The 288,358-nt window shown below is 36.1% G+C and overlaps 11 protein-coding genes and 3 long non-coding RNA genes across 69 annotated transcripts in view; 7 read left to right on the forward strand and 7 right to left on the reverse strand.

The window, feature by feature from the left end:
• Positions 1-7,777: 7,777 nt before the first annotated feature.
• On the reverse strand, positions 7,778-11,021 carry im:7136021. Of its 4 annotated transcripts, none has more exons than XR_012393440.1 (4): positions 10,220-11,021; positions 9,978-10,131; positions 8,194-8,410; positions 7,778-8,097 (listed from the first exon to the last, which is right to left on the reverse strand). XR_012393440.1 is itself a non-coding variant. In XM_021473192.3 (4 exons), the coding sequence occupies exons 1-4, from the start codon at positions 10,875-10,877 to the stop codon at positions 7,893-7,895; spliced, it is 1,275 nt and encodes a 424-aa protein (XP_021328867.1). In that variant the 5' UTR covers positions 10,878-11,021; the 3' UTR covers positions 7,778-7,892. The 4 variants fall into 4 exon arrangements, 2 of the variants coding, with proteins under 2 accessions (XP_021328867.1, XP_021328866.1); XR_012393439.1 differs by having other exon boundaries at positions 9,978-10,134; XM_021473192.3 differs by having other exon boundaries at positions 9,937-10,131.
• An 839-nt stretch (positions 11,022-11,860) lies between these two features.
• mis18bp1 (MIS18 binding protein 1) lies at positions 11,861-23,481 on the forward strand. 16 transcript variants are annotated; one of them, XM_073927014.1, is made up of 19 exons: positions 11,879-12,237; positions 12,343-12,382; positions 12,880-12,967; positions 13,058-13,144; positions 13,255-13,359; positions 18,164-18,453; positions 18,590-18,663; positions 18,902-19,023; positions 19,112-19,202; positions 19,383-19,483; positions 19,701-19,867; positions 19,964-20,030; positions 20,121-21,144; positions 21,315-21,484; positions 21,606-21,745; positions 22,285-22,427; positions 22,534-22,612; positions 22,723-22,774; positions 22,889-23,481. In XM_073927014.1, the coding sequence occupies exons 4-19, from the start codon at positions 13,081-13,083 to the stop codon at positions 22,993-22,995; spliced, it is 2,796 nt and encodes a 931-aa protein (XP_073783115.1). In that variant the 5' UTR covers positions 11,879-12,237; positions 12,343-12,382; positions 12,880-12,967; positions 13,058-13,080; the 3' UTR covers positions 22,996-23,481.
• A 1,010-nt stretch (positions 23,482-24,491) lies between these two features.
• heatr5a (HEAT repeat containing 5a) lies at positions 24,492-66,214 on the forward strand. 5 transcript variants are annotated; one of them, XM_009293121.3, is made up of 37 exons: positions 24,492-24,617; positions 28,312-28,514; positions 29,647-29,858; positions 29,974-30,082; positions 30,749-30,898; positions 32,333-32,504; positions 32,746-32,903; positions 35,154-35,403; positions 35,486-35,641; positions 36,982-37,232; positions 37,879-37,990; positions 38,659-38,811; positions 38,991-39,090; positions 39,218-39,327; positions 40,175-40,338; positions 40,462-40,625; positions 41,916-42,021; positions 42,124-42,314; positions 42,392-42,551; positions 43,593-43,782; positions 43,896-44,065; positions 45,710-45,736; positions 48,451-48,595; positions 50,982-51,161; positions 51,692-51,928; positions 52,083-52,261; positions 53,835-53,903; positions 54,244-54,423; positions 55,348-55,570; positions 56,166-56,405; positions 57,488-57,615; positions 58,464-58,611; positions 58,690-58,962; positions 62,792-63,016; positions 63,094-63,245; positions 64,034-64,244; positions 64,673-66,214. In XM_009293121.3, exons 2-37 carry the CDS (start codon positions 28,389-28,391, stop codon positions 64,972-64,974), a joined length of 6,123 nt encoding a protein of 2,040 aa, XP_009291396.2. In that variant the 5' UTR covers positions 24,492-24,617; positions 28,312-28,388; the 3' UTR covers positions 64,975-66,214.
• A 317-nt stretch (positions 66,215-66,531) lies between these two features.
• On the forward strand, positions 66,532-97,429 carry hectd1 (HECT domain containing 1). Of its 17 annotated transcripts, none has more exons than XR_012392603.1 (42): positions 66,532-66,787; positions 71,407-71,653; positions 75,559-75,793; positions 75,906-76,133; positions 76,305-76,586; positions 76,747-77,017; positions 77,165-77,241; positions 77,627-77,725; positions 77,827-77,941; positions 78,299-78,473; positions 78,628-78,766; positions 78,855-79,025; positions 79,148-79,370; positions 79,475-79,738; positions 79,823-79,899; positions 80,731-80,865; positions 80,983-81,129; positions 81,222-81,316; positions 81,483-81,588; positions 81,698-81,832; positions 81,936-82,075; positions 82,207-82,530; positions 82,632-82,798; positions 83,266-83,442; positions 84,077-85,520; positions 86,860-87,081; positions 87,285-87,463; positions 87,776-87,932; positions 88,687-88,909; positions 88,991-89,045; positions 89,358-89,540; positions 89,921-90,134; positions 90,229-90,311; positions 90,824-90,951; positions 91,200-91,401; positions 91,936-92,073; positions 92,157-92,764; positions 92,872-92,950; positions 94,595-94,688; positions 94,781-94,931; positions 95,672-95,816; positions 96,454-97,429. XR_012392603.1 is itself a non-coding variant. In XM_009293111.5 (42 exons), the coding sequence occupies exons 2-42, from the start codon at positions 71,514-71,516 to the stop codon at positions 96,589-96,591; spliced, it is 7,758 nt and encodes a 2,585-aa protein (XP_009291386.2). In that variant the 5' UTR covers positions 66,532-66,787; positions 71,407-71,513; the 3' UTR covers positions 96,592-97,429.
• A 1,097-nt stretch (positions 97,430-98,526) lies between these two features.
• Positions 98,527-102,289, reverse strand: ap4s1 (adaptor related protein complex 4 subunit sigma 1). 3 transcript variants are annotated; one of them, XM_005158761.6, is made up of 6 exons: positions 102,160-102,289; positions 99,455-99,617; positions 99,076-99,162; positions 98,913-98,981; positions 98,819-98,830; positions 98,527-98,727 (listed from the first exon to the last, which is right to left on the reverse strand). In XM_005158761.6, exons 2-6 carry the CDS (start codon positions 99,590-99,592, stop codon positions 98,599-98,601), a joined length of 435 nt encoding a protein of 144 aa, XP_005158818.1. In that variant the 5' UTR covers positions 99,593-99,617; positions 102,160-102,289; the 3' UTR covers positions 98,527-98,598. The 3 variants fall into 3 exon arrangements, with proteins under 3 accessions (XP_005158818.1, XP_073783128.1, NP_001003826.1); XM_073927027.1 differs by lacking the exon at positions 98,819-98,830 and having other exon boundaries at positions 98,907-98,981; NM_001003826.1 differs by lacking the exons at positions 98,819-98,830; positions 102,160-102,289 and having other exon boundaries at positions 98,599-98,727; positions 99,455-99,592.
• Positions 101,306-160,430, forward strand: strn3 (striatin, calmodulin binding protein 3). Of its 2 annotated transcripts, none has more exons than XM_005158784.6 (16): positions 101,306-101,780; positions 116,980-117,083; positions 117,245-117,318; positions 119,305-119,383; positions 119,552-119,728; positions 119,823-119,961; positions 120,057-120,198; positions 124,921-125,057; positions 125,410-125,585; positions 125,729-125,776; positions 154,194-154,315; positions 155,923-156,090; positions 156,172-156,312; positions 156,416-156,523; positions 158,078-158,164; positions 158,559-160,430. In XM_005158784.6, exons 1-16 carry the CDS (start codon positions 101,499-101,501, stop codon positions 158,726-158,728), a joined length of 2,154 nt encoding a protein of 717 aa, XP_005158841.2. In that variant the 5' UTR covers positions 101,306-101,498; the 3' UTR covers positions 158,729-160,430.
• Positions 160,431-160,643: 213 nt separating this feature from the next.
• coch (coagulation factor C homolog, cochlin (Limulus polyphemus)) lies at positions 160,644-175,881 on the reverse strand. 4 transcript variants are annotated; one of them, XM_073927025.1, is made up of 14 exons: positions 175,741-175,881; positions 167,549-167,598; positions 166,991-167,180; positions 166,525-166,573; positions 166,378-166,422; positions 165,690-165,846; positions 165,477-165,610; positions 164,795-164,863; positions 164,663-164,719; positions 164,424-164,571; positions 164,238-164,341; positions 163,378-163,604; positions 162,760-163,273; positions 160,644-161,655 (listed from the first exon to the last, which is right to left on the reverse strand). In XM_073927025.1, exons 4-14 carry the CDS (start codon positions 166,556-166,558, stop codon positions 161,483-161,485), a joined length of 1,662 nt encoding a protein of 553 aa, XP_073783126.1. In that variant the 5' UTR covers positions 166,559-166,573; positions 166,991-167,180; positions 167,549-167,598; positions 175,741-175,881; the 3' UTR covers positions 160,644-161,482.
• Positions 175,882-179,589: 3,708 nt separating this feature from the next.
• On the reverse strand, positions 179,590-188,156 carry opn6b (opsin 6, group member b). Its single transcript, NM_001316950.1, is given in 6 exon segments — positions 179,590-180,036; positions 184,950-185,173; positions 185,257-185,361; positions 187,136-187,235; positions 187,747-187,952; positions 188,063-188,156. Coding segments are annotated over 6 exon segments (1,176 nt in total).
• On the forward strand, positions 185,333-188,666 carry LOC141378585 (uncharacterized). The gene is made up of 2 exons (XR_012393441.1): positions 185,333-185,890; positions 187,337-188,666. It is a non-coding gene; the product is annotated as an uncharacterized lncRNA (long non-coding RNA).
• scfd1 (sec1 family domain containing 1) lies at positions 188,506-215,044 on the reverse strand. Of its 2 annotated transcripts, NM_182861.2 has the most exon segments (25): positions 188,506-188,714; positions 189,286-189,354; positions 189,427-189,492; positions 189,814-189,847; positions 190,173-190,225; positions 193,707-193,760; positions 195,234-195,309; positions 195,402-195,464; positions 195,588-195,667; positions 198,654-198,724; positions 201,592-201,688; positions 201,809-201,890; positions 202,401-202,474; positions 202,554-202,644; positions 204,310-204,449; positions 206,539-206,638; positions 208,273-208,358; positions 208,820-208,875; positions 210,612-210,701; positions 210,792-210,879; positions 211,023-211,145; positions 211,227-211,317; positions 211,399-211,487; positions 211,571-211,641; positions 214,969-215,040. In NM_182861.2, coding segments are annotated over 25 exon segments (1,899 nt in total). In that variant the 5' UTR covers positions 215,000-215,040; the 3' UTR covers positions 188,506-188,690.
• Positions 215,045-216,358: 1,314 nt separating this feature from the next.
• Positions 216,359-229,020, reverse strand: g2e3 (G2/M-phase specific E3 ubiquitin protein ligase). 5 transcript variants are annotated; one of them, XM_021467121.3, is made up of 15 exons: positions 228,842-229,020; positions 228,673-228,720; positions 228,455-228,552; positions 227,068-227,169; positions 226,860-226,984; positions 225,146-225,308; positions 224,960-225,066; positions 224,696-224,812; positions 224,122-224,246; positions 223,882-223,990; positions 221,220-221,524; positions 220,963-221,144; positions 220,711-220,883; positions 217,548-217,759; positions 216,359-217,465 (listed from the first exon to the last, which is right to left on the reverse strand). In XM_021467121.3, the coding sequence occupies exons 4-15, from the start codon at positions 227,164-227,166 to the stop codon at positions 217,218-217,220; spliced, it is 1,965 nt and encodes a 654-aa protein (XP_021322796.1). In that variant the 5' UTR covers positions 227,167-227,169; positions 228,455-228,552; positions 228,673-228,720; positions 228,842-229,020; the 3' UTR covers positions 216,359-217,217.
• A 10,821-nt stretch (positions 229,021-239,841) lies between these two features.
• On the forward strand, positions 239,842-244,356 carry LOC108179771 (uncharacterized). Its single transcript, XR_001796317.4, has 2 exons — positions 239,842-239,925; positions 243,516-244,356. It is a non-coding gene; the product is annotated as an uncharacterized lncRNA (long non-coding RNA).
• The window catches only part of si:dkey-28g23.3, a 199,214-nt gene continuing 153,847 nt past the window's right edge, over positions 242,992-288,358 (reverse strand). For 2 of the 5 annotated variants that reach the window (XR_012393443.1, XR_011007015.2), the window contains 2 exons: positions 265,827-265,916; positions 243,563-243,655 (listed from right to left, as the gene is read on the reverse strand). This is a non-coding gene — a long non-coding RNA (si:dkey-28g23.3). Of the gene's footprint in view, positions 243,656-265,826; positions 265,917-266,540; positions 266,897-270,057; positions 270,141-288,358 lie in introns of all 5 variants that reach the window. The other 3 variants (XR_012393444.1, XR_012393442.1, XR_012393446.1) reach the window with 3 other exon arrangements.
• prkd1 (protein kinase D1) overlaps positions 262,196-288,358 on the forward strand; it is a 124,170-nt gene continuing 98,007 nt past the window's right edge. For 2 of the 3 annotated variants that reach the window (XM_073928619.1, XM_073928620.1), the window contains exons 1-2: positions 262,196-262,916; positions 274,807-274,864. In XM_073928619.1, the coding sequence (XP_073784720.1) occupies positions 262,894-262,916; positions 274,807-274,864 (81 nt within the window). In that variant the 5' untranslated portion in view covers positions 262,196-262,893. Of the gene's footprint in view, positions 262,917-266,489; positions 266,653-274,806; positions 274,865-288,358 lie in introns of all 3 variants that reach the window. The other variant, XM_073928621.1, reaches the window with a different exon arrangement.

Genomic DNA, 288,358 nt, shown 5'->3' on the forward strand with positions numbered 1-288,358 from the left:
TGAACTGCAAATTGGTTGAAAATCTATTCAAATGTGTGACGATTGAAATAGGCTAAGATGCCAAACATGACGATACGATTGGAGTAGGGGTTCACATGGGAAATGACTGTCTTTAGAAAAGTTTACAGATATTTTTTTTACATCTTGCCAAATATGAATGACACTTATATTACTGTTATAACATAAGAAATAAGACGTTGATATCAGGTTACATTTATGTTGTGATGTGAGGTGACCAAAATTCAATGTCTAGCCAGTGTCTATAAGGACAACGTTATTGTGACATCCAACCGTCAAATGATATTGATATTTGGTTGATTTTAGGTTGTGTTGGAAAGTGACCAAAATCCAACGTCAAGCCAACATCTTAAACCAACATCATATTGATGTCAAATAATGACTTTTATTTGTCAGGTATGACATCCAAAATCCAACGATAGACTATAATAGACATCATAGCTAAAATTCAATTAGTTGAATTTATGTTGGACGTTGGGTTTTGACGTCAACCCAGTTTTCATTTTCAAACAAAATGCAATGTCTCCATGACGAAGGACTGCAACGTCAATCTCACGTCTTGTTGATGTCCTGTGCCTGCTGGAATATGGCATGAAATCAAAATATTTTCTTTTTGTTTTTAAACAGTAGAGCTTTTTAGAAATAATCTGTCAGTGCACATCATTGTTTTGTAAAAATGTATTTGCCCTCCTAATCTTAAATCGAGTATCATAACCTTCCCTCCAACCTCGAAAAGACTTCTCTTCATTTCTGGTCACATGGAATGCTTTATGGCAGGGCTATTTTGGCTTTAGGTGAGGGCTATCAGTGTGTATCTCGTTTTCTGTCCTTGTGGAGGCAGTGGCTTGAAAGAATATGATGTAATTCTGTGTGTAAACTAGTGTAGCTTCCCTATAAAATTAAAATCCTGCCAAATATTTCGCTGTTTCAGATCGGAAAAAACAGTATGTGTAAATCAAAAAATTGACATGTAAAATTATAACACAGCAAAAACTGAATGCAGAATAAGAAACAATGAGGTTGAATGCCCAAAAATATGAGAGTGAATCAAAAATTAAAAAGCATTTAGACTTACATTGCACAAAACTGAAACGTCAATTCAAAGTTTTCCTAAATGTCATATTTTTGAACCCTCTAAATTACCTAATAAAATGTCAATAACAGTTTAAAAGTCTTTGACCCACAACAGAAATAAATCAATTTTGTTGTGTCTCACTCCTTACTTCCCATAACATACATAGAATATATCAATCTGGGTGCTTTACAAAACAATAGATTAAAGCAAATAGGACACAAAGGCAGAGGCAAATTGTGACATGCACTGAAGGCAAATCAAAGCATTGTGGTCCAGATACAGTAATGATTGTATGCTTAACATCCAACATAAACTTCAAATTGCTGAATGGCATGTAATAATGCTATTGCCTCATTTTCTCTTTTTAATGCAATTTTTCTTGCATCATACTGGTAGTAGTACTGATTTTACAGCTTCACTCACACACATTCACAAAAGCTCATCCTGCTTTTCCGTTTAGAACTCATCCAACACGCTCTCATGTTCTTTACTTTGCTATTAACAACTCCTGTTCTCAAAACATCTGAACCATTAAAAAAGGGAGAGCAAGGATATAAATAATGTGCAAAGAAAACATGTTTGTGTTGTTGTTTCCTAAAGACCTCTTTGTGTAAGTAGCTTTCATTTTGAGTTTCTGTAAGGACACAAACCTTACATCTGTTCATCAAGACAGGTTCATGTAGGCTACTGGTCATTTGCAGTTGAGAAATCTATATATATTTAATAAATAAATTAGTTATTAATTATTTAATTGGTGTTACGGTGGCTCAGTGTCTCAGTGGTTAGCACTGTCGCCTCACAGCAAGAAGGTTGTTGGCTCGAGTCCCGGCTGGGCCAGTTGGCATTTCTGTGTGGAGTTTGCCTGTTCTCCCCATGTTCACATGGGTTTCCTCCGAGTGCTCCAGTTTCCCCCAGTCCAAAGACATGCGCTATAGGTGAAATGAATAGGCTAAATTGGCTGTAGTGAATGAGTGTGTGTGAATGAGAGTGTATGGGTATTTATCAGTGTTGGGTTGTGGCTGGAAGGGCATCCACTATGTAAAACTTATGCCGGAATAGTTGTCAGTTTTTTCTGCTGTGGTGACCTCTGAAATAGACGAAATCGTGACTCTGAGTTGAATGAAAATGAATGAATGAATAAAAATTAAGTAAATAAACAGGACAACACTTTCATAGATCAATTCAAATTGTATTTACCATGGGAAAACACACATTATATTTTTTGTAAAATGTAAGATTTTTATTAATTAATGTATTCATGCATCTATTCATTCATTCTTTTTCTATATCCCATGTTTTTTAACAAAATGTTTCATATATAATTTTTATAATCCTATAAAAATAATTCACAATTTGCCAATTGACCCACAAAACGTCATAATTACCTAAAAACAGACCTTGTGAAACTATCCCCATGCGTACCTATATATTCTACGAACACTGATAGGCCAGTCTCTCGTACAGCTTCATTTAGTAGTGACACAGGTTTCATTGTGCTGGTGTGATGCAGCGTTTGCATCCGGATGAGCTGGCAAGCGATCTCCCAGATAGTCAGTGTGTTCATACAGCATCTGCTTTCTCGTACATCAGACGGCATGGACAGCCATTTCATAATGATGGAGAGCTTGGACTTTACTGTCTCGCACGAGCAAATTGCTTTCTGATAAGAATGGAGAAGTCGTTTACTCACAGTAGAGCCGAGGCTTCACCATTCACATACTCGAAATGAGAAATGATTGTGTGTGGAGGAGAATGCAAAATCCCTCCATAGAGCGTAATGGAAGAGACTAACAAGATGATGCCATCCACTAAATGGCATTGATTATCTGTGATCATGTGGTAGGTGCACACTGTCCTCCGTCGCCATTATCATATCAGTTCTCCATTGCCGTTTTCATCTCAATCAAAGTGACATTAATAGAGGTGGTGTTTTTTAGCTTGGTATAAGCTTTTGCCTCTACCTTGATTCATCCAGAACATTTCTGGTTAAATCAATGAACTTTAAACAAGTCTGACTTTCATGTCCAAAGCCCACGCTGAAGGCTATGAAATGTTCCAATCTCTTATTTGGCTCAAAACACTTTCAAGGAAAATTGTTTAAAAATTGCCCCATTATCTAATCAAGTTCAATTGGAAGTGAAATTCTGTCATGATTTGATTTCGTAATGAGTAGTCTAAGCGAACTTCTGCCTATTAGATACTTGTATCAGGAAAAGAAACAAAACACATGGGGATTTTGTTCATTTAGAGGCAATACAATGTTCCGAGAAAACCAACACTAATTCATAATTGCAGTATCAGAGTCCTCGGGGTAAAACTGTTGAGGGTATTTTGGTCTAACTTTTGAAAAGTTTTTTTTTATTTATTATTCCAAGAAATTCTGTGAGCGCTTAGAATTCTGAAAGAGCTTGAAATGTCTCTTTCAGAATAACAATTCAAACAGAATACAACCTTCCATTTTCTCCTTACAGCCATTTTCTTCTTTGCTGAATTCCTCCCAGAGTGCGTGACTGAAGCACTACTAGAACATGTGAATCTCTTGCTGAAATGAATTATTGAAATTTCTGGCAGATTCTGGGAATATTCATCATTCTCTGGTCATTTTATTAGGCACACATGTTCAGCTTCTTTAATCAGTCGATTGCATGACAGCAACTCAATGCATTTAGGTATGTAGATGAGGTCAAGGGGATCTGCTGAAGTTCAAACTTATCATCAGACTGGGGAAGACAGTTTAAGTTATTTGTGATATTATTTTACTTGTTTACATTACATTACATTACAGTTGACATTACTTTATATGTTTATTTGTTTGGCTAAGTAGAATAACTCCTGTGATTTCTGTCCAATCAAATCATACATCGAAAAACCCATCAGACAGACTGACGTCAAGACATTGACTTTAAAAATGAATCAAACATAGTGTGTGGAGGCACTACATGTTCAAGAGGACACAAAAAACAGTTTAGACTGCATGTCACTAAAGAGAAGATGAAGGATAACTGAAATTGCCAAATTGCCTTATACAATAACTAAATGCACTCTTGTTCAGAATTTTATGTTTTCAAATACCTGCATTATTTGTGTGTATTTTATCAATGCTACATGAGCCTGTACAGGCCTGTAGCCAGCTTATTGAAATGGGTGTTTTTTTTTCTGAAAAACTAGACTTATTAGACTGGACTGCAATTATTTGCCTCATTTTCTATTTAATTATGATGTTTAAATACTGCTTTTTAGTGACATTTTAAGCACATTTTGCTAGATTGGCTTGATGGATGGTGATGATAACCACACTTTTTGATATACTAAAAATATTTCCTACAGTTTTGTCAAATTACTTGCCATACTATGTTGTGTTTATTTACAAATGTGCATTTAAACTGTAAGTTTTATATTACAGTTTTATAAATAATGTTGAGATTCACATTTTAAATTTGAAAACATAGAATAAAGAAATATGAAAAAATACTTATTTTTCAAATACAATTGTATTATCTTCTATCATAAGATTCTTTTTTAGGGTTCTGTCAAAACTTGTTTTAAATTTAAAACTGAAGCCTATGCACAAATAACAAACTGGCCAGTACATTCAATTTTCCTCATTAGAATTTGGCGATTTGAATAATTCCCATATAACATTCAAACATAATAATAGTAATCCAACAGAAGATTCCTCTTGGTCTTAAAGCCTTCTTTGATTGGTTAGTTTCACAATTGATAGCATAGAAGTCAAACATAGGATAAATGAGCTCATACAGGGGACCAATTCTGGACCTTTTTCAGTCAGGGGTGGATCTTTCGAACCATCCTGTTTGCATGGCCAAAGCAAGATATAACAATAAGCATGGGTTCATCTTGCCTTGTTTCGATCATTGAGACTGATGGTAGTGTAATGATGTTGTGGATATTTTCTTGGTACACTTTAACCCCTTTTTACCACCCAAACATCAGTTAAACACCAGAGTGTTGTTCCTGACCATGTCCATCCCTGTATGACCTATCTGGTAATGGCTATTTCCAGTAACGTAATGTGCCATGTCTCAAAGTTCAAATCACCTCAAACTGGTTTCTTGAACATGACAGTGCGTTCATTACACTGAAATGGCCTCCACAGTATCTCTATCTAAAACAGCACATTTGGGATGTGAAGGGACAGGAGATTCAGTGTATGGTCGACAAAATCAGCAGCAACTGTCAATGAACCAAAATGACTCATAGACGTTTACCATGATAGATTAAAGCAGTTCTGAAAGCAAAGGGGCAATTATGTACTTAAAAAGATGGTTGATTATATGCATATAATAAAAAACATGTAACCACACTCAATATCAAATTGCTGATACAACTGGGTGTTGAAACATTTCAGGCTTCTCGGTGGACGCTGTGTTTAGATTGAGGCTGGGCTGCATGCTACTCCGAAAGTGTTTTCACTCAGTCTCCACTGTTACTTACGAGCACATTATTTCTCCCTCAGTGGGATATAATGTGGAATGATATGTTGTCCTTGTCATCTCTCATTTGATGAATGCTCCATTCTGGGCTAATGGAAGATTTCTCACAGCTTCAATACGCCATAAAACTTCTCTGAAGCTCTTACAACTGTATAACCTTGAGTGGGATTAAAACATCTGAACAGTCACTCTTCAGTATTATGCTGTACGTATGTGCAACAACGGATCAGCTCTACTGCAGCTAATTGCTAGAACAAATGCTTCTAATTATATTAATGCCTCATCATTTTGACTAGCTCTTGATAAGTAAAACCTGAAGAAAAGGCTTTAAAATGAATTTTCCTACCATAAATCCTCAAACATTCAAATTAGAGAATGATTATAGAATGACGTGGTAAAAAGTCTGACCATGATTGAGTCGTCAGCAATTATGAAACTATAAAAACTGAATGCTATTTGTGTTTATGTTTTTGCTGCTTGTTCAAACTACTTATTTATAATAAGCTGAATCAACACAATTCTTGATTTTTTAAAAACTGTTTCATGTTCAATCCAAAAAACCAAAACCGAATTATGTAACAAACATTTTGTGTTGGGACAACATCAGAGATGGCCAAACTGAGCCTGCGGGCCAAAGTTGGCCCATGCATGGTAACCTTTGATTAGGCCCACCAAACAATCATATGGGAGCAAATGATGGGGAGGGGGGGGGGTAAATCCCTCAAACAGAAATCGTCATTTCTAATTTGACATAACCATTTGTTTGTTTGTTTAATTGCAGGGATACAAAAAAAAGCTAAGCTGAAATTAAATGTTTCAATTCAGTGTTGTGAATTAATCAGTTTTTATAAAGGGTTATGAAACCCTAAAACACATTTTTTTAAGATGTTGAAAAACAGGAATCGATATTTCACAATGGTTGTTTTTGTACATAAAAAAGAATTGTTCATGGTTTATTATTACGATTAAAATAAGATTTTTTTGCTATATTTTTAACTATTTTTAAATTATTAAGTTAAAATGGCAACGTTAAAGTATTACAGCTTGGTATATTTAGCTTTGGCCCACCACCCTTAATCAAGATTGGTTTTTGGCCCTTCATAAGAAGTTCGGCACGCCTAAACAACATGATCACCAGCCTGGCCCACGCCACACTTTAAGCTACTTTACTGTAGGGATGAAAGGGATGGTGGAAGACAGTGGGATGAAGGGGAAGGGGAGTAAGAGAATGACTGGTAAACAGATGGATAAGTTGGTCGGGCGTTCTTCTATGCCCTGAGACTCAGAGTGGGGGTACTGTCTCTGTAATAGTTTGGCAGAGTAGTTGGACCCCCCCAATTCAGCTTACATGTAGGAGTGAAGAAGGTTATAGGATTGTCAATGGGAAGCGAGGAAATGGAGAGAGGGGGGGTGGGTTTAAAGAACGAGAAGAACGGTTCTCAAGGGATGGTCTTTCCTATGAAAGTTTTAAGGGAGGATGTGATTGGTTAAGGACACAAAGTGAGGCGTGGTTCTGCCGCTGAACCTTTATTAACAAGTTAACTCCATAAGAAATTGTGAAACCCTGCTTTTTTTACAGTGTATTTAAATGTTTCTGTTTGCTTTTAGTACAACTTGGATTCGATTGAAATCATAATGTAGTAAAACAAAATGTGTTTAAAAAGTATATTGGCAATCTGAATAATATATTTACAAATAATTGACTTAATATCATTATGAAGCACAATATTGAAGCAGTCCATCACGTTTGTAATGCAAGTAAAAACATCAGCCATTATTTTACATCAAAATCAAATTAATGCCGAACATTTTAATAAATACTTTAATATAGCATAAAATACTGTGCATATTACCCGGAAGGATGCACAATGAGATAAATAATAATGAAATATATAGATATTTATTCTACGCAAATGTGAATAGACTGCCACCTGGTGGAGGGCTGTGGATGTTTTGGGTGAAAAAGAAGACTTTTTACTGTAGTCTTTCTTTCATTGCTTTAATGAGACACATTTGCAAACAGACAAATACATTTTTATATTACAACAACATATTATATATTATTTATAAAACTTTGTAAAAAAAAATCAAGTTAAAAATGGAATAAAACATCACTCACACGACATAAGTAAAATATATACACATTTTGGTGTACAGATTCTGATTTCTTGCTCTTGCTTTAGATTTTAGACATTTTAAAGTACAAATCAGATCCTCAAAACTTCATGTAACTTCCACTATTAGCAATTTATTTCAAATCTTTCTCTATATACATGCTCATGTATATAAAAGACACTTGTATTTAAGGAAGGATAATCATGTTTGTTTCAAAAACAATCAGATCATCAATAAAATCCACAAGAACATGTGGTCTGGTCCTTTAAATGGGAATGAAGCACGTGGACCCTATTGTTTGTTTGTGTTTGAAGTTTTTGAGTCAGATCTTGGATAGCAGGACTGGGGCCTTGGGGTGCATCCAGAATCACTAACTGCCTGAGTCGGGGCAGATGCTTAAGCTGGAGGAATACTGATGCTGGAACATTATAATGTCTAAAAGAGAGAGGAAGGTTAGAGTTGATGGAGGTCAAACGCACATATATGGCAGTATATTTAATCAGTCTTAGGTAATATGTTTAAAACTCTCACCTCACTTTTAGGATCTGCAGCTTTGGGAACATCTGTGGCATTTCTGCGATTATGTGAGAGATGTCATGACAGCACAGGTCCAGGTGAAGGTGGAGGAGTTCTGGCAGCCGTTTAGCCAGGATCCTGACTGACGCCAGATCTGCCTTCACTCCCATGAGGGACAGACGACGCACAATCCTGGGGATGGAGCCAGCGTACATTTCCAGCGAGTATCCATCTGGAAAACACAAACATGTGTCTAAGAATCTATTGTGGTTAAAAGAATTTAAATGACAAAGATTGGACAATGACCCCTGCTTTAAACCAATATAAAATCTAATAATAGTAGGGGAAACACAGTGGCACAGTAGGTAGTGCTGTCGCCTCAGGTTGCTGGTTCGAGCCTTGGCTGGCTCAGTTGGCGTTTCTGTGTGAAGTTTACATGTTCTCCCTGCGTTCATGCGAGTTTCATCTGGGTGCTCCGGTTTCCCCCACAGTCCAAAGACATGCAGTACAGGTGAATTGGGTAGGCTTAACTGTCTGTAGTGTATATGCATGTATGGATGTTTCCCAGAGAGGGGTTGCAGCTGGAAGGGCATCTGCTGCGTAAAACATATGCTATATGTATCCGTTATGTATGCTATATGGATACATATATGTATCCCTGCATCCCTAAAAATAATAATACATTTAAGCATTCTTTTTAAATATATTTTATGACAAGTATAATTAATATATTACTATTAAAATTGCTTATCAGTTGCATTTTGTTAGAGATTCTTTGCTAGTTCATACATAAAAACTAGCTCTGAAATGATGAATAATTGATTTAAGTAAGGCAATTTAATTGTTGGCCTCTTTTAAAGTGTTAGTCCAGCCAAAAACATTCTGCCATTAATTACTCACCTTCGTGTCTCTCCAACCACCAGAGACCTTCATTTATCATTGGAACACATATTAAATACTTTAGATGAAATGTGAGCTCTCTCTCATCCTTTTCTGGGTGCGCGATTACTTGGCCAGTGTTTCTCAACCATGTTCCTGGAAGACCAGCAACTCTGCATGTTTTGGATGTCTCCTTTGTCCGTCACATCATTACAGGTCTTTCAGTCTCTGCTAATGATCTGATGATCCTCCGCGAACGTGGTTGAGAAACACTGGCCTAGAAAACACACACGCTGACGATCATGTGAGAGCTCTTGGATTTCACCTAAAATATTTTAATGTGTTCAGATAATGAATGAAGGCCTTGGGTGGTTGGAGCAACATAGAGGTAAATAATTATTAACAGAATGTTCGTTTTACTAAGTAAAACCTTTACTTATTAAGACTTGCTAACTTTGGACTGCCCTTATGTACACCCAGGCCTGACACATTAGACTAGATATAGGTAAATAGAGTTATATTTACAGTTTTTTTTTTTTGTTTTTTGCTAAATAAAAAGTGTATTTGGAGCTTCAAATGGTAAGCATGTAGTGGCATACTTTGTTCCTTTTCTAAACTTTGAACTTCTTGTGACCATTGCTGTCTATGGAGGATATGAGAGCTCTCACATTTCATCTAAAATATTTTAATGTCTTCCGAAAATAAAAATGAAAATCTCAAAAGACTGTAATAACATGACGGTGAGTGATTAATAACAGAATAGTCATTATTATGGCCAACTGACCATTTTTTAAACCTTAGCTTGAAGACTCTTCCATCAGCTCTCCTGTGCTAATATGAAGGATACCTTCATGCATTTCGTGCATTTTTCACACTTACAAGAAATGTTAAGCTCTGAGAGTACACAAAGTTCTTCCAACCATTTTATGAGGGGGCAAGCCAGAGGACAGAAGATACACTTTGTATAATGGACTGAGAGTTTGGTCAGAGAAGACAGAGCGCTGAAGGCATCAGGGGACAGGCAGGAGTCTTCATAGTTCAGCAGTTCCAGGCTGTTCAGGACAGACTCTTCGCCTGCTGTCAAACAAATGATGGGGGACAAATAAAAAAAGTGGAAATATACTCATTTCTTTATATTGTGTCTTTTCTGAACACACATTACCTGAATGTCCACATGCTCCAGCAGGACAAAAGTAATCAACAGGCAGGATCCCATACTTTGGTCCCATTTTCAGAGAGAGGTGTTTTAGGTTGTTCAAACGCGTTAAAAGGCTATGCAGCGCAGTTTTGTTGATGGGGTTTTTATCATCGTGGTAGTGCAGTGAGGTAAGATTGGTAAGTTGTGAAAGGACATTTCTGATCTCCACTATCGAGGCTCTCTGGACTCCACACAAGCACAGATGAGTCAGATTTCTCAGAGATAAAAGCGAGCTGATCAAACTCCGACAGCTACACTGGCAGATGACCAGCCTGTCGAGGTGTTTTAAAGCCGCCAGAGTGACCAGAGCTGTGTCATCGCTGCACTCCAGCAGATTCACTGAGGTGACCCACGGCAGATACAGCACGATCTGCTGCAAGACTTTCGCCTTTGCCTTTTCAACAACTACAGACTTGACTTTCCTCCGGGAAAGAGTTTTCCAGAAGTGTGTGTCGTAGACTCCAGGCTTTTGGATGAGCAGAACGCTGTCTTTCCATAATGCCCAGTGGTCGACCAGTCCCTTAAAATACGTGCAGCTCACACGAACACTCAATTTGTCACGAACAGACAGAAATCCAAACACGTGGATCCAAATCTCCTCCGGCAGCTGAATGTAGGACATCGTCTTCCTCCTCAACAAACGACGACATGTGCTCGCTTATTTCTCGTTTACTGTACATTTGGCATTTTCTCTACAATTCCATATTCCTATCACACGTGCACGATGCAAACTTCTGATTCAGTTTTTGCGATGCTTGCACGAGTCGTTGTGGTGAATCGGATCTTTTAATTTAATCAGTTGAACCAAAACCTTCCTGAGGTGTATTTTGTGTGAAACCCCAAGATTTCTGCATCATACTTATGCAATGTTACCTAGTGAAACTGCAGCACACTGATTGTGTTTGCATTAACAATAACCATATTTATATTTTGTTTATTTTGTATATGCAGTTGTGTGATAACATGTATGTTACATTGAAAAGATTTCGAGTGAGATGTAAATTAATTTTAGCGTCATAGAATGCAAATGTTAAGCGTTATTTTTTACAGGATAATTTTTTTTTATAATTGTTTATTATTTTGGGTTTTGCTCTTTATCCTGTATATCTAATGTAAATATTGTGTAAAATAACTGTTCACTTTTAGTGTAGTCTGTTTTAAACAATTTCTTGGAATCAATAATAAAAAAAAGACTAAAATATTACCTATAAACAAGCGATCTACAAGAACCAATTCACCGAATTAAATAACTCTCACTTTTTGCATTATACACGTTGTTACTTTATGTTAGTGTAATGTTGATGTTTATGTTGTGTTACTTTACGTGAATGTAATGTTAATGTTTATGTTCTCCTTATGGTTTATACCGAGTGAAACTGGGCACTGACTGTATTTGAATTAATAACTATATGTTATGGTTGTGCGATAGCATTGTGAGTCAATGTTGCATTAAAATATTATAATAATAGAGTCAAATTCGTGAACTATTTTAGCGCCTTAAATATAAATATTAAGTATGCTAAGGGAATAACATGATTCTTTAGTAACAGGCTATTTAAAAGAACCGATTCGCTGAACTGAATCATTCTCACTTCCTAGTAGCATTACTGGCGGAAATGACGCAGCCCTTACGCGACGCGAGACGTTAGCCGCTCATTATCCGGGAAAATTCAAACGAGTTTTATGGTAAGCAGTCCATTTTGTAAACATAAGTCCTATTTTCCATTACGCTGTATATTGTTACATTTACTACACGAACTGATGTGTAGATAGTTTTATGTTCGTCAAGAGTTAGTCGTGAACGGGTTTATTTTCGTTTTAACCTTAACGTTAGTGTTTTACAGCAGTTAACAAATAATAAAGCATAGAAATCGGAATTAGAGTAGTGTTAATACTTTTTATTGTTGTTTTATAATGTTTTATTTTACTACTGACGCTGTTTATTGTGTTAATACAAATCCTGACTGATATTCTTTCTGAAAGTAATCTATTTTACTGACGAAAGACTGTATTTTAAACATTTCACTGACGATCAGTGCACTTTTTCAATGTATTTTCTAATTATCTGTTTTGTTTGAATCTTACAGGGTTTTGTTAAGCACAAGGATGACAGAGGGACTATAAACGGTTAGGCACTTTTCTCTAACACAAAAGCAATGTATCACCCACTACAGGACTATTTCATAGCACCTGGAGTCCCTAAATCTAGTGACATGATCACACCAGTCAAAACTAAACCTAAAATAGCCAGCAGTTGGGCACCTGGGTCAGGTAGAAAGCTTTCAAACAGAGATGTGTTGGTGATGAACTCCACAGCTCAGAGTGCTGAAGAAAACAGCCCAAATATCCCCTGTGAGCTCAGCAGCATCAACGCCACGGCGGATGTTGTGCCTCAAAACAAAGCTGACCTGATGCTGAAGAAGGGCACTGAGACGCCAGCAAAGATTTTTGCAAGAATGAAAGCAAAAGTTCAGAGACAAAATTCTGCAGGGCACGAGGCAGTTTCTGTTCATGTAAAAAATCTAGAGATTTGTAATGTTGACCAGTCAAACCCTGTAATCCAGATATCACGTAAGACTAACATCAGCCAGGAGACTTATGTGATCGCCGTTTCACCTCCACAGTCGTCACAGCCTGAAGAAACAGACTCATCACAAGAAAGATCTGAAAGACAAATTGAAGTTTTAAATACTGAGTCAGAGTCATTTATTGGTTAGTTCTCCCCTTTTTTTTTGGATGATAAACACAATGTAAGTACATTTTCTATTATTTTAACGATCTCCTCATTATTTGTGTTTCTAGCACCGTTTGCTTTACTGGAAAAGATGCCCAGGGTTATGGAAGCAAAACGAAAACAAATGCCAGAGAATCCTTGTAGGGGAAACAAACGTATGCTTTAATTATTTTTCATCCTAACAGTTGCTCCAGTTTGGAATTTTGGGACAGTTTTATTTGGTCAGGTTCAATTCAAAATAAAATAAAATGAACTGTTTGTTTAGAGCCTCTTGTGCTTCTGGAGAAAGTGGTTCCAGTTGAGATGTTGGCCCAGCTTCAGCAGAAACCCGTCAGTTTTGTCAGTGGGTTGAAGGACATCAGAAATAAAGGTATGTGTATGATGTTTTATTTCACCCTGTGTTGCCCAAAATTGCATGACTAGAAATGTACTGGTTTATCATATTAAGTGTCTCATGATTTACTTTTTTTTTTTTAATAGTTTGAGTATTGAATATATTTTCTTATTTGTATTTTTCTCATTCTTATTAATATATATATATTTTTTTTGGATAATTGTTCTTATTTAGTTATTTTTTTTTTCAAGATGCAGTGTTCCAAGTATCAAAATTTAACTTTATTTAATTAATAGAGTGAGACACGACAGACTTTATGCACCCCCAGCATAATCTGTCTTAGTTTGCCTGCTCAAAATCTTTTATACTTTTCCTTTATCATCCACTTAAAAATGATAATAATAATTTATTCTTATATAGCACATTTAAAACTTAATTGTCAAAGCGCTTTACACCAAAGAAAGGCACAGATATAAAACTGTTTAGAATAACAGTACAAATGAATCATTCTGGCTAAAACATTTACAATTGCTAAAACATTCAAAACTGATAAAACATTCAAATATCTAAAAACATAATACAATATAAAAAAAGTTCAGTATGAAGCACTATAGCTTTATTAAATTGTGGCTTCTAAGCAAGCTCCTTGGAAGGAATGCCAATAAAGCTTAGGGCCCTATCATACACCCGGCGCAGTGTGGCGCAAGACGCGGCGCAGTAGTCTTTTGCTAGTTTCAGCTTGGTTCAAGAGTCGTTTTGAGGCGTTGCGCTACGCTGTTTAAATAGCAAATGCATTAGTGCTCATTTGTGCGCCCATAGGCGTTCTGGTCTAAAAAGGAAGGCGTTGTGAGGCGGACCGCTGGCGCGTCGCTATTTTGAGAAACTATAATAGATTTTTCATTAGACCAAAACAAACCCGGTCTAAACTCCGGCGCAGAGTTGCGCCTCGCTTACGCACTGCTTAATACGCACAAGAGAGCAATAGGCAAATATCTTTACATATGAAAACATTTAAATATTAAGGATATATATAGGATATAATAAGAATTGATATAGGATATAAATATAAAGGATTAAAATATTACAAAAAATATTATTTTCTAGCCTATATAAATATGAAAAACCGCTGCTTTTATGTCTTCTTCATCTCGGGAGGCTTTTTCAGTTTATTCATAACAATTCGCTTTTGTATAATGTTATTATTATTAGCAGTATTATTTAATATATCCATATTTATATTTGTTTTATTAAAAACAAGCTTAGATTTGCCCACCTGTCAGGTTTAAGACCATATGGGGCATGGCAGGTGTATTTGGAAATAACTTAGTATTTTGACCAGACTTGGTCATTATTGTTCATTTATTTGTTTGCTAGAAATTATAACTGAATTTAGAAATAGTTTTGAAACAAATCTTTGCGCTTAAACGAAATTATTATTTATAGACTAATTGATGTCTGTGCGTAAAGGTTTACCTATCCTAGAGCGAAAGTGAAAGTAGATAAATTATCTCTCATTCTCACGCAGTAGATGCTCTGTTTAACAGTTTTCTGTTAAAAAACTGTCAACTGTTAACTGTTTGCTTGTGAAATGCTCATTTTTTCCACTTAGACTTTCTTTGCGTCCTGTAAATAGCGAATGCGCTCTTGGCGCGACGCAGCTGACTCTTACGCCTGTTTCACACCGCAAGCGTCAGCGGCGCGTGAGCAGAGCGTGAGCAGCGCGTATGTCGAGCAGTAGCAGCACGCAGGCGTTTGCCTTTCACACCAGCTGCGTCTGCAGCGCGCAGTTCTTCGGCAGCTGCTGCTGAGAGCAACCTATCTCTGTCTATTCTATCTAGTTACCCATGTCTCTCTATATACAAATACACTTTTTAAACGTTTCATCTGCACCAAGGCCCCACCTATGCTGTTTCGTTAACTTGCAAATATTTATTTTACAAATTTTATAGATCAAATAGTACTGTTTGCTTCTCAAGCTAACTTATATGAGAAGTGTCTACAGTCAGAAGACAATCGCCTGTGATATCATGTCATTTGTTTTTTGATTATCAGGTTGCTGTAGACCTAGTTATAATCATATTTATACAATATAGTTATAATGATATTTATACATGATCAAACTAGTGTTACTTTCTCCGCTTCAGTGATGTCCAGCGGCAGAATAACAGCTCGTTAATTCATGCTCGTGCAGATGATGAGACGGACAAAAGTAATTAATGCATGCCATTCTTTTACTTATTTTCGTGTTGTCAGATTCAGAGTGCAATTTGTGCAAACAGCTCCCGGTAGGAATAACTCGAGTGAACATAAAACAAAGCCGATTAAAACTTTCTTCCTCTGCTCCGCTGCACAGAACACAGCGAGCTCACATAATCCAGCATGCGTGTCGAACTACACTACCCACAATACACTTCGCTATGGACTACAATTCCCGTAAATATTCTATTTCCCCTCTCCTACAACACTAGTGTGCAACTGATACTAAAATTGTTTTACATTTGGTTTTGTAGTTCGGACCTAAATAAATGTTTGTTGCCGTTTTAAATCGTTTTAAGTTCATTTGAATGACTATATATAAACCATTTGACATTAATAACGCATTTATTGGGTAAAATTGCTACTTTTTACTGTCATTCAATGTGTTTTGGTCGTTGTCAATGCACTGTCACTTTAATTGAGCGTGAGCAGCGCGTCAAAAATAGACCCAGCGCCGAAACTATCGCTGCACTGCTGCTTCGGCGACGCTCACGCCTCGCTCTGACGCGCTGCTGCTGCGTGCGGTATGAAAGCTCTAATCTGTTAACATGGACGCCGAAAACACACGCGCTGCTCACGCTCTGCTCACGCGCCGCTGACGCTTGCGGTGTGAAACAGGCGTTAAAGGTAATGGGAGATGAGACTCAAATTGGTTTATTCTCAAAACACACCTATAACTCATTAAGAAAATAAACTCAACCCTTTTAGACCATGCGCCTTGGCGCAAGGCAGATTTCCCGTCCTTAAATTAGCAAAAACGCGTCCTGACACGCCCTGAAAGCTTTTGCGCCCTGCATTTTGCGCTCTGCGCATGGACCGTCAAAATAGAGCCCTTAGAGTTATTTCCAATAGAGGTGCAAAACTTGGGCCACTTATGACCCAAAATGCCCAAACCTCTGATCTCCAATTGGCCCTTTTTTCTGAAAATGTGTTTCAATTATCTGTCACTTTTTTAATGCACTGTTGGCACTTTTTTGTTGGTGGATTAGTGAGTCTGCTATAAAAAATACTAACAAAAAAAACCCCATTACAAATCTTTATTAAGATTTTTTTTTGTCTGGTGCTGTCTTTGACCCAATTCTAGACTAGTGTTTTCTGGAGCTTTCCATCTTGGAAAGTACCTTGAAAACCAATGTCTAGTGGTAGGAGAAACAAGGCTTTTTAATAGTTGAGGCCAACAAGAGACTATTAACTATTATTGCTTTTTATTTTACAAATGTCTCTTTTAAAAACATTTACAAACTCATAAAACTGATCTGAGATCAGGGTTTTATTTTATAATAAGGCTTTGTTTGTTAACATTAGGTTAACAGGGTTTTTCGGTATTTCGGTATTTATTGGCCGAACACCATTGTCAGTAACAATATAAAAAAAGTTCGATATGAAGCACTAAAGCTTTATTAAATTGTGGCTTCTAAGCGTGCTCCTTGGAAGGAATGGCAATAAGCTCAGGGTAGTTTCCAATAGAGGTGCACGACTTGGCACAATTACTATTTGATAATTATAGAAACCTTACAGATGTTAATCAACTTTAAAGTTTGCTTTGATCAGTGTTTACACTTTACTATTGTACACACTTTGTAGCATTTTATTTAATAAGTTTGAGTCTTTATAGCACTCAATGTTTATTGTATCATATTTTTATTTATTTTATTGTTTTTGACTATTAAAACTATTTGCCTTAGTAATGTTGGTAAATTAAAGTAAAATAGTTAAATACATTAAAAAAATCTTAATATTGCTAAATGGATTGTAAAAAAAAATCAATAATTATCCATACCGAATGATATTAAACATTATATTGTGATATTTTGTTTGCTGTATCGTCCAGCCATAGGTTAACAACAAAACTAACAAGTAAAATAGCTATTACTTAAATGTATTATTTAGTTATATATTTACTATTTACTAATACATTAAAATCTCGTTATGTTATTCTATCTAATATGAACAATTAAATGATAATGTGTTACAGTATTGAAAAATAAGAAATGCTGTAAAAATATGTTTATGTATGGTGTTAATATGAGAAATATTTTCTTTATGCTGAAATGTAATAATTTCATAGTTAAAGACACATTAATTATTGTGAAATTTCTATTGCGATGATTAACAGAGCAAAGAAAATTGTCATACTAATTCTTATTTTTCTTATTAGAAGAAATACTTTTTTCTTTTAATTTCATTGGAATAAATTAAAAAAAATAATAATAATCTCTCGATATTATGAAAAAGCTTAATAATATTAGCCCCGGTAAGAAAAATAAAATTTAGGATTTGAACAAGACTACTGTCGTTCAATGACTTTCCTAAATAACCTAGCTTGCCTAGTTAACTTAATTAACCTAGTTAAGTCTTTAAAATACAGTTTAGCCCGAATACTAGTATCTGGTCATTAAAAAACACCTGGGAAATGTTTGAAAAGTAAAAAACTAATCGAATTTTAAAGTAGTGCAACTAGCGTGTCTCATTTGTATGGAAATTGGGTATATGCAGACCTGCTGCAATCTGAATAATTGTGCAAAAGTGCATTTATATAAAGAATAATGCAACACTGATCATAACACATGTAATTCCGGTTTAGGTACTTGTGTTGTCTTTGGCGAGAGGAGCATTTCTGAAGAAAAAGACAACGAGAAAGACCTCCAAATAGAGCAGTCCAGTAGTCCTGAGTCTGATCCATTTAGTCGGTCTGAGTCTCAGTCGGATTGCACCGAAATTGTCCCTGGACCCACTCAGCCCAATCATAATCTGCTGGATGATCCTCTTCTGCTGCTTTCTCCTCGTGTCCTGATCCCACGAAAGCAAGCATCTGTGCTTCAGTCAAAACGACAGGCCAGACAAGTGGATGAAGCTGTAGATGAAGCAACCAATGTAAGTTGGCAAAAAAAAAAAAAAAGATTTTGTATTTTATTCAATTCAATTTTTATTATTATTTTTAAATTATTTTATAATGGTGACCTGCATTTCAGCATAACTAGTAAAATAGTGCATTACACTTGTCTTTTAGGTGACAGGGATTCATTTAAGAGACTGGATTGTGAAGTTGCTCAACAAAGAGCTTGTGGTTGATGGTATTCGAATGTAAGAGGTTTGCTTATTACTTTTTAAGACTTAGGTTTTTTCTGTTTAAAGATATAGAGTTTTTTTTTATAGATATAGCTTTTTATATCGTGATATTGTCTGCTACATTATAGATTATATTACAAGCTTCATCATTTATTCTATTTGCATTTTGCACAAAACTGCTTTGTGTAAACCCATTGCAAGGTTCATGAAAATGAATGCAACTGTAAAACAGTGTTGTTTTATATATATACAGAGACACCATGATACCATGGCACAGCAGTTTTATTGTCGAAAGAGTCTCGAGTAATGTCCTCAAGACGTCATCCGGCAGGACTTACGTTCTGATTGGGAAAATGGCCAAACATCCCAATTCATGTAAGGAAAAATAATCTGGTGTAAATCAAGTTTTAAAAATATCAAGCTTTACTTTGTGTACTTAATTTGTTTGTTTTTACCCTTTCAGTGTTTCCATCGTGGTTTTTAAAGAAGTTTCTTTTTGGGTTTCCAAAAATGTGGAAGGAGTACCTGGATCAGTTTTTGAGTGCTTATACAGGGTATATTAACATGTCATATATCATCAACTCAAGCGCCTTTTTTCTGAACATGTCTCCAACATATGTTTTTTTTTTCATTATTATACATGCTTTTAATTTCCAATTTCTTGTTACATTACATACAATGTAACGTTTCCCTTCAAATTTGACTAAAGAAAGTCTGCTTAATCTTTGTTTTAGGTCACAAAAAAGTCAAAAGGACAAAAGCAGTTCTGTGAAACCTTCTAAAGCCAGAAAAAACTCAACATCCAAACATTCTAAGGTTCAAGACATTACAACGTGTATGTATAAAATGTATCAACGGTGGCATTTTTATCTTTTTAAATGGGTTCACAAGTAAACCTTAAGGATTTGTTACTGAATTAATCAAAATGAATAGATTTATCTTATGTCTATTGCTGTAGAATTAAGAATTTTTGCTATTGAGATTCAGATATTTTTAAGATTATAAATTGTGGTTTGATAATGCTAATATACAGAATTTTGTTTGTGGTACAGCTCCTGTCACTCCCATTGATGGTGTTCATCAGGACAGTGCAAAAGTGTCCCGCAGTGGCCGACTCATCAAACCACCACTGGAGTACTGGAAAGGAGGGAGGATTGTTATGGACTCTGAGATGAACGTTACTGTCCATGAAGACTATTCAACCTCAGTACCATCCACGGTACTCTTATTTGATTCAGCATTTCAAACTGTGTGTCTTTATCTATCGCTATGGTGAATGTCGGCCATTTTTTAACTGAGGTGTTATTTTTGCCAGCCAAAGAAGCCGGCAACATCACAGATTGCAGAGGAAAAATCATTTAGACCCAAAACTATGGAAAGGGGTGTGTATTGATTATCATAATTTTTATTATTACTTTTTTTTTTTTTTTTTTTTTCATTGCAATTTTCCATATTTATATGTTTTACTAAAGGGAGATGCATCACATCTAGCAGTGAAGATGAATTATCAGTGCCAAGAAGGAGAATCAAACAGGTTTCCAAACCCCAACAGAAGATACCCAGCAATCCACTTCCGGCTGAGAACACAGCACGGAGTAAACCTCCAAGATCTCAGAAAGGGCCCCTGGTAGTGACCACCATGTCTGATTCAATTCCTGCAGCAAAACAAAACGCTAGTAGACCTCAAAGAGCCTCTCTGAGAAAACAGCGTTCAGCAGAAAAGGATACCTTTCTGGATTCAGGGACCGAAATAAAGGAAAAGACAAAAGTTGATGCAGTAAATGGTAATTTCATTCCTGGAGATGAACAGGAGACCGGCTCAGAGGAAGATCCAAAATCAAAGCGTAACAGCAAGTCCTCCCAAAAACAAATTCAAGTTGAACCTCAGCCCCTGCCACACGACTACAGTTCTTTACGCCGAAGCTCTCGCATAAGCTCCAGAATCATATACTCTACAGACTCAAACAGCTCCTTCACTTCTCCAGACCTTCCAAGAAGGCAAAGAGAAAAAAAGTCTACAGCCCAGAAACAGCTAACCAAATCTCTAAGGACCTCTGTGCTGCAAAACTCTATTGGGCATAAGGAACAAAATGATCAAGAATCAATGAGATGTTCACGTAGACCAAAAGTTATCTCACAAAAAAGTCCAGATGATGTGTTGGTGGATGCTTCTATATCTCTTCTCACAGACGATAATGATGATGAAGACCGAGTACAACATGAACAAAAGGCCACATTATTGTTGAGAAAGGCAAAACCAAGGAAAGGTAAATCCCAACCTAAAAGTATTGGAACCCCAGTTTCCTCAGAAAGCATGCATTCTGAGCACTCGGAGGATGAGGAAAGTGTTTCAAATAACAGAAGATCAAAGAAATCTGAAAAGGGAAAAGCAAACAGTAGAAGCAAAAAAACCCAAGCAGAAAACAACATGCTTAATAAACAAGAGGAGCTATTGGATGGAAAATGGACTGAAGAAGAGCTGCAGAAACTACATGAGTAAGCGTTTATCTTGCATTCCAGTTTGAATAGTTTTTAATGTACAATGTTTTGAATTTAAGGTTTTCTTCTCTTGAGTTTTCACATGTTAGGTAAAAGTAGCAAGCAATTCTGAAAATGGTTTGAATGCATTAGATGCCATTTACAAATGTACACCAATCTCTGGACAGGGGTGTCAACTCATTACCCAAACACCAGAGCGGTTACTGGGCACATGTTGCATATGTTGTTGGCACCCGGTCGGCTGAAGAGTGTCATGAACAGTATAATGCCCATCAGAGGAAGAGCAAAATCCCCAGACAAAGACCATCAAAGAAACCAGCGGCAACTGAGGAGTCAAGTTAGTTTTTATACTTTATAGTTTCGAGAACTGTGAGTTTTAAAAATTGTGGTAGAAATCCATGCTTTTGAAAATGACTACAATTTATCACCTCTTTTTTTTTTTTCTATTTTGCTTATAGGCAAGGAAGTAGTTGAAATCACTGCTAAAGCTGGAACACTTAAAAGAAGACATCAGATGAGACATTTCTTGGAGCACATGCCCAAAGATGACCATGATGACGTGTTTACCAGCTCGCCCATGCACAGTAAACAAATCAAGGTGCTTTTGTGTGGACTGAGTTTGAGCACAACTTTAGACATTTCAAGAATGTGCATTTAAAGTTAATATGAAGGGGGGAAAGTGCAGTATAGTGGAATAAGTCCTGCCTTCTAAATAAAACGGCTAATATAGCACAATAGTGGGTTCTTCTCAATGTTAAAACTCCATTTGGGCTCTCTCTATATGGAAAATTATAATTATTAACAAGAACCAATAAACCTTTAAAAAATAGGTTCAGAGGTTTCATGTTTTTTATGCAACTCTTCTGATTGCATTGATTTAATAGATTTTTAAAAGGTCAAATCAATTTTAAGAGATACGTTTGTACAGTAAACACAACTTCAAAATAGATATCAGAGACATCAGAAAATTTACAGCAAAGTGCACAGACTTTCCTTTAAAAAGGGCATTTGTTTAGAGCCCCACGCTCTGAACTAAACAATATTTAGATGACTGCGACCAGCCCCCTGTCTGAATAACACCATGTTTTTTTTTCTTTTTACCTTCAGAAAGTCTAACTTGATCATTGTCTTTTGTAGTTGCCTGTATTTGCTGCAAATGGAGATGATAAGGATTTCAGCCAGCTTCAGAACCCTCAGACTCCCAGTTCAAGCATGTCTACTTCTGCTAAAACCCCTCAGTGTTTACACATCAGCCCAGGAATGATGGGTTCTATAAATAAGTATGTTTTGTGGATGGATGCTGTGCAGTCATCCAGCTTGTTGTCTCATATTATTATAGAAATATATTTTATTTGCATATCTAATTTTTTAAATGTATATTTTAAGGAATAACTTGGATAAGTACATTTTCCATCTTCAAAAGAACCAAAAAGGAAGAAAACGAAACAAAAAGGTTGCACAAACGGTAGTTTTCTCACTATCCTTGTTCTGATAAGATTGATTTATTTTATGATGAAAACATGGTACATTTCTTTCAGTCGGTATGACACAAGTCAATTTTTCCTTCTTGTGTAGGAGAAGCTTACACCAACCCCAGCTGCCAGGAAGACCCTAAAAAGATGTGTTGGTATGAAAGTTACTGTGCTTTTCTGTGCCAAGTTGAAAAATAAAAGTGGATATGCATATATATTTTTTTTATGTATGTGGATGTCTTCAAAGAATCTCCCTGTGTTTTCAACAGCTGAAGATGACGACTTTGTGGTGTGGAATATGCTCTCAGATAAGGATATGCCATCCAGAGAAGATGACAGTGACGAGGAAGATGATTATTTTATGGAATATTGCTGAGCTGCACTATCACTGTTTGGAATTAGTAAAAAGTATCTTAAAGAGTTAGTGTCAGTGCCGGTAATCGCATTATTTTACAATATTTTAGCTTCTACTTAGCATCCAGTTAATTTTAATTGTGTTTTGTTTTGTCAAACACTGAGGCTCATAAAATGTTTGCTCTCCATGACTTCTAAAATATCACACATCATTTTTTTAATGGCCATTGTTTTGTTTAGTTTATCTGCAATGCAGAGTTTATCAGTGGATCGTGTTTTAATTTGGAGTTTTTGAATCTGCAGATGTTGATTCAAGTTGTAATGAAATAAGTTTCATAAAACAACGTTCAAAAGAAACGAGTTCTAATTATTCCTCACTGTGTAAGAAACAAGTTGCTTTAACAGAGAATGTAAATGTGCCATTTTTAATTCTTTTATTTGATTTATATTGTAAATACATATCTAAGCAAACACAATGTATAAACAAATAAAATTATTAAAATCTCAATTTTGGACACCAGTTTTATTTTGGGGCAAAAAGGGCAGAAATAATGGTTGAGCAGTAGTCTCAGATGTCGGTTGTCTTTACATTTCTTCACTTTTTTAAATACATATTTGAATGATTTTTTTTTCTGCCCACAAAAAGAAAAAAAAATATGAATACTATAGTGTTTTTGATCCATACTATAGTGAAGTACTTGAATTAATCTGTGATTTATCATTTGTGTGGTATCAATTATAGTAATGTTAACAAATAACCCAACACTGTAATTTTGTACAGTACTTTTACAATAGGATATATTATGTTAATAAATATTAACATTTAGAAGTTTTACTACTTTTATCACGTATGGCCATGCATCCAAAGCGTTTTACAAACATGAGGGGGGTCTTTACGACTCCGGTGTGTAGCATCCATGTGGATGATTCGATGGATGGCAGCCACAGGACAGCGGCGCCAGCGCACTTACTACACACCAGCTATTGGTGGAGTGGAGAGACAATGATCCTGCCAATTCAGTGGATGGGGATAATTTGGTAAGGGCCAAATGGAGGGAATTCTTTACTTTTTACAAGAATTGCCATGGGACGTTTAATGACAACAGAGAGTCCTTCACATTATTTTACTTTACAGGGGCATTAGGATTTGGGATTACGGTTCTGCGCTCCCTGCTGGCCTCACTAGCACTACTTCCAACAGCAACCTAGTTTTCTCATGTGGTCTCCCATCCAGGTACTGACCAGGCTCAAGCCTGCTTCAGTGAGTAACCCAGCCCAAGTCCTGACCTCTCCTAATTGGTGAATCTTATCAAACGTTGGTTGGTTTAGAAATGCTATACCACATAAATGTCACCTATATTGAGTATACCCCATTAATGCTAATGTTATATTGTTACACAAAAATTAAATTGCTATACATGTAGCAAATTTAGGCAGCAATACTCCAGTAATGGCAAAATGTATGTGTCCCTCTAGCGGTGACTCACGGCCATGTTCTCTTTAACGTGGCTGCTTTTCACAGTTTGACTCGCACTTTCAGGCAAGCAGATGTCTTTGAGGAATTACACACAAACAACCGACTCAAACAGAGAAATACCTCTCTCACTGCCCTCCCCCTTACAATACGGTTGATGGATTCAGCAGGTAATACACATTTTTCTCACTATATTTTCATTTTAAATACAACAAATTTGCTGCTTTTGAAGATTTATCCCGCTAGCATGTCAGAGGAATTAGTTAGCATTGGATATAAGCTAGCGTTAGGCTAGCAAAATACCAAACAGTTACTAAATTACTGACATCTACATGTTACAATTTAGATTGTCTTATGTTTAGTTAAAAAATAAATGTTAGAGGATAACAATCTTTGTGTGAAGCGGCAGCAAATCGGGTTAGCAGGAGTCCTGTTCATTTAGCCTGGAGTCATCATCTGTTATACATCAACAAATCAAACACGTTTATAAAGCCCTGTTTATGCAAATATGTTGATGCATTTCTCAAACAGATTCGATTTTTTTAAATCAAAAGCAACAACGAACAAAGGTTAATAATGCAGTTTTATTTATTAAACACTTTCATTGTAATCATATGTATCGTGCAGATTTAGTTTAAACTGCAACATTGAGCCAAATTGAAATATAAGTGACATTTTGTGGATCTTAAAAAAGCTCAGAAAAGTAAGATCTCATTCTCCCTCCAATATAACTTACCATTTAGCAAACTTGACATACATTTTAACTATCCCATGCTTTATGTACCCTCCTGACAGGCTCTTTGATGTCAGTATCCCACAAACTTCCCATTTGAGGTTTTCTTATTTTATTTAAACACTGTAATAATGGCATGATCTGCTGATTTCTCTCAAGACTGCGCAGACGCACTGGACATTATGCATAATTCATAGCAGCAACATATAAGTTTACAAGCTACTTTTTGAAGAATTGACGTTCCAAGGCCAGTAAACTCATCATGAACAGATATTATTACAGACTTTTTCGCGTTCAGATGAAATGTAGAAGTTATAAAACAGGAAACACAGCAACATTGTTATCAGTAAATACAGACGTGTAGAGTCATATTAATTGCATCAGTTCCTTATTACAACAGTTTTTTTTTGTATAGTTTGGGACTTGTGATTTCATTTTAGTTTCTTTTAGATGCCATGTATTCGTGCAAAGGAAAAGATGTAAGAGTGAAGATTTAAGAACCCTGTATTTGTACCTTAAAGCCACTTAATTAGTTATTCTGACCAATAGCCTGCCTCTAAATGATGGTTTTTATTTAAAACGTGGAAGAAATGTTATTAGCCCTTTATATAGGGTATCCACGGGCTCTTAAATTGTCTTAAATTTCAAAAAACTAAATTCAGGTAGCTTTATATGGACATAGGAAAATTAAGACCTACAACACCACAATATTTCAGTGAATTTAAGACTTTTTAAGGCCTAAAACACAATATTTCAGTAAATTTAAGCCTTTTAAGGCCTACAACACAATATTTCAGTGAATTCGAGACTTTTTAAGGCCTACAACACAATATTTCAGTGAATTTGAGACTTTTTAAGGCCTAAAACACAATATTTCAGTGAATTTAAGACTTTTTAAGGCCTAAAGTCTTAAACTCACTGAAATATTGTGTTGTATGTATTAATTTTCCTATGTCCATGTAAGTCTACCCAGTCGGGCCAACACCTATCCAATGAAACATCTCAGGAAAAGTTTTAACAAAATGTTATTTATTGACTATTTACCAATATAGCCTGCTTATCTTCCTTACAATAACATTACTTTTTCGTGTTTTTTAATGTTTCAACTGGGCCATTAGAAAAAATTCTTAGCGTTTAGCCTTGTGTTAAATTTCATTTATAATGGTCTTTAAAAAGTCTTAAAAATCTTAAATGTGACATGATGAAACATGTAGAAACCCTATTTATAGAATAAACTGATGATTAGCATTTTACTTAAACCCATACCATAAATCCTGAAGTGATATTTTCTTTTGTATAAATATGTATAAAGTATGGTGGCCAAGAGAGCTTAACATGCTGAAATTTAAGAAAATACGTGCAATTACAAAAAACACCAGCAAATTGCGAAAAGATCAGTTTGACAGCACACATGTTGCAAATTCTCACAACGCAAAAAAAAAAAAAAACCTGCCTTTTTTCTTACAACACAAATAAATGAATAAAACGCTGCATTATCTCACAACACTTTTAAATAACATGGAACACAAGGGAAACTATTGAAGGGGACCCTAAAACGTGAAAGACCTGGCTAGAGCTGTGCGATTAATCGATTAATGCTGTTTGTGTGTGATAGCCTACTAGCCAATTGAGTGTGCACGATTGAGTAATGAGTGTATTGATAAAAAGTCAAATGAAATTTCCCTTTGACACTCAATCTTGTAGCAAGCAACAGCAAACTAAATTTCAGAGTTGTTTCAGCCATGTTAGTTTGCTGAGTGTTCTGTATTTTTATAATTACTTACTATTATTTTGTGTTTTTATAAAAAGCTATATAATATGCTATATATTTATATAAGCCATATCTCCCTAATTTCAGTTCAACTTGTTTACAGAAAGGTAAGGTCATTGTATTTGTGTTTACTGTTTGCTTTAGAGAAAAATGAAAATGTCATTTCTGAATATTAAAATTAAAAATTAGTTAAATTAGAAACTAATTTGAATAAATGTTTAAGTAATTAATATCTTTTCAGTTCCTTTTTTAACTAACACTCACTGCATTTTAGCAGTAAGAAGCTACAATACAGAATAGGGCTGTGCAATTAATCGATTTTTTTTTGCGCTAATAATTATGACTTCAACTGATAATCATTTTGAGTTATCATGATTACAATTATGACCAAAATAATCACGATTATGATTTTTTATCCCTAATACAGAATACTGAGCTGAGTCTTGACTACAGACTACAGAAATCGCAGTATATGTAAAAAAAAAAATAAAAATCGCAATTATATATTTTCCCCAAATTGCGCAGCCCTAGACCTGGCTATTTAGGTTATGGTTATTCAGGCTAATAAACTACAAACGACAAGGGAAGCAGTATATTAACCTGAACAAACCAAAAACTCACCTTTCAGAGATCACCTACAACTTCACTGAGCAAAAGTCACAGCACAGCGGCGTCCGTCACATTTTATAGTCCACTTGAAACATTTCTGTTGTGTTCTGTTCTTTTTGCAAATGTGAGAAAATGCAGCCCATTAAAATGTTTTTGCATTGTGAAGATTTGCAGCACATATATGCTGTCAAACTGATGAGGATAATTTCTCAACTTGCTGTCATTTTTGTAATAGAATGTGTTTTCTTAAATTGCAGCACGTTAAGCTCTCTCGCTCACCGTAATAAAGATCCTATCTAAGTTGCAAAAAATAAAACGTTATTCTTAAACAGTTATTTAAATAAAAAAATTATTACTCCTGAAACTATTTCAAAATGTTTTAAAATAAACATTAACTGAAATATTATATTAATCATACTTATTTCATCTAGTTGCCCATTGCTCATTTTTATTTACTTTAATGTACTAAACTAACAAAATCTGAAATAAAAAAATTTGAATAAAAAGATATAAATAAAACTAACTAACTAACTAATAGAAATCACAAAAAATACCAAAATACCTTTCTTAACTAAACTAAAAACAATAAACGCAATTCAAAATATTCAAATGTATAAAATAGGATATTAATAAAGCAGCATTTGCTTATTTTGTTTCAATATATTTACTTTTCTGCACAGTTTTCTGTTAACCTTTCCCACGGATGCCTTAGTATTTCCTCACGGCACTTTGGTGTAAACTTTTGCTTCAGAGCAGATGGATGCTTCTGGAAGGTGAGAGGTGCTGGGGTCGTGGGTCTCAGGTGAAAAGCTGCAGGGAGCCAGGAAGATGGAGCAGGCTCATAGTTTACTGCTCAACGAGGAAGCCTGCAGTCAGCTGCCGGAGCACCAGAGGGCTGAGTTCGTCTTCGAGTGGCTGCGCTTCCTCAAGAAACTTCTCCCTGCCACAGACCGGGTGAGTCGAGGCCGCTGACAATAAGCTCTCTGTTTTGGAGTAGGAACACTTCTGTCTGTCTCCCTCTCTTTCTTTCTCTTTCGGACACAAACAGAAGCAAGCCTTTCAGAACAGACTCTCTGATTATTTGTCTGCCTTTCCACCGTCTGTTTCTCAGCCTGCAATGGACTAGCGATGTGTGAGTTTCTTGCTGATGACGTGCTGGGAAACACAATTAACACTACATTTGGCACGCGAGTCAAATTTACAGATTTTTTTTGTTTTCTTTACTATTAAAAAAGCCTTTAGTAAATGATTCCACGTAATCTAGTCAAAAGTGAATTATTCATTCATTTATTTTCTTTTTGGCTTACTGCCTTTATTAATCAGGGGTCGCCACAGCGGAGTGAACCACCAAAAGTGAATTAATAACAAAAAAAGACAAGGATACAGCAAGTTACACCCAACAAAGTCCATTGAAGCAACAATCTGATTTAACTTCTCCCACATCAGCATCTCTATTTAGATGATTTTTTTCGACCATTAATTCAATTCACATTTTAATTGTAGGACACTTAGTATAGCCTACTACACTTCAATTAGATAGAACTCGTTGTCTTTAATCCAGGGAATCTCAGACATGTCTTGGATGATGGTCGAGTGTCAATTCCTAAACATCTCCCTGTGTATTTTACATTACCTCAGTGTAACTAATCAATATAACCTTTCTCCCTTCTATTATTTATTACTCAAGTTGAGGGGTTCATAGTTCTTTAATTCCTTCCCTGGTCATACCAGCCCTTGACATCCAAAGTATTTTTTGTTTCTACTATGAAAATCAGTGGCTGAATTTTTTTTTCTTCCCCAACATTCTTCAGTATATCTTCCTTTGTGCTGAACAGAAGAAAGAAACTCAAACAGGTTTGGAACAATTTGGGAAATAGTTCATTTTGGGTGAACTATCTCTTTAAACTGACTAGAAGTATGCATGTAAATCAGATGTTTTATAAAATAAAGGTCAGACCGTGAGCTTTGACTCGTGCTGTGTTCTTACATTTTTTTTCTCTCTTTTAAATGTTTACATTGCTGATAGTGAAAAATAAAAGCGCACCCCTAAACAAAACAATATGTTGTGTTGGTTTTTGTGTGGCAGGCTGATGTAAAACAGAAACAGAAGCGTCTGGTGGAGCAGCTGACGACAGTACTGACGAGTTCTCCGGGTCCCCCGACGCGTCTGCTGCTGGCACAGTGCCTAGCACTAGTGTATCGAGTGGGCGACTCCCTCACGTCCAGCCTCACTGTGGACCGCTGTAATGATATTATCCGCAGCAAGGATGACTCTCCCAGCTTCCTGCCTACCCGACTGTGAGTGTCATAAATCTGTGGCCTACATGCACGCATCACGCACACCCACCGCCTGCACTGCAGATGGGCTTCAGCTTGATCCTCTGCCACTGACTTTACTTATTGCTCCCTACAGGGCAGCTGTGGCGTGTTTGGGTGCGCTGTATGAGCAGCTGGGCCGACTGCTCATCAACTCATTTAAAGAGACCACAACAAACCTTCTGAAAGCTATGAGGAGTGCAGAGGTAAGTGTGGCCTTGCAACATTATGTCATTTCAAAAACATAAAGATGTGACTGTACGCGATTGTGGAAAATCATGTTTTTGTTTGTTTTGATGACCAAACTTGGTGTTTTAAAGTCATCACATAAATAATTTTATCATTTTGCTCTTGAACGACTCATAATTTATCAAAACTTTGTGGACAGAATTAATTCACCATCATGAAGTTAAATCAAAATATTATATGATAAAATAAATGAATAAAGTTAGCCTGTCTCTAACATAAAACTTCAACACAGTCCTATCTCAATGTACTATTTTTTATTTATTTATTTATTTATTTTTGCTTATTCAAGAACATGTTTTACTCTGTATGCCCCAATAAATAAAAGTACAACCAGTCCCAGTACAATAAAAATTTTGGTTGAACAGTATTTTTTTTTATTTTTTTTTTTTTGGTGTATGTAAAGTTTTATCTTTCAGAAAGTTTGATATTTAAACATCTCATCTTGAATTAAACCACATTTGAACTTAAAGTAAACACAAGTTTCTGTGATTGATGTGATCTGGGATGCCTGTTCTTATAGAGAAAATTGGATGCAAATAATATTTTTATATTGTAGAAAATATATATTTTTGTTATTTTTTTTTTTTTAAATCTGTGTAATGTTTGTGTGTTGATGTGTCCAGTCTCAGGGTCGCTGTGAGATCATGCTGTGCGTTGAGAGGATTCTGAGGGGTTTAGGTGTAAGTGCTGTATCCTGTCACAGAGACATCTATAAAGCTGCTCGCACTGGTCTCACTGATCGCTCCATGGCTGTGCGCTGTGCTGCTGCAAAGGTACAAAAAAAAACTCAACCACATGCCTCAGTTGCTGATCATTAGTCTGCTTCACAAAGCATATATTGCTTATGGACGGGCAAGGGTTTGCATTCATAGATTACTGAAGGAAAATATGTTTTTTTTCTTTTGTGGAATCTTAAAGAGATCAGTTCACAACAAATTGATTGCACCATGTCATTTTATCCAGATTTATTCTACTAGAATGCTAATGAAGATTTTTTTTTAATCAAATTTGAAAGATTTCTTCCTCTCCGTTTAAAATTGTTTTCACCTTCAAAAAGTTTGTAAAGCATTCAAATAAAACATTTGTCAATCAAGCAATTTAATCCAGAAAGACTTACCAATTTCTTGATATGATAAACAATTTAAACTTTTATTCCCATCTAAAAACACTAAAATATGAAGATTTCTTAAGGCTTGTAAAATAATGAGTATTTAACTACAGTGGTTTGAACTGTAGTTTTGTCTAACGACTTAAAAGTTATCAGTATGATGGTGAAAACTGCATTTCTAGTCAAACCATCCTTCTGCAATCTTATACCAGTGGAAATGAGGGTAGCATTAATAGCTAAAAATGTGGGAGAGCGTTGCTATTAAGTGATTGTATTGTGTTGCAATATGGAGCAATTAAGTGTTGATGCTAAATCAAACGTAATTCACAAATACTTGAAAATGAATTGATTTAATGACAATAACTTGCGATGGTTACAACTGAATTAGTTACAACCTAACTCTATAAAATGATTAAACATGAAAGGATAAAAACGTGACATAAATTGTACCTATCTTTAATGTAAAATAAAGTTACCTGAGAGGGAGAGACAGTGGGGGAGAGAGAGAGAGACAAAAAAGTAGGCCCTGAAGATAGCTTGATAGCAGTAGATTTAGAGAAGAGAACTGCAGAGCAGGAAAAGCACAGAGCAGAAAAAGAGGCCAGAGCAAAGTTTACCATCTATTTAGTATTTTTCTTTGACCATGTGACCAAAGCCGAAATGTTGAGACGTACAATCTGACCAATCAACATGTGACCACATCCTAAGACCCTCAAAATCCACAAATTAACCAGGCCCTGATCTTATCAGTATCTGTCTTTGGATTCTGTACTGTCTTTCTTGGTGAGAAAGATATGTTTTGCCACATAAATAAATGCATATGATAATTTGGCTTCCTACACTAAACCACTAATTTCATTTGGATTTTTAAATCATTGAATAATAATAATAAGAATTTTGAGTAAACAGAATTTCAACGGAGGGACCAAAATCTCACAGATTTCATTTTAAAAAAATCGTTTACTTAAAAAGCACCTGAAAATCAAGTTATTGAGCATATATTGCAGACTGTTACTTGTGAAAGTTCGAATGCTTTTGTCTGTTCCAAGTAAAAGTTAATTTTTTTATTTTATTTAACTATTATTTTTACTTTTGGTAGTGTCTTTTGGAGCTCCAGCGAGAGGCTGTCTTCCTGTGGTCCACAGAGCTGGAGAATGTGGCCACTCTTTGTTTCCGAGCGCTTGAGGGCTCAAACTACGATGTCCGAGTCAGCATCTCAAAGCTGCTTGGCACTTTATTAGCATCAGCACTGGAGCCCAGACAGGCTATAGGTGGGTGGATTTCATTCAGCAGCATCCTCGGAGGACATTGATCATCTTGTCATGAAGATCATAAAAAATCCAAACCTTCCCTCCTCTCCTCTGTTTCCCACATGCCGCTTTTCTTTTTTGCAAATGTAACGCTCATCTTTCTCTCCCACTCCATTCCATCTGTTCTATCATTTATCCCCTTGCGCTGTCTCACTTTCTCTTATACTTCTCTTCTTTTCATTCTTCCTCCCCTGTTCCTCAGCTCCGAGGCCGGGCTCCAAGCGCAGCTCCCTGGAGGAGGTGATGGAGCTTCTGAGCTCTGGTTTCCTACGGGGTGGAGCTGGCTTCCTGCGGGCCAGTGGAGACATGCTGAAAGGGACCAGCTCAGTCAGCAGAGATGTGCGCGTGGGCATCACACAGGTCGCTCATCCTCTGTTTGTGCCACTGTTTTGATTTATGTCTTGGGTAAAAATGGGAACCGGTGAATGTTATATAACACAAAAAATAAATAAATTCTTCATTCATGTGCAGAATTTTCCCAAAAATTGACAAATCTGTTATAAAATTTTACATTGAAAAAATTAAATACCACTTGAAAAATGTAGTTTCTTTGGATTTAATTAGACGTGTAACGATTCGCCGCGAGTCGCTTGAAAATTGATTCAAATATTTGACTATTCAAATGATTAGAAATGTTGAATGAATCGTGATACATTTTTTGAACAGAGGGGGCACTGTGTTTACAGATGCAAGCTGGCTTTGCAAGCCTCTCCACCTCTTGCTCTACGCCAATGAGTAGGTAGAGTAGAATGACAGTTGTGAAGTGCGCCAAAAAAACACCATCTGTGCAAATACTGCGAAAAGACGTTTACTTGCTTCTTAAACAACAACGAATATAAAGCACATAAACCGCCAGCACAGTGAAAAACTACTGCAAAAAAACTATTATTAAGCCAAACCATGCTCTAACAAGTGCTACAAAGATAACACAGTGCGTCAGTGTTTTTATAATGAAAGTGTGAAGATGTTTTTCAGACTGAGACCGTTATTCTGTTTTAGAACCATGTATTAGATTATTTGACCCTCTCCTTTTCATATTGGTTTATACCAATTTTATTCATTTGCTTATTATTATTTACTATTTAAAAATGTTCAAGATTATCTCTTCTTAAGTGTATCACACTGATATTTATACTAATTAATTATATAGGTAATGTTAATTATTCACCTTCATAATTAAGTTCAACTCCTGTCTCTATCCTACTATATAATTAGTAATTTTATAATCAGTTTTTATGCCAATGGCCAGTCCCCCTGGTGCAGAGGGCCTATTGACCATCTCTGCACACACTGCTCTCTGGTTTAGGAAAGGCTTACCTCTCCACACCAGCCATCTCAGTCCTCAGTGGAAGAGATTTTTCAGCTGGGGCCGTTGTAAATGTGCAAAGACTTCAGCTTATGCCAGAAAACATAGATATTCTCATATTTCTTAAAATATGTCAAACCCCAGCACAGTCACAGTTTTAGTTTGTTTATATTAATTAGTCTTCTTTAGTTTGTATTCTTTTTTTTTAATAGTATCGTGAATCGTATCAAATCGTGAGTCGGGTGATTCGTTACATTCCTACATTTAATAGGCATGCTTTTCCTTAAAATTTTAACATTTGTTTTGTTTTTTCTCCATATTTTAAATAAAATATGAATTAATTTTTTTTTTAATTCTTTAAGAAATGGAGAAATATTTAAATATTTTGCTTAGCTGAGGTTAAAGCATTGGTATTGTTTCATTTAAAATGACCATTAGCATATCTAACAACATGTCACTTTTTTGTTGTTTTAAGCTATTTCCATTTTATGCTCTTAATGACATGATTTGAGAAAATGTCATCAGTGGTCAGCAGAAACAACATTTTTTTTCCTCTAATGCATAACTTTTATAAATATGCATACGTACAATGCACTTTTTAAAACTAGAATTATACAGTAGCTGAAAGAAAGCAGCAGTTAAGAAAGAGTTGATCACATTAATACAAATAAATCTGTTTAATGGCCTATATGCAGAGCTAGTGTTTTTTTAGCCAATTATGAACTTTTGGTGCAAGATTTATGTGACTACTTTCAATTTTATAAGATTTCTGTTCCAGCATCAATGTTGTAATGTAATTACAACGCCGTCATTAGCAGCATACTGGGGTACAATTAATTTCCTTATTTTAAAGACGCCTCGGGCAAATGGAATTCAATGCAGTGCATCTTGTTTGGTCTGATACACACTTTATATCGTATCTCATTCAGGCAGTGATGATTGCAGTTTTTTTTTTTTTTTTTAAGAAATCAGATCTTAACAGCAGCGATATTTAATAATTTTTTTTTGAATGACAATTCACTGGAAGCCCTGGGGCTTGCTGACTAAAAATAAAAGTCTCTGCGAATTTACCGCATTCAGCAATTAAGTCTTGTTTATTTTCACAGAACTTTCTCATCAAAAAATATCAGCATTGCTTTTAATTATAACTGTACAGCATGACTGGTTCTTCTACAATGAAGTATTTTTTTATATTTACTTTTTTTCTTTTTTTTTTTGCTGTTATTTTATTTAAAAATACATTTTGTATTAATCCTTTTGGTCTATGATATTAACCTGAATGCCATCGACTTTCTTTTAAACAGACATGTGTGGTGTTTGTGTCTATTCTGGGTGGTGTGTGGCTGGAGACGCACTTCTCCAGACTTCTTTCTCTCCTCATGGAGTGGGCATCTCACACGCGGGCCACACAATACCCAGCAGATGCTGTGTCTTGCCGCTGCTGTGTCTCCTTCATTCTGCGGGCCACTCTTGGCACTCTGCTAGGGGAAAAGGCCCAAATTGCCGCTGCCAAGGAGATCTGTCAAGTGATCAGCAAACAGAAGAGGGTTGTGGGTACGAAACTAGGCCAATATTTAGGTCTCCTTGGGTTGGATATTGAGTCTGGTGTATTAAATGTGTCCCATGTTTCTGTCAGATGCATCTCTTCATGAAGGAAACATGGAGACGCGTGTGAGCCCTGCGGATGTTGCAGCCAGTCAGCATGTGTTGGTTTGTGCCCTGCTGGAGCTGGGCAGTTTGGTACAGGACCTGAGCTCTACTGCTGCTCCATTGTTGCAGGACACTGGAATAGGTTTGTTATGCACTATTGGTCAACAAATAATTTGACCACCCCATTAAACCTTTTTAAGGCATGTTTAGATGCTGTATGGAGAGTTGCATATATTTACCCTCCTGCATTAAAAAAAAAAAGGAAAATACATGGCAAGTAAAATCATGGTTAAAAAAATGTATATTTATTTAACTATTGTATTATTTTACCCTTAAAAGGTTGGGAGTTAATGTAAATAAAAATTTATATAAATGAAAAGGTTAAATAGCTTATTTAGTAAACATTCCACTGACTTAAAATTACCTTAAAAATCTCTAATTTTTTCAAATTATTAAATTGTAGAATTATAATTATAAAGTTAAATTATAGGTTTCAGTTTCAAATAAAAGCTGTTCTTTAAACCAAATGCTCACCAATGAATGCTGAAAACTATATATTTCCACACATTAACCATAAACATTTCCACATTTTGTTGACTCAACATATTTAAACATTTTTTTACATTGTGACACTGAAAGGTGGAACAATTACATTCATTAAATAACAATTTCAGCTTTCCCGACACTGAAATGAATTGCATTTTAAAATATATTAAAATACCAGTTATTTTCATTTTCGATAACAGGCGACGCAGTGGCGCAGTAGGTAGTGCTGTCGCCTCACAGCAAGAAGGTCACTGGTTCGAGCCTCGGCTGGGTCAGGTGGTGTTTCTTTGTGGAGTTTGCATGTTCTCCCTGCGTTCGCGTGGGTTTCCTCCGGGTGCTCCGGGTTCCCCCACTGTCCAAAGACATACAGTACAGATTAATTGGGTTAGCTAAATTGTCTGTAGTGTATGAGTGTGAATGATTGTGTGTGTGGGTGTTTCCCAGAGATGGGTTGGAATGAGCTGGAATGGCATCTGCTGCTTAAAAATGTGCTGAATAAGTTGGCAGTTCATTCCACTGTGGCGACCCCAGATTAATAAAGGGACTAAGCCGTATATGTATGGGATAGGATGAATAGGATATTGTAAGTAAAATAAATTGTAAATAAAATAAAATCTAGAAAATAAAAGGCCTTAAAAGATAAATATAAATCTTATATTCATTGCAGTCCACAAGTATTGGCCAATAGGTTTATCAACAGCTGTAATTGTTTTCTCACTTTAGCTGGTATGGACAACAACCTATTTCTAACGCTTTGACTGTCTTTTAAAACATGTTTTAATAGATGTGTCATACTATAGCCTGGATGAAGGAAGATATCTCAAATAGGTGCAGATATTACACATCCATTCAGCTTCAGAATCATCCCAGGAAGAGCTCAGACTGGCATATGTGATTGTGACGACTGATTTCAATTGCTTTTTTTTTTCCTGCCAGGAATGTTGGACACCGTGATCTCTGTTCTTCTTCACCCCAGTGCATCTGCTCGTCTGGCCTCCGCCTGGTGCCTACGGTGTATTGCCGTAGGGATGCCAGCTCAGGTGGCGGTGTTGCTAGACCGCTGCGTAGAGAGGCTCAATGCCCTGAAGTCATGCCCAGAGGCCGTGGCAGGATACAGTGCTGCCATCGCTGCTCTGCTGGGGGCCGTACAGCTCTCTCCACTGGGAATATCACATTCAAAGGGCAAGGTATGTGTTCTTTGCCTAATCTTAAAACAAACAAAGAGTTTGTTCATGCTTTTTTAAAGACGTTCACAGTCTGTGTCCTATGCTCAAGACTTGTTCACACAGAAAGTGTTCAGCTGATTCTATTTTACTGGAGGTGTTTTTGTGCAACTGCAATTTCCAGTAGCACTCAGTAGCACTGTATGGACTCCCATTAGTAGCTTTCATACTAATTTCTTGTTCGTAAAAGTTGAGCTTGTGAAATACTGTCTAAACATTGAGAAATTAAAACTAATTCAATTAAGTTTATTGCATCTCATAAAAAATTAACCCTTTAAGGCAAATTTTATCCCTCCACAAACTTAAATTCCTTTATTTTATAGTTATATTTTATTAAAAATATTTTGGACCATTGTGGTAAAAAAAATATTTAGCTGACCGTTTTTCTTATCAGTCACACATAAGTAGTGAATTATGAAAATGTTTTTAGTTTTTTTTTTTTTTTTTTTTTTTTTTGGACTGTTCTATCTCTCTCCTTGGAATTCAAAAGAAAAAAAACAATGCACCAGTCACTTTGGGCACATGTAAATGTTGTTAGCATCATTCCAGGCATATTTCACATACATGATCAAAACTGATGCATCACTGCTTCCTCTTGGACTGGTTTCAGATGGTGATGACTTTGGCTGAAGATCTGCTGAGATCTGCAGCTCAGAACAGCAGAATCTCCATTCAGCGCACTCAAGGAGGCTGGTTGCTACTCAGTGCCCTCTCAACACTAGGTATGAGTTTGTGTGCTAGGGGTGGAACAGTGCTCGGGGAAAAAAAAAAAATATCCGTTCAGTTATCTTGCTCTCTGACTGTAATATGTTTATATCCCGCACTATTGATACTTGTTAGCTGCCACACTCATTCATGTCTGTGCCTTTAGTCGCTCAATCTCTGCAGTTGAAGCAGGTTGTTATGGTGTGTTCTGGCCCAGGGGCATCTGTTCTGTCACATCACGGTTTAACTTTGTTCCTTTATTCAGAGTTTACAGCGACTGTTTAACACTAAATGTTGCAAACTCATATGACTCAAGTTTTATCATTCTAAAGATCTGTGTTTCTGTCTTTCTCTCTCAGCTACCTTTTTTATTACAATTAATCAATAACATAAGACAAAAACAACAAAAGGCAAAAATTGTGTGAGTAAGATGGAAATAAAAACTCTAATGCTAAAATTGGATTTAAGAATGATGACATTTACATTGCAATAGGTATTTGTTTGTGTGTGCAGTGTATGCCGAACCAAACTACAAAGCGTACCAGCAGTTTTTGCGAACTGTTCCACCCCTACTGCCTACACATGATCTTCAATAAACACAAGATGTGTCTATACTGTAGCTTCAAGGAGTTAGTTTCATGCATATAGTCCCTTTATTTTGTTATTTTTTTATATTTTATTTAAGGTTCCACTGTAATGGAGCATCACTTGCCTCGATTGCTGTTGCTGTGGAAATGTGCCTTCCCGCTGTCTGTAAAGGATGTGGAGATGGAGCTGCGGCGTGGAGACTCCTTCACCTGGCAGGTGACCCTGGAGGGTCGGGCAGGAGCACTGTGTGGTGAGGGTCTCTCAATTATTTTAAGGGAAAATAAGATTTTTTCATGCACCATACAATCTGTTGATATTTTTTCTTGACATCATAGTAATAATAAAGATTGTTCGCTATTGATTACACATATTTAGGAATAAATATTCGCCATGATGTTTGATCCTCATAGCTTGTGGTCTTCCCTGTAGCAATAAAGAGTCTGGTGGTTCATTGCAAAGAGCTTCTCACTGATGATGTCATCTGTTGCTTTGTTCCTCTCCTGTCCTGTGCGGTGGCCCTACTAACTCAGTAAGTGGATTTTGTTTGCTTAAAATACAAATCAACACCATGAAGTTGTTTAAAGTGTGGCAAAATTAAATCCTAATGTTGACAGATAAATATTTGTGACATTTTTGTTTTTTTCCTCTCTTTATAGGCTGCCGTCTATTATTAAATCTTACGGAAATCAGATAAAAAATGCAGCAACAGTCTTTAAATTAAGAGTGTATGAGATCCTCAAGTTGCTTCAACCTAAAATCTATGAAGGTAAGCAGATTTTATAATTCTAAACTTGACTGAACTTACTCGGCGAGTTCATGACCCATGTCTCTCTGTCTAAAAGAAGCCATTTCTTGCTTTTCACACGGTAAAATTTGAGCTCAAATTGCCACAAATTCATTTGTTAAAGGGATAGTTCACCCAAAAAATTTTATTTCTGTCATCATTTACATACCCTTTACTGGTTCAAAACTTAACTGAGTGTATCTCTTCTGTTTAACACAACGTAAAATATTTTTAAAAATGCTGGTTGCTGCCCATTGACTTCTGTAGTATTTTTATTTTTACTATGAATGTCAATAGGTACCAGCAATCATTATTTTTCAAAATAATAAAGGTTTATAATAAATAATAATAAATAACTCATAAAGGTTTAAAATTACATGAGAGAGAGACTAATAGGAGATTGAACTAACCCTTAAGTATAAGTTACCACAAAATATGATGGTTCCCAATCAGAGGGTAACAACAAACAAAAACATTTAAAACATGAGGACTGAAATAGTTTTTCTTCTTTCTCCTGGTTTAATATGGCAGCACTCAAAAATCTGTTAATAAAAGTAATTAAATAGTTACAGCAGAAATCTTTGAGAAATAAATATCTTTTAACTATTTTGTTGGACAGTAAAAGCTTTTAAAGTACACTTTCTCTGACATATGAGTGTTCTTTTCCCTGCTGCTCTGATACTGTCATTTTAATCATGCTTTAGATTTTTAGAGAGCTGTTTAGGATTCTCATTTTTTTAATTTCTTGAAATCTCATATAGAAAATGAACATTTTGATTGGCCAAATATGTATGTATTTGTTTATTGTGTTTTGATTGTGTTGGCTCAGAGAGTTTTGGCACAGTTCTGAAGCAGCTGCTGAATGATCTGACCGGGCCAGAAATCACAGCATGTGCTGAGCGGAACCTGCTGCCCTCCCTGTGCTACAGCCAAGACCTGGCTCTGCTGGGTCCCGGACTGCAGGATATGGATCAGCGCTATATAGAAGAGCAGGTCAGGCAGCAGTCTAATCATCAGGGAAATAGCCTTGTTAATGTGTAGTCAGTGTCATTGATCCATGTCCTATTCAGTACGACTTTCGTATTTAATCTCAATGTATTTTCTGTCTGTGTGAAGCTGCATGGAGGTGGTTCAGGAGGTGGGACACTAGAATATGACTCATTTACCATCTTTGAGAAATCTCAGGAGGTTCCTACTCCGCTCCCTCCAGCCTCAGCTCTAACAGTGGCTGCTGTCCAGCTGTTTGGAGTGATTTTTCCCCACCTGAGTGTCCAGCAGAGGTATTTCCTTCATCAGCACAGTGAGATCTGTTTAAAAGTTTAGTTGACACAAAATTGAAGTTTTGGTCATTAATTTCTAACTAACTAAGCTTTCATTAATCTCCACTGTCGAAAATAAGATATATTGCATGAAATCCAAGAGATCCTTCATCCTCCATAGGCCACAATGGTCCTGACTCGTGCGGAAGAAACAGCTAAATAAAGTCGCGTTTTTAGTTTTATGTGTTTACAAAAATATTCTCGTAACTTGATAACATTTCAATTATACCACTGCAGGCTTGTGGTCTGTTTTGAGGTTGTTTTTTGGACTTTGAGCATGTAAGGTCAGTTGCTTTCTATAGAGAAGTTTTCAGATTTCACCACAAATGCCATGATCTGTTTTTCAAAGCCCAACATAGGACTCAGAGGTTTGGAATAACATAATGATGTGTAATTAATTGCACAATATTAATTTTTAGGTGAACTAATCCTAGTGTGGTGTGGTTATTTATTTGTATGATGACACTCTTAGTAAGAGGCCTTTTAGTTGAGTTCGTTTGAGAGAATCTTGATGTTGCTAAATACTTGTAGGTTCGTTCAGGGACTTTATTTAGGACCTTTATGCTAGCAGTACACCTTTACTTTCACATATAAGTTAACCAGTAACACTTGTAAATAATGAAACTTAAGACTTGCCAGTTAAATTGGGTATCTGGGAAATGTTTTGTTTTCCAAGTGATGCATCCCACTTTGTAAATTATGTATGCAGTTTGTTTGTTTTATGATACAGTCACTGGAATGTTGGATATACTAATGTTAACCAACATTAGTGTTTAAAGTTATTCAGATTGTTGGAAGTAGCTGATATTGTTACTGATAGTGAATCCTTTTGGGAACTGACCCTAATGAGAGCCAGAGGCTTTTGAAGTGCTTTCTTATGCAGCATAGCCAAATTTACATCCAGACATCTGCATGCATTTGCATAATTGGGGGCTGCTCTTGCCATGTCACATGCATTATTAAACACCAGTGGAAAGGGAAATGATACTGATCATATGGGGCCATCGCCCTTCAGTGCATCTTTTTTCCTGCTAACAGCTTGTCTAAAGGTTTTTTTTTAAAAGTTGGAAAACATAACAACAGATGAATTGTCGCCTTTTACAGTTGTTTTCTAGGGTTTTTTGTATATATGTATTAATATATGTATTTTATATTTAATATATGTAATATGTCAAATTCATAGTGACAATATTGTCAAATAGATATATTTTAAAGTAGTCATGCATTTTCTTTGTTCTATCTTATTTTAAGGGCTCAGGTCCTGGAGCAGTTTTGTGAATTTGTGCGACAGCTTAAAGGAGCTCGGCAGCAAACAGTCCAAATACACGTAACTGCTGCTTTCTTTTGCACTTTGAAGGTATGAAGCATTTTAACCATTTTAGGCATCTTTAACCAGTGCATTCATGCCATATAAAGCCTCTTTGTTTCTCTTTCCCGTTCTTCCTGTTGTGCTTTGTAGAGTTTGGCATCAAGTCGGAGGGAATTGGGGCCAGAGGAGGTCCAAAGACCAGCATTGTCTCTCCTGTTGGGGGCGTTGGAGGGCTCAAACCCTCTACTGCGCTGCATGGCTGCAGAGGGTTTAGCAAGGCTGGTGCAAGTTCTTAATGACCCTGGCTTCACAGTTTCCCTCACTCTCATGAGCTTTGACAAGTGAGTGGATTACAAAATCACTTTATTAAACAAACACTTAATATGGATCATCTGAACTGAATGTAAATGTATTCCAGACTGAAGACAGCAAGGGATGCCATCACACGCACAGGCCATGCCTTGGCCCTCGGAACGGTTTACCGTTATCTTGGTGGGATTAGCTCCCCTCAGTACCTCAGTGCCTGTGTTGGGGTTCTTTTTACCCTGTCCCAGGATAATACCTCACCAGAAGTACAGGTACTTATATTATATATTATATATATATATATATATATATATATATATATATATATATATATATATATATATATATATATACAGGAAATCTAATCATCCATATGTTAAAAACATAAACATGCTAGTGCTTTGTTGTAAACAACACAGACCTGTCGCATTGTAATATCAACTTTTTATAAGTGCAACTACATGTTTACAGTGCTCAGCACAATTGAGTACACCCCATTTTGAAAATGAATATGTTTATCCAATTCTCAGTGAATATAAGCAATGTATTTTGTTGCATTTAAACAAAACCAATTTATTAAACAGATATATTTATTAAAATAATATTTTAGTCACCAAACATATTTAGAAATTGTAAGACAATACTATTAAGTTCTAGCAAAATATTGCAAAAAAAAAAAATTGCAACTTACAAAAATTCAACAATATTTCAATTTTTTTTGCTTCAATTGATTTTTTTCTCCTTATAAGTTTATAAGTTATAAACTCTCCTATAAATTTGTCTTTAATGTTTTTCTATAACATATAAATTTGGTTGTACTATGTTTTAGACCGTTATCATAATTTATTTTGTTTAATAAGCTCCAGGTTTGGCTTCAGTACAGACTAATCTAATGTATATATGCACAAATTTAATGTTGTATAGCTTCCTATTTAAATAAGAATTTAAAAGATAGATTTGTGAGGGGCGTACTTTTATATATGCTGAGCACTGTAAATGTTCTAGAATATGCTAAGCTTGCTAAAACGTGATTAAAATGCTAGCATTTTGTTTCAGACATTATAAAAGGGCGAAAATAAAATTAAAACATGCTAGCACTTCATAAAACTTGCTTGTCTGTTTGTTAAAAAAATGTTAAACAAGACAAACTTTATTTGTATATTAACTAAGTTTTATTATTTTCTGACATTTCAGTGTGAACGAGCAACTTATGCTTGAAGCTAGAATGAACAGAGAATGTTTTGACGCAGATTGCAGTTTTTTTTTTATTATTATTTTTTATGCATTAATCTTTCAGTGATCTTTGTGTGCAGATGTGGGCTCTTCATGCTCTGTCCATTGTGGTGGACCTAGCAGGTCCTTTGTACCACAGTCACCTGGAGGCCAGCTTCACTCTGGTGCTGCGTTTGCTCCTCTCTACCCCACACACACACGTGGAGGTGCAGCAAAGCCTGGGCCGCTGTCTTAACGCCCTCATCACCTCTGTGGGGCCGGATCTGCAGGGTGCATAACACACATTTATTTACCCATAAACAAACTCAAGTACTTTGTCATCAAGCAGGTGAGACCTTTAAACTCTCATATCTTTTTGGTTGTTTCCTGTAAACTATCTCCAGGTGAGGGTGCAGGTGTGTGTGCGGTGAGGACCTCGTGTTTGGTGGGCTGTGCTGTGATGCAGGATAGCCAGGACTGTTTAGTCCAGGCTCAGGCCATCTCTTGCCTCCAGCAGCTGCACATGTTTGCGCCACGCTTCGTCAATCTGTCCAGCCTTGTGCCAAGTCTCTGTGTATGTGATCAATGCACTGAACACCCACAGTCATACACAACAACACACATTAAACTTAACAGATCTGATACCACAAATACAGTAAACTTCGTAAGGTTGTTGGGCTATAATGATGTTTTTTTCCTGCTCCAGCAGATTTGTTTAGGTAAGCAGAAAAGTAGTTTTCAAGGAGTAAAAAAATGCTTTTTTTCTATTATTATATATATATATATTATTTTATTTTTATATTATTATATTAGTATATATTTGTTTTGAGGCAGACTTAATTTAAATTATAAATGTTTATATCTAATAATTTAGGTATAATAACATAAATTAATAAATTAAATAAATTATATATAATAATTAACTGATTTGAGGTAAAAGAAAAAAAAAAGAAATCTGTAGTATCAGCCAGTTAGTGATTATCGTTTTAGATTCCACTGATATCACTGCTAATAGCCAATAAATGTATTAATACAGAGTTCTGTTTTGAAACTCTATAAGTAGGGATGCTCCGATCAAGATTTTGGCAGCTGATACAAAGTATCGATTGCTTGTCATGGTGATCGGCCAATACCGAGAACTGATTTTGATGCTCTGAGCACATTTTCCCTCTAAGTGTGATACTCAAGTGGAGATCTCTCCTTACCTAAGAGAATAGATGAAGGATGCTTCATATAATCCCTTAAACATGTCTCTTTAAACCATTTAGTGTGGACATGTTGTAACCAGAAGTAGCTTTACAGAAAATAACATAACACAGATATAATAAATGGTTCCTCTGCTTGTAAACTCAAACAAACCACTGTGATCGTTTCATGATTTTGACAAGTACCGATCAAGTCATTAAATGTTATTATCGGCCGATACTGGTCTTTAGCCGAACGATCGAAGCATCCTCATCTATTGGCCTTGCAGGCTGATTATTTCAATCTGCTTTGGACAACATTATCTACTCATGCCGCAGGTGATTGCTTGCTTTTTGCTTAACAACCAATAAGCTAGCTCGTCAACATTTTAAATATCTCAGTGTCATTTTCGTTTTCATTAATTATATTTAGATCGAACTGGTCTATATGTTTTATATTATTATGTAATATATAATCAGCCAATAATACTTTTATTTGAAAAATGTCATGTCATCGGTAGACCCATATGGAATCTGTGCGTGCAGAAATCTGCAGATTTCCTCATATTTTTAGCCCATCGAGCTTAGTTATGGTACTCTCTTATCTTTAAGAGAGTTATCTTTAGTTATGATACTCTCAAAAAAATTCTGCATAAATCTGCAGATTTTTTACAAAATTCTCAGCAGATATAGCAAAAAATGTCCACACTAAATTAACAGTGGCTTACCAAACAAATTCACATTTATTTATTTTGTATAAAATATACTTTACTTTTCCAATAAGAGTGGACATGACTGTTTTAACTTAAATGTGTTGACACTTCCAGTATCATTTACTTTCTTTCATTTCATTACCTTTTCTATTACAGTAGTCATTTACCTATAGTGACTGTTGAATCGTTAATAACGCTTTCACACACAAAAAAGTATTGCCAAATAGCTTGGATAGAATGAAAATGTTAGAGGTGAGTGCATGCAGGCTTTGGGTTTCCCTCATCTGTAGTGACAGTGCTGTTTTCTGTTCTCTCGTACAGGAGATCTTGTTGGATTATTCTGTGTTGGTAGGTTTTATCTGCCTCTCTGCTGCCAGGCCACTTTATACCCTTTCTTTTGTTTGCACTTCATCTCTCCCTCTCTCAATCTATAATTATGCTCTCTTGTCCTCTTCTCATTTTCCCCCAGTGTGAAACTAACTCGGGCAGGATCTGGTTTTGAGCATGAGCACACAGTGTCACTGCCTCTAACTGCAGGGTTAATGCCAAGGGTTAGATTTGCTTGACTTGGTTCTTTCTCTATTGACTTCTTACACTGACCACCCACACAGTGCACATGACATTCTCATCCACAGCTGAGGCCTTATGCCAATCCACTCTATTAGCTTTAATACTTGGAGTGCTTTAGTCCCTCACACACACACACACACATACACACAGATTTAGACAATATTAGACCGTAATTGAGAAAAACACGCTTTGTTCTTCATGCTCTATTTTTAGGTGGTTTGATTTATGGTCCTATTCTTTGCAAACAGCTCGCTTGTCACATCAGTTAAAACTCAAAACAAGCCTTGACAGTAGCCCTGTTGTCCCTTTCTCCTATCCCTATGTCTTTTTCTACACTAAAAAACATTTCCATGGGATCGTTTTGACATACCAGGACTAACCTTGATGTGGCTGCAGGTGTCTGCTAAAGTGTTTTTCCCCCTTGTTTCTGTATTATGTTGTTTGAAATGTGATGAAGTGAACATCACATTTGAAGTGTCCTCTAATTCATTCCCTTGTCTGATTTATTATGTGTGTATAACATGCATTATAGGGGTGCATCATATGATCTCTTCCTCAATCATATGAACTGTTCCTCACAGTAAATTCACTGCTACCCATTAGTTTGACCATACTAATGTTTGTAGCATTGCTCAGCCTGGAATGAATATTTCCTGTTAATTTACTATCTCTTGAGCTATTAAAAATGTAGGTGACTTTTTTTTAGTTGTTGTTCTGAAGTAGAATATGTTTAGCTTAAATTGTGGTGCTTGGTGATTCATATCATGCAATTTAATGGAAAACCACAGTCAGTCAAATGAAGTTGTTGTAAAATAAAATAACAGGTCTGTTAAAAAAAGCTCTAAAGCTTATTTACAGCATTATTACCTGTTATTCACAGCCTCAGGCAAATTATCTAGAACAGCGGTTCTCAAACTTTTTTCAACAAGTACCACCTCAGAAAAAAAAGGTCTCTCCAAGTACCACCATAATGACCAGGAATAAGATACAGAAGAGTAGCAGGCCTTATTAAGCAATGACATGAAATAATGAAATCTAAACATTAACTTGTCTATTAAATACACGAGTTTGATCATATATTTAAATTCGAAATTAGATCTGCTTACTGCACGCTAGAGTAGGATTTGTGTGCCGGAAAAGCCTTTAATTAAACCATAAGTAAACCATATCTGGGATATAAAAATACAGGATACGCCCCCAACAATCGTTACAAATATGGGGAAAAGATTAGCTTCAAATGATAGAATACATAACAAACAGTAGAAAATTTAAAATAAAATAAAACGTTTACCTTATTAAAATCAATTTACTGATCACATCGAGGTTATGCGTCAAAGGGTTAAAAGTGTGTTCTTTTTTTACTTTAATTATTCATCGATTTCTCCCGCGTACCACTAGAAGGAAGTATGTGTACCACTAGTGGTACACGTACCACAGTTTGAGAACCACTGATCTAGAATGACGTCTGGTTCACCAAGAAATCCTTTTTAATGAGTCTTGATGAAACAGGCTGAAATGTCTGCAATGGTTTGAGTGTTACTTAAAAGAGTTTTAGACATGCTCTAAACTGACTTTTTTACTTGTTAATCCAATTGAGACCTAACTGAGAAAACAGCACCAAAGAACTGATGCGCCAGTGACTTTTTGAATGTGCAAAATTAAAGAGTTATGTCACTCCAAAAAAACTGTTAATTACTCACCCTCACACTGTTCCAATCTCCTGAAACCTTCGTTCTTTTTAGGAACATACTAATTATTTTAGAGCTCTATCATCCTCCATATTCTTCATAGACTTCCAGAAAAGGACAAAAACTGTCAAATCAAGACTTCAACTGTAATCATATGAAGCTCAAAGAACACTTTTGTGCACCGAAAACATCTTTGTATGCCAGTGTCTTCCATATTATATCAGGGTGCATGTTTACTATGCGTAATATGATGCTTCTGTGTTACGCTGCTGACTTTAATGGCACAATATTGTACTGGCCATAGTAAATGCACACCCTGATGATGATCTGACACGGGAAAAAGGATATAGGTTAATAAAGCCATGTTTACTGGCTTTTTTTTGGCTCGCAATTTTTTTGAGGGTAACCGCTAAGGTCACATGGAATGTTTTGAAAATATTTTTGGTTTCTTTTCTGCACTTTGAATGTCTTGTGATCACTTTCTATGGAGGAAGATGGAGCTGTTGGATTTCCTCTAAAATATCTCAGCTTGTGAAGATGAACAAATGTCTTAGGGGATTTGAATGACATGAGGGTTAATAATTGATAACTAAATGAAAATGTTTGGGTGAACTAACCCTTTTTTGCATCTAATCTTAAGTACTGTTTAAATACTGTTTCAGTCAAAACATAACTTCTATTTGCAGAAGAAAAAAAGTCCCCTACACTTGTTGAAGAAGTTGACACCAAATTGGAATTTTTGGCTAAAACATCCCATTAAAATCTGTCATATTCAATCCCAAATATGTTTTGGTGTATGTGCAGATAAATCTGTGCAGCTCATACCTGTCTCTGCGGCGAGCGGTTGTGGCCTGTTTAAGACAGCTGGCTCAGAGAGAGGCAGTGGAGGTATCGGAACACGCAGTGGCTCTGGTTAAAGAGCTTCCCCGCAGAGACAACACACAGCTGGGTGAGTCAGCATCACCCACACTGCACAGCACAGCACATCACTTATCTCAGCTTATTTTACTCTACTCTGCATTTTGAGGTGAGTTTGACCGCAGCGAGCAAGCCATGGGTTATTTTTGGACCTGGAATTTTGTTTTGAACCTTGGCAGCAAATATGATTTAGTCATCAAAATACACTGCTGTTTGATGTTTTGGTGTCAATAAAAGATAAAGGTAGAAAGGTAGCATTAAACTAATAAACAAAGTAATATCTTAAATAAATCCTGTTCTTTTGAACTTTTTGAAACATCAGTGAATTTTAAATGTTAAAATAATGTATTTGGTTTCAACAAAGATGTTTTGAATAATTTTTTTCAAAAGCTAGAATTTTTGTCCCTCAAAAAATCATGTGACATGAAAGACTAGTATTAACTATCCTTCTAAATCTATGAGAATAGAGATTCAAACCACAGCTATAATAACAACAGTAATAAATGTTATTTATAATAATAAAAATATATTCTTTATTATTTGTATATTTATTATAATTCTTATTATATGAGTATGAATATAATATAATAATAAATAGAGAAATATAGAATTTAAAAAACTTTCAAAAAAATTTTTTTCCTGCTTATGAATAATAATAAAAAAAAAACATTGACAGCCTATCAGAATCCATTCTGCTTCAAAAAAGCATCAACACAAAAACAAAGATTTAAAGAGGCAGACAAAATGGCGGCTTGTGCTTATAATACACAGACCATAGTTTTTTGTAAGTGATGATAATGTAATGTGTATTTATATAACGCATTTATTTTCTATGGCCAAATACCCAAAGCGCTTCACAATCATGAGCGGGTCTCTCCACTCAACCACCAGTGTGCAGCATCCACTTGGATGATGTGACTGCTGCTACAGGACAATAGCCCCTTTCACACAGTGATACCGGTAAATATTCAAAATATATATATTCAAAAAAAAATATATTCAAAAAAGCGCTGTTCACACAGGCGAGGACGTTACGGAAATTTTCCGGAAAAGAGCATTCACACATCCATTCCAAAATACCGGTAAATTCTGACATCATTCACCACAAATGAGCTTTAAACGGCTGCGCTTGTATTTGTAAACATTTGACTAAATTACAAACTCTTTTGATGATCAATATTGTAAACAACTTTCACTGGATCATATTCGCATGTCGAGATGTTCATAATATGTGCGTGTGCTGACGCTCACAGGCTGTTTCATGAGCACACGCAAAGCTTGAAGGTAAACAAACAACGGCTTATCATAAGCATCTTATCGATGATTATTTGCACAGTTGGCATTAAGAAGAACATATAGACGTGATCTGACTAACTTCTAGCAGCTAAATGTGTCTGGAAAAATATTCAAAGGCTTTTATTCTCACAAACCGCGCGGACGTAAATGCGTCTGACTGTTGTGATTGGCTAAAGCAGAAGTCTTACGTCAGCACGTTCTAGACGTGCACGAGCTTATTCCGGAAATCTTCCTTCTGCGTTCACACAGCGCAGCATTCCGGCAAATTGCCGGTAATGTTACAACTTCTCTTTCCGGAAAATAGCCAGAACGAATTTACCGGTATTTTCAAAAAGGACCTGTTCACACATACAACCTTTCCGGAAAATTGCCGGTAATTTTCCGGAAAGGTCTGTATGTGTGAAAGGGGCTAATGACGCCAGGGCACTCACCACACACCCAGCTATTGGTTGAGGGTAGAGACGTAATGGAGCTAATTCAGTGGATGGGTGTTACACCCTTACACCCCTACGAGAAGTGCCATTGGATTTAAAATCACCACAGAGGATCAGGATCTCAGTTTAACATCTCAACTGAAAGACAGCGATCACTAACAGTACAGTGTCCCCTTCACTATACTGGGGCATTAAGTCTCACTCAGACGGCAGGTTAATTGCCCCCTGCTGGCCTCACTAACACCACTTCAAATGGTTATTATTTTTGTAGTTATTTTCATGACTTTTCAAATTCAATTTTGCTATCACAGGAATAAAAGACATCTTGCAGTATATTTTAATTAATGTTACTGGATTTTCAAAAGTTTTTTTTTACAGAAAGGACAAGGGCATTTATAATTAGTTAACCATAATTAGTTAAGATGTATGTCTTTTTATACAATGTAGATTGTGTCAAAGCTGCTTTACATGGTTGAGCAGAAAAAATTGAAAAAAGAAAGCCATGAAAGTTTCAGGTTATTGAACATATTCAGCATCAGGCAGGCAGCAGAGTAATGGTGTTGTTCTAGTCAGATTAAAACTCCTTCAGTTTAGTTTAATATGAATGTCAGTGTTGAATGATGATCCACTTGAACAGCAACTCCTTAGGGTGTCCTTCATGTGAAATAATCGCTGTCTGTCCTGCAGATGTCACTATTAAGGAGGTGGGCTTGGAGGGAGCTTTGTTCAGTCTCCTGGACAGGGAGTCGGATCCCCGCCTGTGCAGAGACATTCAGGAAACACTGGTCCATATGATGAGTTCAGCAGCTGAGAGTAAGCTGGCCCACTGGCTGAAGCTCTGCAAAGATGTACTGTCCGCTTCTGCAGGTGAAACATCTGTGTTGCTACCTGTTTAAAGATTGTTTTTTTAAATAACATATTATTACAATACATAAACAATTACATAAAAAAATTATATTATACATTTATTATCTTGTAAATATTCAGTAATTAACATTTCTGATTTTTTTATTTCATTTTGTAAAACTTTTTATTACTGTATATTTATTGATAGATAGATAGATAGATAGATAGATAGATAGATAGATAGATAGATAGATAGATAGATAGATAGATAGATAGATAGATAGATAGATAGATAGATAGATAGATAGATAGATAGATAGATAGATAGATAGATAGATAGATAGATAGATAGATAGACGGAAAGATGTATTCAATTTGCAGGATAAATGTTTCAGTGTGCATGTATCAGTATGCAAATGTGTTTTTTGCCAAACATTTCCACAAACCCCAAGCATATCATTATTATATCATTATTGTATAGATGTTTAATTTAGTGTGAATTTAGTTTGTTTGTTTGTTTATTTATTTATTTATTTATTATAATTTTTTAGACTCCGCTGCAGCCGCCTCTGTAGAAACCCAGCAAGAGGAGGATGGAGATCGATATGATGACTCCTCTGCATTCCATGCAAAATCTGAGTCCAGCGGGCCCTTCAATAACCTGCGCTGGTCCACTCGTGTGTTTTCTATGGAGTGTGTGTGTCGCATAATAGCACAGTGTGAGAACAGAGACTCAGCTCACTTTAACATGGCACTTGCTCAAGAGCAGCGTTTACATGAGTCCACAGGTTAGACCATTCATAGTTTTCTTCTCTATTACTCTATATTCTGTGAAATCTTTTCTGATGTGTTTAATGAATCACAGGATCTTAGCGCCACCTTTTGGGGTGATGTATATATTTTTGTTAAGACAGTTAATACTGGCAACCCGTTGTTTGGCAGATTTCCTGGTTCTTCACTTGGCGGATCTGATCCGCATGGCGTTCATGGCATCCACAGACCACAGTGACCAGCTCCGACTGGCTGGTTTGCAAACGCTTCTGGTCATTATTCGTAAATTCTCCAATGTACCAGAGCCTGAGTTCCCTGGGCATGTCATTCTGGAGCAGTATCAAGCCAATGTGAGTCTTAAAGTCATCTTTATAAGCGCAAAGTAGTGATGAAAGTGAAAAACAATGATAAACTTTGATTGAGGAATGTCCTAAATATTATTAAACTTCATAGCAAAGGATCAGACTCTAACATATTAGCAAGACATAAGGTGATAAGATTCCAGTGTCAAAAGTAATTTGGTTGTCCACAGGTTAGAATAGATGTAACAACCTTTCCCAACAAAATTGACAGGTTTAATAAATATTAAACCTCATCAATGTTATTAAAAGCATACAGTATGCTGAGTGACTGATGTTGGTTTGCACAATTTGAATGTTCATATTTAAATTGTATGTTTGCTAGTTTTTTTTTATTCGAGGTAAATTACTGCTGCTGCTTTCAGTATGGCAATATATGTCACAAATTATATTAAAACCTAAACGTTTAACAATTAACACTGAATAAATATATAATCAACAGCTGAGATGATCATATTCATATTAGTTTATACTGTTGTTTAGCTAATATGTCGCAGAAATAGAAACCATTTTTAAAATATAAACAGCTTTTTGCATTGCTTCAATGGATGGTTAGGACCTTTTATCACATGTGGAAGTGTCGTGGTGTGTGTTGTTAGGACTGCATTGTAAAGACATTGTAGCTTTTTTGCTCAAAATTATTGTATAAATATTTGGTTTTCAACTGAAGGAAAAAGTGCTAATTTGATGCATTTAGATGAGGGAAATTAGCACATTTGTGCATATAGTCATCATTTCATGAAAAAAATAATATTTTATCTTGTATTATAACAAAAAAAATCTTAGATGGGTTCTATTGTTTTTCTACAATTTAAAGGGATAGTTCTTCCAAAATCACAATTTACTTACCAAACGTTTCTAAGTTTCTTATGTCCACAAAAGAAGATGTTTTGGAGAATGTTAAAAACCAGTAGCCATTGGCTTCTATTGTAAGAAAAAAATTATTTGGAAGTCTGGCTGGTTTCCAATATTTTTCAGAATATCTTCTCCTGTGTTCAATAGGTAAAAGAAACTCAAACAGGTTTGGAACAAGTGAAGGGTGAATAAATGATGACAGAATTGTCATTAGTGCGTGAAATGTCACTTTAAGGGCTTAAAAAGATTTCTCAAAAGAATGAGTCTAATATTTATAAAGTCTAGATTGCTATACTAGAGGTAGAGAATTTTTTTTTTTTTTTTTTTAAACTGTAAGTTCAGAGTTGTACAGTAAAGCTCTTTGCTGTTATTCTTAGACACTGGAGAAAGACATGAGCACGTCCGTCAGTCTCTTGTTACTGTGCGCGTGTGCATGTGTTAGCTCGTGTGTGAGGGCCCCTATCATTTACACTAAATTAGGTTATCTGTAGGCTTAGCAGGGGGCCCTAGTATCAAATAGTGACGTGAAACATCTTTAGCGTTGTGTGCTAGACAGTTCTAAGCTAATATTTAATAGGCTTTACCAGACGAGTAAAAAACTCATTTAAGCATTAACTTTTAAATGTTTATTAAAGAATAATTAAGGTTCTTGATAAGAAATGTAACACATTTTTTGTGTTTAATATGTACTGATCTTTGTTTGATGTAGGTTGGAGCTGCGCTTAGACCTGCCTTCCATGTGGACGCTCCTCCAAACGTGACCGCCAAAGCTTGCCAGGTGTGCTGCTTAAGTAGCATAATTATCTATAATCATGCACTTTTTCTTCCTCTTCTTCCTTTTACCCACACAATGTTATTAAAAGTATCATGTGGCCCAGCAAACTGTTTAACTCTAAAGTCAAGCATGTTGTCATTCACATTACCAAACCAAGCATCCCAACTATGTTGTTTCTGTAGTGCCCAAAGCAACCCCTTACACTGTTTTCCAACCTCCTGAACTTACTTTAAACTAGTTTTAAAATGCCCCGAGTTCATGGTTGTTATCTTGACTTAGTTTGTTCCCCATAAACCTGCTCCAGTGGTGTTGAGTTTTGACATGACCCATTGTTGACCTTCAGGTCTGCAGTGCATGGATCGCCAGTGGGGTCATCAGTGACCTGCGGGACCTGAGAAGTGTACATCAACTTTTGGCATCCTCTCTGGCCAAAGTGCAGGTGGGGAGAGATGTTCCCAGTCAGCTCTATAATGAAAGCACCTTCACCATGGAGTCGCTGGCGGTGCTCAAAGCCTGGGCGGAGGTACTCAACACCATCCTAGAACTTTTAAGTCACACACACTTTTGTGGTTGTTTCACTGTAGGGACGGGCAGGATGATGAAAAAACAACTAGTAAAATGGCGGAAGAGCAGAAGTATCTTTAAGTTACTCTTGCGTGGGCTTAGTTAGATGGCTTGTATAGTGACTGCACAAAAATATTTTAAAACTGTTCTGAAAGTTGACTGGATTTACAAATAGCCATACATTTTTAACATGTGAAAGTAATAAAAACTATTCCTTCCATTATTATAATATTTATTAAAATTGGAGTAAAGTTATAAAAAATAAGTTCAAGTAATGTTTTAAAGAGAGAAACTTGTTGAACAAAAAAAATCTGTAGCACTACTTACTGTTTGAGATTTTTTACAGTGTGGTATATCTGTGGTCAAGATCTTAAATGAACATATCCTAAAAGAGTATTGAATTCTTGCAATGCCTGAGAATACTGAATTGGTGGAATTATGTATTATTTAGGTCACACTTTACAACAAGGTTTCATTAGTTAATGTATTTACATTTTTATAGAAGAAGAATTATTAGATTATTATTATTATGTAAATGAATACTAGTTTCATAATAAAACGGTGATATGTCTCTGTTGCTTTAGTTTTTTTATTAATAAGTCATTATGTAAGCTAATAAGTATTACACTTAGATGTGTTTTCCCAATTTCATTAGAATTTGATCTAAAAAATAAAGTACACATAAATTCTTGATCAGTAAAAAAAAAAAAAAATTATTTATATATATATATATATATATATATATATATATATATATTTGTGGCAATTAACTTTTTTCAAGTTTTCAAGTAAATGTTAGATAATGCCCCATCTGATCTGTGTTTTGTTTTTGTTTTTTAATCAGAAAGCTATAATGTTCTCTGAATGTGTCTTAACTCTGCAGGTCTACATCACAGCAGTGCAGGGCTCTAGGCAGAGGGACAGTCCGGTCAGTCATCAGCAGCAGCAGAGTGAGGAGGCTGGGACTGCAGGTCAAGCAGGGGCTGGTTTGCTCAAACTAGTTCAGACTGATCTGGCAACCCTGAGTCGCCTATGGCTGGCAGCCCTTCAGGATCATGCCCTGCTCACACTGCCCCCACACTACTCTAGTCATCTTCCCTCCACAGGTCAATGCTCATGATTCTCAGGTTACACAGCACAGTGTTAATTATCTGTGCTATTGGTGGATCCAAAATGTTTGTATAAATAGAGGAAAACAAGTTAAATGTAAAGAATAAAGTTAATATTAATGTATAGGGTTAATGTTAGTCTATGAAGTAGTACAAAACAATTATAATACAGAACAATTTCCTTTTCTATTTGGTATTTCTTATTGGCAAAGCTGAAGTTTCAGCATCATTACTGAAATCTACAGTGTCTCGTGATCCTCAATTTTTTTGTTCTGGTGCTTGAGAAACATTTCCTATTACAGTTTCTGTTATTAAAGTTGAAAACAGCTGCTCTGTCACTGTCTAATCAATTTATTGCATTCTTACCGAGTCAAAGTATAAATTAAAAAAAATAATAACTTTTACTAAGGCCAATCATCAATTCATGGTTTCCATAAAATCAAAATATTCTGCACGTTATTTTTTTACTATTGTAAGACATGGCAGTGATGTGATAATGTAATTGACATTTTTTTTTATTACTGTGTAGTTTGTCTTGTCACAGTTACTGTGTGTGTGAGTTCAAATTCTAACGTGCTTCTCTGTTTGTCAGGCGGCTCATTTTACACTGCAGAAACGGTGGAACAGGCCCGTCCACATTACTACAGTGCCTGGGCAACCATTCTCCATGCCACTGCCCTCTGGCTCAACAGCACCGGCTTTATCGTGGTGGATGAGGGCCCTGCAAACCTTTCCAGGCCCGTCACGCCCACTTCCATGGGCCAGTCCACATCACTGAGCAACGTTAAATCTCCAGAGGACATCAACAGTGATCGCCTACACCTCATCCTTGGTACATGGCTCAGTTAATGTTTCTGCTTTCATGAAGTAGATGTAGTTCATTGTTTATAGTGTATGTTGCTTTATTAAAAACACTGGGTTTTGCTCTAGAATCTAGTCATTCTATATGGAATGTTTATCAGGATCCTGCATCATACCAATCATAAATACAGGTGTGAATATGGTCTGAAATATCTCAATCATTTTGACCACTTTCAGAGGTAGTTGAAAACTCACAAATGGATTGCTTTCATAGTGTTTGGTTTGAAGGTGAAAAAAAGTACAATGGTCTACTAACGGTCCTCTTTCTAACACAAACCATCAGTGTTCAGTGTAGTTTTGCAGCTATCAGGGCAAAAATGAAGCTGCTGCACTTTATATTGTTTTCTGTTGTCTCCTTTTTTTTAGTTTATTTGTATAGCACTGTTCACAATAATTGTTACACAGCAGCTTTACAAAAGGTGCACCTGCAATACTATCAAAATCAAAAAGTTAAGTTACAAAAGTTAAGGTTAATAGTTGCAGTAATTTTATAACTTTAATTACTTTACCTAATACAGTTATTAATTGTTAGTTAATTAAAGTTATTATATATGAACGTGGTTAACCTGCAGTTATGTAGTATATAGGTGATGTCTATGTGTATATATTCAATGAAGTGTGTTTGTGTATTAAGTGCATATGTTGTCCTCGGGTGGTTGGCATTATCTCTTCACATGTCTTGGATCTGATGGGCATCTCCAGGTGGAAATAGAGAGCAAAGAAAATAATTAATGTATATTTGATATTTACATATTTTTGATATGTAAATATAAAATGCACACATACTTATTTTGCAGTGTCAGATCGAAAAAGATCATTCACTATAGACCCTTTCCTCAAAGAAATCAAGAAGGGGATCGAAAATGGTCTAAAGAGACTGACACCAACACATGTTGTAAATGGGAATGTGTATCCCTCATCTCTATCATCTATGATAGACCAAAATATTATGTTAATTCTGGGTGTAAATAGGCCTTGATTCTTAATTATGTGAAATATGTTATATTTATTCTTCTTTATTGTTGTTTTTGTTTATTTTATTTCTCCTGTCAGGGATCAGTGTGGAGTTTTTGTGCTCTCCTCATTCTGGAGACCAAATGGAAAACATTCATTCATGTCTTCAGGCTCTGCAGGCCTTATTGGAGGTGCCTTGGCCTCGCTCAAAAGTGGGCAATGATCAGGTATTCTACAGTGTAAAGCAAGCTATTACTGTAATTTGTGTATGCTATGATTAAAATCAGGGGTCAGTTGCATAAACACATCCACCATGCTAAGATATTCTACTAGGACTAGTTTGTCCAAATAGCAGGTAGCCAAGTGATCTGGCTTTTTGAAATCAGACTAGAGTTGTCAGCATTTTTTTAGATATGACTTTAAAAAATTGTGGCTAATGCTGAAGAAAAATGTTTAGCGACTAACTTTTTAAAACCAGCCTAACCAGTTTGTGCTACTGGCCACAGATGTGTTTTTATGTGAATGAAAGGGTTTTTAGACTATTAAAATGAAATTTGATCAAAAGTGATTGCAACAATGTTTAGAGTAATACTTAAAAATATAAAAATTAAATAATTATCAATTATAAATAGTGTAATAATATAAATAATAATATAATAGATAATAAAATAATTTAATGGCTTTTTGAAGGCTCATTTGGCACTGTAAACGTTTTAAAACATTACTGGTTTTAATGTATTTTGTGATGTAATAAATAATGCAGCCTTTCAGAGCACATTTCAGAGCACATCAGTTTTTGGATTACTTTAGCATTTTAATCATTGTACCAGTATTTTTTGGTTTGTGTTAATCTCTATAATTAAAAAAATCAATTATCAAATGATCAGTTTACCTTTTTCCTCTAAATAACTCAGAGTTCTCATTCTACTTTAGATATATTTCTATTAGTAGAAACAATACTGGACTGATTTGAATTGCACTATGTTTCTTCAAGGCCTGCAGTTTAGGATTTGTCTTCGTGTCATTCATGTGTTTTGATCTCTGTTCCTGAAAGTCGATGATGTTCTCTCTTTAGGCTCTGAGTGTGGAGCTGCTTAGCATCCTGCATAGGCTCATAGTCACTCGGGAATCTCCCAGCATTCAGCTGGCTGTGCTGGAACTGGTGCAGCAGATTATTTGTGCAGCTCAGGAACACGTCAGAGAAAAACGCCACAGCGCAGAGGGTGAGTCTGAACTCAAAAGGCACCATGTAGTGCTTGAATAACCCTCTGAAGTTATCATTCTTCATTGTGTTTAATCAGTGGATGACGGTGCGGCAGAGAAGGAAACAGTTCCTGAGTTTGGTGAGGGACGAGACACTGGTGGCCTGGTGCCAGGGAGATCTCTCGTGTTTGGAGCACTGGAGCTGTGTCTCTCCACGCTTGTGAGGAAGCTTCCTCAGCTCAGCCCCAAACTGACCGGCAGTCCCACGGGACGGGGAGGACAGACGTGCTCCCTCAGCGCCACTGACTGCAGACTCGTCACATCTGCTCTGGCCATCCTCTCTGAACTGCCCTCCATCTGTTCACCAGAGGGTAAGTGATCCGGAGAATTACAGAGGACATAAGAGCTTTTGGATTATGTTGAAAACGCCCTCCTGCACACTTCATTTGAATCCATTTTCATTTAGTCTATTTGATTTTGATGCCAGCCATATTTCGTTATGTACTAGATTTCAAGGTTATGGAAGAGAATTTTTTTATTATTATTATTTTTCTATCTTATTAAATATAGCAGTGTTTAATGTAGATCGTTTATATACAATTAAAACTAACTTATTTACAATTTAACTTCTGTCAGTACTGTTCAGTTCCAGTCCAGCAATTTCTGATTTCTGATTTACAACAGTTTATTTTATTTAAATCTTTGTTTTATTTTGCAGAATGTAGTTTGTAATGTTTATTTATATACAGTTTAACAAAATTCAAATCCACCCTTTACTTTATCTTGTTCTAGAAGCTGCTTCATTCATCACAATAGGGACACACAGCTTTTCATGCTGAACTTATAGGGAAAGTTCACCCAAAATTAAAAATCTGCTGTTAATTCACTCCCCTTTAAAGATGTAAGTTCTTGTTTTTCTGTAGTAGGACATTAAATTAGCGATCATGGATATTTGTTTACATTGAGCACTCAAGAGTCCAATAAATAAATAAATAAAACAAAATGAAAACCTGTGGCCTCTGAGGATTGAGGTTTTATGAGGAGAAACAATCATTCTCTGCAAGAAACTAAGCATTATTATCTAATCCACAGCCTAAGCAGTCAGCAAACCGCATTGTAGAGTAGGGCTCACAATTTTGGAAAAAAAAACAGACTAATTTATCATCTACATTTTTAAATATTGAGGATAATTTTACCAGAGGAAATAAATCGATCATTTAAGGTTGATTTTGATGACTTTCTAGGGGAGTTCATCTGCATAAAAATATGATGAAATAGTCACAAGCATTGATAATACAGTAGAGCAAAGTTACAAATGAAACAAATGCTTTATGGTTTTCTTGGAGTTTAGCAGTATTCAGCTACACATTAATCGGTTTAATGTAAAACAACACTGTATCATCTTTATAGTGTACATGTACATAAATATAGTTCATCTTTCTTAAAGTTACAAATGTTGTAATTGAGTAAGCCTTAATGCTTTGAACTGACTTGAAATGCTTTCACAGTCACAGGCCTTAAAACACTTCAACTTTAGGAACTTTATAGTTAACCTTTACAATGATTCACAAATCAGCTGTGCTTTCAACTGAGGCTCTTAGCCAGCTATAATCCTAATTCCACATTGCAGATCCTGCAATGTGTAAATTGCAAATGGTCACATTGCATTTCAAAGCTAAAATTATTTCTTGTATTAACCTTATTCTTCACATAAGAGTGGGCTAAGCCAGTTTAATCTCGGCACAAAATTTCTGGTCTCATTTACTTCCATTCCTTTTTCAGACATTAAAAATGGCTTTTTTTACACTGCTTTATATTGCAAACTGATATTTTCAGATTTTATTATTCTGCTTTGTCTGTATAGTCATAGACACACTTGTTTGTAGAGCATGTAGTTTGACCATTTTCGGCCGTTTATAATTCCTAGTAATTTTTCCAATAAGAAACTGAATTGGAAGATCGAAATTTCTTTAGACTGCTTTAGACTGAGTAAATCATCAATATTTAATTTATTTGATGAACCATCCCCTTCAAATTGATAACATGTTTTAGTTGACACTGTTAAAAAAAATCTGTAAAATCTACATGAAAAAAGACAGCTGTGGTTGTATGTATTTTACTGTAAAATACGGCACAAAACTGTAAAATAAATGCTTTTTTTTTTTTTTACAGTAAATAGTCGTATTTCTTTGATGTATAATGTTTATACCATAGACTGTAAAAGATATGGACGTGTCATCACACCAACAAGGAGATGCCAAACAAGGGCAAAGAGGCGGAGCGCGAGCAGAACTACAGACGGCTGCTAGCATTTTTCTTAGACGGGCTTTCCTATGGGAGAAACGCTAATACTTCATTACCTGCGACCTGTTTGTGTTCTGACCACATGTGCTTGGTTGCACTATATCAGTGTTTAGACTTTTAAAAACACTATTTTAATACATTGAGCCACTAAACATTGTTATATTGACGTTTTGTCTACAGGAGGAAACACCAAATTACTTCCAAACACATAAAATATTCACCTTATTCTCAGCTGACGAGTGGGCGCTGCCATTCGAATCTTTTTGTCTCGCGACTTCCGGTCACATTCACTTCCATTCATTTTTTGACGTTAACAACTGCTCGTTACGCTGCTTGATGTTGCAATTTAATATTTTCCTATTATATTATGCTACTTGGTCTGTGTAGTCATGCAAACATTTGTTTGTTGAGCAAGTAGTTTGGCCATTTTCTGCCGTTTATTATTCCTAGTCATTTCTCCCATAGGCGACTGAATCGGAAGTTCTAAGACAATCGCGAAAACAGCCACACTTCCGTATTTTAGAATAAGGTCAATAGTCTGTGTTAGTAAATGCAAGGCTATTGATGAAATCCAGGCATAACACTGTATGACAAAGCTTCAAATGACTGTTTTATGGCCTACAGCTAATCAATCTATCAGATTCTGGAGGGCATTACGGGTCTAAAGAACATTATAAATGACGAATGATCTTAAATAAACTAACAATACATTTATAGAAATGGTGGATTAAGTATATAATTTCATTTATCTGGAAAACGGAGGCCACGTGAATGGTTTGTGAGTACAATAAAGTGTACACAGCATCCCATATCATCTGATAATTGTAAGAAATAATTCCTGAAAGCAATTGTCTGTGTAAAGCCACATAAAACAAAAGTATGATATATATGCCGAGTTCAGTGGCGAATCAGCTGAGGTGACGTGACAGCAACCAGCGAGACCTAGCTGTCACTCAGGTGGCCACGCCTTTAATTATGCAGACTTGAAATAACCTAATATAAAGGAAACAGATGAGATATAAAAAAATGTACCCCCCTCACAGTTGTCATGAAGGGTAATATTAGCTATATGAACCAAAATCGTTCTTTGTACCTGACTACAAACACCTTTTTCTTTGCTGTAAAGTTGGTCATTTTAACAGTGGGGTCAATAGAAATTTGCTCTAAATGGAGCCAGGAATAGCGGTATTTTGATGAATTGCAGTTTCATTTACTTCCCTATTTGCTTTACGAGGGAGAGCGGGAGGTTACCGCTTAGTTTATACACCAATCTTTTGAAGTTATAACATCTACAAATTAAACCCTTTGTTTCACAGATTGTAATAATATATATATATATATATATATATATGAGATATGATATAATATATTTATATGAGATATAATATAATATATTTATATATATGAACCAATGCTCATATCAAACAATGTTTCCCATAAGCAAAGAAACATACTAATATACTGAAAGCACTCTGTGACATTCCCACAACTATGAAACACCCTCATGGTAACACTAAAAATGTAAGCAATTTAATAAACATTTATTGATATGTAGATGTAACACAGAACTCTAATCTACATAACTGATGGGAATAAACCTAAAAAAACAAAAACAAAAGAACCATAGTAATGTCAACAAAAAGCATTAAAAGTGAAGTATCACACAGGGAATTCTGGGAACTTATTAACGGTTTATGGTTGTTCACCATACATACTGTTAACAAGATTACAGATTTTTTACTTGAGCATTTTTACTATTAAAATCACAGACATTTGCACAGTTCACTGTCAAACATTCTGACATGCTTTCAGATGAAATGTCTCAGTTGTGTTTTTAGTTTTCCTCTGTAGTTCAGTTTTGATCAGTTGAATGCGGTTTTGTTCCTCCCTCTGCAGGCAGTGTGTCAGTGCTGCCCACAGTGCTGTATCTGCTGCTCGGGGTTTTGAAAGAGGCGGTGAAAGGCTCTGTTGGAACTGAGAGTGGACAGCTGGTGTCAGGCATCCTGCAGGCCCTGCGCACTCTTCTCACTTCTCCCATGAGCAGAGCTGAGAAGAGTCGTGGGGCCTGGACTCAACTACTGCAATGCGCACTTCACACACTCCTGGAGTCCTGGAGTACAGGTAATTCTCTGTCAGATCACTCAGTCGCTACACGGTTTTCAGCATATGAAATCACTCACAGAGCTTGTCTTGAGCAGATAAAGTGGAGCCTGGAGTAGATGAGGTCACCATGTTGACATCGCTCACCATCTTCCTGCTGTACGCCAGCGCTGAGGTCACCTCTGTAGAGCCACTGCAAACCCGCTGCATCCAGACATTCAGAGCAAGTCTGGACTCTAAAGACCCCGTGGTAAGTGAGGGGGCAATTATAAAAGCTATTTTATGAAATTAAATATTTTTTTATACTAAAAGGTCGGATTAAATTCATTAAACTATAAATGTTACGATGGTATTTTTTATAAAGGATCTTTGTTTCACATAAATGCTACTTTGAGAGAAAAAATGTATTAAGCTCCTCAATTGTATGTCATTTTGGATGAAAGCATCTACTAAATTATGAAATGTAAATTAAGCAGCAAAGCAGTTTTAACATTTGTGCTCATGAAACATTTCTTGCTATTACCTATTGGAATGATTTCTGAAACAATCATGTCAAACTTTAGTAATAGCTGCCAAAAATTCAGCTTTATGCTGTCTTAACACCAGACGCAAAACTCTCAATTTGCACCACGCCATTTGCGTCATTCGTGCCGTGCTTATCGCGCCGCAGGATGTCTATTCGCGCGTTTGCATTGACTTAACATGTTAATCACACGCGCTTGACGTGCGTTCTGCGTCTGGTGTGAACGCAGCATTACAATTGCATAATTACATTTAAATTACTTTATTCAAACATTTTATTATATTCAGCAGATTTAAAAATAAACAATTAAAATTGTATATATATATTTTATATTATATTATGTCATATTTTTATTTCATTTTAGAAAAACGTAAATGTCGAGGCTTTGTTTTAAAACATTTAAAAAGATCTTACCAAGCCCCATATTTTGAAACGGTGGTATAATTTGCTCCTACAAATTCTGCATGATATATATTTTTTAATGTTTTTTTTTTGTTTTATTATTCCTCTATTAGGTGCTGAGCAGGAGTTACCAGTTGCTATTATCTTTATTTCAAGGCCCAGCGCCAGTAGCAAGGCCATTTATTCTGGCTCTAGGTGGTCGTCTGGTGTCTCAACTGGAGGAAGCTGAAAAGAGTCGTCCTCAAGGCCCAGCAGAGCTACAGGCCGTACAAGATGCAATCCGGGCCCTGGAAGCACTAGTGTTTGCTGCGGATGAAACTCACCGTAAGTCACTGCCAGTGTTCACAGTCTACAGTTAAGATAACAATATTAAGAATTGATTGGCTCTAAATAACTTTAAATCTTAAAGGGATATTGTTTCAAAATGTAATCACCATTTATGCACCCTTAAGTGCATTTAAAACTTTGAGTTTGTTTTTTGTTGAACACAAAAGAAGATATTTTGAACAATGCTGGTAATTGGTAATCATTGACATCTATAGATGGCTACTATCATTTAACAGAAGAAACAAGCTCAATTTTAAGTACATGCTAAAACGGACAATCCTTTTTTTTATTATTTTATTATTATTATTTTTGTCTGGAGCCAGCATTTAAGCTTCTCACCTTTGTCATGATGTGACAATATAAGTGATTTGATTTGATTTAGGATACGAAGATAATCAAATGAGTATTTGTTTGATTCCATGCAGGTCCTCAGCTGGTGGCTGTGCTGCTGCCTATCCTCATCTCCCTCCTCTTAGATGAGAATGCTTTGGCATCGGCTCCGGCGGCTTCTCGCTTGCTGCACGAATCTGCCTTGAGAGACCTCATGCGCATCGGCCCCCAGCACTCGGCTGTCTTAAAAGCGCTGATGGCCTCCGCTCCGCACATGAAAGCCAGACTGGAAGCAGCAGTCAAGGGGAACCAGGAGAGCGTGAACTCTAAAGCACAAGCACCTCCAGCCATCAGCAAAAACACACCCAGCATTCAACTGAAGATCAATTTCCTCTGAATCCAGTATTACGATAGAAATGACTGAGTGAATGTTTTAATCAGTGGTGTTTTAACGATAAATCACTTTAAAACTTGTGTCATTTAATAATTGTAGTCCGTTTCAGAAGTGCATTAACCTCTATGAGGATATTAATACTTATTTACATAAAGAAAGCAAGGAAAGGGGTTTTACAGGAATCGACTCAATCCTGGAAGTGAATGGCTTTCATTTATCTATTTTAGTCATCATGCAGTTTAGTGATGGGTTTTATTATTATCTGTTTAAAGAATGCAAATCATTAATTTCTCATTGACATGCTGCATTTCACAACTCAGCCTGGTGCAAAATCAGCTGCTCTGCTGGTCGTCAGTTACTTACTGAATTTACATATACAGTTAACCACGTCGTCTAGTAGTTTTAATTGCTTAAAGATAGATACATGGGTTGTGAATGTATTTATAAGAAAGCATTACAAACAAATGCTTCCATTGTATCACTTCACTGATATGTCTAATATAGCTGCACTATGGATGGAAGCGATTTCTACTGCATATAAACCTGTATGTATTAATCTAAATTGAAGCAAAAAGTCACATTTTATGATATAAAAGCTCTAAATAACATCACTGTTTGTTAATAATAACATTAAAATTGAAGAAGGTGGTCATGAAGTCAGTTTTACATCAAGAATTATTACTTTTCATGTCTATTTAAACTAATTTGGTATGTTTTTTATCATAATGTTAGTTTTTATCTTAAAACTGATTGTACTTTTTTTCTCATCACAACTGTTAATTTTAATCTCAATTAAGATTTCACACCTCATGATTATTTTATTATGTGGCTGAAATGGGTTTTCATGCATTCGAAATAGTAGTTTGATTTTGTGTATTGAGATTATGCATGCAAATCTGTGTTGGTGTCATTTATTACAGTTAATCTATTTTCACTTCTGACATGCAGTTTAAGCATTAGACTGATCATAAGTGAGCAAAAACATTAAACAAGCAGCAGAATATTTAATACACTAACATACTACAAACAAGTTTACAATGCAAGAAAACACAAAACACATTCTTCCACAAATATTCTGTAGACTTAAGGTGCTGCTTTCTTCTAGAAGCTGTGATGATCAATACAATTATGCATTTGTAACCTTACATTTTGTATAATGTAAATTGTACAGATTATATAATAATGCAAAAATAACATTTATTTTCTGGTTATATTACAAGAATAAAATCTAGATTTGCTTCAAGAGTCTCTGTTTTTACTCTACAGTGAAACCTAGGAGGGACATTCCTCAGTGTATAGTATGTCTTCATTTTAAAATATGTCTTAAAATCTCTTAAATATGTCTCTTTTGTTATTATTCATCGATAAAACGGATAATGCATTCAAGTAGTTTTGGGATTTACGTTAACCAAATATAGCTTGCTTCGTATATTAGACAGCGAGCGTCTTTGTTCACTTTGTACAATTTCGCAATATAGGTGAATGAATGTCTGATCTGTTTTTTTTGTCGACCTCGATGAAGGCGAGGTGTTTTAGCACCCCCTGTCGCTGAGCCGCATCGCTGCGTGTTTCTGACCGCTGCTGCTGCTGCTGCCGCGGAGCCTCGTGATATGCGGAGCCTCGACTAGTTCTCTCGTCTGCTCTCCATTTCACTCGATATTTCACCCGTCGCCTTCCCGTTCACTTTGACCTCTACCTTACGACCAACAGAAGCGGGGAATGAAGCAATATTCACATCTCTCCGTCTGATACAACTTTATTCCGAGACGAATTCTGTCCACCCTGTGTGTGTTTTCTCGTCGTTCGGCGATAAACGGTGAGTGTTTGTGTGTGTCGGCAGAGGGTTTGTGTCTCTGCTTCAGAGGCGCGTTGAGGCCTCGGGCTTTCACTCAAATTTAGCTCGCGGATTTAGTGGTAAACAGGAGGCCGCTGATGTGTGTCTTTGTTTTTTGGGTTTTCAACGTTAAAATGTTTTCAGATCTATTTTATGTATGGATGGAAAACATATTCCTTCGTTATTCAAATAAAGTAAACGAAGTTTGGGATTAATTAGGTCTCCCGAAGTGAAGCTAACAGGACGCATTTTAGCTAACGTAATCCCAGCTAGCCAAGTGTCGCTTTCACAGCCGTTTATTAGTGGTTTTACTCTTTTAGTGGGAAAAACATATAGTCAAATACAATTGTTAACGAGAAATTAAACGTTTGTAGAGTCTGTCATGGCGTTTAAGCTAACATAAGCTGTTTGAGCTCCAGAAAGAGGCCATCAGGACCAGATTGGACGTGAATATATTATTATTTCTTTGCTTAACTTGTTTCTGTAACGAACAGTCACGGTTATTTTGTGTGATATCGTTATGCTGTTTATTATGAGCCGTGTTCAGGTTTAATTTGACTTTGTTCACCTGCTCTGATCTCAGAATCGTGTTAGATGGCAATACATGAAGTTAAACAAACGACGTTATTTTGTAGATCAAACATATTGTTGGTGACCTGTTAGCGCTCATAGACACCGTATGTGTCCTCCTGAAAGGTGAGTTTTACTGTGTTGTTGTATAGGCTGTTGACATGATGACATCGCCTGCAATCAAGTTGTTTTTTGACTCCTTAGTCAGCTGCACTGGCAGAAAGTCAAAGAACATCATTTAAATCATGTTTGTCCATGAAACATCAAATGTCCTGAGTGTAAGAGCCACGGATAAAGCTGAACGTTTGCTGTGAAGTTGAATTGATCTCCATGCTCTAAGAACAACAACTGACTAAATATACTTTAGTAGTTACATTTAATTAGTTTAATCTATTTTACTATTAGACATTTTGATTAGTCTAATCTTTATTTAATAACTTTAAAGGTAAGCACGTGTGTGAATGTGTTGCTCACGCTAAATAAATAAACGAAGAGCTAAATAAATAGTTTTACCAAGACGATCAAAGCTTATTTACACTTGTAGTTCAATTATGATGTTTTGTTAGGTCCAGACAAATAAAGAAAACAATGCACGATCCTTGATCACTTGGCATTCGACGTTTCATTTCCAAGACTGAACGTAAAAGGGGAAAACAAACAGATCATGTTTGTAAAACTCTGTAACCACCCAAAAACAATGCAGTGGGCTGGGCTGAATGTGAATGTTTGTACATACTTATGATTGTATTTTCTCTATATCAGCCAATAACTCCTAAATGATTTATAAAATGTGTTGAGTCCAAACGATGCCAGGAATTTCCATGTTGAACACTCAAACTCATTTCCAATGCCTGTATTAAAATGTAGCAGACAACATTTTTATGATGACAGGAAAACCTAGAGAGACAGAGCTTTCTGTCAGTTTTAAGGTCTCATCTTGTGATGTCATGTCCTGTTTTAGGCTCGTTTCTGTGCACTTGTTCTATGTTGTATTCATATTTCAGTTGAACCACACCGGTATTGGTTTGGTAGACACTGAGGCCTTTTTTTCCAGCAGTCAAGCTTTGCATGTTTGATGTGCACCAAGGTGCGGATGACAGCATTCACACTTTTTCAAATGAACCACATAAACAGAGAAATCACATTAGAGTTGTTTTAATTATCAAACCAAACATTCAGGTTGAACACTCCCTGAAAACCCTTAGAAATGTACACTGTAAAACTTTTGAGTTAACTAGACTCATTTCATTTGATAAAGTTGTCAAATGAAATGAGTTTCGTTAACTTTAAATTTACTGAAAGTTAATTCTACTAATTTGAAATGAGTTTTGAACTCTGTGTTGAAGGCAATACATTAATTAAATACCTCTCAATACCATTCAACTTAAATGCAGTAGTTTCACAATACTCGTACAGATTAGTTTTTAAACTCAAATGGTTTGTAGCAATCGGTTTGATTAAACGGTTTGTGTTGCCTAAACTTATTGGGTTTTACAGTACTCAGTTGGTTTGACTTCTCTTCATTTATCAGGGTTCACTTTGCTCAAAATGCTTCATTTACTCAAATGGAGACTCATTAGGATTAGTTTTTCAGCTTAAATGGTTTGTTACAACCAGTTTTCCTCAAGGGGTTTAAGTTACCTTAACTTTTTGGGTTTTACAGTGTATGTATCAAAACAGAACTTTGGGCTTTAATAGGTTTTAGTTAATAAACTACAAACAGAACCTTAACAATAACTTGATGTTATGAATATAAATTGTATGTTATTGGTCTAGTGGATTAATCGACTGGGAATGAACATATCTATTAGTTTGAAAATGGCATAATTACAGTAAACTTTCAGAGTTCTCTTTCCAAGAGAGAGTGTATCCCAGGGCTATGGCATCATAACTTGTTTTCTGAAGTCTAGCATATTGGATGCATTGTTTGCTTCACAATGGCCCAGTGTTACTGTTAAGGTTACAAAACCAGAAAGAGCAACTCAGGATATGTTCTCTCATAGATTAAAAAGTTAATTGGTGCAAGCATATGCTGCAATTGTATAATTTGATTACAATCTGGCGACTTTCATATTTAAAACTCATTTAGGGGGTGTTCACAATTAGCAAGTTTGCTTCAATTAAACTGCCCTGGTGTGAGTTTGCTGTTAATGCAGTTCATTTGAATAAGTGTAAATGCCATGGTGTGACAAAAAAAACCCACCTTCTTGTTCCCCTTCCAAATAAACTTGTTTGTTTCGGCTGAAATATGAACACACCAAATGCAAATTAGGCCTGTCACAATTATAAATATATCGATATGTCACACAGTACATGGACATGACCTCGATTATTTTTGGTGATGCAATATATATCATCCATACATAAAACATTTAAGCTGATAGTGCAACATCTCTGTCTCTATTGGATGTGTTAGTCTCAGTATGGTTAAAAAAACTATTTTATCCACTATGAATTACTACTTTTTTCATGTGGGTATCTGAGATCTGGTAGCAGATATCGCAATCTCTGTTACTTTTTACCTTGCACCTGTTTTTTTACATTTATTATTATTATGATTATTATTTATTTAGGATATAAGTTTTCACATTCTGATTCTAATGCCTCAATTTTAAATGGTTAAAATGACTTATTAAATGAAAATTCTTAAGAATAAAATATTGTGTGTTTTTTGGAATAGAGTACTTGCATCGTGATAATACTGTATTGTCATTCAGGCATTATATAATGAGTGGCATAAAATGGCCTTAAAATTACAATAATATAGTTTATCGCAATATATTTTGGTGCAATATTTCATAAAACAAAAATAGATATTGTGACAGGCCTAATGCCAATGAGCAATCAAACCAAAAATAGTACTTAACTTCAGAAGATGCGACTAAAAAGACCTAATAAAATACTCAAGCATACCTGTTTGTTTCTTGTGATTGTCATCATGATTCTCGTATTCCTAAAGCAGATCTTAATGTTTGTGTGTGAACAGGAATTCTTGATGTTTTTTTTTTGTCGTAGTAGTAGTTTATTTATATAGCACATTTTTACAACACAACATTGCCCAAAGTGCTGAACACTCTTTCACACATTTATAGGAACATCATCATGACTTGACTGATAAAAATAGTATGATGTGTAAACGGATGTTTGGATGTTCAGTAAGTTGTCAAAAACTACAAGAGCCATAAAAGGCTTTTTTTTTTGTATCTTTAGTTTCATTTAAAAATGCCAGCATAAACACTAATTACTCTAGGGCAGTTTTTTTTTCAAGATTTTCTTCTTTGCATCCTGTAAAAGTGTGGATCAGGCCCTAAACACTTGCTTTGACTGTCAAGTTCAACAGGACATTCTCCCCAAGTCAAGTTAGCCTCTTAATCTGTTGATAAGTGGATCTCTCTGTTAGCCTCTAAGAAGCTGGTGTATCCATCTGAAGCCTGTCTGCAGCCAGCCGGGCAGTAATGAAGGACAGACTTTTGCTACTTCACATAAATCTGCCATTCTTATGAATTTATCCCAATGCTTAGCTCAGCTTGTCTGCTTTAGAAAAGTGCTGCTCTTTAATGGTTTGTTTCTCAGAACAATAAAAGCCTAGTGATTCTCAGTTTTTGTTGCCTGCTGTGTGTCTGTGAAGAGCTGGGCTGTTTGGGCCACACACTGTGAGTCATTGATGAACTATTCATCATCATGCGAACTGTTTGTTGGCCAGGCTTGCTAATCAGCTAATCACACCGATTTCTTTCAGTGCTTTGATTACAGGCAACAGTTCATCATGTTTATAGTCTGATCTACTCCTATTAGTATACCTTTCAAGTGCATACATCTTCAAAGAGTCATCTACTCCACCCGGTTCATTATTACCCAAGAGTTATCATTCAATTACTCAAGAGCTGCGTTTTCAGCTCGGCACCAAAAGACACATCATCAAGGGGGAGAAGGTGAAGCTTAGAGCCCTGAGGCATCATTGCAGAGGGTTTTGAGTGATGTATCCCAGATGTCATTTCCACACTCATATTTTCTGTTGTTTTCTTACTAAGGTGAAGACTTGATGAGACTTCAAGAGGACCAGTGACTGCCCCTGTTCATTTTTCTCCTGCTGCTGGCAGGGTGACTGGGTGTCGGGTGGATTGGGAAGTGGGGCATCATGGCGGACGTGGACCCGGACACGTTGCTGGAATGGTTGCAGATGGGACAGGGCGATGAGCGGGATATGCAGCTCATCGCCTTGGAGCAGCTCTGCATGCTGTTGCTCATGTCAGACAATGTGGACCGCTGCTTCGAAACGTGAGTGTACTATTATGCTGTTACTGTGCCTGGTGGGTGGTGTATATTTTCCTATTTAAATGGGATCAGAGTAAATCTATAATTTGTGTGTTGTACCAAATGTAAATGTCATTATGATGGCTAATACCAGTAAATATAAGCAAACATTTATAAACAAAAAAAATGTACATGTAAATAGGGTTGTAACGGTATGAATTTTTCACGGTATGATAATCGTCTAAAACAATACCACGGTTTGACGGTTTCGCGGTATACGGTATGTTACAAATGTTACAAAATAATAGAACAGTGAAGCAAATTTGACTTTTTCCAAATAATATATTTTTAGTTACTTTAAACAACACCTACAATGAACAAATAAAAATAAGAAAATAATAAATAATGTGTCAAAGTCCAAATAAAGTCCAAATAAACATGGTGCAAATCCTCAGTAAAAAAATAGATATAAATATTTACTATACTATAAATAGTTACATAACGAAACTAGATTCAATATGGAACATCTTTAGGTTTTATGTGCCAGCATGGATATGGTTGTCTGTGGATATGGATTTGGATATGGTTGTCTGCAATGCAGACAAACAGCTGCACCTTCATTTGCGTCTTTTGAAAACAGCAAGAGCAGCAGTTCGTCTTTGCTGTGTCACTGTTTTGTCATGTTTCTGTGCTGCTGTGCATGCAAAAGTACTTAGTATGAGAATTATTTCATGAAAAACTTTTTTTTTTTGGCGTTTTATTTAGCCGCGCATAAATGTATGCCTTTCTCTCATTCAGTGTTGTTCAAAAAGCTCATGTTGGTCCACAAACAAAAGCGAAACCTATGCTTATTGGTTGTGATATAGCGAGTTTGAACCAATCTGGGCATGGAGGAGGGACAATGCATCAATGTATCATGTCTGATTTGTCCGGAGACACAGTGACGAGCGTTTCTTTGTCAAATCAGCGAATGTTATGTGATACAGCACTTTAAAGCTGAGATTCGCTTCTTTATGCCAATCTTTGAATTGTATGAATCAGATCAGCGGATCAAAAGTTATTAAACATTTAAGAGCAATACTTATTTTTAGCCGCGGGCGGCTGTCTCGGTCTTTAAGGGTTAAAACCGTTGATATGCAATTGTTCATGGTATGATAATCGTGCACGTTCAAATCGTGGTAAACCGTCATACCGGTATATTGTTACAACCCTACATGTAAAATACAAAATAAAAGTTTATCATGTTAAAAAGAGCAGAGCTCAAATTTACAACTGAGTGCGTTTAGTTGTTTTTGATATCTCTTCAATTTAATATTCTATATATGTTTATATGTCCAATACATGGAAATGTTTATGCGAACATGCACTTTAAAGGTACTGTATGTAAGTTTTTGATTGTTCTAAAGCATAAAAATACCAAAATATTAAGGCAGGGAAATACATTTTAAAAATCATACGGTATCTAATTATTAAAAAAAAATTCACAATTCATTCAGGAATATTAGAATTTTTATTTTTTTAACCATTTATTTTAATTTACTAAGGCAAATAGTTTTAACATAAGCAACATAAGCAAAAAATAAGCAAAAATATCTGTTCTCTTATAATAAAATAAACCTAAGTGCTAAAGAGACTCAAACTTAATAAATAAAACGTTACAAAATGTAAACACTGAACAATCAAAGCAAACTTTAAGGTTGATCAACATCTGAAAAGTGTCTATAATAATTACACAGTAGTTGCGTCAAACCGTGCACCTCTATTGGAAATAACCTTAAGTTTATTGGCATTTCTTTCAAGGCATGCGCTCAGCAGCCACATTTTAATAAAGTTAGTGTTTTATATCAAACTTTTTTTTTAATATCGTTATTGACAATGGTATATTGTCAATAAATATCGATTTTTTTTTATCAGCCCAGTCCTACATAGCATGTTTCTTAATTATCTGCAAACATATTAAGTGAACATTTTTGTTTATCTGAAAAACAAGGCTAGAGTTAGATATTCTGCTTTGAATTTCGTTTCAGAATGGCTGTCTTTATTTTAATCATTTAACCCGTCCAATGCCAGTTTTGCCTATTAAATTTTAGTACTCCGGGTTGTCTTTGTGGGAAAACGGGGCTCTGTGTATGTCTGTAACTGAAATATGACAGTAACAGCCTCTGAATTGAAATACAGATGCAGAATTTCACATAAGGTGGTTATTATTTAGCAAATATAAAATATAAATATTACGAACGTAAATATTAGGTAAGCAGGTTACATTGTAACCCCGTGTCCTAACAACATTATACGTGAGGAGATACGCAGTGATGAGCAAATTGGCTGTTTGCGCCAGACGACACGGGACGGAAATTTAAATACAGCCGTTCAGAAGCACAGAATAGTGCACTCACTGCACTCCAACAAAATGGCAAGGTTTATAATTGAATTAATACATATTAAATCTCTCTTTAGTATTATTAAATGTACATGCTGAATTACTGATATGTGTTGATATGAGTCACAGTTCTATTTCAAATGGTTTATTTTATTTTTAACAACTGAGGTAAACTATCTGCTCTTGCTTTCAGTAGAATAGTAATAAATGTTATGTAAAATGGCACACAAACATTTAACAGTGATTAAAGCATATTTAGGTGTACCTTAGGTGATAATTTTCATAGTTTTCTGTTCTTCAGCTGCAAGAAATGAAAGCCATTGCTAAAATATAAATTTAGGTGTTGGTTAGGACAAAAATGCCTTTTAATATGAAAAATATTCCTTCTATCACTTTTCGTTGCTTTTATTTAGAACACAACTTAAATCATCCTTTAGGCTCTAGTCGGACTCACTCCTGTTGGTGTCATCAATCTGGCAATCTGCGCTTGGGTGTGTTTTGAACCAGAAGTCCAATACCTAGTTCAACCACTGGATGTCAAACGTACATACTGTACCTTTAAAAATAACACTGCATTCTCTCAATGTGTATTAGGCATGAGATTTAAACTATCATGTCTAAATCTAAAGGTGTTTCTATTGTGGATAGAATCTCATTACCTGTTAATATATAAATGTTGTACCCATAATGTCACAGATATTGGCAAATGAATAATTGCATGTTTTTTTACTTCATTGAACAATAAAGAGAATCCATAAAACGTAAATATTAAATTATTTATTAGGGGAAAAATTCCCCCGTCCAAATTTATAAGTACACACATATCTGCCGTCATTATATTTACAAAGCAACATGCATTATTAAAGGGTTCATTCTAGATTGGAGCAGTATTTACCTGTCTTGGCTATTCTAAAATTACATTTGGTGGTTGATTATTTCTGAAACTGCATTGTCAGTCAAGACAAGAAAGCCACTAGAACTGTTAAAGAGAATCAAGACAAAGATGGAAGCACCTTTTGTGTGTGGGAGTATATTTTTTTATTATTGTTGATGACCAAGCTCGGTCACAAGGGGTTTGTTAAAGACTGTAGATCAGGAGGATGGTTGCAAGAAGAGGAAATGAGAGTAACCTCTTTAACCCAAGCACACTGATCTGCATGAGCAGTTTTTTTGCATAAAGTTTGCTCATGTAAATTAAACCTCCCAATTGTTCAAATAGACTGTTCATTTTCATTAGTAATGATGACTGATACTTTTAACTGAATGTCACTTGAGGGATATATTGCATGTTACTTTATTAAAAGGCTGTTAACTTTGTAACTTTGTAAGATTTGTTTATCTCTCAAGAACTGGCAACCTATATTGGATGTCATTTTCTGTTGTTATCTACATGTATTATTTTGTCATATCTTCATTTTATTTCATTGCATATCACTATTGTACTCTCTCCAGCAAGTTAATCATGTATCTGCAGTGTCCCTCCATATTGTGCAGCCCTAAAATATATCATTTCATTTCACTCTGACAATCTGCTGTCTTATCACCGCAGGTGTCCTCCACGGACGTTTCTTCCAGCACTGTGTAAGATCTTTCTGGATGAGAGTGCACCCGATAATGTGCTGGAAGTGACAGCCAGAGCCATCACCTACTACCTGGACGTGTCCGCTGAATGCACTCGCAGGATTGTGGGAGTAGATGGAGCCATCAAAGCCCTGTGTAACCGGCTGGTGGTGGTGGAGCTCAACAACAGGACCAGCAGAGATCTGGCTGAACAATGTGTAAAGGTAGATGTTATTATATTACTTGCCTTGACTTGAAACACTTTTTCAGTTGGCTCTATGAGGTAAATTGTTGTTTTTGAATGGTAAATTACCATATATTGTCTCTTGTCATCAGGTTCTGGAGCTGATCTGCACTCGGGAGTCTGGAGCTGTATTTGAAGCAGGAGGACTGAACTGTGTGTTGAGCTTCATTAGGGACAGCGGTCATCTTGTGCACAAAGACACATTGCACTCTGCCATGGCAGTAGTTTCTCGCCTCTGCAGTAAGATGGAGCCACAGGACTCTTCCCTTGAGACATGCGTGGAGTCCCTCTCTAGTCTGCTGAAACATGAAGACCATCAGGTAGTGCATGACCAATAGACATCACCACCACTATAAATCTTCTTTCAAGTTGTTGAGGAATTACACTACCTGTAGTTTAGCTTTGTCTCCATATGAATAAATTATGTAAAGACTTATTTGGTCAAATGACATACAGTTGTTAGATGAAGAACATATTGGTGTCATTCACAGGTTTCTGATGGAGCTCTGCGCTGCTTCGCTTCACTGGCGGACCGGTTTACAAGACGTGGAGTTGACCCAGCCCCTTTAGCAAAGCATGGACTGACAGAAGAGTTGCTGTCCCGTATGGCTGCGGCAGGAGGTACTGCATCTGGACCCTCCTCCACCTGCAAGCCTGGCAGGACCTCTAGTGGAGCCGCTCCATCTGCTGCAGACTCGAAACTGAGCAACCAAGTGTCCACCATTGTCAGCCTGCTGTCCACACTCTGCAGAGGCTCACCACTTGTCACGCATGTAAGATGTACATTCACAGAACATTCTTGTTATTTGCTAAATGTAACAAGTACTGTGTGCTTTATCTGGTTTGTCATGATAGAACATTTCTGAAATGTATTGAAATTCCAGTATCGGCTGTTTACATTTATGAATAATTGTGTTTGCCATCCTCCTTTAGGATCTTCTGCGCTCAGAGCTGCCCGACTCTATGGAGAGTGCTCTACAGGGGGACGAGCGGTGTGTGCTGGACACTATGCGGCTGGTGGACTTACTGCTGGTGTTGCTCTTTGAAGGCCGCAAGGCTTTGCCCAAATCCACAGCTGGGTCTACAGGCCGTATTCCTGGACTGCGGCGTCTCGACAGCTCCGGGGAACGCTCCCACCGACAGCTTATTGACTGTATACGCAGCAAAGACACCGATGCTCTCATTGATGCCATTGATACCGGTGGTAAGTGTTCATATAGTGCATATTAATATGATAAAGTTAATATTTGGTTTTAGGAGGGTAGTAATTGAGGGAAGTTGCTTTGTATTTACATCCTGAATGACTTTGTCATTCAGTGTTTGCTGAGCATATTTTCTTTTTCTCTCCAAGCATTTGAAGTGAATTTCATGGATGATGTAGGACAGACTCTCTTAAACTGGGCGTCTGCATTTGGAACGCAAGAAATGGTAAGTTTTCTTTCTTTTTTTTTTTTTTTGTTCCCACATGTTGCAACACATTGCCTTCAGACACAATGCAACAGCATGAGCAAACAAACAGCAGACTTGAGAATAAAGGTTATGTGCTAAATTTAGGACGGCAATATTCTTATGTTGCACAATACGGTTATGTGAAGAAGACATGGCTGAATTGTCGAGATTGTAATTTTGGCTGACACGCCGGCAGCAGCAGTGCTACAAATGCCATGCATAATGAAAACCAATACAGTCTGATATCTTGACCCTCTTGGTCTGGTGATAGCTTGTGTAAGTTAGAAGAATGAGGTCAGTGTAACAGATGAACATTGTTTTCTGACGATTGCAAGATCTCACACTGTGTTCTGACCTGCTTTAGGTGGAGTTCCTTTGCGAGAGAGGAGCTGATGTCAATAGAGGTCAAAGGTCATCCTCCCTGCACTATGCTGCCTGTTTTGGCAGGCCACAAGTAGCCAAGGTAAAGTTTTTGTCATGTGACTTTGTATATTCATTGTATGTTTACATTCATTACACATTGTGTAATTTTCTGTTTGTGTAATGGCAAATGTTTTCCAACAGACTCTATTGCGCCATGGGGCCAACCCTGACCTGAGAGATGAAGATGGGAAAACTCCTTTAGACAAAGCTAGAGAGAGGGGACACAGCGAGGTTGTAGCAATTCTCCAGTCTCCTGGTAAGTCTGTCAACTTTTGTCTCTACTTCATATTTCAGCTAGTGACTGAATTAAAATAATCATTAAAGTGACTGTTACAAGTTCAAACAATAATAACCTAACATGTGTAAATTGAGGCTTAATTATATTCAGAGCGTGGCTTTTTTATTGAGCATCTTAAACCAGATTGAGTGTCATTAACTCAATCAGTAGTGTGGATTTAGAATAGCAGATAAATAGCAGATGAAGTAGTGTTTGTATATATTTTTTTACATTTATGGTTATATTAGTAAAATTTACACCAATTGTGCTCGCCAATAAAACAAAATGGGGATTTGCCTTTTTTCAAAATTAAGTTTTTTGTCTTGTTTGCTATAGGAGACTGGATGTGCCCTGTAAACAAAGGGGATGACAAGAAAAAGAAGGATGTCAATAAAGAAGAGGAGGAAGGCAGTGAGCCGAAAGGTGACCCTGAAATGGCGCCAATCTACCTGAAAAGGCTACTTCCAGTATTTGCACAGACCTTTCAGCAAACCATGCTGCCTTCAATAAGGTGAAAAGCATCATTATTAAGATACGTAATAATAAACAAACATCAAGCTGGTTGTATTCTTGTGTATCAAGTATAGCCCTTTTTATTTTGACGCTAGCAGTCCATGGGACCTTCAGTGTTTTGTTGTTAAAGACTCTTTGTATCTCTTTTACAGGAAAGCTAGTTTAGCTCTGATCAGAAAAATGGTGCACTACAGTTCTGAAGTTCTGCTTAAGGAAGTGTGTGATTCTGATGCTGGACACAACTTGCCCACTGTACTTGTGGAGATCACTGCGACTGTGCTGGATCAGGAGGTTGGATAATTTGTTGGATAAAATGATATTTTCTGAAAATTATTCAGATTGAAGTTAAAGTGTTACTGACTTGTTTACTATTTCACAGGATGATGATGATGGTCACCTGCTGGCACTTCAGATCATTAGGGATCTAGTGGATAAGGGAGGTGACGTGTTCTTAGATCAGCTGGCCAGGCTGGGTGTCATTAATAAGGTGTCCACTCTGGCAGGACCCACGTCAGATGACGAAAATGAGGAAGAGGCCAAGCCTGAGAAGGTCAGGCTCCACTAATACCAGACTTTATATTGTAGTGCAGTTAATTAATTTGTATAAACAATTTGTATTAAGGACAACTTTTTCTTGAAATTGTTTGAAATTTACCATTTTTGTTTTTCCAGGATGACGAACCACAAGAGGATGCCAAAGAGATTCAACAGGGAAAGCCTTACCACTGGAGAGACTGGTCCATCATCAGAGGCAGAGACTGCCTTTATATCTGGAGTGACGCAGCGGCTTTGGAGCTCTCCAATGGCAGCAATGGTTGGTTCCGTTTTATCCTAGATGGTAAACTAGCAACCATGTACTCCAGTGGAAGCCCAGAGGGAGGCTCTGACAGCTCAGGTAGGTTTTCCTGATTGGCAATCATTAATTTGAGCAAGATGTAATGTTGTCATCGACTTTTGTGAGCTCTAGTAGCTGATGTTTTCTTTCCATTCCTTTTGTAGAAAGCAGAAGTGAGTTTCTTGAGAAGCTGCAGCGTGCCAGAAGTCAGGTCAAACCAGTGACAGCTAGTCAGCCCATCCTGTCCACACAAGGGCCCACCAAACTCACTGTGGGTAATTGGTCTCTCACTTGTCTGAAAGAAGGTGAGATTGCCATCCATAACTCAGATGGCCAGCAGGCCACCATCCTCAAAGAGGACTTGCCAGGCTTTGTGTTCGAGTCAAATCGAGGCACTAAGCACTCTTTCACTGCAGAAACTTCTCTAGGTACATTTCAGTTAAAAGTTAAAAAAGGTTTGTTTTATAAGCATCTGTCCCCAGTCATTAAGTTAATGCTTCTGTTTGACACAGGGTCTGAATTTGTTACTGGCTGGACTGGTAAGAGAGGAAGAAAGCTGAAATCCAAATTGGAAAAAACAAAACAGAAGGTATGACTAATAAAGATTGAATCTCTGTTTGACCATGCATAATTGAGACTTGAGTACACAAATGCCTCATTTTTGCTGCGCAGAATGGGTTACTTCAGCAGAATACAAATAGGAAATACAGTACATTGATTAGGCTTGCATTTCCACTGCCAACAGTACCATGGGAACATGTGGTGTACACCAGTGTTTGCAATTAATATCAGCCTCACTCATACACAGAATAAAGCTTTATGGGTTGTTCGCATATTGCATCTTTTGCAAACTATAGTACGTTATTTTAAATATATAAAGAAAGCATCCCCAGTCACATTTTCCACATGTTATTTAGATGCCCTAAGTGTTGCTTCTTTGCCTCTGGCTCTTTGCCATAAGAAAACGCCAAGGTTGGGTTAACCATGGATTGTTGCTGTGTAAACCAATATTGTTTAGCAGCAAGTCTAGCTCTACCCTTTTGGTATGGTACTGTTGTGCTAGCTTCCCTCTGGAAATGCAAAAAAAATTTCATAGTTCTTTTTGGTGCCTTTGGTGAAAACAGACATAAGTCCTTATTGTACTGTAACATACCGAACCGCAGCTCTCAGCAGAAAAGGGCCAAAAATGTGCTCAAATGTTCGGGGTTGCTAAGATGTTTTTGTTGAGGAAACTGATGAATAGAAAATTCAGAAAAAAATATTTGGCATCTTGGGTAACGTTATTGTCTTTTATAATTGTAATAGATCTTTGCGGAATAAGTATTATAATCCTTGCTGATTTTCTTTTCAAAACATCCTACCTAAAGTAGTGTATTTAATGACATTATTCAACATTCTGTTTCTGCTTCTGTCTTTGTAGGTGAAAACCATGGCCAGAGATCTGTATGATGATCATTTCAAGGCTGTGGAGAGCATGCCGAGAGGTGTAGTTGTCACTTTGAGAAACATTGCCACTCAGCTGGAGTCTGCTTGGGAGCTACATACTAACAGACAGGTAGAATTATGCTAAATGTGCAAATTTAAAATGCAAATATATGTTCTCTCATTTTACCCCATGTTGTTGAGGTCGAAAAAACAAAAAAAATTTCCCGTGTTTTTTCTTTTTTCTCAGTGCATTGAAGGTGAAAACACATGGCGAGACCTCATGAAAACAGCACTAGAGAATTTAATAGTAGTTCTCAAGGATGAGAACACCATTTCTCCTTATGAAATGTGCAGCAGTGGCCTCGTACAAGCGCTTTTTACTGTCCTCAGCAATGTGAGTCACACACACAAATTAGTTTTGTCAGTTGTAAACATGTTGTCAGCTTTTATTCTCATTGCTCATTACCTTCTTACTATTTTTCTCAGAGTGTGGAACTTGACATGAAACATGATTGTAAGCCTCTGATGGAAAGAATAAATGTGTTCAAGACTGCATTCACTGAAAATGAAGATGACGAAAGGTAAACTGTATATTATGTTCCACTTGAACGGTTTGTGTTTTTGTTGGGCTCTTCTTAGAAGTCTACATCTTAACCAGCAGTTTATTTGTATGGTTAGGATGAAATGAGAGAATTTGTTTGTAGTCTGTTTGTCTTATGTCAATGCCTCTCTCTCTCTCACCTCCAGCCGACCCGCAGTTGCCTTAATCCGCAAACTGATAGCAGTGCTGGAATCAATAGAGCGGCTACCTTTGCACTTATATGATACCCCAGGCTCAACATATAATTTACAGGTCAGTCTCCATCTTTGCAGATGTATTTTTAGTTTAGAACTTTTTTAAATGGCGACCTCTTTCATTATGAATAGTATAGTTTCACTGAATGGTTTTCCTGTTGTATTAGATACTGACAAGGAGGTTACGCTTCCGCCTGGAACGTGCTCCAGGTGAAACAGCCCTGATTGATCGAACTGGAAGAATGTTGAAGATGGAGCCGCTGGCCACTGTTGAGTCACTTGAGCAGTATCTGCTCAAGATGGTAGGATGTTGTCTCTTTTTTTTCCTATTATTCTATATTGACTCATTTGTATTCTTACAGGCCTCTTAGAAAAAGTTGTAACTTTTGTCTCATCCTTCCCCAGGTGGCCAAGCAGTGGTATGACTTTGACAGGTCCTCATTCATCTTTGTTAGGAAGCTCAGAGAGGGCCAGAACTTCACCTTCAGGCACCAGCATGACTTTGATGAGAATGGAATTGTGTATTGGATTGGTACCAATGCAAAGTGAGCAGCTTTGTGCTTTTTTTCCTGGTCATTTTTATTGAAATTGAATTTGTATTTATTTCATACACTAAACCCCAAGGTGACCTACTTGACTTGATTGTAGATGTTAATTCTTTTCTGCTTTCCTTCAGGACTGCGTATGAATGGGTGAACCCTGCTGCTTATGGATTAGTGGTTGTGACCTCCTCCGAGGGCAGAAACTTGCCTTATGGCCGACTTGAAGACATCTTGAGCAGAGACAGCTCCGCCCTCAACTGTCACACCAACGATGATAAAAACGCCTGGTTTGCCATTGACCTCGGTTTATGGTTTGTCCCCTCTGCATACACACTTCGTCACGCTCGTGGATACGGTCGGTCCGCTCTCAGAAATTGGGTGTTTCAAGTGTCCAAAGATGGTCAGAACTGGATGACTCTCTACACCCACGTAGATGACAGCTCTCTCAATGAACCAGGGTATGGGTGTTAAAATTAGTATGTTGGAGCTGTTATTGAGCTCTGACTGTTTTGAGTGCCTTTTTTAGTGCACCTACTAATTTGACCCATTCTTGGATTAGGTCAACAGCCACATGGCCTCTGGATCCATCCAAAGATGAGAAGCAGGGCTGGAGACACATTCGTATTAAACAGATGGGAAAGAATGCCAGCGGACAAACACACTACCTCTCCCTGTCTGGTCTAGAGATCTATGGCACTGTTACTGGTGTGTGTGAGGATCAGCTGGGTAAGTGCCAATCATTTCTAATGCAAGATTTTGTCATATTGTTTGAAAGTGTAAATATTATACTAAGTCTGAGAGCTGTTGATTGTGAATATTTGGAATGTAATTAATCGAGTTGCAGTAGTCTAATAATATTGATTTTTCTGTTGGGATTTATCTCTCAAAGCACCACGGTGGCAACATTGAAAATTCAGTGATGTGTGCTAATTTATTTTACTGGACAGTTGGTTATACTGTAAAGTGTTAATGTAGCAGTAAAGATGTGTACTAATAGGGGTTTATTTACTGATACTCATTTTAATAAACTATTATTGTTATTTCCATGTAGCTATATATCGTTTCAAGCAATAGCTGATATCATTAACATGTCGACTGGAAACCGAAAATGCTAAAATAGAGAAAAAGTAGCCTCAAATCAAAATAGCTCTGTTCAGGTATTTAATAAGTCCTTGTTTGTTCTTTGTTGTCAGGTAAAGCAGTGAAAGAGGCAGAGGCCAACCTGAGACGGCAGCGGCGACTCTTTCGCTCGCAGGTGATGAAGTACATTGTTCCAGGAGCGCGGGTGGTGCGAGGCATTGACTGGAAGTGGCGAGACCAGGATGGCAATCCTGCTGGAGAAGGCACTGTGACTGGAGAAGCCCACAATGGTGAGGAATGGCTTCATTTTTGTGTATCTTAGTGTGTGCTTCAAACTGTTGGTAGCTTGTATAGGACAGCGCAGTGTGTAGTGCTAATGCTTTAGCAGATTTCTGTACAACGGTGTTCAAGGCATCAGTGCATCGGACCACATGAAAAGTGCTTTACTGGCCAATCAACAATGGAGTTCAGTAATACTTCAGTGTTTATAGGAAACAAATTGTGAACATCAAGTGCATTTGCATGTTTTGAGGAGCTTTCTGCAGCAAATCCATCACAAGTGAGGGGGGGAGATGGAGTTACCCATTACTGACCTTCACACTGTAAAAACAGTACTAAAGTTAAAACACATTGGACTTGTTTTCCCAGCATGCTTCAGAGGGACTGCTTTGAGACCAGCCCTTCTTATTTTCAAGAACTTTCCCAGATGCTTTGTGTAGTTAAAGATAATGAATGAGCATAGGGCTGATCCGAAACCAGTCTTTCTTCCTGTGTTTACTTCCTAATGTGGCGCTTTCCTCTTGCTCCTATTCTGCATGAAGAAATTTAAACAAATGATCTGTTTGACTCTCTGAAGTTCAATAAGTGTTTTATTACTCATTTTTGCTCTCTGCAACTGTCACTCCATACTTTTGTTTTTATTAGTTTGCTATTTTGAAGTGCAACCTTTATCCCTCCCCCCCAACTTAACAGGTAACATTTTTGATGTACTACTCATATTCTGTTAAACATCCACTCTGTTGCTACTAATTCTTTGGGCAGCCATGTTTCAGTGTGTAAAACTGCCTTTTTAACCTGTCTCCATCAGTCAAGTCAAGTGCATGTTGATGTCACAATTTGCAAGCTCCGAATGAACTCCATTGCAAGTGTATTTGACACTGACCGAAATGATTCTTCTGTTCTTTTTCTTAAGTGGCTTTGTAGCTTGGCATTTGCAAAAATCTACTGCTTTTTTATTTATTTATTTTTATTTGTCATTTTCTGTGCTTCATGTTTCTACCTCACTGCTTCACCTGGACCAGAGTGAATTGGCTTTCATCCTAGATTATCGTCAGTAGTTTTAATATGAATTGAAGAGGTTTAGTGGAGAGATAAAAACTGAATTTGACCTCAACCCATTGGTCTTGGTTTGTTTTGTGGTTTCTGGTCCAGTGTCGAGCAAAAGCTGTTGTCTTTGACTTGCTGCTGTCCTTCTTTGCTCTCTTGCTGGGTCTCACCCGTTCATATCCCCCCTCCCTCCCCCACTTTCCAGGCTGGATTGATGTCACCTGGGATGCCGGTGGCTCAAACTCATATCGTATGGGTGCGGAAGGGAAGTTTGACCTCAAGCTTGCGCCAGGGTACGACCCTGAGTCAGCGCCATCACCCAAACCTGTCTCATCCACTGTTGCAGGCACACCGCAGTCCTGGAGCAGCCTGGTGAAAAATAACTGTCCAGACAAGGGTGGCTCATCCTCCACAGCGGGGGCCAGTTCCTCCAGCCGCAAGGGTAGTAGCAGTTCCGTGTGTAGCGTGGCCAGCAGCAGCGATATAAGCCTCAGCTCCACCCGAGTGGAGCGCAGGGTCGAGAGCCTGTTCGAGCAGGGAGTAGGCGTCATCGGAGGGCCCCCAGGAGCTGAGGGCCAAGAACCCATAGTTGTGCTTTCCTCAGCCGAAGCTGGCTCCGCCTCCAGCACCAGCACATTGACAGCAGACACAGGAAGCGAAAGCGAGCGTAAAACACCAGGACCTGATGGCACTAGACAGTCAGCGGAGTCCACAGCCATCTCTATGGGAATCGTTAGTGTGAGCTCGCCTGATGTCAGCTCTGTTTCAGAGTCGTCTAGTAAAGACGCTGCATCCCAGAGGCCCTTGTGCTCTGCCACCAGTGCGCGGCTGTCTGTCAGTTCACTTTTGGCAGCTGGAGCACCCATGAGTTCTAGTGCCAGCGTCCCCAACCTGTCCTCTCGCGAGGCCAGCCTGATGGAGTCGTTCGTTCGGAGGGCACCCAACATGTCTCGCACTAATGCCACCAACAACATGAACCTGAGCCGAAGCAGCAGTGATAACAACACTAACACGCTGGGACGAAATGTCATGAGCACTGCCAGTGAGTATCTTTAACCACTTACTGATTTGATTCAGTAGCAGACATTTTTCTTGTAATCTTTGGCTTTCCCAGTTAATTGAAAGTAAGATTGAAATGATAAAATGGAATCCTTGAAGTATTTATAATATAATTAGTGTCAGAGTTTTTTTAGAAATGTTTCTCAACAGTCACTCGTTTTAAACCATGAGTTAATGTAAAATTGTTTAAGCAAGAGGTGGGGCAGCAGAGTAAAATGACAGCGGTGAAGACAAACCAGAACTATAAATACTGTGAAAAGACGTTTACTAACACCTAACAGAACAACATATACACATAAACCATCAGCACATTGAAAAAGTACTGTAACAGACGTCTATATGCAGCCAAACCATGCAGACCAGATGATTTGCAGCTCCTCTTGTTCTGACAAGTGCTGCGGAGATCACACGGTGCATCAGTGTTTTAATATCGAAAGTGTGAAGATGTTTTTCAGACTAAAAGAGACAGTTGTTCTGTTACAGAACCATGTATTAGATTATTTTTACCCTCTTCTTTTTAAATTAGTTTATGAATATTTAATTAGTAATTTTATATTTAGTATTTTATGTTAGTTGCCTGTCGCCTGTATCAGAGAGCCTGTTGACTACCTCTGTACACACTGCTCTCTGGTTTAGGAAAGGCTTTCCTCTACACCAGCCATCTCAGTCACCAGTGAAACAGTTTTTCCATTAGCAGATGGCATTGTAGATGTGCAAAGACCACAGCTTATGCCAGAAAACAGATATTCTGATATTTCCCAGCACGGTCACAGTTGTAGTTTTGTATATTAATGAGTCTTCTTTAGTTTGCATTCTTTTTTAAAAAATATTTTATTTGGTTATGGCAGAAAATATATTATTATATTTAGCAAAAAAAAGTGCAACATTTAGGAACAAAATGAAAGGACTCTTCACCTTACATTTGTTTCAAATTTTGTTTAAAAATCATGACTAAATTGTGAGATTTGTATCGTGAATCGTATCGAACCATGAGTCAGGTGAATCATTACATCCCTATTAAAAATTTATATTATTAATTTAATTTTATTCTATTATTAATTAGTAATTTTGAATTTTTTTTGTATTGACATTTGATTTGCTGCCTTACCCTTTTCAGGACTAATAGAGGACTAAAACTTCTTGTTTTTTAGTTATAGTCATTATCGAGATACATCCAGCACAATTAAACAGTTCTGTGAATATTAACATGATTCTAATTCTGCCATGATTTGCATGTTTAGCCTGTAGAGCAAGCTTTTTCAGTTACCTGCTTATTTTGTTCTTTTTGTAGACTAATCACAGTTTTTGGGTTTTGTTTGCAGCTTCTCCACTTATGGGTGCGCAGAGCTTTCCTAACCTTACAACCACTGGTACCACCTCAACTGTTACAATGTCCACCTCTATAGTAACCAGCAGCAATAATGTAGCCACGGCAACTACAGGTTTGTCCGTCGGCCAGTTGCTCAGTAACACGCTGACGACCAGCCTGACCTCTACATCTAGCGAGAGTGACACAGGTCAGGAGGCTGAATTTTCCCTCTATGGTAGGCCATATTGCATTTATCATTTGCTTACACAAAAACAATCTCTCATCCTGTCTTGTTCTAGTGTGTCTGCTGTTTTTGCAGATGTCTAATCCCTAATGTTTTTGCTAATTAACTAACTTCACAGTGTTTTTCTCTGAATTGAAAGGTTTATTATTAGCAGCATGAAACCTAATTCTTTTCATTGCCTTTCTTTTGCTCAGACTTCCTGGACAGTTGTCGGGCCAACACTTTGCTTGCAGAGTTGGATGATGAAGAAGATTTGCCGGAGCCAGATGATGACGATGATGAAAATGAGGATGACAATCAGGAGGAACAGGAGTATGAGGAAGTTTTGGTACGGTCCAGGGTCAACCTTGGTTACCACGTTCATATTCATAGGGTAAAACCTGTTGTAGTTTCAATAATAGTACAGTGAAGATCCTTAATTTTTGGTTTTCTTGGTGTTCTCCTCTCTGATTACTTGACATTTGGTGTTTTTGTTTTTAGTTTGGTGAACAGTGGTGTATTTCTTGGTTAGGAATGTATTTGGTGTTCCTATCTTTTAAATGATTTATACATTTATTTGGTTTGTATGCTCGTTTACCAGCATGGCTCCTCTGTGTAGCATGTCTTCAGTTAGTTGAAATATGTGTCATATTTTTGAGCAGTTGAACATTAGGTGTAAGAGAGCTTTACTGCTTTGCTTTTAAAGGAGGAAGAGGAGTATGAAACCAAAGGGGGCCGTCGCAGGACCTGGGATGACGACTTTGTGCTGAAACGACAGTTTTCTGCTTTAGTACCTGCATTTGACCCTAGACCAGGCAGGACCAACGTCCAGCAAACTACTGACCTGGAAATCCCCCCACCAGGTACTGTATCTGTCAGCTTACAGGTGTTTTCCTAATCATTTTAAGTCAAGTGGCTACATTATACTAACGTTGCAATGAGAGCACAGTATTACTTTTACAAGCGGAAGGTGCTAAAGTTTACTACGTAGAAATGTCCTGTAAGCACATTATCTGAGCAGACGCTAAAAAGACTGCCTTTTCATAGCTCAGTGCAGTGTTTCCCATGTCTGTTGTGAAAGCCTCTTCACACTGTGCAGTGACTTCGACTAAGTGGGGATGAAAAAAGCCTTTGTTTTTGCTTTTAATGTTTTGGCCATTTTTTTTTCTTTTTTGGCCAAAAACCAAAAATGCTGTTTTTGCCTGATGATAATTGGCAGCTGAAAATTTTGTCCCTCCTTATTAAATACTGTTATTCATTCATTCATGCATTCTTTTTTTTTTTTTTTGGCTTAGTCCCTTTATTAATCTGGGGTTGCCCCAGTGGAATGAACCGTCAATTTATCCAGCAAATGTTTTACGCAACAGTTGCCTTTCCAGCCACAACCCATCTCTGGGGAAAAAATACTGTTATATGTTGTAATATTTTGGGTTGGCACTTTATTTTTGATAGTTTTATCAATTTTATATTCGATTTTTTTTTTTTTTTTTTTAATGGAATATTTTATTAGCATGGCTCCTGTTAGGGCTAACTAACAAATTTGTTTACTGCTGAGTCAATCTCTGCTTTTTGTTTTGAATTTACAATGCGAAAAACATACATCTATTGTGCTTGCAGGAACACCTCGTTCAGAGGTACAGGAGGAGGTGGAGTGCGCTCCTTCACCTCGTCTGGCTCTCATCTTAAAAGTAGCAGGTCTAGGAACTACTCGAGAAGTAGAACTACCTCTCACCAATTACAAGTCCACCATTTTCTATTATGTCCAAAAACTTCTCCAGCTGTCATGCAACGGTGCTATTAAACCTGACAAGCTCAGACGCATCTGGGAGCCTACGTATACGTGAGTCCATTGTTTAACAGTTGTTTTTATATCAACACAGTCATGTTTAGACACCTGCTAACAAACATTGTTATTTTTCAGGATAATGTATAGAGAATTGAAGGATTCCGACAAAGAAAGAGAGAGCGGAAAGATGGTAATAGCACATTTTTTAACATCTCTTCTCCTCTCAATCTCTCTTCCTATCCTCCTTTCATTCGCTCTCTTCAGCTCATTGAAATCTTGGCTGTGATTTTTCTGTGGCTGTCCCCAATGGTAAATGCTCCCTCTCAGTAAACTGTCTGTCAGTGGTCACTAACCTTAAAGCCAGCAGACTGTGAGATGACCCCCAGTGGTATCTATTGTTAAATGCACGGGCCTCTCTAGTGGTTAAATCTACTGTAATGCATGTGTATTGCGTGAGACTTTACAATCAGGAAAGACCAACATTTGGTTCTTCCTGTTGTAGGGTTGCTGGTCTGTAGAGCATGTGGAACAGTACCTTGGCACAGATGAATTACCAAAGAATGACTTGATAACCTACATGCAGAAGAATGCAGACTCAACTTTCCTGCGCCACTGGAAATTAACCGGCTCTAATAAAAGTATTAGGAAAAACAGAAATTGTTCGCAGCTCATAGCTGCATACAAGGTATAGAATGGCATCGGATATGCATATATATATACATACCATTTTTATTTTCCCTTCTGTTTTTCAAGTATATTTTCCTCTTTCTTGCTTGACTGTCACTTGTGTAGCCACCTGTTAGACAGTTGTTGCTGTCCTTTTGTACATTTTATTGCTAAATGGGTGTAAATGTCGTACCATTAAAGTTTTAGCTGTCATTGTGGACTTTATTCTTTATTTGCTTTGATTTGTTTTTGTTGTTATTTTTTTTTAGCATTTCTGTTGTCGTTTTTGTCCATAAACTGTATAATTTAGTTAGATTTGCGTTGCTATAGGTCTGCTGAGATAAGGATTGGCAGTCAAAATTAGGGGTGCATTATTAAATGTGCTTGTATGGTTTTCAGGACTTCTGTGAGCGTGGCTGCAGATCTTCAGGCCTGAGTTCAGGGACGTTGTCCACGACGCAAAGCTGTGATATCTTGAGTGCTGCAAGAGAGCAGGCTCAGGCTAAAGCGGGCTCGGGTCAGAGCGCCTGCAGCGTAGAGGATGTACTGCAGCTCTTGCGCATCCTTTTCACCATCGGAGGAGAACCTACATCTGGACGCACACTACAGGAAGGTAAGCAGCTCGTCCTCGCAGCATCGTGTCAATCCTTTTTGTTTCTTTGTTTTTAAATTTAGTATTTGCCTATAATTCACATTTATTTGTGCAGATGTGGAAGAGCTACAGTTCAATGCATCACCTGAGGAATTCACCAGCAAAAAAATTACAACCAAAATCCTGCAGCAGATTGAAGTAATTTGACATGTTTTAATTATGCATTGGTTATTTGTTGTAGATTCAATACTATTCAAAAGTTAAGAGTCGGTAAAGTGTTATTTTATTTTTTATATTGTTAACACTTTGGTCCATTTTGAAATGACATGGATGTCATTTAGAGCACAAGACAGACAGTAAAAAATATGACCAAATAATTTAAAACAAATTTGATTGCACTGCTCTCTGGAATACCTAAATCTATTTGGTCAGTCATGATTTACTACATTCCAAGGTATGTTATTTTCAGATTACAACAGCTGAAAAAAAAGACTCCTCTGAGTACATTAAGACTACCCTGACTACTAAACTACTTAAAAAAAAAAAAAAAAAAAAAAAATCAGCCCTAATTTTCAGGATTTTATTTTTAAGTGTCAAGCTGATTTTACACTTAAATTAACATTATTCAAGAAGTTCAGTAAGTTACCATTATTTATTCTAAAATGCATTTTTGTATGGTTAAAAAATTTTAAATAACGTTTGTCTTTCAGGAGCCATTGGCTCTGGCTAGTGGGGCTCTCCCCGACTGGTGTGAACAGTTAACCAGCAAGTGTCCTTTCCTCATACCCTTTGAAACCCGGCAGCTTTATTTTACCTGCACTGCATTTGGAGCCTCTAGGTCTGTTCTTATATTTTTAAGTGTGTGTGTGTGTGTGTGTGTGTGTGTGTGTGTGTGTGTGTGTGTGTGTGTGTGTGTGTGTGTGTGTGTGTGTGTGTGTGTGTGTGTGTGTGTGTGTGTGTGTGTGTGTGTGTGTGTGTGTGTGTGTGTGTGTGTGTATGTATATATATATATATATATATATAAAAACAGAATATTACGAAGGTTGTTAAACGAACAATGATTTAAGAACTTGCTTGTGTCCATAGGGCAATTGTTTGGCTCCAGAATCGAAGGGAAGCCACTATGGAGCGTTCCCGGCCATCCACGACTGTTCGCCGTGATGATCCCGGAGAGTTCCGTGTTGGTCGGCTTAAGCATGAACGTGTCAAGGTGCCTCGAGGAGAGAGTATGATGGAGTGGGCTGAGAGTGTGATGCAGATACACGCTGACAGAAAGTCTGTACTGGAGGTAAACATCACATTGTAATGTTTTAGGAAAAATAGTGTTTGATTGTCAATGATACTGATGGGGTCAATCATGATTTGATGCTCAAATCTGTCTCTGACTATTTGATGTAGACTGTGGGGCTGTTGAATGCTTGATCCTGAATGGCAGATACATTTTATAATGTGTGCAGTTATTTTCTGATAAAAGAACAGCTACAGCTCCTGGCTACATTACAGTTCCCTATCACTAAACTGAATAGTCTAAGTTATATGACAGCCTGCAAATTTCAGGAATTCAAATCAAAACATAGGGCTTTGGATGAGATCAAACTAGTCCTACTCACATGCACTGTTTGAGGACAAAATCTATGTAAAATGTTTTAAAATGCAAGATCTGAGCAGTGTCTAAGTGTGGAAACCATAGTATAAGCAAAATGTTTGACATTGATTTTGAATTATAAGAAAATGGTACACGGCTGAGTTTTAATGTTCATTCTACCTCATGACCACGTCAGCTGTCAATTACTACTTTATAACGAATGGTAATCTCGCCCAGGTGGAGTTCCAAGGGGAGGAGGGCACTGGTCTCGGACCCACCCTGGAGTTCTATGCTCTTGTTGCGGCAGAGTTTCAGAGGACCTCCCTTGGCATCTGGCTCTGTGATGATGACTTTCCAGATGATGAGTCACGTCAGGTAAGCACTTCACAACATCGTCACCTTGAGGCACTAGCCCATTTAAATCTGCCATTTCACTAACTTTTTTTGTTGTTCATCAGGTGGATCTGGGCGGTGGCTTGAAACCGCCAGGCTATTACGTGCAGCGTTCCTGCGGCCTTTTCCCTGCTCCCTTCCCTCAGGACAGCGATGAACTGGAGCGTATTACCAAACTTTTCTTGTTCCTTGGCATCTTTCTGGCCAAATGCATCCAGGACAACCGGCTCGTGGATCTGCCCATATCCCAGCCTTTCTTTAAACTGCTCTGTATGGGTGACATCAAAAGCAACATGAGTAAGCTACTTTATCAAACACGTGGTGAGTCGGACTGTCACTTCTCTGAAATCCAGTCTGAGGCCTCCACTGAGGAGGGTCAGGACACGTACTCTGTGGGTAGTTTTGATGAAGACTCCAAGTCTGAGTTTATTCTTGACCCACCGAAGCCCAAACCACCAGCCTGGTATCATGGCATCTTGACCTGGGAGGACTTTGAACTGGTAAACCCTCACAGAGCACTGTTTCTTAAAGAGCTGAAGGCACTTTCTGTGAAGCGCAGGCAGATTCTAGGCAATAAGAGTCTGTCCGAGGATGAGAAGAACACACGGCTTCAGGATCTCATGCTGAAGAATCCTATGGGCTCTGGCCCTCCACTGTGTGTTGAAGATCTAGGGTGAGATATGAACGTCACTTTGTATTACAATCTAGGAAATGATGTTTTTGTTTGTGTAAGGATGATGCTTATCTACATGTGTTGTTCTGTTTTAATTGTTTTACTAGATTAAATTTCCAGTTCTGTCCATCATCCAAAGTACATGGTTTCTCTTCTGTAGACTTGAAGCCTAATGGAGAGGATGAGGTAGGTTTCATGTTTTCTGGACGCACAGTCTCGTAAACTGTGTTCTGTTAGACAGTGTTCTCCTGCAGCTATTCAAGACAAAATCAAACAACATTGAAAATGAAATGTCTTTATTATTTTTCTTAATCTTCATTAATTACACTAATGATAAAAGGTTTTGTGACATTTAATATATCTAATGTTCCTCTAAATAGTTTTTTCATGTGCCAGGAAAACAATTCATTTCAGTGGAAAAGTTCATTCAATGTAATTCAAGATGTATTGTGTGCGTGCGTGCGTGCGTGTAATTCACCCAAAATGGAAATTTACTCCCCATCAAGTTCTCAAAGATTTAAAGTTAAATTGAATAATGTTGGTAACTAAATGGTTGAAAGATACGTTGTGACTTTCATAGAAAAGGCTGATTTATACTTTTGCGTCAGGTTCACGCATATACTCCTGCGCAGCCTTCATGCTGTCACATAGCTCTCGCCAGTGCCCATCCTTACGCGCACATATCATAAAATGTAACTACATGTCGCAACGACGCATAGCGCAAGCTTTGTGATTGTACGGCTTGGTAGCTGCTTAATGTATGCATGTCAGTTTAATTAAATTTATTGCTGTTTGAATACAGTATAGCAGCATAGATGTGTAGTGAATTTGCAGTAATTTCTGACAAAATAAATTCAGACAAGTTCCGAAACTGTCAGTGAAATATCTGTGATTGCAAACAAGAAAAGAATAAACTGTTGAATTTAAAACAAAAGAGAAACAGATCGGTTTGACTGTTCAAGGGAAATACCTCACGCTCGCGGTGCTGAATCATTTGCCGTCGGTACTGAGAGGGGTGCTCTGCTCTCAGGCTGCAGGTTGGAGAGACTGCTGTACGAGGACTGAACCGTGAGTGATCAAGGTAGGGGGAGGGGCCGACGGCATCACCCGCAGCTTGTTAAGAAGAATAGAAACGGTACAGTTTGGACACACTAGAGTCTATAAAAATCTCCAGTAACATTAAAAAAAAAGTCACTAGATTTGTCGCTAGGAACACCAGTGGTGTAGACCTATACAGAACTGTTTGCAGCAGGTTCACCACCCAGAGCGACAGGCAGCTAAAAAGTCGCTACTAGTATGAATAAGGCATGACCTGTGTGGATGGAACCGAGAGTTGCACGAGCCCACTGGAGCAAGTGTTTACAAGTGTTGAGTCCCATGAAGGAGCTCTAGATGTTTTGACCTTATGATTGTTGCTCCATGTCTGCTGGTTCCAACCTCTAAATGAGCAAGTTTTAGCTACTTGTACATTAAGGTAGCGCTCAGGGAAAAAAAACTAAACACCTGAGAAGAAACTCTGCGCAGAGGAACATAAACACCTACTGCAAGCTAGCATTTTTAGAAATGTTATTGCAGAGAAACATAAACCGCACACAGAAGCATAAATGCATGACCATGCCATGGCATTTGCCGTGGGTCACGCAGATCCCTCAACGCAGAATTATAAATCAGCCTCAAGTCTAAGCCGACTGACAACTGCTTGGTTACCAACATTAAAATCTTTTTTTTAGTGTAGGTGAGTAATCGGTGTGTAAATTCTAATTTATAAAACACTCCACTCCATTATGGCCTCAGATACAAATGCTAATCATTTTGCTGTCCTCTCTTCAGATGGTCACCATGGACAATGCAGAGGAGTATGTAGAGCTGATGTTTGACTTCTGCATGCACACAGGAATCCAGAAGCAAATGGAGGCCTTTAGAGGTATGACCAAATTACCATCTGTACCATAGTGTAGAAGAAGCACATGTAACTTGAAATATGGCACTTAATGTAAAATACGTGTTTTGGTACAGAGGGCTTTAATAAAGTGTTCCCTATGGAGAAACTGAGCTCATTTAGCCATAAAGAGGTGCAGATGATCCTGTGTGGAAACCAGTCTCCATCCTGGACTGCTGAAGACATTGTTAACTACACAGAACCTAAACTGGGCTATACACGGGACAGGTATACAATACTCTTTCTGTTGCTCTACATTTTGTGAAGCATACAATTATGATTTTTGTCTTTTTATGTTTAATTGCTTGAAGTAATAAGTGCAGGGTTTTATTTTGTGATAATTGACTGGATGTACGTTATCCCACCGCTGCTTTCCATTTAAAAATTTGATTTGACAGCATTTTTAGCACACTGAAATCAAAACTTCCCAAAAAGAAACTGTTGCTAATAAGTGTGTTGATGAAACTAAACAAAAACATTAAAGATACAGTCCATATCAGTTATTACACTGCTTCTCAACATGTAACTAATCACTGGGACATGACCAATAACAAGTGGGCAAGTCTCTCTCTCTTTTTTTTTTTTTTTTTTAAGTCCAATATAACCAATTACAATGTATATTCGCCCTTGACGGATATAACAGCAGCTAGTTTGTATGAAACTAAAGAGCTACTATACTCTGATGGCAGATAATTGCACACAATATATTAATTTGAGTTTTATTAAAATATATTTAATCATTTTAATGTTTTATTCACCAAATGCAAAATGTGTGCATTAAGTGATGACTTTAGTAACAGTAGTCATTTTTTAAGGATTATTGGTAGTTGTTTTGGGTAAAGCAGAACAATATAGGGCACGTAAACATCTTTGAAATACATTGTTCTCTTAATGGAAGAGAGATGAAATTAGTTTTTGGACACATTTCAAACTGTATGTGTTATGCTGATGCTTCACCTGTGTTGCAGTCCTGGTTTCCTGCGTTTCGTGCGGGTTCTGTGTGGAATGTCTTCTGATGAGAGGAAAGCTTTCCTCCAGTTCACTACAGGCTGCTCAACTCTGCCCCCTGGTGGACTGGCCAACCTCCATCCACGGCTCACAATAGTCCGAAAGGTATTTGAAGCTTTTATTTAACAAAAGATGTATGATGCCAAACACACATTAAGAACAAGTGATATAATATATATATATATATATATATATATATATATATATATATATATATATATATATATATATATATATATATCCCTGTGATCAACTGTAATATTAATAATGCAGCAGATTAAAGGGTAAAATTAAGTTGCATTTACTCCTAGAGTAAACATTTGGCACTAACTTTGAGATGGTCTGGCTGCAGACTTGGTGCAGATGTGATCTGAGCTGCATCCAATGCTTTTAAATGGGCTCACCTAATCCCCAACTTAACCCTACCCCACACAGTGACATCACTAGCTCCATTGAGTGCATTGTGTCTGACATCAGCCTCTGGCTTTGCTTGCATCATAAAAGCTGCACTCAGATACTATTGCTAACTTTGGAAACAAGAATTCTGAAATGCCAAAAGTGCTGTATCTTTTTTTTTTTTTTTTTTTTTTTTTAAGTCCCACATTTGCACCCCTTTTAATTGTATACCTTTTTAAATTACTTTCATAGATCAGATAGATTTGACTATGGCCTGGCATTAATAAGTTAATAATTAACATTGCATCATAACGATGTCTCTTGTGGTTGTCTTTTTCTTTTCCAGGTTGATGCAACAGATGCCAGCTATCCTTCAGTCAACACGTGTGTGCACTACTTGAAGCTGCCGGAATATTCTTCAGAAGAGATTATGAGAGAGCGCCTTCTCGCTGCCACTATGGAGAAGGGTTTCCACCTCAATTGAGCATGCTGTACCTTCAACATCCACCAACTCCCATACTGGTGAAGCCTGTTGTGTTTTGTTGCAGAAAAAAAAAAAGCTGTGCTCTGACGAAATCCTATTCCCTTCAAGTACCCTAATAAACAGGAACGACAGTCCCATCGCAGCTCCACTAGCACCTGAAAGCGAATAGGGTTTCCTCCTCCTCCCGCTCCACTGACTGCTTCACAAGGCCTTTCCCAGGTCAATCTACCGCTTTAAGGGCTTGAGCCGCTGGCAGCCAGGGTAGTCTCTCCTCACCTACTGTGTTTACTGTCATTTACTCCAGGTTCAGTGTAAATTTAGGCATAGATCATCTTTTTCAGACCCAGAAATCATCACCATCTGCAGTGTCAGACCCTGGAAAACAAGCACACCTGCTTCTGTAGAGCTAACTATAGAGTGTTTGGGCATTTCCTTAACAGGTTTTAAGTTTTACTAGTGCCTGCATTGCTGAAAAAAACCCAACTAGTTTTCTTTTCATTTGTTTTACATAATCTGTCTGCATACAATCATGCACATGCTTTTCTTTTTTTCCTTTTTTGCTTCCGTTACCGTGTACGTTTTCAAATGTTCATTGCCCTGCTTAAGGATCCCTGAGTGCATTTGTGTAATTTTTCAATAAAGCTATAGATACAGAAACACTGGTTCTGTGTGCAAGGCACATTTAAAAAAAAAAAACAAGCAAAAAGCAAGCTGTGCTTTCCCTTGTATTTTCTTTGTATATTATAAACAATTATTTAACTCAAGTTGCAGTTTGAAGTAAACAAATATTTTCAAATGTGTATGCTCCAAAAATAATCATTAAATTGTTTGCAAAGTATTTAATGCTGTCATGTTTGCTTGTTTCCCTTGTGTTTCTGTTCTAGTCTTTTGTCGAATTGACAATATTAGGGACCGAGTAGGTGAAAATTCACGTTTGTTATAGGTTTTGGGAGTGGGTGTGGCAAAATGGCTTGACAGCGCCACCTATGTACTTTTGACAGACTGGCCTCTGTGCTAACATTGATGCACACGTATGAAAATTGGCACACACATCAAACATGCCAAAACCTATAAAAAAATGTCTCTTGGAGCGAAATCTCAAACCCAACAGAAAGTTGGATATTTTTAACTTCCTGTGCAGTTTTTGCCATTTCAAGGCATTGTATTTAAACGAACTCCTCCTAGGGATTTTATCAGATCAACATCAAAATTGGGTTTTGTCATCTAAAGGCCATGGCAATGTTAAATTGCGAAGATCTAGAGTATTCGTCTAAGGGTGTGTCCGTGTCGGCCTCACAAACTTTAATGGCTCGCCACAAAACAAGAAGTTGTTATAACTCAGGCATGCATTGTCTGATCTGCTTCAAAATCCACACGTTTGATAGGAGTCTTGACTTGAACTCTTTTACATCCCAATATTCAGTTACAGTTCTAGCGCCACCTGCTGGCAACAGGAAATTACATGCTTTACAGTAACAAACTCCTACAAATTTGATCAGATTAAATCCAAGTTTTGTCAGTATAACCCAAAAGCCTTTGTGATGTGAAATTGTGTAGATCTAGAGTTTTCGCCAAAGGATGTGTCTGCGGTGGACTGACAAAGAGTATCGCCATGGAGGAGGAAGTACTTATAACTCAATTAAACAATGTTAAATCTGCCTGGAAAATCATGTTCGATGATATTCCTCTCCTGAAGACATTTCCATGCCAACATTGAGTTACAGTTATAGCGCCACCTGCTGATAGAAGAAGGTTTAACATAAATCTGTGATTTTCTCAGGTTATAATTTTTTTTTCTATCTTAAATGTATATAATTCTCTGTCATCCTTAGGCCACCGGGCAGGGGTGAGCCCGGGTGCAAGGTCCCTTTTATTGCTGCCTGCAGCTTTAATTATTATTATTGTAAAACCAATTTGTGTAAAAACAGGATGAGGTTTAGAATGGTGACACAAAGAAAAACACATTTATTTGTAGCAAAGCAATGATGAGTGGTCATTAACATCAGATCAGCTTTCAGTCATCTTGTCCAGGGCCAGTAGTGGTGCCAGTATTCTGTTCTTATTGGTCTCCACGATGTGTCCGTTCAGGATCATTTCATCAAGAATAATGTGTACTTTGTCTAAATTAAACATGATCTGATTTTTCATTAAGGAATAAAACACGTCTAACATGTAAAACTAAAGACTTAATTGACATATTTTTAGTCGTTTGACTTATAAAGGATACATCCAGCTCACTCTGTCAAAAGAAGAAAGTGAACAGTTTATTATTCTGTTCTCAGGAAAGATGTCACATTTACTATTATTAAAATGACACTTACCACACGACTGAAATATTTGTCTAGCACCTCCACAAAGTTGTGCACAAGTTCATAGATAGAGAGTTCATTCTGTGTGAAAAAGCCAAAGACAGTCAATCACGTAAATTCATGAATACTGATTACAAATGAGCATGTCATTTCGCCAATAATATGAACAACAAACCTCATTTTCAGTGACGCCAACAACAATGAAAAGAGCTGCATATTGGCGATAGACCAGTTTATAGTCCTTATACTCTACAAATGAGCACTGAAGAAGAAATACAAGAGCCAGTTAAAGATGTTCAACGGCTAATTTTATTCAGAAGAATTAAGGGCTGCTTCACAAAAGTAAATTAAACTCAAAATCACAGAAATTCTACATGTATGAAAATAATCTGTGTAGAGATTACAGAATGTTCACTATGTTTGATTGTTTCTGTTGTTTACATTAAACTTCCCCCTGAGGACTCCGGGATTTTATTCATAATATCTTGCACCGCAAACAATGGCTGCTGATACAAAGTTGTGTGGTTAACCATTAGTTGGGAAACATGACTGACCTCTTCCTTCCTCCGGGCCAGACATCCACGCACCACGTCAGCCTCCAGAGCTGCTCTCTTCCCAAGATCCACTGCTTCATAATACTTAGAGAGGCGAGTCTGCCCCTGTTTGTTCACCATCAGCAGGAACTTGATCATAGTGACTCAGAGGTGTGATACAGCACTGGGAAAGAAGAGAAATGAACATAATTACTTTTAAATAAATTTTATTTGATTCTTTAGTCACCAATAGCTTTCACCAGAAGTAATGTGACTAGTGTAATTTAAAGAATTATCATAATACTGTCAAGAAAGCCGCCGTTTTAATCATTTGAATAATTTTTTGATAAGTTATTGATATATTTAGAAGCAAAAATTGTATATCTTAAAAATAGAAAAATTATTTTAAATTGTGAAATATTAATTTATAACACACTAGTGCCACAATTTATATGTAAAGGGGCAAATTAAAAGTTACATCAGTTAATTTATGATACTGTAGTGACAACTACTGTAAGTGTGTTTACATAATTACTACTGTAAGACCATTACGCTAATAAATAATGGATTGCTTGGCAAAATTGGTTACGAGATTCCAACATCCTTGGGAGGTGACCTGACACATGCTGAAAAACATTTCATTTCGTTTTTGTCTTAAGTGTACTTAACATTTATAAGTTGCTGTAATTAATTTTGTGGAAAAAAGTAAACATTTTGGTAAACATTAAACCTTTGGAAAACATTTATGGCTTTCTTTATCTAATACAAAATGCAATAAGAAAATAAAAGCCCTGTTTCAAGAAGATTCTGTTACTGTGCCTTATGTAATGTCATATTGCAATGGTTTTGAAAATGATATTTCATGGAAGAGAGTTTGGTCATTACCCCACTTTTTAACAAACAAGATGAGAGAAGTTTCTGCTTTCCAGACAAGTGTAATCTTAAAAGACTTCAAAACCAACTCTTCATTTTGCTTAGTGAATCCTGAAATTTCTGTTCATTTATTTTGGAATTGCCCTCATTCACTGACATTTTGGTGTGATGTTCTTGATTTCATAAAAGACGTGAAGGAACATTTTACATATGAAAATGTTGTCTTTGGTTTCCATGAATGTAAAAAGGAAAATATTAATTATTTCTTAAACCTTTTTTTTTTTTGGCCAAATTTCAAGCTTTGAAAGTGTAAACTTTTTTTTTTTTTTGTAAATTTAAAAATGAAATGAAAATGAATTTTGAGTCTATTGAGGGATCAACAAACTTAAAAGCAATACGAACAAGGACTTGACATCTTGGACTAAATGACTAAAAACTCCTGGATTGTTGTTTGATTGATGACATTTGTTGTTAATGTTTTTCAATCATTAATATATATATATATATATATATATATATAACATACATATATATATATATATATATATATATATATATATATATATATATATATATATATATATATATATATATATATATATATATATATATATATATATACATATATACATTAACTGCTATAATTTTAAAAAAATGATTGCAATTAAAATTTGCTGTAATTGTATTTTACATTTAAACTTAAACCAATAGCACCTTTAAATTATAACAATAAACAACATTCTCGACGGATGCTATTGATTATTTCAAGCACTTCTCCTTTCACAAACCGTACTATACGTCTATAGATATTGTCAACGACACATTTTTATCGCCTCATCAAGTAAAAAAAATCATAGATACAAAGCGCATGCGCAGAGTCTGTACGTCGTCAGTCTGGATTCGGATGACTCGAGAGCGCGCAGGGCTGGGTGAACGCGTCCCATCATGCAGCGCGCGCGCCAGTCCTCCCTCACTCGCTCGCTCACCCCCGCAGTAGGAGACTCACATCCAGGGATCGGACTAATGGCGGCCGGCAAATCCGTGCGCTGACACGAAATCCACAACAGCCGCTCAGGTGCCAGCCTATTCGGTTGGGGGCAGGGCGACGTCGCATCGCTAAGCGAACGGTAAAAAAGGGAGGGTAGAGGGGTAACAATCGGCGACTTCTAGCAGGACTTTCCTATTTTTAAACATGGATGAACAGCCCGGAGGAGGAGGAGGTGGTGGTGGAGGAGGAGGAGGAGGAATGGCCGCCCAGAGGCAGCAGCAGCAGCCCGCACCGCAGCAGGGCAACAACAGCATTAATCCTCAGATGAACAGCGCAGGAGGAGCGCCTATGGTTCAGCAACAGCAAGACGAGATGCCCAGGCCCCAGCAGTACACCATCCCGGGGATTTTACACTACATCCAGCACGAATGGGCCCGTTTCGAGATGGAAAGGGCGCATTGGGAAGTGGAGAGGGCCGAGCTCCAGGTAACGTTGTAGACTTTTGGATTTTGCTGACACACTGATTGGAAACCCCAAATCGGGGCATCGACCGACAACTCGTCGGTTGCTTTAATTAAAAGCTTGAGGCTGAATTGCTAAGCATTTTACCATACATCTCGCAAGCTTCCTGTCCACCCTGTTTACACAAAATTTCAACACTAGCAGTTGTGTCAATAAACAAACCTTTCTTCATTTGAAACATGCGAGACATATGTATTTAGCATGCCTATATTGTAAAACAGCAATCTAGTAAGTCGAGTCGCTTACTCGTTCCTAGTGTGGATGTGCTAAGCTAAGCTAACATGACATCGCTGTATTGGCGATAATACGCGACACCCGCTACGATGGATTCAGATTATCTTACCCACGATCACAGAAGCAGATCTAATAGTTGTTTGTTGCGGATTTATTGTGTCACGGGACGCATCTGTCAATGAAAGCCAGCAGACTTTGTCAACTATTCTCTTGTTCTGCCATTTTGTTTTGGTCAATATGGCGTCCGTATGGGTCGCTTTTTTATTGATCCATCCTACTGGGGCTCACTTTCACACCCTGCTTCAATTTTAGTATGTTTTACACACTGCATCTTTTATAAGATTCAAAAGAACATTAAGGGCTTTCTGATCAGCAAAAACTAGTTATCATAAAAATGCTGGATGACAGCGACGGTCACTATTTACGTTCGTTAATGAAACATAACGTTGCATTTAAAGGGAATAGAGTTTGAGGCGAGTTGCGAACACTCTGACTGATATTTGTACTTGTGTTACACATATGACAAACAAACTGTGTTAAACCGGTTTGGAACAACACGAGGGTGTGTAAATGATGACACTGTTCATTTTAGGTTCACTCTCCTTTAAGATCGCTATGAGCAGATAGACTTACTAGTTTAGCTCCTGGTCAGATCAGTATTTTGGATGAATCATTGGCATTTGGATAAGTCTCTTGTCACTATCTTTTTTTGTCATTATTTACTCACCCCTATGTTAATCTCCACCTGTATGACAGACTTTGTATAACACAAAAACACAACACGTTTGACAGAATAACAAACCTTTTAACAGTTGACCTGCATTTGTATTTAGAAAATACCTTTATCAGTTAAATAGTTTGTTTCATGGAGGTGCAGCACACAACATTTAGACAATATTGTTGTTTTTGGCAGTCAAATAATTAACAGGTAACATTCAGTAACGTTTACTTGAGTAAATTATAACCATGGTTTTATTGTTGTAAAAGTGTCATCACCACGTTTTTGTTGCATTGATTACATTTGCATAACTAAAGTTTTACTTCAAAGACTATGGTTAAACTATGGCTTAACCACAGTTTCCATGGTTTTCAGTTTTGTTAGTAAAAAAAAAAGAAGTGTCCGCTTGTTCTTAAAGTATTTTATTTAAAGTTCTGTCATCCTTTGTTCATCTCCTTTTTTTAAACATATTAAGAGTTTCTTTATGTGGAGGCGCAAGCTATTTTGATAAATGTTTTTGTTTTTTTTGCCTATGAAGAATAATGTAAACCGAATGAGTGATGACTGATTTACCAACAAACATTGTCTGTCCTTTTTTCCCCCCATGACTTTTGTATTTTTTGCTCGCCTCTCACTTTGACAGATTTATTTTTGGGTGAAAGAGTGTGTTATGACAGCCAAATCTCCATTCTCCCCGTATTAATGGGTGTAGCTGTCATATGTTCAGCCTACTAGAGATGTGGACGGCAGTGTAGCTTTTGTGAATGAGGAAAGGAGCTGGCAGGACTTGGCATTATGTAAACACAGTCAGTCTTCATTTCAGAGGCTGAGGAGTCTCTTCACTACCCCTGTACAGACTTGTTTTGTGACATACTTTCAGAATGACTCCCACCTCAAAACTAATGTGCACTTTTCATTAGAGGAAGTCAGCCCTCCCACACTCATACCGATGCAGGTCCTAAAAAGAGGGTTGGTCTTGTTTATTTGCTTTGCATTCCATATTTCCGAGGTTCACTTGCCATCTAACCATTAGACGCATACCGTACATACCACAAACGAAATGCTGCAAGTTGAACCAAATCAAATCATGCTGCCAAATATGAGCGCTTTGATTCTCCAGCTTTGCATGCAGATGCTTAAGTCCATTACCAGGTGCTGCTTTTCAGTGCTGGAGACGTTGCTAATGTTATAATGGATAGTGGTTCTGTGCTACTCTGATAGTGTCTGGATCTAATTGATGTGAAACTCTTCCTGTCAGCTTGCTTGGCTAGTAGGCATAGCTCTTAGCAGAGATGTCCTGAGCAGTCACATCAGGAACGGGCCTGATTGCTGTTATCTGGGTTAGCTCAGGGTTTGTAGGTCATGCTAGCACCATCTTCATAGTCATAATGGCTCATTGCACATCTCTAACCAATCCTACATTTGAAACTTTTTTGAATGTCTGTAAATCCTCTTCTCTTTCAAATGGTGAGATACCCAATTTACAGGTCATACTACTGAATTCTACGTATGAATGACTTCCTAGGTCATCTGTGAAAGTATATAGATAGAAGTATTATTTGAGGGACTTTTATGTTGGAAAATCAAAACGATGCTACGTTTTCATACAGTCCCAAGAGTCCCAAACGTCATTGTTCTCTTCATGATAATGCCGAAAAGAGCTGTTTTCTACTGTAAGGTTCAATTTGTTAGGCAATGAAAATAACGTATGTATATCTGTTGTCATGATGCACTAAATTCCACAACTTGTGCAGGCCGCTAGTCATGGGACGATAACCGTTTTCAAGGTATACAGAGGTTTGGAAAAGTGAAGGTTGTAAAACCCCCAACATTTCCTGTTATACCATTCCTAAGGTATGTGTAAGATTTTTTTATTTAGTTTTTTTTTTGGTATCCAAAGATGGCATATTAAATTGTAAAGAAATCTGTGTTTAAAAAACAAATAAAGACTGCAAATACCAGTGATTCATTTGAATCATTTAGCCTTACATGTTTATTGCTTTGAAATATTTTAAACGTTTTCTAAAATAAAGTAGATTGTGTTAAGAAGGGATAAACATTTTATTTTTTTTACCCAGACATTTAAAAATATTTTATTTTAGAGCCGTAATCACAATATCGTGAAACCGTGATATTTTTATCCAAGGTTATCGTACCATCAGTCTTATACCGTCCTATGCTCACAGGCTGCCAATTTGAAAAGTATTTTAAAAAGTTGTAAATTTGTCAACAAATAAGGGAAGAAGACACCCAGAGGTGATATGAACGTGGAGCTGCTTATTGCACTGGTGAACAATAATCATTACTTCATCGCTAGAGCTGGAGCTGCTGCTTGAACCATCCATGCGTGTTCAAATCGCCAGTAACTTTAACAACAAGCGTGTCAACTTTCTGTCTTCTTCTGTGTTACAAGCGTGTGTCAGAAGCTTAAAGATTTTTTGCTCCATCTAACGTCAAGGAGTGATTTTGCATACGCTTGTGCTCCACGCCAGTGAAAATTGCTTGGGTTTGAATCCGGAAAAACGTCTAAAATGATGACTATAAACACAAAAGAAAAGCGTTCTGGTGTGTACCAGCCTTAACGCATGTGATTAAGCAAAACATTTTAAGATATACATTCTTTTTTAATGCAAATAAATTGTTTAATAAGGTTTGACCTGAACTTTTTTGGCCGTCATCACAGCCATATCATTGTGTGATAAGAGTACAGTGAACGCCAGTAATTTGATGGCTCAGGACACAACACCTAGTGTGCTGAATGGCAAGTTTTGTAATAAAAAGCTTCCGGTTGGAAGCTTGGATAAAACCAAAGTTGTGTGCACTTACTGTACTGATGAACTGTCCTTCCACGGAGGGTGCTTTCATACTTGGGTCGATTGCCTAGTCCGAACCCAAGTTTGATTGTCCCCCCCTTGCCACCTTCTCGGCTGGTTTTTGTTCACATTGTCGTTTTTCCTTCTGAACCCAGGCAACAAAAGCTAAGGCGCCAAAATGGAAAGATGTACACACATTGCGATCGTTCTGCTTTAACTCAATCTTTTGGGTTTGGTAACATACAGAGAGTGACTTGTGTCTATCTGACGCAAACATATTAAATAAGTTCAAAACATAATGCAATGTCAACAGAAGTCGTTTTTGGTGGAGACAAGCAGACGTTTTCACTGTGTTTGTCCTGGCTCAGTCCTGCTTTTCACCAAGGTACAGTAGGGGATACTCAGACATACACATGAATGAACGTTATGAAAACTAAAGTTTGTTGTACAGTTGAACTGAACCAGATTTCGCACTAACCGTACCCCGGACCACTTCTTTTAGGCGGACTCGGGAATGATTCAGTGACAGTTGCGCACCCGAATTCAGAAGAAATTGTTTACACTTGCTAAATGTACATAATTCTGACGTGAAATAAACCCGAGTGTTGACCAGAAGGGCTAATGTGAAAGCACCCTGAAACAACATATCATCTTCAGGCCAAATATATTTTTGCAGATATTAGTAAAGATCTCATTGCTGAGACACAGTAGATGAGTACAGCAGCACAGGTTCATTAACATTAACATTAACTAGACTGATATTCACAGACTGCAGACCAATCAACAATGTTTAGGACCATACCAGTTATCTTCTAGGACAGGGATGCCCAAACTAGGGCCAGTGGGCCAAAGTTGGCCCACAGTAACCCTTGATTTGGCCTACCATCCCATCTGAGAAGAGAGGAAGACTGATGTTTGTTTGTTTTATTGTTAACAGCTAACTGAAGTGAAATGTTTCAATTAAATGGTGTAAATTTAGTTTAAATGTGCGTACCGTCACCCGATGCATCAAGGACAAATCAAGGCAAAGGCAGACTCTGCTTGACTAGTTGATTTATCATTGAACTCTACTGTAATAAAAAATGTGATTTGTTTTTATTGCAATAAATTATAATTTTAAATGTTATACAGCATTAGTTAATATGATTTAAATTAATGCTTTCTATTTACTTTTAAGTCTCATGAAATAAATCAGGAAATTACCTATGGCAACTCTATTGCATTATACAGTAGTTTGGTATATTTACCTTCAGCCCATGGCTCTCAATAATGTTTGGCTTTTGGCCTTTTAAATACGAAAAAGATTGGGAACCCCTGGTCTAGGGGGACTAGTGTGATTAAAAATACATGAACTGGAATAAAATTCAAAAAAGCAAAACAATGTGAAAGTTGTCCAGATCACTAGACATCAGTACATAAGCAAAACTACCTTGCTGTAACAGCAAACCTTCTCGATCTGTACTCATTCACTTTAATCAAGTTAAAAATAATACATAAACAGTAAGATAATAACACTAGTGGATCTGTTTCCTTAAACTAGATTGTCATGCATTTCTTTATTTCACCACAGCACATTTACAGTAAAACTCTATATTGTGACTGATTACTCTCTATTATTGAAAGAGCATGCTTGAGATTAATGCTCTAAAATGTTTTGATCAGTTGACAGCCCCATTTTAAATTTCTTTTCTTTTTTTATAAAGTTCTCCTAAGTGTTAGGGTTTGTCATTAGGATTGGTTTCGATTCAGTTCTTCAATTAATGATTCTTGACTTGATTGAATAAATATGAATTTAATGCAGATGCCATTGATAATTTTTAAAAAAGAAATAGTAGAACAAAATGAAAATGATCAAACAAGTATACTAATAAACTCTTATGTCAGATCACTTTTAAACATCAAAACCAAATCTAACTAATTTTAAATGCAAACAATAAATAGTCACACTATAGAGAAAAAGATTAATTCTTTTAAAATCTGCATATTATAATGATGTCCAATTTTTCTAACTATTATCTTGCTTTAGATTTCATTTATAGCATGAAATAATACTTAAGTTTCACTTTTGATATGCTGTTCACTTTGGCGTATATACTCTGTTTTTACTTACATAAACATTATACTATCACATTTCCAGTATATTTCCATTGTACTATTATTAACCCTGTAGGGTCCCCTCATTCAGCTGTTTTTCCCCAACAGCAGTCAAGATTATTTTTAGTGTCTGTGTTCAGTTTGCACAGCTGAAATGCTGTTCTGCCGATCTTTAAATCAGCTAGGTGACAGAGATTTCCAGCAAGCATCAGTGAGTCGCTTGGAGCTGTGAGCAGCCAGCTGTTAGTGACCATATGTGTACTAGCCATCCTCACACTCTGCTGACATTAGCAATGCTCTTTTAAAACAACAGTTCCTTAGTATTACCTGCCAACACTTTACACTGCTTAAGAAGTGAGTGAAACTGAATTACAAAAAAATGTCGGTCTAATCAAGTTATTTCAGTAATACGTTTCTGCTATTATAAGTAAATATGTAGAAATTTGACCTACTCATGTCCTGCTCTAAAACACACTTGGCTCATTAATATTTAGATCTTAATGCACGTGTCTCATTACCGTGATGAACCAAGTTGGTAATCTGATCAGTTTAAGTTGCATGTATGTTTCTTGGATAGCTCTCGACTGTTGAATGTGTGCCTTAAGAGAAGACTATGCTTCACTAGACATGGTAGTGTTATAGAATGTTTAATAATGCCCCCTTTCATTCTTTTTCTGATGGTAGTTTGATTGTAGTGTTCAATATAGTGTAAAAGATTTGCATGGTTGTAAATCTCTAAGGCCCTAATTTCACCTGGTATTTCACCTGGCAGTATAAATGCATTCTAAAGGATGTTAAAGACCTCATTTCCACCTACTGAGTGTATATTATTGATGTAGTGCTTTTAAAGTATTTTTTTACAGCAATGGTTCTCAACCACAGTCATGGAGCCCACCAAACACTGCTTGATTTGCATGTCTCCTTACACAAACACACCTGATTCAACTCATCAGCTCATTAACATGGACTCTAGGACTTGAAATGTTTGTGTGAGACAAAAGAGATGCGCAAATGTTCAGTCTATTGGGGACTCCAGTTGATAAAACTTGCACTAGCTTTCACAGTGTTATATTGAAAGATCAGAGAAAGCTAATAGTGGCTCTGACGTCATCTTGTAGACCAAAATCTGCTGCTAGCATTGCACTGGTTTCCTTGATAAAATCCCCATAGTTCTTTCCCATAAACTTTGAGATGTTTTGCAAATAATCTGCGTTTAAACACAGTTCAATATACAGGTTTTGTCCAACCAGAAAATCTTAACTGGATACTAAAAAATTTCTGACTTTTAGATCCTAAATGCAATTGTAAGAACTGAAAACCTAACAGTAGACAAATAACCATGTTTGTAAACATTCAGGATGTGTATGCAGCGAGGTGGCAGAAAAAAAACAGGAGCGCTAGCATTAACAGCAATGAAATGACATCCAATGCGGTACAGAGTTAGTTGTTTTCTTAGAAATAAGTTATATTGATGACATATTATATATATTATTTACATAATGCTTTCGGCGTAATATAACAGCTTGTCACCCAGTGATAAGCACAGTGATTCAGCAAAATTAACATTAAAGTGAGAGGCGTTCGTCTGACAGGTCCATTTGTGATAGCACTCTCCCAAAGGATATTTGATAAGACAAAATGGTCAAGCATCCAGCTCCAAATATACAATCTCATTGAAGCTCCAAGTGTTAAAGGCCTACAAGTCTTTGGATGCCAACAATTTTGTTCTGTGTGGTCATGTGCAAGAAATAATGTTCCATGATACACCTGTACGGCAGGGTATGTGAACTTACACATAGAGGTAAAGTTAGTTTTAAGTTTGCACCTTCTGACTTTCTCCTTATTAATATAATCTCATAAAAGTATTATTTCCAAACTCTAAATAGCGACATCATATTAGCAGCCAATGACGTTAAAGTACAACATTGTTCACAGTCAAATAAACAGTGTTAATGTTGTTTTCAAGTCGCACTTGCAGGTTATTTCAGCCCGAATATTTTAAGTGCCATGGTAAACAATACAGGGAGTGTGTCACAAGTTCATTACCTGATATGAAATAAGAACTGCAGCATTTTTAATTAGGTCGTCAGTTCATTCAGCTCCCTTTTAGCCTGCGGTTGGCATTAAAAGCAGTGTGGTGTACGGTAAAAGTTAAGTTTTCTATTTTTGGACATTCGAATTTGGCATCCTACTGCACAACACAACATGTTCACTATTCCAACGGTGTCTTTTTGCAACCAGGAACCCATGTGACGTTGGTTGGTAATTCATCTGTAGGCTGTAAAGGAACTACAGTGACTTCAGTGCTCGTCTGCAACATCACTACAACCTTGCCTTTGACAACGTCTTAAGCTTAGTTTTAGAAATCTTGTCCAGTCGTTATTTATTTATTAATCAATGCTATATTATTTAAAAAATACAAAAATGAAAAAAAAACATTTTGAATGTAGACCAACACGCTTCATGTATAGTTTTCCTGTGGTAAATACACTTGTTGTTTTGCTTTACAGTTGCTGTAAGTTTAAAACATATTTTTTAAAAATGTGCGCACAGATTATTATAAGACATATTTGACTAAGTGTATTATATGCACATCAGCCCCACTTGCATTCTCTGAAGAGTAAAACCTGACTGTCAATTTCAAATCTTGTATTCCTTTTCATAGACGACAGAAATGAGGCATGATGAACAACTCTATCAAATGCCTGTAAAGCCTGGTTTATAATTCTGCCTCAAGTGATCGGCGTGACCCGCAGTGCATGCAAACTTCAGAAGGCATTCCTCCACTCTATATACACCCATAGACCCTCCATCATCAGTGAAGTGGTTGAAAGCGGACAGAGACATTGTGTCAAACCTTATGCTAGGTGTGAACGATAATTTGACTTCTTTGTCCACCTGTTATCAGATCAGTGTTAGTCTAGTAGTCCATATTGCTTGCAAATATTTGAGGATTGTAGCTAAGTGACAACCGGCTTCTTTGTGTTTCCTTTTGACTTGGAATTTTTGTTTGGCTTGGCTGAATAGTTAGCTAGCAGTATAACTAGTAAACAGCACCCCATACTCAGGCTCAGTGCTGAGTGGGAAAGATGTTGTGTCTTGCAAAGCAAGATCTTTATTTAGGCCTTGTGTTGATCATTGCCATTTTTGCTTTACATTTTATGTTCTGTAATATATAAGATGGTAAATAATGTGGCTCATGTTATCAGTTCTCAATAAATGCATCTGACAAGTGTATTTAGACTCTATGTACTCATTTTACCTGAGCTCCTTCATACACTCAGTGCAGCAAAATCGATTTCTCATTGATTTGTATTCACTGGTGACAGTCACTTGAAGACAAGTGATGTAGTCTACTAAAATCTGCAACTTTTGGGGAGAAGAACTCCCTGACAATGATGTTTAACCAGTGCTGTGCCTTTTATTCTCTCTCACAAAAAGTAAATGCAAGACGTGAGTAGTAATACATGAGGGCTGATTTGAGTGCACATTTATAACTGAAGCAGATATAGACAGACATATAGACAGAAAAACAAATAGACACACATGGGGGAGGCCTGAAAGAAAAGCTTGGGAAGCACTCATCTACACATTTACCAGCGCTGTTATGTGAAAGGAATTTAAAAAAAAAAAGCATTTGCCCTTTTTCTTTTCTTTTCTTGTAATCAACTCTTCATTTTGTCCATCATGAACAGTGATTTATTTATACTGCAGTATTTCAGGTTTCTCTACTGTCTTATCAGCATTAAGACTTTCCTCTTACTCTTTGTTGACTATTGTAAAATGCTGTGACAGTGTCATTTTCTGGCTAATTGTTTTAATGGTTTAAAAGTCTTCATACATTAACAAAAAAAAGGAGGAAGTCCGACCAGTTTAGTCCCTGATTTGCAAGCTAGATCAGTATGACGAGCTAATACCGCAGATTTTTTGTTGGCCGCTGCAGATTGATTATACTTTAACTTGCTTACACGTGGAATAGCCTCATCAGAGGATTTTGAATTGAGCAATAAAGCATATAATATAAGGAATAGCAGTATGTATTGAGAAGCAGTATTATTTGTGACAGTGTTTCTATAAAATTACACTTAGGCACAGTTATAGGCTCGACAGAATGTCTAATCATTTAAAATGAAGGTAAATATTTAAGGTTCACTACACTGCCGTTCAGCTGTCTGCAGTTAGTATGACTTTACCAAAAAATATTAAATTGATACATTTAAGTTATTTTCCCTTTTATTTTTTAGAGTACTAAGTTTATTTTTACCAAAAATAATGTAGTACAACAGTTTTCAACACTTTGTTTAATGCGTTAGCATAGGGCTGGGTGATATTGCAGAATAAATCACAATATCGTGTTTAATATCGGTATTGATAATTATAGATTTTTTTTTTTTACATTTGGGTATATTAGGATTTTGTTTTACCCTTTTATTTTAATTTACCAACATTACTAAGACAGATAGTTTTAATAGTCAAAAGCAAAAATATTTCAACAAAAATCTCATCTTAAATTTGATAAATAAAATGTTACAAAGTGTGTGCAATGGTAAAGTGTAAATGCTGAATAATCAAAGCAAACATTAAGGTGTGAATATTAATGATACATTAACCCTCAAACTCTGTAAACAAAACAAATTTATTCATTAATTCATTTTCTTTTCGGCTTAGTCCCTTTTTTTTTTTATCCAGGGTCGCCACAGCGCAATGAACCGCCAACTTATTCAGCACACATTTTATGCAGCAGATACCCTTCCAGCTGTAACCCATCTCTGGGAAACATCCATACACACTCACTTACACTCATACACTATGGACAATTTAGCTTTCTTCGCAGGAAGAACATACAAACTACACAGAAATGCCAACTGACCCTGCCTAGACTCGAACCAGCGACCTTCTTGCTGTGTGGCAACTGCACTACCTACTGCGCCACTACATTGCCACAAAACAAATTATGATAATCAAATCTGAGCTTTCAAGTAAAAGAACCGGCCATCATTATTCAAATACATATTGCTACATTACAAAAGTGTGAAGTTGAATGACTATATTACTCTCTATGTAAAAAACTCTTTCAGGTGGGGTGCTAGTGACTGTGATGCACAAGAAAAGAAACCAAGAAGCCACTCTGACGACATCCTTGCATCCTTTTTTATTTACAATATTTTCAACTAGGGGTAGGGAAAATGCACACGCATCACATTGCGTCGCTCCCATATGCACATCCTGCAAGTCGCACTCTATTGGAAATGTCAAACTGACACAAGCTTATTGGCTTTCCTTCCAAGGCATGCGCTCAACAGCCACATTTTAATAAAACTATAGCACTTCATACTGAAACTTCATACCAAACGTTTTTTTTTTAAATCTATGTTGACATTAATGTTCAGTTAATAAATACAGATTTTATCGCTCAGCCCTATGTAAGCACTAAATCAGTATCATAGAATGATTTTAAATTGTCTTTGCCAAATCAAGTCAATGACTCTTTTACTTATTTACCTTAAACTTACAAATGCTTATTTAGTGTTTAGAAAAACATAAACATCCCTAACATTAATGTAGTTCAGCCTCAAGTCAGGCTGCACAAAAAGTTCAGGTTTCATTGTTTTCATGTAGGTAAGACTACCATGTCTGTCATGGTTTTTGACAAACCAATTAGTGAGTTTTGGTATTCTCAGACGAAATTATGTTCTCGTAGTCATGCTTTCAAGTATATCAACCTACAGTTTTGACAGTTACCTTTCAAGGTAGAGGCCTTTTAAGTGGCATTTTTCCTAATGGGTGAGTTAAGATCAAAAGTCCTGTAGTGGAAAAGCTTTCGTTTGAGTGTCTGTCTTTATCATGTCTTTTTATTGAACATGACAGGTTAGCCTAGTCTCATCATTAGCTTGTTAGACTTTCTGCCGTTAGCTCTATAATCTGACAACTGTACGCTGGAATGTGTTATGCGTCGGTGAGGGCTATTCTTGCCCTGTGTGCTGCAGCTTGCTCCTTTGTAAGGTTCTAGTTTTGGCCAGTGATCTCACTATGTTTCCCCCAGGCTGCCTGTGAGGCGTCTCAGTGGAGTGACCTCACACTTTGATTCCAGCGCTGTGAACATGGATTGTGAAAGCTCTCTTCTGCCTAACACTCTGTCTTCTTAACAACTTTATCATCTCTTGTACTTTAAAGGGACACTCTGTATTACCATAGCTACTGCATTATTTACAGATGTAAACAATGTATTTCAGTCAGCCCATTAGCCTTTAGTTCCGATCGTGAATGCTGTCATACACATGGTGTGCTTTTGAGCCAGGCCGGCCTCTGTGTGTCAGTCTCGTTCCAAAATGTCTGAAGACAAGTACAGACAGCTGTCTTGTGTGAAAACTTCATCCAAGAACGTAATTGCTTTGAGCCAAACAGGCTAGCCTGTGTTCTGTCTTCTCTTGGTCAAACATCTTTTTTTGGATGCTTTCATTGGTTGAGTAATGTCTAGAGTTTTGCAAATGTATTTATATTGATTTATTCGTTCTATTTATTTGTAACCCCCAACCTGTAAACTCCCTAAAGAGGGATACTCATGTCATTAGAGAAAATTGTTATGTTATTACTGAAATGTACTGTTGTGTAAATTAAGAATAACACTGTAAACTACAAATAAATGTCAATATTTTTACAATTAGGCTGCTTTCACACCTGTAGATAAATAATTTTGTTCCGAAACAGGGAGTAAAATTGTTACAATGTTGCACTTTGTTCTTAGTGCGGCAAGAGTTTCTAAATGGACCAAAATAATTAAAACAACTCAGGTGCATGTAAACTCTCCTCACTTTGTTTAGAGTTCAACTTCCACAGTTTATTTTTTTTTTAGAGTCGGCTGTCATGCGTCCTTATTTCAATTTATGAGGATGAGTAAAGCCAAGGAAATTAGTCAGCAATAGGCCACTGTCTGAGCTAGTGTATTTGCATACAGCAATCTAATTGGCTGACACTTTCATCGGCGCTTGAAACTGCAATAACTTCTGTCGTCTGAAACTGCAATATTTACACATACATTTTTTTTAATCTTCTGTAACGGTATTTAACTCGTAAATTTGTTTTACATTTATTTACACCTTGTTGACCAATTTATGTAAGCAAATACAATATATACAAAGAAAATACAATGTTCCTTGACCAGATGGTTTTTCAAGTTACTTATAAAGAGTGTTACTTCAGTCATTTTAATGTAATGTTTTAAGTTGACTTGTTACACAATTAAAAAAATCGAAATCGTAAATCAGTCAAACCTTATAAAAAACCTAGATTTTTTTTTTTGCCATATCGCCCAGCCCTAACATATACTACCATGTATTCTCGTAACGGAGGATAGAAAACACACCAATGATCCAACTCTATAAATGCTACAAATAAAAGAAATGCATCTTATAAGTTTTTGATGCATTTTCCCCTTCACTTACAGATTTCGCGATATATTGTAAATGGTTTTCTTGTGGTATATTGCAGGTATCTTGATTTATCATTACCGAGGGCAAAATACCATGATAATATTGTATCGTGTCATATTACTGTACCTGAATATCTGAATACTTATTTCACTTTTATTTTTGCTCCATCTCTTTATGCTTGAAGTTTTTATTTTTATTCAAGATTATTCCAGTTAATCTAAACGAATGATTTTATTTCAAATAGAGCTTTTCAAATCATCTGCTGATATTGTATTCATATCGCAATATATATATAATGTAGAAAAAGAAAACATTGCAATGTCAGATTTTTCCAATATCGTGCAGACCTAGTGTTTACCTTTGTTTTGCCTCACAGTCTCTGAATCTTTTGGCAATTCTTTGAATTTTCACTTGCATTTCTGTTTGTAAATTGAGTTTCTTTTGTCTACTACAGTAGCCACGCCTCAAATACTTGCTATTGGTTTAGCTGGAAAGTGACTGACGGATTTGAGCAAACTATACTCAAATTTTTGATAATTCCCTGTTTGCTCAGTGTTTACACATGGATGAGACAAATCCAAGAATAACATAATTAAAGTAGTCAATGAACAATAAAGTGGTTTAAAAAGAATTTTGGCACCGAGATTCACATTTAATGATACAGTAGTGATGATGGCACAAGTGTATAAGTATTTAAGTCATGGTAAAAACATTATTATTTAAGTGTTTTGCACAAATATAGCAGTTTCAGTTAGACATTTCTCACAGTTAAGAAGTCCATTGCCAGTTCTGTCCATCGCTACATGATTTAAATATTTAATATCAACCACTTGCACTAAATTGAAAAATCGAAAGTAGCCAATATATTGCATGTTTATCTTTTCCCCCAAATCAGTGCTCTGCACAATTGCTCTTTCCCCAAATGTTTGCATTATGCAACTATTGTTAATGATGTATCAATCAAGTGACGTTACATGTTTTATTGGTCAACAGCCCATGTTATTCTGCCAGTTCCTATATTGATCATCTGAGGGGATGTGTTTTTATGTTTGAACAGTATTACACAATGCTCATTGGGCTTTTGCTGATCAGATATTTGAGCTTGACCATTAAATACTTTAGAACATAAGGTGAAGGTAGTGTTGACTCGATCAATGGACTGGCGTCTCGCTGTCCTGCTTGCTATGCTGTTTTTTTTATGGGAATTAAAACTTGGGTTCTAATTAGTACATTTTAGGAGGTCTATGTACTATGTACTGTATATTTTCATTTAACAATAATATTACACCATTGAATTGTTGTGGACAACTCACTTTACCTTCACGGTTTTTACCAAAAGCACACAGGATTTCCTCTGCTAGATTACCTGCCAAACAAGTAAGGTTGTCATGAGAGTCTGCAGGAGCTCTTGTTCCTCCAGGAAGGCTGAGGGTTTGGTTGTCTATAAATACCCCTCCCCTTGCCTCCTCTCATTCACTTCCTGGCCTTTAAGAGGGGTCAAGTTGCACAGCTGCTCTCATTTGCTAATGTTAACCTGCTCTTTAGAGCTCAGTTCCTCTGGGCCACTGCCTTCCAGTGGCTTGTGTTGGTTCCTCTTAAGAAAATGAGATGAAATGATTTCAATCCAGTCAAATCATGGTTATTGATTTAAATCAAATTGATTCGCCAAGTTCACCAAGCAAATGATTCGTTCACAAACGCGTGATTTTGTGTGTGTGTGTGTGTATGTGTGATGTCAGCAAGAGCATGTCTGTTCCAAATTTGTTCTCTCATTTCGAACATTTCACAAGTTGACATCTCAGCTAAAATTTATATGCTCTGGTTTAACCTCTATTTCACGTGTTCTCATCATGACGTCTGTTTCTGTGTTGCAGGCCCGAATAGCATTCCTCCAAGGAGAAAGGAAGGGGCAGGAAAATTTAAAGAATGACCTTGTTAGAAGAATAAAAATGTTAGAATATGCATTAAAGCAAGAAAGGTTTGTGATTCTTTTTTGTAACATTAGTTATTGTAAAAGAAAATGTTGATCAAAGTAAAGCTATTTTCATATTTATATTAAAAAGCTTATGCATGTATGTGTGTGTGTGTTAGTTTATGTATGCCTGTATTTTTAACAAAGATTCTGTCTTTCATTTCTAGAGCAAAATACCATAAATTAAAATATGGGACAGAACTTAATCAAGGTGAAGTGAAAATGCCTAGCTTTGAATCAGGTAAGAGGACCCAACCTATTTTTAAAGTGTATAATATCAGGGTTCACACCCTTCTTGAAAGGACTTGAATTTCAGACATATAGTTTCAAGGTCTGTAAAGTACTTTAAAAAAATGAAGGTCCTTGAAAGTGTTTAAATTATATTTGAAATGACATTAGTTTATGGTTTTATTTTAACAATTGTACTCAATTGTCAAAAAAGAATGATAAAAACAGAAATTATTTTAAAAATGTACATTTATTCTTGTACAATAGCACTGACAAATAATGCACATTTTACCAACATTTCAGAAACCGCATTTGAATGTCACCAATATTGAATTCAACAAATTTTGTTAAAGTTCTTTAAACAGGATTTTTTAATCGGTCAAAAAATGGTTTTAATGTAAATATTAGGTGTAAATGAAATGTTAAGCACAGGAAGGCCTTTCATATGCTGGAGTGTGAATTACAAAGTGCTTGATTTAAAATTAATGGTGCTTTAAAAAGTCCTTAAGAGTCTTGAATTTGCTGTTCACGAAAGCATGGGAACCCTGTAATATACAATACAGTCTGATATCTATTATATATTTTTTTTTACAATGGACCTTTTCACAAGAGTGTTATGACGCTTTTAACAGTCATCATAATCTTAAATTCTTGAAAGTTTTTCAATATTTTTATTTTTTTTAAACGTATGTATATTTATGTTTTTACATCTTTATTATATCTTCTTTGCATGAAATTACAAAAAACGAAATGCTGATAGTGCAAGGTGTTTGTAATGCAGCATCTATGGACAGGACAGTAAATTTAATGTTGTTCTTTCTTCTGGCTGTTATTAGTATCACACTTTTTTTTTTCTTTTTCTGAAAGTCTTCATAACACCATTGTGGTGTTTTTCTTTTGAGATTTCAGCAAATAGGATTGTAAAAAAAGTTAAAATTGTTGTACTCTCCATTCACTGTGCACTAAGTTTACCTAACTATGATGACTTCTGCTACTTAGAAACCAAAAAATGTGAAATGGATCTATTTGAAATATTAAATGTATATATAATGTATTTCTGTTAAAGTTTAATTTTTCAGCATACATTCTTCAGTCATGTTATTATTATTATCATTATTATTATTAAAAATGTTACTATTACTAGTTTAACCAGATATAAAGTATGATACATTTGTAATCTATTTATGTTTGATAGCTAACAGCTTTTGAAAACTAACAGTACTTTTACTAACAGTAATATTAGTGATTAATATTAGGGATGCACTTGGTTGGAAACCTAAAGACGTTTTATGTTAATGTTTATCACTGTTTTACATTTTTATAAATTTTAAATTTTCTGATTAAAATCAACAAAATTTGAAGGTTGAGACTTTCTAGTTGTTTCATATAAAAGCAATAGACATTAGACCTACCCATAAAGTCCACACATTTAACTGTTGTAGTTTGACCTTGTTATGTCAAGCTGAGCAATCAAATTGACCCATCAGAGAATCTCCAAATAAATGTGACTTTGTTTTAATCAACCACTTCAGTCCTTCAAAACCATTTCATCCTCAATCTGAAAATAATTTTTTCTAACGGAATATCCAGAAACATTTTAATGGTTGTATGCATGTATTTTTTTGTTCTGGAATCTCAAATGTGTTTGTTATCACTTTATTTTGATGGTCCCTTTAATGCATTTTGTTGAATTTAAGTTGCATTGCATCTATATGCCAACTAATTCTCAATAGGTTATAAGTAGTGTTAGGTTGGGGTTAGGGTTACGGTTAGTGTAATTTGACATGTACTTGTAAAGTTTCAAATAGTCAGTTAAATGTGTTGATGGAGCAGAATCAGCAGATATTAAGCTGAAAGTCTACTAATACTCAAATGAGATGTAATTGACATGTAGTTGAAATGCAACTTTTAGTCAATAAAATGTGCAATAGGGACCATCAAAATAAAGTTTTGCCATGTGTTTTATTAAACTTTTGTATTTTTCTGTTTCATAAAGAAGATACCAAAGATACAGAGGTCTCAGCTATACCACAGAATAGCCAGTTAACGTGGAAACAGGGCAGGCAACTTCTCAGACAGTAAGTTAGCCTTGAGTCATTATACTTTTCCTAATGACGCTTGTGCATTCCGTGTGTGCGTGCATTTCAGTTCTGCTAAGAAAGTTCATAGGCATCTGTGTTGTCACGTTATCACTATTTATATCACCGGCTCTGTTCTGACCGACTTTACGCATCTGTCTTTTCAAGATATCTTCAGGAAGTAGGTTATACGGACACAATACTGGACGTCCGGACGCAGCGAGTGCGGTCATTACTAGGACTGTCCGGCTCAGAGCAGAATGGTTCCGTGGAAACCAAGAACCTAGAACAAATTCTAAATGGAGGCGAATCTCCAGCCAAAAGAAAGGGACAAGACATGAAAAGGTGTTGATTGATTTGATTTGATGCAACTGGTAAATTCATATAAACAATTAAATGAGATTTCTTAACGTTGTCTGTGATGCCTTTTGTTTAACAGGAATCCAGAAGTTCTGGAGACATTTAATTTTTTAGAAAACGCTGATGATAGTGATGAAGAAGATGATGATGAGGGTGATATAATGGAGGATGTGCCTGACAGGAGCGATAAACGCAGAATAAAAAAACATAAGATTAAGGTGTGTAACCAGGATATTTTACATGTCAATGATCTCAAAGTAGTCATTCTCAGGATATAGAAGTTCATGTGTTGTAGTCTTGACTACTTTTCCAGGTCGGAAATGAAGGATTGGCTTCAGACTTGCCGGATGACCCTGACACAGAGGACGCACTCAAAGAGTTTGACTTTTTGGTGAATGCGGAGGATGGAGAAGGTGCTGGGGAAGCTCGGAGTTCTGGAGACGGCACAGAGTGGGGTAAATAGTTTGCTTTTTACTTTAATGCTGCTTTACTATGGTACATCACACTTTTGGGAGATTTGCACTGTGCAGAGTACCTGGTATACCTCTGTTGAGTTTTGAAGTGAGCTGTGCAGAAACTAAAAGAGAGAATCGTCACTACCTGCGTCATTGTAACACGACACAACAAACCTGCAAGATGTAAATAAATAGTCAGCATCAGCCGCTGTGGGATTATTTTCAATGACTGACACGCATCTTCTAATGGCTGTATCATGGTCAGTAGAGAAGGTGCAGACGTTCCTCATGTTGATATTCAAGAAGCAGATCCAGTGTGATCTGGATGTGGCAACCAGGAATTAGGTTACATTTTAGTAGATGCGGTGCAAAAAAACGTATAATCTCATCCACTTTGCTTTTTTTTAACCACACAGTGAAAAAGTGACTTAAGGCTACATTTTCTTGTCAACAATGTAACCAAAAACTGAAAACTTTTTTTACTTGCATTAAAAAAAAGTTTCACATTTACATATCTTTTTCAAAATACATTTATGAAAATGTCCTAAAACACTGATTTATATTTGGCAGAGCAGTATTTGATGTTTTCACCTTGTTAGTAGGGCTGCATAATGTTAAAAAAACTGATATGGCAATATTTAGTTTTGCTGCGATATAATATTGCGTTATGAATATAATCACTAGATTCACTGAATAGCTCCAACCTATTTGGAAAGATGTCATTCTTTGAGATTGACTGAGGTGATCAAATCTATTTCTATGCAGTGTGTCTAAATATGACAGAGTAAAAATAAAAGTTTAATAAACAGTGCTTTTTTTGTGGAGTCTAACAGTATTCAAATACAAAACCATACAAAAATATTGTACAAATCATTGTTTAAACCTTGTATGCAATAATATAAAAATTATATTCAGCATTTTCTTTATATTTTGATATTTAATCAATTGAATACTGCGATGTGACTATTGTGGAAAAACACATTGCGAAATCAATGCGCAAGCGGTATATTGTTCAGCCCTACTTGTTAGAAAATAGTACCCCAAGGAAGGAATGATGTTCAGTTGGCGGCTCTGCGCTGATGTTTATGTAGAATTCAAAGTGTGTAAGATGCGTCTATGCTGTTGCTTGTAATGCAAAGTAAATCCACACCTTGCTCCTGAAGCATTAGCCAACAGTTGAGCATCAACAACACTAGCATGTACTGTGCCACTGTTGTGTGTTTATTTGGGCTTGCCTTTAATCTGCATCTCCCTAAATGTGCACACACATGACGTCATTGTGTAAGCCCCAAAAAAATAGTTATTGAAAAAAAGGCGACAATGTTCTTAATAACTTTAACTTTGAAATCCATTTTCATATTTATGCAGGTAATGTCACAGAAATGCTAAACGAACAAGCAAAATACTTCAAACGTTTTGAGATATTGGCTGAAATTGTTGTCGCATAAAGAGCCACTAAGTGTGACTGAGTATAATTTGTGTTATTGAGTGAAAAACACAGGTCACATTGGTGTGCAAGTCTATAATTCATTCCAAAGTAGTATGAAATTGGCTGCCAGTAGCCCTAAATAAACTGAAATGCCTACAGACATTATAAACGTATATTCTACTATGTCACTCTACAACAAATCTTTTTAATAGTGCTCAGTACAGAAAAGGAACAATAGGTATGAAAAAACTATCAAGAATAAAAAGCAGTTGTTATGTCAGTGGCTGAAAGCATAATTCAATATAAATGTCAAGTCTAAACTTGTTTATTCAAAGCAAAACTGAAATGATTAGCATTATTATATATATATATATATATATATATATATATATATATATATATATATATATATATATATATATATATATATATATATATATATATATAAAATATGTGCTATAATCTAAATAGTTGTGTGTCTCATTCATCACCAATCCACCAATGCATTTGTTTTGCTCACCTCATACTAATTCCATTAAGTCACTTTGGAGTTTAGGTTGCATCCTTTTTAAATGAAAAAATGTCTTATATTTTGAAATACATAATAATTGTCAAGTGATGAAACAGGGCACATCTCTTAATATTCTTACAGGATTTGAGTGTTTGATTATTAAGCAGGACATCCTTATTAGTGTGTAGTATTGAAATATGGACTGAAATTTAAAGGTTCATCCAAACAAGAACTATTTATTATCAACCCAGCCTAGTGTTGATCCAGCTCTGTTTTTTATATTAGATTTTAGAATGTTCATTTATTTGTGATTGGTCAAATCAAAAGTGGTTTATATTGAAGACTTCTAAACAGGACATCATAGCACCATAGTGATGCTATAATTGTTTTTTTTTTTTATGACAACAGATTTTCAGCAGCCATTACTTGTCACATGATCCTTTAGAAGTAAATAAAACATATTGATGTGTTAATAAAGAATATAATTTTTTTATTGCCCCAAATATGACATTGTTGATTTTGACTTTTTGTGGTCTTACAAAGCTTGGAACATACAGGTGATGATGATAGTCCATTAGTAAACATTAGCATTAATGTTTAGTGTATGGAAATGAGCTGTTTTGACATTATGCAAGTTTGCTAGTCTTTTAATTAAAGAAAAGAGACTGCATAAATGTGAAAACATAATGAACTATATGAATCTGTGTCTGTATGGGCATGTGTGTTCCTTGCATGTGATTGTGGCACACACCGGCCCTGCAGTAGAATCTTAACGAGGCCAGTTGCTGCATCAGCATTCCTGCCAGGAGATTCTCTTACTGCTCCGACCAGAGCCAGCTGGGTCAAACACATCAGCTCATTACATCCATCCCGCAGCCGTGCTTTTTCTTTTTGTATCTCTCACTCTTTTTATCTTACTCACTTCTCTTTGACCTATTTCTAAGCTAAGGATTATGTAAATCTTACTATAGAGTATGCATTTTTGATAAAGTAGCATAATTATGTGTGAAGTGTCACCCCTAAATTGGGATGTTTATTACATTTAAACATTTGATCAATACGTGGTGTATTCCTGAAACATAAACTCTGTTGATTAACCCAGACTTTTGTTTCTGAACGTTTCTTCATTCCAAAAGTTTGCAAGCAAAGTTACCTTTTCAAAGTGAGCATTTTAACTCCAGGTCCAGGTGTATCATAATTCTTTCTTTTAATTCGTCACACCCATTGCGGCTTCATTAATAAGACATGCATGCACCTAACACCTCTAAAGTAAATTAAGCCGGAAACATAAACCTCTCTAAAGCAGTTGTTCAGAAAGAATTTGTAAGGAATATTTGGCTACAGATTGTACAAGCAGGTTTGTACAAGCAAGATTGTCCTTCAGAAAAAAGGATGTTTTTTTTTTTTTTACAAACAGTGTCTGACATAAGGAAGTTAAATGAGTAAAAGGGAAAGAACGGTCAAACTAAAACAGATTTCCAGAAGAAATGTTATTTAAGTAGCATTTCAAACCACATATGAATGTTACTTGAATAGAGTTTGTAAATATGTTTTTTATTTTTATATTTACGTTCACAGTAAAAATAAGTGATTGTGGATAGCCGGGCAAGTTTTTATTGGTCAAAAATGATTAAGTAGTGTGGATACTAGCAGCTCATTTCCACTGATTGTTACGGTCCGGTATGGTATGATTCGGTATGATTCGGTATGCTTTTATGGCCATTTCCACTGTCAAAAAGTACCAACGAGCAAACCGTAGCGTACCACTTTTTAGGTACCCTTTTGGAAGGTTACCTATCACAACAAATGGGTTACAAAAGGTGGAGCAAGACGCACAGCTGAACGCTATTGGTTTACAGAGAAGCATCACTAGCTCATGTGCAAGCCAGGTGAATGAAAACAAAGGAAGCTTTTTTTTTTTTTTTTTAAACTGCCATGTTTACCTATTATCATTGCCTTCTCAACTATTAAGAACTCTAAATGATGGAATTACTTTCTAACAGAGGCTACATGTGCTAGTGAAGATTGAATATGCAGTTGAGAGGTCTGCACTGACTTTGGGCTATATTGTGTGTTGTTTTTGAACCCCAAATAAGGAAATGTATGCTGTGTGCCGTTATTTTTTAATGAGTAACATATCGGAGACTTGGTTTGTATGTTTTCATGCATGTTGCATTTATTTATTTTATATAATTGCAGATGTTACAGTAGGTTATTTCGCCTTATCATTGATCTGCCATCAATGTAACTGTAACAACTTGGTTTTAAAAAGAATTGTATTTGTGTAAATGACACTTTAGAATCCATTTTTGTGTTAGGCTCTGTTTTTTGTTGAGCTCATTACAATTGCATGCTCAAAGCTAGCTTTTTTTATTTTTTTTTTATTTTTTACTTTTAACCATTTCAAAAGTGGCAGAAAAATGGAAGCTTCAACTTTCTCTATTGTTATCCATTGTACCCTTGGCTTGCTTATTTTACACTGTTAGAGGATGGTAGATCATACTCCCAAAGATTATAAAAAGACCATAGATATATCCACCCATTACCTTCACCACAAAAAAATAGGGAAGTGGACAAAAGTGTTAGGTTAAAACACTGGGTAACAAGAAATGGATCTCATCTATCTCTAATCGACCCCTAATTGCCTCTTACCAGTGGCTTACAGATTTATTAAGCTGTTAACTGCTATAAAACATATTACTGTATTGCTTAAGCCCCGTTTTCCACTCCAAGGTGTGGCGCCTTGTTTACTGGGCCCTTCTCTTCTATTTTCTATTCTTAGCTGAGCCTCTGCCATTCACGCCTGGTGGGGGCAAGTCCTTTATCATGGGTTCTGATGACATGTTGGAAAGTGTGCTGGGCCTGGGAGACCTCGCCGATCTGACTGTTTCCAATGACGAGGCTGAATACAGCTATGATGTAAGTACCCAGACTGCTCCTCTGCTTTAATAATACTTTACACTGGCATTAATAAATAATAGCATCGACTTGAAAAACACTGTCTGATCCCCTGCTTAATTTTTAAATGCAGTATTGTTTAACTATCAGTTAATTGTTACACAAAACAAAGCCCATCATGTTTACTCAAATGTCTTGTACTATATTAGTTTCATTCTGTATAAAGGTTACAGAGAACATCAGTTGTTCATGCCTGGTGTGCTTTGCTGTGTACTCAGATAGGACAGCTATCCTATTCTCTTACTGTCAATCCTTAATGAATCAATCATTTCACAGTTATTCCAATGCCTTTAAAATGCCCCCCTATTTTTAGCTGCCAGCCAATAAGGATGCATTCAGGAAGACATGGAATCCCAAATATACCCTGCGTAGCCACTTTGATGGAGTGCGAGCCCTGGCTTTCCATCCTGTAGAGCCGGTGCTGGTCACAGTCTCAGAAGATCACACGCTCAAACTGTGGAACCTCCACAAGACCGTTCCTGCCAAAAAGTAAGTGCTCGCAGTGGCCTTCCAAGGAAAGCAATGTCCTGAGTTTGAATTAATGTTTTACATAGCCGCATTGATTTCAAAATGTTTTTTATCTGTAACAGCTCTAAATAAACCACTAAACACAGTTTTAACTTGCTTTGCAGAAGTGCCTCTTTTGATGTGGAGCCTATATACACGTTTAGAGGGCATATGTAAGTATTTGTTATTACCTTCTTTGTTTCACTTATTGGTTTTTGGTGTGTGATTTTGACCATAAAGTAACATCTTGATTTTTAGGCGAGGGTTATTAATTCAAGCGATTAGTTCAAAATGTCAGATTCATTTTGACCTGAAGCAAAGGACTGTCTTAATGAAGAGATTATTGAGTTATTAGCTCACTTGATTTGTTCATTCAGGGACAAAACCCTGCAAAATGTTCTCCTCCAACTTTTTTTCGAAAAAATTTCATTGATGTAGCAAAAAACATTGTGTCTGAAAGGTATCTCACTCAGGATTCTTGTGTGCTGAAAGTTTGATGCAAAATCAGCATCAAATTTCAAATCCACTCATACTTTCAACTCTCACCCATAATTTGTCAGTTATTCCTGAAATTAATGGCTCATTATAACGACATTCTAACAGGCTTCGTCACACTTTGATAACTTTTGTATTGTAATGACATGTATTGGAAGAATATGAGTAATTTTCCAGGGCTGGTTCACCATTATAAAAAAATTCAGTCGGTCTTTCATAATGTGTGAAACCGCAAACATCATGATTAAATGATAAAAGATATAAATGTAGCTATTTTGTTTTTGTTGTTTTTGAAGTGCCAAAATTTTATGAAGACTTATGCCTCATTCAAACTAACAGTGATTTTTTAGCTGCCTGTCGCTCTGGGTGGCGACCTGCTGCAAACACAGGTCTGTGTAGGTCAGGGCTATTCAATTGGCAGCCCGCAGGAAAAGTGTGACCAAGACATCAAAAATAAATTTAGTTTAGTCATAAAACGGTTACCATAGTTATGAAGTGACATGCGTCTGTTCAATACAGCACGAGCTGCAGTTGAAAACTGCGCAGAGCGTGAGTCACCTAACATAAGCAATTGCTGCAAGCAGCTGAAAATATTCAAGTGGTGCTCGCTGCAGAGCCATTTGAAGAGAGCTGAGCTCCAGCGAGGGGGAGCTTAAGCTTGAGCTCCACCTTTTTTGCACTTCTTCTACGAGTGATGTCACTGGGGGTAGGGTTAGGGGTGGGGTTGGTGTACGCATTAAAACAGCTTACAGGAGGAGGAGCGACAGCTCATGCTCCTCCTCGCTGGAGCTCAGCTCTCCTCAGATGGCTCTGCAGCGAGCACCCTCTCAAAATATTTGAATATTTTTGTAGAAAAGGTCTTTTGTACAATGCACTGATATTGTTAACAGGGATGCAATGATTTGCCGATTTCACTATTAACCGCACTTTAATTCATTATGGTCAATTTATTGTGAAGGCTTCTCAATGCCACGTTTGTTTTGCACTGAACAAAATTGCTGCAACTAAACTATAAGTTATCCCAACTGTGTGCTAGTTTAAAGTTCCGAGCTTATACCGAGGTTAATTCGCACGCACACTGGATTAACTATAACAGCAGGCCATTCACATATTGCGTCTTTTCCGCACACAAGATCATTATTTTCAATAGAGACGTGTGCATATTGGAGCGGTGTGCGCAAGGCTCGCAAGCGGACCTCCAGTAGACTGTAGAAATGATCTCCTGCTGTAGTGGTGAGAGTTGTGGCTTTGTGCAATGTAAACAAAAGATACGTTAGCAAATTCTTAAAGTGATTATGTTTGTATGGACGCAGATGAACAACAGTTCATTTAAACTATTAGCTGATATATAGCTTAAATTAACATTAGACAAATGCTATTTTTTATTTCTTATTTTTATTTATTTATTCATTGTTCTGTCATTTATTTTCATTGAAAATTATGGCTCGTGTTTAAATTTAAAAACTTTTTCATGTATTTTTAAGTCCAAAGAGAGAAATGGACTATTGTTTGTTTTTTATTCATATTTTGTGCTGTGTTTGGTTACTGAGCTGCAATAAACAAAACACTATAAAATATAATCAGTTTTCATGTGATTTTCAAACTAGTAGTGTTTTGAATTTAATAAATGCATAATAATTGTGATAACCGTGAAACCATGATTATTCTTCAGACTATAATCAGACAACCAAATCTATAGTCATTGCATCCCTAATTGTTACGCAGTTCCAAACATAACATATGAATGTGTTTGAATGTGGAAGAAGCCTACTTAAGCAATACACTGATATTGCTGTGCTTCGAATGACAACATTTGAATATGCTTGTAAAAAAGCCACGTTGTACAATGCACTGATGTTATGTAGTTTCAGATTACTACATATTAACAGTTTAATTTAGAAAAAGCCAACATGGGCGTCTTAAGGAGCAAAAATACAACATATGGGCTACTGCTGTTGTGCCATCACTTACTGTGTATTGCAAGTCATATCTCTCTGGCCCCTCATTTGAGATGCTTTTTAAGAACTGGTCCCCATGACAAACTAATTGAATAGCTCTGGTGTAGGTCTACAGCACAGAGAACAATCAGCCTCTGAGCAAGCTGAGAGAGCATCACATGAGCTCTACTGTTGTTCCTATTGGCTGTCAAATTTGAACAAAGTTGGATTCTCAACTTTGTTGTGTCACTCATCAATGGTCGCTGTTGCTCACATAGACGGAGGTTGAAGAAAGTTGCACACTCTCCGTTGAAATGAATGGTTGCTTGTTGCTTTGCTGCTGCGAGCCGCTCGTAGTGTAAATGAGGCTATATAGACCATTTTAATGTGGTGTTGTCATTGGCTCATGAACATTTCCTGCTTGTCAAACTATTTCATAACTGTAATAGGAGACAATTCATAACTTAACGTTAAAACAGCTGTCATTAACATCATTTATCAATATGTTGGCCTTTTTGAATTCTTGGAAGCTATGGAAATTAAAAATGCAACAGAGGAAATGCATTAGGACCATTGTTTTTGTTTACATGCCTCAAAATGGTCTGTACAGTTTCCATTCAAAAACAACCATCCAACAACCAAGATATTTCATCTTTATGTTGAGCAGGAGAAACAGACTCGCAATTGTTTGAAACTAGTGGAGAGAGTAAATTTTGACATAATTTTTATATTGGATGAACTCTCCCTGTTAGTGTTCAGGTAGTATGTTCATGACCTCTGCTGAACGCATCTATGAGATGGAGACGTGTGATTCATCAGTCCAGAGAATTTGTTCCGACTGTTCCATAACACTCCAGCCAGATATGAAAATAGCAGTGTGAGCTATTTAAAGGCACATTCTGGAGTTTTTTTGCTTACCTTTTGCTTGCCCTTATTCATACCAGTGCTGTTATGTTTATACTGATGCCAAGATGCTTTCATTACCTTTTTCCACATTTCTAGCAAAGTTTTTTTTTTTTTTTTTTTTTTTTTTGCTTTAAACCCATGTGCAAAAAGTATTTACTTGAATTAGGCTTGTGACTATATCTAATTTACATGTTGCAATCATTTCTTAAATTTTATTTCACAATCTGCGATATTGTGACTATAATAGCAGGTTGAAAAAAATATTCAGAGTAAACAAGCCTATTTGCAAAGTACCTGATTATTCATAGTATTTTGAAGTACTTTTGATAACAATTATTATCATTATTACAACATTTTGTATTGTAAAAAATCTACATGTGAAGTTTAGGTTCAGTCCCAGTCATTTTTCTATTTGTTGTTATTGGAATTTGCATTGCACTGATCAATATAGCTGTTTTGTAAGTAACATAATTTGTCATCATCATGATGGTTTGTAATGGATGTGGTTAGTCAGCTTCATGATGGGTTGCTCATGTAATGTTAACATGGTGTTCTCCATGAGAGGGCGACGTGCTCATTGTAGAACAGTGTTTCTCTACTTTTTGATTCTATAACAGAGTTCAACCTTGAGACATTTTCAGCTTGTAATTTACTGGATAAGGATTTAAAAATATTTTACCCACATTTTCTACTAAAATTATTTTACTTGTATTTATTATGAAAGAAAATACATTGGGCAAGATTTTACTCAGTTTTAGGTTTTCTTAGCAAGTCTTTCATAAATGTCCACATTTGTCACTGTTAGAAAACAACAGCTGAAAATAAAATATATTAAAAAAGAATTGCGTAAAACATTTTCAGCTCAATTAATTTGGACCAGTAGTTTATAAGAACCACTACTGAAAAATAACATTATTGAAATAGCTCATGCAAAACTTCTAATTTCCTCATCATTTACTCACATCCATGTGCTTTGAAAATAATGTTCTTCTGCTTAACACAAAACAAAAAAAAATTAAGGAGTGTTGAAAACCAACAGCCTTTGACATCCATAGTAGAAACAAAAAATACTATGGCAGTCAATGGCATTTTTTCCCAGCATTCCTCAGTGTATATTTCTTTGTGTTCAGCCGAAGAAAGAAACACAAACAGGTTTGAAGCAAATGAAGGATGAGTGTATGATCACAGAATCTTTTTCTGGGAACTTTGTGTTCATATGTTCAGCATACATTTGTATGAGGATCAGCATTTAATTTTTTATTTTCTGATTTAACTGAGTGCACGTATTAACTCATATTCTGAAGCTTCTTTTATTCTTTGGGTGTTGTTGTTGTTTTTTTTTTGAACAGGATAGTGTGTGTTTTATTGAGTGTAAATGATGATATGATGTTAATGAGGAGATCTCTCCTGTACTGTAAGCATGCGTGTCTACAGTTTCACTGCGGTTGCTCTTGGATATTTTCAAGAATTTATCAACACTTCTAGCCATTCAGGGAAAGAATTTAAACACAAGTGTGTAAAAAGCGGCATAGTGATCTAACCTGAAGGTGAAGTTGTCACAAAATATATTGATGCCTTGCTGTTGTTATTGTTTTTTTAAAGTTGATGTGAGAAGTCAGTTTCTGCTGTCTTGGTTTAGTTTATCACATTAATAATTAACATGCTCCATTGATAATTAACACATGCAACAGTAAATTTTAATGTAAAAGGTTTTCCTAAAAATGAGTTTTGGTACTGTTATTCTAAACAGCAGTTGCGAATAAAAAAATATATATAATAATATAGCCGCAAGCGGCGATTGACGGGGGTCAAGCAGTTTAGCAGGGTAAGGTTATATAGCAGTCAGGAAGCCTGTGAATTTACAATGTATAGCGCCACCATGTGGCCACTGTCTACGAGTTTCATGCTATGGCCAATTACTTTACATTCTTTTCTACAGAGCAGTAAAATAAACTATAAACTATCAGTGGTGTGTTACTGCCATCTTGTAGACACAGTTGTGATTTTCTTTACATATGTTTTAAAACAAGGTGTTTAATCATAGAACCAGTATTGCCAATTAGAATTATTATGAAGAGGTTAAATGGGACTAAATTAGATTTTTAATGCACAACACTGTTTACATCATGTCAAAGTGTGATTCAAAATGATCCTAAATGCAATTTCCCTGACTTAAAACTTAAAAAACAAAGGTATGCAAATGTTATGAACAATAAATAAGTGGTCTTGTGGTGACATCTAGTGGTTAGAAATGGTAGGTAACAGTTAAAAGTCTGTTATAGTGGCTAAAATGATAGAATATTGAAAATATGTGTTTTTGAGACCTTTAAAACATCCAAGATGGACAAAAAGTTTAACATGTAAATCATTTCAGTGATAAGCTTAGACTAAAATTGATAAAGTGTGTAAATGAAGCACATTTACTGCATTTTTAAGCCAATTTAGCATGTTTTTAGGACCATTTCCACTATTATAGCGCCACCTATTGCCCGGTCTTCACAAAATTTTGCATGTTTCTTCACATTGGTATGCCACATGTGCTCATCAATTTCTGTGATGTTTTGGTTTTTCCTTATTGGTTTACAGGCATGTAGGTTCATGTAGACACGCCCCTTTTGTAAATGACCCTGTTACAGCTATCAGAAGTGAAAAGTTCAACTTTTTTTTTATAATTATTGATCTACTCAGTCCAGAGATTCTAACAACACTTGTTTCGTTGCGATTGAGTGAAAAACAAGGGACTAGTTCGCAAAAGTAGGTTTTTCATTAATTGATGCATATTTAACGAACGGTGTGAGTGACAGCAGTGGTTTTAGTGTCAAACTGTTCGGTATGAGCAGGCCTATCATATGATATGTATTTTGTGTGGTTGCGCAAAACTGTGTGTAATAACCAATCAATTACACCCTCAAAAAACACAAAATCGCCCCCTAGTGGTCGATTTCCTTCAAAATTCTTACAGACCTCTAGGACCATGAGTCGAACATGCCCAGCGGGTTTCGTTCCGATCACTCATCGTTAACCTTGTTAAATGGCTGCTCAATTCTAATTGGCCAATGGCGGCCATGTTTTTTGAGATGTGCCAATGTCCTTATAGTATGTTATGACAACTTGGTCAAAGACACTGCATGCCAAATTTCAAGCTGATTGGACTAATGATTGTAAGGTTAGAGTAATTTTTATGTTTTTAAGCTTTATAGCGCCACCATGTGGCCAAAATCCACGGGTTTTGCACTGTGACCTCAAATTCACCTTACACATGTTTGGATCAAGTTTGGTGATAATATCTCATTCAGTTCAAAAGTTATAGCTACAATTAGCATTTAGCTTCAATTAGCATCGAACATTTTTGCGTATTGTTTCGCGTGAGAATAAAAATTTTAACTTTTTTTCAATAATTATTGATATTCAGTGTCCAGAGAACATTTGAGAGCTGGTTTGGTTTAGATTGGGTAAAAAACCTAGGACTAGTTCGCAAAAGTAGGTTTTGGACAAATCGCGATGTAGCGGGAAAACGGTGCGTCGTAGAGAAAATCTGAGTCACTCCACTTTTGTTTGCACAGACCCAAGGATTCCAAATATGTAAATTATTTGATTCTACGACAAACGGTTTACAAATGGCGGCCAAAAATGTCTAAAATGTTGTTTTTTTGCGGTATAGCGCCACCTATGGTCCGATTAAGCTGATCTTTGGCCAGGGTCTAGTGTACCGGGGTACTACCATCTGGCCAAGTTTCAGCTCTCTAGGCCTTACGGTTTGGTCTGCCCAATAAAAACTAGGGCAGAAAAATAATAATAAATATAGCTGCAAGCAGCAATTAACGGGGGTCAAGCAGTTTAGCAGGGTAGGGTCATATAGCAGTTAGGACGCCTGTAAGTAGTTTATTCGACAACGAAATATACGATTAGAGTGTTAGAGTTTATAGATTGAGCTAACAAATGTTTGATTAAACACTCCAGAGAAGCAATTTCGGTTTTTACATATTGACAAATTTTTAATGAACATTTCGAGTGACCGCTTTTATGTCAAAGTGACTAGTATAAGCAGCCCTATGATTTAATGTGTAGATCGAGTCATGGCACCTAAGACAAAGACACGACATGTCAAATTTTAAGTTATTCAGATAAATGGTTACTCAGATACAGTGATTTTACAATGTATAGCGCCATCATGTGGCCAATGTCTATGAGTTTCATGCTATGACCTTAGACTGACCTCTTGCACATGTGTAACAAGTTTGGTGAAGATATTTTAATTCATTCATGAGTTATGGCTATTTTAGCTCTTCTTAATAAAAATGACAAAAGAGCAGTGAATAAGCTATTAGTGATCTCCTACTGCCATCTAGTGGCCACAGTGTAATTTATTTATGTGATTACAGCCATTTAGGTGTGCATAAACATATCCCTTCTATAATTGAGCATGTTCTAACTATATAAAATAAAAAAATTGTATTTTATTAAAATAATTAAAAATCTACAGAGTAAAAAGTGTGACAAGCTTTAACTAAATTTCATCTTAAATGCATTAACTGTGTTCATGCCATGTCAGTTTGGGATTCAGAATGCATTACATAACATTACATTACATTCTTTGCCATAGAGCAGTAAAATAAACAATAAGTGGTCTGTTACTGCCATCTAGAAGCCACAGTTGTGATTTTCTTTACATATGTTTTAAAACAAGGTGTTTAATCATAGAACCAGTTTTACCTATTAGAATTATTATGAAGAGGTTAACTGGGACCAAATTAGATGTTTAATGCATAACAGTGTTTACATCAGGTCAAAATATGATTCAGAATGATCCTAAATGCAATTTCCCTGACTTTAAACTCAAAAAATGTAAAACAACAAAGGAATGCCAATGTTTTGAACAATAAATTAGTGGTCTTGTTGTGACATCTAGTGGTTAGAAATGGTAGGTGACAGTTGAAAGTCTGTGTTATAGTGGCTAAAATGATAGAATATTGAAAATGTGTTTTTGAGACCTTTTTGAGACCATCCAAGATGGACAGAAAAAATAACTTATAAATCATTTCAGTGATAAGTGTGTAAATGAAGCACATTTACTTCATTTTTAAGCCATTTTAGCATGTTTTTAGAACCATTTCCACTAATATAGCGCCACCTATTGCCCAATCTCCACAAGATTTTGCATGTTTATTCACATTGATATGCCACATGTGCTCACTAATTTCTGTGATGTTTTGGGTTTTCCTTATTGGTTTACAGGCATGTAGGTCCGTGTAGACACGCCCCTTTTGTAAATGAGCCTGTTACAGCTTTCTAAAATGGAAAGTTCAACTTTCTTTTGATAATTATTGATCTACTCAGTCCAGAGGTTCATACAACACGGGTTTCGTTGCGATTGAGTTAAAAACCAGGGACTAGTTCGCAAAAGTAGGTTTTGTTTATATTGATGGTTTTTTAATGAACAGTTTGAGTAACAGCAGTGGTTTTAGTGTCAAACTGTTCAGTATGAGCAGACCTATCATATGATATGTAGATTGAGTGTTTTTTGTGAAAAAGTGTGTAAATGAAGCAAATTTACTTTATTTTTAAGCCATTTAGCATTATTTAAAGACTATTTTTGCTATTATAGCGCCACCTATGGTTTGATCTTCACAAAATTTGGCAAGTTTTATCTCGCTGAGATGCCACATGTGCTCACCAATTTCTGTGATGTTTTGGGCTTTCCTTATTGGTTTACAGGCAAATAGGTTCATGTGGACACGCCCCTTTTGTAAATTAGCCTGTTACAGCTAGCCAAAGTGAAAAGTTCAACTTTTTTTTGATAATTATTGATCTACACAGTCCAGAGATTCCAACAACACTGGTTTCGTCGCGATTGAGTGAAAAACCAGGGACTAGTTCGCAAAAGTAGGTTTTTCCTATATTGATGAATATTTAACGAACGGTGTAAGTGAAAGCAGTGGTTTGAGTGTCAAACTGTTCGGTATGAGCAGGCCTATCATATGATATGTATTTTGTGTGGTTGCGCAAAAGGTTGTGTGATACACAACCCATTACACACTAAAAATACGTAAAATCGCCCCCTAGTGGCCGATTTCTTTCAAAATTCTTACAGACCTCTAGGACCGTGAGGCGAACATGCCCAGCGAGTTTCGTTTCGATCACTCATCGTTAACCTTGTTAAATGGCTGCTCAATTTTAATTGGCCAATGGCGGCCATGTTTTTTGAGATATGCCAATCTCCTTATAGTATGTTATGACAACTTGGTCAAAGACCCTGCATGCCAAATTTCAAGCTGATCGCACTAGTGGCTGTAAGGTTAGAGTAATTTTTATGTTTTTTTAGCTTTATAGCGCCACCATGTGGCCAAAGTCTGCGGGTTTTGCAGTGTCACCTCAATTTGAGCTTATGCATGTGTGTACCAAGTTTGGTGATGATATCTCATTTCGTTCAAAAGTTATAGCTCCAATTAGCATTTAGCTTCAATTAGCATCGAACATTGTTGTGTACTGTTTCAAGTGAGAATAAAAATGTCAACTTTTTTTTGATAATTATTGATATTCAGTGTCCAGAGAACATTTGAGAGCTGGTTTGGTTTAGATTGAGTGTAAAACCTAGGACTAGTTCGCAAAAGTAGGTTTCGGACAAATCGCGATGTAGCGGGAAAACGGTGCATCGTAGAGCAAAAATTTCTGCTATACACTTTTGTTCAGGTTAACCCAAGGATTCAAAAAATGTAAAGTTTTTGTGTCTACGACAAACGGTGAACATATAGCGGCCAAAAATGTCCAAAAAGTGTTTTTTTGGCGCCATAGCGCCACCTATGGTCTGATTTGGCTGATCTTTGGCCAGAACGTAGTGTACCGGGGTACTACCATCTGGCCAAGTTTCAGCTCTCTCGGCCTTACGGTTTGGTCTGGGCAATAGTGACTTCGGCAGAATAATAATAATAATAATAATAATAATAATAAATATAGCTGCAAGCAGCAATTAACGGGGGTCAAGCAGTTTAGCAGGGTACGTTAATATAGCAGTTAGGACGCCTGTAAGTAGTTTATTCGACAATGAAATATACAATTAGAGTGTTAGAGTTTATAGATTGAGCTAACAAATATTTGATAAAACACTCCAGAAAAGCAATTTCAGTTTTTACATATTGACAAATTTTTAATGAACATTTCGAGTGACCGCTTTTATGTCAAAGTGACCATTATAAGCAGCCCTATGATATAATGTTTAGATCGAGTCATGGCACCTTAGACAAAGACACGACATGTCAAATTTTAAGTTAATCAGATAAATGGTTACTCAGATACAGTGATTTTACAATGTATAGCGCCATCATGTGGCCATTGTCTACGAGTTTTATGCTATGACCTTAGACTGACCTCTTGCATATGTGTAACAAGTTTGGTGAAGATATTTTAATTCCTTCATGAGTTATGGCTATTTTAGCTCTTCTTAATAAAAATGACAAAAGAGCAGTGAATAAGCTATTAGTGATCTCCTACTGCCATCTAGTGGCCACAGTGTAATTTATTTATGTGATTACAGCCATTTAGGTGTGCATAAACATATCCCTTTTATAATTGAGCATGTTCTAACTGTATAAAATGAAAAATTTGTATTTTAATAAAATAATTAAAAATCTACAGAGTAAAAAGTGTGAAAAGCTTTAAGTAAATTTGATCTTAAATGGATTAACTGTGTTCATGCCGTGTCAGTTTGGGATTCAGAATGCATTACATAACATTACATTATATTCTTTGCTATAGAGCAGTAAAATAAACAATAAGTGGTCTGTTACTGCCATCTAGTTGCCACAGTTGTGATTTTCTTTACATATGTTTTAAAACAAGGTGTTTAATCATAGAACCAGTTTTACCTATTAGAATTATTATGAAGAGGTTAACTGGGACCAAATAAGATGTTTAATGCATAGCAGTGTTTACATCAGGTCAAAATATGATTCAGAATGATCCTAAATGCAATTTCCCTGACTTTAAACTCAAAAAATGTAAAACAACAAAGGTATGCAAATGTTTTGAACAATAAATAAGTGGTCTTGTTGTGACATCTAGTGGTTAGAAATGGTAGGTGACAGTTAAAAGTTTGTGTTATAGTGGCTAAAATGATAGAATATTTAAAATGTGTTTTTGAGACCTTTAAACATCCAAGATGGACAAAAAAAAATTTATAAATCATTTCAGTGATAAGTGTGTAAATGAAGCACATTTACTTCATTTTTAAGCCATTTTAGCATGTTTTTAGAACCATTTCCACTATTATAGCGCCACCTATTGCCCAATCTCCACAAAATTTTGCATGTTTATTCACATTAATATGCCACATCTGCTCACCAATTTCTGTGCTGTTTTGGGTTTTCCTTATTGGTTTACAGGCATGTAGGTTCGTGTAGACACGCCCCTTTTGTAAATGAGCCAGTTACAGCTATCTAAATGGAAAGTTCAACTTTTTTTTGATAATTATTGATTTACTCAGTCCAGAGGTTCATACAACACTGGTTTCGTTGCGATTGAGTTAAAAACCAGGGAATAGTTCGCAAAAGTAGGTTTTGTTTATATTGATGGTTTTTTAATGAACAGTTTGAGTAACAGCAGTGGTTTTAGTCTCAAACTGTTCAGTATAAGCAGGCCTATCATATGATATTTAGATTGACTGTTTTTTGTGAAATAGTATGTAAATGAAGCAAATTTACTTTATTTTTAAGCGATTTAGCATTATTTAAAGACTATTTTTGCTATTGTAGCGCCACCTATGGTTTGATCTTCACAAAATTTTGCAAGTTTCATCTCGTTAATATGCCACATGTGCTCACCAATTTCTGTGATGTTTTGGCCTTTCCTTATTGGTTTACAGGCATGTAGGTTTGTGTGGACACGCCCCTTTTGTAAATTAGCCTGTTACAGCTAGCCAAAGTGAAAAGTTCAACTTTTTTTTGATAATTATTGATCTACACAGTCCAGAGATTCCAACAACACTGGTTTCGTCGCGATTGAGTGAAAAACCAGGGACTAGTTCGCAAAAGTAGGTTTTTCCTATATTGATGAATATTTAACGAACGGTGTAAGTGACAGCAGTGGTTTTAGTGTCAAACTGTTCGGTATGAGCAGGCCTATCATATGATATGTATTTTGTGTGGTTGCGCAAAAAGTTGTGTGATACACAACCCATTACACACTAAAAATACGTAAAATCGCCCCCTAGTGGCCGATTTCTTTCAAAATTCTTACAGACCTCTAGGACCATGAGTCGAACATGCCCAGCGAGTTTCGTTTTGATCACTCATCGTTAACCTTGTTAAATGGCTGCTCAATTTTAATTGGCCAATGGCGGCCATGTTTTTTGAGATATGCCAATATCCTTATAGTATGTTATGACAACTTGGTCAAAGACACTGTATGCCAAATTTCAAGCTGATCGGACAAATGGCTGTAAGGTTAGAGTAATTTTTATGTTTTTTTAACTTTATAGCGCCACCATGTGGCCAAAGTCTGCGGGTTTCGCAGTGTTACCTCAAATTGAGCTTATGCATGTGTGTATTAAGTTTGGTGATGATATCTCATTTCGTTCAAAAGTTATAGCTCCAATTAGCATTTAGCTTCAATTAGCATCGAACATTGTTGTGTACTGTTTCGCGTGAGAATAAAAATGTCAACTTTTTTTTGATAATTATTGATATTCAGTGTCCAGAGAACATTTGAGAGCTGGTTTGGTTTAGATTGAGTGTAAAACCTAGGACTAGTTCGCAAAAGTAGGTTTCGGATAAATCGCGATGTAGCGGGAAAACGGTGCGTCGTAGAGCAAAAATTTTTGGTATACACTTTTGTTCAGGTTAACCCAAGGATTCAAAAAATGTAAAGTTTTTGAGTCTACGACAAACGGTGAACGAATAGCGGCCAAAAATGTCCAAAAAGTGTTTTTTTGGCGCCATAGCGCCACCTATGGTCTGATTTGGCTGATCTTTGGCCAGAACGTAGTGTACCGGGGTACTACCATCTGGCCAAGTTTCAGCTCTCTCGGCCTTACGGTTTGGTCTGGGCAATAGTGACTTCGGCAGAATAATAATAATAATAATAATAAAAATCCTTACAAATACAATAGGGTTTCAGCGCTTCGCGCTTGACCCCCTAAAAATCTTAACAAAAACAATAGGGTTTCAGCGCTTCGCGCTTGACCCCCTAAATATAGCCGCAAGCGGCGATTGACGGGGGTCAAGCAGTTTAGCAGGGTAAGGTTATATAGCAGTCATGAAGCCTGTGAATTTACAATGTATAGCGCCACCATGTGGCCAATGTCTACGAGTTTCATGATATGGCCAATTACTTTACATTCTTTTCTACAGAGCAGTAAAATAAACTATAAACTATCAGTGGTGTGTTTCTGCCATCTACTGGACACAGTTGTGATTTTCTTTACACATGTTTTAAAACAAGGTGTTTAATCATAGAACCAGTTTTGCCAATTAGAATTATTATGAAGAGGTTAAATGGGACTAAATTAGATTTTTAATGCACAACACTGTTTACATCATGTCAAAGTGTGATTCAAAATGATCCTAAATGCAATTTCCCTGACTTTAAACTTAAAAAACAAAGGTATGCAAATGTTGTGAACAATAAATAAGTGGTCTTGTGGTGACATCTAGTGGTTAGAAATGGTAGGTAACAGTTAAAAGTCTGTGTTATAGTGGCTAAAATGATAGAATATGGAAAATATGTGTTTTTGAGACCTTTAAAACATTCAAGATGGACAAAAAGTTTAACATGTAAATCATTTCAGTGATAAGCTTAGACTAAAATTGGTAAAGTGTGTAAATGAAGCACATTTACTGCATTTTTAAGCCAATTTAGCATGTTTTTAGGACCATTTCCACTATTATAGCGCCACCTAATGCCCGATCTTCACAAAATTTTGCATGTTTCTTTACATTGATATGCCACATGTGCTCGACAATTTCTGTAATGTTTTGGTTTTTCCTTATTGGTTTACAGGCATGTAGGTTCATGTAGACACGCCCCTTTTGTAAATGAGCCTGTTACAGCAATCAGAAGTGAAAAGTTCAACTTTTTTTTAATAATTATTGATCTAGATAGTCCAGAGATTCTAACAACACTTGTTTCGTTGCGATTGAGTGAAAAACAAGGGACTAGTTTGCAAAAGTAGGTTTTTCATTAATTGATGCATATTTAACGAACGGTGTGACTGACAGCAGTGGTTTTAGTGTCAAACTGTTCGGTATGAGCAGGCCTATCATATGATATGTAAATTGTGTGGTTGCGCAAAACTGTGTGTAATAACCAATCAATTACACCCTCAAAAAACACAAAATCGCCCCCTAGTGGCCGATTTCTTTCAAAATTCTTACAGACCTCTAGGACCATGAGTCAAACATGCCCAGTGAGTTTCGTTCTGATTACTCATCGTTAACCTTGTTAAATGGCTGCTCAATTCTAATTGGCCAATGGCGGCCATGTTTTTTGAGATGTGCCAATGTCCTTATAGTATGTTATGACAACTTGATCAAAGACACTGCTTGCCAAATTTCAAGCTGATTGGACTAATGATTGTAAGGTTAGAGTAATTTTTATGTTTTTAAGCTTTATAGCGCCACCATGTGGCCAAAATCCACGGGTTTTGCACTGTGACCTCAAATTCACCTTACACATGTGTGTACCAAGTTTGGTGATAATATCTCATTCAGTTCAAAAGTTATAGCTACAATTAGCATTTAGCTTCAATTAGCATGGAACATTTTTGCGTATTGTTTTGCATGAGAATAAAAATTTTAACTTTTTTTCAATAATTATTGATATTCAGTGTCCAGAGAACATTTGAGAGCTGGTTTGGTTTAGATTGGTTGAAAAACCTAGGACTAGTTCGCAAAAGTAGGTTTCGGACAAATCGCGATGTAGCGGGAAAACGGTGCGTCATAGAGAAAATCTGAGTCACTCCACTTTTGTTTGCACAGACCCAAGGATTCCAAATATGTAAATTACTTGATTCTACGACAAACGGTTTACAAATGGCGGCCAAAAATGTGCAAAATGTTGTTTTTTTGCGGTATAGCGCCACCTATGGTCCGATTAAGCTGATCTTTGGCCAGGGTCTAGTGTACCGGGGTACTACCATCTGGCCAAGTTTCAGTTCTCTAGGCCTTACGGTTTGGTCTGCCCAATAAAAACTAGGGCAGAAAAATAATAATAATAATAATAATAATAATAATAAATATAGCTGCAAGCAGCAATTAACGGGGGTCAAGCAATTTAGCAGGGTAAGGTTAAATAGCAGTTGGGACGCCTGTAAGTAGTTTATTCGACAATGAAATATCCGATTAGAGTGTTAGAGTTTATAGATTGAGCTAACAAATGTTTGATTAAACACTCCAGAAAAGCAATTTTAGTTTTTACATATTGGCAAATTTTTTATGAACATTTCGAGTGACCGCTTTTATGTCAAAGTGACCAGTATAAGCAGCCCTATGATATATTGTGTAGATCGAGTCATGGCACCTTAGACAAAGACACGGCATGTCAAATTTCTAGTTAATCAGATAAATGGTTACTCAGATACAGTGATTTTACAATGTATATCGCCACCATGTGGCCAATGTATACGGGTTTCATGCTATGACCTCTGATTAACCTCCTGCATATGTGTAACAAGTTTGGTGTAGATATTTCAATCCATTCATGAGTTTTGGCTATTTTAGCTCTTCCCAACAAAAATGACAAAACTATACAACTATATGAACTAATAATTTTGTGTTTTATTAAAAGAATTTAAAAATCTACAGAGTAAAAGGTGTGACAAGCTTTGACAAAATTTAATCTTAAATGCATTAATTGTGTTCAGTTCATGTCAATTTGGGATTCAGAATGCATTACATTACATTACATTCTTTGCTACAGAGCAGTAAAATAAACTATAAACTATAAGTGGTCTGTTACTGCCATCTAGTGGACACAGTTGTGATTTTCTTTACAAATGTTTTAAAACTTGGTGTTTAATTATAGAACCAGTTTTGCCTAGTAGAATTTACACAGATGTTAACTGTGACCAAATTAGATGTTTAATGCATAACAGTGTTTACATCATGTCAAACTGTGATTCAGAATGATCCTAAATGCAATTTCCCTGACTTTAAACTCAAAAAAATGTAAAACAACAAAGGTATGCAAATGTTATGAACAATAAATAAGTGGTCTTGTGGTGACATCTAGTGGTTAGAAATGGTAGGTGACAGTTAAAAGTCTGTGTTATAGTGGCTAAAATTATAGAATACTGAAAATATGTGTTTTTAAGACATTTAAACATCCAAGATGGGCAAAAAAACAACAACTTGTAAATCATTTCAGTGATAGGTTTGTAAATGAAGCACATTTACTGCATTTTTAAGCCATTTTATGATGTTTTTAGAACCATTTCTACTATTATAGCGCCACCTATTGCCCGATCACCACAAAATTTTGCATGTTTATTCGCATTGATATGCCACATGTGCTCATCAATTTCTGTGATGTTTTGGGTTTTTCTTATTGTTTAACAGGCATGTAGGTTCGTGTGGACACGCCCCTTTTGTAAATGAGCCTGTTACAGCTATCTAAAATGGAAAGTTCAACTTTTTTTTGATAATTATTGATCTACTCAGTCCAGAGGTTCATACAACACTGTTTTCGTTGCGATCGAGTTAAAAACCAGAGACTAGTTCGCAAAAGTAGGTTTTGTTTATATTGATGTTTTTTTAATGAACGGTGTGAGTGACAGCAGTGGTTTTAGTCTCAAACTGTTCAGTATAAGCAGACCTATCATATGATATGTAGATTAAGTGTATTTGTGAAATAGTGTTTAAATGAAGCACATTTACTTTATTTTTAAGCCATTTGGCATGTTTTTAAGACTATTTTTGCTATTATAGCGCCACCTATGGTTTGATCTTCACAAAATTTTGCAAGTTTCTTCTCATTCATATGCCACATGTGCTCACCAATTTCTGTGATGTTGTGAGTTTTCCTTATTGGTTTAGAGGCATGTAGGTTCGTGTGGACACGCCCCTTTTGTAAATTAGCCTGTTACAGCTAGCCAAAGTGAAAAGTTCAACTTTTTTTTGATAATTATTGATCTACACAGTCCAGAGATTCTAACAACACTGGTTTCGTTGCGATTGAGTGAAAAACCAGGGACTAGTTCGCAAAAGTAGGTTTTTCATATGTTGATGAATATTTAATAAACGGTGCGAGTGACAGCAGTGGTTTGAGTGTCAAACTGTTCGGTAGGAGCAGGCCTATCATATGATAAGTATTTTGTGTGGTTTTGCAAAAGGTTGTGTGATACACAACCCATTACACCTTAAAATTGCGTAAAATCGCCCCCTAGTGGCCGATTTCTTTCAAAATTCTTACAGACCTCTAGGTCCATAAGTCGAACATGCCCAGCGAGTTTCGTTCCGATCGCTGATCGTTAACCTTGCTAAATGGCTGCACAATTTTAATTGGCTAATGGCGGCCATGTTTTTTGAGATGTGCCATTGTCCTTATAATATGTCATGGCAAACTGGTCAAAGACACTGCATGACAAATTTCAAGCTGATCGGACAAAGGGTTGTAAGGTTAGAGTTATTTTATGGTTTTTAAGCTTTATAGCGCCACCATGTGGCCAAAGTCCGCTGTTTTTGCACTGTCACATCAAATTGAGCTTATACATGTGTGTACCAAGTTTGGTGATGATATCTCATTCCGTTCAAAAGTTATAGCTCCAATTAGCATTTAGCTTCAATTAGCATTGAACATTGTTGTGTACTGTTTCGAGTGAGAATAAAAATGTCATCTTTTTTTTGATAATTATTGATATTCAGTGTCCAGAGAATATTCGAGAGCTGGTTTGGTTTAGATTGAGTGAAAAACCTAGGACTAGTTCGCAAAAGTAGGTTTCGGATAAATCGCGATGTAGCGGGAAAACGGTGCGTCGTAGAGCAAAAATTTATGCTATACACTTTTGTTCAGGTTAACCCAAGGATTGAAAAAATGTAAAGTTTTTGAGTCTACGACAAACGGTGAACAAACAGCGGTCAAAAATGTCCAAAATATTGGTTTTTGGCGCCATAGCGCCACCTATGGTCCGATTTGGCTGATCTTTGGTGAGGATGTAGTGTACCGGAGTACTACAATCTGGCCAAGTTTCAGCTCTCTCGGACTTACGGTTTGGTCTGGGCAATAGTGACTTTGGCAGAATAATAATAATAATAAATATAGCTGCAAGCAGCAATTAACGGGGGTCAAGCAGTTTAGCAGGGTAAGGTCATATAGCAGTAAGGACGCCTGTAAGTAGTTTATTCGACAACGACATATACGATTAGAGTGTTAAAGTTTATAGATTGAGCTAACAAATGTTTGATTAAACACTCCAGAGAAGCAACTTCGATTTTTACATATTGACAAATTTTTAATGAACATTTCGAGTGACCGCTTTTAAGTCAAAGTGACCAGTATAAGCAGCCCTAAGATATAATGTGTAGATCGAGTCATGGCACCTTAGACAAAGACAGAGCATGTCAAATTTCTAGTTAATCAGATAAATGGTTACTCAGATACAGTGATTTTACAATGTGTAGCGCCACCATGTGGCCAATGTCTATGAGTTTCATGCTATGACCTCTGATTAACCACTTGCATATGTGTAATAAGTTTGGTGTAGATATTTCAATCCATTCATGAGTTTTGGCTATTTTAGCTCTTCCCAACAAAATTGACAAAACTATATCACTATATAAAGTAATAATTTTGTGTTTTATTAAAAGAATTAAAAAATCTACAGAGTAAAAGATGTGACAAGCTTTGACAAAATTTAATCTTAAATGCATTAACTGTGTTCAGTTCATGTCAATTTGGGATTCAGAATGCATTACATTACATAACATTCTTTGCTATAGAGCAGTAAAATAAACTATAAACTATGAGTGGTCTGTTACTTCCATCTAGTTGCAACAGTTGTGATTTTCTTTACACATGTTTTAAAACAAGGTGTTTAATTATAGAACCAGTTTTGCCTATTAGAATTATTACACAGAGGTTAACTGTGACCAAATTAGATGTTTAATGCATAGCAGTGTTTATATCAGGTCAAAATATGATTCAGAATGATCCTAAATGCAATTTCCCTGATTTCAAATCAAAAAGATGTAAAACAACAAAGGTATGCAAATGTTATGAACAATAAATAAGGGGTCTTGTTGTGACATCTAGTGGTTAGAAATGGTAAGTGACAGTTAAAAGTCTGTGTTATAGTGGCTAAAATGATAGAATATTGAAAATATGTGTTTTTAAGACATTTAAACATCCAAGATGGGCAAGAAAAATTAACTTGTACATCATTTCAGTGATAGGTGTGTATATGAAGCACATTTACTGCATTTTTAAGCCATTTTATGATGTTTTTAGAACCATTTCTACTATTATAGCGCCACCTATTGCCCGATTACCACAAAATTTTGCATGTTTATTCGCATTGATATGCCACATGTGCTCATTAATTTCTGTGATGTTTTGGGTTTTTCTTATTGGTTTACAGGCATGTAGGTTCGTGTAGACACGCCCCTTTTGTAAATGAGCCTGTTACAGCTATCTAAAATGGAAAGTTCAACATTTTTTTGATAATTATTGATCTACTCAGTCCAGAGGTTCATTTAACACTGGTTTCGTTGTGATTGAGCTAAAAACCAGGGACTAGTTCGCAAAAGTACGTTTTGTACATATTAATGGTTTTTTAATGAACAGTTTGAGTAACAGCAGTGGGTTTAGTGTCAAACTGTTCGGTATGAGCAGACCTATCACATGATATGTAGATTAAGTGTATTTGTGAAATAGTGTTTAAATGAAGCACATTTACTTTATTTTTAAGCCATTTGGCATGTTTTTAAGACTATTTTTGCTATTATAGCGCCACCTATGGTTTGATCTTCACAAAATTTTGCAAGTTTCTTCTCATTGATATGGCACATGTGCTCACCAATTTCTGTGATGTTGTGAGTTTTCCTTATTGGTTTACAGGCATGTAGGTCCGTGTGGACACGCCCCTTTTGTAAATTAGCCTGTTACAGCTAGCCAAAGTAAAAAGTTCAACTTTTTTTTGATAATTATTGATCTACACAGTCCAGAGATTCCACCAACACTGGTTTCGTTGCGATTGAGTGAAAAACCAGGGACTAGTTCGCAAAAGTAGGTTTTTCATATGTTGATGAATATTTAATGAACAGTGCGAGTGACAGCAGTGATTTTAGTGTCAAACTGTTCGGTATAAGCAGGCCTATCATATGATATGTATTTTCTGTGGTTTTGCAAAAGGTTGTGTGATACACAACTCATTACACATTAAAATTGTGTAAAATCGCCCCCTAGTGGCCGATTTCTTTCAAAATTCTTACAGATCTCTAGGACAGTGAGTCGAACATGCCCAGCGAGTTTCGTTACGATCACTGATCGTTAACCTTGTTAAATGGCTGCTCAATATTTATTGGCTAATGGCGGCCATGTTTTTTGAGATGTGCCAATGTCCTTATAATGATTCATGGCAAACTGATCAAAGACACTGCATGCCAAATTTCAAGTTGATCAGACTAACGGTTGTAAGGTTAGAGTCATTTTATGGTTTTTAAGCTTTATAGCGCCACCGTGTGGCCAAAGTCTACTGTTTTTGCACTGTGACCTGAAATTGAGCTTATACATGTGTGTACCAAGTTTGGTGATGATATCTCATTCCGTTCAAAAGTTATAGCCACAATTAGCATTTAGCTTCAATTAGCATTGAACATTGTTGTGTACTGTTTCGAGTGAGAATAAAAATGTCAACTTTTTTTTGATAATTATTGATATTCAGTGTCTAGAGAACATTTGAGAGCTGGTTTGGTTTAGATTGAGTGAAAAACCTAGGACTAGTTCGCAAAAATAGGTTTCGGACAAATTGCGATGTAGCGGGAAAACGGTGCGCCGTAGAGCAAAAAGTGCAGCTGTGCACTTTTGCTCGGGTTAACCCAAGGATTCAAAATATGTAAAGTTTTTGAGTCTACGACAAACGGTAAACAAATAACGGCCAAAAATGTCCAAAAAGTGGGTTTTTGGCGCCATAGCGCCACCTATGGTCCGATTTGGCTGATCTTTGGTGAGAACGTAGTGTACCGGGGTACTACCTTCTGGCCAAGTTTCAGCTCTCTCGGCCTTACGGTTTGGCCTGGGCAATAGTGACTTCGGCAGAATAATAATAATAATAAAAATCCTAACAAATACAATAGGGTTTCAGCGCTACGCGCTTGACCCCCTAATAAAAACTTTAACAAATACAATAGGGTTTCAGCGCTACGCGCTTGACCCCCTAAATATAGCTGCGAGCAGCAATTAACGGGGGTCAAGCAGTTTAGCAGGGTAAGGTCATATAGCAGTTAGGACGCCTGTAAGTAGTTTATTTGACAATGAAATATACGATTAGAGTGTTAGAGTTTATAGATTGAGCTAACAAACGTTTGATTAAACACTCCAGAAATGAAACATCAGTTTTTACATATTGACAAATTTCTTATGAACATTTCGAGTGACCGCTTTTATGTCAAAGTGACCAGTATAAGCAGCCCTATGATATAATGTGTAGATCGAGTCATGGCACCTTAGACAAAGTCACGACATGTCAAATTTTAAGTTAATCAGATAAATGGTTACTCAGATACAGTGATTTTATAATGTATAGCGCCAGCATGTGGCCAATGTCTATGTGTTTCATCCTATGTGCTTAGACTGACCTCTTGCATATGTGTAACAAGTTTGGTGAAGATATTTTAATTCCTTCATAAGTTATGGCTATTTTAGCTCTTCTTAATAAAAATGACAAAAGAGCAGTGAATTAGCTATTAGTGATCCCCTACTGCCATCTAGTGGCCACAGTGTAATTTATTTATGTGATTACAGCCATTTAGGTGTGCATAAACATATCCCTTCTATGACTGAGCATGTTCTAACTGTATAAAAAGAAAATTTTGTATTTTATTAAAATAAGTAAAAATCTACAGAGTAAAAAGTGTGACAAGCTTTGACTAAATTTGGTCTTAAATGCATTAACTGTGTTCATGCCATGTCAGTTTGGGATTCAGAATGCATTACATAACATTGCAACACATTCTTTGCTATAGAGCAGTAAAATAAACAATAAGTGGTCTGTTACTGCCATCTAGAAGCCTCAGTTGTGATTTTCTTTACACATGTTTTAAAACAAGGTGTTTAATTATAGAACCAGTTTTGCCTATTAGAATTATTATGAAGAGGTTAACTGGGACCAAATTAGATGTTTAATGCATAACAGTGTTTGCATCAGGTCAAAATGTGATTCAGAATGATCCTAAATGCAATTTCCCTGACTTTAAACTCAAAAAATGTAAAACAGCAAAGGTATGCAAATGTTATGAACAATAAATAAGTGGTCTTGTTGTGACATCTAGTGGTTAGAAATGGTAGGTGACAGTTAAAAGTCTGTGTTATAGTGGCTAAAATGATAGAATATTGAAAATATGTGTTTTTGAGACCTTTAAACATCCAAGATGGACAAAAAAATAACTTATAAATCATTTCAGTGAAAATTGTGTAAATGAAGCACATTTACTGCATTTTTAAGCCATTTTAGCATGTTTTTAGAACCATTTCCACTATTATAGCGCCACCTATTGCCCAATCTACACAAAATTTTGCAAGTTTATTCACATTGATATGCCACATCTGCTCACCAATTTCTGTGATGTTTTGGGTTTTCCTTATTGGTTTACAGGCATGTAGGTTCGTGTAGACACGCCCCTTTTGTAAATGAGCCTGTTACAGCTATCTAAAATGGAAAGTTCAACTTTCTTTTGATAATTATTGATCTACTCAGTCCAGAGGTTCATACAACACTGGTTTCGTTGCGATTGAGTTAAAAACCAGGGACTAGTTCGCAAAAGTAGGTTTTGTTTATATTGATGGTTTTTTAATGAACAGTTTGAGTAACAGCAGTGGTTTTAGTGTCAAACTGTTCAGTATGAGCAGACCTGTCATATGATATGTGGATTGAGCGTTTTTTGTGAAATAGTGTGTAAATGAAGCACATTTACTTTATTTTTAAGCGATTTAGCATTATTTAAAGACTATTTTTGCTATTATAGCGCCACCTATGGTTTGATCTTCACAAAATTTTTCAAGTTTCATCTCGTTGATATGCCACATGTGCTCACCAATTTCTGTGATGTTTTGGGCTTTCCTTATTGGTTTACAGGCATGTAGGTTCGTGTGGACACGCCACTTCTGTAAATTAGCCTGTTACAGCTAGCCAAAGTGAAAAGTTCAACTTTTTTTTGATAATTATTGATCTACACAGTCCAGAGATTCCAACAACACTGGTTTCGTCGCGATTGAGGGAAAAACCAGGGACTAGTTCGCAAAAGTAGGTTTTTCCTATATTGATGAATATTTAACGAACGGTGTGAGTGACAGCAGTGGTTTGAGTGTCAAACTGTTCGGTATGAGCAGGCCTATCATATGATATGTATTTTGTGTGGTTGCGCAAAAGGTTGTGTGATACACAACCCATTACACACTAAAAATACGTAAAATCGCCCCCTAGTGGCCGATTTCTTTCAAAATTCTTACAGACCTCTAGGACCATGAGTCGAACATGCCCAGTGAGTTTCGTTTCGATCACTCATCGTTAACCTTGTTAAATGGCTGCTCAATTTTAATTGGCCAATGGCGGCCATGTTTTTTGAGATATGCCAATGTCCTTATAGTATGTTATGACAAGTTGCTCAAAGACACTGCATGCCAAATTTCAAGCTGATCGGACTAATGGCTGTAAGGTTAGAGTAATTTTTATGTTTTTTTAGCTTTATAGCACCACCATGTGGCCAAAGTCTGCGGGTTTTGCAGTGTCACCTCAAATTGAACTTATGCATGTGTGTACCAAGTTTGGTGATGATATCTCATTTCGTTCAAAAGTTATAGCTCCAATTAGCATTTAGCTTGAATTAGCATTGAACATTGTTGTGCACTGTTTCGAGTGAGAATAAAAATGTCGACTTTTTTTTGATAATTATTGATATTCAGTGTCCAGAGAACATTTGAGAGCTGGTTTGGTTTAGATTGAGTGTAAAACCTAGGACTAGTTCGCAAAAGTAGGTTTCGGACAAATCGCGATGTAGCGGGAAAACGGTGCGTCGTAGAGCAAAAATTTCTGGTATACACTTTTGTTCAGGTTAACCCAAGGATTCAAAAAATGTAAAGTTTTTGAGTCTACGACAAACGGTGAACGTATAGCGGCCAAAAATGTCCAAAAAGTGTTTTTTTGGCGCCATAGCGCCACCTATGGTCTGATTTGGCTGATCTTTGGCCAGAACGTAGTGTACCGGGGTACTACCATCTGGCCAAGTTTCAGCTCTCTCGGCCTTACGGTTTGGTCTGGGCAATAGTGACTTCGGCAGAATAATAATAATAATAATAATAATAATAATAATAATAATAATAATAATAATAAATATAGCTGCAAGCAGCAATTAACGGGGGTCAAGCAGTTTAGCAGGGTAAGGTCAAATAGCAGTTAGGACGCCTGTAAGTAGTTTATTCGACAACGAAATATACGATTAGAGCGTTAAAGTTTATAGACTGAGCTAACAAATGTTTGATTAAACTCTCCTGAGAAGCAACTTCGATTTTTACATATTGACAAATTTTTAATGAACATTTCGAGTGACCGCTTTTATGTCAAAGCGTTCAGTATAAGCAGCCCTAAGATATAATGTGTAGATCGAGTCATGGCACCTTAGACAAAGACACGACATGTCAAATTTCTAGTTAATCAGATAAATGGTTACTCGGATACAGTGATTTTACAATGTATAGCGCCACCATGTGGCCAATGTATACGGGTTTCATGCTCTGACCTCTGATTAACCTCTTGCATATGTGTGACAAGTTTGGTGTAGATATTTCAATCCATTCATGAGTTATGGCTATTTTAGCTCTTCTTAATGAAAATGACAAAACTATATAACTATATAAACTTAAAATTTTGTGTTTTATTAAAAGAATAAAAAAATCTACAGAGTAAAAAGTGTGACAAGCTTTGACAAAATTTGATCTTAAATGCATTAACTGTGTTCAGTTCATGACAATTTGGGATTCAGAATGCATTACATTACATTACATTACATTCTTTGCTACAGAGCAGTAAAATAAACTATAAACCATGAGTGGTCTGTTACTTCCATCTAGTTGCCACAGTTGTGATTTTCTTTACACATGTTTTAAAACAAGGTGTTAAATTATAGAACCAGTTTTGCCTATTAGAATTATTATGAAGAGGTTAACTGGGACCAAATTAGATGTTTAATGCATAACAGTGTTTACATCATGTCAAAATGTGATTCAGAATTATCCTAAATGCAATTTCCCTCACTTTAAAAACTCCAAAAATGTAAAACAACAAAGGTATGCAAATGTTATGAACAATAAATAAGTGGTCTTGTTGTGACATCTAGTGGTTAGAAATGGTTTGTGACAGTTAAAAGTCTGTGTTACAGTGGCTAAAATGATAGAATATTAAAAATATATGTTTTTGAGACCTTTAAACATCCAAGATGGACAAAAAATTTAACATGTAAATCATTTCAGTGATAAGTGTGTAAATGAAGCACATTTACTGCATTTTTAAGCCATTTTAGCATATTTTTAGGACCATTTCCACTATTATAGCGCCACCTATAGCCCGATCTCCACAAAATTTTGCATGTTTCTTCACATTGATATGCCACATCTGCTCACCAATTTCTGTGATATTTTGGGTTTTCCTTATTGGTTTACAGGCATGTAGGTTCGTGTAGACACGCCCCTTTTGTTAATGAGCCTGTTACGGCTATCTAAAATGGAAAGTTCAACTTTTTTTTGATAATTATTGATCTACTCAGTCCAGAGGTTCATACAACACTGGTTTCGTTGCGATTGAGTTAAAAACCAGGGACTAGTTCGCAAAAGTAGGTTTTGTTTATATTGATGTTTTTTTAATGAACAGTTTGAGTAACAGCAGTGGTTTTAGTCTCAAACTGTTCAGTATGAGCAGACCTATCATATGATATGTAGATGAAGTGTATTTGTGAAATAGTGTTTAAATGAAGCACATTTACTTTATTTTTAAGCCATTTGGCATGTTTTTAAGACTATTTTTGCTATTATAGCGCCACCTATGGTTTGATCTTCACAAAATTTTGCAAGTTTCTTCTCATTGATATGACACATGTGCTCACCAATTTCTGTGATGTTGTGAGTTTTCCTTATTGGTTAAGAGGCATGTAGGTTCGTGTGGACACGCCCCTTTTGTAAATGAGCCTGTTACAGCTAGCCAAAGTGAAAAGTTCAACTTTTTTTTGATAATTATTGATCTACACAGTCCAGAGATTCTAACAACACTGGTTTCGTTGCGATTGAGTGAAAAACCAAGGACTAGTTCGCAAAAGTAGGTTTTTCATATGTTGATGAATATTTAATAAACGGTGCGAGTGACAGCAGTGGTTTGAGTGTCAAACTGTTCGGTAGGAGCAGGCCTATCATATGATATGTATTTTGTGTGGTTTTGCAAAAGGTTGTGTGATACACAACCTATTACACCTTAAAAATGCGTAAAATCGCCCCCTAGTGGCCGATTTCTTTCAAAATTCTTACAGACCTCTAGGTCCATAAGTCGAACATACCCAGCGAGTTTCGTTCCGATCGCTGATCGTTAACCTTGCTAAATGGCTGCACAATTTTAATTGGCTAATGGCGGCCATGTTTTTTGAGATGTGCCATTGTCCTTATAATATGTCATGGCAAACTGGTCAAAGACACTGCATGACAAATTTCAAGCTGATCGGACAAACGGTTGTAAGGTTAGGGTCATTTTATGGTTTTTAAGCTTTATAGCGCCACCATGTGGCCAAAGTCCACGGGTTTTGCACTGTCACATCAAATTAAGCTTATACACGTGTGTACCAAGTTTGGTGAGGATATCTCAGTCCGTTCAAAAGTTATAGCTACAATTAGCAATTAGCTTCAATTAGCATTGAACATTGTTGTGTACTGTTTCGTGCGAGAAAAAAAAATTCAACTTTTTTTTGATAATTATTGATATTCAGTGTCCAGAGAACATTTCAGAGCTGGTTTGGTTCAGATTGGGCAAAAAACCTAGGACTAGTTCGCAAAAGTAGGTTTCGGACAAATCGCGATGTAGCGGGAAAACGGTCCAACGTAGAGAAAATCTGGGTCACTCCACTTTTGTTCGGGCTGACCCAAGGATTCCAAATTTGTAAGTTTTTTGAGTCTACGACAAACGGTGTACAAATGGCGGCCAAAATAATGGGTTTTGGCGCAATAGCGCCACCTATGGGCCGATTTGGCTGATCTTCGGTGAGAATGTAGTGTACCGGAGTACTACCATCTGACCAAGTTTCAGCTCTCTCGGACTTACGGTTTGGTCTGGGCAATAGTGACTTCGGCAGAATAATAATAATAATAATAATAAAAATCCTTACAAATACAATAGGGTTTCAGCGCTTCGCGCTTGACCCCCTAATAATAATAATAATAATAATAAAAATCTTAACAAAAACAATAGGGTTTCAGCGCTTCGCGCTTGACCCCCTAATAATAATAATAATAAAAATCTTAACAAAAACAATAGGGTTTCAGCGCTTCGCGCTTGACCCCCTAATAATAATAAAAATCTTAACAAAAACAATAGGGTTTCAGCGCTTCGCGCTTGACCCCCTAATAATAATAGTAACAATATGATAATAGTTATGATTATAATATAAAATTATCTCCATGATGCATTAGGAGTTTTTTTTTTGCCTACCTAGTGCATTAATACCCAAAGTGACCAATAAGGGGTACCAAATCCAAAGAAATGTCAAAATGTAATTTTGTCATTTGGTTACATTTTTATATAAATTATATATTTATATAAAATTCTATCAATTGTTTCTTACTGATCAAAGGTGGCAATGATTGCATGATGAATAATGGCCTACTACATAGTATATAAATTATATAAAAGGGCTGGTATTGTCTGGATCTTATTCATAATCGTTGAGTAGATTAAAAACCGGCCGTTTAACTTGTTGGACCAAACTATTTTTAGGGTCCTGGTATCAACCATGATCTAATCAACTGAATCCACCAGTCTTTTGAATTTTGTCTTAAGTTGTTTATTGTGTGTCTGCAGTGGGCCTGTGCTCTCATTGGCTGTGACCTCGAGCGGTGAGCAGTGTTTTAGTGGTGGAATCGATTCGACAATACAATGGTGGAACATCCCCAGCTCTAACGTAGACCCTTACGACACATATGGTGAGAAGACCTTTTTTTTTTTTCATTTTGGAGAACTTGAAAACAAGAAGTCTGACTGATTCTTAGTGTCTTGTCTTTGGCACTGTTTACGTCTTGTATTAAAATGCATTTTATCAATTTAATCTCAAACAGGCAAAGCGTAACTGGGCCTGAAACCTTTTTGTGTTTGTCCACTCTTTACCACTTCCAGCTGTAGTTGAAATGTCATTAAACTGAAGTGAATTAAAGTGTAAATGCTTCAAAGAGCCACAAAGCACTTGCTACATAGGAGCTGTTTACTGTTAAAGATTTGTAGGCAAATAGAGGGAGCTTTTTATACGTTTTGCATGTTCATTTACACAACTTTTTTTAACTGATTAACTTGAACGTTTTTGAAAATGTGTCGCTTGTCGTGTCATGTAAACACCCAAAAACGAAAATCATGCACATGCATAGTATGTGTTTAGGGACATGTAGATTAAAGCCAAGCAAAAACAAACATCCAACAAGGGCAGAGTATATGGTAGTGTTGTTGTGGCCCAAGTGTTTATTAAGGCTTCATCAGCAAAGTGGTGGTTTATTTACACAGCGCAAATTCTATATAAACACCAGCACCAAGCTGCTAATGTTGCATTGCCTTTTCCCCACAGGTGCTGTTTACTAACAATGTGACCAAATACTGGCCTAGCATATTTAATTTGGCTGTTTTTATTAATTTCACATAGATTGTTTTGAAAAAAGTTACTGTTTTTAAAAACAATAATGTATGCAAAACTGAAATGTTTTTCGTTAGTGTTTTCAACTCACAAGGGGAACACTTTTCTATTTTTGGCTACTTTGTTGTCGTGTGAATATAGCCTGAAGGCTGATTTATACTTCTTCGTCAAGCACACGCATATGCTGTGGTACAGTCATCGTGGAGTCACATGTAACTACACGTCACAGCGCTGCTACAGAACGCAAGTTCTGTAATTGGTTGCCTTGGTACCTGTGACCAGTGTGGGCGGGACCAAGAGCTGCACAAACCCGTTGTTTGAGCGAATGTTTACAAATGTCGAGTCCCATGAAGGAGCTCTAGATGGAAACTTTTGTTTTGTGTTTACAAAGGACATAAAAACACAAACACCACACAGAAGTATAAATGCACGATTACGTGCATGGCAAGTGCCATGCATCATGCAGATCACTCGACGTATGACTACTGGCTTAATAACTAAACATTATAGGATGTGGTTGCGAGACACATAAGCTAGATGAGATTGAAACTTTGCTGATCTAAATCGTAATTTGATTTACCCAATACACCTATACCACATGTCTTTGGACTGTGGGGGAAACCGGAACACACGGAGGAAACCCATGCGAACACGGGAACATGTAAAGTCCACACAGAAAGGCCAACTGGCCCAGCCGGCACTCAACAGTGCTAACAATTGAGCCACTGTGCCACCCCGGAGCAGAAATCCTAAATAGAGAAGAAAAGCTTCTGTTCTCTGTCATAAGATCAGAAAAACACTCAAACATATGGATGCCCCACTCTAAAAATTCAGAAAAGGGATCAAAACTGAACAAAACAGACCCATTAAAAGTGATGTGAACAGGAATGTAAACTAAACTGTTTTTCACAGATCCCAGTGTGTTGGCTGGTACGCTGTTGGGTCACAGCGATGCCGTTTGGGGTTTGGCTTACAGTGGGATCAAGAACCGTCTGCTCTCCTGTTCAGCTGATGGGACAATCAAGCTGTGGGACCCTCAAGAGAAGATCCCGTGTCTCAGCACTTTTAACTCTGATAAAGGTGAGCACTGTGCGTCTTGTGTATTATGCTAAATAATGGTTTTTATTTTGTCAACTGATGTCTTCATTTTCCATCTTTCAGATCATGGTGTTCCCACATCAGTTGATTTTAATGGGTGCGATCCAGCTCATATGGTGGCGTCTTACAACACTGGAGATGCTGTTGTTTATGATCTGGAGACATCTCAGCCTGTAGTTGTGTTCTCTGCACAGGGAGAGAGCGGTACATACTTCACATTTGTTCTTTATAGACTGAGTGCTCGTGTGGATATAGTGTCATGTTTATATATACTTCTGTGTTTATTTATTTTTTTGTTTTGTTTCAGCTATTCCTTTTGGGAATCACATCAATAAAGTAGTCACTCACCCCACCCTGCCAATCACAGTCACCGCTCATGAGGATAGACACATCAAATTCTTTGACAATAAATCAGGTCAGTGTTTTTGTGGGATTATTGTAAAATACTGCTTCAAACTTTTTTTTATGTTTTTGACAGATTGATGCTCACCACGGTACTGAGTACAGTAAAAAAATTTTGTAATACATTACTAAAATAAGAAAACATTTTATTTTCACATATATGTAATTATGTAATTATATTTTCAAAATAAAAAACCTTAAGTGTTTTTCTTTTTGTTTGTTTGTTCTATATTAATTGAGAGAAAATTTGTGCTTCTGTTTGTTCCCAATAATAATGTATTATTATTATTTATTTTATTGTTTTATGCTGTGTTTTTTGTTGAAAACCTAGTTTATTTGTTTTTAGTTTTTGAATGAATAAATATATAATTTTAAAAGCATTTGAAATAAAACAAACAACAAACTCAAGGGCAGTGTACCATTGCTCTTTGGGCATCCTGGCTCGGGGACCATTTCCGAGACCATTCCTCTTCTGTCTCTCAGAATTCGTTCATGTCTAAATCCTGTCCTATCCTAATAAATGCAGAAACTCCTTTTCCCCCAAACATACCAAAAGTATTTAGGAAAACATTTCTTTCTGAATAATAATAATAATAATAATAATAATAATGTATTACATAAATTACATAATTACATAAAGAAAATGTTAGGCCTTAAAGTCTTAAATTCACTGAAATATTGTGTTGTAGGTCTCAAATAGTTTTAAACAGGTCTTTATTTCCCTGTCCAAGTAAAACTATCCAATCGGCTTGACACCCAATCACCAATAATCCATCTCAACTCTCAAAATTTCATTCATACGGGTCTTAAAAGGGTCTTATCAATAATAGGGATAATAATTTCCACTGTTATATTGGGTTCTTGTTATGTCCAAAATGTTCATAATGGGGTATATGCAGAAGGACTTAAAAGTGTGTGTGTGTGTGTGTGTGTGTGTGTGTGTGTGTGTGTGTGTGTGTGTGTGTGTGTGTGTGTTTGTGTGTTTGTGTGTTTGTGTGTTTGTGTGTTTGTGTGTGTGTGTGTGTGTGTGTGTGTATAAATGGCATTTTTCTTGTTTTACGCTTAAAAAACTAAATGAATGCTGATGTGTATATACAGAGTGTCTGCTGGGTCTTAAAGTCTTAAATTACATAAAGAAAATGTTAGGCCTTAAATTCACTGAAATATTGTGTTGTAGGTCTCAAATAGTTTTAAACAGGTCTTTATTTCCCTGTCCAAGTAAAACTATCCAATCGGCTTGACACCCAATCACCAATAATCCATCTCAACTCTCAAAATTTCATTCATACGGGTCTTAAAAGGGTCTTAAAAAGTCTTACATTTGACTTGAAGAAACCTGCAGAAATCCTGATTTAACTTATATTTTAATTACATTACAACATTGATGCTGTAAAAGGAAAGGAACAGTATAAAATTAAAAAAAACATTTACCACACATTAACCATTCACCGGAAGTTTATCAGTATGGGAAGAAACATTAGCTGAGTATATACCCTGTTGTGTACATTTTGTTATATTACCCTTTAGATTTTATATTTTTTAAATTAAGTCCTTCATCTCTCTGCAGGTAAAGCCATCCATGCGATGGTGGCTCACTTGGATGCTGTTACTAGTCTGGCAATTGATCCAAATGGCATCTACTTGATGTCAGGAAGTAAGTGTTTTCCGCTCAGAGTATCAGTGCTGTACTTTTTCTTTTGCTTTGCCACTTTACGTTAGTAGCAATTAGACAGTTTTTCCATACATTTCATCCATGGTTATCTTTGATGAAAAACAAAAGTAGATGTTTTGCAGAATGTCCAAGCTGCTCTCTTCCACACTATGAAATTGCACCATTTTCATTGTGTGGGAAGAGAGCAGCTTGGACATTCTGCTAAACATCTACTTTTGTTTTTCACGATCATGGATAAAAATGTATGGATTAACATAGCTCAGGCCAGCATATAGAAGAGAGCAGCTTGGACATTCTGATAAATGTCATGTTTTGTTATAGACATAATGTAAATTTAGCGTTTTAAAAAATATTTTCTCTTCTCCATCTAAAATAGGTCACGATAGTTCAATCCGCTTATGGAACCTGGACAGTAAGACTTGTGTACAGGAAGTCACCGCTCACAGGAAAAAGTCGGACGAGGCCATATATGACGTTGCCTTCCACCCATCGAAGGCATACATAGGAAGTGCCGGAGCCGATGCCCTGGCCAAAGTGTTTGTATAAAGGCACGCCCATATTACCACATCCACAAAGACAGACAGACAGACAGAGAGAAAGAAAGGACTGCTTCACTGCCTTGTGTAACAAGAGTAGCATTTCTCACACTACATTGAAGTGGCTTCCACCTTCGGTGTCAAACTCACACCACACACACAACGAATACCAGGTGCCAAGAAGGGGACGTGCCGTTTCTTTTTTCGCAAAGCCAGTGTGGAGTGCTCAGTCAGTTTTAATCTTTATTTTTGTTTCCTGAAAAAAAGCAAGAAAAAAAAACAGAAAAAATACCTGTAATTTACTGTAAGCTGGAGTGAAACCAGTGCTTGTAGCCTTTTGACTGGTTCTGAACTGAGCTGATAATGTGTCCTGTAGGTTTGTTTCAGTGACCATGGAGTGGCTGTTTATGTTCATCCATCAGTAGGTTTTCATCAACCGTCATCAGGGGCACCTGAGGAACCCAGTCCCACCCTGCCGAGCCATAAAACCAGACCCCGATCTCATCCTAATGTAGCGTGCAAACCAATACAGTTAAACTCAGTCAACCTTCATACCTTTAGCGTTTGTTTCTTTTTTGTGTAAAAAAGTATAGTTTTTATAATCAATTTTATATAAATAAAGACTGTCATAAAAGCGCTGAAAATCACATTTTTTAAAGGGACTATAATCCCACTCGAGCCCTCCATTTCCCGCGGTTCTCCTTCACGAAGGTCTTGTGTATCCGGAAAGCCTGGATGAATGCTCTCCTTTACACTTACTACATTGCTTTAATGTTGTTTTATCATCACGTAACGGAGAGACTGTACGCCAGTAGAAGCACAGCGCGTGGTGACATGAGAGCTTATAGGAATCTACAAATAAACTGCAGCATCCTGTCACTATGTGATGTTTCTGTACACCTTACTGTAAAATGAGTTGAAGTATCACAAGTTAGAAATCCGAACGCTATTTATTTTCAGTCTGTGGATAGTCTTATCCTTTGTTGAGAGCGCATAGCTCGACGGTGACTACAATGTCGGGCTGTTGCTAACCAAACGGAACAGGTCATTCGATAAGTGAGATTAATGTGAAAGCTCTTTTTAAAACACGGTTTCTTAGTTGGCTAAAAATGGCGTTTAAATCACCTCACGATGCCGGAGATCAGGTGAGAACTGTTTTTAAAGTTAAAGGGATGGTTCACCTCTAAATGAAAATGCTGTTGTCGTTTACTCGCCTTCATGTCTCTATAAAGCAATATGACTGATTGTCATCTGTGCGACATAAAAGAAGCTATTTTGAAAAATGTCCTGAAACTTAGGATGCAAACATACCTTCTTTTGTGTGTGTCTGTTCCCGTGGAAAAGACCTTCATGTTGGTTTAAAACGACACGGGGGTGATTAAATGACGACGTCACATTTGGAATTTGAATAACATTTGCTTTGTGGTCCTTCTGCCCCCCAATCAATTTTTAAAGGAAACGATGCAGTTTATGGTGTAACAAAAGAACTTTTTGTTTGTGTAATGCATGATTAATACTAAAAAATAAAGTATTTTTTCTAGTCTTCCAAAAGTTCTGATCAGTTTGAAGAGTTTTGATGAGTTTTGTAAGGTTTTTGATTTACTACGAATCAACAGATTTTAAAGATTGTACCACATAGCAAAACAACTGTTGAAAAGTAATGTATATAAAATGTCTATAATAAATATTAAATGGTGTATCTGTATATGCAACATGCCCCCTGTCTCTATAATTAAGTCTGCATTTAATTTGAACTGCCAGGTCATTGGTGATGACGAATGAAGGATGCCAGTTTTAATAAAGATTGTGTTTCTAATCAGAGAGATGCAAATTGAACAAACCACCTGCTACATGAAGTCATACATGTGTTTCTTGAATATGCTGAGGTTTCTGATGAGGCTGGGCAGAAGAGGATGTTAAGCAGGTCAAGTTGTACAAACACCTTGTCCTTTATTGAGAAGAAAGTAATAAATTATAAACAAATGTACAAGCAGTTTGATGCCCCTCCTCGCATCTATTGTCATTCTGTGAGGCAGTAAAGCATGCATATCTAAAAAGTACACAGAAAATAGGCTCGATAAATAGATTAGTATAATTTAAGAAAAGGAAAATATAGATATATTTATAGTAAACACATTAACTTTTAACCATTATCCTCTTCTCACACACAGACACACTTGATTCTTTGCAAAAATGCGATGAATGTATTATTACAGTGCATGTATATTGGTGGTACCCCTGGGAAGGACCATATATAACCCAGATCTATGTGAACGAAAGCTTTGTTTTGTGTACTGCCATCAGAATGCGTTAGAGGGCGCTGCTTCACTGATAATCTTCGTGGCTGCTCTTGCTCACCATCTTGTTGCAAAACTGGAATTGAATCTTCAAGTTCTGAAATTATTCTAAAAGAGCCTTTTGTTACAGTGACCCCTCCACAGGAAAAAAGGCTTGCCAGAAGCAGCGAAAGAATGTGTTGTTGGTTTTTTTCAACAGAAACATAAAGAGAAAGACTACAAATCACAAATAATTACATTCTCCACATATAGAGAAGTTGACATACAATACTGTGTGATACATTCTCAAAAAAGCTGTAAAAACCTTTGGATCAAACATATCAATTCCTTTATATCAAAACCGTTCAAATCCCTTTTTCTACAAATCTAAAGACAAACGTGGTTTTCTTATTTACTCTGACACCTTTTTTTTTTTGTTGTTGTTCAATTTCTTCATATTCTTGCACTCAAGAAAATCTCAAAATTGTCTAATTGAACTCTGTGAAGTCCCTGCAGATGCCCCGGACGATGGGCTGCTGGAACTGTCCCAACCCGGTGAACTCGCGAGTGAAAAACACATGGCTCTCCTTGGGCTCAGACGCCATCGCCTTCAGATCTTCCATAGGAGCCCAAGCAACACCCACTGCGTAAACAGTGATTCCTGTTGAAGAAAGAAGAAAATATCACGGTCAGGATGACATTAGACATATTATCACCTTTGTTTTTTTTCTCCTGAATGTTCAAGATCACTCATTGTCAATCCTTGCTGACCATGAGGTCCCCCACCAGTACCTGCACCACCTCAGGGCCCTTCACAGTAAAAAAAAAAAAAAAAAAAAACGCTAGAATTTGTTTGCAACTCTTTCTTATACTTTAACATTTTTTATCTCGTTGGTCCCCCTGGACCTTCAGAGCCCCACGGATCCCTAGTTTTAGATCAGGGTTGTCCAATACTTCTCCAGGAAGAACAAGCTCTTTAACCAGCTTTAGCACACTTGCGAGGAGGTTTCTAGTGAGCCTAAGCACATTGATTAACTATTTCAGATGTGTTTTATTAAGGTTAGAGTTAACTGTGCAGACCCATGGTCCTTGAAGAACGTTTAGACTAGGGGTCACCAAACTTGTTTCTGGAGGGCCGGTGTTCTGCAGATTTTAGCTCCAACCCTAATCAAAAACACCTGAACAAGCTAATTAAGGTCTTACTAGGTATACTTGAAACACCCAGGCAGGTGTGTTGAGACAAGTTGGAGCTAAAACCTGCAGGGACACCGACCCTCCACGACTGTGATTGGTGACCCCTGCTTTAGACACTCCTGCGGTCAGTACTGATTTGCCCAATCTTGCTTGTGGAGAACCAGCAGTCTGCAGATTTTTATTTCATTTATTGCAGGACAGTTCCCCTTCAAAACCAGGGATGGCCAAGTTCGGTTATAATGAGGTACAGTCCTGAAGAGTTCCACTCCAACCTTAACCAACCTCCTAAATGGCAGACAGGTCAGATTTAATCAGAGTTGGATCAGAACCCTTCAGGGCTGTGGCTGTCCACTTTGACTACCCGATTCTAGAGGAAATGCCAATTCAAAGATGCCCAATCGTGCTCTTGAAAGAGGCATCGTCCTACAGATGTCAGCTCCAACATACTTGCCTGTAAATTTCTAGTGATCCTAAACATGTATTCCCTTTTCAAGCGTAGGAGCTAAAGTCTGCTAGAACAGAGGCTCTCCTGGAGATAGTTTAGATGCCCTTGTGTGAGTAAAATACATACCCTCTCTTTGGGCAGCCATAGCTGGAACTCTCACATCATCGTAAGATTGTCCATCAGTGATGATGATGAGAAACTTCCTGTTGGAGCTTGAGCGGGGTTTAAAGAGACTCCGCACAGCAAAGTTAATGGCATCTCCAGTGGCTGTTCCCCCGCTCATATACGGGATCTTCTGCAGGGCCCTTAGAGCATTATCTTTCAAGACGTGGTCATTGAAGTTGAACTCCATCCTTTGGTCATAGGTAAACTGGATGGCACCAATGCGAGATCCAATGTCGGAGATATCAAAGCTACGTGCGATGGAGACAAGGAGGTCCAGCACCAGCCGGAAGTTCCCGTCACCTACACTGCTGGAGCCATCGATCAGGAAGCCCAGATCCACTGAGTTGTAGCACGTCTTGCTGCAAAGCATCTGATCGATGGAGCAAAGCTTTTGAGCTAGTGGCTTTACAAACTTGTTGGTGCTGAACCAACTGGGCATGGTGAAGGTGAAGAACTCATTGTCCTTGCACACTGCCTGTAAGGTACATGACAGCATAAAAGGATTTCGGGAGAGTCAGAGGTTCACACTAATGATTTGTGGTGTGTTTTTTCAATGAGTTCAAATGTGAAACATCTCACCTTTCTCATGAAGTCTTGATCGCTCACCAGACTTGCCTCCTCAGGGGAAGGCTTGGCCACAGACACAAAGAAGATGTTAATGCCAGACTCTCTGGCTAAAATTGCTGCCTCCTCCACATTATCAGAAGGCCACCCATCAACAAACACCACAATGACCCGTGGGTAACCTCTCCGCACCCCAAAATCCGGACTGAAGAAGTTCCTCACGGTGTGCAGTATGGCCTTACCTGTGCAAAAACCAATAACTCAAGCCTGCCAAGATCTGCTCATAAGCATCAATAATCATTGAGTTGAAATAAAGCATAAGTTAAGTGTTAGAGATAAGTTTAATCTACGTCAGCATTATCTGTGGCATAGTGTTGATCAAATCATACTGACCTGCAAAGCAAGTCCACATCTCCTGCGATAGATAAGCAGTTGGGAAATGGATTGAGGATGTAAAAACTGTATTTCCAGTAATGTACTTACAATACAAGTCTGTCTGGAAGGGTTCAATATTATGGGTCTCAATGCACAAATGTTTAAAGTTTTGCTTGATACATTAACATGCCAAAATGTGCCAAAAATGAACTATTTTTATGAGTGAGTGAGTTATTTATTATTGCACTTGATTCCTAGACAATTTTTTGGAGCAAGCAACTTATTTGCTCAACCAATTTGTTTATAAATGTAAATTAATTAAGAATATATATGCATGTGTATACTTCATTTATTTGGATTTTATTTTAAGTGCATCACTATAAATTACATTTGTTCAGTTTACATCTTCTAAAGGGTGGCATGATTTACTTACAAAAATATTTCATGTGTTCAACCCATTCGTTCATATGAAATACGCAGTTCAGAAGAAGTTATTAAACCTGTATTGGTATTGCCCCCAATGTACGGGATTTCTTTGATGGCAAAGGTCACATCTTTGGCTGTCGTATAGTTTGTCAGGTAGAATTCAGTTCGAGGTGTTTCACTGGGAAGAAAGACATGGATTATAGGTGACTTCTTGATAAGTGCTCACTATGATAAATGACTTGTGTTTATGCACAGATCACCTGGTTTGCACCACTCCTACATGAGGACCTTGTGTCCCAACCTTCAGCATGGTTGCAAGTTTACTGACAAAGTTCTTCTGCAAGTTGAACCGCCGCTGTCCGATGTTGTAGCTGCTATCCAGCAACAAAGCCATATCAACTGGACAATCTGGAACAAGGTAATATTATATAATAACACACATGCCACGTCACGCTACTTACAATAAGTTTCTTAGAAAAGAAAATCAGCCAGTACAGACCTTTGTGTGCTGTTGCTGGAGGAGGCTTCTTCACTATTTTTTTCACTGGCTTCTTGGCTGCAAGACAGAAATAGGAATGCTTAGTTTAGCCCACACATGTCAAATATCTTCAGTTATATGAACATTTAGTACCTGCTCCAGATGCGACGGTGGCAGAACTGCTGGTTTGGCTGGACACTTCCAAAGGCAAGCTAATTGTTCCTGAGACAAAAGAACAAAGTTAGCGTGACAAATCTTTATATAGAGGTCTAAAGCTACATTTATTTACTATGATAATTTAAACAATTGTATACATCATATTATTTATATGAACGGTTTGGCTGAATTGAAAACAGATCATACTTTAAATTTGGAAGTCAATAACTGAAATGTAGGCTGATAAATCTACATCTTGAAATGACTTTTTCTCATCCTGATTATGCAAACAAAACACAAATCAATAAAACTGCAAATTAACATTTATCGGCTAATATCAATATCAGCTGATGATATATCTAATATCACTTTTCCTGAAGTTATTGTTTGCTGCAGTCTTTCTTTTCTTTTGTACATGTTATAATTTTAAAAGTATAAGATCATTGTGAACAACATATATAATGATTAGACAAATTATTATATTATATTGTGTGATTTTATATTATATTGGGTTATATTATATATATATTAGATTAGATTAGATTAGATTAGATTAGATTAGATTAGATTAGATTAGAGATTGTGCGCAAGTGTAATGAAAATATTTATGTTCAGCAAATCTTTGAATCTGTAAATAAATCTACACATCCAATTGGTATTAGTAATTGTCTCCACTCACGGGCCACAGTGAACGATGCGCTCCATTGCGACAGTGACTGCGACTGAACACCATGAGCGTAAGAGCTGAGGTAGTTTGTCCTCCCTTGCAGTCCGTGAACCTCCACTGGTCCACCAGACAGACCTATGATTCCTCTGGATGAAAGACAAACGTTTTCCTTGTTATTGGAGTCTAGCAAGTCTGCAACTGTATCGTTTAAAGTGAAAACTGTACCTGTGAATGGCTGCTCCGCATATGCTGGAAATAGAGGCATAAACTCCAGAACCAAACACTGAGAGGCTCCACAGAGAGCAGTTTGCTGGACAGAGCACCAGCAGATGTGTGTCTGACAGATCCACCGCACGAGTCCCACAGCTAATCGGCGTTGCCACTAAAACAGAATATCAAACTTAAAGCAAACATTTAAACAATAAATAGGTTTTTAAAAAGTCTCTTAAATACAGATAAAAATTCATTTGACTGGAAAATTTGTCATAAAGTGTGTTCTTTTTCTGATAAAAAATTTATTAATTAATTAGTAAAATAAATCCTTAATAATAAATAAAGTAAATTATATATTCAAAATATGTCTGTGCCACTGAAAACATAAATGAAATACTTTTTTCACTTAAATAGATTTTAAAAGGTTTTAAAAAACGAAGCAAACCTAATAAACATTTTGAACTTAATGTATTTTACATTTTACATACATAATTGTATTTTAAAAGATCTTTCAGCTACTTATGAATTATAAAAAATGGATGAATAAAACTATAAATTAAATTGTTATATAAAAAATGTCTCATAGCTATTGATCAGCCCAATTAAAAACAAGAAAGTCAGAGTTTACAAAAATGTGCTGCAACTTTATAGCGATATTTAATATGACAAGATATGCACTAAAGAGATTGTAAAAACTGACCGTTTAATTCAGATCCAGAAGTGCACCAGCTCAAAGAGAGAATACCTGTGAAAAAGAAAGAAACGCATTCATATGATAATTAAATTTGATGATAATTCAGTATTAGAAGTGTTTAGTATCAGTTGCTTCAATTAAAGAATCACCTACCTAAAACATGAAGGACAGCAAACCACAACGACATGGTTAATGAAGATTTCTGTAGAGACAAAAGAGCATTTTACCAGGCACCAGTGAACAAAAGCACCCCATTCTGCATTAAAAGCACTTTATACTCTTTTTTTTTTTTTAACAAAAAAACCCCTAAACTTTCTGAGGCTTTTAAATCTATCTTTATTCTTCCTTTTATCTAGGTGTGTAAAATGTATTTGGCTCGCACAAGTGAAATCAGATATGATACAGGAAAAATGTAATCTCCCCAGACACATCCATCATAAACAGCTCCTCTGGAAATGCATACTTCAGTTAATCCACTCACAGAGTGAGGGAAAAGGAGACAGAGGGACGAAAAGAGAGAAGAAGAGAAAAAAAACTATCTGGATATATAAAATGATCACTATTAAAAGGCACTAATCAGCCAAAAATCATCAACCTATGAAGATTTAATCCAACTTACAGATTTTGTGTAGGATGACGTTTCCTCAGCCTTAAAAGCTTATACACAAAAAATAAAGTAATTCCCTTATGGATGATATTCCAGAGGTGTCTGGATATTGAGGAAAGAGCTTGTCCTTTAAATAATGTCGCCGAAAAGCCCAATGATTCCCTGCTGACGTCACAAGAGGCGGCCCTTAGAGCCAAACCACCTGAAAAGGACATTGTTTTAAATTCTCCTGCTTTTCAGACCTTAAGATATGCAATGTTCTACATCCCTTACCGATATAATAACTGTTTAGTTAGTGTTGGTGAGTAGAGCAATAAATCATCTAAGATAATTAAACCACCCATCCATTCATTCAGCTTGTATTTATTTATTTATATGTTTTACATGATTAACCCAGAAAACACCTCTGAAAATGTCAATAAAAGTCACTTTTTAAACTGCTGAGTGACATTTTCAACATCAGAGTCCTATAATACAATGACAGGCATTTCAAAACTTTATCTTAAGGTTAATCAAGTGCATGTAAGCTTGATTCAGTGCTGTAAAATATGATATAAACACAAATCTTACCCAGAATGATTCAACTGATGGAAATAAAACCCACAGTCCATTGAGAAAACCTATACAAATCAATAGAGCCACAACATCAATGAGCTAGTATACTGCAATTATCCAGTATATGAAGAGTTCAGATGCAAAAACCTCAATAAGCCGTCTGAAATTTTCTCTTATAATGAACATTTTTCTAAGTCTTCTGGGTTTTTGTTCAGTTATTTCACTTTAAAGGCAACGAAAAGAAGTTATTCGTCACTATAAAAGTAAAATTGCTCAGCCTACACACAGAAGTTGTGTAGAGAAAAATGCTCATGTCAGAGGGAAATATCAAATCATTTTTTTATTTAGCTTTTGGATCTGAACTCTTCATATATCTAATTTACAATATGATTTCCTGTGGAAGAATGTCTACATTTTCATTTTTTATATAAATATATTAACCATTTTGATTAAAATATTGATTATTTAAATAACCATTTACACTTAAAATAACCTTTTGTGGACAAAAAGGTTCCATGGCTGTCAAAGGTTTTTGTAGAACCATCAACAGCAGAAAAATGACCATTTTCATTCATTTATTGATTTTCTTTTCGGCTTATTAATCTGGGTTGCCACAGCGGAATGAACCGCCAACTTTTCCAGCATACTTTTATGCAGCGAATTGCCCTGCAGCTGCAACCCATCACTGGGAAACACCAACACACTCTCATTCACACACATACACTACTGACAATTTAGCTTATCTAGTTCACCTACAGCGCTTCATTAGACTGTGGAGGAAACTGGAGCACACGGGGAAATCCATGCAAACACAGGGAGAACATGCAAACTCCACACAGAAATGCTATATGAGACTTGAACCAGCAACCTTGTTGTGAGGCGGCAGCGTTACCCTTTGTGTCACCCATTGTTTGTATCTAAAATAGAGTTTGTTCATTCATTCATCTTCTTTTCAGCTTAGTCCATTTATTAATTTGGGGTTGTCACTATGAACTGCCAACTTATCCAGCACGTGTTTTACAAAGCAGATACCCTTCCAGCCACAACCCAACACTGGGAAACACCCATACACTCTTGCATTCACACACATACACTACGGATAATTTAGCTTATTCAATTCCCTTATAACGCAAGTTTTTGGGTTGTTGGGGAAACCGGAGCACCCAGAGAAAACCCATGTGAACAGGGGAGAGCATGCAAACTCAGAAATGCACACAGAAATGCGAGATGACCCAGCCAGGGCTTGAACCAGGGACCTTCTTACTGTGAGGTAATCTTGCTACCCCCTGTGCCACTGTGACACCTGTAGACTGGCTTATTTCAGGGCAAATTTAAAAATAAAAAAAATATGGACAAACCTATTCACTGGGTTCAATTTTGAAACATTATTTTAAACAGCGCTTGCATTTTTTATGCACAATTTGTTACTCAACAGCAGAAGGCCAGCATTTTTAACACTTTCAAAACTCTTACCTCTATTTACTCTCCCTTTTGGTTTTAAAACTTGAGTTTATTCTGTTGAACACAAAAGAATATTTTGAAGAATGCCCAAGTAGGTTTTGAACAAGTGCAGGGTGAGTAAATTATGATAGCTTGTATTTTCTATTCCTTTAGCTGAAGCTTATGCTGGCAAAACATCCTTAATTAGTTTTTATCTCCAGCACACTGTGCGTTCTTATGTAAAACAGAACAGTTGGGTTGGTCAGCATGAGGCTGTCCAGTTTTCAAAGAGGTCTCTGTCCTCTCCTGGTCACTTTTACGTAATCGTCCTTCATCAGCTGTACTGTGGACCATTTCCAGCTTTAATCCTGGCAGCAAACAGGAATATGATATGTTTACTGTGGCATCTCACGATTCATTGGCATGTAGTGATTAAGTGGAGTGGAGGTTTGTAGAGGTGCGACAGATAAAAAAAAAAAAGCTGAAGGAACGATACTCAATCCATCTGTTATGAGCCTCTTTGAACAACTGCTCATTGTAACAACCGGGAACTGTCCCAGTGTCTCAATTAATGAATATTTCACAGCACACAAAGTCCATGTCAGGCTAAAGCGCTCTTTCACAAGGAAATATTTGTGAAGGTCACGAAGGTAACATCGAGTTTCCCAGCCAGAGTGTGAACTTCCATATCAAGTAAAGCTTGCTTAGATGAAAACCATTAATGAGTCAATTCCAGCGGTTTCAGAAGCTTAATTATTGTGCCAAACTAAAACATGATAGGCTGGACTAGTGGAAAACAAAGACACAATCAGGTTCTATTAAGAAGTATTTATATACTGTGCTGCAAAAAAAAACAAAAAAAAAACAAGTAAAATAATACATTACATAATACATAATAAAATATACATTATATATACAGCTTTTTGGTATTATCAATCTAACTTCATTTTGACAACAAGGGGTAGTAGCTTACCACATAGCAAAGCCTAGCTCTGGCCCACACAATCTGCTTTTGCTCGGCCCACATGCCACAGTGAATTATGGTAAATGACTGGACCAAGTCTGGCTTCCAGACAAGAGCCAAACATGAACTATGTCTAGGCCAAGTCTCAGCCAAGATAATAACCCATAACCGGGACTGAACTGGGCCAGATATGTTGCAATGAAATTAATAAACCCATGAACCCACTTTTTCTGATTGGTAGAATTTTTTTTTTACTCAAAAATAATTTAAATCTTTTTCAAATGTGGGTCAAAATAGGCCAATTTCATGTGGCTCACATACCGATTTGAACATCTGGGCCAAATACTTAATTCAGTGTCTGGCCCAAGTCTTGTGTGTCACCTTAATGATGGTGCCATCTCTGCCACACCCGGCCCATGTTTGGCCCACATGCTGTATCCCAGAGCCAGATGAATGTCTGCTGTTCCAGCTTTTTGCCAAATTTGGGTCAGAATTCTTTGTTACTTGGGTTATCAACTGAAGTGCCAATATCTACTCTTGCAGTACACTGACAACCATGAGAAAGTCTCATAAACAAATGAACTGATTCGTCAAAAAGAATTTCCACAAGCTGAAAAAGTACATACTGATTTGAAAGCATAAGTCATTCACGCAATCACTGAACACCATCATGGTAACACATGACACTGTAAATAATGCAATACACATTAGCTGTAACCTAAAACCCAACTGTGGCCTGCATAAAAGCTGATAAGAAAAAAAGAAAGTTGACCCCCAATGCAATATCTTTTACAAACACACTGGTTTAAAATGTTTATTCTCTACTTATTTTGGTCAAAAATTATAATGGAATTGAAAACGTCACCAGTGGATAGATTCGCTATTTAGAGGGCTATGTGTGACTCCGGACCACAAAACCTGGTGAAGCAGTGTTTTCATAAGAGCATGTTATCAAGGTAATCTTTTGTTTTTACAATTTGTTCGCAGCAATCGTCTGTGCATTGGAACATTGTTTTTTTTAATCAACTTCTAGCAACGTTACAACGCTCAAGAGTGCTTTAAAACATGTGACTGTATTTAAGTTTATGTCGATTACAACAGGTGAGATAAAACAACAAAAGTAAATTGCAATCAAATGCTTGATAGTAATACACAGTGCAGAACTTTTTCAAAAACACAGTGCTGTAATATTTTCTGTTACAGAAGCTGCAGCAGATTACACTAGCTATGCTGTAACATTACGACCATATATAGGTACTACTAGTTGTTAGTAGTTTACCGTATTTTTACAGTGCAATTTTTTCAAAATTTCTGAATAAATAAGCTTTTCATTGATGCATGGTTTGTTAGGATGTGCAATATTTGGTTGATTTGTTTCAAAATCTGGAATCAATAAAAAAATAAAAAAATAAAGTTTTTAGCAATGCATATAAAGTGCATCCGGAAAGTATTCATAGTGCTTCACTTTTTCCACATTTTTATTGAAATTAAATGCGTTTATTTCCTCAAAATTCTGCACACAATACCCCATAATGTAAATTTATTTTTTAATTGTTTCAAATTTATTCAAATGAAAAACCTGAAAGATCACATGTACATACATATTCACAGCCTTTGCTCAATACTTTGTTGATGCACCTTTGGCAGCAATTACAGCTTCAAGTCTTTATGAATATGATGCCACAAGCTTGGTACACCTGTCTTTGGGAATTTTTGCCCATTCCTCTTGTAAGTATTCAATAATTGAGTTTTGATATATTGATATATTTACAATAGGAAATTTAGAAAATATCTTTATGGAACATGATCTTTCCTTAATATTACAATGTTTTTTTTTTAATAAAAAACAAAACAAAACACTAAAACAACACACAATGGATTTTTGGCTATTGCCAATAGGTTACCTGTGCACATTAAAACTTCTAAGGTTTTAAGTCTGTTTTTGTTGTCCTTGGTCACAATTAGATTCTCTTTGAAAACCTACAACTACAAATCAGAAAAGGTTGGGACAGTGTGGGAAAACACAAATAATAAAAGAAAGTAGTGATGTATTTCATTGCAGACAATATGAACCCAAAATATTTCATGTTTTGTCTGGTCAACATTTCATTTGTAAATAAACATCCTTTCCTGTCATTCAGACCTGCAACACATTCCAAACAAAAGTGGGAGAGGAGTAGTTTAGGGCTATTAATCTGGTAAACTGTCATTACTGTATTGAAGTTGCGTATGCACCCTATACATACACTTGTTGTGTATTTGTGTGACGCTTGAGGACTTTAATGTTTGCAGACTGTTAGCTATGTATATGTTCTGTTAAAGCCACAAAAGGGAAATTAGTGTTGGAGATGTTTGTTTGTATTTTTTGTTGACTTTGTTTTTTCTGTTTTTTTCAAATGTATAAAAAAAAAAATCCTTATAAATAAAGTACAAAAAAGGTTCAAGGAATCTGGAGGAATTTAGGCGCAAACCTAAGCTGAACTAGTGATCTTCGATTCCTCAGGCAGCACAGCAACAAGAATCGTAATTCATCTAGTGATATCATGGGCTCAGGGCTACTTTGGAAAACCTTTGTAAAGTGTCCCAATAGGTAGTAAAAATTCACAAATGCCACTTAAAACTGTGCCAAAAGAAAGCTCTATGTTAACCGTGTCTAGAAGTGTTGTCGACTTCTCTGTGCTTGGAGGCATCTGAAATGGACCATCACACTGTAGAAATGTCTACTGGGCTCAGATGAATCAATATTTCAGGTGTTTTGAGGAGAAATGGGCGCTGTGTGCTCCGGACCAAAGAAGAAAAGGATCATTCAGACTGTCACCTGCAACAAGTCCAAAAGCCAGGGTCAGTCATGGTATGGGGCTGTGTCAGTGCCCTTCACAAAAAGTAGCTTGCACTTCTGTGATGGCACCATTAATGCTGAAAAGTACAATTTTGGAGCACAATATTCAGCCTTCTTTTCCAGGGACACCCATGCATATTTCAACAAGACAAAGCAAAATCACATTCTGCTCACATCACAAAGTCCTGGCTGTGGAGGAGGATACAGGTACTTGACTGGCCTGTCTGCAGTCCCAACCTGTCTCCAATAAAGAAAGTTTGGTGCATTTTGAATTACAAAATGCTAGAATAAAGTCCCTGTGCTGTTGCCCACCTTAAGACTTGTTTGCATGAGGAATGGGACAGAATTACACCTGAAACACCTCATCACTTGGTCTTTTTGGTCCTTTGAAATGTGTTGCAAGAAACAAAATTGAAGTACGTGTTTATTTAAAAAATACAATAAACAATAAAAAGCATAAGGAACACATTAAATAATGTTTGTTATATTGTCTGCAATGAAAGACAAGTCAATTTAGAAATCACTACTTTCTTTTTTTTTTTTTTAGTTGGGTTTTCCATACTGTTCCAACTTTTTCTGATTTGGGGTTGTACTTTTTTAACTCTTTTGCTTGGCCCATACATTGCATTTTTTACTAATAAAAATAAAATTCTGTTTTTGATGATTTGTATTGACCCTAAACTCTTGAACCGCAGTGTATTTAAGTGTATATACACCGTTTAAACTAGTTTTAGTGTGTATTCTATATAAATACAAATACCGGTTGATGTTACATTTTGTTTGATTTCTCTTTAAGAATTATGGGAAAATCCAAGCTTTTCTTTATGCAATAGAAAGGGGTTTGATATAACAGGTTAAGCAGGTAATGATTTCTTGTGATTTAGCGTTATACACAGTTTGTTCTCACTGATAGTCATATGGAAAAGTTGGCTTGACTTGAATGGCTTTGTGCAGTCAGACGAAAAAGGCTGAAATAAGGCAAAGTGACACACATGTTTCTTTCTAGGCCAGCAAAGCGCCGTCACGTTTCACCCCATGTGAAACTTCATGGGAGATCCACAGCTTTCGTCCAAGAATGCAAAGACTACCATTTCACTCCTTATAAATAGTAGTATCCCTCTAATACTTCGATGGATGTCTCATTTAGGCGACCGTCTTCACCTACACAAATATTAGCCTTGGCTAAAGCTAGATAGACTTGAGCCCAGATTTGTCTGCTAAGAAGAGAAATTTATTTTCCCAAAATAAAAAATAATAATAATATGTATTAAAAAAAAGACTTTATTCTCAATGTTGGAAGCATTCACCAGATATATGACATGTGTGTGTGTGTATATATATATATATATATATATATATATATATATATATATATATATATATATATATATATATATATATTTATATATATATATATATATATATATATATATATATATATATATATATATATATATATATATATATATATATATATATATATAAGGTTTCTAAAAAATATTCTCTTAATGCAAATGCAACCATTGCAAATACACCACAGCAATAGTGCGTCTATAAATGGGAAATAAAAATCTGCAGTTTTATGAGATGTATTTTATTTTTTTATTATTTGATACCAGCGTTTTTTAAAGTACTTTTGAAGATTGTAATAACTTGTCATGAAGTCTTTAATGTCACTTTTGGTCAATGTAATGTGTCCTGGCTGAATGAATTACAAAGAAAACCCTTTTAGTATGGTATTGCAAACATTTTGCTTAAGCTCCTACATTGTTAACCTGTACAAAACATACTTTTTAAAGATATGATTAGTGTCATAAAATAAGTTTTTGTCATGTGAACATAAGTTTAATTTAACTTTAAATTGGCAATAATAATAATAATAATAATAATAATAATAATAATAATAATAATTGTCTTGATTTTTAAAGTTATTTACATCATGCAAGTTAAAGTTACTTGTACAGTTAATTTGATTTAACCTAGAATTTGAGGCAGCAACTCTTTTTGACATTTTAGACGTGTGTTACAGTGCTCAGCTTATATAAGTAGACCCCACAAAAATCTATCTTTTAAATTCATATTTTTAATGGGAAGCTATAAGCTCCAAATCTGGAGCTTATCTAACAAAATCACTTACTATAATGCTCCAAAAACCAGTACACCCAAATGTGTTACAGAAAAATATTAAATACAAATTTAAAAAAGGAAAAATCAAGAGAAGCAAAGAAATTTAAAAATTTTGTTGAAACTTTGTAGGTTGTAATTTATTTATTTATTTTTTTTGCAATTTTTGATTGAATTTAATTGTATTATCTTTCAATGTCTAAATATGTTTGGTGACTAAAATATTATTTGAAGAAATATATCTGTTTAATAAATCTGTTGTGTTTAAATGCACCAAAATCCATTGCCTATATTCACTAAGAAATTGAGAAAAAGACTCATTTTTAAAATGGGATGTACTCAATTATGCTGAACACTGTAACTCTAAAGCAAATTAAATGGATTGCTTTAAATTAATCAAAAGTGACATTAAAGACTTACAAAAAAAAACTAATTTAACAAACAAAACAACAAAAAATATCATATAGCTGCTGTTCTGTTTTAAAATAAAAACAAATAATAAAAAACTTTACTTTTAACAGATGCTTTGGAATTAATAATAAGCAAATAATGCCTGCTTTTCACTCTGAACTTTCTATTTATGCAAGAAATTTGATCAGAGCACTTGTTAACATTTTGCATATAATAGTAAATCATTTCTTCTGAGCATCAAATGAGCATGTGGAAACAATTAATCTCAAAAATAAAAAAAATAAAAAAATTGCATTGTAAATATATTAGGGATGTTTTATATTGCAATAATATTTCCCATTGTTACTTTTTTAACAACAATTTTGAAAACAAACACAGTCTTGTAAGCATGAGAGAATTACTTACAAAAACATGTCAAATCGTACCCACCGCTAAACAAGATAGTGTACATTGGACGACATCTCTTTCAGCAGATGCTCCACTTCCCCTTAAGACTTTTCTCCCATAAATTACACAATTATACAACACCAAGCTGATTAATTATTTCCACAATTCATTATTTTTCAAACTGTCTTGCACCAAAATAAGCAACCGTTGTCTGAGCCAAAAACATCTCCTTGCGTAACGGGCCTACTTTAACCTCTGAAAGCGCTAATAAAGAGAAAACATTCAACACAAAACACCATGATCCTCTTGTGTGTCCACCACATGCAACTAATTATTGTGTTATTATTTCAGTATTTAAAGAGTGTTTGAGTACTGCAAATGGACAGAATGTGGACATTTCCCACACATGTAAGGTCAGGCTTTTATGGAAGCCTGCTCTCTTCTCCTGAATAATAATAAAATACATAGAAATTAAGTAATTGCAACTTTAATCCCACAATTTTCCTTTATTTCTCACAGTTTTGAGTTTACAGCTCACAGTGATCTTTCTTGCAGAACTGCAGGTTTATGTTGCCAAAGCTGCATTTTTTAGGCCAACAAATTGGCCTCCCCAACAAGACATGGTTACACCTTGGTCTGTCATGTCAAGCGAAACATAGACATAATAAATACACAGACACCCCTTTGTCCTCTTTGGCCCATTTCTGCCATAGACATAAATGCAGACATAAACCATGTATGTCAATGTGTCGGCGCCATTTGGTTTTGGCAACTTTTCTACATATGTCAAATTGGGATAGGAAAAATATATCTGACTCGTTATAATTTAGCGATCTCGGAATTTCACCCTTTCACACGTAAGCCTGAACAGTTTTTTTGTGGTGTTTTTTTTTTTTTATTCATATAATTTGAAGTTGACAGCATCAGATATACATATAACAGACTTCATCACTGCTATTACTTAGCAGTAAAAGCTTAGACCTTATGGGAAATCATAGATATTAAAGGTGCCATAGAATGCATAATACACTATTATACCGTTCTCTGACATAGTTCGACATCAAATTGACATCTAACATTAGAGTCAAAAAACATGTCAAGATTCAATTTCAGCCATGTGGTTTAATGACAATGTTATGTTAATTCAATGTATAATGTATGTTTTTTTAACATCAAAGTGCCATCAGGGATAGAAATATGTGGCTTAAGTAAGTGCAAACATTCTCAGTATACAACTCTAGGATTTCCCCTAGAATAAAAGAATCAGTTTTTACCTTATTTGGAAGGGTGGTGAATGTTAACAATGCACACAGCAAACAATCGAAACGTCAGACTTGTGATGTACTTTGAAATACAAGCATGCAAAATGATCATTCTTCATTATCAAACAAAAAATATTTGAACAAATTCAGTAAATGTCTTATCAAATGACAATTGTCTGAAACGATGGGCATGTTTACAAACCACTTGTGTGTGACATGTTGCCTTGCTGCCAGTATCTCCTTAGCAGGTTATTAACTGGAAGTGGGCTACAGTATGTTTCATTCATTTTATTTTAGGCTTAGTTCCTTAATTTATCTGAGGTCGCCACAGCGGAATGAACCACCAACTTATCCAGCATTTGTTTACACAGCAGATGCATTTCCAGCTGCAACCGATCACTGGCAGTAATGTACCTCTGAGTAAATAGGTCGTCATAATTTTTGGCCATCTATGCTAGATAGTTTGTTGGTTAGCTAATGTTACTGAAGCAACATGTTCCATTTGATCTCGACAACACAGGGAAAACTGTTGTTATTGTTATCACAGCATTTTATTTAAAACAGTTCATTTGAAAGGGAAATGGCTTCAATAATTGGCTAAGTAGATAAAATGTTTATATCTCAGGGTGTCATGTTGTGATTGCAGTATATAGGAATTGCTCCTTCTTGAGATTAAAATGATGGGGAATTATGAGACTGAAGACGACTATAGAATACCCTTAAAAGGATTTTAGTTTACCCCAACACCAATAATTGGACTGTTTGGTTTTGTTTTGTTTTTTGCTCAAACAAGATTTCCATGAGGAAGCTCACGATATAACACGTGCATGTACTGAACTATGACTACAGTAAGTAGTTTTCCAATATCTATAGACTGCTATGTATTCTTATAAATGAAGTATAAGTTGACATTGTCACAAGCACAATATGGTTATTTTTCCAGATTATATTCAAACTTCTCTCTTTTTTTTATACTCCTCACAAACAGAAATGTACTTTTCCCTTAAGTCAATTGATTTCCAAGAGCAATTTTTACCTTTGTGAGACAACTTCTAATAATTATAATAAAATGTTTTTGTCAACACTTAACCAGTTACTTTACCTAATCACCTACTGTACCTAATATGGTACATTTTTTAACACAATGATATGCTATAAACTGCACAGACTCGCACCCAAACTATTATAAAAGCTTAAATATTGGGGCAGCTGAAAGACAGAAAAGGCCATTTTCATTGTAAAAAGACTTTATTTAATTTATATTACATTTATACATTGCATTTATGTTACATTCAAATTAGAAATAGTAAACCAAAAGGAAAACAGTTTAAATCCATTATCTGACTTTCAAGATTTGAAGTTACTGAAGTCAGGGCTTTTCTATGCTCCACGCAGATCACAAACCACCACTGCAATCGAAGCCTTGCCAAGACACTTTTGACGACGCACTGCAGCAACGCAAATTGGGCGGGGTGTCCATCTATATTTACAGTTTATTTTGAGAGAAAACTGCACCACGATTCCCAAACGCGTTTACTAGCATGTTACTGTGTGGTCCAGGAACTTACAGAGAGGCAAATTTGATCTTCGCGCAGTCTTAAAGTTTATATAGAGTCACTCACTGTCCTCCACCAGAGAAACTCCTGCCAGTTTTTGATCTGCGCGTGAAACTTAGAAGTTCCACACACTGAGTAAAGCACAAACGCTAGTGCTGATTAATATGGATCTGACAGATGAAATCAATTTAACGTTTGTTGCGTCAAATTAGTTTTCTGACTTTGTCAATTACAAATTTTAATCACAAATAGAAAATGACTTAAAATGCAAATTCATTGACAATATTCAAGTTATCATAAGATGCTGTGCGAACCTTTCAAACATCTAAATAGATTGTCAATTGCAGACACTGACAGAAATAATCAGTGTAAATCCATGTGTACTGTACAAAACATTTGAACAAAAAAGTATTGCATTTCACTTATAAACTGATGCTTTTCAAGTGATTTTGTTTTTGCTTATCTGTGTATTCATTTTCGAGTTGAGTTGTTTGGTGTTAATCTATTTGTTCTGAAATCATTGACCTTGTTTCTTCATGGAATTATGGCTCTGGGTTGTTTGACTGTTCCTGCTGCTCTGTTTGGTCTCAAACTTTCACTGTTCCTCTGACTACGAGCATGCCTGCTGCTTTTGAATTATGTGTCTGGATAAAGTAAACACGGCACCATTACCTGACTGTTCTGTTCGTTCCTCGCTTGAGTAATTTGTACTCTGTCCTGACATTACAGTCTGGTCAAACACTCGTTTGAGGACACTTGTGGCGAGACACAAGGTTTTAACTCTGCAGTCACCAAACTCAATTTAGAAATCCACCTTTGTTAATCCTTCCAACCCATCTTAAAGGTCTTCACCACCATTCCAGCTGCTGGTGCTTATTATAATCTCATTAATGATTACGGCCTTATGAAGATTTATTTGAACTCTCATAAAACATTGTGATTAACATGAAGTATTACTGGGAGCACGGACTGTCCAAGTGTGTTGCTATTTGAAATGAAATTAAGTGCATGTTCTGTATTATTACCATTGGCTTTATATAAACAGAGGACATTAACTAATATAATAAAGGCAGCTAAAGTCTTCCAGAGTTGCTTGGTTTCCTCATTAATCCATGAGGGCTGATGTTGTGGGGCTTGATTAATGGGCTATTTTGGCACTCCACTTCAGAAGGGGTCTCAGCCTTCTCCTCATGGATGTGTTCACTCAGATTATGGTCCATCTCTACTGGTTCATCCTCCACATTGAGCTGCACATCAGCAGGCTGGGCCAGCGGTGCAGGAGGGGTGGGTCTGTGTGCTGATGTTGGTCTGAGGCAGTAAAACAAAGCCTGCAGGTCCTTCCGGAACTTAGAGCTCATGCCAATGTAGATAAACGGATTGTAAAAACTTGCTGACTTGGCAAACAAGCTTGCCAGGATGCCGTTGAGTGTGGGTATTTGGTAACCCAAGGCGGACCACATGGAAATGACTGCATATGGGGACCAGGCCAACAGGAAGGCCGCACACAGAATGAGGGAGACCTGGAGCAAAAATACAGGACAACAAATAGATGTGTTGACATTTGCTGTTGCAAAGTCTAATGGCACTGTGGCTTCGCAGAGAGTTGAGGTTCTTCTTTTGAGAAGTCCCCAGAAGGAACATGCTGACTAGAATGTCACCGTGGGCTGGATTAAGAACATATTAGGGCTAGGCATGGGCCGGTATAAGATTCTGATGGTGTGATAACTGAATAAAAATATCATGGTTTCACAGTATTATTACTACTCTAAAAAATGTTGTTTTTAAATGTCTGGTTAAAAAAGGTCAATTTCCCCCACTGAACACAATATATTTTACTTTAAAAAACTAAATTAAGAAACTATTTGAAATATTTTGCAACAGTGAAGTCTTTTCAGCTGGAGACGCTGTTGCTTTAAAACTAAATAAAATAGTTGTAAAAACACATAAATACATTTAAAAAAAAATATAAATACATATATCGTAGGAATGTTTTAAAACCTTGACTTTTTCAAACCGACATGAACCTTGAAAACAGTTATCATCCCATGCCTAATTGGGCCCAGGGGCCCCATTTATTTTTTCACCTCACAAAAGTAGGTTTTTCTTCACTAATAATATTATTATTATTATAAATTTGCTAATTAATATTATTATTTAATTTTCCACTATTTGATTTATATTTGATTATTATAAATGTTTTATATTTAATATAAGTAGGCGTAGGCTACAAGCATACAAAATTAATCAAAATCAGCAAAAAAAAATAAATAAACACATTTGCAATACTTCCTAAATGAGTGCATTACAATAAAATAGAGCTATCTTAAAAAAAAAACTTCAAACATTAGCTATCCAGAAATCCCTAAAATATCTTTCAAATCCCTGATTCTTTTTTCCCATTTGATCCTGAGTCAATCAATTAAAGAAGCTTAACATGTTTTTTCCTCTCAGATATATAGATATATTGTCTAAAAAAAATCAGCGCCAGTATTTGATTGTCTTTTGTAAGGCGTGAGATATCACAAATACTTTGATGTCTTTGACAATTCAAAACATGAGCTGAAAACAGAGACAATTAACTCCACAACCCAGCAGGTGGGAATACGGGAATAGCCAGCTCCCCCTACATCTGCATTTGAATCCCCTGAATCTCGACTTCAACCACCCCAACTCACACATATGGTCATTTCAAAGTCTGAATGTTCTAAATTAACCCAAGTGACTTTATCTATCATGTTTAATTTCATTTGAAATGTCTCAGTGCGACTGGTACAATGGTCTCATTCTCTCAGTAATAGACATAATCAAAACAATAAATAAACAACTTTAGGCATCTTTTGAACCACTGTAAAGGGTGTGACTTTCACACAGGCAGTACTAAATGAAAATGCCTTTTGTTATTTACACAACCCTTTCCTTGAGGGGATTCTTGGATTACTTAAGGGAACATTTGAAAAATGTTCGGGGTGAATCTGCTTACCCAGATCAGCCCGTAACATGGAGCTTACGGTATTTCCTCTAATATTTTTTTCTTTTGGAGAAAGGCTTATTTGTTTTATTTGAGCTGGAATAAAAGCAGGTTTACATTTTTTGAAACCTATTTTACGGTCAATATTATTAGCCTCCTTAAGCAATATATTTTTGATTGCCTGCAGAAGAAACCACTGTTATACAATGAACTGCCTAATTACCCTAATTAAGCCTTTGAATTGCACTTTGAATGCTTATATTTTGAAAAAAATATCTAGTAAAATATTTTGTACTGTCATCAGAGCAAAATTAAATTAACCACTTAAACTCTGCTGCTATTTTGGGATTTCCGCCTGGATTTTGCCTACCCAAATTTAAAAGCTTCCCAAATCCACATGCAGAGGTGTAAATGCAAAAATTTGGTATTATTTTAAAGAAAACCCTTTGGATTTTCATAAAACACTATTGAAAGTGTTTAAAATAACTGCATATGTTGTCTGTGTTATAATAAACACCTAAAAAAAGAGGCACTTTTAGTATTTTTTTTTATAAACTAAAATTTGAAAGTGTACCTTTTAGGTTCTGTGTAGTCTAGCGTGATGTAAATAATTTTGGTGGTTCCTGCACATGTCTGTAATCATAGGAAAAAAGAAAAAGGTCTCTACCATAATCTATGCTAAAGTTATTGCATTCCATATGATGAAAGGTGCTGTTCAAGCCACAGAGACCGATCCTTGTTTACATATTTCACTATTCTTTTGTTTGATCAAACATAACTTACTGTGATTGGACCACATCAGACATATAAAAGGATTACTTATGCACATCACCTCAAAAACAGAGGAGAATGGCCCTGAAGGGCACAGCATAGGGTAAGAGATGACAGCTGTCTGTGCTTTCAGGGACTCCTTATTGATCATGAATGTATTGTTTACATTTCTGCGCCATGGAAACACCACAATTAATTTAACAACTGTTTGGCATATGAATATAATTCAGTAAAAAGAATGATAGAACAGTATGAGCACCAGCAAGAGCTTTCATTTGAGCTATAACTTGTACATGTGTCATGTAAAAAAATATGAAAATGAACCAATGTAAAATACCTAGCTCGGGTATCCAAAATACTCTGTATATAAGTGTAAATAAATTTTATACAGTAGAATAAAAACCAAAGTGATGCATATGTGCATAAAATATAGATTATACACTTTCAAACGACACCACTTACGGGGGCCTGGTGCAATGCTAGCCCTTTAAATCTGAAAGCGAAAGTCAATGACGTCACGGACCGCAGAGTTTAAGTGGTTAAATCAGTTATTATAAATGAGTGATTAAAACTATTGTTCAGAAATAAGTAAAAAAAAATCTTCTTTCCATTAAACAGAAATTGGGGAAAAAAAGGGTTGCTAATATTCAGGAGGGCTAATAATTCTAACTTCAACTGCATAAATACAGTTATTTTCCACTCTGCAAAGGAAAGAGAAACAAATACAATAAAATAAAAATATGAAACAAACTGTGCTTTTAGCATCTTCACTGTAAGAAAAACACTTTAGCTACAAAAGTCTTTCAGTCAAGAGCAGTGAGGGATTTTTTCCTTTAGTTGTTTGATTAATGATAAAAACAGACGGCAGCAGGAATATTGCGCGCTGTCACTTTAATGGTTTCGCTTTCACTTGTTTTTGATTCTCAACTCGTTTTTTTATTACACAAATGAGTGTTAATATGAATAATCAATAAACACGGCGTTTTGACCCCTAATTGACGTTAAGATGACCTTAGATGTCTAAGCTCTGCTCGTCTCAGTGTGCGACTGAGACTGAATGCTGATCGCATGCTTCTGTGTCTTTCGCGCTTTTAAGAGTAACAAATGTGTGAAAGGGGGCGGTATATGACGCAGTAATCATTTATCTCAATTAAAGGTTTTTCATAATCGTTATAAGCCAAAATCGAAATCGGATTTTTGATTGATTGCACAGCCCTAACACACACACACACACACACACACACACACACACACACACACACACACACACACACACACACACACACACACACACACACACACACACACACACACACACACACACACACACACACACACAATGGTCAATTTCATAGCATACCCAATTCACCTATACCACGTCTTTGGACTTGAGAGGGAAATTGGAGCACCCGGAGGAAACCTAAGCAAACACAGAAATGCCAACTGACCCAGCCGAGAACGTGCTACACTGTGCCATCACATCGCCTAGGACATTCATTTATTTAAAAGTTCACTCTCTAAGTGGTTCAGTTAGATTTAAGCATATATTTTCTTGCAATATATGGGCAACTCTGTACTGATGGACCTCTTGATAGCTGTTGTGCAGGCTATTTGATTTGGTTGCCAACTGTCTTGGTTATATTATTTGAAGGCAGGATTGTGTGAGTGCCAAGACATCGATTAGTTGTGAGTATGGTCAGACAGAATCTGCGGACATTTTTTGCTATTTCTGTGGAGAATTTTGTACAAAAAAATCTGTGGAATTTCTGTGCACAGATTCCGTTTGGGCCTAGTTATGAATCCATTAACATCTACAGAATGATTCCGCCTATCTTGGCTTCTCTTACTGCACGTTAATAATAAATACTGTTTGAATCTTATTTTTTGTTCTACAATGCACTTGGTTAGAATACATTAAACTGGACTGTTCTTGTAGTAGAGCCGAAATAAGAAACTGTCCTGGGACATCTGGTCACCCTTACTGGGGACTAAGACAGCGCTACTTAAAATACAGATTGGGCTACAGCCACTCCAAACCATTGTTTAACAGCTGTTTTTGAACAGCAACGAACTGAAATGAATTTCCACATCATGGCGCAGATGAATTCTTCAGCAAATCAAGGGCCCCATCCTCTTGCAGGCCCTAGGACTTCAGCCCCACCTAGCCCTTATGTTAATCCAGCCCTTTCCAGTTAAACCAGTTGAAATATCAGAATTTCAACTCTTGAAGGAACCACAACACTTGTGAATTTAAAATTGAATACAGCTGCTCAGCATGTTAGATTAAGCAAAACAGCAGTGTGATGTCACATTATAACCTTAGCAGTGTTCATAACTTTATATGCCTGAATTCTAGCGGGACTGTGGCTTTATGGTGTGTATTATTTGTACTCAGATGTTGGAAATCCTAACTTTGGAATTTGGTCCCTGCAGGTCAGAACACTAATTTGGAAACTGCTAAGAACCACAGCAACCACAACTTTAGAATTCAACATGGCTATTTAGCGCATCAACTAAAGTGAAACAAAATAGCATTTCTGTTTGCCCGTGCCTCAGATCTTACTGCCTTTTTATCAGTTGAGATGTTCATCAATGGCCGGGTCCATCCTGGTTTTCAAATCAACTTGACAGATATCTGACTTTTAGGGTTAAGGAATTCAGCACTAATCTTTGGTCAAATGATAGTGGTTTTACCCGTGTAATGCTGCGCTCTATCTTCTTCTGTCTCTCGCTGACATCTCCTCCCTGGCTGGATTTGTGGCTGGAGTTAACGGTGCGGATTATGGACACGTATGCAAACACTATAATGAACAGTGGCACGAAGAAGTTGAAAAAGAAAATGCCAATGACGTAGAGCTTAAATGGAATGGAATACAGAGCTCTTGTCCAGTCGATTTCACATGTCCCGTACCCACGTGCTGCGGAAGAAGTGCAATTGAATGAAATCTCATTATCAATTTATTTTTAAGAAAAAATAATTCTGTCCCTGCTTAGATCCTACCTCTGTAACTACCCCAGCCGAGCAGTGGAGCTCCCGCCCAGAACAGACAGAACAGCCAGACTGCAGTTATGACCAAGCAGATATTACGCTTGTTGATGTGATGAGCTGAAGGACATGGCAGAAAGACTCTGATCAACACAGTCTTCATAATATAATCATGCTGATTTATCTAGTATTTGTGCAGCCAAGGATAAAGTGATAAAATAACATTGTTCTAAATTTATCAAAGACTGAATTTATGGTTTTGTTTTGGTCAAGTTTTGTTTAGTTAAATCTGGTTTATATACTGATTTTTCAGACAAGGCTAAGTGAACCAAATTTGCTAATTTCTAACTCTGTCTGGTGATGATGACGACAACTACAATAAAAATATACTGACATTACTGTTAACTAATAAAAACAAGACGAGAAAGCAATTCAGGGAAGTTTTAAAAGAAATATTTAATCAGAATTAATCTTGGTGTGTGATGCAAACACGCACATTTGAAAAGTAACTGATCCACCAGAAGACACAGGCGATTATATAATCATCCATTGGGGTGTCCGTCTGTCTGTCTGTCTGGTTAAACTATAATAAAAACAAATCTAAAGCAACATCAGCATGCCAAGGAATCATCCCGGAATTCACGCAAAGGTAAAATCTTTTTTATTTACCCGAGTGTGTGCTTTTGCTTAACTGAAACGGTATAGCCTCTCACTGACCTTTTGGTAAATCTTAAATTCAGATGATCATAACCTTCCTGTTTTTCACTTTATTTGTGGCTAACAGTTACAGTTTAGCTAACCCAGATCGTGCTAGGTTGACGTGTGCTGTCTGCTGCAATCGTCATGACTGCAGCCATTTACAGTGTAACTACCACAAAACAAAAACTGCTTGCTTTATTCAGGACATCATTCAGCAACTATTTTTACATCTGTAAGGATGTAATGATACTGTAGTGCAATAATCTCCACTTATCAGGGAGTTGCATACAGCATGCAATATAACGAAACTGCCTTCAAGTAAAGCACACTTATTTTTTACCTACATTTTCGCTTTAGATTTCCTCTATTCTGCTTGCTACCGTATAGACAGACATTGCAAAGTGGACTTAAACTATTTTAATCCCTTTTAAGATTTAATGGCTTGAAACTGTTCAACAGACTGGTTAAAAAGATTAGTAGTTTACCACATTAAAATAAAAAGTTTGCTAAATATAAGCACAATCCTGCATTTTCAGTAGGCTACTGTTCTTACATGTGGGTTGATTGCTGCCACATAATTGTACATATTACTTATGATATATATAAACAATGCATGTCTAACTTTTAGTCTTCAACGGAAAAAACAAATATATGTTAGTCAACTAAATGTAGAGTACATTTAGTTGACTACAATCTTATGAAATTTAGTCGACTAAAACTAAAATGATTCAGAAGACTAAAATATGACTAAAACTAAAATGGAATCTTAGTCAAAAGACTAAGACTAAAACTAAATAAAAACTTGCTGTCAAAAATAACACTGCTATCATCCTACTCCCTAATAATGTTTCAGGGCCAAGAACCCTGAAATTGGATGATCCACCAGGGTTTCTTCGCTCAAATATAAAGACAGCTATTTTTATGATTGTGTATGATTATATTATGATTTTTTAAAAATATTACTATTATAGGATGGCAATTTTTTACCCATCTAGCAGTAACATATGCTACTATTGTACCCAAATAGTCTTGGGGAAGCACACAAAAAGAAAAAAGTTGATTATGCGGAGATATTGTTGCAAAACTATTACAGAACAGCTTTCAATAATGGACCTGGAGTAAAAAAAAAACACACACAAAACTAAGCTATACAAAGGTATAATAACCCAAAATGTTTGGCCAAGACGGAGCATACCATGATGAGGGTGGCAGCCTTTGATGTAGCGGATGACACTGATGGCTGTCAGTGTGTTGATGCTGATGAGTCCGAAGAGCAGGATTAGGAATCCGTCCACCTGGCCAAGACACAAAATCTTATACATTGCAAGCAGGTCTGGCATTCTCTGCAAACCTGAGGGAGTAATCACTCTGACTTGTCTCATCACCCACTAAACAGGCACTGGGGAACAAGCCAGCAAGATTAGGGGATAAAAGGACACATGCCTGTGTACTTGGAACGACTACAAATAATTCATCTCTTCAGCCCCTCCTGCTTCAAAACACCACCTGCCAGACTGCGAAGGGAACACAGTGATGGACCTCCAACACCAGATATTTTGATGTCCTTTAAGAACATTCATTGAAATGAAAGGAATACCACGAAAAGTCATTCGTTCGTTTGAACTTACTAAATTCATCTTGAGAATCTCAAATACATCATTCATCGTTTACTTGCATTTCATTCCTAAACCTCTTTAAAATGCAAAAATCTTAAAATGTTTCTTTTCATACAATGGAAACCATTAGTCTTCAGAAATACTGGACCAAGTTTTAAGTGACATAAGAGTGCCAATGTCATACCCTTACCTTGCAAGTCCAAAATGTCTTTATAAGATAGCCTTCATCTCTGAACACATCAAAAACTTCAAGGATCCCTCGAGAATACCCAAAAATAGATATGCTGGCATCAGAAATGGCAAGGTTGAGAGTCAAGAAATCCTGTGGTTCGAGTGCCTTTCTTTGCTTTGTTAAAAGCAATATTACAGTCCCATTTCCAATCCATGAGAGCCATCCTATCAAAAATGAAAAGATAAAATTCACCTACTCTTCCATCTCAAAAGTATTTGCTATAGCTCAGGAAGACACAAATCTTAGCAAGGCACAAATAATTCAATGCAGTTACCTAGTATCACCAAATAGACGCCGATAGCTGTTTCTCCTCCATCCGACACACGGTAGACTGTGATGTTTGTGGGAGGAATGCTGTGAATGTCCATCTTAATGAAAACCTTTAGGTTGGAGTCATCTCAGGATGATGTTTGATGGGGTTAACAGTATTGCTCTCTTCTTTGGTGGAAGCCAAGAACAACCAGCAGACTACACCAAATGGCCTTTACTGTAAGAGCACCAGTGTTCATCTAGACTAGGTGTAATCTCCTTATCTTTTTAAAGACTTTAAAGATTGAAATTTCTAGGTCAGCTCTTCACAGACACCAAACCACTTAAGGCATTTACCTTTGCTCCTGAATTCACCCGACGTCAACAAGCCCATTATGCGGCATGAGATGTGTACATCTATGCAGATGACCCAAAGCAGACTCAAAGAAAGTAAGCAAAACAAAATCGGTGCTTAAGACTGTTAAACTTTATTTTTGGGAACATTTAGAATTGAATTAAATAGTATAAGAAAGACAGTCTCCAGTAATGAAATATGCATGATTCTGTAGTTAGAGGGGTTTTAATGGAGTACAACTGAAGAGATCTCGATTCCAGATTTGAGAATGGTGGATAACAGGACTTCATCACTCCACCTATTTCTGACCAAGCTGAGAGAGCTAGGGAGAAATGAATGGGTTTAGTCTTAACCGCTCTGATACAGCATAATCACATTAACACTTTAACAAAAGCAGGATTACAACTCAACAATTATGCTGCACACAGTCAGTGTCATAGAAGTTCATGACCATAGGAAAAATAGGGAGAAGAGAGACATAAAACCCTCCCCCTTGTTTTCACCCCAAAAAGCAAATGAGTGAAAAGTATATTAAAAAGAATTTGATGTGGAAAAAACTGGGCAAAATGTTTTAAAAATATTTAGAGAGGGAAAGGCACGTTATGACTTGGTGTCAACTTTGTTAAGACAAAGTGCAACAGAGATTTGCTTCGCCCAGCAAAAAGCATTCCAACACACTCAAAGCAGTGTTGTTTCCTCCAACTCAAGGATAATCTGTCGGATTTTAGAGCAATGAATTGCAGGGCAGTTGATTTTTCACAGAATTCAGTTCTTGTATGTGATAATGTTTTGATGAATTTGTACTTTCAGCTTAAGGTAAATTAGGCAAGTTACACCTTAAAATGTATATATACAACATGCACTTCCTATTGGTTTATGCTGTTTAATCATACCTGTTTAATGAACTGGGCAGCATTGAACAGCTCACTACAGCCATAAAGAATCCGCTTTCCTTGCCTGGTCTGTAGAGAAGGAAATCGTTACACTCATCTTCAAAAGCAAACAGTTCCAGAACATTTCAAAATGTGTCATACCTTTGTGTAGTCAACAAGATTTTGATACTCTATGTAATTGCCTCCTCCAACAACAAAGACGATAGCCTGTGGAATCAAAAGTTGTCATTATTTGTTCAAGTTTAATCTTGTGTGAATTTCAACACGCCCTGCACAAAAATAAAAACCCTGCAATATTTTATTAGAAGACTCAAATGGCTCTCCAACAGATGTGAGCTCAGACAATGGGCTTCCAGCTCACTTTATCTGCAGTAAGGCTTAATCTCAACTAGGAACAGAAAGCTCTCTGTGCCATAGATTAACCCTGCCAGGTAACAGAGCATAGGTGCCAAAGTGTGAAGATACCGTATCAACATGCTCACGGTGTAAATCAAGGCCATTAGATACCATCACTGATTTTATACTCACCTCCTGAAAGGGGTTCTTGTTCCTCGGAATGGAGCTGAGGGAGTAAAAAGGTACGGATTAATTCATCATCACCGGCAGAGAGTGAAAACAGTCAATAGTTGTGAGGAAAAAAGACAGATCTTCTTATATTCAAAATATTTTTAGTGGAAAGTTACAGCTCTGGCAAGGATGTACAGATCCGTTATTTGCCTAACTTCAATCCTGCCTTATGTGTATGTAATAAAGACACAAGCGAATTTGAATTCCTCCATGGATCAAATGCCTTTAACATAATATTTGAATACAGTGGGACCAAGTCAAACACAGAGATGTATCATTTGAAAATAGAAGGAGACTAGTCTTCATCTTCAGTGTCCTACCTCTCGCTTCCACGAAGCATCTTGGGATCAAAGTATCTGTAGTCATCAGTCTCCTACAAAAATCACAACACATAACATTAGGGATTACAGAGTGCGTAAGTAAATTAAAGATGAAATAACAGTCACCCTCGCACCCTCCCCACATCACCATCTCCTAAAAACCACCTCATCCATCTACATTAAACGCTTATCAAGATCTAATGCTTCCCAGCAACCATTCGTCTGGAAACCAGAAGTCTTAAACAGTAAAATGTCTGACTCAAAGAACGAGATTATCATCTCTCTGCTTTGAAGACTCTTGACACAAACTAAGGAGCACTGTCTCTGAGGTAGGGGCCAGTGGCCTCCTACTTCCTCATCCTCCGCATTGGATGGGCCAAGGCTGTCTCTTTCCCCATGGGACCCAAGTCAGACTGGCATACCTGGCACCTACTTAATTCCTGGAAGAAATACTTCGCCATCAACTTACTGATAGAAGAGCCCCGCTGCACTTCCAAATGCTGAAATGCTTCAGATTTTTCTGCTATCGGTTTACTCTTGCCGGGTTACAAAGCTCAATATTAATAGCAAATGCCGAACACACTATTGAGACCTTGTCGCACAGGCCCATCTGCAAGGACTATCTGAGGGATGGTGGAGGCAGGAGATTCTGGAGAGCTCAGCTGCCCCATCTCCCCCAACAACAGACGTATTGTGCAGGGCACTGAAATTCCAGTAGCTGAGAAAATGATAATACGGTTATGTTCAATTCAAGTTTATGGGCAAGAAGGGGAAGCATTTCCAGTCGGTAACAGGATATAGCAATCTGTCCACCCCAGCTTTTAAGAGCGAGAAGATCAGAGGGACCCTGAGGGTGTTTCAGAAGGAAATAAGGTCTTTATGTCACAGTACGAGAAGGGGAAGCTAAAAGGCCGCTGTTACATAAGCTAATGAGTGCAGGAGCTAATATGTCAGCTAGCTGTCTCAATTACAGCATTTTATATTGAAAACACGTCGAGATAGTTCCTGGAATTGTGCTTGGGGAGAATTCAAGATAGAGGAGTCCTATAAGTCATATTACGAGGGTGCTGTCAAAGATTTGCCACATCATATCCTTTGTGGTAATTCCACATTCATAAAAAAAATCAGCATCAATCATTCCCCCCACGCCGTCCCAGCAGTTAGATGATTTCAAAGCATTGGGAGAAATTTCAAAAGCCAATTTTTCCTTCAAGGCGATCCAATAATAACTCGAAAACAGTCAGTGTGTTCAAATACCTGATGCTTCATATACAGACATTTTGCAGACAATGAGTTCCTCGAGTGTAGCAGAACACAATCCTTTTATCACTCAAATGGCTTCGGCTTCTGTGTAGATGTCCTGTAGCACTGTGCACGTTAGGGGTTTGAACCTTTGTTCTGCCTCACAAAAGGTGAAAAGCCCAAATGGACCGCTTCCAAAATCCCTCAGCCCTAGAAACTTAATACATCATGCTTTGGGTTCTCTCACTAGAAACTCTCTCTCTCTCTCTCTCTCTCTCTCTCCACAGGTGTTCCCCTGGCTGAGACAGTCGCATTAACTGTGCAGCTCAGATTGCCTGGATTGAGGTCTCGGCACACTCAAAGAGCCTCTTCAGTGCCCCGTTCAGAGCAAAGTCAGTGTCCCATAGCGCTGCAGTGTCATACGCATTAGTCCGCAGTGGGAGGTAGAGCAGTGAGCCTTGGCGATACGCAATACCATAAGCACACTGGACACAACCACCCTATGATCTTTAAACATTTTGGAATTTAGACTTTTAGATAACAGATTGAAAGACATTTTGTTATAGCTTAGATTTTTATTATTATTGTCTGTTTTTGTTTGGCAGATAATATAATTTCAAAGTCTAAGCAATACCTAAATAATTACTGCACTTAAAATCTTGTACTCTTAAATATGACTACAAAATCACTTAAGTAACTTCACTGCTATTCATAAATGCTCTCACATGGCCTCGTGGGATAGTAAAATGTCATTAAAGGTGCAGTATGTAAGTTTGACACCCAGTGGTTTAACTAGGTATTGCACTCCTGGTTCAAAACACATGCAAGCACAGGTTGCCAGCTTGCCAACATCAACAAGAGTGAGCCTGACTATCGAGTCTATGACTGATTTAGGTTGTGTTCTAAATAAAATCAACGGCACTTGACAGAAGGAATATTTTCCATATTAGGAGTTTTTGTCCTAACCAAAATCTGAAATTTATATTTTAGAAACGGCTTCTATTTCTTGCAGCTAAACTACAGAAAACTATGACAATGATCAGCTCAGGTACACCTCATGTGCTTTATTCACTGCTAAATGCTAATAATGTAAGTTAAAATGCCATTTTTCATGACATTTATTGCCATACTACTGAAAGCAGCAGCAGGCAGTTTACCTCAGATGTTGAAAATAAAATAAACCATTTGAACTTCAGAACTGTGAATCAGTGAAAGCCAACACATACCAGTGATTTAGCATTTACATTTAATAATGTTAAAGATATTTAATAGGTATTAATTAGATAATAAAATTATCATTTCGTTGGAGTGCAGTGAGTGCACTATTCTGTGCTTCTGAATGACTTCATTTAAATTTCTGTCCCGTTTTTTCTGGTGCAAACAATCAAATTGCTAATCATTGCGTATCTTTTAACGTAGCATTTTGTTAGGGAACAGGGTTACAATGTAACCTGTTCACCAAATGTTTTTGTTTGTAATATTTATATTATTTAATAATTAATAACCACCTCATGTGAAACTCCTGAAGCTACTGTCCACTGGAGGTTGCATTTTGGTCACGGACACATACTTTAAGAGCCTTTCTGATTGAATGAATGAAATACACCGTTTCCCAGCAAGGCAACCTGGGTTGCTGAAATATAATTGGCTAAACTGGCATTGGGCAGGTTAATTGACCAAAACAAAGACAGATGTTCCGGCACGTAACACACATTTTCAAAGCAGAATATCTGAGTTTAGCATTGTTTTTCAGATAAACAAGAATGTTCATTTAGCATGTTTCTTAAATATCTGCAAACTTATTATGAGATTTTTGTGCTTTAGGAGAGTCAAAACCTTACATACAGTACCTTTAAAAATCTGTTCTCCAGACTCTCTTTTGAAATAACAAGATATCAAGGTACATTTCACTTACAATTTTTTGAATTTATTTTAAGATGCATGTAATGTTTCCCACCAACAATTTAGTATAGAAGCAGGCATATTGAATTGCAAGGAGTAACTTGTAAAATATCTAAATGAAGTAACCATTCTGAATAAATGAACAACTTAATTAATCCCACATTAACTCTGTCTGCTGCTACTTTCAGGAAGTTTTAGTGGTATTTATTCATGACAGGCCTTAAAGGCATAGTTCACCAAACAATTTAAATTACCTCATCATTTACTCTCCATCCTGTGGTTTTAAACAGGAAAGAAAATTATCATGGAAATCATAAGTGGGTATTTGTAAGTGCTTATGACACATATAAAGATAAAAAGATGTGAGGAAAGGTAGAAATAAGCACTCACTGGGTTTGACTTCATTTCCATCAAGTTGTCCAAGATGCGAGTAACCGGTAGGTTCTATATGAGAAACAATTGAGAATATCCATAAAGCCAATAAGCCAACAAACTTAGCACAGCTTTGTCCAAACAAATATAAAACTAAAGAGCATCACAAGCAAATAAATCATTCAAGAACCACAAGTACTGCAATCTCAAATTTCAGGAGAAAGGAAGCTATAACATAAGTAAAAACAGAAAATAAAGTAACTGGTAAATGCAGCTCGCTGACTGAATGTAAATTTATCACCGTCACTTGCCCAAAATGAATTCTTCACTTGTTTTTCCTTTGGTAGGGAACCCAGCCTTATATTTCAAAAGTTGCTGTTATGACGCTTGGTTATAATTGTGGTTGACAGGATTCTGTAGATTTTTTTAATACACATTTATGCAGTTATTATTAGCCCCTTTAAGCAAATTTTTTTCCCGATTGTCTACAGAACAAACCATCGTTATACAATAACTTCCCTAATTACCCTAACCTGCCTAGTTAACCTAATTGACCTAGTTAAGCCTTTAAATGTCACTTTAAGCTGTATAGAAATGTCTTGAAAAATATCTAGTCAAATATTATTTACTGTCATCATGGCACAGATAAAATAAATCAGTTATTAGAAATAAGTTGTTATAACTATTATGTTTATAAATGTGCTGAAAAAAATATTCTCTTCGTTAAACAGAAATTGGGGAAAAAATAAACAGGGGGGCTAATAATTCTGACTTCAACTGTACATACAAATTGTTTTACTACATATTGTTGGCAGTACTTTAACATAAAGAATCCACTAGTTTTTATGTTTACAACAGGAGTGTGTACCAGCCACAATCACATCTGCATTTTTTTTTTGTAATTTTTTATCTTTTAGTTTGCACAAACTATTCCACTAATTATTTTTAAAGTAAAAATGGAAGTGATTTACGAAATGAAGTCAGCACTTAGAAATGGAGTGGTCTTAAATGTGTTTTGAATGCATTTGACCACTCAAGCACTTAGACAACAAAAAACAATCTGGGCAAATGCGTTATTGTGAAGTGGTCCGAAGTTGACCCGGTCTACACTTGTTATTGGAGCAACAAACATATTTTAGTACAATCTTCTGGTCCCTAGATACACTTTATGTTTGTTCTTTAATTAGAATAAGCTATAATGCACATATCGGTCAAACTTTATTTTGATGGTCCATTTGTTACATAGCATCTACATGTCAACTAATTCTCATTAGACTATAAGTAGACTGTTAGGATGGGGTTGGGATTAGGGTTAGTGTAAGTTGACAAGTTTTTTAGAGTCAGATAAATGCCTGTTGAAGGAGCAGTATCAACAGATATTAAGCAGACAGTCTACTCAAACGGACCATCAAAATACAGTTACTCACATATCCATAATAAGATGCATTATTTGGTCAAATGGTAGCAGATTGGATTGAATTGAATTGAATAGGTTTGTACACTTCTTTATGCTTTTTATTTCCTTAAGTGCTATTAAATACTCACATGCTGTTTCAAGACCAGATTTTTCACTCCCTCCATTACAAACTGGGAGCCGGTGTTCATCACCCTTGAGAACAGTCTGGAAAAGTGACAGTCCATTGCATTCAAATCACTTATGCCACTAACAAAAGGATTCACATTTTGAGAATTAAATGTGGTGTAGCCTCATACCCCATAGGTTTCACTCCACTGCTCCCGTAATTGGCTGGCGTCGCAGCCATCTTGGTGAAAGCTCTGGAAAATAGGTTATATTAGTTGCAACACTACTGTTCTCATCTTTCTGTTGAATTTAATGTAGTAACTAGGCAAATGTGACAGCGTGTTATGGTGTGTTTGTTGACTATGGCGAGAACTTACTTCCACTGTTTAATGTAGTTAAGTGGGGATAGGTCGCAGCCTGCATCAACCATGGCTTTCTTGTATTGTTCTAGATCAGCCTAAAAAGAACAAAATGTCTTTATTATTTCAACACTCGAAGATAAAAAACTAAATAGTTCAAGAGGAGCTGTTTTTTTAGAGTGAGGGATGACACACAGCTCACAAGCCATATGCATCCATCAGGGTGAGGAGAAACTCTGGTTCCTGTCAGTCGTCTATACCACATGACTGAGAGGGCCGTTTTCATGTCACCAACCTCATTACAGCCTCAGAAAACAAACAACAAAATGGCTGCTTTTGGAGTTTAAGCAAACGCTCAGCCAACAATAACCTACACTGGTTCAGGAGGACACAGATGAAAGAAAGGATAACCAAAAGGCACGGAAAAATAGTTCAAACTCTGAGCACGCCGTTCTTTTTTAGAAACTCAAAGCTTTTACAGCCTGTATTGATAAACAAAATAGACAATGACAGTCAAGCTCAAGCCAGTGCTCTTTCTCCAGAGTTGAACTATGGCCACTTGGAGATCCTCCAACCCAGCGTGGTCCCACAGGTCCATCCTCTTCAGTGGCGGAAGTGTACACAGGAACTCAAAACTGTCATTTGTTTGGCGTTTAAGTAACATCCAGCAGAAGAGATCTTGCCATGAACTGAACAATCCTGCTTTATCAAGGTACAAGAGTAATAACACTTGGCCGTGGCATGAAAGGGTGTCAGTGTTCCTCAAATCTGCACTGCATGTGTCCTGAAGAACAACAAGGCTTTTGAAGACTCAGTCTGAAAGCAGTTTAAGAAGCAGAGCCGAGCTTCATAGGGAACGGACAGAATGTTTTTGGCTCCATGTCTCCCCAAACAATGAAATCCATGCATTCGCCACTGATTATAATAAAATGTGGTGTTACCGAAAGTGCACGTCAGGGTAGCCCACCACAGTCAACCTCAAATCTACGTTTTTAGGATTATTTATCTAGGACAGTTAAAAAGAAGACACTGGCTTAGTTGACAGATTTTGTGGCATAATTTTGTTTTCCACAAAAACTCATTTCTCACTGTTATGAGAAAAAATGATGCCAGTGTCAATAGTGCAGTCACAACATGTAAACAATAGTTCATAATTTCACTCGTTCACTAATCCTTATGTAGCGTATGCCAGCTAAGAGTGCACCATTTCAGGAAAACTGAACACATTCAGATCCTTTCATGAGCAAGGATGATCTCATCATGAGCATTACACTTGAAAACTTAACACTTTCTATACTTCCTGTTTGGATTCATTAATTGTGTCACTGTTTCGTTGTTCTGTTTATTGTATTATTTAATAATAAAAAAAACATTTATTTCTCATTACCTAAGTTTAATTAAATATATTTAATTGGTTTAATTATATTTAAAATTAAAAAGAAAAAAAGCAACTTCGGCCATGATTTTTTCATGTCATCACATAAAAACAACAGTAAGTATATATAACAAAAAAAAGCATCAACTACAACCAAAACAAATACAAAACTTAAACATAATTTCCTCTCTTTCCTCTCTGTCAGTGTCCTTGAGCTGATTGCTGAGGTAAACCTGGCATAAAATTCTTTTTCTTTTACATGCTCTGCAAAATGAAAGATCTTGCATTTGATTTTTGGAAATAGAAAGAAAAGAGGATTGTTGATATAGCCGGCAGCTAGCTCTCTGCAACTCTCACATGGTCGACCCTCTGAAGCTAAGCAGGGCTGCGCCTGTGTACCTGGATGTAAGACCACATGTGAAAGCCAGCTTGCTGCTGGAAGTGATGTTAGTGATGCCAACAGGGGGCGCTCAACCTGTGGTCTGCGTGGGTCATAACGTCTCAGTATATTGAAGGGGACTCTATACTGCTCAGTGAGCATCATCTTTCGGATGAGACTTTAAACCGAGGTCGTGACTTTCTGTGGTCATTAAAAATCCCAGGATGTCTTTCTGAAAAAGGTAGGGGTTTAACCCCAGCATCCTGGCCAAATTTGCCTACTGGCCTCTGTCCATCATGGCCTCCTAACCATCCCATATCATAATTGGCTTTATCACTCTGTCTCTCCACCAATCAGCTAGTTTGTGGTGTGTGGTCTGGCATAATATGGCTGCCGTCACGTCATCCAGGTGGATGCTACACACTAGTGGTGGATGAAGAGATTTCAACCCCAAAAATGTGTAAAGAGCTTTGAGTGTCTAGAAAAGCGCTATATAAATGTAATAAATTATTATTATTATATAAAAGTAGTAAACGGATGTACAAAATAAAGTCATTCACTCAGAACTCGGACACCACTACAAAATGGCAGAGTATGATATATATTTGCCAATACAGTCGATAGCGAGGAGCTTCAGACACAATTATATGATTTTATTTTAACAAATTGCTTCCTAACCTGACCCACAGCTAAATTAATATACAAGTTGCTGCTATATATTTAAATTACCCATTATTTTTTGTTAACGCCTACTGCAATCTTAAACCTACTCCTCACAGTAATGTAAAAATAGTAATTGTTGTAGATGTCAGAAATATTATGCTATACTGATGTATGCACAGTTATCTTCAGCTGTATCACTTCTAGACTTTACCAATACGTGTAAATAAGTGCTTTAATAGGTGGGGTGCTTCCATAAAATACATTTTTCACATTCACTCATGTGCCTGACAGTAAATTGATTTTATACAAGATAAAATAAAGAGTGTTTTATGTTTGTTGTGAAAACCCCCCAAATAAACAGATAAATATTCCCTGATGTCATGTACTCATGTATTTATTGAACTGTATGTTTGTAATATATTTATTTATTTATTATTGTTTTGTTAATTGAGTTAGTGAATAATAGGTTAGGGGATGGGATTAACAATGGACAATATATTACTGTTTAACTCTCAATATTAAATTAGCAATGTCATACAAAAGATTGAAATAAAAACAGACAACTGCTGTCAGTAAGTTTAACTTGTACTGAAAGGCTGCTATGATCTGTAGGTTTTCTTATTTATAGTTGACTATGACAGATCATGAGCATGGTGTGGGGCCTTACCTCCGATGGGGGCTGCTGGGAAGTGATGTAGTAGATCAGAAACAGCCTCATCTTATCCTCTGCCGTTCCAGCTACCGACAAGAACAACATTTATATAGTCATCATAAAAATGCATACAGTTACTTTAAATTCAAGAGCATCTACAGTTTGTTGCTGTTTTTGCAACTTTGTTCCCTCTGATGCTCTGAAACCTGATCGGTAAATCAAACATTGCGCTAGGAACAATAAAGCCCTGTGTAGACCCTGAAAAATAAATGATCATTATCATTATAGCTAGTGACCATTCCTGTGTACTCATAAGAAACCCACAGACCTACAGAGGACCCTGTGGAGATCAAGAAACGGTGTCCTCTTGAAACCTCACAATGCTGGCAGGAGAGAAAACGAATTTGGTCCTGTGGTAGCATCATAGAGAGCCTTTAAAGCTTCCCCTTGAGATGTGATGCATTTCAGTCCACTAAGCTGGAAAAATGACTGGATGAGGACGAGGGGTGGGATACGCTCTCATTAGGGGAAGGGGGTATGAGTTACTCATTCAATTAGTTTCGTTTGATCTCTCAGGATGGGGCTGCTCTTGGTAAAACAAAATTTTATGACAGTAAGGCAGGACGCCATGCTTTGAGGGATATCGTGGTGTTTGGATTACGGTCAAGCTCAAAGAGCAGCTGACAAGTCAAGGCTTATTAAAGCTATAAGCCATTCGAGGCCAAGCGTTACAAAGATTTGACCACAATTATGGGGTGTTGTGAGGCAGAATGTGTAATTTTTCCGGGTTGCCAAGCCACAAATTAATCAAAGCTCTTATTATTGTCATCATCAATATTATTACTATAGCCTAGCATTATTATTATTGGTTTGTAGCAAGACAATTATTGGTCTGTGCTTTAGAATTTGATAAATAAATAAAGGATTTCTTTTTGTTTGTGAGACTTTACAATTTGGCAAAAACGTAAGTGTTATATATCAACACAACTATAAAAAATTATAAGGTAATAAAAAAGATTTCTATTAAGGCCTAAATAGGGCTTATTGCAATAATACTGTTGCAATATAAAAAAACTTTGGAAAAATAATAAAATAATGCTAACGTTTATTAAATAAAGCTAATGTTTATTATTTGAAAGTCTTTAAGTTATGTTTAACATTTATGTCTGTTTTATTTTATTTAAATAACTTTTATTTTAGCCAGACGCCCTTAAAAATTCTCTTATGGTGGGTAGACTGTAAACTGTTTGAGTGTAATGGAGTACAGTGCCATGTTTTGAGTGCAAAACTAAGCACACTGCATATACATATTAATTTAATTACACTGCAGCATTTGCAATTCACTAATTGTCTTTTTGGTGTCATTTTGATTAATTGTACAACCCTATTGTAATCTTTACCAGCAGCAGACTATGCAGAGCATGTCTGAATAACTACTGACATGGTACATTTGGACAGGATTAAAAATCACAGGGAGGATTTGGTTATTACTATATGACCCCACTTTCCCCTATAAAAATAATCCTGTCTAAATAGGGCTTAAGTTTTATTATCACAAATCTGGAATGGAACTGATGACACTACTAGACTTGGATTTGTAATGCAGGGTTTCTGCAGGTTTTTGAAGGAAAATGTAAGAATTTATTTGAAGTCCAAAGAAAGAAAATTTAATTAATAATTTGATGTTTTGTCAATCTATGAGGAGCACACCATGGGTTGAACAATCAACACTTTAAACAGAGTTTAAACAGAAACAACATTTATAGTACCTACTGAAAACACTAAATAATGTACTGTTGTTCCTCAGTTTCTATGTCACTTTCAGTGCAGATTTTTACTTATACTCAGCAGTTTACATTTGTTTGTTGTCTCATTACAAACATACCTGCCCAGTAAGCTAAGTCAACTAACAAAAGATACATTTAAACAGACCTTATGCTCTTTCTAGGTGGCATTAAATACATTTCTAATCTGTATATCCTGCATTTGTGTTCTGACGAGCTGTAAACGGTTTAAACGCATGGCTGTCTGTTTCACAGATAGCTTATTTACTCATCCTGCCTCTCTCATTATCACAAAAGAGTCCCACAAATATGGCATATTTAAAATAAGCTTAGATCAACTTAAAAAAGAGAAAATAATACATAATTGTTGTAATCTCACTAGGAAATGTGGAAATCAGACACAGCTTGGGGCGCGCATATAATCCAATGTGCAACGTAACATTTGGTGTTTTGTTATTTCTTTTGTGTTTTTCCCAACGAAACCAGACCAAATTTCTTCATTTTGTATCTCTGATTCAGACCTGGGCTTTTAAGGCACACTGGACATCTTTGATTGGCTTGTGAAAAATCATATTGTGTATTTAGCACTCAAGTTCGTTAAATCAAATCGAGATGCGTGGCTTGCATGCGCGAATAGAAGGCGATGCGCCACAGTACAACACACTCGCATTTTCAAGCCAAAGCAATTTATAACATCTCACCTTTCAGAGTGCCGCCAGCTATGTGACAATATCAGCCAGGCTTAACCTGGCTAGATTTCTTTAACTGAACATAAAAACCAGTTGCCATTTATTGCTTTTTATATGTAGTTGATATTGTGATGCTGATCTTTAAAATACATGCACTTTTTGTGTAAATGTAATCTTTTTTGAAAATGTTTAATAAAAAGTGATATATTTGTGTGCTCTGCATTTTATTGTCTCATTATAATGTTTGACCTACTGCTTTTTTTAACATGAATATAATGTATTATATTTTGGGCAGAACTGTATTAGCTGTAATGCTCCAGCCCTCTACAACCCCCCCCCAATTTCTAATGTGGCCACTTGGAAAAATGAATTTCCCACCCCTGCTCTAATGTATTGGGATTTAACAGCTTGATATTTGCACTGGAAAACAAAAATACTAAGGAAGAACTGCAGAAATCCTGTAACACATAAAAGACTCACCATCAGGGTCACTGATAATGTCCAGCAGGGATTTATCGAGTGTGGATTTGCTCATGAGCTTCTCCTCGTACTCGAAGTACACGTCAAGCTTACGGCTCTAAAGACAGACAGGCAAATTTAGAAGAAAAATATGCAGCTCCGCTTCACAGCAATAATATAATGTGCTGTGAAAATGTAACCCAAGAGATGAAAAACATTTTTCTCATGAAGCACTGACCTTGATGTGGTCCAGAACTGCTGTGGCAACGTTGGTGTGGAGGTCAATCAGTCTCTTCTTTTCCAGGAGCTCAGGAAGAGAACTGTTTGGAGAGAGGAGCATGCTGTTATCTTATTCTATACATGCAGGGTCAGGCAGAGGTACAGCCGAAGGCCATTTCTCAACACAGTGACTAATACATATGTATAACGACACTCATGCAATATGAGACAAGTGCTGAATATTATTAGATTATATTAGGATATATTTCAGATACACAATTGAATAAATAACAGATGAGAGGTTAACTTTTTTCAGTGGGAGGATCAACAAATGAAAAACCTTTTCCTTTGCCACTGTTGGCCAAGAAAATGTCTTTGAGAATATGTATATTATAATTTATATTAATAGTATATGTATCTTGCTTTTTACTTAGTATTACTATTAATAATGTAATAATAATTAATAAATGAAACAAATTTTATATTACATTTCTGACATGTTATTTTTCATAAAAAATAAAATCCAACCTTATATGGACAGTAATAAGTATTCTTTAACACATCATGCTGATCCTTCACACAAGTACGTCACAGTACACAGAACTTCATACCTGACGGCTGAGGTAAGTTTGGCAGTGTTATCTGACAACATACTAATGGCTCCGTCGTCCTCCCCTTCTAAGCCCTTTGAACAAAACCGCATTTATTAACCAGCATGCAACAAATCTTTTATATACGTTTAAACATGAGCCTTATGAACTTACCATGATGCTCTTGAGCCGTTTAACCTCATCCTCTTGGGCTCGATATGTGTCCAGTTCCTCCTGCACAGCTTCTGCAACCTCTGGGAATGGGCTGAAATACAGAAAAGAACTCTATTAAATGGCTTTTTTTTTTTTTTATTAAGTGTCATTATTTTTCAGAAACACACTGAACTAGGGCTATTTTTGCTAAAATGAAAGAATGTCCTTAAATATTAGCAAACACTGTGATCATGTCTGACAAACGATTTGATTGATTTAAGACAACCAGGGATGTTTTCCTATCAAATATGTGTTTGCCAGTACAGTTGGATTACTAAATGTGTCTAACAGGACTTGTTGTCATCATTTACCCTCATGTCATCCAAACCTGTATGACTTGTTTATTCTGTCGAAACACACATACAGTATTTTGCTGCATATTGGTTTTCAACTTTTCTGGTTTTCCATGATGTCACTGTATGAAAGAAAAACAAAAGTTTCTCTGATAAAAAAGGGTCTATTTATACCTGGCCTTACCATGCATTTTCGGCCAATTTAATCACAAGTGGACAACACTTAATATGGGTACAAAACCGGGTCTAAAACGTTTGAAGCTTGTCCACTTTCAACAACTTACAGAAGTAGTCAAAACACATTTAATCAGATTGTTTTCGTAGACTAGATTATCATGTGTTCAAATGGCCCAGCAAAAGACCACCTACTTCTTCACCAATTGACCTGACATGTGATCGTTATGGGACGCATTGTGAGAAAGTGCACCAAAACGAAGTGTTCATGCTTCACTGTGCTGTACTAAAACACTTAGATGAAGACTAAAATAGTATTTGGATTCTATATCTTATTCATTTACTGCTTGTTGGCTCGCAAGATGTGTAATATATTCCTTCATTTAACAGTACTTTACTCTCCTGTGAGAGTGATTCAGAACTCGACGAAATAAGAGGAAAACAGAAAAGGAAATTGTAATGTGTCTCGGCTGACCACTTGTATTGAGATCACTGACAATGTATGTCAATACAGAGCTAAAGTCATATATGTTTGGAATGACATGAGAAAATAAGACACATTTTTTATTTTAGTGTGAACTAACCCTTTCATCAAAACTAGAACACAAAGAGGTCTCTAGAAAAATATTAGCAAAACGTAAATGTGTCAAATGGTTATTTCCTTCCCTTCATTCAGTCATTCATTTTAAAAATTGTTTAAGGGATTTAAAAAGGGTTAGTTCACCCAAATTTTTTTACATTTGTCAATAAGAGATAGAAAAATACCAAAATACATCCTTAAAACAGACCATATGCCTTCTGTAGTTCAAACAGAATATTATAGAGCTATGAAAACACTTTTGTGCACATATAAATCTAAAATAAAGACTTTATTTAACAGTTTCTTCTCCTCTGTGTCAGTATAGTGTGCATAGGGTAACTGTTAAAGATTTAATGTTATAAAAAAATTAATATAACATAAAATGTCTAACAGTTACCCTATGTGCACACAAATGTATCCTCATAACTTCATAATACTCAGACCACTGAAGTCATATGGCCTTTATTTTGGCACCACTCTGGACTTTAAATGAGTCGGGACAGTATGAGGGAGCTCTCAGATTTAATCTAAAATATCTCCTTATTCCAAAGACAAACAAACTTCTCAAGAGTTTGGGATGACTGTTGAGTAATTATTGACAGAACTTTCAATTTTGGGTGAACTAACCCTTTATTTGTATACATTAGATTTATCAGCACTAGATGTTTACCTTCCTTTGTGTTTTTGCCAAAACTTGTCAGCAGCAGTGAGATCATAGCTCTTCTTGTTTTTCTTTTTGGGTCGTGCTCCGGCTGGACTGGCCTCTGACCCATGAGACTCGTCCACACTCACTCGGTTCAGGTGAAAGTCCTAATATGGGGGATTGGTTGGTTAAAAAAAAATGAACCAAAGCACAATGCAGGAACTAGGCATGGGCCGGTGTCACATTCTGATGGTATGATAACCTTGGATGAAAATATCACAGTTTCACTCTATAACGGCATTGTGATTACTGCTGTAAAATATGATCTATTTTTCAATGTCAGGGTAAAAAACAACAACTTTTCCCCCCTATTAAACACAGTATATTTTAATTGAATAAAAATGTGAAATATTTTTGGAACAGCAAACATGTCAGGCTAAATAATTCAAATAAATCACTGACTTCCGCTGTCTTCATTAGATTAAAACACATTTTTTTTTCATCTTTGGAAATCTTTCTTTTCTTTGGATATAAAGTAAAACCACTGCACTAGGTGATTTGTTTATCAAATTTTTGCTGAATCGTGGCCTGACCAATAGCTTTTGATGTGGAGATACTGTTGCCCTAAAAAAACTAATATTACAAGTTATATTATTATTATTATTATTATAGTCATAAAAAAATTTTAAAAAATGTATAGAGCCCTTATTATGCATTATAAAAGGTCATATTTCGGTTTTGAGGGTCTCTAACAACAGGCTGATACATATGAAAGGTCAAAAAACGCTTTTATTGTCTTATAATATGCATTTATTTATTTTCATCAACTCCCATATGATTTGTTCAGCGATTCATTTGTTCCCAAACCCCACCTTTGCACAAGGCTAATCTCCTGTGATTGGTCCGATGACCCAGTCTGTTGTGATTGGTCGACTGGGTTCAGAACGAGTGAAACTCCCACCATGGTTATGAAGTAGGACAGAGTATATGAGTATATGCCCAATGCAGGAATGCAGTAAAGCAGTGTAGTTAAAACACCAGCATATTAACCTACTCTTAAACCTAACATGGAGTAATAACATTGACACACATTCAGTATTAATCCCCACAGTGGCAAAAGTTGAACTATTTTGAAAATTTAAGAGTTGTGCGTGTGAGGAACAGCTGATGCTGGCCATAGCAAAGGCAAACGGCAGAAGATTACTAGGTCATTCAGAAACGCATTTAGCGGATCTGGCACTATATTATTAGTTATCTACCGTATCGACGTCAACGCGTTCAAGCAAAAGATCCGAACCAAATACGATTAATGCATTCTTCTCTAAGTTGACTATTTCATTAAAGAATCAATAGTTTTAAACACTGTGCACTTTCAGATTTAAACCTCAGCTGGATGTTTTCATTGACTTAGTGCTGTGTTACACACTTGGAAGGTCATTAATTCTTTCATTTTCTTTTCGGCTTGGTCCGTTTATCAATCCAGGGTCGCCACAGCGGAATGAACCGCCAACTTATCCAGCACGTTTTACGCAGCGGATACCCCTTCCAGCCGCAACCCATCTCTGGGAAACATCCACACATACATTCACACTCATACACTAAGGACAATTTATCCAACCCAATTCACCTGTACCGCATGTCTTTGGACTGTGGGGGAAACTGGAACACCCGGAGGAAATCCACGTGAACACAGGGAGAACATGCAAACTCCACACAGAAACGCATTTTGGAAGATCATTTAAAAAAATCCATAATAGGGGTTCTTTAAATATACGGTAGGAACAATATAATAGTAAATTTAGGCAGTTTTAAAACCTTGACTTTTCCAAAACACGGTAAACCTTGAAACCTGTTAACGTGCCATGCCTAGCAGGAACTAAAATATGTATAACCATAATAACTATACGCAACCTTTCTTTTGAATGCATTAAATGCAGAAACTGTAAAAAGGCAGAATTCAGAACTGCTGCCATCCAGGGAATTGAGACCTTACTAAGGCAGCAGCAGCATTTCTGAGACGGTAGAATAATACCCGAAGGATTAATGATCACTGGCACGGAAAGGAGCCCAGCACGTACATTCCACATTTCATGAAACCCCTTTGTCATCCATATGATAACTACAATAACTTCATCTTTCCATATGGCGCAACTATTTTCATTTTCCGTTTTAGGGAACATTACTTTATCAACAGCGGGAAAAAAGGAGTAATGAATTAATTGTGGGTCATGCAAGTTTATTTTAGGTTCTGCTCACCAGCACATCATGAATTAGAGCCTGATACGTCCATGTGTGGTGGAGAGGAGTCGCAAGATCCAGGTTACGATCCGCAAGAACAAACAACGGCCTCTGGAAACTGTAAGAGAGTGGAGGAAAACATGTCTCTAAGATCCAGAAACAGTATTTCTCAGGACATACAGTTGAAGTCAGAATTATTAGCACTCCTGAATTATTAGGCCCCTCTATATATTTTTTTCAACCATCTTCTGTTGTTCATTCATTTTCTTTTCGGCTTAGTCCCTTTATTAATCAAGGGTCGCCACAGTGGAATGAACCACCAACTTGTCCATCATATGTTTTATGCAGCGGATGCCCTTCCAGCTGCAACCCATCACTGGGAAACACCCCACTCTTATTCACACTCATACACTATGGCCAATTTAGCTTACTCAATTCACCTATACCGCATGTCTTTGGTCTGTGGGGGAAACCAGAGGAAAACCCACACAAACATGGGCCAACTGACCCAGCCGAGGCTAGAACCAGCGACCTTCTTGCTGTGAGGCGATCATGCCACCCACTGTGCCACCGTGATGCCATGATGACAGTTCATAATAATTTATTAAAAAATTTTCAAGTTGCTAGTATTCAGCTTAAAGTGACATTTAAAGACTTAATTGGGTTATTAGGGCAAGTTAGGGTAATTAAAATCATTGTATAATGATGGTTTGTTCTGTAGACTATCAGGAAAAAAATAAACATTTCTTAAAGGGGCTAATATTATCAACCTTAAAATGGTTAAAAAAATTTTCCGAAATGAAAAAAAAAAGACTTTCTCCAGAAGAAAAAATATGAGAGGAAATACTGTGAAAAATTCCTTGCTCTGTTAAACATTATTTGGGAAATACTTGAAAAAGAAATTCACATGGGGGGCTAATAATTTTGACTTCAACTGTATAAATAAAGCAAACTTTTCTCTATACTTCCAACCATCAATCCATCCTTTGTCTATCTTTCCATTCATCCATCCGTCTGTCTGCCTATCTTTACCCAGTCAGAAATTGTGTGTGGTAAACTAGTCTTTTACAATATAGATTGTTATAATAATAACAAATATTAACTTATAAAATATTGCAAATTTAAAATAATAAACATATTTTAATCAAACCAGATCTAATGGGCTGTGCAATAAAGATTGTAGGAGTTTTAACTCATGGTATATAAAGGAATCAGAGAGTGAAATTTAATACCTTTTAAGACCTAATTTATGACTCTTTTAATTGTAAGACTCTTTCCATACATTTTAAGACCTTATAACCACTTTTCAACCGGAAATACTGGCAAGATTTTAACTTAAAGCATATTTACTAAACATTAATATGAGAAATTAATCAAAAACTAAAACATTATTTATATACTGAATAAAAATCTTTCAAATCTAGCTAATTAAGCAGATTGGCGCCTATACAGCAGCAGAAATAATGGTCAAGCCTTGGTTACTGCAGTAAACAAAGCAGCATGATGTCAAATCTATAGGATTTCCTAGCTTTAATAAATACACACCATTCTGATATTCACAGATTTAATTCAGGCAAACCTTAGCATAAGACTATACATCACAAATCACAATCAAAAATGATATCAAATTTAATATCTTCAAAATAGCATTTAAGCCTTTTTTTAATACTTTTTAAATGCCTTAAATTTCTCTACATTGATTTATCAACTTTTAATACTTTTTAAAACCCTGCGGACACCCTGTTACTCCACCTGAACTGGCCAGTGCCCATGGTGTCTCCGGTGAACAGGCTGTTACGAGCGTCTCTCAAATTCTCTCTCAGTTTCTTGTCAAGTTTCTGAGGGTAAAAAGTGTCAAAGTGTCAAATCAACATTACTAATATTTGCAGCAGAAATTAGTTGTTCGATATGTATAAAATAATCTAATAAACGGAGCAACGGGTGTTCATTTTGTCTCAAATTACAGCAAGACATTCTTTTGCTGAAAGGAATCATCTAAAAGCTCCAGTGTAAGCGAGATGAGACTGGACTGAATCTCACATATGGAACAAAGAGGAATTCTGTACCATCAGTGAAAATGAATTACGCCATGATATCAGTTTGCACATGCACACAGAGAACAAAATCCATTGTAACACAAAGATTATTTAGGTGATCGTCACAAGACCATTCATGACCAGTAAAAAACTCTGTTTCTTAATTCATAAACTCTTATTTAACAAAGAAAAACAAGGGTGTCTCAGACTGTTCATTAAAAAAACAAAAAACTGAAACAAAAATAGAGTAAGGGCTCTCTTACCACTGCTACCATTTCGGCAGCATTCCCTCTTGGACATCGAATTATTGGGACAGCACCTACGATAACAGGAAAGCTCATTGTACTGCCAACAGGAGGGTGAACTGAATATCTGCTCACAGGCTCCCAAGACACACAAAATCACATTTCAAAAACAACAATACGGGCTTGATCGCTGCACTAAATTTGAATGGTTACGTTACTGTCATATATAATTGTAGAATGTAATAATTAAAGAGTGGATCAGTTCAATGCATCTACATTTTTTTGGTCTTCTGAGCAATGTACAGAACAATATTTAGAAAGGTTCTGCCACCCAGTGGAACTTTCTGACAGTTAAACTAATAGCTGTAATGTGAGCTTGATGCTAAAAATATGACTGCTTTTTTTATTTTGATAAAATATGAAGTCTTTTTAAATTCACATTAGTCAAAATTAGACAGACAGAGACAGCAACTGGGAGTCCTGTTTGCAATCATCAATTATTATTCTTTCATGATTTCATAATACAGGCACAAAATTGTTTAAAATATGTGCTTTTAACTTGATATTGGTTATTTAAAGTGCAAAATACATTTTAAAAGTGTAGGTAAGTTTAATGAAAATATTCTATTTGAAAAAAAAAGGATGACTTAAATTGATCAAAAGTGATAGTAAACAATATTCAGAGCATGCAAATGTTGTATTTAAAATAATGCTGTTCTTTAAAAGGCACCTATTTAACCCCTTTTTCAACATTTAAGATAAGTCTGTCTCTAGAATGTGTCTGTAAAGTTTCAGCTCAAAACACCCATCAGATTATTTATTATACATTTTCATTATAGGTGCCCTGTAAACAGCTTTCAACATAATAAAAATAACAATAATAATAATAATAAGTGTGGTTGTCTCACAACAAGGACGTTGCTGGTTCGTGCCTTAGTTGGCGTTTCTGTGTAGAGTTTGCATGTTTTTCCCACGTTTGCGTGGGTTTCCTCTGGGTGCCAAGTCCAAAAGACATGCGATACAGGTAAATTGAGCTAAATTTGTCCGTAGTGTATGTGTATGGATGGGTGTATATGGGTGTTTCCCAGTGATGGGTTGCATGTGGAAGGGCATCCATTGCGTGAAAAATATGCTGGATAAGTTGGCGGTTAATTCCGCTGTGGCCCAGGTTAATAAAGGAACTAAGCCGAAAAGAAAATGAATGATTGAATAAGAAGTGTTTCCTTAACATCAAATCAGCATACTAGAAAGAATTCTGGATCATGCCATGTGATAATCTGAAGTAATGATGTTGAAAATGCCATTATAGGAATAAATACATTTTAAAATGCATTAAAAGCATGGTTCACCCAGAAATTTTTATTCTGTCATCATTTACTAACCCCTCCACTTGGTCCAAACAAATCTGAGTTTCTTTCTTCTTATAAAGAGAAAAGAAGATATTTTGAAAAAAAAAAATCTGACTTGCATACTATTTTCTTCTTACTATGGATGTCAAAGCTTATCACCGTTGAACAACATTCAAAACATCTTCTTTGTGTTCAGTGAAAAAAGAAACTCAAAAATGGTTGGAACAACATAAGCCAGTATAAATGGTACGTAAATCTTGATTTTTGGGTGAACTATGCCTTTAAATTAGACAGCTGTTTTAAACTGTTATGAAACCCACAATATGAATTAAACTTAAATAATTAAATGGTGAGCGTAGGAGACATTTTAAACATGCATAAAAACCCTTAACAAACCCCCAAACTTCTGAATGGGAGTGCATATGCATGATAGGATACAACAAATTAATATCCTTATTTACCAAGAGTAACAAAGAAGCAGAAGAGACTATCCACTATTGTGTCCATTATACCCTCCATGTCTGTGTCCATGATATCTGGCTTATTGATTGCTGAGGAAACAGAACAAGACAACTATTAATAACTCTGGATTATATTTAAAAATAAATTAATTAATATTTCAAGTGGGTTTAACAGCTTACCATGGTAGGAGATGTGCTCTTTGTTTTGATTACAGAGAATGAACATATCATCCTCAAGTGTGATGAAGTTCAAATACTGATCAAATACCTGAGGAGGAACAGAACAGTCTAACATTTAAGCTGAAATAAATATGAGCAGCATGTTATTTGGCTTTCTGCATGACTTCACTGAGCTCGAGCTCTAGCAAAAGCACAACAGACACTCACTGTGAACAAACATGTCGGACTTACTTTGGTCACCTGGTTTACTGCATTAGCCGCAAGCGCAGCACTTGCTATATCCTCCAATTTGCTTCTGGAAATTGCGGAGATGAAGTTCAAATAGTAGGACTCATATAGTTGGTTTCGGAGGTCCTGTGATGGAGCATATAAATGTTCTGAAATTATTCAAACAAATTATCTTTGAATGGGACTGACCAAAACAAGCATATTTACTTGACATATCCTGTCGATGTTCTCCTCTGTGGGCATTATAAAGTAAATGGCAGGAACGTCTGGAATGGGGTCGCGATCTGAGTGCAACAAGCTAGAGAGAAACAAACAATTGTGAACGATCATTTCGATTAGTATTATGAAACAGCTGACTGGATGTTTTAGAGGTGCTCACAGGTGCAGAGTGATGCCCATGTCTCGTAGCTCTTTCACAGACAGAAGCGGAGATATAATGTCTTGGCCAAAGCGATCGTAAATAAGAACCTAACAAGAATAGCAATGTGTGAGCCAAAAAAGCATCACTGAAGCACATTTAAAAAGGGGAAACTTCTAGGTTTGTCTCTTACCTTCCATACTGGCTCAGCTGTTGTGTTTTTAAGGGGTGGGGCATTAAAGTTGAGCATTCGTTTGAGAGCAGCTGAGAAGAGAAATAGCAACGACATATATTAGCAATTCTTAACAACAGTTAACATGCAAGATTTGACAGTGTCAATGTTTATAAATCTTAGAAAAAAAACAACAACCACAGCAAACTCTTCATATTTAGTTCATGTTAACTCAGTTTTCAGTTGTTTATTCATTCATTCATTTTCTTTTCGGCTTAATCCCTTTATTAATCTGGGGTCTCCACAGCGGAATGAACCGCCAACTTATCCAGCATTTGTTTTATGCAACGATTGCTCTTCCAGCTGTAACCCATCTCTGGGAAACATCCGTATACACTGATTCACACTCATACACTATGGACAATTCAGCCCACCCAATTCACCTGTACTGCATGTCTTTGGACTGAGGGGAAACAGGAGCACCCGGAGGAAACCCATGCAAACGCAGGGAGAACATGCAAACTCCACACAGAAACGCCAACTGACCCAGCAGAGGCTTGAACCAGCGACCTTCTTGGTGCGAGGCAACAGCACTACCAACTGTGCCACTGCGTCGCCCCAGTTTTCAGTTGTATTTATTAATGATATATTATTAACAGAAAAAGATATTTAAAAAAAAATAGGACCAATTCTCACTATTAACTAGTGCCTTTTTTAGCTGCCTATTATTAAGATGCTGGCTGTTAATCTGTACTTATAAAGTATATAATCTGCATAGAGATGGCACGATAATCTTTTTCAAGGTTTACCACGGTTTGGAAAAGTCAGGTTTTAAAAACGTCAACATTTTCAGTTAAACCGTTCCCACGGTATTTGTAAGATTTTCTTTTGTAAATTTTTATTTTTTGTTTGTTTTTAAGGACAACAGTATCTCCGGCGGAAAAGATATCCAAGATGCACTTTTTAAATGTAAAGAAATCAGTGTAAGCTAATGAAGGCAGCAGAAGTTAACAATTCATTTTCATTATTTAGCCTGACATATTTACTGCTCCAAAATATTTTAAATGTTTCTCAAAATAAAATATATTGTGTTCAAATTTAAAAGGCAAAAGTTTTTTTTTTTACCCAGACATTAAAAAAGAGCATATTTATGGCAGTGAACATAATACTGAGAAATTGTGTAACCTTGATAATTTTATCTAAGGTTATCATACTGTCAAAATCTTATACCAGCCCATGCCTAATTCTGCATAATGATATTATACAGTATATACCTAATCCTACCCAATACATAAAACTAACTACTACCTTAATAACTATTAACAAGGAGCAAATAAGGTGTTTACTGAGGTAAAAGTCAATGGTTCAGTAAAAGTGAGACTTGTACGTTGAAATAAAGTGTGTTATTGTTGAAAGTAACTCATACAAAAGGCTGTAAACCAATGTAGTTAACTTTTTATTCATTCATCTTCTTGTCGGCTTAGTCCCTTTATTAATCCTGGGTCTCCACAGTGGAATGAACCGCCAACTTATCCAGCAAGTTTTTACGCAGCGGATGCCCTTCCAGCCGCAACCCATTTCTGGGAAACATCCACACACTCATACACTACGGACAATTTAGCCTACCCAATTCGCCTGTACCGCATGTGTTTGGACTGTGGGGGAAACCGGAGCACCCGGAGGAAACCCACGCGAAGGCAGGGAGAACATGCAAACTCCACACAGAAACAACGACCTTCTTGCTGTGAGGCGACAGCAATACCTACTGCGCCACTACCTCGCCCCCTGTAGTTAACTTATGTTAACAAATAGAACCTTACATTTACTTAATTTTGCTTCAAAGATTTGTGTGTGCAGTGCACATATATATTTTAACTAATAAATAAATAATGAACAAATAAACGATTAGATAAGGGGTCACCAATCTCGGTCCTGAAGGGCCGGTGTCCCTGCAGGGTTTAGCTCCATCTTGCTTCAACACACCTGCCTGGGTGTTTCAAGTATACCTTGTCAAACCTTGATTAGCTTGTTCAGGTGTGTTTGATTAGGGTTAGAGCTAAAATCTGCAGGACACCGGACCTTCAGGAACAAGTTTGGTGACCCCTGGATTAGATAAACAAACCAAATCACAAAATCCTTCTTGCTTCTGAAATTTTTAACAACCAAAGCATAGATTCTCCCCTAATTTGAAATGATGCATTTTATCCAATGTTCATTAGTTCTGATTTGTAAGCGCTCATTTCTGTTAGAACCCAACTGACCCTTGATCTAATTCTCGATTTGATTTAATAAATGTAGATTTAATAAAATGCAATTGACATTTGTGAAATGAAAAGCAAACATCAGTTCTTAAATGTTCAATTGACAAAAAGAAATTAAGAGCTTGAACATTAAATCAGAACCCATACTCATAGAGGTAAAGTTGGTTTTATATCTGCACATTCGTTCATTTAGAAGACTCTATATTGTTTACCATGTTACTTTGAATATTCTATTGAAATTAGCATGCAAGTATGACTTCTCAACAACATTAACACTGTTTATTTGACTGTGAACAATGTTGTACTTTGATAGTCATTGGCTGCTAATAGGATTTCGCTATTTAGAGTTTGCAAATAATACTTTTATGAAATTATATTATTAAGAGGAAAGTCCGAAAACCAACGTTATCTCTATCCCATACTTAAATGCATACAACAACATCAAATTATAGGTTATGGTTATATCATGTCATTTGTGTATCTCTGACTTAAAAAAAAAGAAGAAAAAAAGAAAACCGGAAAAATAGAGAATCAATATTTAAATGACCAAATAATAACAAAGGTATTTTTGTCCATCCCAATAAAGATTTGTTAGGACAAATAACTATATTAAATATATTATCCACTAACGATAAATTATCCACAATACACGTATATTAATGTGATATTGCACCGCATATAGAATTAGTTAAAATAAATTAAGTATAAATAAATTAAAATATCGTACGTAACCTTCCCTTCAACACTGTAACGTTACCCAATAATTATCATAAATATATTGTACCTAACGTTAAGTATTGATCTGAATAATGTTCGTGATTTTAGCTAGCTTGCTAAATCAGATCAATTTATTTTCATGACAGGACTCACGGGTAATAATAGTCGTATACATTTCGTATATTTTTAAAGTACAAGTGTTTCTTTATGCACTCATGTAGGTTAATCTTTCATTCATCTCATATTAAGTAGCTGCTTTATGAACATCACGGTTAGCATCCTCAGCTACACTGACAGGACTGTACTACTTCTGTTTTTTTGCATTCAGCATTATTGTCTGTATTTTTAATTGACAGAGTTTAAAATCGTGTGAAAATGACTAGTATTAATAATATTGCCAGCATTGAGTGTTTGTGTATAAATAAAAACTTTAGAACAGACCTGTCTGTTTTTCCCGGATGGACGCCGCCATCTTTACTGTTTATGCAGTGACGACTGCGAGGGTGACGTGGCAACCGGCGAGCCGCTGTCTGTCAGCGTACAAGAACTCACACCACTGGAGATCCTCAGTAAACAGATCAAGGAGGGCTTATCAGATGATTTTAAATAATTTATATTTTGATTTTTAATTTAGTTTCTCTAGACAGAATATATGCATTATAAAATTATGAAAAGCATTTTTTTTACCAGGCTCAAAAATATTAAAGTTAAATTAACATTTTTCTCTTTTGTTCAATTATTTATCAGAAGAAAACAATCACTTTCTTTTAAGTTATTGACAGGCACATTTCAGTGTTATCATTTGCCTTGTTTTATGGATTTCAAGACCTAAGGGCTTTATAGAATTGTATTGTTTTATCCTTATTTGAGTCTATGAAAATAAAAAGTAAAAGTATTATAACATTTAAACTGTGATGATCCAAATTGGGATACAATTCAAATATTGCATGATCATATTTTTTTTCAATATGATTAGCCCTAATTTGTCAATCTATTCATCCGTTTATCCATCCCACCATGTATGAATTTGTCTATATATCTGCCTATATATTCATTTTTTGTCTATCCCTGTATCAACTTGTCTATATATCTGGTTATCTATTCATCCTATTGTCTACCAATCTATCCAGTTTGTCTATTTACATATCTGTTCATCCATCCATCAATGTCAATCAAGTCTATCAATTCATCCATCAGTTTGTCTATCTGCATATTCACCCTTTGGTCTGTCTATCTATCATCTTACATCTAAGAAAAAGTACAAATGATTAAAAAATATGAAAAAAATGATATAGCTAATTTGGACCAAAGCAAAATGAGGTTATTAATAGTATAAAAGTTAAAAAGATTATTTTTTTAGACAATTCTAGAAAAATCACAAAAAATCTGTCAGTTTGCCCATCTGACAATATACAGTAGTCAACATTTTAAGTGGACCAAAACCTCTAATCAAAGTTCTCCTTAAGCTAGTGAACAACTTAATCACTTAAAACAATTCTAACAAACCTTCCTCCACTTCAAATGTTGACTACACTGTATTCATCAGTCTGTCTATCCAGTTATCTATCCCTTTATCTGTCTTACATTGATCAATGCATCTATTTGTTTGTCTTTGGCTAGAGTCTGTTTATATTGTCCAGTCCTTAATCCATAAAGTCATTTATGGATGAATGGCAATCTAGACAGACTTCAGTCAAACAGATGGATGCATAGATAGTCTATCTAATTGCTCTGACTAAAAATGTATATCAGTGTTTTGTTGATGTGATGGACGTGTGCATATTATTTGATAGGTGATTTTAAGACTGATTGAAAAAAACCTTCAGGTAAGTACATTATAAATCCATTCATTATTTAATAAAAGTAAACACAGTAAAAGAAAGTTAAAACAAATAAGTTATAGCAGTTATCGAGTTGTCAAGATATCAAACAAAGACATCAGGAGAAATAAAACTGTACAAGAACAAAGACATACCTGCTTAAATGTGATTCTAATGGAAATGACAAGCAAAGCAGACCAATTCATTCAGTAACTACTTCATTTGTAGTGACGGCATTTTGCCATTAGCAGTGTGGCAAAAATCTTGCAATTGCTCCATCTTGTGGCTACCAGAAAATTATAAGCGCGTCAATTTAAGCTTTGCAGTTTTTTTTTTTATAAGAAAAATCAAGAACATAAGAACATAACAACTCATTACTACTCAACTACTTTGAGCTTTGGTTTAAAAACCTCTGCACTTCTAAGCTAATAAAATCAACATCTAAGCCATTCAAAGCAACATTTACATTAAGCTATTTACATTTACATGCTCATGACCAGCTTTCCCAATCTCTTCAAGTCTAAATTGATAAGAAAAGCACACATATAATCTTTTTTTAAAAACAAATTTTCCATGAGTCTAAGCTTCTGTAGAAAATATTACCTCAGAGTTTTTCCTCAATAGTTGAGTGGCTCAAATTGTTTTGAGAATTAAATTGGATCAATAACTGAGACCATTTAAACAACACAGAGTTCATCAAGTTCTAAAACCTGCGTTTAACTACTGATAAATAGAGTGAATCATTTACATTAATGCGATTTAAGACTGTTGATATAATACTCGCTAACTGCAAACAAAAAGACTTTTAGCACCATTGTAAATCATTATGTGAATCTACACCATGACTCTACTGAAACATCCAGCTCGGCTTTAAATGTCCTGCATAACTGAGAACTGACACACTGTGTAATCCAAATGTTTCTTGAAGAGCTGGTAAGAGGGTAGAGTAGGCAGAATGAGATGATTGGCATCACAGTTGCTCTGAGGAAAAGCACACAAGTTGTCTGGTGAGCTGAGGAATGAGATGGACGGAGTGGGCTTGAATCCGATGGCTGGAACTAAATCTGTACCAGTGGCAAATGTTAGGAGGTCCTCCAGCGATGCTGCACATTGACCCTCTGAAACACAAGAGAAGGGTTAAAATTATTCAAAATGCATTGATTATTCTCTTCATATTCATCCAAAATGTAACACACAGACCTTCACATTCATGCAGATACTGTTTCCAAAAGCTTATCGTGGTCTTTTCTAGAACTTGTTTTTCTTTTTCTTCTGATAACCGGGTTGTGAAGAGCTCCATGACAGATTCAGCCGTCAGCCTTTCCACAGGTCCACAGAAGACTGGAAAGAACGTCTCTGAGCACATCTGGACCTGCTCGAACATTCCTAGTGTCCTCAAACCTTCACGGAATCTGAGGAAAGAAATATGAGCTTGAATGAACATTTGCTCACAATGAAGAGAAATGAAGGTGCTTTAAAACATTATGTGGATACACTAGAATTAAACAGATTGGGGTAGGTAAAATTAAAGAGCTAATAATTTTATAATAACTAATAATACAAGTTCATGAATACATTTTATTTGAAATAAATGCAACAATTCAAAATAACCGTGTTCTATTTGAAGTTATTTCACATTTTTGTATGATTCTAATGCAAACTTTCTAGCAGTTATTGCTCCACTTAACTGTTCCACTGCCTGCTCTACTTATAGATGATCATATTTTGTCTGTTTTAAATAAAACAGTCCTTTAAAAAGTGACTGTTTTAAATAATAGTTTACACAAACAGCATCGTTGGTTTACCAAAAAAAAAAAACTAGAACAAAAAAAAACAAACAAACAAACAAACATTATTATGTTGCACTACTACACTTGATTTTGGTTTTATTGTAAAAAACAGAAACAAACAGAAAACAAGTTAAACGAGAATCGGCAATATTTTATGGCACACTAAAAAATAAAGTTGATTTAGTATTCAAAAATGTTTTATTATTATTATTTTTTATAAATTGAAATTACACTTCATATTTTTCAGATTTTCATAGCATATGCATCATTTCTACCTCTACCAAATGGTTGATATTTTATAAATTATGGGATGTGCTGAAAAAACAAATGCTTTGAGTGTTAACTACCGCCATTAGGAATTAAGAAATGCAATCCACATTGTTTTTGGTGGGGCAGTTAATGTGATCACAGTTTAGAAATTACTATCGAATTTTTAAACATTTTACTTTGGTTTACCACAATACAAAAATGTTAAGATTCTATACTAATCCAGGTTTCTAATATCTGACAGTATAATGCAAATGCTATTGGTTCTGTGACAAATTACATATTCTAAATGCAAAAACGTAAATGACTTATTAACATTCTATGATGGATGGAAAAAAAACTGTAATCATTTCAATTTTAATTTAAATAAAACATTCTTCATTTTTGTCATTCATATTTAAAGTCACTTTTGATAAGCTTAATGGAAACGTACTAAATAAAATAATGGATTTCTCACTAAATAATAAAAGAGAGATCGTACCAACCAAATTGTTGAACAGTAAAATATGTTCAATTAATGTTATAATTACGGGTCTTAAAGATGTAAAAATGAAATGCGAAAAATTACATATAATAATAAAAAATAAATAAAAAAATAAAAATTCTACAGACACAGACAGACAGACAGACAGACGCACGCACGCACGCACACACACACCTTACAGAAGACAAACAACAAATTATCAATGCAACAATGTTATAAACACAAAATTTTAGTTCATGAATATTTCGAATAAGTGTTGCTTGATAAAATATATTAAACTTTATTTAAAAAGGCACCAATTTTACCCCTTTTACAAAATGTAATATACGCCTTTGGTGTCTTCAGAATGTGTCTGTAAAGTTTCAGTTCAAAATACTCATCAGATAATTTATCATATCGTCCAGAATCTGCCGATTTTGCTGTCTGAGGTTAGTGTAGCTATTTATGTAGCCTGTGGCTTTAAATCCAAATAAGCTGCTTCTCCCCGCCCACTATTTTTATTACCTTTATTACAAACGGGCTCTGCTTTAAAAACATTTTAAACTTATAAAATTAATTGATGTGCAGCTGATCACAGAGAGTTGTAACATGTATCTTTGCAAAAAATGTTCTGTGGACATGTGTATACAAGTTTTTATGGAGACAAGGCACCTGTCTCCATAAACCGCACTCCTACATCTCCTTGCTGTGGGCCTCAAAATTACTGGGATTTGGGTTGATGGACTCGAATTTCTGCCTTTCAATCCATCCCAGCATGGATCAACATTTATCCTTTTTCTCATAACTTTATTAACATGATTATTTAATTCAGTATTTAATCACTAAATGATTTAGACTAATAAATAAAGTTAACACATTGCTTAATATAATATAAGAATGTTCAGTGTATTTGCCTGTCTTTTTGTCTTTCTATTTTAACTCTACTTTCAGGAGCCACCAAACTAGATCAGAGGTCAAGGAAACCTCAAGTGGAACTGAAGGGCTTGATGATTAAAAACAACTGTTTTCCTATTTGGATTGCTATGTGTTACTGTCTAAAGTGAATTTGATATTATTGTTATGTGTATATTCATTTTAAAGTGATTTTTATAGACTTTGTGTTGTAAAAATATAGCAGTCTGAATGCTGTTTATACCAGTTTTGAACTAGTTCGATAAGACAGCTGAGAGTATGAAGAAACAACCTTGGGTTTTTATAACAGATTGTCACTTGCGTGTATATATTCATCCGATGGGTCAGTTCTGCAGTTCTAAGACCAGTTCATAATTGTCTACAGGCGGCTGACCTGACCCAAACCTCCTGTTGCCATCTGTACATAATATTTTAACTGTCTATCTTTGTTTTAACCAATCGGAACCTGTTACCTGAATCACACTCTTTCTGGTCTTGTGTAGAGAGTATAATTGATGTTGATTTATGATTGTAAGCAGAGCGGCCAAGGAACTTATTGCGAGTGTTGAAGCTGGCTTCTGTTGATGAAACTGCAAACTATCTTCAGTAAAACTTCTGACTCCGGCTCTACTTCATCTGACAGACTGGTCATTCTTTGAGTTAAAACTGTAAATAATCCCTACAGGGTCCTATTTTAACATAAGGAAATTTAAAAAAAGAGACTTGTTGGGTTCTGTCCAAACAGTCTACAAAAACTGAACTGTAACATAGGTGCCCTTTAAGGATCACAGTGCAGCCCCAAAATCCTAACTAATCTTAATAATTTCATACTGTCTTTATTATAAATCAATCACTAGATTTGACACATTTGACCCTATAATTATGCTTTTTACATGCTAAGATATACGTCTTAACAGTTTAGATTACAAACCTTTGCAGAGGAAGCTGCAGTCTGATGATCAGGTAGAAATTCAGTACATCCTCCACCAACATGTCTTTCTCAGAGAGTTTGCTGATCTTCCGCCAACAGCCTGCAGCTTCCAAATATTGTGATGCTGACTTCATCGCATGTCTCAGCTCCTTCATTGACTTTGCTTCTGCGATCTAAAAACACAGAGACACTATAGTTTAACATGTGTACAACAACCATTAGGTTCTTAATAAGTTACACAAATAAACTCACTTGTCTGATTTTGTGCCCAAAAGCAGTGTCTCCGAGGTCTTCTAAAGTAGGCCTGTAGTTTTTGGGATAGTTGAACAGACTATGATACAGTGCAGGAGAGAAGAAGCCCAGAGGAGGACCTCCGTGAACCAAAGAGAGGGCCAATAGACTGCCGACATCAAAGTAGAGATCGTCCCTCAGAGCTGTTGCACACACAACAGTTGTTAGCTTTGTTAGTGAAGGTCATTTCTAATTTTAAAAAATGGGTTTGAATGTACCTTTTGAGTTCAGAGCCAGGTTTTTAGCTCCATCGGATCCCTCAAAAATGTCTGAGACCTGCAGTTTTGAAACGAGACGCCTGAGAAAGCGACGCTGGTTTCTAATGTTGTTGTTCAGTTTGTCCTTGGAGAATTTGACAGAAAGTGTGCAGCAGGGATTAAAGTCACTTTGGCGCAGCACCTGCAGAGCTGCTTCCATCACGCCACCATCATCATCTCCCACCAGCACCTCTGTGAACTGCTGCTGTGAGATCTGACAGGCCAGATCCATTAAGACCTCCGGAGAAGTGGCTGGCACACACTGCCTACAAAACAATGACAAAGCTGTTACTACTTTGCCTCATAATAGTTCATATGTGCACTTAGTGATCAAAACACAGCCAAAATCATCTAATAAATGATCTTAATTGTGCATTTAATTAGATAATGCTTTATTAAGGTTTGGGGTCAAAATGAGTTTTAAATGTTTTAAAATCAACTTCTTTTGCTCACCAAGGCTGCATTTATTTCATCAAGAATACAGAACAAAATGTAAAATGATGAAATGTTATCGCACTTTAAAATAACTGTTCAAAAGCAGTTTATCATTTAATTTAATCATTTATTCCAGTGATTTTAAAGATGAATTTTCAGCTTCATTACACCAGTTTTTTTAGAGTCACGTGATCTTTTGGAAATCACTCTAATATTAATTATCATGATTGTTATTAATGGTAATAGTAATAAAAGCATAATTACTTGAGCAATAATTTTATTTTAAACTGTATACAATAATCAGAACTGTGCCCAAGCGCGTTTCCTGGTTCGTTTGAGAAGTGGGAGTGCTCTGAATCGGGCTCATGCGCAGTTCAGTTGGCCGGCCCTGGCCCAGTTGAAAGAGGTGTGCCATAGCGCAGTTCAGTTGGGCTTTGCCGCGGTACGCTTGTAGTGTGAGTGCAAAGTGTGCCTAAAGCAGGTCGCACACCAGAAGCGTCGCTCGGCGCCGCAACACGGCACGCACATGACAGTTTAAAGTATCACACACCAGACGCGCACATTCGAATGATATTTAACATGAAACTAATCAGATGGCGCTCTGTGGCGCGGCTGAAAAATGAACTGCGTCCAGAGCCGTGGCCGGGCGCTGCCGACTTGCGGCGCCGGTGTGTGTATCCTGATAGAAACCTATGTTTAGAATTCTAAAATGCATGGCGTGCCGCCGAGCGGCGCTTCTGGTTTGCGACCTGCTTAAGGCTAAAACTGAAGACGAGACATGCCTTTTAAAGGACTGTTTAAAGGACTTGTTTATTAAAGACGCAAATCCCTTACTGCGCTTCAGCTGCACCTTCAGCAAACCTTTTAATGCCTGCAGCACGAGGACTTTATGATTTTATATGAGCTTCAAAAGCGACTGATCTCGTCTGTGAAATATTTGATTGTCTCTGCATATCAAACTAATACGATAAAACTAAAGAAAACTCCACGGTTCTGAAAAAGAGAACTTCTCTTCTGTTAAACTGACCAGTGCATCATCGATGATGTGAGCATGCTTCGGCTTGGATGCAATGTGAGTGCAGGCTGTTGGGGGAGAGGGGAAAAGCGTGCTTCGGCATGGTTCAAAACAACTGTACATAGTGTGAAAACACCCTTACTATGCATGAACATTTACTACTTTATTGTACACATGCATGGATTCACAGCTTCTCTAGCTATTATGTTTATAAATGTATACATTTTATACCTATAGATTTATCTTCCCCTGACCCACTCCCAAGCCTAACTAGAACCCCAAAACAACGATTTGCCAAATACAGGGTTTTCACACTTTCATGGACATCAGATTTAAAAACTTTTTAAAGCAGCATTCATTTTAAATGAAGCACCTCTGTACCATGAATGTCCTTACTCTACTTTGTTTTTCACTCACATTTTAACTTTAACATTTTACTTACACTTAATATTTACATTAAAATGTCTAAAATTGACCGTTTTTAAATAGTCATGTTTAAATAACTTTAGTAAAATTTGTTAAAATGTGCATTATTTGTCAGTGTTGTTGTACAAGATGTAAAGGCTTTGGTAAAGATTTGGTAAAGATTTTTTTTATTTAAGACTTTTTCAGTTTTTCCATTCTGTTTTTGACAGCAGCACAGTATAATTGTTGAAATAACACTGTAAACAAGTTTTATTGCAAATTTAATTCAAGCACTTTCAAGTACCTATGTTTGATTTTAAGTACTTCATGGACCTTGAATTTATATGTCTGAAATGTAAGTACTTCCAAAAAGCTTGGGAACCCAGCAAGTAATTAAAGTATTTACTCACTTACTCACTATCCTTCGGCTTATTCCCTGATTTATCAGGGGATCGTCACAGCAGAATGAACCGTTAATTATGACTCTGGCATATGTTTTGTGCAGCAAATACTCTCCCAGTGCATTTATTTTCATGGAATTTATTTATAAATGTTAATTTTGTTGTTAATAAGAATAACCTTTTTATAGTAATATTTAAACAGTAGTTTTATTTGCACAGTATGCGCTTTACACAATTACTATGTAATAAGAACAACAAACTTAGTGACAGTTAAACTTATCATACAGCAAAATGGTAAATAAAAAAAGGGTTGTAAAAGATCAAGAATATTTTGGACTTAGAACAGATCCTATCAATTTAAAAATACCTTTTAGCGACGATTGAAGAGTGAATGTCAGAGATCGATTTAAACAGCCTCTTCCTCTCTTGTCTTATAGCCAGTGGCGATTCAACATGATTTGGCAATGGCAATGATGCTGTAAAAATAATGAAAAAAAAAAAAAAAAAAAAACTGAGGTAAATTTAAAACCTAGAGTGAGAGACACATCCAAGCACATGAGGCTGTTCTATTATTCACCACAAAAATACAACAGTTTAGAGAACTCACTTTTGCCCTCAGCTGCAGTTTTACAGTCAGCACACATCCAGTCAGCTTCATAAACTCGAATATTAGAGCACTTTCGATGAGTTCCCCTGGATCCACACAACTTGCAGAGAACTATTTCAAAATACCTGTTAAGAAAAGCCGTTTCTTAATTGATTGATAGTTACAATGTTTTTCAACCAAGGTCAGTGTACATTAATCAACATTCCACAAAAACGAGACCTAAATGAGCCCAAAGTCAAGTTTCGAAACAGATCAAGTTTACTATATTTTTTAAATATCACTTTTCTATCATTTTTAAATATTTAACAATAAAAAGTCATCAACAGCAATTAATAATGCATAAATAATAAATACTTCATATGATAAAATACACAACTAATAATTATACTAATAATAACATACAAGATAAAAATCTAAAACGGTTTAAATTTTTATTTCTGATCAAATTTCCTATCTAAATAAATAAATATTTCATTTAAAGTCTCTCCAACATAAAAAATGGAGCATTCCACAAGTATATGTTTCTGATTTCATTTGATTAATTTGGGATGACTGAATGAAAAGCACTGATTACCCTGACTGTGAGCTGTGTTCACGACCTTTGTGACACAGACACTTCACTGCATCACAGCGGTGGTAGACCTGCAATAACTCAACAAATGCATTCTCCTCCAGTTCCCAAGATGCATCACTGGAAAATAGAAAACAATGTAACTAAAAACATTATTTGAACATTACTCCAGCAAGCAGTGAATAACAGTGTTACAAATAAAACATTAGGATAAACAAGGTAATAGAAATTCGAATGACTAGAATCAATAGCAGAAGGATTATTTACCGCTCTGGTATATATATTCCCATTCGGAGCATTTCCTGCTGAAACTGCTCCTTGTTATTGCAGAGTGTGCATTTAAAGAAAAACATTGCGGCGCTGTGTGCATAATTCTGAAACACAAGAGAGGAGGATCTGGCTCAAAGTTCTAACTTAGATTAACATGTTTAAAATAGGGGTTAAAAAGATTACCTGTACACATTTCCTGTGAAACCAGCTTCCATGACATGCAGGGCATTTGAGGACATGATAGGAGAGGATGGGTTCAATGGGATCTAGACAGATGGAGCAGGAGTGGGGCAGACTGTGGCTGGAGTCACAGGACTGAGTAGGCGCATGCTTTTTACAGAAAGACCTGCAAAAGATTGCCATGATCAGTACCAAGAGGAGCATTTGTAAAATTGACAACAATGATGCTGCTTTTAAATAGGTTGGGGTCACTTGTTTTTTTGTTATTCAACAAGAAATGTTATTCGACAAGACAGTTTTTGACAGCTGTCGCATGATCCAAGATTTGGACACCCCTGATCTGAAGGATACTGAAGACTGGAGTAATGGGTGCTGCTAAACCTAAGATACTTATTTTAAAGGCCAATTAATAGCACTGACAGATGCAGGCAAACATACACTACCTGACAAGACAAAATCTTGCTGCCTATCCAAGTTTTAGGAACAGTAAATAATAACTTGACTTTTAGTTGATCATTTAGAGTCAGAAGTAGCTTATATGAAAGGCAAAGGCCTCTAGATTTTGCTCTTTTTTTTTTTATTTTTTTTTAACCAAAATCAAATATAATCATGCCTTGATTTTTAATTATTTCATTAGGACAGTAAGGTCTGACTTTCTTAGACAAAAGTCTCGTCTTTTAACAGAAATCATGTACAGTATAGAAAATAAAGTTCTATACTGTACATGAGTTCAGTGGAAAAACAATGAGTATTGTGTATGAGCGCTATCCTGCTGAAGATTTGCCCTTTCCTGTGGTTTGTAATGTAATGGGCAGCACAAATGTCTTGATACCTCAGGCAGTTGATGTTGCCATCCACTCAACCGATCTTTCTCATGGCCCATATTGAATGTAAACCCAAACCATGATTTTTTTTCATTAAACTTGACTGATGTCGGGTTCCAATATATCTACTCTGCAGTATCTGTAATGATTAGGATGCAGTTCAACAGATTTACCTTCTGCCACATTTACAAATGATCAACTAAAAGTCAAGTTATTGTTTGTTGCTCTTACAACTGGGATCGACAACAAGACTTTTGTCAGGTAGTGTATACAATCATTAGATTATAGCATGCTACTTCACAGACATTATATGACACAAGTGACTCCACACACACTGATAAGGGTAACAGACTGATCCAACAAAGTGTAATTTGCCTCGGTCTGTGTGGTGTAAACTGGCCTTACAAACATGTACTGGGTTAATGCATTAGATTCTGTTATTATTGTTAGGATCCTCATTTGTTCAGTCATGAACAGATGTAAAAATAAATCCAGAAGCAGCTTAATTCAAGCCTGTAAATGAAAGCCAAAATTAAATTTGCTGCTTATTTAAAGCAGGGGTCACCAATCTCGGTCCTGGAGGGCCGGTGTCCATGCAGGGTTTAGCTCCAATTTGCCTCAACACACCTGCCTGAATGTTTCAAGTTTACCTAGTGAGACCTTGATTAGCTTGTTCAGGTGTGTTTGATTAGGGTTGGAGCTAAAATCTGCAGGACACAGGACCTTCAGAAACAAGTTTGTTGACCCCTGATATAAAGCAACAATGGAGAATTTTCATCTTGTAGTCTGAACTTTCCTTTTAAATATACACATTTTAAATAATATTTTAAAAGGCTTCACATCAATACTTTCTACACCATCATCTTGCTATTCACAAGGAACAACGCACTTACGGAAACAAGCCTGTGAACTGGAAAACAAACTCCTGCTCTAATCCACAGGGCATGTGGACCATTTGCCGACAGCTTTTGATGGAGCAGCCCACTGAAGCACCAGCCTTTTTGCAATGAAAGCATCTCTGCAAGTAATAAAGTGACACAAGTTTCAAAAATGTTTCTGAGGTGTTAAACAGAACATGGCAAGGGTAAAATATTTACTTACCAGCCTCGATGATCTGCGGATCTCCTTTTTAATGTCACCCACAAGAAAACCATACACGTCTTCATCTTCCTCTCCTCTCTGGCATATTCCACTAGACATTAGCTGTAACATTAGATTAAAAACTTATCCTTTAGAAACTTTAGGGATGAATGCGTATAGGTTTTGGTGATGGGCTTCAACATGTACGTAACAGTCCAAGATTTCTTGATTGAAAACAATACATTAGACACATTCTAATATATGGTTAAAAATTACATTAATCTAATATAAAAATTAAAGCCAGAATGCAGTTAAACACATTTTTTTTATGTCTTTGACCCATATGTAGTATTAGCCAACTATATCTGTGTAGGGGTAGATGAAGGGGAAAACGCTCTTTTTCCTCGAAGACAACAAGAAATAAAGACTTGGCAGTTACAACTATGAATATTATTATTTTTTTTATAAATTAGTATATTGGAATTATTTCTGAAACATCAGGTGACACTGAAGCCAATTCAACCGTGCTTTCACAGGTATAAATTACATTTTAACATAGCAAAAGTCTGCTCAAGGCATTCGAAAAATGTGGAAAAAATATTAAGAAGTCTTTATTGACATGACTATTTCTTAAAACTGCCATGTTAGTAAAGGCTTTTTAATTTATTATTTTTTTTTTACATTTTTTGAGAGCCTTGGACTTACTTTTGTTGTTTATTCTGATGAATCTCTAACATAAAGAGCACTGACACATTATTTAAGCTACCCCTGAACACTTTTTGTTTGATTTTACATTTTAACATTGTTCACCCAAAAACTCCAATTTACAAGTGGTTCCAAATCTTTATGAGTATTTTCTTTGGTTCTGTTGCACAAAAGAATACATTTTAAAAAGAATGTTAGAAACCTGTAACCATTGGCTTCCACAGTAGCAAAAACACTACAGACACTATGGAAGTCAATGGATACAGATTTCCAACATTTTTCCAAATAATTCCTTTGTGTTCAACAGGGGGAAAAATCAAACAGGTTTGTAACAAGTCAAGGGTGAAAAAACTGATGACAGAATTTTCAGCTTTGCCTAAACCATCCCTTTAAAAGAGAAAATAGATCTTTTATTGTGTAATATTTCATAATATCACAATTTTACTATACATTTGAATTGTACATGACTTGTCTCAAAAAAGACTCTTCCAAACTTTTGACCACCAATGCATAGTTTTGTTATATATATATAATTTACATATAAATGGTCCATGTCTTGTGTACTCAATTTATTCAGGACACATAATTCAGGATAACGTTACATTAAGGTAACAGATCGGTAACAGATAAAAGACAACAGGAAATGCTTCACTCAACATAAACATTAAAAAGCAAGACTAAACCAAAGTTGTTAATTTCTCACCAGACAAAAAAAGTGGACAGCCAGGTTGTGCTGCTCAAGGTGAACCTTCTCTCCATACTTCTCTTTATTATTCTCAGATCTCTTACATAGACAGCAAACTGCAGAACAAACGCAAAATATTAAAATCAGTCAACGTCAACGAGAATATACCTTAGCACATTCTGTTATCGTGAGGATTAATTCTGATGCCACGTAAAAATGCACAAAAACAAACTTACTGAGATCTCTGTCCTGCAGCTTTATTTCAGCGGACTTTTCATTTAACGCTTTCATTTTTAGGTGGGGAAGTCAAATGTAAAGTTAAATTTTAAAATGGCGATTTAAAGAGCCCCAAGTTAAAGGCTAGCAGTACATGGCTAACGTTAACCTACACGGCTTCAGACTCACTTTTTCGCGAGCTTTATCTTAAAGTCAGTCTTCTTCTTCCATCAGATAGAAATATACATATTCTCCAGGAAAAGTCGAGTTTTTAATATTACTTTAGAGACATTCGTGCGCGTAAAAGTGTAAATCGCAATACACAAATTCAAACTTCGCTCTGCTCGTGAAAATCCTCCTCCGCGCGCATTTGATTGGTTCAATTCAAACCCAAACACAGATTTTCCGGAGGGAGGAGCTCTGGCCAAAACATTTGAGCTGCGGAAACGTTGCAAATTTCATGCGCTACGTGACTTCCGTTTATTTTACAAAATAAAGGTGAGAGGGCGTGCCAACAAAAGCAGTCCTTTACTTAATTATACAGTATCATGTGTGGTTTGATCCAGTCCATTTTTTTATGTATATGAAATTTCCCAAAATAATAAAAAGTTGTACTAGAAAGGTATTTTTTTTACATGGATTAACATAATAAATGCAAATATCTTTTTTTTTACTTGAAGACAATATTTGTTTTCCTTCTTAGAAAATGTTCCACATCCACCCAGAAAATCCTTGTGTATATACAATCACAAAACATCCAAATTAAATCTCTCTAAAACCTTTTTAGCTAGATATGTTATTTGTAAAATTTTAATTGTAACTTCTTTTACTTTGTTATTTATACAGTATATTTCATAAGATTGCCAAGCTTTTTCCAATTTATATTTTTGAATACATTGGTCCATTTTAATTTTATTTATAACTGTATCCCCTGTTATAATATTTCTAATATATTTATTAGTATAACTTTGTTTAACAAAAGCAGCCCTGCATTGATAGTAAGTGATAGTTTTGTTGTTATGCTTTGTACGTTTTATTTATTTAATATACATTTTAAAAAAGCTTATTTCACACACAGTCTGCACCTTTGTTTTTAATATTTAAAAGTTTGGGGTCAGTAGGATTTTTTATGTTTTAAAATCATATTCCCCTGCTCACCACGGCTACATTTATTTAATCAAAAATACAGTACAAAATGTAAAATTGTGAAATGTTATTTTACTATAAAATAACTGTTCAACAGTAGTTTGTCATTTTATAATTTATTCCAGCAATTTTAAAAATGAATTTTCAGCTTCATTACTCAAGTCTTCAGTCTCATAGTCCTTCAGAAATTACTTTAATATTATTTATTTTTATTATTAATATGATTTTTATTATTGTAATAGTAATAAAAGCAATAACTGGAGAAATAATTTAATTTGAAACTACATACAATTGTTATAAATATTTGACAATTACATTTTTTTTACATTTAAAAAATGCCACCAGAATAATTTTCTTTAAAAAAAAAAACATGAAAAAACTGAACCCAAACTTTTGACTGGTAGTGTGTATATATATATATATATATATATATATATATATATATATATATATATATATATATATATATATATATATATATATATATATATATATATATATATATATATATATATATATATATATAAAATATTTAGGAAAAACTATTTCTTTTATTATTTATTTAATACTTGTTATTATTTTGTATATTTTTTATCATAATTATATTATAATAATTATTGTATACATATTTTTATTATACTAATTATTAAATAGTCATTAATTATCTTTAATAATCATATAATCATTAATTAATAATCTCAATATCTTATTTTCAAAACTAATAAAAAATAATTGTGAAATGTATGATGTTACTGATAAATAATTTGATTAATTCTGTAATAATTGTCATTCTGTAATTTTCTAAAATATCTTTTTATTTTATCTTGTAATAATTTATTTTTGGCCTAATTTCACCAAATAAAGTTTCATTTATTTATAAATTTATATTTTCATGAACTGTATTTCTATATGTTTTAATCTTTATCCAGCAGTGCACTGTAAATGTAGTTATTAAACATTGGTGACTTGGCCAGTTCACCATTTTTGTTCAGGTGGTTCATTTTAGTTTTTGGGGGGACTAAGATTGCCATATTACGCACATTAAGGGACAAAAATGGTTTGAAAAATCATAAGCTTAATTAAATCAACATGAATCCATTAGAACGTTTATCAGGCTTATCATTCATTTATTTTCTTTTTGGTTTATTCCCTGCTTTATTAACCTAGGGTCGCCACAGTGGAATAAACCGCCAACTTATCGCGCATTACAATTTAGCTTACCCAATTCACCTGTCCCACATGTCTTTGGACTTGCACCCAGAGGAAACCCACGCGAACAGGGAGAACATGCATACTCCTCACAGAAATATTAACTGACCCAGCTCGAACCAGTGACTTTTTTGCTGTGAGGCAAGAGTGCTACCCACTGCGCCACCATGCTGCATATCAGGCTTATCAGTATTGGTATTTCTTCCAACTTCAGGTGTGGAAGCCTTATGACTTTTTTGTCATGTGGCGTGATGTTATTAAGTAACCACTGGGTTTGACCAACAATTAATGCAGTGCTTCCTATGGTGTGTGGAAAAAATCAGCTAATTTGTCTGCATTCGATTTTAACTTTCTTCCTCCTTCTGCTTCCTAACAACTTCTGAAGAGAAACTAACAGTTACAATATCACCTCCTCTGCGCTTGCTTCCCCTGCAGCACTAAACAACAATCTAGCCTTCACAAGATGGAGAAATCCTTACTACAAACCCTAATGTCACTGAGAGGTGAGAAAAGAACAGGCGGTTTCACACAGTGCCTGCCTGGTTTTCATTGAGGGGTTAAACCAATGAAGTTGATTGTTCATCAGTATCACTAACCAGTAGGTGGTGGTAGATCAAAACAGTTCAAAGTGCTGTCTACTGGAGAACTGGCTCACTCTGCCACATCTCACATGCTTTTCCAGGAAATCAGCTTATGATTTTTGGCCACTAATTTGATAAATCCACACCAGAACAAAGTGGTAGCAGTGAGCCATAAATGGTGATTAACAATATCTTCTACAGCATATATTTCATTTGACTATTCAGAACTAGTATATAAGTTACACTTCACATTAAGGTTTCATTAGTGAATGTATTTACTAATTGAACAACACATGTACAGCATTAACATTTACCAATGCATTATTAACATTTAAAGTCATGCTTGTTAACATTAGTTAATGCATCGTGAGTAAACATGAACTAACAAAGAACAACTGTATTTTCATTACCTACCATTAACTAACATGAACAAATACTGTAATACACTGTAAATTCATTGTTTGTTAATGTTAGTAAATGCATTAATTATCATTACAACCTCATTGGAAAGTGTTACCAGTATATAAAGTATCGTGAAATATTTTAGATTACTGTATGGGAGAATTTGATTAAATTTGATGTACAATGTTGAGTCTTTTTGAGCATTTTAATTGTAAAACATTAGATTCACATAGCAATGCCATTTTTTTGTATCAATGAGATAATACATTTTTATTAATGCTTTAAACTGGTATTTTAAATACTAATTTTAAAATGTAAAGAACTGTTTGCTTTGTCTTTTTTTGTGAATATAATATATTGCAACATAACAGAGATGCCCAAAGTAGGGCCCGTGGGACAAAGTTGGCCCATAACCTTTGATTTAGCCCACCATGCCATCTGAGAAGAGAGTGAGTATGGAGAGGGTTGGGTCAAATGCCTTTAATAGAGATCATCATTTCTTATTTGGTGTAACTTGTTTGTTTTATTGTTGAGCTACAGAAAAGAAAACAAAAATGAAATGTTTCTATTAAATGTTGTAAATGAATCTGATTTTTAAAAATGTAAATACTGTCACTTGACGAATAGAGGACTATGTATAGTCTAGTGTAACTCTATTCTGTTATAAATTAAATAGTTTTAGTTTTTACTGTATTCTGTATACAAGTTCTTTATAAAATGTAAAAAATAAATGCTGTATTAGTTAATAAAAAGCATAGTTTTTGTCTTTAAAATTACTTGGTTTTTCACCTTTTATTTTGGATAGGATAGTAGAGGTTACAGACAGGAAAGTATTGGGAGCAGAGAGAGAGGAAGGGTCAGCAAAGGACCTCAAGCTGGGAATCGAACTCAGGTCATCATGAGCACCATGGAGTTATATGTTTCTGCAATTCACCATTAGTGCTGACAATAAAAATAATAGTTTTCTTTCTTTTTAAATATTATTAAATAAATCAGGAAATTATCCATGACAACTATATTTAGCTTCGGCACACTAGCCTCAATCAAGTTATCTTTTTGGCCCTTCAGAACAAATTTGGGCACCCCTGCAAAATAATTTCATATATTTGTCTTTAATGCCACATAGCTTTTTTTGTTTGTTTTTTTCTTTTTGTAATGAAAAAAAGCGATTTCTTAAAACAAGTGAGTAAATTCATTGCCTTAAAAGTGGCAAGTTGATTTTAATTTTAAAAATTGAGTAATTCTGGGAACTTGGAATTGTTATATTCACTTCACTTAATTGTTTAGAATAGCGCACAGTTCATTTACTTAATAATGTTAAGGCAATGGGTTTACTCACTTTTTTAAACTAAAGTCAACTAAACACTTTTTACAGTAAGTTTAAGCTAAATGCAAATGAGAAATATTTCATTGGCAACCATTTAAAATAAACTGTGTAAAAATAGGAATAAAATCAATTGTCCTTTATTATGTTTATTTCAAATAACAAACGTATTTTATTTAAATTTTATTATTACTAATCCTGTACAGTAAAGTGTGTAAATGCTCACTTGCAATATTTATTCTTTTAATTGCAATGAACTTCTCTTGGCATTCATCAATTATAATTACATGCTTCTTTTCTTTTATTTACTTTTAATTTCAATAGCTCTCTGCAACTCTCACATGTTCACACACTGAAGCTAAGTGGGCTGCGCCTGGTCAGTACCTGGATGGTAGACCACATGGGAAAGCTAGGTTGCTCCCTGAAGTGGTGATAGTGCGGTCAACAGGGACACTTAACCTGCTGTCTGTGTGGGTCTTAACGCCTCAGTAGTGAAGGGGACTCTATACTGCTCAGTGAGTGCTGTCTTTTGGATGAGATGTTAAGCCGAGATCCTGACTCTCTGTGAGATCCTGTCTCAAAAAATCCCAGGATGTCCTTCGAAAAATAGTCGGGCCTTAACGCCGACTTCCTGGCCAAATTTGCCCACTGGCCTCTGTCCAACATGGCCTCATAACCATGCCCATATCCTAATTGGCTTCATCCCTCTGTCTCCACTCCACCAATCAGCTGGGGTGTGGTGTGCGGTCTGGTGCAATATGGCTGCCGTTGCGTCATCCAGGTGGATGCTGCACACTGGTGGTGTACGAGGAGATTCCCCCCATTGTGTAAAGTGCTTTGAGTGCCCAGAAAAGTGCTATATAAAAGCAAGTTATTATTGTTTACTTATTAGTTCTTGTTTTGCAAAGATACGCTATATGGAAATCTAGTTTGATTAAATGTAACCATTATGTCAGGATGTTGTCTTGTGTATACTGCTGGAAACATTGCATTTGTTCTGTAGAGTGAGTCTGCTATAGCTCACTGGCCTCTGTAATAAGAACTGATTAATACATCTGGTGCCCCCAAGGGAATAGTGTTTTTATGAAATTTGTCCACCACTCCAGTAAGCACAAGTATTTTCTTTTCCATGAAACGGCCATTCACTCACTGGCTGCACCTGTAAACTACCCCCTGTCTGGCAGTCGCAACTTATTCATGGATTCACTGGAGTGGATTAAAACAAATAAGTGCTGGGCTGCACATCCTGAGCATTTCCAGGAGACCCCGACCAAGGTCTTGACTCTTCTATTGTTTGACAACATTTGCGAGGGGGTCCTTGAATGCTCTTTTGACTCGAGATACGAGATTACAGGCCATGGTTTTCCTCCCTTGACTAAATTCCAGAGGGAGTCCAAACAACTCCCTCAATTTTCGAAGCCGCACTTCCTCCCCCAGTGTCCAAAGCTTCTCTGAGTTTGCATTATGCAAGCTAATTTAGCCAATTATGCACAGGTGTGATGCTAATTCTCCTCTCACATACCGAGCTCCCGACAGTAAAAATAGTATAATTATACAGCTGTCCCCGTGTTTTCCTTCCCAGCCACCGCAACAGCCTCTGTCTCACAAAAAACAGCATTTCAGTAAAGGCTATCTTGAAGAATCTGCCACGACTTTCTCTCCTTTCAACTCAGCTGTGCATTGTTGTACTTTGTGAAGCAGGTGTGAGACTATATCTCATTGCCATATGAAATGCAACACTGGATATTGTTGCGCAGACTATCTTGGAGCCTACGTTCAAATCGCTCCACTTGTCAATGAGAAAAGAATGTTTCTTTGCCAATTATCTCTGGAATTCAGCTCAGAATGTGTAAATGGAGCATGGCTTTGTTGTTATGCACACTCTTAGGGTGCGTTTACATGACAACAGTGTTAGAAATGGAAAAGTTTGCATTATTGGAAAGTTTTTTTTGTATAGACAAAAACATTGTCAAAACAATAAACATTTATGGATCAAGAAAACAACTAAAAATGCTGTAATATGCATGCCAGGTCAGTAGTTGGCAAGGTTCCCTTGTAAAGTAACACTTTGTTCCTGCAAACATACGGTTCTGTAGTCTGCCATTGTTGTTTTGGTTGTCAAGTTCTTTAGTCTGCCATAGTTGTTTTGGTTGTCAAGTCCACATGCATGCAACACGGACTCATTCTGAAAACGTAGCCCTATATACATTTCTGAAGATTGCGAAATATGTAGCCAGACATACGCATGGCTGCATTTCATCTTTAAAACGAACAATACAGGGCGGTATGACGCCATTAATTTTCGCGCTTACTAGCTGACCACTTACCTCCATATGGATGGCTTTCCCACTGTTTGTCCGGTAGCTCGCCATGTTCAATTCAATCAATTCAATTCACCTTTATTTGTATAGCACTTTTACAATGTAGCTTGTGTCAAAGCAGCTTCACATAAAAGATTATAGTAAAGTGAAACAGTGTCAGTTCAATTTTCTGAGTTTAAGTTCAGTTCAGGGCGACGCAGTGGTACAGTAGGTAGTGCTGTCGCCTCACAGCAAGAAGGTCACTGGTTCGAGCCTCGGCTGGGTCAGTTGGCGTTTCTGCATGGAGTTTGCATGTTCTCCCTGCGTTTGCGTGGGTTTCCTCCGGGTGCTCTGTTTTCCCCCACAGTCCAAAGACATGCGGTACAGGTGAATTGGGTAGGCTAAATTATCCATAGTGTATGAGTGTGTGTGTGTGAATGAGTGTGTGTGGATGTTTCCCAGAGATGGGCTGTGGCTTGAAGGGCATCCGCTGCGAAAAAACGTGCTTGATAAGTTGGTGGTTCATTACGCTGTGGCGACCCTGGATTAATAAAAAGACTAAGCCGAAAATAAAATAAATGAATGAATAAGTTCAGTTCAGTTCAGTTTTGCTCAGTTCAGTGTGGTTTAATAATCACTACTGAGAGTCCAAACACTGCAAAAACTGCAAATTCATCGATGATCCCGAACCATGCAAGCTAGTGGCGACAGCGGCGAGGAAAAAAATGGCGGACTAGAAGAACGATTCCAGAAAACAAGTAAGACAAAAACAAGTAAATAGCAGGGTGAAAATATTGAAAAATCTGAAAACGTGGTAAAAATCTGGCAAGGACTTTTCTTTTTCTAGATTGCTTTTTTAGAGAAGTGAGTGGGCGGGTTTCTTTAGGAATTTATCTAGCGATACGTTTTCAGAATTAGCCTGGGTTGCATGCATGCCTAGACTCTCTGTCCTGGAGAGTTTAGCTCCAACCTTAATCAAATACGACTGAACCAGCTAATCAAGCTCTTGCTAGATATACTAGAAACTTCCTGGCTGGTGTGTTAAAGCAAGTTGGAGCTAAACTCTGCAGGACACTGGCCCTCGAGGACCAAGTTTGGACACCCCAGATCTAGGGCCCTATCATACACCCGGCGCAGTGTGGCGCAAGATGCGGCGCAATAGTCTTTTGGTAGTTTCAGCTTGGTGCAAGAGTCGTTTTGAGGCGTTGCGCTACTCTGTTTAAATAGCAAATGCATTAGTGCTCATTTGTGCGCCCATAGGCGTTCTGGTCTAAAAAGGAAGGCGTTCTGAGGCGGACCGCTGGCGCGTCGCTATTTTGAGAAACTAAAATAGATTTTTCATTAGACCAAAACAAACCCGGTCTAAACTCCGGCGCAGAGTTGCGGCTCGCTTACGCACTGCTTAATACGCACAAGAGAGCAATAGGCAAATATCTTTACATATGAAAAAATGTAAATATTAAGGATATATATATATAGTATATAATAAGAATAGATATAGAATATAAATATAAAGGATTAAAATAATACAAAACATATTATTTTCTAGCCTACATAAGTATGAAAAATCACTGCTTTTATGTCTTCTTCATCTCGGGAGGCTTTTTCAGCTCATTCATTACAATTTGCTTTTGTATAATGTTATTATTATTAGCAGTATTATTTAATAAATCCATATTTATATATTTTTTTATTAAAAACAAGCTTAGATTTGCCCACCTGTCAGGTTTTAGACCATAAGGGGCATGGCAGGTGTATTTGGAAATAACTCAGTATTTTGACCACACTTGGTCATTATTGTTCATTTATTCGTTTGCTAGAAATTAGAACTGAATTTAGAAATAGTTTTGAAACAAATTTTTGCGCTTAACAAGCGAAATTAATTATTTATAGACTAATTGATGTCTGTGCTTAAAGGTTTCCCTATCCAAGAGCGAAAGTGAAAGTGATCCATTATCTCTCATTCTCACTCAGTAGATGCTCTGTTTAACATTTTCTGTTAAAAAACTGTTAACTGTTAACTGTTTGCTTGTGAAATGCTCATTTTTTCCACTTAGACTTACTTTGCGTCCTGTAAATAGCGAATGCGCTCTTGGCGTGACGCAGCTGGCTCTTAAAGGGAATGGGAGATGAGACTCTAATTGGTTTATTCTCAAAACACACCTATAACTCATTAAGAAAATAAACTCAACCTTTTTAGCCCATGCGCCATGGCGCAAAGCGCATTTTCCCGTCCATAAATTAGAAAAAATGCGTTTTGACACGCCCTGAAAGCGTTTGCGCCCTGCGTTTTGCGCTCTGCGCATGGACCGTCAAAATAGAGCCCATAGACTCTTGAATGTTTATGCAAAAGGATATCATCTTTGTTAGTTTAAACAGAGACAACAATAGTGCAGTTTTCAGAACATGCACTTTGAAACAGCATTTTCAAGCCTCCCAAATGCCATTGTTTTAGAAAATAAATAGCATAAGTCTTCAGTTTTTTAATGTTGTAAATGTATCCTTTATATTATTTACTTACATACGTTTTACTTAGTTTATTCAATGTTTTACCAATCTATAATCAGAATCTTAGCATTTGCTAAGAATAATTACAATAATAATAAAATAAATAAGTCATTTGTTGGCATCTGTTGCATAAAAAACATTTGCTTATACAAGAACTTTGCTGTTGAACAAGATTAAGTATAGTGAAAGAAGAAAAACACATTAGTCGACACCATTTTCAACTGAAAATAGAAAAAAACAAAGACACTCAACTTCAAGAACACAGGAAAACTTTTCCATTTAGTGTGTTGTGTACTAACCCTACAGTTAGATTATAAAAACTGTTCTTCCTATTAAGACAATTGTTTCTCTAAGGAAATGTTTGGGAAAAGGTTCCTCAGGGAAGCCAACATGTTTCATCTATGACTTCATTGCAACAAAAAACAAGTTTGCCATCTTTATTTTTAAAAGTGTAGGCACAGGAATATGTGTAAATAGTTTAGCGTGTCTTCTAGATTCACAGTTAGAGAGGAGGGTGGTATGGCATCCATTTCTAAAACAATGTTTAATGGAAATTTTAACCCGAGCATACAAATGTTCATAAGACTTTCCGAGGAGGTGTAATGCATTTCTGATCCCACACTCCTACACACCTCTGAAAACACCCCAGACTCTCTCTTTTTTTGTGCCAGCGATGGAGCTTACACCAGGGACAGCAACCTTTTCATTATATTCTGTCACTTTTGATACGTTTAATCGACATGACCACCAACCCCGATGAAGAGCTCTCTTCTCCAGACAAAAAGAAAGGAAAGATATTATTATCAGGCAATGTAAGAGCTGCAAACCAGCCCTTGAAATTGATGGCTGAGGAACACGGTCCCTTGAAAGGAGTCAAATTAAATGATCATGGTCCCTAGTTAGCTGCCCTTTCAATATTCGAATTTCTGTAGGGAATAGGATTGACTCCGACCCCACTCTCGAGGCTTCCCGGTGCACATGTATAACAGCTTGTGATATCTCATCTCGTGTGGCTTGAGGAAATTGCTGTCTACACAGGCCAAATAATTCTGTCTCTTTGACCTGTGGTTCAGGGAAGTCTAATTATCAGCTTCAGCGCTGGGCTCGCCAGGGTCCCCGAGACGCCTTAAAGGCCCTGGGCTGTCACCCTTTCCGTCTCCCCTCCCAAAATGAAAATTGAGTTGTCTGCAGAGTGATAAAATGTGTCTGCTAATCAGAAATGTGAAAAGATCCAGGGCGAGAGTGGCACTGAGGCATGAGAGAATTGCAGATGTCTTTCTTCCCGTCTGTCAGATTGTCTAAAGTTTCGCTAACATATATAATCACTTCTGAAAACATTCTTTGGGAAGTGGATGCTCATTAGTCTCGTTAGCGTGACTTGAGCCGCTCGAGTTATTTAATGACTGCTTGCTTGCAAGTTTTCTGTTTGTTTACAATATGATCACTGCTGTTCATCCAAACAAATTATTAATCATTATTTGTGGTATAATTTCACACTCGGCAAAGGTAAAACACTATTGTACGAATAAAACACAATGGAATGGAGTGAAAACAAACAAGTCGGTGAGTGTGAGTGTGAGTGTGTGTGTGAGAGAAAGAGGGATTGAATGGAGGGGGGGGGGGGGTCTCTCTTTTTTCGTCACCCTTAGGTCACAGGGTTCACTGCTGGGTGGAGCCTTGAGGCATGCTGGGGTATCAATAACCTCAATGTTTCACCACACAGTCTTTTTTAAAAGCGCTCTGAAAACAAACACAGAGGCCGGACCGCCAGCTTTAGGACCTACACCACAGCTCTGGACACAGGTAACACCTTTTACCCAGCATTCCCTCGCTTTATGGACTGCGTCAACTCGCCTCCAGCGCATGATTGACTTCTTTTGTTTCTTTTCTTAAATGCAACTCATGTCATCTGAATGCGCGGAATGATTAATTCACGTATAGTCGCATGCCAGAGCTGGATCTTTCTGTGAACACTCTGAAAGGCTTGAGCTGAAAAATGGTCTCATTTAAGAGCGTTTCAATGCAACCTTTGAACCCAAGCGCAGATGATTGGGATGTTTGCTTCCTTTCCCGTTTCTGCCAACTAACATCATTCCAGATCGACTTTTCCTGTTGCTCTTATGACTCAACAAACAAGAAAAATAACTTTTGAAATTGCGTCTCTTGGTTTCACATCGCATTGCTTTGGTGAAATCTAATTTGAGAGAAAATGGCAACCCAGCTGTTCTTTTGATAGAGAATCACCAAAACATGGGTTCTTTCAGTGCAACATGCATAGTCCATCCTCATCTACACATCAATGAGCTTTTCTCTTGTCTGCAAGGCTATAATTAAAGCTCTGTGCTGTGCTAGGGGTAATTTATCCTCCTTCTCTGGCTCTGTGCTGAAATCAGGTACAGCAGGGCATGATTGCAGTGGATGGGGCGTTGCGCGGCGCACAATGCGGCCGCTTTGTGTTCTTCAAGCTTGTGGAGCACATGCGGATGAGCTCCCATTAAATATACAAATTTATTATGCAAACAAAAGGGGTTAATTGTCCACATATTTGTATGCAGCGTGTAAATGAATTATACAGGGAAAATGTGTTTCATAGCAACTGTCTCTGGAAGGAAGGTCGAGTTGGTGTGGATTTTTTTGTTGTTGTTGTTGCTGGTAGTTGTGCGTTATGAAGGTTACACTGTAGTATCGGAGTTAGACCGGTGATCAGCTTATAATCTATAGACATTTTACTGCAAAATATGCAAATTTCAACAATTTAAGAGTGGCGGACGAATTCAAATAGCACTGCCATAGAGAGGTTTAAGCAGCAGACCAGTGAAAGTGAGATCATTCATCTCCTCCATAATTAATTGCTTCATCTAGTCAATTAGGCATGCACGTTAGCACCTGCACATTCCCTGACGACAAAGGAGAGAATTATTTCCCAAAGGCAATGGAAGATAACTCATTTCGCCTTTAATTTGTTAGAATTTGAGCTTTAATATTTTGTCAAAATGTTTAAATTAGAAGACCAGGCTAATTTTAACAGCATGGAGTGTCAGTACTGTGGAGTTTTTTTCTTTTCCTCTTTATGGAATAAACAGGGAATGATGAGGCTCAAATGATATAAAATTAATTATATCCTCATCAGAAATCAATAATAATTGGATTTTTGTTTGTTTAGTCTAATGAGTATCATAACTGTAACAATATATGGCAACAGTTACCCTGTCTCACATTGCTCTTATGAAGTGTTTAGAATAGATTATAAATATATGAATAGATTAAATAATGCTCCAAAATAGTAAAGCTGTCATCTGGTGTAATGATCCAGAAATATAAAATTATTAAAAAAATATATAATTATTTTCTTGGCATATTCATAAAATTGATTTTTTCAATATAAAAATGCAGATATTTTGCTTACGTACTGAATAAGCAGGGGCTTATATTGCAGTTTACGTGAGGTCAATCAAGAAGAACATATAGCCAAATTTCTTAATATCAGAGTCATATTATATTATTTTGTAGGCATTCAAATTTATTGCTTAAACTTTCTCAATATAAAGCCCTCCACCCCCCCCCCCCCCCAACCCAACATGTTGTTGTTTTTTCTACATGAAAATACATATTGTTTTGCTTGAGTATAAGAAGAGGTTTGTATTGCAGTTTACTTGAGGTCATTAAAAAAACATATATGACCAAATTTCTTAATATCAGTCATATTATATTATTTTGTAGGCTATTATTTTTATATTATTTTGTATTATAAATAATTATATATTATTTTGTAAGTTATTATTATGAAAAAAACAACATCTCTTCAGTAGTACCTTGAATAGATTAAAGCATTGAAATAGGCAGAGGCTTATATTGCAGTTTATTTGAGGTCTTATATATATATCAATATCAGAACTCCTACAGCCTCTTTACCCTTTGTGTATTACTCCGCCCACATACAGCCAGCAAAAAGCAGACACTACAGATGTAAAGTTTAAAAGATGCACGCTCAACTGTTTAACTGTCAGCTTATGATTTGAATCCGGAAAAAAGTAGCTCCTCATACAAAAGGGTTTTGAGACTCTCCATGTTTGATTTTGTTTTTATATACACAATTATGCCGTCAAACTGTTGTATAAACACAATATCATACTCGCCGTTCTGCGACCAGTCGCACTGCGGCCTCGTGCCAACGCATGCCTCCCACCAGTGCCGATATACAGCCATATCGCACTGCTACTCGTGTGATGTTGCTCATATATATATATATATATATATATATATATATATATATATATATATATATATATATATATATATATATATACAGTTGAAGTCAGAATTATTAGCCCCCCTGAATTAGTAGCGCCCCTGTTTATTTTTCCCCAATTTCTGTTTAACCTAGGGAAGATTGTTTCAGCACATTTCTAAGCATAATAGTTTTAAAAACGTATTTCTATTAACTGGTTTATTTTACTTTTGCCATGATGACAGTAAATAATATCTTACTTGATATTTTTCAAGACACTTCTATACAGCTTAAAGTGACATTTAAAGGCTTCACTAGGTTAATAAGGTGAACTAGGCAGGTTAGGGTAATTAGGCAAGTTAATGTATAACAATGTTTTTTTTCTGAAGATAATCTAAAAAAAATTAGCTTAAAGGGGCTAAAAATTTTGTCCCAAAAATGGGTTTTAAAAAATTAAAAACTGCTTTTAGTCTAGCCGAAATAGAAAAAATAAGACTTACTCCAGAAGAATAAATATTATCATACTAAATATTATCTGACTTCAACTGTATATATATATATATATATATATATATATATATATATATATATATATATATATATATATATATATATATATATATATTGAGAAAGTTCAAGCTCAGGGACTGATTGAATTTTAATATGACTTCAATATGACTTATTCACTGAGTCCTTAAGAATATGACCATGTGGATAAATAAATAACAGTTCACACTTTTAAAAAAGAAAGGTATCCAGTATCCACTGGAGTTATGTGTAGTAATGGCATAGCAGAAGCATTTTTAGATTTCTTTTACATTAATAAAATAAAATAACCTTTTCCACTATACAGCCCATATGTTGGAACCATCAATGCCAACAATGAAAATGTATTTTTAAGAGTGCAGGCGAACTTCCTACCTGCTGAGCCATATTATTGATACAAATGAAAATATTCATGTTCTGTTGTGTTTACGTTTGATTCTTCAGTATGACAAATCCCTTGTCTGCATTTAGCCTCTGAGAATATGACCCTCCGAATGAATAAAGAACAGTTCAGACCAAGCAGCTGCAGGACAAGGGTTAAGCATTATTAAAGGGATTAGACAATGTTAGTCAATATTTTTAAGAGTCCCTTTGAATTAAGTGTGATGTCTCTCTCCAGCAGGGAAGCTGGGATTTTGAGGATGTCAAGATCTGGATTAGCCGTACCATGAGGAAGTCACATGAAGATTTTTTAGATGCAGCGAACCAGCCATCCTTCACCTCACAAACGTCCGGGATATGGGTCAAACAGGTGTCATCCTGAAAGTATTTGGACACAATTGCATCAGACCAAAATGTATTTTCTTTGCATCATTTACAGAATATAAAAACAATTGGTATTTTCTAACTTTTTTAAGGATCTCACTTTCCTGTAACTTTTGTGCATTTATTTATTCATTTATTATATATTTTTTTCTTATCAGTCACAAAGAGTTAATATCAACAGTATATCATATGATTTTAACTCCAACTTGTCCTTGAAGTTCGCCGTTTGGTTCATCTTTAAAACAAGTTCCATTTATGTCATGCTTATGAACGGCAATTGTTTTAAAGAGTGGCTTAAAGTCTCCATGTCTATATGGAATCAGTGCACATATAGCTTGATCTCACAAGAAAATGCAAGTATTTTTATGTTTTGTCAATTTAGTGGCTAATTCTTATGATTTTTAAAGGGATGCTCTGCACCCAACCCCAATCCTAAACCCAACTGTCATCGGGGGATGAGCAAATTGTACTAAATTGTATAAATGAGATCGTACAATTGCACATTTCATATGAATTAGCCACTAAATCAAAAAGTTACGAATTGCTGTGAGATTGTGTTGGCACATTTCACAAAACCTCTAAAAAATGCTGGGTACCACACAAACAATTTGTGATGGGACAACATATTGGAATTAAATTTACATTTTAGCTTTTTCAAATGTAAGTGTATTCAACACAATTAAATTGCATACTATACTGCTTGTTTACACTCTAGTCTTTCTCTCACCAGATGGAGACTGAATCTGTTTAGATGCTTTGTGCTTTACGGTGGAAGATTTGCCTTAATCAGTGTATGTTGCTTGACCCCTTCAACCCAGATTTATCTTGCTAGGTGTTTAATTGAAGATGATAGGGTGCAAGTGTATGCTGGAGAGAGTGCAGATGACTGTCTATAGTCTGTGATATGACACATACACCCACTGCTGTGGTATTATTGACTTGTCTCAGCTACCAGAATGTTCTATTAACATTTTGCCCATGCTCCTACTGTAAGAACAGTTCACCTAAAATGAATATTTTCTAGTGATTTACAGACACTGTAAACAATGCAATGGTTCCACACATTTCCTTCATGTTGGCACAACAGAAATTGATTAACTTAATAGTTTTTACAAATTTAAGTGGATTGAACATAAAACAATTAAGTTGTCCCAAAATAACATAAGAATTGTGTTGTTTGAACTCATTTTTAAATAAGTAGTTTGAACAACCATCAAAAGAAATTAATGAGTGTATATTGATGGCTTCTCACAGCTTTATAATGGCAGTGAATGGTCCTTGAGTTTTGAAGCTCCAAAAAGAAAATGATCAAAAAATATATATTTCTACAAAATTGTTACTAACAATTTATATGGGCTAAATTTAAACAATCAAATTAAATTTAGTAACATTCAACTTCATTTGTTTGTTTAAATTCAACCCAAAATAAATTGTTTACAACCACTTACTTCAAATAAATTTAGTAAATCCAAGAAATCCTTTTAAAAAAATGTTGTGTGTTTTATGTAAGTTTACAATAAAGGTCAGCCTTATCTCACGAGAAAACGCAAGTATTTCCCGTCAATAATCCGTGCAGGGGAGCCCCCACATTAAACCCCACCCCTAACCTCAACCGTCATTGGGTGATAGCAAATCGTACTAAATTGTACAAATTAGATTGTACGAATTCAAACAAATTAGCCACTAAATAAAAAAGTTACGAATTGCATTGAGATTGCGTTGAAATAGTCATAATGTATGTAGTTATTATGGTATGTAAGGTTTTTAATATAAATAATAAAGTCGTTTAGCTTACCTTTATTTTTATTTATTTAATTATTATTAGCAAAGCATACAGGCAGAAAAACAATATAATGTAATATATCAACTACCCCCCTCCCATCTCTACGGTCTCTTCAAACTGAGGTATCCAATACAAATTAACAGAAATACAAAAACAAATCACAGCATCAAGTATCAATTATACAAAATAAGGCAATTTTCCTGGATCCTGATTACTGTTTTGTGCAATAAACATGGAGATTTTGTCAGCAGCTGAAGTCCAGATCAGTAATGTACACATTTGTACCAAGTTCACTCGAGCTGTGGATAATTCCAACATTATGTCCTGAAGTTACCAACCACTTGTACGTGCCAATTACTTGTACGTGTCCAAATTATGTGGAGGAAGCCAATGTTGGGCAAGCAGTTTTATTGCAGAAGTTAAGTCAGCCAGCCAAACAGCTTTTTGTAGCTAGATCCAACGTAGAATCATCACTCAGTAATGGTATGGAAGATAAGATAACACACACCTCATTCCAAAATGTTTGTACTTTTCCCACATTCCCACATCATATGAAAAAAAGATCCAAGTTACTGGTCAGGACATTTATGACAGAGAGGACTAAAGGAGGCGTTGATATGATATTTTTTGAGTGAGATCCAGTAGGTTCTATGACAAAGTGAATTAGTTGGTTATTGGGATTGGGAAAATGTTCTGCCATCCTCGCTCCCAGTCTGTGACACTTGGGCTCACCTTTATAATAGTTAGATGTTAGATGCCGTTTTTGGAACTTTGGAAACTTGAGCACCATTCACTGCCATTAGAAAGCAAAGAACAGTTAAGTTATTATGAGACATCATTTTCATTTTTGGGCAAACTCTTCCTGAGTAAAGATATTGTTCAAATGATCAGAATGTTTGGTGTTTAGAAACATTTTTGATTGGTTATACATTTTTTTTAAAAAATGTTCAAATAATTCAAGTAATCCTATTGTGTTAATAATGAGAGAACATTTTAGTCCAGATAACTTTGAATTATTATTCTATAGGGGCGACACAGTGGCTCAGTGGTTAGCACAGTCGCCTCACAGCAATAAGGTCGCTGGTTCGAGCCCCGGTTGGGTCAGTTGGCATTTCTGTGTGGAGTTTGCAAGTTCACGTAAGCACGAAATTTGTGCTATAGGTGAATTAAATAAACTAAATTGGCTGTAGTGTATTTGTGTAATTAAGTGTTTACACTGTAAAACCCAAAAACTCAAACCGTTTGAGGAAACAGATTGCAGCAAACCATTTAAGTCCAAAAACTAATCCTAATGAGTTCTGTGAACTGAATACATTTGAGTAAATGAAGCAATTTGAGCAAAGTAAAACCCGATAAATGAAAAGAACTCAAACTAGCTGAGTACTTTAAACCCAATAAGTTAAGGCAGCTCAAAACCCTATTGAGGAAACCGATTGCAACAAACCATTTGAGTTAAAAAATTAATCTGTATGAGTCCTGTGAACTTACTCTGTTTAAGTAATGAGGTATTTAATTAATTCATTACCTTCAACACTGAGTTCAAAACTCTTTTCAAATGAGTAGAATTAACCTTTAGTCAATTTTGAGTTAACTACACTCATTTCATTTGATAAAGTTGACTGTTGGCAGTGTATGATTGTTTCCCAATACTGGGTTGCAGCTGGAAGGGCATCCGCTGTGTAAAACATATGCTGTATAAGTTGTCTGTTCATTCCACTGTGGCGACCCCTGATGAGTAAAGGGACTAAGCCGAAGAAAAATTAATGAATATTCTGCTTTGTACATTTTGAACAATACTTATAGCTTTGAAATAACCTTGCTAGAACCTTCCATGTTGGCATTGGTAATTCGATTGATTTTAACATTATTATCTGGTAAGTTTAGGTTAAAGCACATTGAAATGACTGAAAATGATGCACACAGATATAAACCTAGTTCTGCATGTTTGTGAAGGCGACTTGCGTAAGCATAAACAACGCTGTTTTATTAAATTCTTTATATTCTCAAACATTCTTCAGTTGAAGCTCAACAGGCTAAATATACTACCGTTCCTATTAACACAAAGCAGAAAACAAACATCCACTCATGCACAGATATATTACTGTGTAAATATAGAATTAAACGACTGTTTAAATATTATATTGAGCTGATGGTGTTTTTATTAACCCTTGACAGAGCAGCAGTATGTGTATTTGTTTGTTGTCTGCTTCGAGAACATTGGTGTGACAGGTTGAAATGCAGTCCAGAAACATGTTGCCTAGAAACTAATAGAGTGAATAACCCAATATGTATGTGTTTGTCCTAGTATAGGTAACCATTGGCAACAGCAAAATCTCTCATCTTTCATGTTACCCTACTCATGTTTATCTTTTTAACAAGTATTTCACTGTCATTTCATGCATGAAAATATGCAATGCACAAATGTTTTTGGAATACGCAAGGCGGGTTTAATTTTATCTTCAAGCCCTTGCTTATTCATTTGTCCATTTATTTATTGCGCACGTATTTCTGAAATCTAGCAGTCTGCAAGGACCGAATGCTATCTTTATTTAAACTATATTCATCACGACGTTAATCTATGCTCATAATTGTTCCCCTTCCACTCTGCATATGTTTTGCAAACCGTGTTTGTACAACTGAGTCAAACACAGTTGTCGCGTGTCTGAGGGGAGCTACATTTCTGCTCTGTGCTTGCATACTCGTAAATGCTCCATGAATATGGCCCAACACGGTTATGCATTATATATGTGGCCTCGTCTTAAGCCCATTCCCTTTCCATGCCTGGCTGGGGAGTGATGGGGGCGCAGACTGCTGCTGCTGGGGGAGGTGGAGGTCATGTTAAGTTTGCTCCACTAGTCTGCATGCAAGCTCTGCTCAGGATAATCTGGCTTTTAGAAATAAGGTGCCATGTGCTTACAGTAGTAACATTTGAATTTGTGCCGCCACCGTCATTGGACACATCACAACCTTAGATTGTCTTTTATAGTGTATTATATTGCCGTTTGATGTTGTTGGTTAAATAACACAACATTATAATAATTATTTGCTGGTCTGTTTACATGTATTGAGTGTTACAGCTTGTTATGGGATTATCAAAAATACAGTACAGACTGGTACAGACTCTTAAAGTAATATTTACAAGTAAGACCCAATTGACAGCTCTATGGCATAATATTGATTATGAGTGAAAATGGTGTCTTTGTGAGGCGTGTGCAGTGCAATGGGTGCAATTTTAGAAAGATTTAAAAGCATAAATGTGAAACATCACTTTCACAAGCATTTTACGAATACTCTCTATTATTTGCAAGTCTAAAGCATTTTTTTCCCAACTAGGACCATTTATATGGTTCTTAGATTGGCACTAGATATGGGGAGCCAATGAGCATCCCAAGTAGCTGAATATTGGCATGAAATAGATTTTTATTTTTTATTTCAAATGTCGAGTCATCACCTTTACTTCTATAGTGCTAAAAAAAAACTCAAAGTTTGAGATAATAGATTCTGCGTTAAGCAGATCTAAAAGACTGCTTTGTCAGCTGATTCGAATGTTATCACTTGATTGAATGGGCATTATCAGTGGTAATCAGCTGATAGATATGGCCCAGTAAGGGCCTTCTGCGCCTACTGGTAAGGTCAGAAGACTGTTATCATCCATCCACATGGTTAATCAGCTTTAGATCACATACGGCTGCAGCTGGAAGTTTACAAGAATTATTTATATTATATATAAAATTTCCCATTCCTCATATTTTATTTCTACCCCAACCCTAAACCCAACCGTCACAGTAATGTAAAAACAGATCAGGATCTGGAGTCTTCTCTATTAGTATAGCTGATTAACCATGATAATTATTTATATTATTATTAAATTTCCCATTCATTGTATTTTATAATGTCTTCCCCTACCCCTGCCCTAAACCCAAACGTCATAGTGATGTAGAAACAGATCTGGATCTGGAGTCTTCTCTATTAGTATAGCTGATTAACAATGTGGATGAATGGTAACAACCTTCTGATACCAGTTTGCGCAGAGGGCCCCTTCTGGCCCATATCTATCAGCTGATAACCACTGATAGAGCCCATTCAATCTAGTGACAACATTCGAAGCGAGTGGCTTTGTTGCAGTGTGAAAAAACAAAACATAAGATTGTCCAGAAAATACAATTTGTTTCTTTTTCTCACATTTACAAACAAAATGTTGCAAATTTGTTTTTAAAAATGCCCGTTTTAGTGTCTGTTGAGACAATTTATAAAGTCTGGCAACCTTTTTTTTAACTCTTGTGATGGAAATGGACACAACCAGACAAAATGAGAATAAAAGAAGTGTTATATTTTCATGTCATGTTTTCATCTTTTATTTTCTCCGGACGATAGATTATATATTGTTCCTAGATCTGGTGTTCCGGTAAAGGGGTGTTTTGTTTTAGATTTTTTGTTTGCTCTGTATAACGTGAAAAACAAATAAATAAATTTAAAAAAATTCTGGTTTAAATATTTTTATTATTAGAAATTTTTGCAGACATCAGTTTGTATATACAATTTAAAACTTACATTTTAACAATTAGGTATTTTACATGAAAAAAAGAAACAAAAAAAGAAAAAAAATCAACAACTACCAAATTATAAAAATAATAATTAAGCAAAAAAAAAAAAAAAAAAAACATGCATTCCCCAACCAACCACCCACCAGTGCTCTCCAATGGTAAAAGAAGGTAATAAGTTTGTAGAAAAGAAATAAAAGGGACCACATTTTTTTTCAAATGACAAAACCTTGTCTATTAGGGAATACCTGATTTTTTCCAAATGTAATGTTCCCGTTAACTCTATCAGCCGTAATTTAAAACTTAGAAAAGGATCATTTTTTTTGCAGAGATCAACTCATATAAAACAAACTGTTGTTGTAACGTGCAAGTCTCAACATTTATTCAGAAACTCTAAATATAATCAATATAGATTCTGGTTCAATCGGAATTTCAAATGTATCTGAAAAAACCTGTTTTAAACTATTTTAAAATATTTTAAACTCTGTAATTAGAGACTTTAGGAATCTAAAAACTGACATTTGTCACACAATGACGACAATTCTAGCAATATTTTATTCAATTTACAATTAAAATAATGAAGCCTACGAAGCACTTTAAACTGAATGAGACAATGTCTTGCATTAATAGAATATCTGTGAACCAGTTCAAGACTTTGTTCCCAAATTTCACTTGGAATTTCTACTGTACATAACGATTTTAAACAAGTAAACACATTATTTCCTCTCAAAAGAAATTAAGCAGAGACACTTGAAAGTGTTACTGTTTATTCACAAATAAAATATAATTTTAAATGTACTGCTTTCCACTATGCGACTTTTAAAAAAAACAAGAATTTTCCTTGTGGAACAAGTCAAACGTACACTTTGTGGTAATCACCCACAATCCAAAAAGTTTTGAACTTTTGTTTAGCCTTTCGATCGCAGCTCATTTGCGAAAAACAAAGTGATGTGCTTAGTCCCCAGACCTCCAAATCAACATTTGAACCGCTCAGAACTGACACAAGTGTTAGAAATGCCAGTCTAAGTTAAAGCTGGATCAGTGGTCTTCTAATGAGATTAGATATTTCCTTTGCTCCTTGCAGGCGAAGGTCATCCCCCCTCATTGTGCTGTATTTTAGGGCTTGTCTTCGTGCCATTGAATTGAATTCCACTACATTATTAAAGAGCTTTTGAGGGATTATGGAGACACGTTTTTCGTCATGTGGGACGTGGTTAAGTTCACCTACAAAAACAGCCGAAAGTGAGCCGCTCCGTTAATGCGACGTGACACGGCTGGCGTTGGGCCATGGTCTGGGTGCGGATTCGGTGCAAACAGGGCAATTGTTTTCATGCTCTTTTAATGGTTTCACTCATGCACCAGATTACAGTGCAGACATTTTCAACAGCGAGCGATTCTGTCAACGGGGAGCATCTGTCCAGGGAGTCTTAATTGCTATAATGAAATATTGAGAGTTTCCGTTGGCCTGTCAGGTGCTAGGGCTTGTGAGGGGCTCTAGATGAGGCCCCGAGGTCACTGGATACGTCTTGTTTTTTCCCCCTCCTCCTTTATCTAGAGTGACTGGTAGAGATTGACTTCATATGTTCAAATGTCATAAAAGTTTCACTCTGTGATTCCTTTCGTGTAAGATTAATTTTCGAAGGAATGCGGGACTCTTATTCAAGAGCTCCTCATTAATGCGCCTTCCATGACGGCCTCTGTCATGATGGAGAGTCTTTGCATGGTAGGGGGGCCTGCAGGTGGATTAATTTGTTCTGCCAGGTTCCTCAGGCCCCATGCTAATGAAGGGAAGAGCACGGATCAGAGCTCATGCCATGGAGAGCTGTCCAGCTCCTATGATGCCCTGCTGGAATTCCAGTCTGGATTAACCAATGACTTCCCTACTCGAAGCCCTTATTAGGCAGTGTTGGTCTCCCCATGCCATGGGAGCAATCCAGGGCGAGCGGGTCGGTGAACAGTTTGGGCTACGGAGTAATGAAGCATGGGTAAGCGAAGAGCGGCTTAGCTCCAAACAGCTCCCCTCTATTCCTTGTCTGCTTTCCCAAATTGGACGTGTTTATAATACAACACGCTCCAGAGAACAAACACAGAATGTGGAGGGCATGGGGACATCTCTCCTCTTTTCTCTGCTCCATTGTTGATGCGAGGGTGTCTGTCAAACACTGTTTCCATCAGCGCCGTCATGAGGAGGTGTACACCGTACATCTGGCCAAGTGTGAAACTCGCTATCATCTACTGTACAAGATCTGCTGTTAAATCGCACCTCTTATTTGTCGCCAAACCTTTGCTTGAAAGCAAACACCATGTGATGTTAAATAGGTTATATATTCTATTCATGTTGCACTCTTAGGCCCCGTTTACACTGCCAGTTAAATGTGACTTAATTCAGATTTTTTGCTCATATGTGACACAGATCGGATCTGTTCTGACCGTGTAAACATAAAAACTGCATGTATTTGGATATTTAGAGATCGGTTTCAGGTCTACTTCAGTTGTATTGCAGTAACAGTACTGCATTATAGTAATTGTAGTAATTCAGAACCATTGCAATGGTTGTATTCCATTAAAAAAGTAGTTTCACATCAGTACTATAGATGTACTGCACTTGTATTGTAGAAGTACTTAATTTGTATTGCAATAGCGGTGTGGCAATTGTACTAGTACTTCAGTTATATTGCAGTAGTTGTACTGCATTATAGTAGTTGTAATACTTCAGTACCATTGCAGTAGTTGTACTGCAGTTGTACTTTAGTAGTACTTCAGCTGTTACTAAAACTGCAGTATCTCTTTAAAAACTGCAGTATATATTTTTTTCTAAAAAACTGCAGTCATTTTTTTGTACGGGGTCAGTCGCCACAATTTGCTCCCACCCTGACCCGAGATCTCTCTCGTACCCACAAATTCCTCTGAATTGTGGAGGACACCATATAAACCATATGCGCAAGCTCCTCCGCCTCAAAATCATTTTAAAGTTGGGCAAACTTCGCAGATTTCGCATAGCTAAAAGCAAGACTTCCAACCCGTCTTTATGCATGCGCGACTTTGTAAATTGTATGGCAAGTGTACCCAAGTGTATTTATTGTAAATGGGTCACAATTAAAAGAATGTGTAAAAAAACTGGCAAAAAAATCAGATATAAGCAACAAATTGGAATTAGCAAGACCTGACAGTGTAAACGTGACCTTGGAATTGCATTAAGTTGAATGATGAAGTTAACAATCTCACCTTTTAGTGCCCAAAGGCTCGTTCAGTTGGTAAAATGTCATATCGTGTGACTTGGGGAAAATGTTCAAATGAACAATTTATGATTTATTTTTTAAAGGAATGTGTGGGCTCACATATATTTAAGGTGTAAAAAATGAAGTATTCACTTGACACTTCTAGAATCAATAAAGTAAAGTTTTTCCAAACCCAACGTGTCATTTCATTTGTTCATATATTGTAGAGTCGTATCAGGGTGTCCGCTGGGTCTTAAAAAGTATTAACAGTTGATAAACCAATGTAGAGAAATTTAGGGCCCTTAAAAAGTAATAAAAGTCTTAAATGCTTATTTGCAAAGTATTAAATTTGATATTATTTTTAATTATGCAATGTATGGTTGTATGCTAAAGTTTGCCTGAATTATCAGGATGCTGTGTAGTTTATGAAATCAATAAATCCATTTGACATCATGCTGCTTTATTTACTGTAGTAACCGAGGCAATACCATTATTTCTGCAGTTCTATAGTCGCCAACCTGCTGAATTAGCTAGATTTAATAGATTTGTATTCAGTATATGAATAATATTTTAGATTTGAATTATTTTCTCATCTTAATATTTAGTAAATATACTGCAAGTTTAAATATCGCCAGTGTTTCTGGTTGAAAAGTGGTTTTAAGGTTTTAAAATGTATAGAAAGAGTCTTAAAAAGGTCTTAAAAGGTACTGAGTTTTACTCTCTAATTCCTGTATATACTCTGTCAGATGTTGCACTTTTTCACTTTTAAATAAAAACTTTTTATGCTCTATTTATTTAATTTTTGGAAAACTTTATTCTCTGCGCAAACAACAAAAATGTGATTTTGTCATGTTCATCTGTATTACTTGTTCAGTCTACATATGCAGAAATACTTGACAAGGTACATTTAGATTTTAAAATGTCACGATGTTTTGCAAAAGGGTTGAAATTTAATAATGAAAGATCAGAGAATTGAGAATTTCACCTTTTCAAGGCAAAGCAGGGTTAGTTCATATAGTGAAATGTCACATCGTGCCACTTCTTTTGTGAAAATGTAAAAAAATTAATAATGTGAGATCAAAAATGCAATAAAAAAGCTATTTAAAAACTTTTAAAGAAAACCGTGTGTTCGAGGTGTAAGGTCTTAATGACTATTTGAAAGTTACCCGGTCATATTCATTTTTAGAATCATTAAAGCTGAAATGACTTGAAAATTATTAAAGTTTTTCAAAACCATTAGAAACCAACATGAACAGATTACATTTCTACATTTTCCTTCTTTTTTTGAATAATAGACACACTTATCATTGATCAATGATGAGTCTTTTCACTTGTTAAATGTTCACTTGGCTTCATTTCCAAAGGAAATGTTTTGGGAAACCATATAGAATTATTGTGGGGTCAATGGAAAAGCTTAAACGAAAAATGTTTAAATTATTAATGAGGTTAAATAAATTAAAAAGAATATTAAAAATAATCAATTTAACAGTAACATACATAATACTAACAGTGCAGTTCTATGATTTTTGTTTGAAAAACTATATAGATGCCGGTTAAGTTTTAGAAAGAGAGTCTCTTGCCTGAAGATAATCATATTTTAGCATCTGCACCACATAAAAAGACTGCACTTGCAGATAATATTTGATTTTTAGACATATTTAAATATTAAAACAGTCCTCCTAAACTGACCACCAGTCAGTGATTTGCAAAAGCATAGGCCAAAATTTAGTTCCCCATCAATGCATATGAAAATATCTCAGAAGTTCACATAATGGGTGGGCTAACACAGTCACTCAGAAGCTTCTTAACTGGCATGGCAATAACCAAACGCTAAAGAAAATCTCACTGTAATTATAAAAAAATAAACCCAGTCACACTGTATTAGGTCTTTCACACTTGTCTAAATTGCCCGTAATTAATTCGGAAAATACATGTGATTCTTTACATCTGAAAGAGATTACGGGGATAATTCACTCAAAAAAATAAAAATGCAATCACTATTAAATCAGCCTCAAGTTGTTTTAAACTTGTGACAGAAGATATTGTGAGAAATGCTGGAAAACAAAATGTAGCCATTGTTCCAAATGACCACCAAAGAAAAGTCAATGGAGATCAGGGGAAACTTTTTCAACATATACTTTAAAAATTCAGCAATCCCATAAAAAGCATTAAAAATGATTACAAAATATTAAAACTATCTCTAAAAAGATCAAATGCATGAAAGATTTGTTACAGTAGGCCACAGTTGCACTTAGTTTATTTATACAAATTTTACTCTTATATTTGTTCTTTTTCAGCTGTGGAAATGAAAACTTTGGCCTACTGTAAACAATAAACCAGTAAAAATCTTTGAGTCATGCCTAAAGTTTTTACTCCAGTTTAATTTAACTTTAATTTAGAAATACTCTAAACTAGGGCTGCACAATTTATCATTTTGGCACTGTAAACAATTCCATGAAATTTACGAGGAAAAAATGGCAGCTGTGTTTGTCAGAACTTAACAGATAAAAACACTGTAAAATAAACTGTTAATGAAAGCCTAAGTTCATTAAGTTATAGTACCATTTTTTTCCCCATTCCAAACTTCCATAGAATCCTACATTTGTAACACGACCAATAGCAGATGATGATGAGAGACTGACATGATGAACCAGAGCTCATCACAAACAACTTTTTCCAGGAGCATACTTATATAAAGAAGATGCTCTGTGTCTCACACAACTACTAAACAGCATCAAGATAACCCAAATACAACTAAAATACTGCAATAAACATTATTTATCAACATAAGATGTAACAAAACTAATGTTCCTCACTGATGAGAAAAAAAAGAATCACTGTAACGTGAAGTGTAATGCAGGGAGTTCTGTGAAAGTAAATTTACGGTTATTAACCATATATATTAAGTTAATATACTGTTAACCAGGTTACAGGTTTTTACTGTAGCCTTTTTACAGTTTTTTTTTTACCATTGGAATTTCTGTCATTTTTTACAGATATCGCAATGTGCACATCTCCAATAACCACATTGCAGGATCTGCAATGTAGAGTGAGAATTATGGTTGAACATCCTTCAAAGTTCATCACATATATGTCATTTATGGATTAATTGTAAAATTTGACCATAATAGAGAGATATTATTTCCATGTGTTTTTAGGATGGTGATGGTGTAAGTTTGTGCATGTAAAGTAACTTAACTAGGAGTTCTTAACTTCTAATATCACATGTAAAGCAGAAGTTGCTAAAAGTTTTATTGAAGTATGTTAATGTACTTCCAGTTGAAACAGAGTATTGAATAAGAGGGCGGGGGGCTTATTTTACTTGCGTCATTTCCTTGTAGCAAACTAAAGGTAAAAGGGGTTAAGATTGTTGTGGCTGAAGCCATGATACTGAGTACTGGCAGTCCAAACGTGGAAACAAATAGTCTGATTTTGATTGAAGATTACCAAAATTTATTGTTGACCTAAAAAAACAGTGTGTGTTAGTTTATGTATTAAATGTTGTATATTTATTTAGTGTTATTTACTGTCAGTTACTGTCAGTTATGCTGCTGTCAGTTATTGTCAATTTATCTTTGCTCTATTTAATTAATATAATGTGATTTGTCTATTATTTTTAAGAAGATGCAAACTCCTACAAATGGATTTCCCAATCAATTTAAAATGATCAATTAATTCCAAATGCATTTAATTGCACCCTCATGATCTGCTGTTCATAAATAAATAATAAATGTATCCAATTATGATGAAAAATAAATAAATCTTTTCAAAATTCACTCAATTGATTATAGTATTCATTTTGCAATATATATGGCAGAAAGACAACATATCACACTGTCAGTTTTTCTCAGCCCTATTCTTAATGTTAATAAGGCGCTATTTCCAAGAGGTAACAAAAGTATCGAGTAGCGTTTTTAAAAAAAAATGTATCGTATCAAAACGAGAAATTCCACTCTTTTTTTTAATAATAATTTTTAACTTTTAATCGACATATTAGTGCAGAGAACTGACAGGAAATAGTTGGGAGCAGAGAGAGGGGAAGGGTTGGCAAAGGACCTCGAGCCGGGAATCGCCCTCGGGTCGCCGTGAGCACTATGGTGCTATATGTCTGCGCATTTAACCACAAGGCTAATGGCGCCGTCAAATTCCACTCTTGATTATACTAATAAAGAGCATGTGAGAGATGAATTAAAAAATAGATAAAACTTTTAAAATAAACTCAATTGATCATAGTGTTTATATTGCAATATATATGAAGCGGAAAGACAAAATATCACAATGTTAGTTTTTCTCAGCCCTATTCTTAATGCTAATTAAGGCGCTATTTCCAACAGGTACCAAAAGTATCGAGTATCGTTTTTTAAAAATGTATCGTATCAAAACGAGAATTTCCACTTTTGATAACACTAATAAAGAGCACGTAGGAGCCTTCCCCAGTATATTTTCATCCACTCACCCTCGGGATCTGCTGTTTGTGTTGGATCATGGGAATGTGTTGATACAGTTAGTGTGGTAACAAGCAGACATCACCAAGCTGACATTTTGAGTATCAGGGGTGTGGAAATACCTCGCTATCTCTCCCTCACGTCAAGCCTTGAGGGGGGAGAGAAAACGAGCGAGCGAATCTGGGGGAAGGACAAGGTGTAAAGGCCTCGTCTCTCTCTCTCCCTCTCTCTTGCTGCTCCAAGACTGAGCCACTGGGGCTTAATACAATCTATAAACTCGTTGGTCTGTTTACGTATCAGCAGACCAAACCTCTTCAATCGGCAAGCATAATGTATATACACAAAGCATGGATGCTGTGTACACACGACAGGCAGGCAGGCCCATCGCTGGGAGCTGTGTGTGCTGTCCTAGCTTTCACAGCACACTGTCGCTTTAATAAATAAAGCACTCGCTCCAGTTGGCTGCTCAGTCAGAGCCCCGGCAAAGCCACATTGCGTGCAAACCCGGCTCACTGCTCGAGCCGTGGAGCGCTTGAGCTTAATCCAAGCTGACATGTTACAGTAAAAGTACTTTATAAAATCAATATTAAATTCACAGCCTTTGACATCCTGGGACATCTAAGATAAAGGGGAAATAAGGCGTAGGGTAAATAGTCCTGCAGCTGTGTCACTCGCTGAAGGAGGAAGACACGGGGGACCGCGGGGGGAATTAGTGCAGTGCTAGTCATGTTTTATACCAAGGTCTTGACATCAATGAAAACATTATAAAACGGCACGCAAACTCTGACGAGGAAAAAAAAAAAAAAAGGAGCCAAGCAGAGGCCGAGGCGGAGCAGTCGCCGCCCCATTCACAGAGAGGGAGGAGACCGAGTGTGGAAATGGATACTACAGCAGAGAAATGTTACTGCCCTGGGTGTTTATTCTTAGGAAATTGATCTGTGTCTGCTCATATTTGTTGGCCAATTAGAACGAAGCATGCCATGATTGCAAACAAACAGTGGTGAGTGGAGCATAAGGAATTAGCATCAGTAGATTGTGGCATTAATAGATATTTAAAAACATTATATGTATTCATATTTATGCAATAGGCTTACTATACTGATAATATGTTACATATATTAATAAATTACACTGATACTGTTTAAATTAGATCAGATGTAATATTGAATCGACATTTTCATATTTTATTCTACATTTAATAGTGCGCATTCAGTTGAAGTCAGAATTATTAGCCCCCATTTGAGTTTTCTTCTTTTTTAAATATTTCCCAAATGATGTTAAACAGAGCACTTACACTGTGTGTCTGATAATATTTTTTCTTCTGGCGAAAGTCTTATTTGTTTTATTTCAGCTAGAATAAAAGAAGTTGTTTTAATCTTACACAAATAATGTTTAACAGAGCAAGGGAATTTTCACAGTGTGTCTGATAATATTTTTTCTTCTGGAGAAAGTCTTATTTGTTATATTTTGTCTAGAATAAAAGCAGTTTTTAAATAAAAAAAAAATGTTAAAGTAAAAAATTTTACACCCTTTTAGCTATATTTTTTCTGATAATTTACAGAACAAACCATCATTATACAATAACATGCCAAATTGCCCTAACTTGCCTAGTTAACCTAATTAACCTAGTTAAGCCTTTAAATGTCACTTTAAGCTGTATATAAGTGTCTTGAAAAATATCTAGGCAAATATTATTTACTGTCATTATGGCAGTGGGGGGGGGGGGGGGTGTTGGGGGGCTAATAATTCTGACTTCAACTGTATATTAATATTAAATAATGTATTTTTTTCATTCATAGAAATGTTATTCATGTTTAACTAAAGCATACAATAATAATACATATTAATTTTTCTAATTGTTTAACTGCATTTATTAACTCCATTAATAATTTAAATACATTTAAATCATTACATTTGCAATGCTAAACTGAAAAAAATTCTATGAACAATTACTCATGACAGCATGTTTTTAGCTCATTGCAACTTATTAAACTAAGTTGATTGTGTTCTAACTTAATTTTACAAGTTACGCAAGCTGTTTTAAGTCAGTTTAACATAATATAGATTTAATGGACTCATAATGTTAATTTGATTCAGCTTAAAAATGTAAGGCAACCAGGATTTACAGTGTACAGTCTGTTTAATAAAAATGTAATGTTCACATACATTTTTAAGGAGTGCATCATGTGATGATTGATCCAATTTATTAATTGATCCAAATAGATAAGATTATAATACAAGTGTAAAATGGTCCATCAACTCCCCCTATTTATTTATTTATTTATTTATTTATTTATTTGTTTAACACATGCTCTAAGCTTCCCTTTCAGATTTAATCAAAACTATTACCACAATTGAGTTATGAGTGACAGGTCTTTTCATGACTCCCCACTCTAAGTGCTGTTAGGCTGCAGATTTCACTGTTTGTGTAATATTGCCAGAGATTGCGTTTATTTATTTATCCTGTGGGATGGCATGTTGAGCTACAGCACGGGAGGATTATGCGTGTCCTACTTTAGCCGGAGTAATTTAGTGTCCGCAGAGGCTTGGCACGCACATTGACTGTAGCGCAGCTGAATGACTGAGGCCAGGAGAGTTTAATAGGTCATCGGCAAGAGGAGATCTGTTGTGACAAGGACGCAAGTTCTAAAAGGTCAGAGGAGAAAGAAACGCACCCCACCCGCTGCTCCCCCCACCGTCCCCCCACACCTCAACGAGCTCCAAAAACTGCCAAATCAACACATACTGCTTTATTAACCCTTCACCTCATCATTATTTAATACAGAGGCTTTGTTCTGAACTTGTCTTTTCGGCAGAAATTCGGATGCTTTTTTTAATTGGGCGGCTTGGATGGATAATTGTTCGGAGTCAGAAGATATGAGAAAATGGGATACTTGTGTATTAGCTCTCATTCTAATTTGAGCTTGAAAATGGATCTTAATTTCACACCCGACTGCAAACGAACCGTGTCGGCTGGTTGACTGACTCCAAGACCAATGACCTACATTTCAAATAGTGATTAGAAACTTGTGTTTTAAAGCAAGACACTGCAGGTGAATAGATTAACTAATATAGTTATTAACATCCACGCCTAGTTGGTTAATTGTATAAAGAATTGCAAAACAAAAAATTGTATTACAAGTTTTCCGGGATGTTGAACATGCAAATAAGACATAGTTTTTTATTATAAAATAATTTGTGCTAATTTCAACACTCTAAGAAATTTTGGCTATTAAAATCCTAATTTGGTAAAATATTAAATAACCCAAACATTGCATTAAATTGGGTCCTTTTAATTTAACAAAAAATAACCCAATAGTTGGGTTAGTCCATATTACACCCAGAATTGGGTTGAAATAATGCGCCTGTTTTGTGAATATTAAAAAAAACCTCTTGTTTACACAGAAGATATGGGAAATTTTTATAACTCTATAATAATTCAAAATTTACATTTATTTGAAGAATAAAAAAAGCAGATAATCAGGAAATATATACTACAGGTATAGATAAGAAAAAACATCTGTGAATTTTGGCCTGTGTCAGTACTGCCGATGTAGATATTTCTGGCTTTAAAAATGTATTTAATTTAAACTCTACAAACAATAACTGTGACCATAAAATAAATAAAATGCATTTTGTTTTCTGTAAACTCAAGCTGGTATTCATGAATGAAGGAACTTCATGATAACTCAAAATCTCAAAATTGACAGGTGCATAAAATAAATCTGTGTTTAGAGTAAATGAGAGAGGTGGTGTATCTTTTTAGTCACATTAACCCTGCAGACGTTGAAGATCTCCTGTTTGCACACACTCTTGTGTTTCCACACTGTTGTTTTGCTTTATTTTGATTCTTGCTCTTCCATGCGATACGCATAGCTCTGCATTTAGCACTCACATTGATGTTTCATGGGTACTAATGCACCCTAAAACAGGATGTCTGTTGCTTCAGAGGCACTCAGAGGTGAACAAGGCAAAAAAAAATATATATATATATCGACTCCTGCAGAACTGCCAATGCTAACGTCAAATGGATTTATTTATGGAATTTCTAAATATGAATCGGAAAGAGGTACTTGCTTGGTTTTACTGAGTGTTTTATGATTTTATATGTGAATGCAGAGTTATATTTTTAGACATATTTCTCAATGGATTTCCCAAAGCATCTTTTCCTGTTGCTAATCTTTACAACACAGGAAGCAGATTTTTCTGAATGCATGAATGAGCTGACCTGAAAATCAATGTACATGTGTACACTGTTATACTATCTTGCAACACTAACAGAGAAATAGTGTTAAGTAACGTAGCTGAGCTGCTTTTCCCCACACCAACTCTATTTTAGTGTACTCACATACACAGAGGCAAATCTTCCATGCTACTGAATTATCATATTCATATGCTATGGGACTAACAATTACCATAACTATTTGGAGCATTAATTTAGCAGTGTGGGCTATACTTTAGTTAATAAATGATGTTGAAATTGTGTTCATTTTTAAAGCAAATTCTACAAAACATAATTAGTCTTATTTTTGCTTTTTTTGTAATTTATCAAGATAACTGCTTCATTATTTCACTTTCACTTTTTTTATTTCCACTTTCATTATCTCACATAAATTTGTAAGGAAACATATTAATAATTTTAAAAAGCAAAAGCTTGACAGTTGGGCGTAAGCAGAACATAACATTTTTTACAAATTTATACAAACTAGTCACATGCTAAATGTAAAAGTGCTAACAATTACCCTTTAAAAGATATCGGTTTAGGTTAAATGAAAATGTATGTAAAAATATGTACACCTTCTAATAATAATGATTATTTTGAAAGTATCTGAATCTCTCTGCACTGTAAATAATGCAGGTTCCCACACAATTCGTACAAGTTGTCCCAACACAAATCGATTAAGTTAACTTAACAAATTTAAGTAAACTGAAAATAAAACAAATAAGTTGACCCAAACAAATCTCAAGAATTGTGTTGTTTAAGCTTGTTTGAACAAGCTGCAAAATTATTATTTTAAGTAAATATTTTATCCTGATCAGTCAGTTGTGCCAACCAAAAGTCTGGTATCCGCCAGAAACAACCAGAAAATACAAGCACAGTTGCTGGAACTGTTTTTCTTTGTGTTTGCGGAACTAACAAAATATTAAACCTCAAATCAATATTTTGTGTACTTTATTCTTTCATCTGGATGTCAGCTTGCTCTTATTTCCAACAAACTCAACTGCTGTCTTCTTCCTACACTGTATGGATTTTAAAACAACAAACAGGTAAGAGTTTAAAACAGTTAACCTCAAATCAATTTCCCCCCATAATTAATTATGTGGTGAAATTATTAATGTGGTTATATGATATTTCAACCCTATAAATTATGTTGGGTTAATTTGAACCTGCTGCTTGCTAGCAACTAATTTCTATACATAAGCTTTTACAAGGAGCTAATAACATGTTTTTGACGTAAATCCTTATTTATTATTATGAAAAAATATAATATTATATATATATATATATATATATATATATATATATATATATATATATATATATATATATATATATATATATATATATATATATATATATATATATATATATATTATTTTTTATTTTTTTCATAATGATATTGGTTTTAGGCAAAGTTGTGAATTGAAATTTTATTTGAATTTACCTCTGCCATTCAGAGCCACTGCTACAGTCTATCTTTCAGCTTCTTCCTCTTGACATGTACATTACAGTTCTGAAACCCATCTAAAGGGACTAACTGATCTGGCAGCGAACTGTACACCTAACATCAGTAGTTTTTGTGGCCCTTGTTAGCACTGGGACTCTCTCCTCCTCAGCCGCTTTCTGTATGTGTGTGTGTGTGTGTATGTGATTGTAGAGTGATAGACAGCTTGTTACCCTCAACCTGAGGCGGCGCCTCGTTAACACAACCCTTGGAATATGGACATAATGAAAGAACCTGGCAACACATCTCACTCGCTCTATTAGCCTCTCAGTTTCCTCTCTGGGAAACTGCTCAGGGCCTCCATTCAGTGTGGCCGCACAAAGGGCCCGATTCTTTAAACGCTAGACAGGCCCACGGACAGCTGGGTAGAAAATGTCACACGGTGCGTGGAATGCCCATTATCAGACACACTCATTTGTTCTCCGGGCCCTCCAAACCCTGTCAATCTCCACATCCCCCTTCCTGTCAGCCACACACACAACCTGATACCGAATTGACAAATCGAGCCTTGCGTCTGTGACAGAATATAATAAACTCGGGAAAGGGGGAGCGGCGAGTCCACTCCGTTCTGCCCAATCTAATTGGTTTCGACATCAAAGATGTCAGTCAACGATAGACTCCCCTTTTAGACAGTTTCTCTCACTCTCTCTCTCTTTCTCATTATGCCAATGGTCCCATTAAAGGAGCCGTCAGTTTCCTGCACTGAGGGATTTGGTGGAAGTCATAATTAGTGATTTCATTTGACAGAGCAGTTCTGTCTCCATTTAGTTTTTAACACCCCCAGGCCACATTTTTCACATAGAGTTGTCTCAACCATGCTGATCAGCATAGGTGCACCTGGTCTGAGATCCAAGCTGTCACACTTTCGTTATTGTCTTTTGTACACTGTGTTCATAGATGGCCTCAGGGGTTGAGCGGATTTGGCTTTTGAGGTTTAACCAACTAATTGACACTTTCATTCTTACTTGGTTAATAAAGATGCTGACGAACGAGCACGCTAAATATGCAATGCAAAATTCCTGATTTCTAACCATCTGAAATTTTAGGGTGTGTGCCATTTAGAATTGAATCGAGAATGACTTTGAAGTTTTTACTCGAGTCCTCAAATTGAATTGAATTTCAGCTGTGGAAGCAGATTTACAATTTCCGTGAGTAAAATTCAATTAAGTTAAATGTTTAAATTGAACTTTTGCTCCATTTTTAAGCAAAGTTTGTGAAGAGTTGACAAAAATGTCTAAATAGTAAACTAAAGTCTATAAATAGCATAGAATGTATTTAAAAAGGTCTAGAAATTTTGCTGTATTAATGCAGAAAAACAACATTATCAATAGCCCCTTTCACACAGCGATACTGGAAAATATCCCAGAAATTACGCTACCGCAATGACTTTACCGGAAAATTAAAAAAAGCGCTGTTCACACAGGCATCCACACGTTCCTTACAAAATACCAGTAAATTCTGACATCATTAACCAGAAATGATCTCTAAACGGCTGTGCTTGTATTTGTTAACAAGGAAGACGTCGGGCTTTTGTTGATGGTTTATGGTACATAATAATCTATAATAATTATGGTGCTCACCGGCTGCATATTTTTTTTTACACAGTTGGCATTAAGATGGAAAATAGAAACTATCTGATTAACAACTAGTGACTAAATATGTCTGGAAAAATGTTCAAAGACTTTTATTTTCATGAACAGCGCGGATGTGCATGCGTCTGAATGTTCTGATAGGCTGGAGTAGATGTCTCACGTCAGCGTGTTCTAAGCGTGAACACACTCTTTCCGGTAATTTTCTTTCTGCGCTCACACAGCGCAGCATTCCAGTAAATTACCGGTAATGTTACAACTTCTCATTCCGGAAAACTGCCGGAACAAATTTACCGGTAATTTTAAAAAGGGCCTGTTAACACATGATCTCTTTCCGGAAAATTGCCGGTAATTTTCCAGAAATTTCTGCACGTGTGAAAGGGGCTTATGATGCTGTTCAGAACGTTCCACCAATCAGAGAGTCCAGTGAACAAAGCATGCCAAAAGAGAAATATAGATCCTATCCCCTCAATATAGCATTGTGAATAATGTAATCCATTTGGTTTCCGTACACAACCCAAAAAACAAAATATTTTATTCAATTGTGTCAATTACAGTGCTTCAAGAGATTGTAGCTCTTTCCTTTCTTAATGCCATTATGTGCAAATCTTGTCATTTTGCTTAATTTTCATATCATAATGTCGAGTTTCACCTCATTTTTTAAACACCTTAAGAGAAAAGTGAACTGAAGAAAAAAAAACCTCCAGAACAAGCACTGCTGAAAAAAATCCACTCAAGTCATCCTTTGGGATCTGTCTGAAATACAAATTTCAGTTGCCTAAACCCAATAGACTATAGGCAAAAAAACACCCAGTTTACCTTCCATTTGTGAACTTATGCAGTCAGGCAATAATAATACTTACACAAAGCCAGTTGTTAATTGCCCTTAATGTCACCCTCATTGCGTGATGAGGAACCAGCACCCTTCACTCTTCCTCTCTGAGAGTCATGTGCTGTGAACAAAAGTGACGTATCTTTTAGTGTGGGATTTGAATACTACAACACATCATGTAACTGTACATATATTTTACATTTCTTAATGTACAGACTAATTTAGGAGCAGATTTGTACGTATTTTCTTTTGTTCTAGGGCGAAAAAGCAATGTCTGATGACTGCGATAGGCCTATCTAATCATACAGGGCTACAAACTGAAAAGGATTAGGTCTGGCCTGTCTGACATTGGAGCTCCTCTAACGAGTGATTCTGTCTCAAAGTTTCAACACTCGCAGCACCATACAAACCAGTTGATTGGCAGTTTGTGTGTCTTTGCGCAGCTTGTCTATCCTAGAAGCATCACCACCTGCTGTTGCATGACTGCTTAAGCTTCTGCCCCATACAATTTGACATTCAGCGTGACGACGGAAAACATCAATAAATAAATAACCCAGACAAATAAATCCATAGAAATACTCATTTGAAGGCTCAATGAAACGCTTTGTGAATGTAATATGCTGTGGATGCATTTCAAATGTAAATTATGGTATTCTAACTCATTTGGTTTTCCATCTTTTCCGTCTTCATTTAGAGGCTGGTTCTACAGGCTCACAGCTGGACTTTTGTTTGCCACTCCACTCACCCTCTTTGCCTCTCCGTTTTTTTTTCATGCCGCCGTTCAGACGATATTCATGCGGCAGGTTGTGAGAAATCAGCGTGTCAGGCCTCGAGTTCATGTGGCAGAGCTCAATGGTGTAAGCCATCCAAACACTATTACATCAAAAGTCAAGTTTCCTTCGCGTGTTGGCACTGTCTGCGTGATTGGACATTACACATTAGATCTGTTTCCTGATTCATAATGTATTATATCCTATGAGAGGAGACATCCATTCCATTCTCCAGACCCTGATGTTTAATTCAGACTGCTGGCTTGAATCACGGTACCTCATGTCATATATGAATCCTTGTAGCAGGTAGAGAAAAGAAATGATTGTGCAGCTGGAAGACATGAAAACAAAAATCCTTTAACTTTACAAAGTTTTTATAATCAAATACTGAAACAAATGATGTCTGCAAAATTGTTGCAAACAATTTGTTTGTGTTATATTAAAAAAAATTATGTTTAGTAGTGTTCAACTTAATTTGTTTGTTAAAATTCAGTAAAAATAAAGTGTTTACAACTACTTTAACTAAAAATTTTTAGTAAATCCAAGGAATCATCTTTGATTTTTCAGTGTAAAACCACTCATCGCGCTAAAAATACCAGTAAAAATTGAGAAAATTGCTTTGGAAGATTTTTTTAAAGTGCTTTGCTGAGCAAAAACTTGAATCCATTCATTAATTTCCCTTCAGCTTAATCCCTTATATATCAGGGGTCACCATAGTGAAATGAACCTCCAACTATTCCAGCATATATTTTACGCAGCGGATGCCCTTCTAGCCGCAACCTAGTATTTGGAAAATTTGAATTCATTCTGTATCAAAAGCATTTTTCTATTGACTAGAAGGTATAAGATTAAATACACAGAAACTTTGCTCATTAATGATATATTCATCTACACGACTGTAGATTGTAATAGAAACGTATGTTGCCTGCTGCATATTACTGCTTACATAAATGTTACACAAATGTGTCAGTACAAAAAGGAAAAATACAATTCTTTTACTCTATTTAGCAATGTATAGTTTTGCTTAGTAAATACCTTTTAAGGGTATTTAATGATTTTAAATATTTATTTATGTATTTACTTATAGGACTACACAATATATCATTTCAGCATCGATATCGCAATATGATCATTCGCAGTAGTTACATCGCAGGAAATATGCAATGTTGAGTTTGTACTATAATTGATCATTTACATGTGTTTTGATGCCTGTGATTGTCAAATGATTTTAAAAGCATTCAGGCATAAGAAACTGTACCATTTGCAACTTTAACTACAATTAATCGTATTAAATTATTTTTATGATTCAGTTCCTGTACTTGAATACTGTTAGACTCTCATTCTTTCCTAACCGATAAAACAATTGTATATTTTTCCCGATTGTATTTATAGATTGGTATGCATGAAAATACTCACAACACATGCAAATACAGAAATGCACAGACCACAAAGAAAATGTGTTGGGGGACCACAAAAATGTAAAAGATTGTTTATTAGATTTTATGGAGACTCACTCCCTCTGCAGAATCATCTCAATCCATCTAACATTTTAAATTATTTCCAAATAGAAATATTAAGTCATCTGGTGAAATTGTTTTCATATCATAATATAAAGATGAAGTCAGAATTATTACCCCCCCCCCCCCCCAGCTTTAATAACTCATCTCTGATAACTGATTTATTTTATCTTTGCCATGATGACAGAACATAAAATATGTGACACTAGTATTCAGCTTAGATTGACATTTAAAGGCCTAACTCGGTTAATTAGGTTAACAGGTTAGGGTCATTAGGCAAGTTATGAAGCTTGAAGGGGCTAACAACAATAATTAAAATAATTTTTTAACAAAAATTAAAAATGGCTTTTATTTGAGTCAAAATAAAACAAATAAGAATTTTTCCAAAAGAAAAAGAATATTATGGGACATACTGTAAACATTTCCTTGCTCTGTTAAACATCATTTGGGAAATATTTCAAAAAGAATAAAATTCAAAAGGGGGCTAATAATTCTAACTACAACTGTATATCGCAAAATAAAACATTGTTGCAATGTTAAATTCTTACAATATCATGCAGCCCTACTTACTTACTTACTAAACAAGTCAAAATATCCTTATATTTTTAACAGGGACCAGTGATGGGTCCAGAATAATAGCTGATTTTCCTTTTAATTTTATACATATATTTTAATTTTAGATTTATTTATTTTTGTGAGAACTCGGTTCATATAGCATCCAACACATTCACACTTTCTTTAAGTTAAATACATATATTTTATAGTTTGAAATTTAAGCATGAACTGCATGAAATATTCACTTATATCAACATACTGAATGAAACTGAAAGAATTTCTCTCTCTCTCTCATGCAAAAAAGAAGCATCATATAATAAATAAACTAAAACTTTTTCATAAATAGTATCTAGCATCAAAATAAAATTGAATACCTAAGAAAAACTTATTTTATTTATTTAAATGTATTTATTTAAAAACAAATACTAAAACACACCAACTATAAATTATTTTTATATTTATTTATTTTATATATTTACAGCATTCATAGAAGCTCAAGTCTGATAAAGATGTTTTATAGGGGAACTGATATATCTTGCCAATCCTTGACACCATGTGTTTTTTCCCATTTCAAGTGTAAAATCACTTTCTGCCTCCTGCACCCGGGGAAAGCTGGAAACCACTGTCCCAAGGCTGACCGGCCTTTGACACGTCCTATCACTCACAAGTGCTGTATTAGGTGCTGTAGTGACATGCGACAATACAAATCCTTACAGCATCAGTGTTTGAGCCGATACTTCTGAGGTCAGCAGGCTTTCACAGACAGCGTGCAAAATATTTACAAATATAGTGTGGATTACGACGTGATGGCTGCAAACACCATCACCTAGGCTTAAAGCCCTGCACTCAATTAAGCATTTATCAAAAATTAGTGTACTTGAAAGATTTATGGATTATCTTGAAACAGGTTTATATGTAAGCTGATCGCACGGAGTTAGCAGGTCATCGCTCATTACCGTAATCCCTGATCATTTGTTTGAGTCAGACAGAAACAAACAGGTTTAACCAATCAAAACACTGAATTAAAGACTAAATTTAGGTCAGAGGTCATCAACATCTAATTGGATCCTGCACAGTGAAGTGCAGCAAACTACAGCCCACTGTGGTGTATGGTAATATGTGACCATTAAGCTAATTTATTTCTCCACACAAGCTCCAGTCAAGAGGACAAATCCTATCACTGCTGGGCATTTGCTTCTAAGATACCACTTTAGCCCCATCAGTCCGTCCTACACACCTCAGTCACGCAATTTCGTTTGATGTCTGGAAAGGATCCCAAGGGCGGTTCACACGTACAAATAGTTTTCCATTTTTAGGCATACATATTGGAGCGCCCACATCTCTTTCAGAGATCTGCCCGTAAATTGTTGTGATGTAAAGATTTTCACATGTGAATTGTTTTCAATGTATACATGCCCACCTGCGAATTACTGTTCCCATTTGAATTTGCAGAAATTGATTGTTCTTCATCCGCGAGCTATGAGTGCGAACCGGGGATCAGAGCTAAAGGACAGAGTGAGCAGAAGAAAAAGATCTATCATTAATATGAAAGGAGATTTAGAAGGAGGTTTCTTGCTTGTAAATGTGAAGGATTAAACAATGATGCACTTTGCTTGCATATAAGACATATTTAACGCACTTGTTGCGCACTCACACTAGTTTAAATTGATCTAAATGACATATTTTCAGTGTCCAAAAGAGTCAAGGTCAGGTGTTAAATCAAAGCACCCCTCTCTGAAATGAAGATTTGAGACCTAAAAATGTAAGATTAGATACACAGCGCCCCCTAGCAGACGTTGTAGAAGGATGTGTGGAGAGGTTCGTGTTTGCTCTTAACAGAAATTACCTTATGTCCATGAGCAAATGTTAACATGTAACAAAATAGAGCATTTTATTTATTTAAAAAATATAATAATTTAAGGAAAATTTATTAAAATATAACCAAGTTTATTCAAAAGCACAAACCATATTTACTCAATCAGTTATATTTTTACTATTGCAAAATGTCACAAATGTTAAATTGGTAAATGTGTAAATGCATATTTAATCAGTTAAATACAATGAACTGCATGCATTGATAATATAACACATTAATGCTTTTCATAACACATTGATATAACACATTAATTCTTTGATCAGTTTATTTTAATTTATTATTTATTCATTCATTTTCCTTGGGCATAGTCCCTTTATTTTCAGGGTTTGCCACAGCGGAATGAACCACCAACTTATCCAACATATGTTTTACATAGCGGATGCCGTTCACTCTACAAAATGCAAGGTTATATTGACCCCATTTTCGGGTGTAAGAGGGATTAACCCAACAGCATGGTTATTTTTTTAATTAAATTAATAGGACCAAAATTAACCTAATGTTTGGGTTAGTCCATATTTTACCTAATTTGGGCTTAATTAACCCAGCATTTCTGGAAAACTTATTTTATTATTATTATTAAAGATTTAAATTTTATTTTATGCAACATCATTAAAATGAATTCTAATTAAATTTAAGAAAAATGTAATAAAATATTACAAACTCATAAAAATTACAATATTTTTTTCTAATGCAAAAGGTTACAAATGTTAAATATGCAAATGGGAGTGCTTTTAACCCATTTAAAAATAAACAACTGCCCGCACAGATAATAGAATACATTAATGCATTAATTTACATTAGCGGTTTATTTTAAATTATCATTATTTTTATTAAACAATAAATATTTCATATTTATGCAAATCAGTAAAATATAAGATCACATAATATTTCCTACCTAAATTTAAAGCAGTATAAAATTGAGATCATTATTCAATGCTTTTATTCAACGTCCTTCACCAAGACTATCTTGTGGCACTATGAAAGATTTGCATCAGCTCACGCTTTGCCTCATCATGCCTGTAGATGGCAGTGCTCCACAAAATTTAATGTGCGAAAGCCCCTCACTGAGAGCCAGTCTTGACTTCAGTCTGTTTCTGCTGGAGAAACCTAATTATACACATTTCTTTTGAAACCACAGCTCTTGACACATTAATGTATCATCAAAATATTTTTCGCTCATTAATATGACTTGTTTGTGCTACTGCTTACTAATATCTTGTGTTGTTAACATGCCTATTAAAAAAGGCATTTGGATTAAATCTGATTTTACATAAGGCAAAACTCACTTGTCAATTAGGCTGTGCGGCTGCATAGGTGCTTTTCGACAAATAAACAACTTAACGAACACACCGCTGTGGCATGAGAGGCTAATTCAGAACAAACTTCGTCTCAAGTCAATTTGGCGTTTTTACGCCATTTTATAGCAACTCAGCATTATTTCTTAACGGAGGTTTTGTTGTTTTCGTACCTGTTGTCATGTCACCACAATACTGACTAGTGCCAGGAGGGCAGCAAATATATAGACTATCATGTGACCGAAAAATACAAACTCAAAGAGACATTTAAAAGAGCGGAGAGTGCGAAGGGCGGAAACCGTGAGGGGAGAAAGACGGGTCGGGAATTGTTCATTTAAGCTTGACCGGAAAGAGCAAAAGGTTTGTTGAATGGCGGTTAAAGATATATTGTCATACTGTCGACCTTTTGGATAACTTTTAAAACCTGCTAATGATGCATGGAGCATTAGCCTAAGTCATTAGGCCTTAAATTGTAGTTACCTGAAGCATCACTTCTCTCTAGTCGTCCGTCAGAGTATTTTGTTTATTTATACACATGGATTAAAAACAACTTTGCATCACATTAATATTTAGAATAAAAGTAGAAAAAAAAGAAAAACATAAATCAATTTATGAGCTATAACTACTGACTGCGGTGATCAACGATCAATGACGTCAGGTCTTAAAATTATTTGGTGTTAATTAAATTAGGCTATTTTCTTATTAGTTTTATTAAAAGAGTTTAATAGCACACCCCGAGGTGATATAACTTACTGATAAACGACTAACGTTAGACAATAATAATAATAGCCTAATAATAATAATAATAATAATAATAATAATAATAATAATAATATTTATAGGCTTAATAATAATAATAAAAATAATAATGATTATGACGACAATAATAATATAACGTTAGTGTAATTTAACTGTTATGTACTAAAGACATATTTATATGTTAAACTTACTAAATTGTATAAACATTTAAATATTTACTATGTTAAACAAACCATCACCATAGCAACATCACAAAACATCCTCCTCGACTGCAAGGTAACTGAGCTTGCGAAGATGCTCGCACACGTTTACACACACCACCATCCATACGGCTGGTCTCTGTCGAGATGTGTTGTTGATCCTATCCTGTGTTGTTTGGCTGTGGCACATTTTTTCCGCATTGTTTGTCTCACTCATTGTCTTCGTCGCGCTCACAGTAGCTGCAGTCTGTGCGCGCCTGCATCAGCAAGAGCGCGCCTTATTTGCGGGTTTTAAACTGTTGTCTGAGCGCTCCGAAACAAAGTGTGATTTGATGGACACTTGTTTGTCCACATTAGAAAACAACACCGCTTTTTTCCATGATCTCCCTCGTCATTTTTTTCCTCGCCTGCATGTAGTTCTGGTAAAGATGTTTTAGAGTCTTGCTACTTCTGAGAAGGCGAAATTTTTATAGAAAATGTGAAGCGAGGCACGGCGTATTTACAGCACCATTTATGTGTGTATGATTGTGTATCTGCGCGTGTGTGATGTGGTGGAACAGAAATCCCACTGTGCTAAATGACCTGTGACTGAAGTCTTCCATGTCAACCCTATGATTCACACTGAGCCCCCACGTCACCGTGCACACACATGCTCAAACGAAGTCGGCTTCTTACTGACGCCAAACCAGGGCCTATGGAAGCGCGTGCACACACCTACGCGCGCGCGCAAGCTGAGCACCCATCAGAAATATTGTGATTTGATGATGTAGCGCGCAGGCAGTTTCTTCAATGCGTACAATTCAGTTTCCGCCCAAGACGTTCGAGGAAGGAATCCTGCGAGGAGTTGGTCGAAATGATTACTGTTTTGTGCTTCACCTCTGGTGTTTTGTTTTATTGGTACAGAAAGTGAAGGCGGACTCCAAACAAACAAACAGCGAAAGTGGGGGGAGAAAAGCTCTCGTCAACAAACCTCCGAGTGAGAAACGAGACATGCGACCGCCTAATTCCCACTGACACTACAAACCTAGATAAACACACAACATCAGAATATCATTCATTCCCTCATTCACATAGTGTTGCCAAATTGAGCTTTATTAAGCTTCGCTCCACTTCTACATTAAACAGCAACATGTTTTTTTCCTCTCACTCCGTACCCTTTTTGCCTCTCTCACCATCTGTTAAATCATGGGGGAAAGGGGGGAAAAGTTGGGAATTAACAAGTTTCCACATGTTGCAGGTGAAAGTGGCACAATTTTTAATTATACCTGGACTCCACTAATTCCAAATACTTAATATAACAAATGGCAAATCAGCTCCTGGCTGTTCCCTGGATAATTGGGACTCGCTGTACTCAGAGTTTCTTTAGCGTCTGCTACATTAATTAACGCTGCAATGAACCCAGCCACAATATGTTCTGTATTTGTTCAAATTGATTCCCCTGGTAGCGTCTGTGAAAGGTGGGAAAGCACAGGACGACGAGGCTCCAACCTGAGCTTCATTAGTTCAGCTCAAAACCCACTCGGCCTGCCACTGCTCCTGTTGAGCTCTGTGGCTTACATGTATGTTTGAGCTGGGTAGTATAGAGTAAATGGCACATTCGTGACCGGATTATGTGGTCGACCTAATGTCCCGATAAAAGAGATGCCATGCCAAGTGATTTGGATTAGGGGCCGTTGCTTTTGCTTTCCAGGACAAAGATACACACAGTAACCCACCCTAACCCTAAGTGTAACCTAAGAGGTTTAACCTAAAAGTGATGTAACATGTCTTTTCAATATGTGTCCATCCAGTGAGATTCTATAATGAATGTCACGCAGAGTGGTGTATTAAACCAGGCCTTAGGGAAGCAAATTAAATTCTGTCCTTTGCCACAAAAGCCAAAAAATGCAGGCTAATCTTAATATACAACCTTAACATGCCTCCCTTTGAAGGCTGACGCCAGCAGGTGGGCAAAAAATATTATCAGATTCCTTCCTAGAGTATCACACCTAAAGATTGTGAACAAAGAAATTGATCAATTTGTCCTTTTGCCATTACAGGAAGTCTTGCATCTGCCCACATCTGGACAAATCATTTAGTGTTCAGGAAAATAAAGCGGTAAGTGGGAGATTTACCCATCCCCCTTTTCTTTTTCCTTCTTCTCCTCACTCTCTTTCTTAATCAAGCAATTTTACAATCCCTCCTCCACTCTCTCTCTCCACACATGCACACCTAGAATAATTATCCCGATCTGTGCTAGAGAGTGTCCTTCTGTCTACCAGCAATGTCTGCATTAATGGCATCTCTTTCCCTCCTCTGGAGTCTCTACCTATTTTGGATTAATTTCAGCTCATCGTTCTTTCTCGTTTTCTCTAAGAGGATTGCGCAGAGAAGCCTGTTGTACGCCCACACACAAAATCTCCTGTCTCCGCCCTTATGTGTTACAATGAGAGATAATGGTTAAGAGACAGGATTTCGAAAATGAATGGCTTTACATTCCATAAACACATTAAAATGAGTTCTCTTTGTGTGTGTGTGCGTGTCTGTATAGGGAAATGTGACAAAAAGGGTATGTGAAACAGAAAATAGAGAGGTTGAGAGGGAGGGAAAGAGAGAAGAACTACTTTGTGTCTGAGTGTATTATTAAGCTTTGTGTTTTCAAAAGCAAAACTCAGTCACTTCCAACATTTTGCCAATGATGTTTTTCTCAGCTCAAAATATAATGAAATGCAACTAACATGCTTTTATTCAGACAAGTTTGTCACGGCGCTAATTTTCAGTAGTATCACATTTTGTAATAATATTGCATATTAAAACTTGCTTCATTCATTCATTCATTCATTCATTCATTCATTCATTCATTCATTCACTCATTCATTCATTCATTCATTCATTCATTCTCCTTTGGCTTAGTCTCTTTATTCATCAGAGGTTGCCACAGCAGAATGAACCGTCAACTTATCCAGCATATGTTTTACACAGCGGATGCACTTCCAGCTGAAAAAAGTGTTGCATGCAGAACTGTTGCAAACAATTTATTTGTGTTGAATATAAACAAACAAATTAAGTTTAATAATGTTCAACTTAATTTGTTTGTTTAAATTCAACACAAATAAATTGTTTACAACCACCTTACGTAAAAAAATTGACTAAATCCAACGAGTCATCTCTGAATAATTTTTTTCAGTATACTGGGAAAAATTCATACGCACTCATTCACACTCATACGGCCAATTTAGTTTACCCAATTCACCTATAGCGCATGTCTTTAAACTTTGAGGAAAACTTGTGCACTCAGAGGAAACCAACGCCAACACGAGGAGAACATGCAAACTCCACACAGTAATGTCTACTGACCTAGTCAGGACTTGAACCAGCAACTTTTTTGCTGTGAGGCGATCGTGATACCCACTGTGCCACTGTGACGCCCATTTTGTATTTATATCACATATTAAAACTTGCTTCATTCATTCATTTTCCTTCAGCTTAGTTCCTTTATTCATCAGAGGTTGCCACAGTGGAATGAACCGCCAACTTCTCCAGCATATGTTTTACACAGCGAATGCCCTTCCAGCTGCAACCCGTCACTGGGAAACACCCATACACTCTTATTTACACTCATACACTACGGCCAATTTAGTTCATCCAATTCACGTATAGCACATGTCTTTGGACTGTGGGGGAAACCGGAGCACCCGGTGGAAATCCACGTCAACACAGGGAGAACATGCAAACTCCACGCAGAAATACCAACTGACCCAGTCGGGACTCGAACCAGCAACGTTCTTGCTGTGAGGCAACAGTGCTAACCACTGAGCCACTGTGTAGGCTCAGTTGCTTCAAACAAGTATTATTATTATTATTATTATTATGTTGATTCATGTAAAGATATTAAAAAACAGATTTGTTGTAAAACTGTTCACTTACCCACAATCAGTTTGCTCAATAAAGCCTTATTAAACAACATGCTACATAGCTTAAATGCTGCAAACAACAAGAATTTTTTTTTAAGTGCTGGGTTGTTCTAACTTAAACACTGAGTCAAATATGGATAACTCCAACAGTTGGGTTAAAAAAGGTCATTTTAAAAAATTAAACCAACATTAGATTTGTTCATATTTGTTGAAAAAAACCCCCAGCATTTTTTAGACTCTAGGACACAGTAAGTTAATGTCATATTATAACCAAGGAGATATAATTGACTGTGACAGCCACTGTGACAGACACCACTAATAGGTTTTGCTTTAATTTGCCCATATCAAACCATAGAAACTTATAGTAATTGATCTAATGTCCAGATGGAGAGTGGCGGTTGAATGTGTCTGAATGCAGTCAAATTTTCAACTTACTGATTGAGGCAATGCTGGTATTCACATCTGAGATGATTTTCTTGTTTAAATTGCTTTCGAACAGTTATTCATATATTTTATAAGTTAATCTGCATAACTGACATACTTGCCATGGAAAAACTAAAGGAACAGAACAGAAAGAGTAATGCCATATAGAATCTGACACCACAAACATTCCTCTAAATGCTGTATAAATGCATAGAATCAGTCAGCATAGCAATTGAATAAACTGTGGGTGTTTTCAAAGCATGCACCACACAGATACTCAGGCAATTACATCTGTTAATGGACTCCAGAAAAGTGTTTTCTGACAATATTAGAGAAAAATTTTTATTACAAATTCGTTTAGGGAAGCTTTCAGAATCTTTATAGTTGTCTCTTTTAAGTTGGAGGCTGTTTTTATAAGCCGCAATGTTTAAAGTATTACTATATATAGTATACAGTTGAAGTCAGAATTATTATTATTATTATTATTATTATTATTATTATTTTCTTTTTTAAATATTTCCCAAATTATGTTTAACAGAGCAGCATGTCTGATAATATTTTTACTTTTGGAGAAAGTCTTATTTGTTTTATTTCATCTAGAATAAAAGCAGTTATAAAATTTTTAAACACCATTTTAGGGAAAAAATGATTAGCCCTTTTCAGCTAATTTTGTTTTCGACAGTCTATCAGTGTATAGAAGTGTTGTGAAAAATATCTAGTCAGATATTTTATTGACTGTCATCATGGCAAATATAAAATAAATCAGTTATTAAAGATGAGTTATTAAAACTATTGTGTTTAGAAATGTGTTGAAAAAAATCTTCTCTCCGTTAAACAGAAATTGGTGAAAAAAATAAACAGGGGGTCTAATAATTCAGGGGGGCTAATAATTCTGACTTCAATTGGATATATTTTATATGTTACCACTTTTTTACAACATACTATAAATAGCTTTATAAGTGACATAACTACTACAATTTGTTGTCTGACTTCAAATAAAATAATTACCATAACAATACAAGTTATATAAGGGAAAGCACAGCAAAAAATAAAAAATAAAAAAATCAATCCATGAACTGCTAGTATTTGTATATAGAGGATACTGTATACAGACATACAAAACAATTATTTAAAAAAAACTTTCAGAGTAATAATTGGAGTATAATAATATTTATATTGAATGTTAATATAAAAAAAACTATTTATTTATTATTATTATTATCAATAATAATAAAATAAATAATAATAATGATACATTTGCAAAAAAAAACAAGTTGCAGTGCATTGTTTGAGATTTGATAATCAAACTGAACCATGTTGCATTCTTCAAATTGATTTAAAAAAAAAAAAGGTTACCAGCCAACTGGCAAGTAACGTTGTTTCACATTTTCACCAACACCACCAAATTTAACTTGCGTTCACTGAATCTTAGGCCCTGGGATAGCGATGGGGAATTTGGCCTGAAATTGAAATCTCGATTAATTGGACATTGTAACTCAATTACGATTAATGAACGATTATTTTATTTATTTATAAAAAAAAATTGCCCTCATAGTTTATTGATAAGTTATGTACAGTAAATACACTCACATATAACAAGTGAGAGATTTCGTGCATTACTTGATTTTAAAATAATTAAAGAAAGCATACACTATCTACTTTCTATGATTATTTATTGGACATCAACCTTGAACAACTGAAATTCAAACACACATTGCCTAAAAACAACAGTCACTTTTTTCTTATAAAAAAGTGAAAATAAAATAACTTGCGCTTTTGGAAACAAAATCATTTGAAAATAAGCAGTATCTCTTTAAAATAAAATAACTCTTGTATCCTGTAAATAATATTTTAAACAGTGCATTTCTTAAATCTTCTGTAAACAAGTTTTTTTTTAATGTAAATAATACTTTTATTGTGATAAAAAATGAGCCGGCCCAAGGCATCTCTGGCGCAGCTTCCAATCATCGTCAATGTAGTGCAAACGTGCAACGTGTAGTTATTTTTTGAAAGTTGCGTGGGTATGCGACCACGCGAAGGATGTGCCGGACCGTACATGTGCGTTCAGAAGTATAAATCAGCCATAATAGTGTGGGGTCACGTGATTCCACACACGGTAGGGAAAATAATTGAAAAAATGACCTGGAAAAATTAGACTGATTATAGGTTCTGAATGTTCACAGTATTTCAAAGCCAAGTTACTTGTAATGGAACGTTAAACCATAAAAGTAACAAATCAACAAGTTTAACATTCCTAGCCCAGTGGTTAAATGACACATGGCACTGAAGTGTTTAGTTTATTGAACGGCATCCCGAGTTCAATTCTCGGCTCAAAGTCCTGTGCTGATTTTTCCATGCTTTCCACACTTTCCTGTCTATAATCTCCACTGTTCTATAACATTAAAGGTGAAACCCTAAATATATATATATGTATAAAAAGATTTATTATATTTTAAAGCCTGCTACAACCAAATGTGCCTTTAATGTGACGCATTGGTGGGGAGTGTCTCAGTAATGAACCGCCATTATGGCCACCCTGACAGCGAGACTCCTCCCCAACAGAGCGCATCTGCATCTGCATAAATGAATGTATGTAAAGGCATGTGGAGGAGCCAACAATAACATGCTTGGATATAAGTACCAAAGACAGAATTGTCTAAGACAGAAGACAGTATATCTGAAAAAAAAAAACTCTCTTCTTCTATTTAGACTTCTTGTTCCATCACACACACACACACACACACACACACACACACACACACACACACACACACACACACACACACACACACACACACACGTAAACACTGTTTCAACCAGTTGTGATGCTGCTTTCTGGTGACATGCAGTATGCGTGTGGCATATGTTACACAAACATTGTCAGCCTACCACCATTTTATTGGTAAACAACAAAACTCAGTTTGGTCAATAAATGATCCGTGGGCGTGCCATCGAACTCAGGGAAAGCCTTCGGCGGGTCCCTTATGAGCGCCCTGCTGCTTTTTTTTTTTTGCGTCTTTTGTTTAAAATATTCTTCAATAAATAACTACTCTTTAATGAGCCTCTTTTTTGGCGGCAACGCATTTTCAGACATTTGCAGCCAAATGTCTTTTGTTATTTACAGCAGCTATTTTCATGCACGCCTGGCGTCGTCGATGTAAAATAACAGTAATTGCTGGATCGTTTGCAGGTTGTTTAGCTTGTGTACCGAGCCAGATGAGAACAGTTAATGAGCACAGCTTCCAGCGGCAATTAGTGAAGCAGTCGTGTACATCACAGATGATTTGCAATTAGCTAGCTACATATTATATACACTATGCCAGGAGTGCAGTAGGCGCTTTCCGTGTGTGTTTATTGGAAAGGGGGGTCGATTGGCAGGGGAGAAAGCTGTACGCAAGGATGAAGGGGACACAGGACGAGATGCTAGTGAATATTCACACCTATTCCTCAAGGGAGACCTGTGCTTGAGGGGATTTAAGCCCCGCCTCCTGCTTTATTCCACTTTAGGTTATGTTAATTGGCTTAATGGTCTGTTTCAGAGATGAAAAATTAGCTGCAGTTGTGCTGCAATGTCAGGCCTATAAAGCAAAGAAATCATATATGTGTTAATAATGCTGTACTTTTAGCTTGGCCACTATAATCACAACCTAGAAAAATGCCTTCAAAAAGTGTCAGATGATAACTATATGTATATCCTGCGTATTTGCCCTGTAATAAAACATGGAGATGTATTCAGTCTCCTATAGAAAGAGCGTATATGTCAAAAGAGCCAGCGTGTTCACAGTTTATAATAGTGCCATGCATAGGAGGGGGCGGGAAATCACTTTGGAGGCTGTTTCTTGCGTGACATCATACAGCACCCTCTGTGATATCTGGTAAGACTGTCAGGTCCTCTGACAGACACGCCAGATGGCTGTATGTGTGTGTGCGCGGATTATTTCATTGTTGTTACACTCCAGGATAGCAGCAACGTTGACACCTTTCAGTTGCTAAAGTTCAAACCTTAAAACATGAATGCATTAGGAGAAATACAGGGACAAAAAACAATCTGCAAATATCCAATGACGGGCTTTCTTTGAATCCGGTTTGGTTATCCGGATGGGAATTGCTACAAGCGTGTAACATACATTTTCAATGTCGCTAGCTCTCACTGAGGCATGGAGTGAATTGTTGATGCCATGTTTATACCACGTTGTGCTGTGATCTGACCTCATGATGTGTTATTATTTATAAGCTTGAACGTAATCTGTTCTGAGCACTGTGCATTTCTTTTCTTATTTCCCGCACAGTGTTGTATATAGCTGACTGCGAGACTGGGATGAAAATAATTTAAAGGTCAGAAATCTTTTTTTTCTCACTGAGATACCTGTGTTTATTATTATCTGAAAAAGTGTTTTCATATGTACCGTGTTACTCTTAAGGTTCATGATTTGTGCTGGTTTCTGACAGAAAATATGTCGCTGTTTATTTGCCTGCTGTGGTAGAGAAGAGATAAGAAACTGAAACTGGTGAATTGTGCTACGGCTTCGTATCTCTCTGACAGGACCTGTCAAAATGGCCACCGGGTGACAGACTCTTTGGCATATTTCTCCCTTGAGGAGATTAATTAGACCACTAAATATGACACAGCAAGATGCGAACTGCAGAGCCTCGATGGTGATAAATAAATCTTTTAAATGGAATTTAATAAAACTGTAACTTACTGAGACTAGTTTCACTCTCTCCAGTGAATCTAGTGTACAGTGAATAATGTGTTTGTTTCTCCATAGTTGTCATGTCTGGGTAACAAAAAATACCTCACTACTGTTCCACTGCATGCCATCACTGCATTTTTATTTCAATTGGCCAGACTATAATGTTTCCGAAGTGACAACTGTGATTAAATATGAGACTGAATTCAATGTGTGAGGACAGACAGAATACACAACTTACTCCCGAATTCATGATGATTGACACTTTGGTAACCATAGCAATGCTCTGACATGTTTGGTATTCAGTGTTTTTTTAGCAAAGTACTATTACAGTGACCAATGGCAAGTTAGTAAATTGCTCTTTAAGGCAAGCCATTTTACTGGTCTGCCATCTTTGAAACACCTCTTGAGCAGTTTGGTCAGGCATTGGGGAAACATCAAATTCTCCAAAATTGCTTGCCAAGCTTATGATTGAATTTCATATTAGGAATCACCAATAAAACTGAACAAGAACCGTCTCTTTAGTTAGATTTCTAAACGTCTAAATCACACAAAATCTGCAGAAACTCATGTCTGGTCTGAGCCCCTTCCCCAGAGTATAATCAGCAAATAGCAATCGATGATTGGCTCCTGTAGAAGAAGGTGGGCTTTTTTACCATATAGCTATCGATAATTGGCTCCTGTACTAGAAAGCGGGCTTTTTTTTTTTTTTTACTATATAGAGGTTGTATCTGTTTGACAAACTGAGATAATGGGATGCAAACAGCTTACACAGTATTTAAACTGAAAAGGCATGGACGGTTATTGTGGCAGCTGATGATATCACATATGCACTTGTAGGAGTTTCCCTTTTAATCACTACATTTTTAGGCGCTACATTGATAACCAAATAATAATGCATCAACTCATTTTTCACCTGTATTAACACAGGGTGTAGATGAAATGATGAGCAGATTGATCAAACCTTATCATCATTAGCTCAACTTGTTTTTGACATAACTGGTGCCGATTTATGCACTGCATTAGACATTATGAAAATCGGCTGATTAGTGCATTGTCAGGAGCACTTTTATGAGTTATGCTCTTGTGCTAATTTGCACTGTGTAATAAATATGGTCCAATGTTTCCCAAATTGACTTTTTAAAAATAATAATAATAATACTCTGTAAACAGTTTAACATTTCAGTTCATATTTATTTACTTGTCTAATTATGTACTCTTTTTATCAGTTACTGATATACTGTTTTATTTACTTGTCTGAATGTATGACAGTGTGGTTTTATTGCGTTCAGTATACAGTGTCATACCGCCATTGCTATCTAAGATGCTTCACAGAACTCGCACATAAACAGCTCATTTACATCACAAGAACAGACTATCAGGTCACACCTCTTTTGAAATTCAGAAATGTGCATTTTTTTGTCTAAGCAGAACTTTGTATCTCTGTATTTGTAAATTTATTGTATAAACTAGTGATTTTTTATGTAGCAAGGGACTATTAAAGACCAATAGGGAATTTCAAAGAAGACTTTTAGGATAACAAATGCATATATTTGGAAAAGAGTTTACAAGTGTACAGGTGTCTGTGTATCCCAATGAATACAGCTGGGTTAATTATCAGGAAACAAAAGACACTAAGGAGAATAGATTTGAAATGGCTCACTCAAATGTCCAAGCAACTGTTTGGAGTAAAGCAGTAAAGTAGGGAACATTTCTAAAAATGTGTAAATACAAATGCATGTTGACCCACAGTATTATTGTGTTGTAAGAAATGAGTGTGGTAAGATGAGAGCAAGATGTTGCCACAAACCCGTGCCAAATATGTGTCAATTTGAATCTATTTAAAAATGTGTTTGATCCAGTTGCAAGAAAGTGCCAAAAAGTAAGGCTGGTAAATGTCATCAAAAGACTGAATATCATATTAAAGACTTATATACTTATAATGAACGTATCTAATTTCTTATATTGTCATTCAGAGTCTTTTTTTGACAAATGGTCAAAATAAAAAGATGCCATGTTTTAAGAATTGTTGATATATATTTTTATACGACACAAAGCCAATATTTATGTATATATAAAGCAACTATTGATGCTAAAACATTGGTTTTGCTTGAACTAAAAATGAACATCAGCAGTATGTATATATAATATATATCATATGCGTATGTATTAACTATATTTACTATGTATATGTGATACCAGACATACGTAGAAACAAAAAAATATACAAAACAATTTTATTATAGATATTTGAATGTATTTATAATTTATATGCACATGGCAGTTCATTCGGCTGTGGCGACCCTGCATAATTAAGGGATTAATCCAAAGGAAAATTAAATGAATTAATCATATACCAGGGTTCAACACTAAGGATTTTTTCTACTGGCCCGATTGGATCAGTAGTTAAAATTTTTACTTGCCCTGCCAAAATTTTCACTGGCCCCACAAAAAAAGGTAGTTATTAGCTATTTCTTAGCCACATATTTTACATAATGTGTCATGTGAAACCATGTGTAATGTTTTTTCTAAAGTTGTGAGCATATAAATGAACAAAAAGTAATGAAATCAGCTTTATGGTTTTGTTATACATTTTTATGAATGAAAATCCACAGTATAAATGATCTTACAGTTGTAAAATGACAAAAACATATATACTGGTACGTTTTATATGAGAATTCAGTTTTAGTCTAATATTATTACATTAAAAGCAGAAAAATTACATAACCATTAGTAAAGAAGCAAATACTGGAGTTTAAAAATTCACTTAATTTTTTCGTCGTGTTGGACCCACATTAATTTCTGTCTCCAAGACGTTAGAAACAGAAAAAAAGAAAAAAAAAAACATGCTCACAACATCCAATCAGATAAGAGAAACCGAAAAGCAGTATGGTGTTTACAACTTCACAGAGAAGGTAGCATTCAAAGGCTTAAAAGCACAAACTGTTTCTTGATTCTGAAACTGTATTTGCACACAATTGATAAATAGTTACAGGCAAATTAAAATTTTGTGACAAGGCAGCACTAGCCTGATTTTGTCTACTGTCCCGAGCATCTTGGCCCCAGGCCATTGGGCAGTCCTTATTGTTGAGCCCTGTATACATACATATTGTATTTTATATCTATATATAAATAAACATGTTCTGAAATATATTATGTCTGTTTGTATTTATATAAACCTTAAATTACATCTAAGCTAACTTTTATTTTGGATGCGATTAATTGCGATACATTTTTGCCCAGCACTAACAACTATATATGTATTTTCTTGTGCTATTACTGTTACAGTAATTGATTTATTTAAGTGTTCATAAAATTCTCTGACCCCTGACATTTTTTCTCCAATCTAGAAACTGAATTGTGTAAAATAAGAGAAATGGTCTATAGACATTCCTTGACACAATATTGTGACGGAAAGTCCTCTGGAGAGCAGGTTACAAATGAAACGCGATTATGCTTCATTCATATTCATGCATTTTGATGAGGGGCACCTGCAAGTTTACGGCTAGCAGTTGGAAAAACCACCGCAGAATTCTGAAACATTCACCATAAACATTCAGTAAGCAAAGTTGCCAGCTCAGAGAATGACCAACTTGAACAAACAACTCCATGCATTTCAACTAAAAAGCACGACTTGTTAGGGGGCGTCGAGAAAAAGGCCAAAGCACGGGTGTTCAATTTACAGGTTTGAAACTGTAGATTAATGCTGTCTCCAGGGAATCTATTATCAAATGTACTCATACATGCAACAGTGACCGCCATCCGCCCTAAATCCAGCCACACCCTGTACCCAATTATGCCTGTCCCTGGCGACTGGGCAAGGGGAGGGCCTGTCGAGGTCTGCCCTGTGCTAACGAGATGGGTGACAAGCGAGTCATTAGCGGCCTGAGACTGTAGAACTAGTGATGTGAGCCATTAGGGGACAGTATCCGTCCTCTTCAAGTCCCAGCTGAACGCAGACTACGCTTCCACAGTCCCTGCCTGCCTCCACAAGCCAATTAAAGTTGTTATTGGGAGACACAAAATAATTAAAGGTGCACTTTGTTGTTTTTTATTTGGGGTGCTGAGGGACCGCCCCTGGCAGTGTTGCAATATGTTTTCTGATGTTTGCTTTTCAATTTCCCAGTTAAGTATCAAAAATAAGCCCCGGCCAGCATAACGAAGAAGCAATTTTCTCATGCGAGGGTGTTGTAATCATGTCAGTTATTTACATGCTGGTGTGATCGTGTTTCATTGCCATGGTATAAAAACTAAAAATGGTAATTGCTGATGAACTGTCAAGCAAAAATGAGGTGTTGTAGTGGGTTTTTTTTTGTCTAAAGTGTTTTTTGTGAGCATATAAATGCACAAAAAGAGTAATAAAATCAGCTTTATGGTTTTGGTATACGTTTTCATGGATGAAAATACACAGTATAAATGATTTTTCATTTTGTAAAATGAATAAAACAAAGATTAATGGTATACGTTTTATGCAGGAATTAAATTTTAGTCTAATATTATTACAGTAAAAGCATAAAAAATACATAACAATTAGTAAAGAAGCAAATACTGGAATTAAAAATATATATATGACTATTTATATTATTATCTATTACTTTTATATGAAATATAATCTATATATGTATCTGTCTATGTATATATTTGTCTGTCTGTCTGTTTATCTATCTGTAAATAAACTTCATGTGTAATATAAAGTATAACATATATGTTTTTCTTGAAGGCTCAGACAAAAGCCCTCAGTACAGCACTTGGTTTCCACCGTGCATTAACTATAATTCTATAGATTTTTACTATATTGTCTAAATTTTAAAATATATGACTTATATATATATATATATATATATATGCAGTTAAAGTCGGAATTATTAACCCCCCTTAGATTTGTTTTTTCTTTTTTAAAATTTTCCCTAAGGATTTTTAACAGAGCGAGGACATTTTCTCAGTATGTCTGATAATATTTATTCTTCTGGAGAAAGTCTTATTTGTTTTATTTCAGCTAGAATAAAAGCAGTTTTTTTATTTTTAAAAAAACATTTTATGATCAAAATTATTAGCCCCTTTAAGCTATATATTTTTTTCAATAGTCTAAAGAGCAAACCATCGTTATACAATTACTTGCCTAATTACGCTATGTTGCCTAGTTAACCTAATTAACCTAGTTTAGCCTTTAAATTTCACTTTAAGCTGTATAGAAGTTATATATAGTCAAATATTATTTGCTGTCATCATGACAAAGATAAAATAAATCAGTTATAAGAAATTAGTTATTAAAACTATTATGTTTAGAAATGTGTTGAAAAAACACAGAATAAACAAAAATTGGGGTAAAAATAATCTAGGAGTAATATTTCAGGGGGGCTAATAATTCTGACTTTAACTGTATGTGTGTGTCTGTCTGTCTGTCTGTCTGTCTGTCTGTCTATCTTTCTATCTTTCTATCTATCTATAAAGTAACTGAGCAAATAAACTTCATATATAATATAAAGTTTAAAGTATTTGTTTGCTTGAAGACAAATGACTTCAATACAGCATTTGGTTTCCATCGTGCATGAATTATAATGCTATAGATTTATAAATGCTCTGCAGAGGGCTCTGTGACTCTACATCTGTTTTTTCAAAGTAAGCTTGTTTGTGAGCTCATTTTCACTAGAGGATTCCCAAGGACTCAAATTAAATGTCCCGTAGGTTCCAGAAGTAGACAAGAGAGGGAACGAGAAGAAGACACACAATATATACACACACCTGCAAACAAACACGCATAAATCACAAACAACTTGCCACATCATTTCATCTACACCCTAAAACAAATACCATACAATCAAGAATCAACTAATTGCTAATTGAAGTTCAGCATCTGCTACCACTAGCACTAGCACTGACTTAAAGGGACAGTTTACTCAAACGTTAACGTCATTCCCCACCTGATTTGCAATGAAAATAAGACGCCAATGTTTTTTTATGTGTTACAGTTTCTCTCAGTGGCTTTGGTGCATTTCTCACAACACTACATTTGCACAACAGTTAATGCATTTCTCAAAAACAATTAATACAAACTGCAAAACCTAGTTGATAACCGGCAAAAGCAGGTCACTTGCTCAAAATGAATAGCTCATACCTCAAAAGCAAGTATTGATGTCAATGAAAGTGTCAGTGTCATCAAGATGAAAATTCCTGACTCCATTGTTTATGAACAAGATAGTCATATGGCTTTGTCATGTTTTCATTATGACAGTTTCTGTAAGTTTTTTACAATGCAATAAAGTCAGATTTTGGTGACACTTCCTGAAAATGCTCAAGACAGCACTATATACTATTTGCACAGCCGTTTGAAAACTACAGTAAAGTTAGACATCACTGCATTTAGTGAGGCATCTGAGTAGACAGACACTGAATATGTATGTTTCACATTTTTACTGCATGTGCTCTTTACAATCGTAATTTATTCACAGCATTGTGCAAAAGAATAAATACACCCTTATTTACAACAAACATAAACTTCTTTTGGGTAGAGCTGTGCACAACTGAAAACAACACTGCAGAACATATTGTAGGAACTGAACCTACAACATACACAGGTCTGTAAA

The sequence above is a fragment of the Danio rerio genome, chromosome 17, assembly GCF_049306965.1.
Source record: "Danio rerio strain Tuebingen ecotype United States chromosome 17, GRCz12tu, whole genome shotgun sequence".
Classification (NCBI taxonomy): Eukaryota; Metazoa; Chordata; class Actinopteri; order Cypriniformes; family Danionidae; genus Danio; species Danio rerio.

What these genes read in the sequence shown, in the direction of transcription:
- im:7136021 (XM_021473191.3), bottom strand. Translation starts at nt 10,877, where the DNA reads ATGTCCTACATTCAGCTGCCGGAGGAGATTTGGATCCACGTGTTTGGA. An exon ending in CTCAGAGCTTAACATTTCTT is followed by an intron (nt 8,411 to 9,936) that starts GTAAGTGTGAAA and finishes TGTGTTTTCCAG; the next exon opens with ATGGATACTCGCTGGAAATG. An exon ending in CTGCAGATCCTAAAAGTGAG is followed by an intron (nt 8,098 to 8,193) that starts GTGAGAGTTTTA and finishes TCTCTCTTTTAG; the next exon opens with ACATTATAATGTTCCAGCAT.
- mis18bp1 (XM_073927006.1), top strand. Translation starts at nt 12,412, where the DNA reads ATGTATCACCCACTACAGGACTATTTCATAGCACCTGGAGTCCCTAAA. An exon ending in TTTTTGAGTGCTTATACAGG is followed by an intron (nt 19,203 to 19,382) that starts GTATATTAACAT and finishes TCTTTGTTTTAG; the next exon opens with GTCACAAAAAAGTCAAAAGG. An exon ending in AGCGGCAACTGAGGAGTCAA is followed by an intron (nt 21,485 to 21,605) that starts GTTAGTTTTTAT and finishes TTTTGCTTATAG; the next exon opens with GCAAGGAAGTAGTTGAAATC.
- heatr5a (XM_009293121.3), top strand. Translation starts at nt 28,389, where the DNA reads ATGGAGCAGGCTCATAGTTTACTGCTCAACGAGGAAGCCTGCAGTCAG. An exon ending in GTTGCAGGACACTGGAATAG is followed by an intron (nt 35,642 to 36,981) that starts GTTTGTTATGCA and finishes TTTTCCTGCCAG; the next exon opens with GAATGTTGGACACCGTGATC. An exon ending in TGTGGGGCCGGATCTGCAGG is followed by an intron (nt 43,783 to 43,895) that starts GTGCATAACACA and finishes AACTATCTCCAG; the next exon opens with GTGAGGGTGCAGGTGTGTGT.
- hectd1 (XM_009293111.5), top strand. Translation starts at nt 71,514, where the DNA reads ATGGCGGACGTGGACCCGGACACGTTGCTGGAATGGTTGCAGATGGGA. An exon ending in TGAAACATGAAGACCATCAG is followed by an intron (nt 76,134 to 76,304) that starts GTAGTGCATGAC and finishes TGTCATTCACAG; the next exon opens with GTTTCTGATGGAGCTCTGCG. An exon ending in AGCCTAATGGAGAGGATGAG is followed by an intron (nt 92,951 to 94,594) that starts GTAGGTTTCATG and finishes TCCTCTCTTCAG; the next exon opens with ATGGTCACCATGGACAATGC.
- ap4s1 (XM_005158761.6), bottom strand. Translation starts at nt 99,592, where the DNA reads ATGATCAAGTTCCTGCTGATGGTGAACAAACAGGGGCAGACTCGCCTC. An exon ending in TGGCCCGGAGGAAGGAAGAG is followed by an intron (nt 99,163 to 99,454) that starts GTCAGTCATGTT and finishes TTTCTTCTTCAG; the next exon opens with TGCTCATTTGTAGAGTATAA. An exon ending in TTGGCGTCACTGAAAATGAG is followed by an intron (nt 98,982 to 99,075) that starts GTTTGTTGTTCA and finishes TTTTTCACACAG; the next exon opens with AATGAACTCTCTATCTATGA.
- strn3 (XM_005158784.6), top strand. Translation starts at nt 101,499, where the DNA reads ATGGATGAACAGCCCGGAGGAGGAGGAGGTGGTGGTGGAGGAGGAGGA. An exon ending in AATGCCTAGCTTTGAATCAG is followed by an intron (nt 117,319 to 119,304) that starts GTAAGAGGACCC and finishes TTCATAAAGAAG; the next exon opens with ATACCAAAGATACAGAGGTC. An exon ending in CATCTACTTGATGTCAGGAA is followed by an intron (nt 158,165 to 158,558) that starts GTAAGTGTTTTC and finishes CATCTAAAATAG; the next exon opens with GTCACGATAGTTCAATCCGC.
- coch (XM_073927025.1), bottom strand. Translation starts at nt 166,558, where the DNA reads ATGTCGTTGTGGTTTGCTGTCCTTCATGTTTTAG. An exon ending in CACCGTCGCATCTGGAGCAG is followed by an intron (nt 164,720 to 164,794) that starts GTACTAAATGTT and finishes TCTGTCTTGCAG; the next exon opens with CCAAGAAGCCAGTGAAAAAA. An exon ending in GTAGGAGTGGTGCAAACCAG is followed by an intron (nt 164,342 to 164,423) that starts GTGATCTGTGCA and finishes CTTTCTTCCCAG; the next exon opens with TGAAACACCTCGAACTGAAT.
- scfd1 (XM_073926959.1), bottom strand. Translation starts at nt 214,999, where the DNA reads ATGGCGGCGTCCATCCGGGAAAAACAGACAG. An exon ending in CTGCTTCTTTGTTACTCTTG is followed by an intron (nt 208,876 to 210,611) that starts GTAAATAAGGAT and finishes CTGTTATCGTAG; the next exon opens with GTGCTGTCCCAATAATTCGA. An exon ending in TGGCAAAAACACAAAGGAAG is followed by an intron (nt 202,645 to 204,309) that starts GTAAACATCTAG and finishes TCTGTATTTCAG; the next exon opens with CCCATTCCCAGAGGTTGCAG.
- g2e3 (XM_021467121.3), bottom strand. Translation starts at nt 227,166, where the DNA reads ATGTCTAGTGGAATATGCCAGAGAGGAGAGGAAGATGAAGACGTGTAT. An exon ending in GGAATATATATACCAGAGCG is followed by an intron (nt 224,813 to 224,959) that starts GTAAATAATCCT and finishes TCTATTTTCCAG; the next exon opens with TGATGCATCTTGGGAACTGG. An exon ending in TTGGGCACAAAATCAGACAA is followed by an intron (nt 220,884 to 220,962) that starts GTGAGTTTATTT and finishes CTGTGTTTTTAG; the next exon opens with ATCGCAGAAGCAAAGTCAAT.